This window comes from Calliphora vicina, chromosome 2 (genome assembly GCF_958450345.1).
Source record: "Calliphora vicina chromosome 2, idCalVici1.1, whole genome shotgun sequence".
Classification (NCBI taxonomy): domain Eukaryota; kingdom Metazoa; phylum Arthropoda; class Insecta; order Diptera; family Calliphoridae; genus Calliphora; species Calliphora vicina.
In genome coordinates, this window is record NC_088781.1 from 54,845,862 (window position 1) to 55,113,189 (window position 267,328).

The 267,328-nt window shown below is 30.8% G+C and overlaps 19 protein-coding genes and 3 pseudogenes across 23 annotated transcripts; 8 read left to right on the forward strand and 14 right to left on the reverse strand.

Moving 5' to 3' along the window:
• Positions 1-13,927: 13,927 nt before the first annotated feature.
• LOC135952272 (basigin-like) lies at positions 13,928-89,650 on the reverse strand. Of its 4 annotated transcripts, none has more exons than XM_065502132.1 (7): positions 89,519-89,650; positions 63,935-64,563; positions 22,619-22,739; positions 17,458-17,618; positions 17,257-17,364; positions 16,986-17,180; positions 13,928-15,650 (listed from the first exon to the last, which is right to left on the reverse strand). In XM_065502132.1, exons 2-7 carry the CDS (start codon positions 64,005-64,007, stop codon positions 15,517-15,519), a joined length of 792 nt encoding a protein of 263 aa, XP_065358204.1. In that variant the 5' UTR covers positions 64,008-64,563; positions 89,519-89,650; the 3' UTR covers positions 13,928-15,516. The 4 variants fall into 4 exon arrangements, with proteins under 4 accessions (XP_065358204.1, XP_065358205.1, XP_065358207.1 ...); XM_065502133.1 differs by lacking the exon at positions 89,519-89,650 and adding an exon at positions 65,558-65,625; XM_065502135.1 differs by lacking the exon at positions 89,519-89,650 and adding an exon at positions 65,562-65,584.
• Positions 17,752-18,440, reverse strand: LOC135952498 (uncharacterized). The gene is made up of 2 exons (XM_065502463.1): positions 18,220-18,440; positions 17,752-18,148 (listed from the first exon to the last, which is right to left on the reverse strand). Exons 1-2 carry the CDS (start codon positions 18,322-18,324, stop codon positions 17,876-17,878), a joined length of 378 nt encoding a protein of 125 aa, XP_065358535.1. The 5' UTR covers positions 18,325-18,440; the 3' UTR covers positions 17,752-17,875.
• On the reverse strand, positions 28,962-51,531 carry LOC135952552 (bromodomain-containing protein 4A-like). The gene is made up of 3 exons (XM_065502553.1): positions 51,394-51,531; positions 31,656-31,884; positions 28,962-30,241 (listed from the first exon to the last, which is right to left on the reverse strand). The coding sequence occupies exons 1-3, from the start codon at positions 51,529-51,531 to the stop codon at positions 28,971-28,973; spliced, it is 1,638 nt and encodes a 545-aa protein (XP_065358625.1). The 3' UTR covers positions 28,962-28,970.
• Positions 89,651-93,044: 3,394 nt separating the features above from the next.
• Positions 93,045-107,901, forward strand: Mcr (macroglobulin complement-related). The gene is made up of 7 exons (XM_065502536.1): positions 93,045-93,200; positions 100,374-101,231; positions 102,003-105,762; positions 106,795-106,988; positions 107,049-107,223; positions 107,316-107,421; positions 107,560-107,901. Exons 2-7 carry the CDS (start codon positions 100,393-100,395, stop codon positions 107,772-107,774), a joined length of 5,289 nt encoding a protein of 1,762 aa, XP_065358608.1. The 5' UTR covers positions 93,045-93,200; positions 100,374-100,392; the 3' UTR covers positions 107,775-107,901.
• A 2,539-nt stretch (positions 107,902-110,440) lies between these two features.
• poe (E3 ubiquitin-protein ligase-like protein poe) lies at positions 110,441-132,914 on the reverse strand. Its single transcript, XM_065499831.1, has 11 exons — positions 132,766-132,914; positions 132,486-132,580; positions 128,278-128,765; positions 126,066-128,211; positions 125,493-126,005; positions 120,345-125,401; positions 117,976-119,339; positions 117,699-117,903; positions 116,895-117,629; positions 110,905-116,731; positions 110,441-110,836 (listed from the first exon to the last, which is right to left on the reverse strand). Exons 1-11 carry the CDS (start codon positions 132,885-132,887, stop codon positions 110,730-110,732), a joined length of 16,659 nt encoding a protein of 5,552 aa, XP_065355903.1. The 5' UTR covers positions 132,888-132,914; the 3' UTR covers positions 110,441-110,729.
• Positions 132,915-134,497: 1,583 nt separating this feature from the next.
• On the forward strand, positions 134,498-135,549 carry Trf (TBP-related factor). The gene is made up of 3 exons (XM_065500623.1): positions 134,498-134,657; positions 134,711-134,796; positions 134,869-135,549. The coding sequence occupies exons 1-3, from the start codon at positions 134,607-134,609 to the stop codon at positions 135,386-135,388; spliced, it is 657 nt and encodes a 218-aa protein (XP_065356695.1). The 5' UTR covers positions 134,498-134,606; the 3' UTR covers positions 135,389-135,549.
• Positions 135,550-136,437: 888 nt separating this feature from the next.
• On the forward strand, positions 136,438-141,055 carry Ced-12 (engulfment and cell motility Ced-12). Its single transcript, XM_065499594.1, has 3 exons — positions 136,438-136,658; positions 138,433-139,986; positions 140,192-141,055. The coding sequence occupies exons 1-3, from the start codon at positions 136,547-136,549 to the stop codon at positions 140,689-140,691; spliced, it is 2,166 nt and encodes a 721-aa protein (XP_065355666.1). The 5' UTR covers positions 136,438-136,546; the 3' UTR covers positions 140,692-141,055.
• A 298-nt stretch (positions 141,056-141,353) lies between these two features.
• On the reverse strand, positions 141,354-143,759 carry Patsas (patsas). Its single transcript, XM_065500552.1, has 3 exons — positions 142,459-143,759; positions 141,900-142,391; positions 141,354-141,836 (listed from the first exon to the last, which is right to left on the reverse strand). The coding sequence occupies exons 1-3, from the start codon at positions 143,476-143,478 to the stop codon at positions 141,645-141,647; spliced, it is 1,704 nt and encodes a 567-aa protein (XP_065356624.1). The 5' UTR covers positions 143,479-143,759; the 3' UTR covers positions 141,354-141,644.
• A 1,139-nt stretch (positions 143,760-144,898) lies between these two features.
• On the forward strand, positions 144,899-151,200 carry ThrRS (threonine--tRNA ligase). 2 transcript variants are annotated; one of them, XM_065499314.1, is made up of 5 exons: positions 144,899-144,991; positions 146,466-146,523; positions 148,734-149,173; positions 149,248-149,918; positions 149,989-151,200. In XM_065499314.1, exons 1-5 carry the CDS (start codon positions 144,938-144,940, stop codon positions 150,902-150,904), a joined length of 2,139 nt encoding a protein of 712 aa, XP_065355386.1. In that variant the 5' UTR covers positions 144,899-144,937; the 3' UTR covers positions 150,905-151,200. The 2 variants fall into 2 exon arrangements, with proteins under 2 accessions (XP_065355386.1, XP_065355385.1); XM_065499313.1 differs by lacking the exon at positions 144,899-144,991 and adding an exon at positions 145,022-145,333.
• Positions 151,201-157,735: 6,535 nt separating this feature from the next.
• Positions 157,736-159,680, reverse strand: Rab6 (RAS oncogene family member Rab6). Its single transcript, XM_065499523.1, has one exon. It carries the CDS (start codon positions 159,035-159,037, stop codon positions 158,411-158,413), a length of 627 nt encoding a protein of 208 aa, XP_065355595.1. The 5' UTR covers positions 159,038-159,680; the 3' UTR covers positions 157,736-158,410.
• A 1,358-nt stretch (positions 159,681-161,038) lies between these two features.
• Positions 161,039-162,125, forward strand: LOC135951431 (myb/SANT-like DNA-binding domain-containing protein 4). Its single transcript, XM_065501085.1, has 3 exons — positions 161,039-161,506; positions 161,569-161,667; positions 161,753-162,125. The coding sequence occupies exons 1-3, from the start codon at positions 161,134-161,136 to the stop codon at positions 162,106-162,108; spliced, it is 828 nt and encodes a 275-aa protein (XP_065357157.1). The 5' UTR covers positions 161,039-161,133; the 3' UTR covers positions 162,109-162,125.
• Positions 162,126-165,564: 3,439 nt separating this feature from the next.
• Positions 165,565-166,585, forward strand: LOC135951451 (trypsin-1-like). Its single transcript, XM_065501109.1, has one exon. It carries the CDS (start codon positions 165,566-165,568, stop codon positions 166,424-166,426), a length of 861 nt encoding a protein of 286 aa, XP_065357181.1. The 5' UTR covers position 165,565; the 3' UTR covers positions 166,427-166,585.
• Positions 166,586-173,192: 6,607 nt separating this feature from the next.
• On the reverse strand, positions 173,193-174,054 carry LOC135951286 (trypsin-1-like). Its single transcript, XM_065500904.1, has one exon. The coding sequence runs from the start codon at positions 174,022-174,024 to the stop codon at positions 173,215-173,217; it is 810 nt and encodes a 269-aa protein (XP_065356976.1). The 5' UTR covers positions 174,025-174,054; the 3' UTR covers positions 173,193-173,214.
• A 2,682-nt stretch (positions 174,055-176,736) lies between these two features.
• Positions 176,737-182,710, forward strand: Snx1 (sorting nexin 1). The gene is made up of 8 exons (XM_065500527.1): positions 176,737-176,991; positions 179,862-179,983; positions 180,045-180,199; positions 180,266-180,435; positions 180,508-180,624; positions 180,700-181,143; positions 181,571-181,723; positions 181,787-182,710. Exons 1-8 carry the CDS (start codon positions 176,833-176,835, stop codon positions 181,835-181,837), a joined length of 1,371 nt encoding a protein of 456 aa, XP_065356599.1. The 5' UTR covers positions 176,737-176,832; the 3' UTR covers positions 181,838-182,710.
• A 2,060-nt stretch (positions 182,711-184,770) lies between these two features.
• Positions 184,771-186,547, forward strand: ND-13A (NADH dehydrogenase (ubiquinone) 13 kDa A subunit). Its single transcript, XM_065500506.1, has 3 exons — positions 184,771-184,993; positions 185,109-185,285; positions 186,393-186,547. The coding sequence occupies exons 1-3, from the start codon at positions 184,856-184,858 to the stop codon at positions 186,459-186,461; spliced, it is 384 nt and encodes a 127-aa protein (XP_065356578.1). The 5' UTR covers positions 184,771-184,855; the 3' UTR covers positions 186,462-186,547.
• Positions 186,548-191,429: 4,882 nt separating this feature from the next.
• On the reverse strand, positions 191,430-197,534 carry LOC135951432 (uncharacterized). Its single transcript, XM_065501086.1, has 5 exons — positions 196,854-197,534; positions 193,047-193,234; positions 192,855-192,978; positions 192,375-192,711; positions 191,430-192,312 (listed from the first exon to the last, which is right to left on the reverse strand). The coding sequence occupies exons 1-5, from the start codon at positions 196,910-196,912 to the stop codon at positions 192,016-192,018; spliced, it is 1,005 nt and encodes a 334-aa protein (XP_065357158.1). The 5' UTR covers positions 196,913-197,534; the 3' UTR covers positions 191,430-192,015.
• A 1,360-nt stretch (positions 197,535-198,894) lies between these two features.
• On the reverse strand, positions 198,895-200,496 carry LOC135950453 (protein insensitive-like; annotated as a pseudogene).
• Positions 200,497-206,462: 5,966 nt separating this feature from the next.
• LOC135950454 (protein insensitive-like) lies at positions 206,463-211,528 on the reverse strand. The gene is given in 2 exon segments (XM_065499997.1): positions 206,463-207,785; positions 211,514-211,528. Coding segments are annotated over 2 exon segments (1,338 nt in total).
• A 7,595-nt stretch (positions 211,529-219,123) lies between these two features.
• Positions 219,124-224,976, reverse strand: LOC135950455 (protein insensitive-like; annotated as a pseudogene).
• Positions 224,977-229,726: 4,750 nt separating this feature from the next.
• LOC135950456 (protein insensitive-like) lies at positions 229,727-233,835 on the reverse strand (annotated as a pseudogene).
• Positions 233,836-248,528: 14,693 nt separating this feature from the next.
• Positions 248,529-251,678, reverse strand: LOC135950457 (protein insensitive-like). The gene is made up of 2 exons (XM_065499998.1): positions 251,664-251,678; positions 248,529-249,758 (listed from the first exon to the last, which is right to left on the reverse strand). Exons 1-2 carry the CDS (start codon positions 251,676-251,678, stop codon positions 248,529-248,531), a joined length of 1,245 nt encoding a protein of 414 aa, XP_065356070.1.
• A 3,856-nt stretch (positions 251,679-255,534) lies between these two features.
• LOC135950458 (protein insensitive-like) lies at positions 255,535-256,740 on the reverse strand. The gene has a single exon (XM_065499999.1). The coding sequence runs from the start codon at positions 256,738-256,740 to the stop codon at positions 255,535-255,537; it is 1,206 nt and encodes a 401-aa protein (XP_065356071.1).
• Between the last annotated feature and the right edge of the window lie 10,588 nt (positions 256,741-267,328).

The following is a 267,328-nucleotide window of genomic DNA, read 5'->3' on the forward strand; positions in this document are numbered from 1 at the left end:
ATTGGAATCAGAAAAAATTTAATCATTCAAAGTTTGAATAAATTCTGTTATTAATTAACTTCAAAATTAATTCAATTTAAATGAAGCTTTTGATGGAAGCTAAAGAATTAGATATTGGGAATGGATTTATGAATGAAATTTTTTAATTACGAATTAAGATTTTAGTGAATTAAGCTCAAATTGAATTAATTAATACGAAGCTCTATAATAATGATTATAACACTAAGTTTTTATATGAAATTTTGATATAATATTCATAGTTTACAGTATTATTATATATTTCGGGAATTGCCGGGTACCCGGGAATGTAGAGAAAAATGTTACCGATTCCCGGGAATCAAAAATGGTCGGGAAATTAAAAACCGATTATTAATTAAAAACTTTCGAAGTTTAGAATATTTAGAAGATTTTTATTAAAAAAAAATATTTATAATAAAAAAAATATTTTTTAAACTAATTAAGTTTTCGAAATTATGTTCTATAAATATTCAAATTTGAAACTCAAAATTCAAATTAATCGATTAATTGATTAGTAAGTATATTTATTAATCAGAATGTATGATTATTTGATTTTATTTTTCTAAATATTAAATTAACCAAAGAAATATTCAAATTAGAAAATTTTTTTTCGAAAAATGTAAACAAAATTTTTAAAATCTTTCTAATAAAACATTAATAAACATTTTATTTGAAAGTTTTATTAAATAGATATTATAACATCTCTGTAATCAAAAGTGTAACGATTTTAAATATTTAAAAAAAATTACAAACTATTTTTAAAAAATAGTTTAATTTCAACTTCTTTGAAACACTTAATACAAATCACTGTCTGTCTGCTGGCAGAAATTCTAATATTTGCTAAAAAGTTTAATACACATCATTACATCATAGATCATTTCAAAATAAATTTTATCAAAAATTGATTGTTTTTTTTTTGTCTGTGTGTCAAATTTTTGTTTATAAAATCAATTTAAAAGAGGGCTTTTGTTTGCTGGTTGTTTTATTTTCATAAGTTGAATATGTTCCTAATTATTTTTGTTTTTTATTTTTTTTAAATATTTCTTTTTTTGATAGATGAATTGAACTATTTTACATTACAGTTTATTTTTGTTTTTTATTATTATTATTTAGTTTTTCTTCTTTCTTGTTCTTACATGGTAAAAAGATCATAGTTATTTTTGTATTTTTATGTTTTTTTTTTTTTTTGTTTTTTAGAATTTGTTAATACATAATTTTACGATTTTTTTTATTTGTTTGTTGTTTATTTATTATTAGTATTTTTATTAATAAATTTTTTGCTAGGAATTTCATTTCAATTTTTTATTTTGTTTTAATCGTAATTTCTCCTTTTCTTTCTCCTGCAATTAAAATATCGTGAGAGAGAGAGAGAGAAAAAAAACACAATCATAATTGTTGTTGTATTCAAAATGAAAATTTTTGGGGAATTCCAAAGAAATTGTACAGAGAAAAAATGCTTCGTTTTAAGTTAAGAACGTAAAAAATTTGAAATTAAAAAAATTTCTATACTTTACTTGAAATTAGCATGCGCTTTTTTGGTTTTGGGCGGGGTTTTGTTTACAAATTTTGGGAACTAAAATAAAAAATTATTCAACTTAAGCTTAAATGAAAATACTTTGGGTAAATGTGAGCATATAGTGTTCGATTGATGTTTAGATATTTTAAGCAAGCTTTAAGCATTAAACTTCATAAGTTTGTTTAGATTTATTAGGATTTTTAAAATTTGCATACAAACTGTGCCACTGTTAAATGTTATTTATGGGCTGGTGGTTTCATTGGTCTTGAATCCTTTAAACATTATGGCTTCCCGAATGTTATAAAGAGTCCTTCAATAAGGACTTTCGAACTTTGACAGTTGAAGCTACATCTATGCCAAATCACCATGGAAGTTTAACGGCACTTGCAAATATAATTGGGAGTTCTGTTCGGGCAACGTCCCGCGAGCTTCGCCCATTTTACGGTGAGACCCATTTCCACAATCCACATGATACCAATCCAATGCATCTCCAAAAAGTCACTGTTTGGTGTGGATCATGGGTCCATATTTCTTTTAGGACGACTTTGGTCAGGCCAACACCTTCAACATTGAGCGCTATAGGTCGATGATTACCAACTTGTTTTGGTCTGAATGGGATGATATGGACACCAAAGACATGTAGTTTCAACAGCGCTACGTAACACACACCTCATACCACATTGGACCTTCTGCAAGAGGGATTTTTGGCTCACGTGCAGGTGATGTGACCTCGTAGATATTTTCTTGTGGGGCTTTCTTAATTCGCAGGTCTAGGCGAAGCCAACCATTTCAATTTAAAGATAGGAAGTGCTTAATAAAAGATCCTAGATAGAGGATCAACGTTATGCCGTCAGTCAAATCAAGACCTATTTATACGCCAGAGTCATGGAAAATTTGACATCTCGGATGAGCACCACCCAGCGAAGCCGCGACTGACATTTACACGATGTTATATTCCATACAGGCATTTCAAACGAATACAAAATGTCGATGATATCTCACAGCCACTTTGTTTTATTTAAATTTAAAACTAGGAAACGCCTAATGAAATATCCCGGTTAAAGTTAACCAATAAAGGACCAATGCATTTCCAACGAATAAATAATTTCGATGGGCGTGAGATGCCCACTTTATTTTATTTAAATATAGGAAACGACTAATTAAATATCGTCGTTAAAGCTAACCGATAGAGAACCAATGATCAATGACTTCTTTGTTGCTGAATTGAATCTGGAGATAATTCCAGGAAGTTTATATTCATCAGGGGAAAACTAGGAGGGATTCTTATGTAGAATTATTTAAGTTTTCTTGTGAAATTATGCAAAAAAAGTTAGAATTATAAGGAAATCAATGAGACCAAACAAAAATAACTAAAAGTTTGACAAAATCAAGTGACTTTTTGAGCATTCAAAAAGATCTGATTTAATACTCAATGATTTCTTTTTATTCCCGCTCGTGAGAATTAAATTTCAAGGTCAACGTTGCCACACTTGAAATACTCTCAAAACATACAGGCCTGTCACTCTTTTTGTTCTAGAATGGTTTCAATTCCGTAGTAACAATTCCGATCGATTTCGTTTTAGGTTCTTCAGATTCCGTGTAATTTATTAATTCCAAAAATATTTAATAATTCTCTATTTCTGATTTTAATTTGAACAGCGTTTCTTTATATTAAAGCAAAAGTGAAGTTTTTGCTACAGAAATTGATTACAAATAATTAGAAAAACAAATAATTACAAAGAAATATCAATTCCACTTTGTAACTTGAAAGTGGTTTCATTCCGAAAGAAATTTTCGTTTTACTTTTTCTAAAGAAGCAAAAAATGGAATTAATTCCACTTTCAATCGGATGGGAATTCTGTGACAGGCCTGATAAACAGTAACTATTGAACAACTTTATTCGATTTTCGTTCATGTTCTCTCAAATATGGATATCAATCGAACACTATCTTTATTTTTCACTTCATAGAGCTAATTTAAAAATTCTCTTTAACTAAACTATAGTAAATTTATCAACATTAAATGCAAATGCAATAAATAATACTACTAAATACAACCTAATAATTAAAAACAAAACACAACACAAGAAAACAAAAAATAATTATAAACAAAAATTTATTATTAATAACATTTAGTTTATTTAAATTAGAATATTTGTTGTTAGCTTTTGATTTTTTAAAAAAATATGCTTACTTGCGCCTAAAAGTATGTAAATATGTTTGTTTATAATGATGATCATTCAAATATTTTTTTATTAAAATTTTATTTTAAATTTAAAAGTTTTGCTTTCCGAAATTGATTTTGTTTTACAAAAAATATAGCAGAAATGTTGGAATAGTAGTAATAATAAAGAAATAATAGTAATAAACTACGTGACTTGGTTTGCTTATTTTTTTGTTTTTCATTTTAAAAAATATAAAAAGGGAAATGGTGTAAATTAATATATATTTTTTTTCTTTAAATTAATATTATTATTAGGAGTACACTTTTTTTGGTTCAAGATTTAAGAAAATATTTATTTTTCTTAATATAAACTGTTTTTTTTTAGAGGTGATTAATTTTTTTTTTTAATTTAATTATCTTTTTTTTTGGGGATGATGATGGTGTTGGTGGAGGTGGTTATGGTGGTAGTTGTGGTAAAGGTGATGATGATTTCTTTTGGTGGTAGTAGTAGTAGTTTTATTTTTTTCATATTAATTATTATTATTTAAACAGTAGTAGTAATAATTAGTAGTTCTAGTAGTTGTGGTAGGGAATTTTCTAATCATCATTCAATCTATAAAAAAATAATTATAAATTTGGTTTCAATTCAATTTTTCTTTTTTTTTACTTTTTCAATATTAAAAAAGGAACATAATATTAAAAGTGTTTAGTACATAGTAATTCAACAGCATATAACTGTTATTGAATTGCTTAGCAAATAAGAAAAAGGAAATAGTTTTGAGAAAATAAATAATTGTTTAAATCACATTGTAGGTTTTTCAATACAAATTTTCAAACACTAGTGTTTTAAACAAATATTTATGTAAATATAAAAAGGCGCATTATTTTATTTTATATTTTTAAACAATATAAACTTTAAGTAATGTTAAAAATATAACGCCAAGAAATTGTTAAAAAATTTATTTATTTAAAAAGATAAAAATATTTAGTTGAAATATTAGAAAAATTTTAAACTTTAGTAAGTAGTAGTAGTTTAAAAATATATATGTATATAATTAGTAAATAAAAACAGGTGCGTTTAATTTTATGAAACATGCATTTTAATTTCGAAACGAACATACAAGACCCCTTTTGTGTCCGAGTCTCTGGCATAAAACAGTATTTTAAAATAAATCTATTTCCATTATAAACCGACATAATTTTTTTTTCTTGGACCAGTACTCAAGGCATGACCCCTACTCAGCAAAGCATTGTGTTGTGTTGGAACTAGGAAAATAGATTATGGGAGGGAGGAAAGAGGGAGTAATGTTTGTGGTTATTCGGTTTGAACTTTCCTACATTGAAAATGACAGGAAACACTTCAGCGGGAAGTTTGTTCCGCATACGTACAGTACGGCTAAAGAACGAATTTTCCCTGTAGTGTGTTGTGTGGTTCACTGGTCAAACAACTACAAATCAGGAACAAGTTCCCTAACATATAGAAGAGTGAAACGCAGCCCACATTGCTCCAGCGAATCAATAGAGTTGGATACCAAATTGTCACCAATAATAACTTTCGCCCTCTCCTGTACACGGTAGAGAAGCTCCAAAATAGACTTTGAAGCACCGGCCCGACCCATAAATGGGAGTTGTATTCCATTTTCGGTCGGATATAGGTGGTATTAATAGTGAGGAAGGAGATCAGATGGAGAGAAGTAATTCCTACACCGTTTCAAAAATCCGAGATACTTGAACGCTTCTTTCGGCACTTGAAAAATGTGTTGAGACCAGCGGACATCACATTGTATTCTCATGCCCAGAACAGCAAGACAGTCTGATTCAGTCTGATATTTACACCAACCCTAAATACAGATAAAGCGTTGTTCGTTTCTGTGTCAACATGCAACCCTGAGTTTTACGAGCGTTGAAAGCGACCCATTCAGAGATTGTCAGAAAGTCCAAATTAAGGGAATCATTTATGATTGGCCCCATTGCCCTAATCTACGACAGGCTTGGTCTGTAACTGAATGAATATGAATGGCAAATGTTGCTGTCATCTGCAAAAGAATATATAGGATTGGAAGTTTGACGTAGAAGGTAGTTTAGAATAGAGTAGGAGAAAGACAGGAGCCTTGGAGTATCCCTGAATTTATATTGAAATCGCTTGATTAGATCCCATCTATAACAACTCGTATAGTGCTATAATTGAAAACGCGGTTTTAGGTTTTAATAACTTATATGTCATTTTGATTTGACATTTGAAAATGTAAAATTTTGTCATATGCGGGAAGTTTTGCTTTATTTTTTTTAATTTGTAAAAAGGGGCCGTTGAAGAACACCGATTGCTCACCAAAGCATATGGTGAATGTGTTCCATCGGTTTCAAGGTGCGAGAGATGGTTTGTGAGGTTCAGAAGTGGTGATTTTAACACGGAATATAAAGATCGCCCAGACCATCCAAAAAAAGTTTGAAGACCAAGAATTGGAGTCATTACTCTAAGAGCGTGCAAAATCATTGGAAGCTACTCAATCAGCAATTTCAAAACGTTTGCCAGCAGCAGGATTCATCTAAAAGCGGGGAAATTGGGTACCATACTAATTGAAGTCAAGAGACCTTGAAGGATGATTTTGCATGTCCGAAATGATGCTTGAAAATAATTTTTGCGCCGAATTATTACTTGCGATAAAAAATGGATCCATTACGATAACCCCAAGCGTAAGAGATTGTATGTGAAGCCCAGCCAACCAGCCGAATCGACACCAAAGCCAAATATTCCTGGCGCTAAGGTAATTCCCTGCATTTGGTGGGAGCAAAAGGGTCTTATTTATTATAAGCTGCTGAAACCTGACCAGAACAGTACAGGGAATCTGTACCGAATGCAACTGATTCGTTTAAAGCGAGCATTGGGCGAAAAACGGCCAGAATGACAACACTCGGTCACATATTGCAATACCTGTTAAAAAGTATTTAGAACAGTCACGAGCAAAATTGGGATTCTAATGCACGCGTGCATAGGCCAAAAAATTCTGCTGACGCTTTGTTGACACACCTACACTATAAGCTTGTGTGTATTAGTGTGTATTAGTATTAGTTTTACTGAAATGACCACTTGTTTGTTGCTTTGTTACGATCTCAGAGATCAAAATCAAATCAGTTGCTGTTTAGCATTTGTAGAAGCAAGGTTATGAATGCGTATGAAGGTTTTTAGAAGGAGAAGCCAAGCCAAGGCAGAGTGGAATGAGTATCGGATCTTAAAGAATTTTAGAAGGCCTACAAAGTGAAGCTACACAGATATGGCAGTTTGCGTACTTTAAAGTTATCAAAACTTCTTATAAAAAGCAAAACAACTGCATACCGATCCGCAATCTTGTGTTTCTACTCTAAAGTAAATCCCTAGCCGATCTATATCTTGATTTAGGAAAATGGAATGCGAACATCTTGAAATTAATATAGAGGATTAGTAATTGCACTCCACCAGTTCATAATTTGATCTAAAAAGGGTCTCAACTAATGAACAATTGGTGTTATGAATGATCCACCAGTGAAAACCCGTATGTTTTATGGATTCACGAGTTTATAATTAAATTATTATAATAAGAGTCAAGCGGTTAATACTACAGACATAAAACGTGATTTACATCCTACATGAATGAAAGAGACACAAAATTATCGATAGCTCCTGCGACATGTGATAAGAGGAAGTATCAATTCATCTGTCAAATTGCAAAAAGTTTACAATTTATCAAAGAATTTATTTTTTTTAAATTGCTATGTGACAAGTTTTGTTTTAGTTACAAACCACCGAAAGGATCCGAAAGGCCATTTCGCAGCCTACCGGTCACATAGTGAGTGACCGGAGTCTTGTAGTAACATTGGCATCTGCAGTACCGCGAACAGGAGGAAACGGTTGTCACCTTCTTTGTAAATGTCCGACTCTTCGTTTGTTAAGACATAGTTTTAACAAGGAATATATGCGATCTATCTGTGCTATCTAAAATCACATTTATTGAATCCAATCTGTAACTTGGAACGCTACCTTCATCGAAGAAATCTTCTGGCCACGAACCATCTCAAATAACAATATATGGACTGAAACACGTCAAATGCCGCTGTGTGTAGAAATGCAACTGGATTGGACACACTCCGTAAGTCACTGTCGGATCTTGCCAGGAATACTATCGAATGGAATCCTCAGGGGAGTCGCAGAAGAGGCCGAGCAGCACATACATGGCAAAGGCAAATTGATAGCGATGCTAGAAAAATGCATAAAAGCTGGAGTGTAGTAAAAACTATTGCGATGAACAGATCTGAATGGAAGAAGTTTCGTGAGGCCCTATGTTCCTTATGATCGAGGATATATTGTGGGCGAAGAGAAAATGTACATAAGTCTTTTAATTTATTAGGGCGAATGACATTTTCCCAGCGTTATCGCAACAGGGTTAGCCTGGTGTCAGGGTATATTCCGAAAGAATGCAGGAAGGTTGCAGTATTTATTCCCAAAGCGAGAAATATTCACCCTTATTGCGAATCAATATTTCACATGAAATATGTTCCCTTTTCCATAAATTTCACATGTTTTCACGATAGGTGTGATTATGTCGGAAATTATAAACAAATCAGTCTGTCATCGTTTTTATTGAAAACATTGGAAATACTGATTGACGCCCATGTCAGGAATATCACCAATCCGGGTAACTTTTGCATGACATAACGATGGAAATGGCATGACGTTGTCGAGGAAACACATGACGCAAGACTGAATGTTATTGAAGATGCCTTCAACAAAGTAAATATTTCCTCAATAGTCGAGGCCCTAGATGATTTTTTAAAATGAAGCATCACAAAAGAGCAAAGTTAAATTTAAACTATAAACCGGTTAACATTCGAATGAAATTGTTTTATGCCATTTTAATCCGTTGTTCGAAATTATTTAACATTATTAATTTACAAAATGTGATTGGGATATATTTTGCAAAGCATTTTTTAGGCAACTTAAAACTTGTTTAAAAAGCAAAATTCTTAATTGAAAAATAAAATCAAAAAAGACGTGCATTATTGAAAAAAAAAAATATTGAAAATGATAAATCGTTTCAACAATTCTAAATATTTACAGCAAAATAATGTAATTTCAAAAATGAAGACAATTAAGAACGCAAGACAAGCATATTTTGTTAACTTTTTTTAAGCTTTTAACTTTGATTTGATTAAATTTTCGTTTAAAAAAATATATATTAAAAGTAGTTTGTATTTCAATTAATTAGTTTGTAAAATTAGTTGTTTGATATTTTTTATTTTACAAATTTTAAAAATATTTTTGTATACTGTTGTTAGACTAACTAAGTTTATTTAGTTAATTTACGATAAATAAATAGCAGTTTATAGTTTGGTTTTTATTATTATTAATAATAATAATGATAATAATTGTAATGCTAATAACAATAATAAATATTGTAAATATTAAAGAAATTATAAATTTGTTACATGTTTGGAAATAAATAAATCAATATATTGTATATAATGTACGAGTAAAAGTATGTAAAAGTAATTGTTAATTGTTATTAATGGTTAAAAATTTAAAGCTAAATAAATAATTCAAATAATTCATAAATATACAATAAATACATAAATTTAAAATACTACAGAGATAGCGAAAAATTAAATTATGAGTTCAAGATGTGAAGAAATGTTTCAAGTTTATTTAGAATTGTTTATACAGATAGATATATAGATAGATAGCTATATGTAGTAGATATATAGTTGAGATGTCAGATGTTTTTTTGTATATAAATATGTATATATATATGTATATTTATTTATTTATATGTATGTTTGGTTAGTAATGTAGAATTTTGAAGTTTAAACTAAATTTCACTGTAATAAATCCAGTCTGAAAATAAAATATTTATAGTATATTTTAAATAATATATCAATCAATATACAAAATAATATAAGTTTAGGAAATTATAAACAAAACGATAGACAATGAAAATTGTTCATAACATAAACCAAAATAAAATGCCTGATAAAAGCCTGATTTTTAAATTATATTGGTTTAAAACAAAGTCCCTTTAGCATTATAATGGGTGTTTTTAAGCCTGATAGAACTTGAAATTGTAAATTCGGCTGTGCCGAATCTTATATACCCTTCACCAAATTATACTTCAAAATACAAATTTTAAATATTTTTAGGTAAACAAAATTTATTTTTTTTTCCAAAGTTGTTTTTTTCATTTTTTGGAAAAACAATTTTTTCAAATTGTTTTTTTTTTTTAATTTAAATTTTTTTTCTAAATTTAAAAAAAAATTGGTAAAAAAAAATCGGGTTAAAAAATATTTTTTCCGATTTTGAGCCATTGTAGGTCCAACGTACAATGGTTTTATATACGTCATTGCAAAGGACTTTGAAATATCTATCATTATATATCCATATTATCTATATTAATGACTTAGTAATCCAGATATAAATAGGTCAAAAATAGGTAAAAAATCGAGGTTGTCCTGGCATATCTCAGCCATTTGTGGAACGATTTTGCTGATTTTAAATAGGAAACTTCTCGAAAGCATGTCTGACAGAATTAGTGAAGATTTGGATCCCGAAGATATCTGGGTCTTCAGAAAATTGATTTCAACGGACAGACAGATGGACATGGCTATCTATAAGGATCCAGAATATATATACTTTATAGGGTCGGAAAATTATATTTTGGAAATTACAAACGGAATGACACACTTATATACCCTTCTCACGAAGGTGAAGGGTATAAAAATTGAACTTTAATCAACAATCTTTTTTTATTCGAAAGATCAATATATGGCATTAATATTTGAACATGATTTCGGACATGAACGCATTCTGGACGTTAAAATGTTTGCTAATTTTTCAAGCATTTCTTGCCGTTTGAAACGAACAATGTTGGCCTCCAAGGTGTTAATTGTTGCTGGTTTATCAGCATAAACCACAGGAAATACTGGAAATCAAATTTTTATTTCAATATTTGGGTAGCAGTAAAGCAGCTCACTTGGATATATTCAAATCTGATCCCATTGTGATACCCAAATTGTCTCCAATTTAAACCAACCAGGGGAATTATTATGTAATTCGATTCGAAACGAAACACTTTCGAAATACAATGTATAAAGCGTACAGGGGGCAAATCACGGCATTCGATATCGAGTGCACGTTCGTGTAGAAAAAAATTTTGATGGCCGCAATGTTTTGGATCACGGTAGTCGATCGTAATTTATATTACCTACTACTATTTTTTACATTGCTGAAGCATATGACAATAAGAAAAACAAAACAAAAAAGGAAAACAAAATAAATAAATCTGTGATAAATTGTTAAATTGTGAAAAAAATGCAGAAAACATTTAATAAAAGTGGATTCAAATGTTTTTTTTGTATTCCTCATCATCGGCCAGTGACAAATTTCAGAATGTTTTATACTTTGATTAGCACAAAGTACCATGTATAATGTTGTGAAAAACGTAAACAAAATACAAAACAAATTGTGGCCCAAAATTTTACAATTTTAAAATAAAATATGTATATTTTTTACACTTATTTTGAGAAAATATCAGAAAAATATTTTCATTTATTTATTATTTTACTTCATTGTTTTGGTTGATTTGTTTAGTTTTACCACTAAACGGTGTTTGTTTATTTTCGATAAGAGATTACCAATCGAGTACAACTTCGAGTAAATACGTTTCGATAACGACTGCCGTGATCCACGTTAACTACATTTCGATGACAAAGTACTCGATTTCGAATGCGGTGATTTGACCCCAGAATCGAACGAATTTCTGTTCGAAAGAAGTTACATAATAACCCCCCAGATTCCCTGATGAAGGAATAGATTCGTCTAAGATTCATCCTTGATAGCTCAGGTTTGTCAGAGCCGAGCATTGGCAGAAAAGGTGATACAACAGCCCAATTATGAATAAAAATTCCCCGGGAGTTTTTTCCCTTTTCCCATTTTTCCTATTCAAATTCAATGGGAAAAAACTCCCGTGGAACAATTTTTTTTCATAATTGGGCTGACAGTCTCTTCCTCTTCTTCATTATGACAGCTTCTGTAATCGATATACATTAGGCCCAGTCTTCTAGCATCTGCATTATACAGTGTCCTGTAGGCTTATTTGCTAACGACGGAATTCCATAAGTAGATTCGGCCTGCTGGTATCATATACGGGCCAAGTCGACCTCGTTGTAGCACAGTCCACCTTTATTTGTGCAGTCTCATATAGTTTCTGCTGAACAGCCATCTTGCATTTAACAATTGAAATACCAGAAAAGGAGTATATCGCCTCCTCATTCATCATCCCTTTTGGCCAATTCTTCTGCTATACAATTACCCTGATTTCCATATAAGGGAACCATAAGCGTTATCGTTGAATGTATCGCTATCTCATTAAGGGATACCCGGCATTCCTCGGTTAACCTAGCTGTCGTGAAGACTATTCCGTTGACGGCAGCCTTGCTATCAGTAAATGTACATATATCACCAGATATTCGATAATACCTCAGCCAATTGGGTGCACGTTTAATGACAATTTTGCGATAAAACAGTAACCTATAAGATTCGCGAATCGATTACTGATTTTCAAAGAAAATTTGCATAATTTGGTAGCGTTATTCAAGCGTCATTCTATTCATGATGATTTGCCAGAGTATACTGATCAAAAATGTTAAAAAAGTGAGCGCAGTATGACAGTTCGTTTAACAGTTAACTCTTTTGTAAGTTCTATCGGACTTAAAAAACATCCTTTATTTTTAAGCTAATTGACTCAAAATTATTTCCAAACTAGCAAGATAAAAAGAAAAGATGTTTTCTATACCTTCTTATTCGCACTTTGCTCTAAATTTTTCTTCAAAATGTTGAGATAGACAAATTTGTCCATTTTGCCATCGATAAAATGCAAATTGCATACCCCGGCACTCAATGTGCAACCCCAAACCATAAATAAAATAGAAGATTTTTGGGACAGAGTAATAAAATTGTTGGTAAACCGTAAAGCGCATTTTTATTGATAGTTGCCATTATTTTAAGCATTTAATCACTGACGGCAGTAAAATTAGACTTTAAGCTGTTTCCGAATTCTATTATAAAAACACAAAAGCCAGTGTTAAGCATGGATTAGGCTCTGTTATGGTTAAATTCGTTTTTTTACATTTTGTCCCCTGTTCAGGTCATAAGTAGCAAACCGTTCAAAATTCAAGGAAACAATCAACTACAGAAATGTACTTAAGATCTCAATAAACAACTTTCTAGAACATATGAACTTCCTAGGAATGATTCTTAACACCGTTTAGGTACGGTCAATATAAGTTAGTAGGAAAAAACTAAAGGAATTAAGTGTTTTGGCCATAAACTATTGTATTATTATAAACTAAAGCATACTTTTAGGCAGCTTAAAAAATTTGAATTTTTTTAGTTTTTCGCGATTTTGATCTTGAAATGAAGTTTTTTTGATTTTTGTTCTACAAGGGCTACAACTTTGCCTCAGAGAGAGAGTAAATCAAAATTAGCAAGATATGAGCCTGAGAAAATTATCACTTTTTTTTGCAAAAATGACATAAAGTGCATAACTTTTGGCAAAACTGGGAGACACGAGTCTTTGTTTTTTGTCTTTTATCAGGTAGTGGTGTCCGTATATGGTTATATTTCCATGACTCAAAAAATTACACACAGTGTTATCAGTGGATTTATCAAGAGTCATCAACCAGATAAAGCACCACACATTAATATGGGATTGACGACCATGTCGAAAAAACATTTGGTGTTCCTGTGTTTGACAGCCAAGGTTTTTCCTATAGCTGTACTTCATGAGTATGTATATGGCCTGAGTGTTCTGATTCCAAGATATCTTTGAATCCATGATGACTCAAAAATCGTTCAATCGAATTCGATAGTTTTGAAAATGAGATGCGATTGTAAAGGGATTTTTCATAAAATTTAGAAAACAATTAAATTTTAATAAGTTTCTAAGCTAAGTTTAGCAGGAACAAAACAATTCATTTGGTAGATCTACTTTGAATACTTTTTCAAGGGGAAATAAAATAAATTTAAATATTCACTAATAAATTGGTTTGTTTACAATATAACTAAACATGTAGGTATTTGTTTACATGAGAGACAACTAATTACTAAACTAATTACAGAATTGTACTTAATACTTTCAGAAAATACTACTAATTCCCAAAAAAATATGAAATAAAACAAAATAAATAAAAAACAGACACACAAAATTATATATTTTTTTTTAAAATTTTTTTTTATTATTTTTTTGTTTGTTTTTAAAGGCTTCTTTTGTTTTGTTAATAATAAAGAAAAGAAAAATAAAGTAATAATAATAATAATAAATCATACAAACTTTGTTTTTAATTAAACTTAATAAAAGACACAAAAATAAAGAAAGAATTGAAATGTTAACAAAAGGTATAGAAATTATAAATGGTATAAAACTAAACATACAAAAGAGAAAAATAAAATATATGTAATAAGATTAATAATAATAAAAAGTGAAAACAAAATTATTGTATATTAAGCAAAATAAGTACTTAAATAACATTTTTCTCTTATACTTTAGCATTATTTAATTAACAATTACATTTGAAACTGAAATATGGCTGAAACTAAAGAAATTTATTTAAAAAAAAAATAAAATAAAAAGACTAAGTTAATTATTTGTATTTGTTTTAATATTAAGCACACTTTTCAAATTTTGTTGTTTTTATTTTAAATACATAATAATTAAGAAATTATTTTAAAAATAATGACAAAAAAATAGTAAAACAAAAGAAACTAATAAATAACTGAATTTTAAAGTTTACAAAAAAAAATCAAAATTATTTATATAAATGGAGCATTTTTGTTTTGTTGTTTTTTTTTACAGAATTATTTAATAATTATTTATTGTTTATTTTTCCTTGATTTTTATTTTAAACTTAAGCAAAATACTTTTTATGGATTATTTTAAAAATAAAAAAAATATATATTAAGAACAAAAACAAACTAGCAAAAATAATAATTAAATGTAATAATAATCATAAAAAATAATAATAATCATATAAATATATTTTGTTTTTGTTTTTTTGTATTGAGTGTGTAAATATGGTAAATAATTAACACGGTGTAAATTAATGTACTTTTGCACTAAAAACTTTGTTTTTTTATATTTGTTTTGTTTTTGTAAGAATTTGCATGAAAACGGAAACGGAAAAAAAATAAGTTTTCAAAAAAAGCTTTTAAAAGAAAAAATAAAATAAATTTACGAGAAAACGAAATACACAAATTATTTTTAATTATTTAAGAGTAATGAAGCAAGTTATAAACAATTATTTAAACTAAAATTTGGCTAGTTTTGTTTTTATATATTTTATTTTTTTTTATATATATTTTTCTTTGAAAAAAGAAAGCATTTAAAACGAAAAATGTTGAATTTTTTTAACGTTTAATTTAAAACGTGTGTGTTTTAAGTGTATTGTCTGTCTGTCTATCGGTCTGCATTTAAAACTTAAAAAAGTCAATTATTGTTTTGTTGGTGGTGGTTTAAACTACATACTTATATTGTTATTATTGTTTAATTTTAAATTTTTAGTTTAATAGCAGAGAAGAAAAAAAAAATCAAAAGAAAATCAAAACGGAAGAAACATGTACATATTTTTGTTTTCTGTTTTGTTTTGTCTTGTTTTTCCATTAACAAAAACAAAACAAATGAAAACATGTTGCAACATGTCGATTTGCTGTGGACTTTATCTGAACGGTTGTGTTTGTTTGTTTGTGTTTTGTGTATGTGAAGTAAAGGAAGAACGTTTAGGAAGTTGTATTTAGAAACTTACTCCTGGTTATCTATGTCACTTTCGTCCAATTCATTCTTGTTACGTCTCTTCTCGTAAATCAAAATAATGGTACACAGTATCAAAACCTCAGCACAGATACCCAAGAAAGGCCACAAAGCGGCAAATTTGCCTGCGAAAAAAGAAAAGAAATTTAATGAATAATAAAATAAATGAATTTGTTGGGGGAATTCTGAGGAGTGCCGGTCGAATTATTGTAACACTTGATATAATAGTCTAAGGGCCATTATTACAACTTGCCTTTAAAGTTAAAGGTAACTTTAAGCAATAGAAAATGGGTACCCTTAAAGTTAATTTTAACTATAAGGGCAAGTTGTAATAATAGCCCTTAATGTGTAAACATCAGTCAAATCACATAATGTTAAGCCTATTTTTAGATGAAACTTTTCTAGGGAAATGTGTCTTAAGAAGACACTTTTCTATGTAAATGTATCTTAAAGAGACACTTTTCTATGGAAATGTGACTTTAGAAGACACTTCTCTATGAAAATGTGTCTTTAGAAGACACTTTTCTATGGAAATGTGTCTTTAGAAGGAACTTTTCTATGGAAATGTGTCTTTGGAAGACACTTCTCGATGGAAATGTGTCTTGAATACACTTCTCAATGGAAATGTGTCTTTAGAAGGAACTTTTCTATGGAAATGTGTCTTTAGAAGACACTTTTCTTTGGAAATGTGTCTTTAGAAGACACTTTTCTATGGAAATGTGTCTTTAGAAGGAACTTTTCTATGGAAATGAGTCTTAAGAAGATACTTTTCTATGGAAATGTGTCTTTATATGACTCTTCTCTATGAAAATGTGTCTTTAGATGACAATTCTCAATGGAAATGTATATTTAGAAGATAATTTTTATAGGAAATGTGTATTTAGAAGACAATGGCCGACTTCATAAACGCAGTAATGCAAAGCAATTACAAGGCAAAGCAATATTTTCTGACTTTCATGAACGCATAAATGTTTTGTAAAGAATCATAAATAAAAACAGTTCACAAATTTGACAGCTGCTGCGCATGGACAAGCATTGCCATACAATAATGAACTTGCGACATTTCCAAAACAAAATCTATTGCGTTCATGAACACTATACATTGCAGTGTTGCTTTGCAAAATGCGTTTATGAAGTCGGCCAATTTTTCAAAGAAATCTGTCTTTAGAAGACACTTTTCGGTGGAAATGTATCTTCAGATGAAACTTTTCTATGGAATTGTGTCATTAAAATACACTTCTTTATGGAAATGCGTCTTTAGAAGACACTTTTCTATGGAAATGTGTATTTAAACTGTTCCCCCTGAAAACATATTTCCAAAAATCATAGCCGGCTTAACATTAACTGATTCGAACAGCCATCTTCGAATTCCGAATATAAATTAAATAATTTTTTAACAAAAAAAAAACAATCATCTTATTTTCTAATTCCAATAATGTTGACTGACTGACGACACCTACCTTTTACACGCACATAAGATGTATCACTAGCTTCTGTTTTTTTAAGATATTCGGTGGCAGCATTACGACCAATACACTTGAATTCGCCTCTATCATTCATGGAGACATTTTCAATAATTAATAGAGCATTTTCTACATTATTTTCATCGGGTTTTAAAATATAACGATCTGTGGTACTGTTGATGGTTAAATTATCTTCAAAATAAAAAAACACAAAATTAAATAATTAACATAAATAAATAACAATAGTTTAGTAATTAATAAAACTTACGGAAAGCCCATGACAATTTTGGATCAGTACCAACAACTGTACATTGAATTGTCAATTTTTCACCCTCAACAACCCCAGAATTTGAAGGCACTCTAACAAGAATATTAGCTAGACAGGGCGAGAGAGAAATAGAAATAGAGAGTTGAAGACAAGTTCAATTAATAATTTTATTAAACAACAAATGAAAATTAATCAACTTACCAACAACATTAATATGTTTCTTTTGTTCATTGGCCACACATGAATAGAGACCATCATCATGTATGTCTGTTTTATCAATGATAAACTTTCTTTCGGCTGCTATTATGCGAAAGCGCCCTTCAAGTTCTGTAACTTTTCTCACATCTGTACCATTCTTTTCCCTGGAAAAATAAAAACAAACATTTCAAAATCTGATTCTGGAACAACTTAATTCTAAATCTGTAAAGCACATTTCAAATATAAATATTGCAACTCTCACTGATCTTTTACAGAAACCAATACAAAAAAAAATAATTTGAATCTTTAATATTTTTTAAAATACAATAATTTTATTTCCAAAATAATTCATTACACCCAAGATTTTATTCACTTAACAATGAAAAATAACAAAGAAAGATCACATTTCAACAATAAATTTTTAACGACGAGATCTACGTCTGCGTCTGCTTCCTACACGGCGTCCACGGCTTCTACGTCCACGAACTGTTCGTCTTCTTCTCCTAGCCGAGCGGTCTGCTAATTCTTTAGACATGTCTACATCATTGCTTTGATCATTTGGCACCGATGTATCCATTTCCCCCATGTCCACGGGAGCTGAAAAATATTTGCGGTTCAAACGCTGAACATAACCATATTGAACGCCACCATCCAATGTAGCCTTAACCGATTCCTTAACATCATTAATATCAGCCTTTTTTATAAAAGAACAAAATGTATGAACATTATTTTAGATTAAAAAGTTTTCTGATGAATACAACTTACACCCACAGCATCGGCTATTGTTTTTGATATTTTCAATATAGTAGAGGGCTCCTCCAAATTTTGCAATGTTTGTAAAATTAATTGACCATTTTGATTTACCGACATTTTAATTAAAAATTTATAAATTCGAATTTAAAAAAAAAATACAATATAAAATATAAACGTTTTCAATATATAAAAAATATTTTCAAGTGAAAATAATTTTCAATTTTGAACATGAAAATCTTTTAAAAACCAAATTGATTGGAAAAAAATAATTGTTTTTATGCTAGGTATAAAAGTTATGATAAATCGAACAAGTATGCAATCAGTAACGTGTACTACGAACTTTATTTCTTCAACATCTGATTTTTTTGTGATGCACTTCACTTATATATATAAAAGAGTAATGTTACTGAGTGACTCACTAATTCATCGCCCAGCACAAACGCGAAGGTAGAGACATGAAATTTAGTATATAGGTTCGATAACCCTATATCTTCTAAACTAATACAGATAACTAAAATGGTTTTAATGAGAACTGGAGTGCGAAGGTGGTAGATTGGGACAAATCCGGATAAACTGGTAATTTTTTAAAACTTATTTTTTTTAGCAAATTAACACAGATTGAAGGCAGATCAGCTGTTTCTCTTTTGTACATGAAAAACATGTATAAGTAGTTAGTTTTTCTGTGCTGTTCCGTTCTGTTCCGGACAAACCTGTTAAAAACAAAAATTGTCTACGTAATTGTAAGTGACAGCGGCTTTTTAAATAAAGAAAAAAATGATTTGTTATTGATTTTGTGAAATTTAATAGAAATTTGGAAAAAAACGAGCCGTCTGGTCGAAAATATCACAGGAAATGGGAATGCAAGGTAAGTTAATGTGTTTTAAAGAGGAATTATGTGTTAAAAGAAAAGAAAAATTATATATTTTGTCACAAAACAACTAACAGCTATAAGTAAAATCCAGAACGGAACAGAACGCAACATCAACGGAAAGTAAAGACTAATGAAGCCTTGAGTCGTTTGAGTTATATCTTTGTCCACTTTTTTGCCAAAAGTACAAATTTCCCGAGAATTTTGCCAATTTATAACTACCCGATTCCCGGGATTTTTAGTCGGCAATCCCGGGAATTAAAAACTCACGAAAATACATAGAAAACAAGTTAGAACTTTTTTTCACCAAAAAAAAAACAGTTTTTTACTTATATCTTGGCAATAATAGACCGCTTATTATTATTATTATTTGGGGTTTTTCGTATGAAAATTCAAAAAGAGAATTCATTATTTATAGAATTTATTTCTTATTGAATCATTCTAATTTCTTTAAATTTTTTCTTCAAATCCATAACAAAATAGCTTCAAAAATTTATTAAATGTTTAAATTTTTCTTCAATTAAAATCTAGTACAAAAAGGTTTAATTAAGACAATTTTTTCAATTAATTTTGAAAATTATTTGCATGGACAACTAGATAGGTAACTGAGAGGCAAAAACCTATAAACACCTCAAATAAACACCTCTCCTTCCGTTCAATGTGTTTATTCTATGATTATTTGATTTAACAAAAATTTCATCATTCAAAGTTTGAATAAATTCTGTTATTAATTAACTTTAAAATTAATTCACTTTAAACCAGAGTATGAAAACAAACAAAACATTTCGCAAACGTTTGCAAAATGTACAAAACAAATCAAAATTTTTATATTGCACTAGCTGAACCTGGTCCGCGTTGCTGGCCCTTACAATAATTCTGTTTTATATTGCATATCGATTTGAATATACAGTGTCGGAAAAAAAGCACGGACTCCCCCGACCTGACATCGCACCCGAAAGACTGAGGTGGTCATTTGACAAAGTTGTAGCAGATATCTATAAGTACAGTGGCATGATATGCCCTTAAAAAAATTAAACGGATGTAGTTAAGGCAAATGGGATATTATATTTATGAATTCATCTTAAGGACAGGGGATATACGTTTCTTTTTTTATTTACTCGGGAGCAAACCACATACAAAACATGAATTTTCCAAATGTAAGCCAGCAATAGTCAACGATTGGCCATATGCTTTGTCGTTGGAAATATTTGGTATGCGTGAAATCATTACGTCTTCGCATTTTAATCTGCCCCCGATGATTGTTGCCTCAATTAAATTTGGTGAACGTTTTTTGATGGTCAATCGTGTTCCGTTGCATAATTTTGGCTTATGGCTTATGTTGCGGAGAAACATTATCTGTGATCCAACTTTCAATGTTTCAGTAGCATAATTGAGGCTTGTTCTTCGTCCATTACTGTGTCAATCGATTTATATTTCATTGTTTCGCCAGTCAGTGTCATTAGCGGTATAGTGTAAAAATTAGATTTTACCAAGCCCCACAGACCGAAAATTAAAAATCTGAGATTCACCGAAAATTTGATAAAAATCGGTCCAGCCATATATCCGGAACCACTGTGCAAACTTCACATAAACCATCTACAGACCATCCCCAACGTACCCTGAAATTTTGGTTGAAATCGGTCGACCCGTTTTCGCAGTTAGTGGTGACATCAAAATGTACACTTCTTTTTATATATAAGATTGTACATGAGCAAAAACAAAACAAAAACTTTTCAAGTGACAAAGAGAGAAAACAAAACGATTGGCTTTTCACTCATCTGCATTATTTAATTTACCGTTACAATCGTACATTTGAGTACAAAACAGATAGAGAAACGTATTTTTTATTCGTTTTGTTTTTTTTTGTACTGTGTTATTATTATAATGAGTAAATCATTTACCAAACGTTTGTTAAACGTTTTTTATCATAATGTTTCAATATTGTTCTTACTCTTTTCTTTTCTAGCTGCGTACGTTTATATTAATGTACAGTTTGCGCTCATGAGCAAAAACAAAATGGGACAATCATTCTCATTGTTTATGTTTGGTTTTTGTTTTACTCACTGCAAAGAACAAAACAAAACGATTGCAAACGTTTCGATTTGTTTATTTCCGTACTCTGGTTTAAACAAAGGCATTGGAATGAATCTAAAAAATTAAATTTTTCGAAGATCTGATATTTAATAATTATAACACAAAGTTTTTATATGAAATTTAGCTATAATATTCCTAATTTACTGTATTATTATATATATCGGGAATAGCCGGGTAACCGGGAATGTAGAAAAAAATTTCCCGATTCCCGGGAATCAACAAAAGGTCGGGAAATTAAAAACCCTATACACCATCAAAAAAGATGGGCGGTATATTGATTTTGCCATTCAGCTTGTAACACACACATCGAAATATTAATCAGACCCACAAAAGTATATACAAAAAAAAAGTATGTACATATGTCCGTATGCCTGTCTGTTGAAAACACGATAGAGCCAAAACGAAAGGAGCTAGCTGGCTGGAAATACTCTCTATTGATACGATTTGTTTGGTATTGAATATCGGTCCATGATTTCACCTAGATCCCATACAAATGTCCCCCCGGAATACTATTTGAGCAGTCATAAATATGTTGATTATGCGGCAATTCTGATCAAATATTGCACAAATTAGTTCTAAGTACTTAGATATTATACAGTAACGTATGTCGAAAATCGGGCACCATTTATGCTTAGACCCAAGGTCATTCTCAGAAAATGACTTGAACATTCATAATTGTCTTGGACATAAACAAGTTTTCTATGAACCTAAACCTTTGTACCATCTTTTGTGAGGATCGTGACTTAAAAATTCGGGATTTTTAAAATTTTTTACTTTTTTTTAAACCTTTGTGCAATATAAATTTATTCAAAGTATTGGCCATTGTTAGCTATGACTTTTTCCCATCTTTCTGGCAACATATGAATTCTGAGCCAAAAGAACTGCTCATCTTTTTAGGCCAAGAATGAATTAAGCCAATTTCGGATACTATGTTCTGAACTCTTTTTAACATAGATGAAAATTTTATAGGTAACTGAGAGCCAAAAACCTAAGTATGTTTTCAAAAATCTAATTATTGAGAATGTATTTTGTTATTGTATCACAAATATGTGCGAAAAGATAGCAATTTTGTTTGATTTTTTATCACAGACATTTCTCTCTCCTTCCGTTCTATGTATTTATTAATTCTAAATAAATACACAGAAGTGACCTAAAAGAAAGTGTTACCAAGTTTTAGATTGTTGTGGAAACTTAACCTTACAAATGTAACCTTTGTAGCGATTTATAGTGAGCGATAGACTATTTCGATAAAATTTAATGAAATTATAATTTAAATAAATCAAAGCGATTTTGAATTGATAGTAGTTCAGCCATAAAGTAATATACATTAAACAAGGTTTATAAAATGTTCTTGTTTTCTTCTTTGCTCATTAGTTGTATAAGAAGTGAGAGTTTCAAACAAATTTCAATATACATATATTTATTTTTTTAATATAAAATTTAACTTACCATGTTAAATCGGTTACACTGGGATCTGTGATATTACAGCTTAGTACTAATGGACTCCGAATTTCATAGGATATTAGCTGATGTTCTACATTATCATAGTTTGGCACCAAAAAATCTGCCCCTGTAAACAATAAATTAAATTTTCAAAATTAAATACATTATTATTGTATATGTGTGTTGCTAAATAATATATATTATGTATAACTAAAACATAGAGGAATATTATATATAATTATAACAAAAAACAAAGGAGAGGTCTTTTATTTTAATATATAGTAATGTAAATGTTTATTTAAAATTTAAAAAAAAATATATTTTAACTACATGAACTGAATTTCTGAATGAAGAGATCATGAAAAAATTAAAAATAAAGCTTAATGAACTAAAACTAAAAATAATTATTATAAAAAAAAAAAGAAAAAAACTTGTAAATATTAATTAAATTATGTATTTGTTTAAATAATTTAAACTTAAGCTTAATAATATATAACAGAAAAAGTTGATACAATAGACAAACTCTGTTTAAACTTATAAATGTTTAGCTTAGATTGCAAAATAAAATTAATATTTAATAATTAATAAGATTTTATAACAAAAAGTGTAAATGTTGTTTATATTATTTAGTTAATTGTGTTTTATCTAAAAATAATTTTATTTAGCTATTTTAAATAGTTATAGCAACTTTATGAAAATGATTTATATAGTTTTTTTTTTTTTTTTGTTAGAAAACATTACAATAATGACAATAATGTTTAAAATATTTAAAATATAAATAAAATTATAAAGAAAATTCATTGGTGTGTCTTTTTTCAATTCAACTTGGAGTGAAATCACTAAAATATTGTAATTATAAATATGGTAATTTTATTATTGTGGCTGCCATAAAAATTATGCATTCATACATATTCTTTTTATAAAAATATTATACGTATGTATGTATAATGTACTTGGCATTTGTATTTATTTTAAATATTTTATAATAATAAATGTTCACACTTTTAATTTACTGGAATGTGCCGGTTTATTGTTTTTTTTATTTCTAAGTATATATAAATGTATGTATAACTTTTTGACTGAAAGAAAAAATTATATACAAATTAATGCAATTATGAGTAATATTTGTATTTTGTGATGTGTCATAATGTCTACTTGACCATGTGACGATATTGACATCACTGATATCACTAAACTAATCAAGGCGTATTTATATACCCAGCGAAGCGAATTCAAATACCATTTATATAAATTTTATGAATTCGCTCGTATTCGCCTGAAATCGCCACTGCCATCACCTGGTATATTAATTCGCCTTGAAACAAATTGAAAAATAAAGAAACTGAAATGGATTAAAAAGGGGAATTTGTAAATTTTGTGCTTCAATCCAAAGAACTATTATAATACATAGAAGCAAAAATGAGATCAAAACAATCTAATACTGCTTTTAAAAACCAATGTATGTAAATCATGTCAATGTATAAAGGCGAACATTTTTTAATAATACGATATTTTTCAACCGATTTTTTCTACTTTTATACCTTTTTAGAAAGCTAATACTGTATAGATTAAGATTCCGTTATGATTCAAGGCGAAACATTAATATTTAATTAGAATTTAATATAAAAACTGAAAAAATTTAAAATTTCCACTTGAAAAGCTACGTTTCCGCATACGCCGTAATCGGCACCCAATACGAAATTCCATACATTTGCACCGAAAAAAAGTTCGTTTCAGAAATCGGCAACGAAAATTGGGAACGAACCGGCACCGATCAGTAACGAAAAACATATCATTTGAGGCCGGAACGAAAACAACATCAAGTAGGTTGTTTTCGGTGATGTTGGAACGAAATTATTTTAATTATTTTTTTATATCAAATTTAAAGAATATCAAAATAATAATAAATTTTCTTTATTGAAAGAGGAAAAAATAATAGATTTTGTCAAAAATAATGAATTTCTATTAAACAAATAATTTCTGTTTTATGCCGCAACGCACCCAATTGAAACGAAAACAATTCGGAAACGAGACGGTGACGAACACCAACATTTTTCAGTTTCAGTTTTCGTTATCGGCGCCGATTACGGTGTATGCGGAAACCCAGCTAAAATGTATTTTTCCTTAATGATTAAAGGCGAAAACTTTTGTAAAAGAGAAAAATACAATTTTTGCCCTTGTAAACGCATTTACAAACTTCAGAGCTGATTAGGCACAGATTTGAGAAAAATTATCAATGTTGTAGTTATATGTTGGGTGTATGACTTAAAAATGCGGGATTTACAATATATGGCATATCTTTAAAACGCGGTTTTTGTTTTTATTCTCACTTAGTTATTGAACATTATAGTGTAAACCCATGGTAGGCGTTCATATTGTTGAGGTTACGATGATTTTCGTCAAACAACCCGAATGAGAACAAAAGAGCGTAATAGAGCGTAAAAATACACACAATTCATTCAGTTTCTTGATGTTGTTGTGGATATTTTATTTTTTACCCAAAAGAGCACACAAATTAAATGCCTCTTTTTGCGTACCACTGGTGTAAACCATAGAGAAATATACATAGAGCAGATACTCTGCGTGAGTTTTTTTTTATGACCATATAAAACATATGAAACTCAACAACAGCTTGCAAAATAATTGGGAGCTACTCAAGCAGCAATTTCAAAACGATTACAAGCAGCACGATAAATCCAAAAGCAGGGAAATTGGGTACAATACGAAATGATGCTTGAATCATTACTTCAATGAAAAATGGATCCATTACGATAACCCGAAGATGTACCAATCAGTCGAATCGACACCAAAGCCAAATATCAATGTTGCTAAGGTAATGCTTTGTATTTGATGGGACCAAAAGTGTCCTATCAATTATGAGCAGCAGAAATCTCAGGGAACCTGTACCGCATGCAACTGATTCGTTTGAACCGAACATTGGCCGAAAATCGACCAGAATATGTGGCCAGACATTCCATCATGACAACGCTCGGCCACATGTTGCAATACCTGTTAAAAAGTATTTAGAATTAAGTGGTTGGGAAGTTTTGCTTCACCCGCTTTATAGTCCAGACCGTGCCCGTCCGACTACTATTTGTTTCAATTGATGCATAACGCTCTGTCTGGCATACTCTTCACTTCAGAACAGAGTATCCGATATTGGCCTTAAAATATGAACAGTTCTTTTGACTCGGAAACGATATGTTGCCAGTAAGATGGGAATAGCTAACAATGACCAATATTTTGAATAAATTTATATTGTAGAAATGTTTCAAAACAAAAGCTAAAAATTTGAAAAAAATTTCAAAACAAAAGCTAAAAATTTGAAAAAAAAAATCCCGCACACTAATCCGACCTGCACTCCTCGAAATTATCAGAATAAAGTAAAAAAATTATATGTTCCGAACGTTAATTTATTACAATTATTACTTAATTTTTTTTACTTTACAAATTCTAGAATCGTTCACATAACAGCCACAAAATGATTTGGCTTTACTCAGCAGTACTCTTTATAATCAAAACCAAGAATAATATTACACATAGTGTTTGATTCATCAAGCAGTCATACGTCAAACAATTACACGATAAAACTACTTAATCATCAAGCATGATTATAGGTTTACTAATAGCGTATTTAGATAAAAAAAACACAATATTTTGTTATTCAATGGTGAAAATTCAAAATTTTAAATTTTCTTCGCATTTTTTGTTGCTTCATACTCTTCAAAATTTATTCGTAAGATTAGTAAAACAAAATAAATAAAAGGTGTGCAAATTTAAGGTTAGGAAGTAAATTGGGCTCTCAAATGATAAAATGTCAAAAATTAAGCTGTCATCCTTTTATATCTTTTTGGTAAAAATTTGGAACTTTTGTGAATTGAGTTTTTGAAAAACTTAACGATAACAATGAATTTTTCAATTCAGCAGTTGCATGAGATTTGGCGATATCAATTGGCCTTGTGATTTTATTCCGCTGATCTATTTTACATGGGGCCTTTTGAAAGGCCATATTCACGTGAACAAACCTCAAACAACTGGAAGATGTAAGCAATGCGTGGTTCTAAATTTTGTGGAAATATGATTCAAATGTACGTCTGCATACGTGCTAAAGATGGTCATTAGCCCGACATCATATACCACTATTAATTCCCATAATTCTACTTTACGTTGGTATCCGAAAAGAGGATGTTTAAGACAATTATTGGAATTCAGATGAGATAGCTGATGAACTAGTCAGATCTGGACAATGTTAATGGGGACTGGGAGGTTAAACCTCCAATATGTCTTCGAAAGATTTCGGAACTCTACGAACCAATCCTGCTGTAGTAGGACGGATTGTAGGGTATCCAGGGCTATTTGGCCAAAGTTGGATTCAAAAGCAACCAGAATACCAGTCTCATGTATTTAGTAGGAGTGATAACCGGGCACTGCTCAATTGGAGCCTTCATTGGTAAATGGGATACAGGACTTCTCAAGCTTGTGCGAGGATATTGAGGAACAAGAAACCATAACTGTCCTCGGTTACAGGGTCTCAGTCAAAAATGGCTAGGGGAAAGATTCCATGATGAACTGGGGTATATAGATAGATATGATATAGGAAATCTATTAGGCTTTATCAGGGGAATAGGCTGGCTATTTTAAGTAACTGGATTCTGAGAATTTCAGTCTATACTTATTTCTTGGACTGGATTTTTTCACTTTAATTCTCTGTATAGCACCTGACTTATTTCTTTTTCAATACATGCTGATTTAAAATATTGTTCCTTTTCAGATGAATCCAAATACAACTTAAGAGACAGTAATGGGAAAGCATTTGCAAACGGTCGAAGGGAAGGAGACTAGACCCCAAGTACACAAATCAGACATTTAAGTTTGGGGATGTCGATATTATAGTTTGATGCTTTTTTAGGGCAATTTATATCATACAAGATAATATGACTAAATCGGTTACAGATCCATTTTAAACAATGTTATGTATCTATACGCTGAGAAAAATATGCCCCTAGTTTGGTGATTCCAGCAAGACAAAGACCACAAGCACATCTCTAGGGTTGTAACCGAATAGTTAAAATCCAATGTGGTACTTTGTACTGAGTCGATCGGTATACTTTAAGGTGGATGGATAGTGGACTAATACTTTATAATATTACAAACGCCAAAATGGTTGTAGGGTATAAAACTTAATAGCCTGATTCGCAATATCGAATAAAAGATTCCGTTCGCATTTTAAGCGAAAGAAAACTGATCCGTTCACATAAATATGTAGTTAGGAAAACCAAAATCAGTTTTCTTTCGCTTAGAATGCGAATGAAATCTTTCATTCGATATTGTGAAAGAGGCTATAATTTATAGATATAGAACTTCATTCTGACATGTACTAATAAATTGATTCCAAAAGTTAAGAGTTTGTCCTCCTGTGTTATCAATTTAGTTTAAGTAAAAATAGTGTTACCAAGTCATTTTGTTTTTGGTTTTCTCTTTCAATTACTGTAATCTACTCAAAGTCACCATACATACACTCTCTCTTTTTATGCCGTTATTTTATTGAAACATTGACAAATGAAAGTCATCAAAGTAGATTTGTTAAATTCCCAATTGTTGTTAGTTAATGGGAAAATTATCAATATTTAATTGAAATTGATATGAATTATCAATAATTGATTACAGTTATAGAAAAGTGGTGTACATTGTAAGATTTTGTTTATAACGATGAATTATTTCAAACAAAATTTAAAAATTTTATATTTTTTTAAGATATACATATAAAATTTAAGTTTAAATTGAACATTTTATTTAAATTTAAGCCTTAAATTAAAGAAAAATCTTAGAAAATTATTAAAAAAAAAAAATAATTTTTAAAATAAATTAAAGCAAAATTTAATTTAAAAAAAGTAAGAAAAGAGAGGAAAAAAAAGAAAGTTAAAAAAGAACAACGAGCGAGTATTATAACAATAATAATAATGAACGCTTAAACGAACACCAACGAACGCATGAACGAACGAACAACAAACGAGCTAGCACAACAGCTGATTGATTGAGTGATTGATAGATGGAGTCACACAAAAAAAAAAAAATGTACGTGAAAATAAAATTTTGAAGAAAATGTATGAAGTTGAAAAAGAATCATCGATGAAAAGGCGATGAGAATTAATATGAGAGAGCGAGCAAGATAAATTATTTTAGCTAGCAGCAGCTACTTGTCTATTTAAAAAAAAAAATAATGCAATATTTATGACATGAAGTGAGGAAAATATGCATACTAAAACGTTAATGGTTGGTTAGATTCGATTTGTTTGTAAACAAAACAAAAAAGAAGGGAAGGATTTGAAATTGATTGAAAACGTTTTTTTGTATTTGTTTAGCGATAAAAGCTAAAATTATGAAGCTCACCCTTTGCTTTAGATAATTCGAGATTACTAAGAGTTGAACCGGTATTTATGGTTGATGATATCATGCCACCACCATAACCCACTCCCGTGGCGATACCAGGTGCTGGTTGTAGACCCTGTGTGGAGGATGAGGCAAATATTGGTGCTGATGTTGCCACGATACTGCCACCAGCAGCTGATGGTCCAATAGGTATATTATATTGAGGCGGAGCCGGCATTTGATTGTACTGCTGGAAAGGATTTTGATACAAGGTGGTGGTGGTTTGCACAGGTGCACTGCCCGCCTGACCTGTATGCGATGGAAACGATACCATCGTATTGTATTGTGGGTATTGTTGTTGTTGTTGTGTTGGTGGATATTGTGGGTAATAGGGAGGCTGCATTGTTTGTATGGGATATTGAGTCTGCTGGACTCCAGCTCCCGAGCCCATATGATAACTTTCATGTGTTTTATGTTGGGGATAGCCGCCCATAGCAGAGCCTGGCGTTAAGGGATATTGTGCTGTCTGCACATTATGTGGATAAGATTGCACCACCGGTGGTGGGGGTGGTGGTGTGTGATGTGGCACCATCATGGCCGATGAGGTGCGAGGTGGTGGAAAACTGGGTGGTGTAGCGGCGTAATATATTGTTGGCATTCTCCTCGCATCGGTTGTATAATATGGTGGTGGTGTTGGTGGCGGATTCAAGTCCAAATTCACCAAATCAATTTTTGTTCGATTATGATGTCTGGCATCGTTGGCCAGTGGATTTCCATCAAAATTTGTTGTATTTATATAAAATAACTTGTGCTTCAGGTCGTGCTCCATTTGCTGTACATGTGGCGGATGGTCGTGATTGTGATGATGATGGCTACCATGATGTTGTCCAGTTATTGTTGTCATTGTTATTGGTTTTTTTGTTGGCAGTGCTAGAATTTGTGGCGGAGTTTCGGGATCTATTGGCTCCCAGGTACGTGTGAAGAGGTCATCGTCGTTCGTTTGACTGGATGTTAAATCATGTATGGTTGCATAACCGGATTCGGTTGAATAGTGTCGCGATGAATCGTCCGTGTTGCTGCCGCCACCAATCGGATGCAGAAGAAATGGCGATATAGTCATGGGCTTTTGCGCCACAATCGGTGGTGTGCGAACACGCAATGTATGGTAACTGCTGTGCAGATTATTGCATTGATATTTGCCCTCGTGGACTTTTAGTGCATGACGTACCGATAAGTGTGCTTCGATTTTGTGCTTTTCACCTTTGTTTTTTTTCGGTGAGGTTTGTTAGTTGCAAAGTCCAAGCAGCAATATTTTTTAGAGTATACAAGGTTTGTTTATATATTGTTACTTTTGGGAAGGAGTGTATTAAAATGTTTAGCCAAATTTAGAACTAATAAACGAATTCTTGAAAAGTTTAACTATTTTTGACAAAAAAAACTATTATAATTTGTTCAAGGTTTAGTTTAAAATAAACTATTGGAAATGAAGTTAAAGACCTGAAAATCAATAAGATTTTAAAGACCCTGTAAAAAAGTTATTTGACTTTAGGTCGTTTGTAATTACTCTGCGTGTAATTTTTGTCAATTTTTTACAACATATTAGCTCTGTGACTTAATGTTGACAATTTAGCAATGAATTATAAACTAATTTGGTTAAAATTCCATTTAATTTCAGTTTCGAATCTAAAGGGGCCTGCCTCTGAGTGTCTAAAAGATATAAATTTCTCCAATCTAGTGAATAGTTTTTTTTAAATTTAAGTCACTGACTAGTCAAACAACTTCTCCAGGAAGTTTAATGTATGATTTTTCCAAACTGGGAATTCGAATAAAGCAGTTAACTTAAAAAATAGGCAAAATACTTGAAATTTATATCATCAAATCATTTAAACGCGATGTTCATGAGTTTTACTATAAATTAGTAGACATCACTGGTAACTTAACGTAAAGAGTTGTCAACTTATTGTAAAGTGCTGCCAAGTTTTACTTTGTTGCTATTTCGAACATTTCAATGAAGACGGATTCTGCGACATGGGATTTATGGCGCATTTATTTATCGATTTTAATAAAATATGTCTTATTTTATATATAGCTTTATGGCCTAAGAATTATTTGCATTTTTTTAGAAATCCGAAGACTTTTTTCAACCAAAGTCGTTCTATTAAGCCATATTGAGAAGTTTTATTAAAATTTCTCGGTTTCGTTTAAAAGTAACAGATTTATTTAAATTTTTGTTGAAGGAAGAAGTTCTTTTTTCACCCTGATGTTTATGGCGACATTGAGTAGGAGTTAGGCGTCAAATTCATTTGCTTAATGGCTATATTTTGCTGCCCTTTTTTCTATTTTGGCATGACTATTAACAATTATTTTAACCTGTATAATTTTCTACCAACTTCTAACACCTACAAACCAAACATTTCAAATTGACAAAAAAGAAACTTAAAACCAAAGGAAACCAAACCTTATAATATGACTGACCCTTCTATGACTTTTAATACTAATTTTTATAATAATACAATTTCTTAAAAGAAACTAAAAAAAACTAAAACGTAAAAAGGGTACAATAACTCTACACCCCCTTTTAAAACCCTGAAAACATTGCTAAATTGTGGAAAATTTGGGAGGGGAGCATGTATGGTTTTTTTCCTTTTGTTTATTTGCTAAACCTTTTACTCACCCTCAATAGCACTTTCGCTTATGACATATGAATGTTCATCACGACCGTGTCGTAAATTATGAAGTGTTATGGGTTCGTCATCTTTTAACCATTCTATGGGATCTGTTATGGGTATAATACAGGTAATTGAAAAACGTTCACCAAGATTAACCGTTGAGTCGCCATAATACAAAGCAGTTTCAAATTCAAATTCTGTCGAATCTTCAACATCATTTGCTAAATAAACAAAATGTTAAAATGAATCCAACACATTTATTAAGGTGTAGGGGATTTCAAAAACAAAACATGGTCATCATTATATTATACGTTAAAGGTGGGTTCGCACACGAAGAGTTGGAATTTGCGTGTTGTTAATAAATTGTTTATTTATTTATTTGTTGTAGTCCGTCGTGTTGATGATGAGTTTTGTTTTAAAATTTGTGAGTTTTATATTTTTATTTCAATATTTTCCATTTGATTCCGTTAAAATTCACACCATTTTTGTTGTTGTTTTTTGTTTTGTTTACATTTACAGAAAAGAGTGTTGTAGTTTTAGCGTTTTATAGTTGTTGACATTAGTAGTAGTAGTAGCAGCAGTAGTAGTAGTTGTGGAACAATTAGTAGCAGTAGCATTTGGTAGAGTTAGAGTTGTATTTGAGCGTTAGAGGTTTAAGGTTGGCATGTATTTTTAAGATATACACATAAATTATGTACAATATTTTGGTTAAAGTTAAATTGTTTTGTTGTATTTCTATATATTTTTCTTAATATATAGAGACTATATAGATTACTTTTCCTATTTTATTTTATATACAAAGTTTATCAAGATGCACTTAAGTATTAGGGTGTTTTCTTTTTATTTTTTTAGAATTTCTAGAAATAAGGTTCAGATTATTGTGTTACTGGGTTAAAAAAACTGAAATGCTGAAAATTCTGTAACTAAATGCGATCGTTAATAGCTAATAACAAATTATTAGCAAAATGTTAAAATTTTTTCATGTAAATGCATTTTCAAAACACCAGAGCCGTTACGGCAAGGTTTAACATTAAACTTAAATTTTCAGCAATACTGAATTGTTCAAGTGTCACTATAATCTAAGCCTAATTTCTAGAAATTCTTAAAAATAAACACCCTAATGTGTATGTTAAAAGAGAAGTTTGGCAAAGAACAAAACAATGCTTTTCTAAATTTGCTTTTCTAAAATAATTTGGAAAATTGAGATTTTGTAAACTAAAAATTTCTAATTATATTATTTAGCAGTATTTACCAAATAAATATGAATTAAAAAAACGATAGAAAAGGAAATTGTTTTGAAATTTTTTACTTAACCTTATCCCTTGACCCCTGTCTATGGTTTACGTGGTAGTTCACTACGTGCGAACAATCAAGTAGAGTCGAAGGGACCCCGTTTTGATGACCCCTGTCTATACTTGACAAATATTTATCATAACAATTAATGACGTTTGTTGTCGAGACAAAGTTGTCTGAGCAAAAGCACTAACAATTTTGTCATCACAATGCAATAACACTAATAAATGCAGACTTAACCTGATATATTTAGCTTGAAAACAAATTTGATGAATATCATGTGTTAGGTGAGCTCTTGAAAGTAAATAATAAAAGTTAAATCTTCTGCTTAGACAGGTATTTAGTTAATCCTTTTCGCCATACTTCCCTTTATTAAAACACACATATGTACATTTGCATAGGGTAACATAGAGACGAGACGTCATTTTCAAAAACCTAACACTTACAACAACCAAATACATGTTATTCTATGTATTTTGTTGTTGTTACAGACATATGATTTGTTATATTTATGTTTGGCAAAATTAAGTGTATCGTCTCTATGTATATTTCTCTATGTACATTTGTATATAAAATTTATTTTAAAACTTTGTTTTATAATAATCTGTTTTTTTTTATTCAACAGAAAAAATAGCCACAAATAATAGTAAAAAATCAATAACAAAAAAACCATAATTATAGAAGAGAAATTCATTGGAAAGAAAAATAAATAAAAAAAAGTACAAACACAGTTTATAAACAATTAAAATACAAACTAAAACAAAACAAAAAAAATAACATGAATCAAACACAAAATTAATAATAATTACAATAATGCAAAATGAAAAAACATTTTATATATTTAACATAAAATTATCATGATATTTATGCAGTTAGTTTTATTATCTTTTTAGCTAATTTTGTTTAAATAGTTGTGGTATGATGGTTTTTTTAAATTTAAATTTTGTTTAAAGGTTGGTTTTTGGTAATCATTTTTTTTAATTCTTGTTCAGCTCCAAGTTGAATGTAATAAAAATGTTTTGTAAAATAGTTTTGTTTTTGGTATAAATTTGAAATTAATGATAAAAATTAAATAAAAATTAAATTATAATTTAGTATTCGAAGGAAATAATTTACAAAATAAGCAAATAAATATTAAGAAAATGAAAACAAAAATTAAATAAAACTATAAATAATAATTATAAATATTTAATTTAAATTGAAATTTAAATTTATAAAAACTGTTGAAAACAACACAAAAACTCATAAATATATTACGGTTAATATTTTGTATATATATTTAAATATTTAAAAATATAAATGTTTTCAAAATAAATAATAATCTTTTAACCACACTGTACTTGTTTGTATTATATTTAAAAGGTTCTTAGTGAATGATTCATTTGACTTATTATTAGTATAATTTTAAAGTAATTAAACAAATGAAATACAATAATAAATTTGTGCTCCATTGTAACAAAAAAAAAACAGGTTTGACGTTTTAATCACACCCTATTTGAGACACAAACCATTTCGTAATTCCATTGAACATGTGGCTAAACTATGATAAAGAACTTGCCTAGTTTAGTTATATAGGAGTTTTGGAAATTCTGAAACGATTTAGAAAGGCTATTGAAATTATCTCTATTCCAAACTGCTGTAATATGACGTAAATTTTTTAAAGATACAGATTTTTGCTGCTGTCGCATTATTTCTCTTATTTATTCTAAATAAATAAAATTTTTTGACCGACATTTCCCAATCCCTTATAAAGATTATACTAATATTGTTAACTTTCAGTTAATAAAACAGTTTTATTTGAAAAATAAATTTGATAAGCAACATTTTCTTAAAAAAAAAAAAAAATATTTGAAATACCTCATATAATAAATTTCATCATAATGCAGTAAAAATAGCGCTTTTTTATATAAATTAACTGTGTTGTTATCGGCCGAGATTAGGCTACAACACTTTAAAATAAAATAATAAAAATATGTAGCTATAGATATTGTTTTATTAAGTAGTACTGATAAGATTACACTTAATAAATGAGGTTTATTATTATATTTTTATTAACAACTTATTGTAAAGCTTTAAATACTTTTAATAAGTGTTTTGACAAAATTTTACTAAATTGTTTTTTAGTGCAAAAACGGATTTTGGTTGTCAGATAAACACTGAATATACACTGATAAAAATTCGTTTATTATTTGTTATAAAATAATAAACGACATTATTAATTGAATATTTTATTTCATTACAACTCTGCAATAATATTCGCATGTTTGTTTTTGTTTTTGCAACATTCCGTCATTTATAAACGTCTGTCTGTTGTCAGCCTGTCTGTCTGTATAGGTACATATGTATGTATGGATGTATGTATGTGAATTTGAGTATTTTATCGAAATTGTGATAATTGAATATTGTTTGTATGGGTATGAGAAATAGAGACACAGTTTTTGTTGTTATTGCTGTATGCAGTATACTTATATAGTGTATATTGATGACGACAATTGTGAAAATTGCTTAATTATAGATAATGAATCAAATTAGGTATGTATGAGCATGTTTTTCTTTTATTTAGTTTATTGCAAAATTTATACCAAACAATTTATGACCTTTTTTGTTATTATTTTGATTTTGTTTGTTATTGTTTTGCAAATTCACTAAATATTGGCAACACTTCAATTAACAATTGTTTAAATATGATATGGCAGCACTTTTTGTACAATCCCAGAGTTGCATTTTGCAAAGGAGAAAAATAAGACAGCGATGCTAATAAAAGTAGTTTAACTGCTATTTGGACCAGTTCCACCAGGATATACAAAAATGGCATTTCCCTAAGCATACATTTTTGCAGTCAATAGGAAACATGTGAAATTCGATTGAAAACATTCATTAACATATAGAGGATGACAATACAATGGAAACTTTTTCAAATATTCAATTAATATACCATATTCCACAAAAAAAAAAATTTTAAAAATGTGTATTTTTTATTATTTCATTAATTTACTTATATTGAGAAAAAAATAAGAACATTATAATTAAATTCTGAAAATATAAAACAACATAAAAATATTCTTTATGATATAAACAAACAATGGAAACTTAGTTTTCATTTTCACAAACATTTTATTGCCCTTTTAGTGACTCAGTATTTTGTTGTATACCCCTAGTTAGTCTCTTGCTATTAAATTATCTTGTATTGGAGTTGTTTTACGAGTTCTTTCTCCCAAATGTTAAGTTTTTACAGAAATTAATTTTCCAAAAAAAGTTTCCATTGTATTGCCATTCACTGTATACCAAAGATTAAGAAGTAATCAAAATCGTAAAGATCAGATTGGGTTGTAGGGCAAAAAGATCACGGAGACGGTGATTTGAAATACACTAGGTATATTTAAGCAACAAAAAAATCAAGTGTATTTGATAAGCTTTGTTATTCAACATATTCCTCAGATTTAGGACCCCCTTTCGAGTGTGTTATATACAAAACTGAAAAAAAACATAAATGTTGATGATTTGGGAGGAATAAATAAATTATTTAAGGAGTCCACTTTTGAATACCGCTAAAAACACACGCATTTTTATGCCCCTGTATTATTTATGTATTGTTGGTAGGTATTTAATTAATTTGCGTGAATGAATGCCATAATAATAATCATCATCTTTGTAACAAAATAATAAACGTGTATGGTTTGTACTCATTATTAGTAGCAATATCATGTCAACTTAAACCAAACAAACTGATTATTTAATTAAATTTATGACACCATTATAATACTTTGTTTTTTTTGTTTTTGTTGCAAACAGAGACAGCAGCAGCAACAACAACAAAAAGGAAACTCAAGAGTCTCCAGATAACGTCAAAATAGTAGAAAAAAAAAAAACAAACCATATAGAAAATGAAAAAGAAATATGTAGTACAACACAACAACAACAGTAACGACAACGACAACACTTATAATCAGAAAACCAACGAACGACGACAACAAAAAGCAACCTCCATAATTCTTTTCATCCAATTTTTGTATTCTTGTTGTTGTATTTTTTATATTTTCTTTCTTTCAATAATATTGTTGCCAAGTTTCTGATTTTTTCTTTTATCATTCTATATAGCTGGTCTTTTTCACTCTCTCTCTCTCTATCTCTCTTATCCTATTTTCACTCTTTTTGTCTGTTCCTGTTTCCTTTGTACAAACATGTACCGTTACAGACTTTGTGCTTGTTTGTGTTTGCGTGTTTGCATGTGTTTTATGTCATTTGGTTTTTATAAGAAAAATTTTAAAAAATAAACTTTGTTGACTTTTTTTGACCATTAGTATGTTGTGGCAAAATGTATGAGTATTTTTGTTTTTTCTTTTTCTATTTTTTAATTCATAGTTGCCATTTTTATCACACCTCATGTGAGTTTGAGAATAATTTGTCAATGTTAATTTTAATGATGACGATGCTAAGTAGCCGGGGTTTGGGAGGCTTGATAGTAGTGTAGATCTTGATTTCAGTGTCATTGTCATAGTCATCAATGGTCGGTCGGTGTTGAAATAATTTTAGCATACATTATTTATAACACACAACTATTTTCGGTTTATTTTTAAACACGCACAAGTTTATTTTTTGAATAGTTTTACTTTATTTATTTGTATGGATGTACAAATAAATATATATGTATACATATATATTCACCTTAATCCAAAAAGCATTCATACTAAATATTACCAGAGTCTAACAATTGATTAGTCAACAAATTATCTTCCTTCTCGTAATATGCTGATTGTATGTATTTTATGGGCATCAGCCAACTGGTATACATTTTCAAGGATTGTGCAATAATTATGAATGTTTAATACATAAAAGGCTTTCCTGTTATCTCTAACATTACCTATTATTCTCAAAACATTAAAGAATTTTCTTTGTTTCTTTATTAAGCTGTTTAGCGCTTAAAAACGCGTGACAAGTACGTATGCCAACACTGCTATCAGACATTTTAACTATTTACCGTGAGCTTCTTCTTATTCTCAATTTAAAATGTTGTCAAATTGTCAACTCTACAATCAAAGGGGTTGCCGCATAAAGTATTTATAATGTAAACACCAACATCTACACGTGGTTTATAAACCATATAATTTAAATTTTATGGCCGCTATAAACACAATTAATAAAACTTATGATAATATAAAATAAATCTATGCTACAAACACAATGTGTGTGTGTGAACCAACATAAACATTACAATATGTCAACATTTTCATAAAATTTGCTATTTTTCTCTTTCTCAAAGCATCTTGTCGCCATGCAATAGTGTCTTTATTTTATTTTTTTTAAGTTATTTGGAATATATAAAAAAAATACTAATACGCCACAGTGACCAGCCAGATTGTCTCCAAAATAAAAAGTAACCTTAAGTATGTCAATTTGAGTATTAATATTTTTTATGCTCAAACCAAAAATATGTATATGTATTTCTTTGTACATTTGTAATGAAATATTTAGAACAAATTATGAGTTCATATATAAATAAATAAAAAGGCGCAAAGAAGACCAATTGTAAAGGTCAATGAATGTTTTGCAATTATGTGAATTTAGGTCAATAAATATTTTGGCTAAACTTTATAAACTATTCATATTTTTGCCAGAGAAATGTACAACATGTTATGCAAAACACGGCGATCTCTAGTACATAGTTCCCGAGATATTGGGTATTATCTATTTTTGTTACTTTTTTTCTATAAAAAAAAACTTAAGATTTGGGAAGAAGGCTCGTAAAACTACTCCAAGACAAGATCATTTAATAGCAAGACAATGTTTTAAAAAGTCCCAAAAATTATTGCCCGGGAGCTTATCAATAATATAATATTGGATATTAGTTCTTGAACTATTAGTCGCTGGACTAATGAGCTTGATCTTGGTTGCTATAGCTTCGCGAAAACCTTCTGCTTTTTTACTAGGGCAATTATTCCACTTGTGAATACCGCTATTGGATTTTATTTAAACATCCAAAAATTTTACAAAATTTTTCTAAATATTTCGTTTTACTTGGTCTGTGTTTTTACAAGCCATTTAACTAAAAGAATAATATGAGCATGTCTGGTTGCATATTTGGCTTTAGTTAATAAACCTGATATTTACTCCTACAGATTTTTCAACATTAATACAAACATTTAAGCAAAATATTTATAAAACCAAATACAGCATTTTTTCTTTTTATATTTATGTATATTTAATATTTCAGTAAGAAAATAAAATACAATAATTTTTGTTTGTATTGTCTCATTTGTTTATTTTATTTTCTAAACAAATATTTATACGTAGATTATAACAGATTTGTTGTATTGGCATATGTATATTATTATAGCTATTTATTTATCACAGCAAAAACACGGAAATGTTAGGGGGTATTATTAATATTTTTTGTTTCCAAATGTTATATAGTACGGCAACCCATACTAAATCATTCAATACAGGGTTGCATTATCATTGTTATCATCCCAAAGTGAATGTCCCTAAAACGATAACACACAGAGGATTACACATAAATGGCGATAAAGTCAAATACTCTTAAAACGTAGAACATCAATAGAGGAGCAGTTAGACTTTCAGAATATTGACTTTTGTGAGTATACGTTTTAAGCACAGATAGCGCAATTGAATTGAAATGAAAAAAAAGTAATATTTGTTGCTTTAAATTTCTGTATTTTTTTTTAATGAAAACAAATTTGTTGATTTATCTTTTAAAAATAACATTATGAATAAATAACTAGGTTTATTTATCTAACTATGTAAATAATATTTTGTTTAGTTTGTGTTGTTTTTACCTCATAACACAGTGGTCACCTTTATTATTGTATAAAAAATTGTGTTTTTTATACCTTTGTTTATTTATTTATATGTATTAATATTAAAATTGTATACGAAAGCTGTAGAGCCAAGTTAGCAGTTTATTCAGAGAGAAAAAAAATTAATAACAATAAAATTAATAATTGGTTTTTTTGTAGGTACGTACACATGTCGTTGGCTCTTTTGTGACAATGACTTTTGCTGTCTGTCTGTTTATATTTATTTACTTGTTTGTTTTTATTGTTTATTATTTAAATATTAGTAAATAAAATTAAATACACGTTTTGTTCAAATATTTAGAACAAATGATTATGCCCTAAGTAATCATATTTATAAACATACAGTCATTTTTAAAATGACACTCACGACAAAAATGTACTTCGTTTTTGAGTGTCAAATGTATTGTAATAAAAATCAAACAATAACAAAACAAAGAACAGGGAGAGATGAGTTATTAACTCATAATTAGACTCAAGTGATATTGTCAGTTCTAAATGAGAATAATAATTGTCATTTTGTCGTTTTATAGACAGCTAAATAGATTTGTTAATTAAAAGAGTAGTGGTGGCTTTTCTGGGAATACTAGGCCAGCTGATTGATTTGTATATGGATATGGTTATTATTTATACCATGTTTAAGGTTAAATTGATGTTTGGCAAACTGCAAATTTGCTAGAAAATACCTTGTATGGCCGGAAATCTATTAGTCCGGAGAAAATTTTAAATTAAAAATCTTAAGAAATTTTTTAGTATTTCTTTAATATATTCTTTTATTTACTTATATTAACAACAAAAAAGAAAATAATTTATAAAATTCTGGAAAACATAGTTTACGTCAATACAATTATTATTGTATTGACAAAACTATGGAAACTTAGGTTTAATTTTTACAAAAATTGTTCTGGCCGTTTTAGTGAATCAGTATATACTTTGTTTTTTTGTTACTGCGAAATGTAACGAAATGACGATGTATTGAACAATTAAAGGGTCAATCATCTCATTTGAAATATTTCTATATTCAAATCACTGATCACAATACTAAAAAGTTTGAAGACCAAGAATTGGAGGCATTACTCCATGATGATTGTTGTCAAATTCAACAAGAGCTTGCAAAATCATTGGGAGCTACTCAAGCGGCAATTTCAAAACGTTTGTGAGCAGCAGGATTCATCCAAAAGCAGGGAAATTGTGAAAAATTAAAAACGATTTCACATTTCCGAAATGATGTTTGAACGTTATAAAGAAAATCATTTTTGCACCGAATCATTACTTGTGATGAAAAATGGATCCATTTCAATAAAGCTACGTGTATACGGTTGTCAGATTGTCAGAAAAGTGCTCAGAAAATGGTTAACACAACCATGAGAACTTATGTCTATACCTGACATAGGGATCATTCGCACAAGAACATCCGTGAGAGTACATACTGTCGTTGTCGTTATGTTGGACATAAGAAAAAATTCCAAAAAAGAATCGATCACGAATTAGTTCAGACAGTTCCTGAACATAAGACTAATTTTAACATTATAATTTATTATAATAATAGTAAAATGTTCTTGATACAGTCCTTACTGAAATATTTCAACATGTTAGATCCTGTATATTTTATTTTAATATAAACTGAACTAGGTATTCGATTTAATATTTTCCTTTAAATTCATTGAAATTTTTGGTACCTTTGTACAGCATTTTTTCTTCGATTACTCACTGTTGAATTGTTTTATTCGCTATTGTTTTTATTATTGTTTTTAATTTCTTTTTCTTGTTTTTATTTTCGTTTTTTCTTCTCTCTTTTTTCTGTGTTGTTGTTATACACAATTGCCTTCAAATTTCTTTCTTACCTTGGCCATTTACACGTTACGAAAAATGTGTGTGTATGAGTACATATACATAAGTATTAGTTCAAATGTACTCAGTACAGGGATGAAAATGATGATACGATCGTACTTTTTTATTGACACTATTACGGGATTTACACGATGACTTTTTTATGACTTTAAGTCATGATTTTATAAGTTCAAATTCAAAAGAGCATTGCAAAAATTGCATGGCAAATATTGTATAGCTTTATTTTCTATAGAAAATCTTGAGTATAACAGTATTTTCTGAACAAAATCTTGTTTATAAAAGTATTTGCAAATAAAAATATTCTGTATATTAATATTTTCTATATAATCTTGTGTATAACAGTATTTTCTATAGAAAATTTGCAAAACAAAGCTACGCCAATATAAATGTTAAAAAGTTGAATATTATTTTGGATACTGAACAAAAATTAAATTTTCCAACCCTGACTCAGTGAATATTTTTGAGAGTGTATAAAAATATAACAACTTTTTTTTAAATTTTATTGCAATTTTTACGATTTGAGTTTCAATAACTGAATAATAATATTTTATATACACAATTCTATACTATATGTACATAGAAATATTTTGTTATTTATTTTTGGTTAAGTAGATAATGAGTAAGAATAATGTGAGTTACTTAAATATTCGTCTGGTCTAATGCAAACAAACGCCAACCCCCCTCGCTTTCGTGGTAATAACGAGGGCAGGCTTAACATTATTTCATAGCATTTGGAGAATTTTCCTATATCAGGGCCAAATTATGTTATTTATTTATTTATTCAAATTGTCGTTGATCAGTCGGAATATAGGAGCGTAGTTCTGTGTTTGAAGCAAACTATGTTGCAAAATGTTACGACTTTTTTACACAGGTTTGCAATTGTCACATTATTGCGCCAAAAAAAGAAGATTTAGCTCATAGGGTTAAACTAGAGGGGCAACTGAGAGTAAAATCTTTAAAAATATTTACTTTCTCCAAAATGTTATGGCTGACACAACAAAATACAGTAGCCCAATTCACAATCTTGTGAATTTGTATTGCAATTTGCAAATTTATGAAATGCACGGTGGTAAATTCCGGTCAAACATTTATTTTTTTTAATTTTTATAAAATTTGGAATTTGACTAATGATTTGCATGTATTTTGTTATTACAAGACTTACGTTTTTGACAGCAGACTTAGGTTTTTTGTCTCACAGTAACGCTTTTATGTATATTTTATTTTATGGTTTAGCGTTTTTTCAATATGAATTGCGTTTGCATCACTGCCTCTCTCTCTATTTTAATATGGCGAAATGAAATTAATTGAAAAAGTGAAGAGGAAAAAGTGAGAGGAAAATAAATAAAACACTATTTTGTAAACAGGTTGCCATATTTTAGTGGAATTTTGTATTGCAAACATTGTCAAAATGACAAATAAAGTGAGCATTCACAAAACATCGAATACCACTACTGTTTTTAAATCATGAGCTTCAATAAAAACGTTTTTTATTTGTAAAATGATGACAGGAATTAAAACAACAAGTCATTGACACTTGTCACAAATAATCTGGTCTTCTAACAACTCTAACTCGTAAATATTCGTACGTAACTTAAAAAGAACCGCAATTAATTTCTATAACTTTATTGACTGGAATTTATCATAAACAAAGTCCAAAGTTATATTTTAATTGTTTTGATAACATTTTTTGTTTGTATTCATTTTTTCTTTATATTGTACTTTTGTTTAATTATACTAAATTTATTTATAACTTTTTAATTGTTTTTATATTTCCTACGATTTTTTTTTTGCACTTTAATAATCATTTAACCTTTGGTATTATCGATGAATGTCGCATTTTAATTCAATATTTAACTCATATAAGGTTTCACTTAAATTTTGTTTACAATCCACCAATCAATTGCATACAATTTTGTGTGTGTTTCTGAATTTATAATTTTTCATCTACTCTTCGCTTATTTTATTTGTTCATTAAAATGTATGTGTAAAAAAAATTATATTTGCATTTAATTGGGGATCAACATACTTTTGTGGGCTTTCAATTGGAATAATCAAAAATATTTTTTGAAAATTTAAATCTAATAATCTTCAGTTTTAAATGATGTCTTTAGAAAATGAAGAAAAATTTGAGAATATCTCTTACTATTCGAGAACATCTATAGGATGTTGACATAACATAAACATATAAATTGTCATCATTTTAAATTTTTGCATTTTGGAAAACCTAAAGTCGACTATATATCATAGAAATTAAAGATTAATTTTAATTTTTTTAGTTCCCCCACTGTGCACTGTGCGTCAGCCACTGATAAACAAATTTAATTAATTTAAAATATTTTCCTTAATTAATAATTATTTAATTATAACATTATTAATAAAACAATTTTAAAATTATAAAATTTTTTATTAAACACATAAATTTCAATTAAACTTTAAACATTTCAATAACTGGTCAGCCATAAAGACAAAAAAACAACAATACACGGTAAACAGATCTATTTAAAAAAATATATAAGTCAATTAGTTTTCCATAATGAAATTCAATAAATTTGTTTACAGCTGTTTATTTTATTATTGAAAAATACAACACAATATTTTCTATACATACAATATACACCATTTTTTTTTTTTTTTTTTTTTTGTTTAACTTATCAAGTTGATTTTGCACAAAACAATTAATAAAAATTCAAAACGACTTTTCTCCAATACTTGACCAAAGTTTCATGGTTGTATTTGTAATAAAGAAAATCAGCCATCCCTACATTACGTGAATTTTTATTGTTTATTTTATTATATTTTTTGTTCGTTTGTATTTTAATTGTATTGAGAGCACGCAAAACTAGTAAAATGTAAATTTTTTATTAAATAAATATGTACTTTGCTATACAAAATAAATAATTGTAGTAAAATGTATGTGTAAAGGGATTTATTATCTGATTAATAGAAATGTTTATGGAAAATCATCTCTGTTTAGAAAAATAAACTAGTGTTTACAAAACAACGGTTTGTTTTGTTGTTGTTGTTGCTGTGCTTGTCAAAACATTGGTTGGTAACACTGCCTACAAATAAGTAAAACAAATGTGGCGTTTTTTATGTTATTGATATAAAATTGTAAAAAAATAAATTAAGTTTTGGGGAATTAATCTGATAAGGCTAGATTGTAGCTAAATGTAGTATATGAATGAAACTTTTTAACATAGAAGAGAAACCTTTTCAAATATTTAATTAAGAAACAAATTTTAAGAAATTGGGTACCATACTAATTTTGCATGTCCGAGATGATGCTTGAACGCTATAAAAGAAAATCATTTTTGCACCGGATCCATTACGAAGCCCAACCAATTGACACCAAAGCCAACATGGCACTAAGGTAATTATCTATATTTGGTGGGAGCAAAAGGGTCCTATCTATTATGAGCCGTTGAAATCTGAATGCAACTGATTCGTTTGATACGAGCCAACAATTTCACTTAGAATGAGTTTTGTCTCACCCGCTTTATAGTCCAGACCGTGCCCCGTCCGACTACTATTTTTTTCGATCGATGCAGAACTCTCTCTTTGGGATAAGTTCCACTTTGGAACAGAATATCCGATATTGGCTTGATTCGTTCTTGGCCTCAAAAGATGAGCAGTTCTTTTGGTTCGATGGGAAAAGGTAATAGCTAACAATGGCCAATACTTTGAATAAATTTATATTGTACAAATGTTTCAAAATAAAAGCTAAAGATTTGAACAATTCGCGCATCTTTAAGTCATATATTCAATACAAGTCTGCTTTATATTTAAAATTAGTTTAGAAAAATTTAATTTCAAAGAAAAGCAATTGATTTTTGAGTAAATGTGCAAATCTTATGCATTTTAGATTGCAAAAGTTTACAAATGCATATGTTTGTCATTAATTATGAACGTATTTTTCTTTGTAAACTTTGAACATAGTTACAGAGCAAAAAATTACAAAAATATGGCAACAACTCAACAAATAATTGTTATTCTGGTTGTTTTTCCTTTTACTTTCTCTATTATTCTCATTTCTCCATTTTGAAAAAGAGAGAGTCAGTGATGCAAACACAATACACATTGTAAAAACGCTAAAACATTGTGAGTATTGCAAAGGTGCCATTAGGCGACAAATGCAATCCTGTGCATTTGTTACATTGCTAAAAAAAACTACGGTATTTTTTAAACACTGAATGAACTACGATATTATAACAAATTATAAGGTTAAATTTACTGTTACGTTTAGAGAATGAGCTATTGCTTGGTCCATTATTTGATGGCGTTTTTTATTATGTTCTGGATAAGGTTTCTGACAGTACTTTCGATAATCTTTGGATCCAAGCTGCAGCAATCGCTACTTTGAAATGAGTTATTAAAACTTCATTTACATTATTAATCAAGTTAAAGCTTTCTTCTTCATCTCAGTTTTACATTACGAAAAATTGTATTATGGTTAGTTTTACAATTGGTCAATTCACAAGGTCTCTTATCATGTCATATTGTCATAATGTCCTAATATTTCACAATGGGTTTTATTGTTTTTCAAGCAAAAAATTCCCACAATAATACTACTCTGTATGTCTATTGTGTTATCGTAACCTACCAGCAGATACTTGCGCCGAATACCTAAGAGTCGGTTAAGCCGAGCTGTCGAGTCGAGATATATTAGGACATTATGACAATATGACTGATAAGAAACCTTGTGAATTGACCAAATATGTATTTACACATATCAAGAAAAATATATTTGTTTTACACTTTTCACAATTACAATAAAACAAATACGAAAAAATATAAGCAAAATATATTATCTAACCTCTTAAAGAGGAATCCGAATGAAAACATATACAATACATAAATATAATAAAACACATAGAACAAGACATATCGAAATTGGCTGACTGGCTGGCCGGCAAAATAGTTTTAGACAGATAGACATACACTTGAACCAATTGAAATTGAGTTAAAAAAAATAAACATTAAAAATAATGCACGAGAATACATGTGTCTATAAAGAGGGATTTGCAAATGCTTAGGTAAATAGATAAAAGGCTGCTGCTACCAACTAATGGGCTAATGGTATGGAATAATAACCAAAATAAAGGTACATATATAATATGTTGCAATGAAATGTTTAAAAGAAAATGGCCACCCACTTTTCACTTGCCAAAACTGTCTGTCTATTATTGTGCAAACAACAACAAAAAAAACTAACTGTCCATTTTTATTAACTTGTTAAATGCAACACTGTCAGGTTAGCATTATATACATACAAACATATGTATCTACTATTGAGAACACCACTCATATTATGTATACTTACATACATAGGTATGTATGTATGTTTGCATGCATGTAAGAGAGAGTACAAGCCAAAAACAAAAACAGTGTTCAAATATGTTGTAGAAAAATTGCGAACATACAAAAATTGCAACAACTATTACAACAAACAAACTAACGTCATTGTTGGTTTTTAATGTTTTCATTTTCAGCATTTTGTTACAAACAGTTTCGCACTGTGTGTCGAAAGTGGTAATAAATAGGTAAATAATCTAAATATCAAATTATTGTCACCAAAAATTCAAGATTTTTAAATTTTCTTTAATTTTGGAATTTCCAACATAGCTCTCATACTTGGTTGAAAAAAATAAGAAATTGCGAAAAAAAAAAAAGTACAAATTGTACATAAAAATCTCAGTGTTAAACAGTGATTGACAATACAATGGAAACTTTTTTAAACATTTAAAATCGGAAAAAAATTGAAGTTATCGCCATATTCATGATTATTTGCCAGAGTATACTGACAGTTCCTTTGACAGTTAACCCTTCCGTAAGTTCTATCGGGCTTAAAAAAACACCCTTTATTATAAAAATATTGGACTAACCAAAAATATTGTATATTTCTTTCAAAACTTTACTGTTTTTTTGGCTTAATTTTAGTATAAACAAATTTCGGAGAATGAAACAAATTGTTTATTAGTTCTCGGTAATGAAAAAAGTCCGGAAAATATGGAACCCTAATTAGAAACCAAAAAATTACCCAAATCCATCAAATGTCCCTCATTAAGGCCCTATAATGAAAAGTTAACTGCGAAAGAGTTTAGCTTTCGCTTATTATGGAATTTTATCGATTTATTTGAAATATTTTACTGGTTTTTCCTTAATATAGTATTAAAAAATTCCCAGGAATATACAGATTTTGTTAATATTTCCCAGTAATGCCAAAAGTCCGGAAAATTAGGAACCCTATTAAATATGTGTGTTTTGCTAAATGTGTTTATCTTTATGTTGTTTGTTGGTTGGTTTGGTTTTTCTTCTATTATTTTTTTTTTGGGCCAAACCAATAACACTACCTCGTATGTGGCCAGAAAACTTTTGTTTGTGTAGAAAACTAATGAACAACAAAACTTAGAAAGACACACGGGACAGAGACAAGCATACCAACAAAATGACTGACTGACTAACTGTACGAATGGCCGACTAAAAACATAATACAACTTAGATACGGAGAATGAGTGTAGGGTACAGAGAGAGAGAGAGGTGAAATTTAGCACAGTAAAGTTTTAATAGAAAAACTAATGTAAGACACAGAACAATAGTGAAGGGCACAATAGGATTTGGTACCAAAATAGTGTCTAAAAGGTACTAAACTGAGATGCAAAGTAATGAAACGAGAGTTTAAAGCCTGTTAAACATATAATCGCCATATCTATAATCCCATGAACCTTTCATTCACAATAGTTGATTTTGTTAGTAACACAGTTTTAATTAACAAACAAAACTTAAAATGCTAAAATGCCTAGTAATGAATTGAGCCAAAAAATGACATAATTGTGCCTTAAATGTCATCACTAGTACAAAATAACATTATTTGAATGTAGAATTGTGTGTGTTTTAAGTATATTGTATCATCATCACTACAATATGCGTTAATACTAAACAAAAATTAACAAAAATTCAAATTAAATCTAAATTTAATTTTAACAAATTTTGTTTTAAATTAATATAAACAACAGTCTATAATATTTATTGTTCATTTGATGACGGTGGTTGGTGATTTGGGTGGTGGTGGAGATATAATAGTAAAACTAAAGCAGCACCACGAGTACTAGTCATGTACTTACACATTATTCTACATAGATATAGTACATAAGAATATATGTATGTAAATATATATTAATATTCTATCTGTTATACATTCATACTTATATATATATATATGTATAAACATGTATAGTGTAGAATATAAATTTTTGCAAAAATAAACTTTTTATATTTTTATATGTATGTATATTATTATAATATTTTTTTGTTGTTTTAAATAGGTATATAAATTTGTATATACAAATCTGTTGAAGATGATGAGCACGATAATGAAAGTATATTTATTTTACTATATATTTTATAACAAAAAAATAACATATACCTCATTTTAATATACTATGCATACTCTTTATAGTAATAGCAATTATAATTATGATGATGTTCAGCGTAAATAAATAGGAAAGGTAAAATGAATTGAAAAATATCATCACTGTCACTCTACAGAGCACTAAAATAAGATTTAGATGTATGGCAACACTAAAACGTCAACAGGCACTCACCAGAATTGATAGCAATATTTCTGCCTGAAGTGTTACCATAACATTAAAATAGAAAGTCACCAAATAACCGGATATCCGTGATTTTAAAATTGCTGAGTTAGTAAACATTTATATTAAAAGAAAGTTGAACATGTTAAGTCATTAGAATATTGTATGAGAAAATTAATTAGTTGCATTTAATTTCTATTAAATTTTCTTTAAATAAACTTTTCGAACTTTTGTTTTATTTTGCTGTTTAGAAAGCTCAGTTTTTGTTCTGTAGTTTAACTGCTTAAGAGTTGTATACAATTCCTCAATACTAATTTATTTTATCTTTTTATAGTACAAATTTTATTTTTATTTATTTTACTCATCATTATTGCATGCATATGTTGTCATTCACTATGAATGATAAATTCCAAGAAGAAGAAACTATTAATTCAGTGCTGTCAATTTACTGTATGTATGGCAACACCATAATGTCAGCAGACACTCACTATTGATTGATAGCACTATTTTCTGCTGAAGTGTTACCATATCATTAAATTAGAAAGACGCCTAAAATGAGCATAATATGAAACATTCTTTTAAAATCTATTAAAATCAATGAAAACTAGTTAGCAACAGAGTAAGTAAACTAGTTCTAACATGATGGATGCATATCTTTTAAATGTTCATGATTAAATCCTACTTTAAAAAATGCTACTCTTTAAACAAATTAACAGCAAAGAAACTCTTTAAAATTTAAACATAATTTAATCTATCAAAGCGATCACAATCATATCTATACACCATCAAAGTATTTTTATACTTTTTATTTAGTTACATACATTCACAGATATCACTTTTTTTATAATTTTAAACAATACACTTTTAGTTTTTTATTATTACAAAAAAAAGAAAACCTGTTGAATTAAAAACGTATTCCCAGTTGTTTATCAATTCTATTTACATGCACCTGGTAGAGACTGAGTGAGAGTTTGGTGGCGGTGGTAGGTAGGTAGGGTGAACAATACAGATGGTGTTGTTTGATTAAAAACAACATGACCTCAGTTCATTTAAAGACAATGCACTTGTGGTAGCTCCCCGAACTGTGTGCAGAAAGAACCTATGTATGCTTGCCATGTTTGGTTCTTTTTTTTTTGTTCTTTTATTATTGTTATTACAATATTAGCACCTGGCTTGTCAGTTATTGCATATAGAGATACTACAGAGAGAGAGTAACTAACTAGTTACAAAAATATTTATAAAATAAATTTAAAAGACAAGGAAATAAGAAAATATGCTATTTTTCCATTAATCTATTAAAAAAAAGTTTTTTCATTAAATATTTTTTTGTAGATTGGTTTGCATGGCAAGGCAGGTCTTTGTTCAATTGCACAATTTTTTTTTTATTTTTATTTTTTTGTAATTTTCTTTATATTCGTTTATAATGTTTATCGTATCAATGAAATGAACAGAGTATATAAATACAGTATAAGGTGAATGTATTGAAAATAGAATAAAATTGCAAGAAAAAAAGTTCAAGGAATTTTTAGTATTCAATAAAAATGATAAGAATCCATTAACAAACGACACTAACAACAAAGTATGTATTAACACAATGGCTACAAAGTAATTTTATTGTATTTAACAAAAAATCAAGATAAATGACAACAACAAAAATTTACTAAACATTTCAAATTATTTTGAAAGAGATAAATGTGTAGTTGGGTTAAAAAAGTTTCAAAATTTTTCATGTCATTAGCATGATTCAAAAGTAAATTGTACGAGCAAAAAAATCGAAAAAAACTTAAGGATATCCGTTTGACAAAGTTCAAAATATCGCGATTTTGAAATTGCTGAGTTAGTAAACATTTATATTAAAAGAAAAAGAAAGTTGAACATGTTAAGTCATTAGAACATTGTATAAGGAAATATGTAGACCAAAGTAATTTGGTATACAGTTAGTTATATTTGAAGGTACCCAGTCGGGGGCTTCATAATCTCCGGGAACCCTACTCCCACAGCGATGGTAACGGGCTGTGGTGAGTCGACTGTTACCGTGCCCCAGGCTGGTCAGGTTATTACACTGGGCCAGATTAGTCTGCATGCTACTGGTGTCGCAGGAGATTAATCTGATACACCCAGGTTGGCTGAATGTAAAAAACAAAAAGAGGTGGTAGTGACCTAAGCGGCGAGGTACCTCTGGACTTCATCCCAAGTACCTCCAAAGCCGCTAAAGCCCAAACCGTCAAGGCGGTTGAACCCCATGTTTCGGGTTCCTCTGGTCTCAAGACCGCTCCTTCTGCTGAGTCATCAGCGGTGCCTAAACGGCAACGTTCAGAGGAGGAAGCGACAGCCATGAGCCAGCATCCGGGAAAGATATATAGCTAAATCCTTTATTGAGATTGTCGAATACAATCTCGTTAGTGCGGTTATAGATCGGAGTGCTAATGACGGATCCATATCTCAATCAAATTGGGATATGGTGAAGCAAAAATTGGTAGGGGTATTCTGGAAAGTTCTCAAAGAGGCACCCAGGCACTCCTCCTCAATGCGATGATGCTGGTTGGTACCAGGGTCACGTTAAACTAATGTCTTGTGTATATGAACGCTCAGCGTTGCTACTCAAGACTGCTGTCGCATCATTGGCCGAATTATGGCCGGTATCTAGGCTTGAGGTGGTATCGGTGAGTGAGATACCCCGAAAGCCTAGATCCAGCTTCCAACTCACGATTGGAAAGTTTTTATGGTTACGTGCGCTGAGGGGTCTTCTAGAAAGGCGATCGTTGTCCTGAATAAGGACTCTTTGGGGCCGCTAAGGAAGGCACAAGGGAAGGTCTAACTGTTTAAAAATTGTTTACAATTGGGAAAGCATTAGGCATCTCAAATGACTCAGTGGTTTAAATTTTGAATGATCACTTGGGTATAAGAAAGCTTTCCGCAAAAGTCTACGTTTCTGGATTTAGCCTCGAGTGATTATTTCGTGTTTCCAAACCAAAAGTTTAAATTATATTGTCACTCACTATATTTTATTAAACCTAGTTATAAACACGAATAGTTACTATGCCAAAACTAAATATTGTAAATCTACTTCGTTTAATACCATTTTCTCAACTAAAAGAAATAAATGTCTATATGGAAAGAGATTTTGTAACAACGATTAGGTCATCATCGCAGCAGAGTTTGAGAAATCGTATTATTAGGACGAATAAACGTTATTGTAAAATATAAACATGACATTATGACAGTACATAGTTACATATGAAATAAGTAAAGTGTTTTTTATACAAGAAAGAAATGCAACATTGGCAGCACTACTTTATGATTTGACATATGATTGAGTAAAAAGAAACAGAGAACAAAACATGTTTACATGTTCATACAAGTGTAATAATTTTGACGCCTAAAATATGTGTTCGAATAAATGTTTTCGTATATTTATGTAAATGTTGTTGCTGTTCACTTAACAAGGGTTTAGAAAACATGTAGCCATCATTTGAGTAGACAAATTTCAATATCCTTTTTTATTTATTTATCTATCACATTAATCCCTATTTTTTCATGTAACAATATTTTAAATGCTCTTCCCGCTCTTGCCCTCCTCATAAGGTAAATGGTTAGAAACCAAATTTTCCAAAGACTCGTGATAAATTACCAAATACCCAGCCAACCCAGCCACCCACTCTGCTTCTCTCACACACTTCCTTTCTTTTCTCTCCTTTCTACACACTTACCTATTAACCACAAAACAACTAAAACATACACTCAACTAACTACACGTGTGTGTATATATGAATGAGCAGGTTGTTTGTTGTTGTTGTAAAATGGTCAATAAAATAACATTGACTTTTTCGTATAACGGTAAGTTGTGGGGGTAAAGGAGGTAGAGTGAAAAAAAAAACGAAAAATGTATAAATTGTAGGTATATGCAAAAATCCAAGTAGGAAAAGAAATAAAAATGGAGAAAAATAAAAATTGAAAAGGCGATCAATGAACATCGATACAATAAATAAAGTGTATAAAAAAAATCGCCAATAAAAACATAACTTTTTTTGTTTATTCAAGTACACACTCACACAAATATAAACAAAAAATTGCTATAAAAACACGTGACTTTTAATTGATAGCAAAAGGAATGAATATTGTAATGGTGGTCAAAACGTTAGGTACGTGGGTGGTTGGTACATTAACGTGTATCATTTAAAATTAGTGGGGAATAACATTTCTAGTTTTAAGGACTAAGAAAAATGAAATTAATTTAAAATTTGAGAAAAATGGATGAACGACAAATTCCAAAAAGAAGAAAACAATAGTAATTCTGTAATCCTACAGTATGAAATATTAAAACAAACTCCTTAAATTTCTTTAACATCCTTCGCACAACTAGAATGTATTTAAGGGGATTTGGTTTAAAGCAAACGTCTAGTTTTTGCTCAATGGGGCCGGTATTATGCGTTTGTTCTGATGTTTGTAACTCCCAAAAATATTAGTCTAAAACCCTCCTTAACTCAGAATCACTTTCTTAATTAATTTAATGATGTCCGTCCTACCGTTTGGTACAGATTGCAATTTTGAAAACTTTGCACGTGAATTATTTTCGGCCCAAGGATTATTGAATCTGGTAAAAATCGGTGCATTAGCCCCCATACAAATGTCCTCATGAAATAGGACTTATAGGTAAAAAATGCTTGATTTATATAGATATCCATACACATAATTGCACAAATAACACAAATACAAATAAATCACATATAAAAATGTTGCGCGGATCTATTCATAATTGACCATATAAGGCCCACTTCCGAAAATTACTTTAACGAGCATAAAACTTTTAAACATGTTGGTATTCACACAACATTCCAACATAATTATTTATGTTTCAAATAGGATTTATTTCTATTCACAGATAGGGCCCTCTTCCTAATCACTTTAACGAGCATTAGTCTCATAAATGCTGGTATACATACAATTTAACAGAAAAATTCAATTTCATGGCGATCGGTTAAGAATTGGTCATAGCTCCCATACAACGCTCACTTTAGAAATATTATGCAAATAAAATTTAACAGAAAGAAGACCTAATTTCATGGCGATCAATTCAAAATTTACCATATCTCCCAGATAAGGCCCACTTCCGAAAATCACTAGCAAAAAAATATTATTGCAATTTCAAAATAAAAATGCTTCTCTTCATTTACTCAATGTAGGGTATTATATGATCGGACTTGACCGACTATACTTTTTGATTTTCAATTAAAACTGAAAAAATTCACAAAAAAATCAACAACTACAAAAACTGTAAAGCAAATCTTCCAATACAAAACACTAAAGTGTAATCGACAACTAACCATATGTTGAAATAAAAATTCTATGTAAAAAGGGGTGAATTGGGGGGAGACTGTGGTGTGACAGAGAAATGTAAGGCGGATTGAAGTAAAGTGTATTTATTGGTGGGGTAAATATTGGCTCGGGGTATCAGCACTGAGAAGGCGGCAGTATTGAAAAGAGTAATCAATAAATTGTATACAAATAAAATAATAAAAACAACAAAAAATAAAAACTACAATTAACAAATGAATTAGAAAAGCCAAACATACATATGTATAAGGAGTGAGATCGAAAAATTCTTAACATACATATATGTTTATAAAAAAGAAACCACTAAACTTACAGCTTTAATTTTTTTTTATTTGATTGAAATTATTATTACAATTTACAAAAAAAATTATTTTTATAGTTTTAATCACTAGTGATGAAATTTTGAACCTTTTTCGGAAACCCTTCCATTAACGTTTTTATAGTGCTTTCTGTCACTTTGCTCGAACATGTAGTCCATCTCCGTTTAAAATCTACCACACTTTTGGACACCTTTTTTGTACTCTTCAATTCTCTTTTAACAAGAGCCCAATATCTCTCCACTGGCCTTAGCTCCGGGCAGTTTGGAGGATTTGCCTCTCTTGGTACAAATACCACATTATTGTTCTTGTACCACTCAAGGGCTTGTTTGCCATAGTGACAGGATGCCAAGTCAGGCCAAAAATAAGTGGACACATTATGAAGTCTTATGAATGGAAGCAGCCTTTTTTGTAAACATTCCTTGATGTAAATTTCGGTATTTATAGAGCCCGTTGTAACAAATGAGTGGCTTCTTTTGCCGCAACTGCATATTGCTTGCCATACCAAGAACTTTCTGGGAAATTTTGTCTGCTTTTGGGTCCTAAACTTTTCTTCAACATTCCCTCGAGCATCAGCAACATAAAATTTTTGACCTGGAAGTTGCGAAAAATCTGCCAGAACATACGTTTCGTCATCCATTATGCAGCAAGAATATTTTTTTATAAAACTTGACTTCAATTTCCGTGCTCTGTTTTTGGCCTCTAAATTTTTAGTAGCGTTCCTGTCAGGAACTTTTTGAGCCTTGTATGTTTTTAAACCTGCATTAGCTTTAACTTTTCGTACCAAATAGTCCGAGCACTGAGCTAACCGGGCTGCTTTCCTACCGGATGTGTTGGGAGCTCTTTTGAAAATGCGTTCTATTTTTTTGGCTTTAGAAACATCATGTGGACCATTCCTTCTACCTGAACCAGGTTTTCTATCAACTGACAAGTTCTCCCGGTACTGTTTAATAACATTGGAAACAGTTTGACGGCAGACCTTTGTATGCTTGGCCAACTTTTTGTAAGACCAAGTTGGGTTTTGTTGAAAATATTTAATAATTTCAGTACGCACTTTTTTCTGGTCACTCATTTTAATCAGATTAACAAAAAAATTAATATAATTGACATTACACATAATAACTGACATGTTTTTCAAAGGTAACTTGATCAAAAAAAAATTCAAATAATACTTGGGTTAAAAAATGTAATGAAAAACGTGTGTTAAGAATTTTTCGATCTCACTCCTTATATTCGTCTGTCTGTATGCATGAATGTATGAAGAAATGTATATGCATAACATGTACAAACATAAATATAAATAATTTAAATACAAGTTTTTTTTTATATACAGACATACAAACATACATATAATTGATTTTTGAAATACATATAGACAAATAAAAATTTAAGATAAACAACATTGAGGGAACCTAAGCAAAGTACAGAGACAGAGAGCCACACATTCAGCAGAGTGTGAGAGATATAATTGATGAAGAATCAAAGTAGAGAGCAGGGATGGAAAATTAAATTGTCTATAGAAAAAACTGTTCTAAATAACAAATTGTTATGCAAACAATTTTCATTAGAATAAATTGTTATACACACAATTTTTAATAGAATAAACTGTTATACACACAATTTTTAATAGAATAAACTGTTATACAAAAAAAAATTATAAAGAAAAAAACTGTTATACAGCATATTTCCTATAGTAAAAATTTTTATACACAAAATTGTCTAAAGAATAAACTGTTATACACACCATTTTCTAAAGAATAAACTGTTATACAAAAAACTTTCTATAGGAAAAACAGTTATAAAAAATTTTTATGTAGAAAAAACTGGTATACACTAAATTTTGTACACAAATTACTGTTATAAACAAAATTTTCTATAGAAAATACAGTTATACACAAAATTGTACATAGAAAATTGTGACATTCACAAAATTTTCATTAGAAAATACTGTTATAAAGAAAATTCTCTATAGAAAATACTGTTATACACAAAGTTTTCTTTGGAAAATGGTGTTATAAAGAAAATTCTCTTTAGAAAATGCTGTTATACACATCATTTTCTATAGAAAAAACTGTTATACACAACATTTTCTATAGAATAAACTGTTATACATAACATTTTCTATAGAATAAACTGTTATACACAACATTTTCTAAAGAATAAACTGTTATGCAAAAATATTTCTATAGAAAAATCTATTATACAATAAAAATTACAAAGAAAAAACTGGTATACAACAAATTTTGTACACAAATTACTGTTATACACACAATTTTCTATAGAAAATACAGTTATACACAAAATTTTTCATAAAAAATTGTCATATTCACAAAATTTTCTTTAGAAAATACTGTTATAAAGAAAATTCTCTTTAGAAAATTCTGTTATATACACAATTTTCTATAGAATAAACTGTTATACACAACATTTTCTAACGAATAAACTGTTATACAAAAAAACTTTTCTATAGAAAAATCTATTATACAATAAAAATTACAAAGAAAAAACTGTTATACACAAAATTTTCTACAGAAAATACTGGTATACAGCAAATTTTGTACAGAAATTACTGTGATACACAAAATTAAAGTGTTATACACAACATTTTCTAAAGAATAAACGGCTATACACAAAATTTTCTATAGAAAATATAGTTATACAAAAAATTTTGTATAGAAAATACTGTTATAAAGAAAATTTTCTATAGAATAAACTGTTATACAAAAAACATTATATAGAAAATACTATTATACACAAACTTTTCTATTGAAAATACTGTTATACCCAAATGTTTCCATAAAAAATTGCGTTCAGCTACTTTACTGAATTTCTTCTTTTCAATATGGCGATATTAATAGAATACTATTAACGCGACATGACGGGACCTGCTTATATCGCGGATAGTCAATCATTCCGATTCCATATAAAAGTATTAATTTTGTATTTTATGTCAAACTATAGAAAATTGTTTGAATATGTGCATTTGAATATGAAATAGTTTTTAAAACAGTTCAAATTGCATACAATTTTCCATCTCTGGTAGAGAAAAAACATTGAAAATTTTGTTTAGTAACAACAAATTCAATTCAACAACAACTGATAATGAAATTCCTATAGATAACTTAAACAATTTTAAATAAACATTTAGTTTTATTTGGAAGTTAAAGGCAAATTCATTGGTATTTGAGTGAAATAATTAAAACAATGAATTAAATTTGTTGTTGCTATATTAAATTCAATAAAGTGTTGCCAATTACTATATAGAATGTTTGTGTAAGACATAGTTTAAATGTTATTTATTTTGAATAATGAATCAGCCCGTTTCAGTTTGCCTTTATGTTGTCATTTAGTTTGAATAATAATTTATATTAAGAAGAAGACATCGTGTTAGTTGAGAGCTGCCAGATGCTAAAATTATGCTAAAACAAAACATCTTTTTCCTTATTTGAGAAATGTCTTCAGATAATTTTCGTATTACAAAAAACGTTAAGCAAAAGTAGTTTCGAATTCATGCCATTAGTGTTTACACCTGACTTTCATGCATGGCTATAAGATGTTCCGGAAGTTTCCAATATTTTTTTTATTTCAGTTTTAGTTTTATATAAATAAAAAAAATTTTTATTAAAAATCGTTCTTTTCTTTTTTTAAGGCTTTACAAATATCTTCTCATTTAAAAAGTACTATTTAAATAAGAATGATATGGGCATTATGCCAAAGTTTAAGGCGCCTCATAATTTTCAAAATCATGCATATGACATTGAGCAGATGACATCACGTGATTATGGTCATCAAAAGAAATACAATGAGAGACACATATTTAGTGTTTAAAAAATCTAACAAAAAATTAACCAATTTCTATCATTCCTTTGACAATATTGACTTAAGAAATCTTTAATAAATAAAATTTTGTACTTTATTCGAGTTCATTTCAATAAAGTGGCATCATTAATTACATTCTCCAGAATTTGTGTCATATTATTAAATTTAATTATTTTAGAAAAAAATTAAAGGAAAATATAAAAATAAAAAAATGTTCCACTTTATAAAACATATTGTTTATTGGTATACTAGGATCGCCTGGTGGCCGAAATTCGACCACTTTTAAACAATTTTTTTTATATTGTGCATATCTAGAAAAAATAACCTTTTAAACCATATATGTTTCATCAATATTGGTGAACAATAATATACTTAAAAGAGTACCACAAAAAAACGTGTGGCCTATTTATATATAAGATTTTTTATTTCTATTTATTTATGTTATTTTAAACAAGTGTGAACATAATTATAATAGATTATACCCATTCCTATAAATTAAAAAAAATATAAGATAAACCAAAATGTATCCCTTTTTAATAATAATATTTGTTCTTTTTTGAATTTGTTAAGAAAACAAAAAGAGTACATTTATAAAAATAACAAAAATAAACATAGAAAGAAAAAATCAATTTGTTTATATGTTGTTTTTTTTTCTTTCTATTTTATCTTTATAGATACTTTTTGTATTAATATAAATATAAAAAAACTATCTAATAAATGTACATATATTTTGTTGGCTAATAAAATAAACACACTTCCCTAAGTACTCGAAAAAAATGTTATCGCCAAAATGCCTGACACTAATAGTTTTGTTAACATTACACTTAAAATAATAACGACAACAACAACAATACAACTTTACGAGTATGTATGTGTCAATTACGTTACAGCATTTGACAGTGGTAGAAAAACAAAACAGAACTTAAAAAAATACAATACAATTATCAGGATAAATGATGTTGAAACAGAATTTTTAAAGAATTAAAACATTTGGGAAGTTAAAGCATAACTTTAAATATAAAATCAGCTGTTTATGGTTTTACAACTGACAACAATGTTATCATTTAGTATGAATGGCAATGTCATGTTGCCGAAATATTATACAGCAGTTCGGATGTGGATTTGTTGCGAACAATCGCCAGTTTCGCACCAGTTGAAGAAAGATTGCCCACAATCCGATATCAAGGCCAAATTAGATTTATTTAACCTAATATGTGATCACGCGCCGACGCATGAGAAGGACAATGATACTTAGGATACCTGTTATGGAATGCTAGAGCAGACGTACGACATTAAAATGTTTTTGGTGTTTTTAATGCCAATGAACAGGTAGAACATCTTTGTTCCGGCAGTCGTTTAGTTTGTGCTTCATGATAATACCGATAACGAAATGAGACTGATATATTTCGGCGCTGTTCTATTATATCGAGGGTGAACTGGAGCAAAGGATGGCTGCAATAGTGCATTACCAGGGGGGTTACTCTCTATTGCGATGCGAAAGAAAAATGGTACAATGGTACCCTTTATTGCGTTTTAGCATCGCACAAAAAATTAGTTTAAAATGTTTTTATTTACAAGTTTTGACATTTAATTTTGTCATTCTTCGCTATTGTTTATTTTGTGGTGCCAGTATTGCTTCTTTTTGCGAAAGCGTTTGCGTAGACGATACAGAGTACAAAATTGTATTCTTAACGCATTTACCTTTCGCATCGAAATTGCTTTCGCATCGCAATAGAGAGTAACCCCCCAGAGGTGGGCAACCCGAGAAGGTAATGTTAACTTTACCTTCAATGATTCTAAGGATCATTCACCTACTTAGATTACTGTCCTTATTACGGTTAAATGTCTGTCCGGTCACTCTGATACCTATCTGATGTTAATTGTTCACTGTTCTAAATAAAAGAAACGAGAATTTTTAAATGATGTCAGACAGAGTGGAAAGAAAGGAACCCAATCCAAAGGAGCTAATGCGATGCCAAGACCAGAGTGTTAGTTCCAATCCCATTCAAAGGCATGTCACATTTATGGTCATAAGTATCACCAGATTTATACATGACAAAATCCAAAAAGCGAAAGAGAAACACGAAAACAGATCGATCACTTAGTAATAGCCAAACGACATGAATCTGAATCAGTCCATTAAGTGACGCTATCTCAACTGCTCCTTGCAAGTATTCCCATTTCATCAGCAGCCAAAGAAGAAATTGGTTAAGAAGCAGGGCAAGAAATAAGTCAATGGTATGACAAGGATTATAAAGTCGCCCACTGAGGCCTCATTTGCCTCTATGGCTAGGGGAGAAATATTGCAATGATATCGAGAGTTAATGAAGAAATAATTTCGAAGATAGAATTGATGACAATGCGAGGATATAGGCAACTACGGAAACACAAACAAAGCCAGCAAATTTTACCAAAAAGTTAAATAGCTAACTCGCATGCTAGCATTATTTTGTATAAAGACTAATCTGGAAATCTGTTGGGTATTTGGAAACAACATTTCTTCAAAGTATTAGCGGCCGAAGATACAGCTACAGAAAGCAACACATCATAGGCGATGATGTTATATGCCCCCTCCAAAACCAACATGAGTCAAAGTAACAATAACCCGGCTTAAAATGCCGCAGGTGCACACGGAATACCGACAGAGCCGTTAAAGTACATGTATCAGCTAGTCGGCCCAACCTAGAGGAACGAAAGCACAAGATAAGATCAAAGTAGCAATAACCAGGCTTAAAAATAACAAGGAAATGGAATTCCAGTTGAACGGAGGAGATTTGCAGATAAAGAGTGCATGCATCAGCTAGTCAGCACAATCTATAGGAACAAATCACGCCGATTGTAAACTCAACGTACACCAAAAAGGAGATAATCATGTTTCTGTCAACTACGGCGAAATTATTGTCTTATCCATACGATACGATATTTCTTATTTAATTTTTTATAAAACCAAACACAAACTACGAAGCATTTAGCGTGTCTGCTGATACACCCAGAGTCTCTGACAGGTATCGAACCCGCAACCCTCAGATTGATAGTACAGCACACTAACGTCTAGTCGATCGGCGCACTCAGGGTACTGTGTGAAAGATTGAAGCCAATACTCTCCATGAAATTATTCAACCTTATCAGTTTGGTTTTAGGCCGATCAAATCAACAATTGACCTGCCTCTCCGAATCATTCACAGTTTCAAGAGACCTTAGACAGGGTGACAGTTTATTGCGTAATTTCTTCGATACAGGAATCCTCCTCGTATATGCGAACGTTATCGGCATCGTTGGAAGGATAGGTCGACATATAACTGGAACTAAACTTCTCCACATAATCGGTAAAATAGGCCTCTGATAGGGTGACAGGTTATCGTGAAGTTTCTTCAATATTATAACAGAGTAAATTTTTGTTTTTTAAAAGCTTGAAAAGAGCTAAATAAGACTGTTGCTGAAGGGTTCTAGGGTGACAGCTTATCGTTCAATGGAAAATATTTTGGAGGTAGTTGAAGTTAATGAAACTGGTACAGTTAACACCAAGGTGCCATTCTCCTTACATCGTCGGAAGTATAGCTCAACATATAACAGGAACTCCCAGGTTCTAAATCATCGATTAAAATAGAAAGCGACCTCTCCGAATCATTCACTACTACAACAGGCCTCATATAGGGAGAAAATTTTGGAAATAGCTAAGAAAGTTAATAAAGCAGTTACAATTAACACTAAAGTTTACATCCTCCTCTAATATGCAAACGACATTGACATCGTCGGATGGATATCGCAAAATATAACTGCAACCTTTTAAAGAATTGAGAAGGAATTGGGGAAACTAGGTTTGGTGGTGAATGAGTACATGACGAAATTTATGCTTGTAATTGCCCGAAAGAAAAGCTCCATAAAATCGATAGTCAATAAACAAAGCCACCTCCCGATAAACAAAGACAACACGTTTATTTTATCTGTGATTCTTCATGGGTATGAAACATGGGTTATGACGAAAACTGTATGTATTCGAGAGAAAGATCCTCCGTAAAATCGATGACCTCATCTGCTTTAACGAAAAGTATAGGCGTCTAATTAACGAACTACGCATTAAATGCAGCGGTTACGGTGGTTATTACATATCAGTCGAATGAACCAGAATGCTGGAAAGCCTAATTGGAAAACGTCACGAATATTATTGGCATTAAGAACTGGAGAGAGTAGGCTGAAGATCGAAATGCAGGCCAAGATCAACAACAGATTGTAGAGTCAACTAAGCAAAAAACAATACATAACACTATCTGCAGACAATGAACAAATAAAATGGATATGCAGCGGAATACAAGAAAGTATTGATGGATTTTCTTAATATTGCGGGATTTTCGTTAAATAAACTTTCTTAAGTATTAAGAAAACAGTTTTTTGTCGCTCCTGAACACTTTAAAACATTGGTAGGCAAAAAGAGGCATTTAATTTGTGTGCTCTTTTGGGTAAAAAATAAAATATCCACAACAACATCAAGAAACTGAATGAATTGTGTGTATTTTTACGCTCTATTACGCTCTTTTCACATTCGGGTTGTTTGACGAAAATCATCGTAACCTGAACAATATGAACGCCTACCATGGCTTTATAGTTTTGAGTTAATACAGTATTGTTGAATGAGTGCGATATGTATTTGTACTTAAATATTTCGCTACTTCGCTGTGTATCATATTCGGGAATGTTCAATTCAGTAAAATAGATCATAAGTAATATTCAAAAGTTTAATAAAAGAGGTCAAATAAAAGGTCAATTTAAAAATAATAATTTATTTATTTTAAAATGAATTTATATATTTATAAAACTGCCCTTTTGTAGGCATATTTTTGTGACAGCACAAAAATTATGGCTGATTTAATGGTCTGATAAAGGGTGCCTTGAAACCGCGTAAAACAAAACCAATAAAAAATAACAACAATAAACACAACAAATGTGCAAATGTTGTAAGAGTAGTATTATTTGAAACAAGTACAGTGGGGTTTTAAATCATACAATATAAAAACAATAATATACAATATATAATGTTATTATTATTATTTCTTTCATTTTCATACTAATTTAAATAAGGAAATAAGACGTAAGTAAGTAAATCTTTTTAAAGAAATATACTTAAAATAAAAAATTAAATAAAATTAAACGAAAATAATTAATTAAGCCCTAAATTAATTGCTATTTATTTATTTGTTTTTCTTTTTAAAATATTAATATAAATATTTAAAATTGTAATAATTTAAAAAGGAACTTAAATAAAATCACTTACCGGTTGATTGAGCATAAATCGCTAAAAATATCGAGAGGAATGAAAGTATGCCTGCCAAGAATTTTGCCTCCATCTTTGGTATTGATCCGTGGTTTGTACTTTTAAGCTTATGTTTAAAATATTAATTTTAATTATATGATGGAAAATAGTTTTGTTTCAAACTTTTTTGCTTGAATGTTGTTGATTATGAGGAAATTTCCTGGGAGGATTTTCTTGTTGATTCCGTAGGGTGTTAGGTAGACTATTGAAATTTGAATGAAGCCTTAAATTGTTAAACGATGACGTTTTTTTATATTTTTTTCTTTCTTTGTTCTCTCTTCTATCTCTTTCTCTCTTTTTTTTAATTATTAAGTTTTTAAGTTGTTGTTGTTGTTGTTTGTGGTTGAAGAAACAGAATAAATTTCTCTCTCTCTGGGATTTAAATTTATGATTGATTATCTTTAAGATTACAGGATTGTAATTATTGTTTTATTTTTTTGTTATTTATTTTATTATATTGAAATATTTTTGGGTTTTTGGTTTTAATATTTTTTTATTTTTTTTTTAATTTAATTTAATAAATTTTATTTATAAATAGTCGTCGTCTTCATCTACGCGTAAACGTCGTCGTCGTCTTAAATTAACGAGAGCTGCATACAAAATAAAAACAAAACAAAAAAATATTTAATTTATTGAATTTTTTTTTTAATTAAATTTTAAGTTTAAAGGTTTTGCTTATATAAAAAGTTAAAATAAGTAACAATTAAAAATAATAATCACAAAAACACGACACTGATAATATTTAAATATGTATTTTCTTTTAAATATTATTTATTATTATTTTATAACAAATTTTTAAAAATTTAATTAATAAAAAACTAATTTCACGTAGTAGGTAATTTATTAAGAAAAATTAAACAAAATAAAACACTGGTGAAAAACGTAACGTAAAGAAATATGCAAAGGACGTAGAGGACGACGTAATACAACGTAAACTTTGTAGAAAAAAAAAACGTAAGAGCATAAGAAGAAAGAGCAATGAAATATTTTAATTTGTCTGGTCCAACCCAGACACCACTATTGACGTAGTTTTTCAGTTTTTTTTTTATTTTTAATTTGGCAATTAAAAAAATAGAAAAAATTCACATGATACAAAAAAAAAATGAAAATTTTCATACTTGTGTTTTGTTTTTTTCTTTCTTTTCACTTATTCGGCAAAAACCAAAAAAAATATATTTAAAAAAAATCTTAAACGTTATTGAACACAACACTCTGGTGATATTTTCAAACACAAATAAAAATTCTCACTTTTCAAAAAAAAAAAAAAATTGAAACAGAATTTTGAAATTTGCGTTTTTTTTTTGCTTTGTCTAGTTTAAACTGCGAGAAAACTAACCGAAAAAAATAAACTCAACGAAATATTGAACAAAACGCGTCACTCTATATAAAGCAAAATAAGAAGGAGTGAAACACACACAAAATTCGCGTTATATATTCGCCGCCACCACCAATGACCACAAATTTGCAACTAAAAATGCTCGCGTATTTTTGCTTTTCCAAGTCAGTAGTATCGGCCCGACTCAAGAAATCGTGAAAAATCAAACAAATTTCAACTAAAAAAAAAAAACAGAAAAGAAAACAAACCCACGACACGACACAAGTGTATACGCGAAGGAAGTAGAAACAGAAATGAGCACATACCAAAGTGTAGTGTTTATCACATTCAGTGTTGCCACTTCATGTGTAATTACACATATTGTGTGTAATTTTAACTTGGATGTGTAGCCCATGTGTAATTGAATGCATGTGTAATTCATGTGTAATTTTAAATTCGAATTACATATATAAAAAAATGTATTGTCCCCTTAATAAAACAATAGTGTATAAGCATCCCAGCAAAAACTTTACTTATAAATAAGCCGAAAAATAAGGGGAATTTGACGATTCGACTACTTATTTTTCTACTGAAAGAAGTCATTATTTTTGTTCCCGATGTCCCAAAAGTAATCCTTTATTTTTTGGCCGAAAATAAGTTGTTTTGTTAGTAGAGTTATTTATAGAATTTTGTATTTGCAAACAAAAAATAAAAAAATAAGTCGCAGCCAACAGTCGAACCAGCAACTATCCGTTGGCTAGTCTACTGTTGTAGTCACTACACCACTGCTTAGTTATTTTATTGTGCATCAAATAATGGTGTTCATACAGTAATACAATATTATTTTCTGTGTTTCTAAAAATAAACATGCAGTAACAAAAATTGGCAAATTGAAAAAAAGTAACTGATTATTTGTTTTGTTTGTTTATTTTGTTTTTTTAGACTTTACTACTTAAAATGTAAGTTATTAAAAAATACATTATTTGTTGCTTTGTAAGCGAAGTTTTTGCTGGGATATACACTAGGCTGGGTCGATTTTTTTCATAAAAAATCTTATAGCAGAAACGCATTCTACGGAAAATTCTAAGAAGTTTTCCCCAAGAAACCATAGGTCTAAAATCAAATCCTATCTTGCGCATTTCGACTTTTATCCAATAAAAAAACTATTAAAACAAATATATATACTGAAATATCATTGGATAAAAGTCGAAATGCGCAAAATAGGATTTCATTTTAGACCTATGGTTTCTTGAGGAACCTTTCTTAGAATTTTTACTTTTTATCGTTCATACAATTCGACCCGGCCTAATATACACTATTATTTTTTTATTGCATAATAAATGTGAAATTCTACTTCCACAAAGTGGATCAAAATATCAATTGAAATATTACTTTTGTTCTAGATGTCTACTAACACAAAAATTTTAAACTCAATTATTTCGAAATGGCATACAAATTATATACTACTGTTTTATTAAGGAGACAATATTGTCAATTAAAATTAAACATTAAAATTATCACCATTCATATTGACTGTATTTTTCGTGATTTTAAAAGTTGAGGGTACTTTTAACCCCAATTGCTATTAAGGGTTAATTTTAATTTTTGTGCTGGTATTATAAATACTAGACTTCATGTTATATTTTTTACTGATCTCAAGAATTCATTACTTACCATTTATATTCATGTACGTTTTAAAAATCTTGTATTCGCAATAGGGCCTTTAGTCAATTTCTCCTATTTGCGATCACGAAAATTTATTTACATGTGTAATTTTTGGCCATATGTGTAATTTAGTTATGAGGCATGTGTAGTTTATATTTTTTTTGGTGGCAACACTGATCACATTAGAAAAACGAATCGCAACAAAACATAACGTAACTGACACACACACACACATACTCTTTCAAACGCACACAAACACATCAAAACAATAATAAACAGAGCAACAACAACAATTTGGGCTGCCAGATTATTTTGTTACGAAATTAAATTGTTTAAATTTAAACAAATTCAAACGATTTCAGAGCAATATCAATTATGGATCGAAAAATAAACCATTTTCAATTTAAAAATTCAAAAAATATTAGTTTTTTGCTGTTGGGCAAAAACTTAACTCTTTTTTTTATTAAAAAAAAGGTATCTTTACGGAGACCATTTTGGTATAAAAAAAAATTCCTACGCCCTTCGGAATTTGTCCTATTTTTGATCAAAATTTCAACTTTGGGCCACATACTCTAAAAGTATTTTTTTCAGCCCCGAAGGATATCTGGACTCTATTTGGAATTTTCGCTCCAATTTTGACAAGTTTTTTTACACATTGTTATTTGAAATTTCATTGAGTTTTGTTAAGTCCCCATCCATACTGTGAAACATTTGCTGCAAAACATTTCAGTTTATTGATGAAAGGGGAAAGAGGAATGGAAAAGGGTACTCTGTTTCATGTACATGAAGTTTTTGTTGAGTATGTCATCCACATTTATTCGTTCATATTCGTTCTGTACAGAAATGTCAAAAACTGAAAAGCAAAAACTTCACTGTGTGGACACGAATGGAGTTTCAAAGGAGAATTTAAAAATGTTTTGCAGCAAATGTTTCACAGTATGGACCGTGACTAATAAATATCACATATTTATTGAGGTTCTAAAACTAAAATTTATATCAAAATTTTAATAGGATTGCAAATATTAGGAACAATTTGATCCACATTTAACAATTTTGATTCTGCCCCACTGTGTACTGGATTGAAGGTGATATATATTCAATTAAAAAACAAGTAAGAGAGCTGTATTCGGCTGTGCCGAATCTTAGATAACCTTCACCAAATTATACTTAAAAATAAGTTTTTTTAAATATTTTTAGGTAAACAAAATTAATTTTTTTTTCGAAATTTTTTATAAAAGTTTTTTTAATTTTTTTTTCTTTTGAAATTGTTTTTTAATTTTTTTTTAAAAGTTTTTTCTAAATTTCTTTTTTTTTTAAATTTTTAAAAAAAAATTTTAATTTTTTTTTAAATTTTTCTTTGGAAAAATAATTTATGACAAAAATTAATTTTTGATGAAAAAAAAATTCGGGTTAAAAAATATTTTTCCCGATTTTGACCCATTGTATGTCCAACATACTATACATCGTTGCAATGGACTTTAAAATATCTATCATTAGATATTCATATTGTCTATATTAATGACTTAGTAATCCAGATATAGATCAAAAATAGGCCAAAAATCGAGGTTGTCCCGGTCACTCATGGCGAAGGGTATAATAAGCAGTTTCTAAAATTACAAACAAATCGTAAGCCAGGAGGAAGACCTCGTAAAACTAATCCAAGACAAGATAATATTATAGCAGGAGAGTTTAAGAAATTCCCAAAAATTACTCAGTAATCTAAAATTGAAAATTTATTTCTAAAAAACCGTCCTGCTCGTATACAATTTGCCATAAAATGTTTAAACTGATAAATGGAATACTGTTATCTTTTCGGATGAATTCAAACACAACTTAAGACGGCGGAAGGGAAAGAGACAGGACCCACATAAGACAGTCAAGTTTGCGGTGTTAACTTTACGATATAGGGCTTATGGTTCACAGCAAAGTATGGGTCCAATTCATTGCATAAAATATACTACATATAAATTATAAAATATACTTAAGGTCATTGTATTGTCAACACCTTAATAATAAACACTTTTTAGTTTGTTTTCTATTTTCAGAATTTAATTAAACATTTTCTTATTTTGTTTCTTAATATAAGTAATAAAATACTAAAAGAATACAAATTTCATAAGAATATTTTTGGATTTTGACTTATAAATGAAATACTTAAGAAACATTTTCATTGCATTGTAAACCACTGTGTTAATAAAATTACACACACAAAAAAAATCGCTAAAATAACATTCATCCGCCACATCTGGCCAAGCTGCATATAAATAAACGTTACGCATACGTCAACGTTAACGGTGAGAAAAGAGAGTAACATCATGTTCGCATAATACACATGTAAGATAACGAGCGACGAGCGAAGCAAGCAATCGCTTCAACGATGCGAACGAAGCTATATGAATAAGCTAAAAACAATCTGTCAGAATAACTTAACAGACAGACGAAGGGACAGACAAAATAAATATACACTAGTAGTAACAAAAATATTTTGTTTATCACATTTTAAACACAGAGAACAAATAATGGGAGAGGGCGAACAACAACAAAAAAAACCCCACACACACACAAAAAGAAACGGCTGATGAAGCATTTTGCGGATTCTTTTAAATGCTGCTCAAATAACACACGGTATATTAAGTTTGTCGTTTTATTTGTTATCCCAACAAAATATAAAAGATTCTGATGTATAAGTGCTTCCAATATTTAATGACAACTTCAATTAGAAATCATTTACACACAAACTCAGTGTTTTCTATAGAGCTTGATGATGGTTTTTGTCTACCACTTGAATGATCTTAAATATGGGGGGACTCACATTAAATCTATTAAAATTAGTTGTTAAATAAATTATAATAAAATGCTGACCAACTCATATATAATCTTACTAATTGTTCTTTTATTATTTTTGTAATTAAAATGATTTTTATTTTTTCTTAAAATTCAATTAGATTAGATAAGATCAGAGGTTGTGGATATTTATCACTTGCTTGTAGGGTTCCTAATTTCCCGGACTTTTTCCATTCCCGAGAATTCCCGGGAAATTTTTAATACCAAAATCCAGTAAAATTTTTTTTCGATTAAGATTAAGTCTTGGAATTTTTCCAGCATTTTAAAAGAAGTATAAAATAACTCTATTTGGTGTTACAATTTTGGTCCAATACTTTTAAGGTTTTATACTATAAAAGTGGAATTGTAGTTTTAATCGGTATAAAATCAATAAAATCGATTGCAAAAAACTTAAGAATTTCGACTATGTTTAATCTTGAAACACCTTTCAAAGAGATCTTTAACGATGCGACGCTATGGAGAAAGAACTCTGAGTTTATTTGCTATACGAAATCTCTAATGTAGAAAGTGAAGCATGATTCTGATATGGATTCCGGAACTCGCAGATAATCCAGGGAAATATATCGCATGAATAGGATGAATTAGTCAATCAGATGTTAGGCATATTGGCCTATTGCTTGGTCAACCTCAAGCTGGGATACTAGCCCAGTCATGCTCAATCACTATGATGATTTGGCTATACCTTTATGCGCATCGAACCATTACATAATTTGCCAAAGCCTGTAAGGAATATTTCAAATGAATGCCAACAATAAAGTTAAGTCTAAGTTTGAAACACCCTATAAATGAATATCAACTGATTCTGAGTTTCTGAGAGATAGCAAAACATTCGTGCTTGACACTGACTTCTTGGAATCAGGGAATCGCAAGTATTATCGGATGAATTGCCCAATTCTTTTGCAGTCAGATAGCGTTTGTCTATACTGAATATTGTACATCTCTAAATAAGATAGTAAAACATTCCATCATTAGACTGCATAGATTCATTAACACGCAGGTGTTTCGGGGTAATGTCGCATGAATTGGTAATGTGACCAATCAGGGGTTGGTCACAATATAAATCGCTGATTCAAAGTTAATTCTATACTCTTGCTCCGACAATTGTGGGCAAGTAGTCCACATGATACATCACACATATGATGTGAACCTTTCTCAATGCACATTGACATTCAATGGGTTTCCCAATCATGCCTAGAACACATATCGAAAATTGGTAGCGGATTGATCTGTTCGGGTGTTTAGATCTCACGGGATTATCCCTAAGATACTACAAACCTAAGCCCTCCAAGTATAAGGAATTCATAGACTTTCGAATTACATATAATTTGCATTTTCATTATACTATTGTCTCAAATTCGATAATTTATAGTCAGATCTGAATGTTGCAAATGCCCAGACCAATTTGAAACATTATTTGAGAATCTGCGGAACCTCGTCATTCGAAAATGTCTACATTCGACCTTGATGTTGTTTGATGTATGCAGCATTTTGGTCATTCGGAACAAAAACGTAAGACATTTATAAAAATCCTGAAACTGACTAGATCGTGGATAACTCAGAAATCTTTATAACCCACTTTTAAACTCATTTCTAATAAAATCAAAGCTTGGACTTCGGGGAAGGATTTCAACAAAATCGCTTGATTCTCAATGTCTTAAGCTAGTTGCGGACTGGCTGAGATCAAATGTGCCGGTCTTAGATCATTGTACCTTTCACTTATGCTGAAAATTCATACATAAAGTGAGAATAGTTTCCCTCCCTAATTTCGTTGACTACATATATGATTCCTGTGGTTCCCGTGGGAACCAGCCGGTACTTCTAATAAATCTGATCATATTTTCTAGTGACACATCTCTGAGACAGTCCAGATCATGGAAAAGAGCTCTACCAAGATGTATTAGCCGTAAGAAGCCTAATCGAATTCCTCTGTCAGATTGGGCCAGAGCATTCTGGATATTCTACAAGTGATGATATTTGACTACCTGAGTTCCGTCTCGCTGTTACCAAGGGAGTGTGAATATCCCTTTGCGCGAGAGATACGTCCAGGGACGATCCGTTGGTTGCGCATTCATCAAATACTTCAATTCCCCGGATGCCCTCATGTCCTGGAACCCATATCAACTCGACGTGATGTTGTGTCAGTTGTGCCAGTTATTTGATACAATTGAGAAGACATTTCGACATAATAACGTTGGAGTTAAGAGCCTTGATTGATGCAAGGCTGTCCAAGTTGATATGTATAGTCGAATTTTCGAAATTCAGTTCCCGGATTCTTCTCGCGGCTGTATCGATGGCATAAACCTGGAAAACCGTGCAGGTATCGGGTAATCGAAGAGACATCAAAATGTCCAGCTCATCTGAGAAGATTCCCGAGCCCGTGCCTCTTTTTTTGTATTTGAACCATCAGTGTAGATTGAGATCATGTCGGAGTATAGTGTAATACCAATGTAGATAATCTTGCCTTCGTATATTAAATGATTGCACCGAAGAGTTAGCGACTATGATTCACACATCTGAATAGAGATCATGAAATTAGCAGACAGTTATTCTGGCGAATAAACATATCAAGAAGGATCACAGTAGTGCTTTTGAGAAAGATGTTCTGTGATTAAGAATGTTGTGGACTGCCTGAATATCGTCTGCTAAACTGCCGTGAATATCTATTCAAACAGGCAAATTATCTTGAAATCCTTGTTCCTTGGTAGGAATACTTCACGATATGGCTGAGTGCCGAGCATAGGGAAAAGCCAATGTAGATGAGGTTGTACCCCTTCCATCCTTCAAATTTAAACAAAGTGAGCATGAAGAGTTTATGACAATGAGTTGGTTCACGAAGAACGGTTGCAGAATAGCCAGTCAACGGTAGACGCATCAACGGACTTGCACATATCCGAATGAACTCAGTGACTGTGATAAGTCAACATAGTCTTAGAAGCATGCCCAGCGACAATGACTTCTGTGGCAACTTTATTTCGGGTTTTTAGAAATTTTGGTGAAAGAATGTGAGCAGATTTGAAAGGTTTTTAAAATTGAAGAACAATACAAAATAAATTTTTTATTATTTTCTTTATAAAGTTCTTCCTCTCTAGATTAACATCCCTGTGAATAAATTGAATATAAACTGGGTCATTGCTATTACATTTCGACAAAAAGTTTAGCTAGTTTTTGTATATTTTTGTAATTAAAATAAAAAATACTTCTAATTAATGATGAATTGTAAATTGAGGCCTTATAGTTGTGTCAACAATAAAAAACACGATTAATTAATTACAAATTTGTTTGAGTCACTGCAATTCGATAACGAAAGAGTCTGACTTAATAAATTCAAAGAGAGTAAAATAGGCAGAGAGCCAATTACAACAACAGCTTTATAATGTAGCTTTTAAATTAAACATCGAGGTATGTATGTAGAGTTCAATAACATGTTGATCATTTTTAAAAACAGCCAAATTATTTGAAATTTAAAAAACAAAAAAACGAGAGAAAAAAAACAAATCAAAATCGATTTTGATCACATTTTTCTCTATTACGTCATTAATGTTTATACAGGGGCCATCAACGTCAACACAAAATAAACGCCAAGATACCCAACGTTTTAATGTAAAAAAAGCAAAACAAAAAAATACAAAAACCAAGAGAAAAAAGAAAAAAAATTTCATAGAAACGTGAACGTAAGAGTGGTCGTTAACATTTTGCAGTTGTTTTCATCTGCTCATTGAAAAATTCACTATTTGTACATAAATAATAAAAAATTATAAAAAAAAATGTAGAAAAAAAATCCAATGTATTTACATACGTTACGTCGACATCGTCATTGGAACGTACAAATAGATAGATACGACACGACGACTAGCACAGAATAGATACAAGATAGACAACAAAGCAAAGATTTTCAAACAAATCAAATATAAAACAATAAAGATAAGAAACGCTCTGAAGTCTGCAGTCACAAAAAAAAAATAAAGAAAATATGAAATTCTGTTACTAAATTAAATAAAATACAATAAAATGTATCAATACGAGTACATACAAAAATAAAACAGAACGTTTTTTTCAAGTATATTATAGTTTGTTCGAACAAACGTTTTAAAGAGGGTTTTGGGTGGTCAGACGTATGATTACATATATAATAAACTGATATTAATGCGGGCAAAAAATGTAAAAAAAAAAAAAAAATTAATTGCAATCTGATACACATCAAGTACAAGTAGTTGGTGATGCGAGATAAGTATTAAACAAATATGGTTATTAAATAAAAGCAAAGAATCAAAAGAAGATAAGTGCTAGAGAACGTCGTGGTATATGGGCATGTGTTTCGTTATCTGCTGGTATAACACAGCATCAACAGTCAACACAGTCAACACTGCCATCATCACAATTATCAGTTTCAAAATCTAAACCAACAATTCATATCTATGAATTATGTACGAATGCTTAATAAAAGGAGATAATATTCAAGGTTTTCATTTCGTAACTATCCAGCCTGATATTCTTTGAAATCTTATCTAAACTTTAAGAAGTTTCAATGCAGATCAGTTATGTCAGCAACAGTCATTGTATTATAATTTTTGTTCACACGACAACTATGTCTCCGTTCCAGAACGACCCAAGTCTCAATGGACCGAATACTATAAACCCAGCGACAGCTGTATCATGCAAATAATATTTCAAAATCTATTTATGATCCGAATGAATTGAAATTTCAAATATAAATAGTCCTTCAGAAGATCGACAAAATCGAAAAATATGTTCCAAAAAATGAGATTTTTTAAGTGCCCACTGTGACGTTATTTACCGTAAGATAGTAAAACAAGTAAGAGAGCTATATTCGGCTGTGCCGAATCTTATATACCCTTCAACAAATTTTACTTCGAAATAAAAATTTTAAATATTTTTAGGTATTTTTTTTCCAAAGATGTTTTTTTCATTTTTTGGAAAAAAAAATTTTTCCAATTGTTTTTAAAATTTAAATTTTTTTTAAATTTTTTTTTGTTTTTTTTCAATATTTCTTTTAATATTTAGCGAAAAAACTTTTGGTGAAAAAAAGATTCGTGTTCAAATTATTTTTCCCGAATTTGACCCATTGTAGGTCCAAATTACTATAGCCTTATATACATCGTTGCAATGGACTTTGAAATATCTATCATTAGATATCCATATTGTCTATATTAATGACTTAGTAATCCAGATATAGGTAAAAAATAGGTCAAAAATCGAGGTTGTCCTCGTTTTTTCCTTATATCTCAGCCATTTGTGGACCGATTTTCGAAAAGTTGATTTCAACAGATAGACGGACATGGCTTAATCGGCTCCGCGAGGATCCAGACTATATATACTTTATAGGGTCGGAAAATTATATTGTGGAACTTACAAACGGAATGACAAACTTATATATACCCTTCTCACGAAGGTGAAGGGTATAAAATGAAATCTTCAATTGGACCTACACAAAAATCTTGGTTTAATCAGAAGTGCAAAACAGCAATCAGAACCATAGAGGAAGCATTCAGAACATGGCGCAATAACCAAAACTGATTAGCTACGCAAAAAGACGAGATCTTCGTGTGTCAAAGTCAAAGTGTCAAAATACAAAAAGCAACGACTTCGTACTAAAGTTCTTACTGCTTCCCGGGGTAGTAAAAGTTTTTGGTCATTCGTTAAAAGATTAAAGGATAATGCAAGTTCCTCAATTCCAATATGACCAAACATAAAGCTAACTTTTTAGCTGAATTATTCGCAAGTAATTCTCACTTGCCGGAAAGTGATCAACCACTGACCAAATATATTCCTTCGAGCTCGTGCTGTAAAAAGGGTTTTATCGTATCTCAGCGCTCTTCGACGTTCACTCGTCCATTAGCTAGCCTTTTCCTCACTTCATACCGTGCCTGCGTATTTAATGAATGTTGGAAGGTTGCTAATATCTCGCCAATTACTAATAACCCTAAAAAATCCCGTCCAATATCAATTTGTTCTGCACTTTCCAAAGTTATGGAAATATTTGGAGTCCAACAATTTGCTTAACGATCGCCATCGGAAAAATGGTGTCGTTTCAATCACCGTTTTGGCGAAAGTAAAGTGATGGCTCTAGATATTTCCAGGGTATTCTATAGAGTGTGGCATGGTGCACTTATTGCTTTTGGTGTCGGTATTAACTTCTTCTCGCACTATAAGAGTTGATATAGATGGGATCTTATCAAACGAGTTCAAGTTAAATTCAGGGGTACCCCAAGTCTCCGTTCTTTGTACTACTCTATTTCATATTTTTCTAAACGACCATCTACATCAAACTTCCAATCCTATATATTCTTTTGCAGATGACAGCAACATTTGCCATTCATATTCATTCAGTTACAGACCAAGCCTGTTGGAGATTGGGGCAATGAGGCAAAATATGAATGATTCCCTTAATCGGAACATTCTGACAATCTCTGAATGGGGTCGTGCGAATATGGTCGCTTTTAGCGCTCGCAAAACATAGTGTTGCATGTTGAAACATAAACGAACGATAGACCATGTCGCTTCATTTGTATTTATGGGTGGTGTAAATATTGTGGAATCATACGCTCTTGATGTGCTGGGCATGAGAATATAGTGTGATCTCCACTGGTCTAAACACATCTTTCAAGGGTCTCGGTTTTCTGAAACGATGTAGGAATTACTTCACTCCATCTGATCTCCTCACTATTTACAACCCCTATATCCGACCGAAAATGGAACACAACTTCCATGTATGGCCCGGTGCTTCAAAGTCTATTTTGGAGCTTCTCGACCGCGTACAGGAGAGGGCGAAGGAGATTATTGATGCCAGTAGGGATCCAACTCTATTGATTCGCTGGATCACCGACTCAATTTGGTTTGCGTTTCACTGTTCTATCGGTACTACAATGGAATGTGAGAAGGGTATATATAAGTTTGTCATTCCGTTTGTAATTTCCACAATATAATTTTCCGACCCTATAAAGTATATATATTCTGGATCCTTATAGATAGCGGAGTCGATTGAGCCATGCCCGTCTGTCTGTTCGGGATCCAAATCTTCAATAATTCTGTCAGACATCCTTTCGAGAAGTTTCATATTTAAAATCAGCAAAATCGTTCCAGAAATAGCTGAGATATGAGGAAAAAACCAGGACAACCTCGATTTTAACCTATTTTTGACCTATCTGGATTACTAAGACATTAATATGGACAATATGGATATCTAATCATAGATATTTCAAAGATCTTTGCAACGACGTATATAAGACCATAGAAAGTTGGACCTACAATGGGTCAAAATCGGAAAAAATTATTTTTAACCCGAATTTTTTTTTCCAAAAAATTAAAAAACAAAAAAAAATTTCAAATTTAAAATATTAAAAAAAAATTTAAATTTAAAAAAAAACTTTCCAAAAAATTAAAAAAAAAATTTTTGCTTACATAAAAATATTTGAAATTTTTATTTTGAAGTATAATTTGGTGAAGGGTATATAAGATTCGGCACAGCCGAATATAGCTCTCTTACTTGTTTTAAATTTTTTTCTTTTTCTGAAATTATTTCAGATATTGTAGATATAATTTTATTTATTATAATTCAAGAATTATGACTGTTAAGTGATTAACAGTGCTCTCTTAACAGTAAAATGAACTTTGCTAATAAATGTGGTTTATGTCTGAGCTAGTTAAATTTATCTTCACTCACATATTTATCTATTTAATAATGACAATCATCATTTCAAAGTGTTAAGCTTTTTATAAAACATTTTTTTTTTCAATATTCCTGAATATCCCTAACAAATAGTGCGTTAAATAGTTATTTGTTGTTTACAATTTAACACATTAATTAAAAACAATTATTGTGCTCTAATGATAATAGAGACTACGGTGCAAGAATCTACTACACTGTTATGCGATTTGATATTAGTTTTGTTTCGTTAAAAAAGCGCCACACCACAAAAGACACAAAAGAATAAGGTGACAACATGCTGTTTTTAGTTGGTACTTTGTGCTAAAAGTTTATAGTTACTACAACAAATTAACATCCCATTTAAGTTTTAGTTTTTTCGTTTTATACTCTTACATACATAAATAAATGTATTTATCCCCAACTCACTGCATCCCAGCAGTAATAAAATAAGATACAACTTATTTGTAAAAACCTAAAGTAGACATTCTGTGTTTTCTATAGCCACCCACTTTGAATTTGGTGAAAAATTAAATACTAGTTCAATAGTTGGTTGATGATGTCATTTTAGTTGTTGGAAACTACATTCATACATATATTTTAGTTCTATCGTTTAATTGAAAACTAAAATATTTTACTAAAAATTAGCTTGTTGAAAATTTGAAAGAAAACACAAGTTAGAGAAAACATATTCATTCCATGTCATATTTCAAAGAGTCAAATTTTAAATATAAATTTTGTAGTCGATTATCTAGTAGGAAGGTGTTGTGTACCTACATTTGGGGGTGGGGGTACAAAGTTCACTTGGCAGACAAGTAAAATGTATAAACAATTTTCTTATATTATCTGAGCAGTTAAAATCATTTAAGATTTGTACATTAGTGCTTCGGTTTATATTGAAGAAAAAAGCAAATGTAAACTCCCCGCCCCGCCCTAAATTATGATTGTTATGTTTTATAGGCGAAATTATTATAGTGCAAAGCAGGAGTACTGCTAAGTTTCTACCTGATGTGGTCATTTATTTGATCGCACGTAAAAAACTTTGTATGATATTGATGAAAATATTTCATAATAATCAAGTTCCGACCGAACAATGCGATACAAATGTTGTTAACACGCATTTACTATTTGGTTAATATTAAGTGATAAGATTAGGTAGTAACAACGATACAATTTCTTATAATATTCTTCGAAATACCGAATACAGGCGAAATCAAATGATTTCTCCGAAAACGCAGAAGAAACAGTAATTAAGACCTTCGCTTGATTCAAATATTGATTGAATCTATTAAGCGGCTTAAAATAAATAAGGATCTTGAAATAAACAGCTTTTTTGGAAAGTGTAACAAGTCCCAAAACTTTCCGAGCAACAATGTTGGAAGACTAAAGTCTTTGACTGTAGAATGATGGTTTCGATTCATTTACAGTTTGGGAATTAAATATTGATTCGAGGATACCACAAGTTTCCATTTTATTTCACAGTTAATTTCTTTAGACTTATAATTTTTTAAAATGACGTAAGTATTCATTCATTCATAAGACGAAGTTTTGCAAATTGGGATTATGAGGAAAATTATGAATTAAGGACTGGGATCGAAAAATTCTTAACACACGTTTTTCATTAAAACTAAAGGCTGCTTCCATTCATAAGTCTTCATAATGTCTCCACTTATTTTTGGCCTGATTTGGCATCCTGTCACTATGGTAAGAATTGTATTGAGTGATAAAAGAAAAATAATGTGGTATTTGTACCAACAGAGGCAAATCCTCCAAACTGCCTGGAGCTAAGGCCATTGGGGAGATATTGGGCTATTTTTAAAAGAGAATTGAAGAGCACAAAAAAAGTGTCCAAAAGTGTTGCAGATTTTAATAGGAGATGGACAGCCTGTTCGAACAAAGAGACAGAAAGTTCTATAAAAACCATAATGGATAGGTTTCCGAAAAAGGTTTAAAATTTCATCACTAGTGATTAGAACTACATATAAAAATATTTTTTTTTATAAATTGTAATAATAATTTCAATGAAATAAAAAAATCAAAACTGTAAGTTTAGAGGTTTCTGTCTTTATACGGTTGGTCAGGATCTTTTTAATGACTTCGAGATCCATTAAATCAGCCAAATTACGCACGCAGATAAAATCTATCTATTCAGAGACAAAATTATTCATCTCAAATTCATGTAGCTCGCTCCTTCGCAAGTACATCTTCAATGAGTTCCCAGCAATATCTCCGTGCCAACGCAACACAAAGGGAACGTTAAATGGACCCACGTGAGCTGTACATAAGACGAAAGGCTTTGGACGGCTACCTGTCAAACTAACGCAACAATATTGGTAATTGCGCTATTGCGTTCAAAGAAGCCCAACATTCCTGGAGATATAGACTACTCACATTATATACAAAATAATACCTTACACTGAGGGAAAAATGACGTTGCAAAATCGACAACGGTTGGTGTCATTTTGGCACCATACGGTGTCACTTTTTTTTCGACACCGTACGTTTACAATTTGTAAACAAATGGGTACGAATCGACAACGCCATGTTGTTAAATTAAACGCCGACGCATCTCAACGTGAGTTGCTGACAAGTTATTGTCAAAGTGTTGCGGCGAAACTTTTTGCTCTGCTTTGTTTTTATAAGTGAGTTTTAAATTTTATTTATATTAAAAAAGTGAAAATATTTAAAAATGAAAATATGTATAAAAGAAAGTGTAATTGTGTTTAATAGTGAATTTGTGTTGACGCAGATGAAGATCCAGGCAGTACAAGAAATGAGAAGATCACCGAATCCACTGACGACATACACCTCCAAAAATTCCTGGAAACAATAAACATACAGTTTTTGTACATTTAAAAGGAAAGTAGAGCTATATATATAATTATCATCAATATAGAATACAATAAGTATTTGTTTTATTTTTTAGAATGATGACCTGTGGAAGCAGTGCCACAATTAGGGGTGCTATTTGAAATTTCACATACAGGATCTCCGACAATTGCCACCAATGTTTTGCCAAATTTAAACATGAAATTTATATGTATTTTATATTTAAGTATTTATTCGTATTGTATTTAAAAATAAATGTAAAACATAAAGGAATTATTATTTATTTCAATTACCAAATCGTACACGAACGGTGTCAAATCCACAACATATGGTTTCAAATTGACAACGGTGCGGTATCAAATTGACAACGGTCTGGTGTCAAATCGTACACGAACGGTGTCAAATCGACAACGGATGGTGTGAATTCGACAACTGAATTGTGTAATTTTTTCGTTGTCAAATTGACACCGTTCGTGTACAATTTGTGCACATACGGGGTTGATACACTATTGACACCGAATGGTGTCAAATCGTACACGGATGTGTTCATTTTTTCTCTGGGTGTAGCCAATTTGAAGCATATTTATTCGCTGAGAGCAGACAGCTACAAATACTCTACAAACACATGCTTTGTATCAGGCCACAATAATATTGGAGAAACGGAACAGATCTTGAAGCCTATACAAATTCAAGTGGGCTTCTGGAGTTTCTCAGTGATTTTCTATTTGAACTCCTTGTTGACAAATTCAACGAGATGTATGCAGACATATGTATTTCTAATAGGAATCTATGGACAACAGGAAATTGAAGAATATTTTAGGCATGAGTAAACTTGAATTGAACTTAGATATTTCCAGATGAAGATTCAAAAAGTGCGAGAATGATATTCGCTGGCGGTTTTAAAAAAAAGCACAAACTGCGAAGCATTTTACTTGTCTGCAGATACACCCAGTAATCGAACCCGCAACCCTCAGATTAATAGTCCAGCACACTATCGACTAGTCTATCGAGGCACCCAGGTGTGTTGAGGAAAATTACATCAGCTTTCATTTCATCTGTATAAGCCCTCAACTATCACGCAAGGGTATAGTAAAATACACTAAGCTAGCAAAACTTTTCTCAATCAATATCTGTGGATTCACAATGAATCATAAAATACATACATTAACTATGTGATCCTCCCTTCAAGTGTTCCTAGCCAGTAATTTAGCCAGCCGATATCAGCAGGCCATTTAGCTGAGAGGAGCGGACCATTTGTTGCCCTGTCGCATGAACAGTTATACGTCGAAAATTTAGATTTCTTCGCGTTGAATGCCATTAAAAAAGACTCCTTAAATTGTTAAATTGAAAAATTCAATTGTATAGCTTCAGAAGTCCTCTACGAAAGATGTATTTAAGTATGAACCTTAAGCTAAATAGCAGGTTCTTCCAAAATTGGACAAAGTCAATAAATGTAGTTGAAGCAAAAGGTCGTCTGTCAAAAACCATTGCTGAAAGGCTATTTTATTTCCAAGAAGTATTTGGTGGAATAAAAAAATGCACTTCACTTGGTAAATCTTAAACAGGCTAATCATTGTTCACCGAACGAACGGTTTATGTATTCTCTCTCTCACTGGATTTCGATTTACGGTCGGAATATCCAGATCTGCAAACTCTTTCTTGCATCGTCTTCAATATTTAGAACTTATAGTAGATTTTATTATAGTTACAGTTCAGCTGCAATCGTAACTTTTTACCATCAAAGGAAATCGGCGAACTTGATCTCAAAATATATAAGTGGGTAGTAGGGCGGGTCGATTTAAAAATGGCCCAAGTGACAAGGAAAATCGCACTCCCAAGGAACTATACCCCTGGGGACTATCTTGGATTTTGGTACTATTCGACGTAATTTGGAACGTATGTGTTACCCATAAATACATTTGTAGGAGCTAATACAACGGAGAGAAGTAACATTAAGTACTACACCTTCAATGTGGTTCTACTTTTCAAGTTTACATTATGGAGAAGAAACATGGGTGGTCTACAAGTAACATTTGTCAGGAGTAAGAACCAAGACTCTCTTGGAATTTGGAAGGAACTCTATTTATTAGACTTATCATAGGCATATTTACTGGAAACTATATACTTAAGTTGGAACTTTGTGGTACTCTTACTCCAAGTTGAAACTTTGTGTTACTCTTCGACAGGAAGACGCCGTTGAGCTGATTTTATCAGAAGAAGCCAAGTTTTTTGGAATCTTCGTTAATAACAGATTATCACGAAAGAAAAATACTCAGGAAAGTCATAAAGATCCGTTTTATGACAATTATACATGCAGGAATTCCATTGTTATTAATAATTGAGGATTACTACCAGATATGGTAAATTGGATTTACATTATGGTTGTAAAGGTAGGGTCACACATGGCAAATATTTGCTCAAAAAAGCATAGCCACTTTTTTTAGCACAAATTTGTTTGACGTGTATACTCTTACAAGTGTTTTGGAAGATCAAACAGCATCAAATAAAACAAAAATAATTTTTTTAGTAAGTAAAATAAGTTTTTGAAATAAATAAATGAATTCAAATGTATTTTATTTAAAGGGGGGTCAGATGTATTGCTTGCGTTTTGTGCCATGTATTGGGACATTTTTCCATATGTAAACATATACATACCGTGTGATCCATATGAAACTTTGTGTATGTAAAATACATGTGTATTACACGTGACATTTTTGGCAATTAGAGCATGTTCTATTTAACAAAATAAATTTCATTGCATTAAATATATTTATTGTGATTTAAAAATGTTTTAATTAAATATATTGTTAAAAACAACAAACATATAAACTAATAGAGGTTTTGTCACATGCAATTACATATGTACGTTTGAACGTGGAAATTATGAATCGTATGTATAACGTGAATTTTGACATACACATGGAATTTCATATGTATCGAATACATGTCCCAATACACAAGCAATACATGCCGTCTGACCCCCCTATTAGTGGTTACGTCTTTTTCGTCAAATATTTGTAATGTGTGACCCTACCCATTATTACTTATGGTAGTATAGTTATTGTGGGAGGGAACTAGGAAACGCAGCTATAGGATGGTGCTTCCTTCAAAGGCGTGCTTCCTTGGCATAACTGCTGCGATTGGTAGCACACCACAGGCGTCATTGGATATATTCCTTACCCATTGAGAATTACTATATGGCGAGTGTGGCGACCAGGAACTGGCTTAGACTCTATGAGTCTTCTTTAGGTCAACAAAAAAAGGAGGTAGGTCGAATAGGTCTGGATAGAATTCCATAGGGAATTTCGGACCATATGGTAGAGACTTTAGACTTCGAAGTTACACCCCCAATAGAGTTTCCAAGTAGCGACGATTGAATTAGATCTGAACAACTGTTTAAAGGTTGTGCTGTTTTTACTGATGGATCCAAAATGGAATTTAGCTCAGGCGCCGGAGTGTATATGATAGAAAATGACATTCAATTATCATACAGACACCCAGCGAATACAGCGTCTTCCATGCAAGCTATAACTATATCATATTTTCATTACTTCAGATTTCTCGCCTTTAAAAATTATTTTTTCCTTTCATTCCATTTTTCCATCATTCTAACTGTATTCTTCAAGTGTATCACAATCTTACAGTACACACCACTGATCAAAAGCGAGAAATTAAGTTTTATATTACATTATTTTGCACATACATACATATATCGAAAAAAATCAGTAATCTCAGAGGAAATTTCAAAAATATATGTGTCTGGTTGGAATCTAATCAAATGACTTAATCGTAAAGCACCTTTAATGTAAACATATGTACAATTATATATATATAATTCCCCTCCCTCTATTCCACCAAGTATACGTGGGTGGGTCAAAAAAATCCGTGCCTTTTAGAATGAAACATAGGTTTTTGGAAAAAAAAATTATTTTAAATCCGGAGAATAGGGCGGGATAGGGTGCATTTCGTAGCCTAATTAATGGATTTTTGCCATGGAAACTTCGCACGTGTGTACACATTTGTGCACTCGATTGTAAGCAAACGCGGCAGCCATGTTGCGGAAAGCTTTCTCATACCCAACTGATTATTCAACATTGAAACCTCTGAGCCATGAGAGATGTATATGGCTTCCACAATCTCTTGCACTTTCAATCTCGACCTAATACGGGTTTTTTTTTAATTTTTTTCCGGGTATGAAGACCTCAACCGGATGTCCAGATCGTTTAGCCGCAACAATATTCAGTAAAGCACTTTTTTACTATTGAAATTGATGGTAGCCTTTTTTTAATTTTTTTTTTCGCAAAAAATAAAGCTTTTTTCCAATATCTCCTCAAGTTACAAGGTAGTCCGCTATCAATAGCTGTCAAACACACACTAAATGACGCAGCTTGTTCAAATTTTGACTGGAGTCAACTGACAGATGCCAATTGATATGAGCAGTGTTGCCCTTTCAGTTAAGATCCGGGAAATCCAAAAAGTCACGAACTTATTGATCCACCCTCGTACATATGTATGTGATTGTGGTTAACCATAAGAAAAGAACGTGCTAAGTGCTTTCAACCGTATCGAGTATATAAATAGTTTAGAGAAAGATTTTCTTTAATTTACATTTGATTCATTATTGTTTTTGTTAGAGAAAACCCAAGCTAAATAGAGTGTTAAATGGCTACTAATCAACACACTTATTTAAAATGTGCTGCTACAATTAACGAGCAAGTGTTAAACTATTTACAGATTTGACTTAACCACAAAATGCAAGCGGCAACAAAATAAATAAAAAATAAATTAGTAAAGTTACTATTGAACGTTAATTTTAAATAAAAAAAATGTAATCTATTGTAGAAAAATCTAGAGTTCCAGAACTCTAAAGCTGGCAAATATTGTTATAAGCATCTCCACTGCGTGGTAAATTTTTGTATATGATTTGTTAGAATTTTTGATCTAAATTGCTATTGATTGATAACTTATTTCTAAAATTTGTTTCGATTATAAAATTGTATAAGATGTATTCAAGATTTATGTAGATACCTACTATTTCAATCAATCTCTCAATGATCTTTTTATAGAGTGCATGAAAAATTAACTAAATTTAATTATGGTGAATGATAATGAATAATTTAATCTGTTTATCGAGTGACTACTTATATATTTTCCTTGTAAAATGTTTTTGGTAAATTAATTTATATATTTTGAAGTTCTTAATTACCTATCAATCTAGATTTGGACACCTGCAGAGTTTGACAATTTTATTAATACATATTAATCAATACATCCAAATAACGATTAAACAATTAAACCTGGGGGCTAATTCTCGCATGAGGACCCCCAAATTAATTTCAATGCATTTTAGCTTTCGAGTAAAAATTCGCCATTGATTCTATATCGATTAACGAAATCCAAAAAATAAGAAAACTCGCATGTTCGAATAAGTATTCGGTCGCAAACGAATGAGATAATTAGCCCCCTGAGTTGGGTCTAAACTCGTATTTAGTTAGTTTAGACCCAACTCAGGGGGCTAATTATCTCATGTTGATGATAATTAGAAGTATCAATACGTGGTTGTTGTTGTAGCAGCAGTGATTGCTGAGTTGACAGCCCAGCCCTTGGACGAGTGAACTCGGGTCATTCCGGTGCGTAGAACCGGCTGTCGTGGGAATGATCAATACGTGGTTGATTCTTTTGGTAAGTTTTATTTGCCAGAATACCATATTTGAAGAAAGAACCTCTTCATTTTGGAAATAATCCGGTACCTCGTGAACGACTGGAGATATCTAAATTAATGTTTTTAAATTGAATTGTTTTTACATGAGTTAGTATTTGGCATGGGTGGTCTCCCAAATTTGCTAAACTCGGTCTTCGAAAATGTCGAATTCTCTACCAACGAATCGTAAAATTAGCGATGTTTTGCTTTACTTCTTTAATTTGAAAAAAGTACTGCGGAAGCACACCGATTACTCACTGAAGATTATGGTGAATGTGTATCATCGGTTACAACGATTGAGCGGTTCCGAAGTTTGACACGGAAGACAAAGATAGCCCAGGCTAGCCAAAAAAGTTTGAAGTCCATGAATTGGAGGCATGAAAGACATGTCCGAAATAAGGCTTAAACGGTTGCACCGAATCGTAAGTGAAACCCGTCAACCAGCCGAATCTTTTTTGTGTACTTGGTTGTCTTTAAAATTCGAAAAGAGAACAGGGCCAAATTGCCGCATTCGTGATCGAAAAATTATTTAATTTTCATTTTGATATTTCTTACACAATATCGAATGCCATAATCTAAAATAAGAAAATTACGATCAGCTTTACTCGATTAAGAATTCAATAACATTAACCAATTTTAGATTACTGATAATCTCCCAATTTTAGATTACTGATAATCTCCCAGGGACTCATTTTTGGGAATTTCTTAAACTCTCTTGTATGTTGAGGTTTTTTGAAAAAAAAAAATTTCTAATTTTTAAGATTGCTGGTTTATTAACTGAGTATTTATAACAGATAGTTCTTTGCTTCAATCCAGCTATAAAATCGTTTATAATTCTGATTTTAAAATTTTTGCAAATCTTGTGTCTAGCCATTTAGAGTAACTGTTTTAAAAACCTTAATATATGAAAAGATTACAAAAAGAAATGCTTATTTATAGCTATACCTATATCGTTTTCTTAAAAATACTTTTTGGTTTAGTAGTTTTTCTTGTTGAAATTAAAAAAAAATTGTTTAAAAAATTGTAAAACAATTTTATAGTTTCCTTACGATTTTAGTGCTGTCTGTCTTACTTTAATTTTGCATTATTGGTCCACTTATCTTTAATAAAAAGTTGGCTTATGATTATTGATCTTTATTATTTTTCAGCATAAAAAATCAATGAGATAGATTCATACATTAACAAAGAGTCATGTAAGACAGAAAAACTTTATAATAGCAATTAAAGTGACCTTGTTTTATTGTAATAATTATTACAACAAAAAGCATAATTAATTTGCTAAATAACACATTTAAAAATAAAATTTAATAAACATGTATAAAGATATAAATAACAAACTCTTTCTTTCTGGTTAAGAAGCTATAATTTTTAAATAAAAAAATCATTACAAAATATTAATTTATATATATACCTATGTATAATACAAGTTAATTAAGACTAAAATGACACAAATATGACGTCATACTAATATATAGAAATTAATTTATTTAAATAAAATTAATAATTTAGCTAATTTATAAAAAAAAAAAATAATAAAATAATAGTAAAAACACTGAAATTATTTAAAACACTTTACTACAAAAGCCTAAAAGTATGCTTTATAATTATATTTAACAAATATAAAATACAAAAACGAAAAAAAAACTTGAATGACAAATATTTGTCAAAAAAGGTTAACGGTATAATAAGAACGAGGTTGTTGTATTACAGAGAAGACACATAAAAAATATGATTAGAAAACATAATACAAAGAAAAGAGTGAGACAAAGAGCAAAAACTATTTGAGAGCAATAAAGAGCGTGAGCGAGCTAGCTAGAGAGAGTGTGTATTTGAGAAAGAGGGCGAAAAAGAGCCTTTATGTTTTTATAAAATAAAATGTATGACGTTATACCACATTAGAAAAATTTGTATATTAAAAGAAATGATAAAACAAAAGAAAATAAAGAATAAAAATGAAATCTTATAAGAAAAATTTGTACTTAGGAATTTATGTGGCAAATTAAAAAGAAAATATAACATTTGTTATTAACACATTGCACAAGTAAAAAAAAACTAAAAAAAAAACAATTGTATGTACACATTTTAGAAAATTACACACAAATTCCTCTACATACATTACACATTTTTGCTTATAAGAATTTAACATTTATACAAAAAAAATAGAAAATTTCTTGAAAAATGTTCTCTATATATTTTAAAAATCGAACAGCACAATAGAAGTTATAAAAAAATGCATAAAAACGTAATAAAAGGAAAAAAGTATAAGGCAAACAACAATCAATCACCACGAAAATTGTTAATAGGAAAACGGAAAATTGGAAAATTTTCTTTTTTTTTATTATTATTCCTCCACCGTCAACGTTGGCGTTAACGTTCTCCAATAAATGTTACAATGTTATTGGTACATTATTAAAACTGCTTTTGTTCTTGTTGTTGTTTGAGTTGAGTTGATTAAAATTGCTTTTGATGATAATGATGTTTTTTTCTTCTTTCTCTTATTATTGTTGTTTTTATTGTTGATGGCAGAGCCAAAGCTGTTTAGTAGAAGTAGCAAGAAGCAGCATATGACATAGAAAATTTTTTTGTAGAAGATTAAAGAAAAGCACACACACACAATATAACACACGGCCGTTTTTCTTTCTATATATTATTTGTATTTGATTAAATATTAGCAGCAGCAAAAAAAAGAAGGCACAAAACACACAAAACAAAATTACAACACTCTGTAACAAAAACAGACACAGGCCTGGCTGGCTGACTGGTTGTCGAAATGGCAGACAGGCTAGCACTAGCTTTTTTGGTATATTTGTTTTCTTATTCTTTTTTCCTTTCTTCTTCTCGTTTTATAAGGCAATGACGAAACTTTTGGCCTTTGCTTTTGTTTTACCAATAAAATTAGTTTTTTGCTGCTAGTTATTATACATATAGATAGATATTATTTCAACTAAAACAAAAACTTTCATAACATCATGTTTTGGAATTATGAAAAATTCTTTTTTTTCTATCGCTCTCTCTATTTTGCGTTACAGATAATAATGATTTTTAATTTTTCAATTTTATGTATTTATATATCAACTTGTTAAAAAATTATTGAATTTTTTCCTTATTTTTGCACTTTCCTTTGCACAGCCACACTCACTCAAAAAACACCCGCACTTTAGCTCTCTCTCTTACACACTTTGTTAACCATAAAAAACGTCCACTCTCTTTGATTTTACGTTTTCTTTATACTTTTCTCATTTGTTAAAAAATCACTATTTTCGTTTTTCTTCTTTATACTTATATTCACCTTTTTTTTTCTTCTTTTCTTACTATATTACTACTACCACTACTTTTGCAATTTTTTTCTTCTTGGAAAAAATTTTTTCATCATTGGTGTTCATCTGCTAATTTTCATAAATTTAACACTTTACTTAACATCTTTTGGTTATTTTTTATCGACATTTATTGCTGCTAATATTATTTAATAGATTTTCTTAATTTTAATTGATTTTATTCGTTGAAATTTTAATAAATTTTCTTTTTTACCTAAGAGCACACACACGAATACAGAAATTCTTTTTCGTCTATTCTTCCATTGCGAGTGTTACCCATCAAATGACCTAAACTTGTACAATAATTTAGTGGTGATTTAAAACGTAGCCAATTTAAGGGTTGCCGGACAATTGAATATAAAATTACTATAAATATCGAAAAAAATTATGTATTGGAAAAATCTACATTTTGAATGTAAATTAATAATAAATTTTGAAATGTAATTATTTACAGTAGTTTTGCTGTAACTATATTTTATATAAAAGTGATATTGGAATCATAACTCGGTTTTTGGTTCTGTCAAATGTATAAGGGAAATATAATAATTTTTTTTAATATGATCACATTGTAGAAGCACTTTTATAGTGTATAAAAAATAAAATCGAATCATATTGAAAAATTTTTTTTTTGAAAATTTCATGGAGATAGTTATCTCGACTACCGTTACCGCTAAAATGTAACAGCAATAACCATTAACCCTAAATTGCTATTACTGAAATAATCGAAAATACCGTTACCTCTAAAAAAAAATTTTATTCTATAAACAATTTTAAGTTATGAAAATATCCATTTTTATAACTTAACACCTTTGTCAATTATTTTTAAAATGTTTTATTAATAATTTATGACAGACTGAAATTGCCATTACATATTTAAATATCGAAAGAACTCCAAAATACCAGTAATATATATTTACCGCTAAATCAGCGTTACCAAAATAACACAAATTAGCGTGTAAATATTTCTTATTTCGATTGTAGTGTATCCAGTTTTAAATTTGTTTCCAAAATCTGGTCCTTCTTTATTCCTCTTTTCAGAAAACGTTTTTTTATGTATTAATCGAAATTAAAATTGGCGTACATAAAACGCCAAATTTGACTCGAAAACTACCATATAGGTAACACTGCATTTTGTGGAACCCATTCATAGGGTTGTAGCAATGCGTAGTAGTATTTTCTTCAATACTTATATATATGTACACTCATGATCTTAATAATAGACACACCGCGAATATTAATACACATATGTTAATAATTTATAAACTAATATGGGAAAAATAGTATAAATTATTTAATACTCAGTATAAATATAAAAGTTAAAAGTTAGGTTTTCGTTCTGAGGTTTTAGTCTCGAAAAACCTTCATAAAGAATGGAATTTGTCTTATACATATTGTTACGTTTCTACCTTTTAAAAACGTTGGTTTATTTTCTATAAATAAAACGTATTCTTTTGATTGTAAATAAAAGCAGTTTAGTAGTTTATAATTGTAACAACTCTTTACTTATTAAAATTTACACAACAACTGTTTAAATATTCACACTTATGTATATTACATACTTTATAATAAATAAGAATAAACTGGTAATGCAGTTGATGTTAGTTTGAAGCTTATGTGTCTAGTATTTTTAACTTATTTAGCATCAAATGTGTATAATTTAATGTTTATTAATACTAAAAATTCGAAGAAATAAAAAATAACAAATTCCTAAGACCCCTTTCACACTAGGCAATTTAGTTGCGCAAGTCTCTTGTGTTTGTAGATGCCAGAGGTAATGTCGGGTAAGGAGAAGAAAATTTTACATGCTGTTTTGTTGTTGGGCAAGAGACTTGCGCAACTAAATTGCCTAGTGTGAAAAGGGTCTAAGCTTCATTCAAAGGCTTTTATTTGAGTCGAATTCATTCATTGTTAAATTAATTCATAACAAAATTCATTCAACCTTTGAATGACTCAATTTCTGTGATTTTAATCTGAATTAAGTTTTGTTAACCGATTAAACAATAAAAATCATCCCTGGCTGCAAAAAAAGACATGAAACCAAAATTCATCGTATAAACGCAACATGTTTTCAGAAGCAACTTCAAAAGGGAAAAAACGACGTCGTAAAAATCATGGTCTAAACCCAGGGTTACATTTTATTTTTCAGATTCAATTATATCTCACTTTTCCCGTAACTGTTTTTTTATTTTATACGTCATTTGTATTCCAATATGAAGATATAAGTTGGAAAAGAGCTAATACATTGACATTTTGTTCGAAATGGCAATACTAAAGAAATCGCTAGAATTCCAGCTTGTAGCTAAAATCGCTAAATTACCATCACTATGCACGATGTTTAGTAGGGTTCTTGGCGCAAATTCAAGAGTCAAAATCGACTTTTTGGCCGAAAATATTCGAACAATCGATTACGTTAACACAAAAAGTAGATTATCTATAAAAAGTGGAATAGTAGATAAAAGATAAAAATATTGGTAAAAAAATATTTAATTGCAACAGTATACTAAAACTAAATATGCAGACAATAACAGAAATAATATAGCTTCTACTTATCAACAATGTTGATGGTATGCGGTTGATTAGCATTGTTTGTAAGTATGGCAACACTAAATGTTTAAGCTGCTAACATTAATATCGAAAGCTCTAGAATTCGAAAATACGAGTTGTGAGCGTTAAGAACAATCTAGGCTACTCAAATGCATGGCGTAATGATTATAAGGTGTATGCGTTACGGCAACAAATACAAATAACTTTTATAGTGTCAAAAACAACTGACATAATGTATACAAACTACAGCAAAAAAAATGTTGACAACATTAAAGTCGTAAACAAACTCGAGCAAAAAAATAATCAGCTGTTTGATTAATGTCACCTTGTATATCATTACACCATGTGGCAGTATGTATAAATCACTGGTGGCCAACGAGAGAGTGCTTAAAATGCATATGTAGTAGTGAAAAAATTAAAGAGTTCACAAATGGAAATGCGTGTACTTTGCACTGAAAAAATTGTATGAAATTTTTTGGTTTTGAGTTTACTTTGTGTTTTTACTCAGAGCACTCGTATTGCGTATGTATTAGTGAGAATAACATACCTACCTCGGGGTATTGTTTGGCCACCAACGGTATAAATAGTGAGTACGCTTGCAGTAGCAAATTTGTAAATTAATTTACACTTGCATGCTAAACGCTAGGTTATGTAAAATGTTAGAAAATAATAAAAATTAAAAGAAAATACAACTAGTAGTTGAATATACCATGCAGGTTTATTCTTTTGTTATATTTTTATAAAAAAAATATAATTTTTCATTAACTTTACAGATTTAGAGCAACCTATTATAATTACACTTGAGTTGACGACACTGTCCTACTAGAGTAAAGAAATTATATCTGGCAACGTTGTACCAAATGGTGGCAACATTCTAGTGTTGTAAAATGTCGATACTTATGAATACTCAATACACTTTTTTGGGTACTCGATACTACTCAATACTTCTAAAAACTGAATTTAGCATACACAATTTTTATTTAAAAAGCATAGTTGCACATTTGCACTGACAAACATTGAAGTTTTTTTTCCTTATTCTAGTGAAAAATACAACTCTAAAAATATCGAGTAGTTACTTTTTGATATTGAGTACCGGGAAATATAGACAGTATTGAGTACTGAGTACCGAAATACTCGATACTTTCACACCACTAATTCAGTGGGCTTGGCATTTTTCTTCAGTTGTTCAGTTGACTTTTCTATTACTGCTGCTTTTGTTTTAAGTGAAAATCAATTTTGTGTTAGTTTTTTAGTTTTTAATTAATAAAACTTATTATTTTCTAATTTAAATTATCCAAATAATGTGTACCAAGTGTATGTGAATAAATTTATGCAGAAAAAGTGCGAAAAAGGTAAGAATTTGACGTGATGAAAACTAAAAACATGAATGAATTTTACATGGAATTGTAAAGGAAAGAAAAAACAAAATGACACGCTAAGTGGTTGTTGTTGTGTTGGGGGAGCTACCAGAACAAAAAAACATACCTTTGCTTGTATTGTTTTCATAGTAAATTGATGTGTTGTTGTAAAGTCGACTTATATTTGTTGTTTTTATTATTTGATGTGAGTGTTTTTTTGATTTTGTGAAAGAATTGTTAGTGTCACACACATGGGCGTTGACCAAAATTAAATAATTAATAAAAATTGGTGAATATTATTTAAAAATAAACAATAATTAACGTGAATTTAAAGATATAGTCTACGAAATACTTATAAAATTATTAATTCCTTGTAAAAACAAGTGTTTTTCTGTGGAAACAAATACAAATTTGTTTGTTTTTCTTAATTTAGGGTTACCAAGTATAAGATCTCTTTAGTGTTATAAACATTCATATATTTTGTGTTATACGTATTCCCAATTTGAATAATGTTATACGGTTTCGAATTACATGTTGTAATCAATATTAACCTTTTAACCCAGACATCGTTCATTTATGTTTGTGCTGGCAAGTGGCATTCCTAATATTTTTTCATTACAATTTTTTTTCTTCGCTAATTAACATCAATTACTATGAATCACACAATTTGGCTTCAGTGCAAGTGTTTGTCCCACTTCCCCTGTTTTTACTTGTTGTTTAAAAAGTCATACTCAAACTGCGTTGCCACAAGTAAAACAAAATTGTTAAAATATATGTATTCCTTTAAAATAGCTTGTTTTACTGTTTTAGCTATTGTGGTTCTAATGTCACTATTCTGAATTTTTATAGCAATTTTAATACACAAATGATAACATTTTCAAGATTAGAATACTGTGGTACTAATGGTTTGTTCTAAGTTTTGAAGCTTTACATCCGCTAGGCCGTGGATTAACCATTGTCGTAGTCCGGGATCCCGATAGAGCAGGGCAAAGACAGAGGAGATTTTCAACCATTTCCTCCTCGTCTTCGTCATGACAACTTCTACAGAAGTCATTATAAGGAGTGTTCAGTCTCCTAGCATGCGTACAAATTAAGCAGTGCCCTGTAAGCACGGCTAACAAAATTCGTAGCCGAGCCCGATTGCCTCGATATCGAGCAATTTGTCAAAATAGACCATCTGAGCCGAGCAGACTCAAAAAATTTGATCTGTATGATTTACAACAGGAGAGCGGTATACCGACCAAATGATCAATCCTGTCGACATGAGTCCTTTTTGGCTTTTTAGTTTTTGTGGTCAAATTATACATATTCAAGAGAATAAATTATCCAATTTGTCCCTAGTGGAATAATAAAATAATAACTGGCAACGTTGCAACAAATGGTGGTCACTAGCATTTGTTTCTAATTTGTTTTAGGGTGCTTAACAGTTACATATATTTTTTTTCATCCAGCAGGCTTGAACTTTCTTTACCTATTCCTTTGTACATTTTGCAAAACAAAATTGCATACACAATTATTATATATCTATACTTTTTATCAGTTCGGTTTTAACATTTAGTTTTATATTACACTTTTTTATTTCATATGCCACCATTTAAGTGTTTTTAGTTCGCCTGTTTTGCAGTTAAATAAACCCGTCGTCATTTCTTTACACACCACCTTTTCCACTGTGTTCTGGCTTGACTTTAGACTCGTGCATTCAATTGTATTTGCATCGCTGAACTTTAATGTATGGATATGTTAATAAATGTCTTTTTTGTTGTGTGTAGTTGCTGTTATTATTTTTGGTTTCTTTTGTACTCATTATGCACTGCCGGCTGGCGGTCAAGTGCAGTTAATACGCTGGCATAATCTCCCTTTTTGTAACTGACAGAATATTAGTTAGTACATATTTGAATATTTATTTTTAGTTACAGTGCAGGAGTACACAAATAATGGCCCCTAACAATTACCCCTTATTGCAAAATAACCATTGTTGGTTGTCACATTATTTTATGGAAATTTCCATGGGAGACTTCAAAAACAAATTATTTATTATGTACCTATGTACATATTTATTTTTCTTACAATTTCTAATTATCTAAAAATATAGCGTTCTAATAATGCACATTAAAATACACTATCAAATTTAATTTAAATTTTTGACCCCTTTTTAAATCTTCTTACCCTTTGAATTTAAATGATAAGCTACCGAAAATTGTCCAAAGAATTAACTTTTGTCACCCTTTCGAGATAATCTTAAGTGGTTTGTAAAGTCTTGCATGGGAAATAGAAAAATATGTGTATGTTTATAGAAAATTATTTTATCATTGTAGTTCATCGCAAACTACTTATTTAAAAGTTATATTTTAATAAAAATAGATTACATATTTTGTATGTATTATGTTTAATAATAGCTGCAAATATAATATACTCTATGTTCTTTATATTTACTCGTGATTTTATTAATTCACACATTTTAAAAACTATTATGAAATACTACTATGTATTAGAAATACATGGTTGAATAAGTGCTTGCTTAATTAATTCATTCATTCCCAGAACTATAAATGTGCGTTATTTGTATTCTGAAACGAAACATTAATGGAGACTTACCGAACAAATTTACAAAAAGTCCGTTAAATAGTTACCCAGCAAAAAAAGTGAGGAAGAAGATGCAGAATTTTCACAACAAATAGCATGCTTGATGTACACATCTGCTCAAAATAATAGATACACCAAAATTTATTTTTTAAAAACGAAAAAAAATAATGGTATATTGTAAAATTATAAAAAAAATTCAGTCGATTTTGATTTATAGTTAAAAGGAGAGTAAAAAACAAAAACAAAATATTTCATAATTAATAATAAATATTATAAAGTAAATTAAATTTCTTAAATTTCGAAAAATTTGGTGCTCATAATAATAGATACATTTTTAAAAATTCTTATTAAACAAAAGCTAATAAATTTTATCTTAAAAAAATTAGTTTATTATTAAAGTAAAGCTAGTATCCAGTATATCCACCTTTGTTTTGTAAAACTTTCTCCACTCTTCTGGGCATACTGGATATCAAGTTCTGACACTTCTCCAATGGAATCTCGTACCATATTTTTTGCGTTTTCTCCCATAAATCGTCTTTATTTTTGAAAACTTCCTTCGAAAGCCTTATCTTTAATTCACTCCACAAGTTTTCTATTGGGTTTAAATCAGGGGATTGGCTGGGCCAGCTTAAAACAGGTACGTTATTCTCCAAGAACCAGTTTTTAACTAATCTTGAACTATGTTTTGGGTCGTTGTCCTGCTGGAATGTCCATATTAATGGCATATTTTCCGATGCATATGGAAGCATTACGTTTTCCAATATGTCTCTATACCCACTAGCATTCATGGTATCTTCTATTCAGAATATCGGACCAACACCATTCCATGAAAAGCAACCCCAAACCATTATGTTTCCCCCGCCATGTTTTACCGTCTTTTTTGTAAATTTAACGTGGAATTCTTTTCCTTTTGGTCGGCGTACATTTCTTTGGCAGTCGTTTCCAAACAAATTTATTTTTGTTTCGTCGCTCCATAAAATATTTCTCCATTTTTTTCGCCTTCACACCCGGACCATTGTAAGTGCTCTTTAGCAAATTCTAATCTTGTCTTGATATTTTTTTGGCGCATTAGTGGCACTTTCCTGGCAATTCTTCCCGGCAATTTAGCTTGTAAAAGACGACGACGAACTGTTTGTGGACTGATTTCGTTACATAGCTCCGCAGAAATAGCTTTCGATGATATGAAAGGGTCTTTTTTAACCATAAGGACGATCCGCCTATCTGTTTCTGGACTGGTTTTCTTTGGTCTACCGCGAGTTTCTCTTTTTTGTTTTTTAGATAAAGCATTTTGGACAAAATGTAAAGATCTTCCTATGCTCTTTGCTATTTCCCGTAATGATTTTCCTTGATTTCTCATCGTTTGAACAATTTTTTTCTCATCTTCGGTACAATGATGATTTCGTCCCATTTTCTTCAAATGTGTCCTATTTTTTATAAAATTGTTGCTAAAATTTAAATTATACTTACTGTTTCACGTAAATAGGAACAAAAAATTGCACAAAAAAAAATTGTATATAAACAAATTACAAATTACTGATGTGTATCTATTTTTATGAGCAAATAATTTTTTGTAATTCAAATAAATTCGTTTTTAAAAATCAACATGAAAGCAAATAGTTGCCAGATTTTTGACTGACATGACATTGCCAGATAGAAATTTTAATAATATGATGTATTCTTAACGCTTGCGAGGAAATTTTCAATGTTACCGCCATTTAAATTTTTTCCAATTAGGTGTATCTATTATTTTGAGCAGATGTGTATATATATAAAAATGAAATGGTCCATGTATGTAATGGCATCACGTGAGAACGGCTGGAGCGATTTGGCTGATTTTGCTTTTATTCGAATCGAAATCTAAATCGAATCGAGAGAAAAAAAAATTAAAAATTCCGGGTAAAACTCGGAATTTATTTTTATTGACTCCATGCAGTATAAATTTATATATTTTATTTGCAAATAAATAAGAACAGGGTTGGAGAAACTTGATGAACTAACATTAGTAAATAGCTACCGGGCGAAAACGCCCCGGTCAACTAGTATTTAAATAAAACAAAGTGTGTATGAGATATCAACCTTTTTTATTAGTTTGAAAGGCCTGTGGACCCCCGCGGTTTCACGACATGTTGGTTTTGAGGACTGCTATGTTTGTGGTTTATTCACATAAACCCGTGACTTAAGAAAACTCCACAAGAAAAAGTCTAATCGCACGATCTCGGTCCTCAAATCGCTTGTGCTGAATGTGGCATGAGCTGTTTGGCACGTTGAAACCACATATCGTTGGTGTTCCAAATCATCCAATTCAGGCCTAAAGAAGTTAGTAATCATCGACTTATAGCGCTCGCTGTTGATGGTGATGCGTTCAAAGAAATATTGATCGACAACGCCGCCAGTCCAAAATCCACACCAAACTGTGACTTTTTCTGGATGTAAATTCTACAATGTTGTTTGTTGACTGACGTACCCATTCATCCAGAAATGCGATTCACCGTAAAATGGGCGTAGCGCACGGAACTTTGCCCGAACAGAAAAAACATTTTTATAAAACAATTTTATCATTTGCACGTGTGGTTAACACTATATCCGTCCATGGTTATTTGGCAAGAGAAACTAAATAAATAAATGCTGATAATAGACATTAAAATTTTTTTCCAAAACTCTTTCCCAAAATAATTAACAAATAAGTAACAATAATTGTGCGTTATAGTAAATTAAAATATAATCTTTGTTCAGTAACAAAAAACTATTACGATTTATTAAAAAATATTACAAAATGTTAAAGAAAAAATTTTAAATAACTCGCAATAGTATTGATTTTATTATTTATTTACATAATTCCTCACTTATATTAAGTTCAATTTTATGAATACAACAAACAATAAATCATATTTATAACACGAAATGCATTTGTTTGGAAAACCAAATCTGAAAATACAATTACAAACAAACATAATAATTAATACAGAATCGAAATGAATTCGAAACATCTAGCCCACACTTGACTAAATAGCAGCTAAACACTTTCGCAATAACACACAAAACTCATTGATCCACATTACCGGCGACATATAATCTGTATAAAACCACAACAACAAAATTATACTGATACTAAAATTTGATGCACAAGCAAGAATTGTGCGTGCGAGCGAGCGTTAAGAAATCGAAAATTGGAAACGAAAGAAAAACAAACAGCAGCATCATAAATATTTTAAATGAAAATACACTTTTCTGTATTTCTTTTTTTTTTTGTTTGTTTCAAATCATGTATAACGTTTTTAAAAATAAACACAGAATACTAACTTAGTGCCCTGATTATATGTATGTAAATGTCGAATGATTTGCTAGCCAAAAGGCCTATGATGGATTTTGTTCTACAACACACAATTTACTCGCACAAGGAAACAAAACATTAGGGATCTATTTAGTAAAGAAAAAAGTATGTTTTCTAGCGTTAGCATATTACATACATAGTAACATACAAATTTCCGTGTTCATGTTGTATGTATGTATGTATATTTGAAAATACAAATAACATGGGCTGAAAAAAATTAGTGCTTTATTTGAAATGCCAACTAAAAATTCAATGGGGAGGAGGAGACATGGTAAATATTTTTGTGCGTGCTTTTTTTGGACTAACAAGAACATATGGGATGTTCCATAAACATTAACAGCGGAGTGGCTCTTCTTAATTAGCACATACTTAGTTTTTCATTTTAAATACGACAGTTAGAATTTTAAATACAGTGAGTTTCAAGCAATTGAAAATTTTTTGAAAATTATATTCTGTAATTTCAGTTAAAAAACTTAGCATAGTTAAAATGGCTAAAAAATATCAATTAATAAATCAGCAGTTATAAATATTATGTGACAGATAATGTACAAACTCAACATTTGAGAGCCAGACCTCGTAACACAAGATAATTTAATAGCAAAAGAATTTAAGAAATGTCCAAAAATTACAATTGGAAATTAGTTCTCGAACTGTTAGCTGCAGGTCAAAAGAGTATGCTCTTGGTCGATATCGCCCTAAAACAACAATACTTCTCGTATACAATTTGCCAAAGATAATTTAAACTGATATAAAGACATAAATGTAATACTGTTCTTTTCGGATGAAAAATTATTTGTAAGACGTCCAAAGGGAAAAATACTGGACCCCCGCTTAACAAATTAAATACTCAAGTTTGGCGGTGGCAATCTTATGTGGGGCTGTTTTTCAGGGCAAGGTATAGATATAGATAGGTCCAATTCATAACATCAGATATAGATCCATTTTAAACGATATTATATATCATATATACGCTGAGGTTGTAACCAAGTGGTTAACAACAAAAACACAGCACACACTGTCTCTGATCTTGCTAATGGAAAGCCCCCTATAAACTTTATAAAATAAAAAAAAAAAACAATAAAGTGTTGATTATGTGAATGAATTCATTTGTTCAAATACTTTAGAGTGTTACAGATTCTCTAGCGGGTAATTAAGACCAACAAAAAAAATCACTTAATATAAATTCTCTCTTCTAAAAAAGATAATTAAATTTTGATAATTATATTCTATTTTTTTGTTTATTATTTTTTTAGATTTTTAAAATCAAAAACTATGTCTAAACAACGCCATCGGTGCCTTAAACTGATGCTGTTATTTAAAGTGCTGCTGTGTATTTTACCCCTGATAGCAGCTCAACAAGATTTCTACCAACAGAATCAATATTCAACACCCACCTCGAACTATGACTCCTTTAACGCGAACAACAACAATAACAATGATGCCTACAATCAAAATGTCAACTTAAATAATCTGGACAACAATGATCGTACACGTTACCGCACCGACAACAACAATTTCAATGATCTTAATCAAGAATTTGGTAAACGTCCTGCCGCCGGTACGTATGGCGATGAAGAGCCCTCTTTGTCGCGCGGCAAAACCTCCTACAATGTAAAGACACAATTTTTGGAATACTATCACTCGAAAGAGCCGACATATTTTATAGTAGCTTCACGTATGGTACGTCCCGGTCTTATATATCAAGTAGCTGTTAATATTTTGCAGTCGCAGTATCGTACCACTGTGCATGCCAGTATATCTTGTGATGGTGTGCAGATTAGTGGCGAATCGAAGGATGTTAAAGAGGGTGTACCAGAGACACTACTAATGCGTATTCCGCCCACTAGTGTTGGTGGTGAGTACAAACTGCGTGTCGAAGGTTTCTATCAAAATGTTTTCGGTGGTTTGGCTTTTCTCAACGAGACCCGTTTGGATTTCTCACAACGTTCCATGACCATTTTCATACAAACGGATAAACCTCTGTATATGCAGGGCGAAACAGTACGTTTTCGTACCATACCAATTACCACGGAATTAAAGGGTTTCGATAATGCTGTCGATGTTTATATGCTGGATCCAAATCGTCACATTGTTAGACGTTGGTTATCAAGGTAAGTTTGAAAATTACATTTGACTAATTTGTCTGATTTCTAAATTACACATTAAAAGAAAAATTACACATACCAGAAAATAATGTATGACTTAGTTCCAGCACAACTAGTTCTAGAAAGCATGTTTATAGCTACTCGTTCGTTTGAAATTGTCACCCCCGAAACTACTTCTATAGAAATTTTGGACAGTGGTTTTTGTTTGAAATGGCAACGCTTTGAACTAGTTCTTAAAAGCAATTGAATAATTTAAAAAAAAAATTCCACAAAAAATTTAATTTTTTTGTTGCATTTTTTCGTGTGTTTGTTGTCTAGAAGTGTAAAAAAATCATAGTGTAATTTTTCCAATTTTTAAATGAATGAAAATAGGTCAAAATCAAAATAATGTATATGAAATTTGTATTTTTTTTAGCTTTTTTTTAGTAAAAAAAAATAAGAAAATAATTTATTAAATAACGAAAATAGAAAATAAACTAAAAAGTATTTATTGTTATTGTATTTCCCTTCGCTCGGGTCGATCCGTCTGGCTGTTGAAATCAATTTTCCGAAGCCCCCCATATCGCGTATAGTCCTGGTTCGGTAGTTATTTAAAATAGTGAAAATCGGCTCAGAAATATAAATTTTTCACCAAAATTTGTTTTCCAATATTTATCCTTGAGTATTCCTTGGTAAAGGGTATTTAACTCTTACTTTTTTTTCATTAATTTGTTACGAATACATTTTTTTTACACAAACTCCATTTCATTAATAAATTTTAAATTCTACCTATTACAGACAATCGAATTTAGGTTCCGTCTCACTTGAATACACACTCTCCGATCAACCCACATTCGGCGAATGGACCATACGTGTTATTGCCCAGGGACAACAGGAAGAGAGTCATTTCTCGGTTGAAGAATATTATCAGACACGTTTTGAGGTCAATGTCACAATGCCAGCATACTTTTTCAATTCGGATCCCTTCATATACGGCCGCGTAATGGCAAACTTTACAAGCGGTGCCCCAGTCAAGGGTAATCTAACACTTAAAGCCACCATAAGACCAATCGGCTATTTTAGCAATCAAGCTCTTAATGAGAAATTCCGTTTGGGCAGATCACCTTCAGAACTGGCCGCTATTTACGAGCAACAAAGACGTCATGGTTCTAACTATAATCCAAATTATAACAACCAAATAAATCCAGATCAATCACAACAGCCCCAATTGCAACAGGATCAATTGTTTAATACAAATCAGTTTGTTGTCGAGAGACACTATCAATTCGATGAAGAATGGCCATTCTGGGTGAGTAAACCCGATGCATCGGAAACCTACGATCCTTGGTCTAGAGAATACAAAAAGACCTTGCCCTATTTAAGATATTTTAATGGTACATTCGATTTCAAATGGCCCATCAGAGAAATGGAGCAATTGGTAGATAAATTAGACAATATGGAAGTATTGATTACGGCCACGGTGGGTGAGAAATTCTACGATGAAGTGATATCGGGCTATGCCATTGCCAGAGTATACAACTCTAGTATAAAAGTTAATTTCTTGGGTGATTCTCCACAGGTGTTTAAGCCCGCTATGCCTTTTACCACATACCTGGCTGTTGAGTATCATGATGGTTCTCCCATCGATGAAAATTTACTGAAGCAGGGTTTAATGGAGGTAAATGGTTTTGTCGAAAGTAAATCTGGTGGCAGACGCGATTGGCCTTTGAAACGTTTAAATATGTTGCCTCAATCACCGGGTATCTGGGAAGTTAAAATTGATTTGAGGCACGATTTGCAACTAGACGATCGCGCTCAATCTAGAGATTTTCTTAATGGTGTGTCACAAATGCGTTTACAGGCTCAATTTATAGACTCAAGAGGACAACGGGCACAAACAGAATTGCTTTTAGTTGGTCATTATTCACCCAGAAATCAGCACATTAAAGTAACCACCAGTACGGAAAAACCAGTGGTAGGAGAATACATTATTTTCCACATACGTACAAATTTCTTCTTGGAAGAATTCCACTACTTGATCATGTCGAAAGGAGTTATACTAATGAACGATCGCGAAACCATTACCGAGGGCATTAAAACTATTGCCGTGGTGCTAAGTGCTGAAATGGCTCCGGTGGCCACAATCGTGGTATGGAAAATAACCCAACAAGGACAAATTGTAGCCGATTCATTAACGTTCCCCGTGAATGGCATTTCACGCAACAATTTTACCGTTTACATTAACAATCGCAAAGCTAGAACTGGTGAAAAGGTGGAGGTGGCTATATTTGGTGAACCTGGTTCATATGTGGGTCTGTCGGGCATCGATTCGGCGTTTTATACCATGCAAGCTGGCAATGAATTGACTTATGCCAAAATTATAACGAAAATGTCTTCATTCGATGAGCAAACCAATGGCACTTACAAGCATATCTGGTATTCTCATGCCGGCAACCCCGACGACTTGGTTTATTTCCCGGCCTCTTCATTTGGCATTGATGCTAATCGCACCTTTGAATACAGTGGCCTAGTGGTCTTCACCGATGGTTATGTTCCAAGACGTTCCGATAACTGCAATGCTACCATGGGCTTTGGTGAGTGTTTGTCGGGCAGATGCTATCGTTTGGAAACGAAATGTAATGGTAGTCCTGACTGTGATGATGGCACAGATGAAATTGGTTGTCGCGTTCGCAATGATACCGAACTGGAGAATTATCGCAAATATCGCTTCAATCGTGTGCTACGTCACTACGAACATGTTTGGTTGTGGCGTGATGTTAATATAGGACCCCATGGTAGATATATGTTTAATGTTGAGGTACCCGATAGACCAGCCTACTGGATGGTTAGTGCCTTTAGTGTAAGTCCTTCGAAAGGTTTTGGCATGCTTAACAAAGCCATCGAATATGTGGGAGTACAGCCGTTCTTTATTAATGTGGAAATGCCCACCGATTGTAGACAGGGAGAACAAGTGGGCATAAGGGTAACCGTTTTCAATTACATGACTACACCCATCGAAGCAACAGTGGTCTTACATGCTAGCCCGGATTACAAATTCGTGCATGTGGAAGAAAACGGCATAGTAAGATCGTATAATCCACATACTTCCTTTGGAGAACAGCAATTCTTTATTTATTTGGACGCTCAAGGTTCTACGGTCGTATACGTGCCTGTGGTACCCCAACGTTTAGGAGACATTGATGTTACTTTACATGTGGCTACTCTCTTGGGAACCGATGAAATAACCCGACGTTTACACGTTGAATCGGATGGTTTGCCTCAATACCGCCATCAATCGATATTATTGGATCTCTCCAATCGTGCCTACGTTTTTGAATACATGCACGTTAATATTACCCAAACCCCTGAAATTCCCTATCAAGTGGATCGTTACTTTGTGTATGGTTCTAATAAGGCTCGAATTTCCGTAGTGGGTGACGTTGTCGGACCCATATTCCCCACCATGCCCGTAAATGCCACCTCATTGCTGTATTTGCCCATGGATTCTGCTGAACAAAATGCATTCTCCTTTGCTGCCAACATGTATACTTTACTCTACATGCGTCATATTAATCAGCGTAACAAGACTTTGGAAAAGCAGGCCTTCTATCACATGAACATTGGCTACCAGCGTCAACTTAGTTTTATGAAACAAGATGGTTCGTTTTCCCTCTTCCGTTCAGACTGGAACAATTCGGCCTCTTCTGTCTGGCTGACAGCCTACTGTGTACGTATCTTCCAAGAAGCCTCCTTCTATGAATGGGAAAATTTCATTTACATTGACTCCACCATCATAGAGAAGAATATACGCTGGTTGCTGCAACATCAAACGCCAGAAGGTGGTTTCTATGAGGTAACCTGGTTGCCCGATCGTAAAATGAACAGAACCAATTTCGCCAATCACACACTACAAAATCGTAATGTAACATTAACTTCCCATGTGCTCATAACATTGGCCACCGTCAAAGATCTATCCGGTTCGCTGGGGGCTCGAGTAGCTTTAGCCCAACAAAGGGCTATAACTTGGATTGAACGTAATATGCAATTCCTGCAGGACACATCTGAACCTTACGATGTGGCCATTACCGCCTATGCTCTGCTGCTGTGTAAATCTCCCATGGCCGAACATGTTTTCAGCATACTGCGCACGCATGCACGGATTGTGGGCGACTATATGTACTGGGGCAACGTTGAACTACCGCCACCGCCGAAAAAACTGGAAAATCAAAAATGGTTTTCACTGCCGCGTCTGCCCTACGAATTTGATTCGATGAATATTGAAACGACAGCTTATGCTCTAATGGTGTATGTATCGCGTCGTGAATTTTCCGTAGATCCCATAGCTCGTTGGCTGAATGCTCAACGTTTGAATGATGGTGGTTGGGCCTCCACACAAGATACCAGTGCTGCGCTACGTGCTCTAGTCGAATACACGGTACACTCGCGTATTCGTGAAGTCTCTTCGTTGACTGTGGAAATTGAGGCATCGTCACAGGGTGGTAGACCACGAACGCTGCATATAGATGACACCAATTTGGCGCAATTGCAATATATTGATGTAAGTAGAGAAATATATTGTTTTTATAACCCTGATAAGTAATTTTAATTTCCGACCCCATATACTGGAGTCGATATAGCCATTTCCGTTTGTCTTACAACCAGAGCTTCGTCAATTTGAGCATAATTCGTTGAAATTCATTCCCAAAATCTAATTCTTCATTCATTATAAATAAATTATAAGTTGTATTCATCGTTGAATTAATTTATGATGGAACATATTTTATATTTTTTTAAGGATATATATAAGTTTGTCATTCCGTTTGTAATTTCTACATTTTTCATTTTCGACCCCACAAAGTATATATTCTGGATCGTTATAGATATCGAAGTCGATATAGCCATGTCCTCCTGTCCCTCTGTATGTTGAAATCAACTTTCCGTAGCCCCCAAATAACTTACAAACATGATTGATACATCAATATATCGGGAATTCTTCCGGCTCGGTTGCGGACCACCTCTATTTTTGGCCGATTTTTGATCTATATCTCGATTACTAAGTCATTAATATAGCCAATATGGATATCTAATGATAGATATTTCAAATTCCATTGCAACGATGTATATAAGGCTATATTAATTTGGTCCTAAAATGGGTCAAAATCCCAAAAAAATATTTTTTCCATATCCAAAAAAAAATATTTTTTAACCCGAATTTTTTTTTTACAAAAAAAAAATTTGTTGGCCTTTTTAGGCTTTGTATTACAAATAAATGAAATAAAAATTAAAATTAAATTAAATAAATTTGGAAAAAAAATTTGAGAAAACAATTTTGAAAAAAAAATTTAATTTTGAAAAAAAAAATTTAAATTTTCAAAACAATTTTGAATTTTTTTTTAACTTTAGTTTGGTGAAATGTATATAAGATTCGGCACAGTCGAATATAGTTCTCTTACTTGTTTTCTATGGAAATGCCCATATCTGTTGTATTTTTCTTATTTCATATTATTTTATGCATGCCGACCTCAAATAGACATAAAAACCTATTGTATGTTTTTTTAATCAATTTCTTTTATATTTTACAACAAATTAGATTCCTGATGCCTGGGGTACTGTAAAAGTACAAGCCAAGGGTACCGGTTATGCAATTTTACAAATGCATGTACAATACAACGTCGACATTGAGAAATTCCAGACAAAACCACCAGTACCAGCTTTTAATTTGATTGCCAAAGGCAATTTCCATGGCAGAAATCAGTCTCATATCTCATACTTAGCATGTCAACAGTAAGTTAACATTTATTAAAATAATTACTTAACAAATCAATCAACAATATGTTATTTCAGTTGGATAAATCAACAGGAGTCTGAACGTTCGGGCATGGCCATATTAGATGTAACCATACCAACGGGTTACTGGATACAACAACAGAAATTAGATTCATATGTTTTAAGTAATCGTGTGCGAAATTTGCGAAGAGCTAAATATATGAATAATAAAGTTATTTTCTATTTTGATTATGTAAGTGTAAAAAAACTTTTTGTGTAAACACAGATTTTTTTTACTTACATGTGTTCACATTTATAATTTTTTGTTACAATTTCTTTTTGTAGTTGGATCAAGAAGATGTGTGTGTTAATTTCACTATAGAACGTTGGTATCCCGTGGCTAATATGTCTAGATATTTACCCATACGTGTGTATGATTATTATGCTCCAGGTATGTTTTTTATTAAAGTAAACTACAAGAATTATAAAATAACAGAAAAATATGATTACAACCTTAAACAAACAAATCGTTGCTACATTTAAAATTTCTTTATAATAATAACAAATTTCTGTTTATTTTTAATTGCAGAACGTTTTAATGAGACAATATTTGATGCTTTGCCAACATATCTGCTCAATATATGCGAAGTATGTGGCAGTTCTCAGTGTCCATACTGTTCGATTTACAATATGGGCTGGCGTGCCTCCATGTCCGTATCGCTGTTAGTCTTTAGTGTGTTCATATTCTTAATGCGTAGTCGTACCCATGTAGTTCTCAATATGCTGCATCTAATGGGAGTTTAGCTCTCTCTATAACGTACTTGACTTAGAGCTAGAGCTATCAGCCAGTAGTAGATGAAGTGTATTATTTTTTTAAGTAAGTAAAAGTCAGCAATGTAATAAAACGAAAGCCCTTAAGAAAAGAAAAAAAAACTTAACTCGAATATGCGAAATATTTATAAACAATTGAAATCCGTCCATGTGTTTTTACTAGAAAAAAAAAACAAAAAACCCATTTTTTTATATGAAATTCATAATTTTTAGTAATTTATTTTTTAAGTTATAAAATTAAAAAAATCTCAGAAGTGTACAAAACAAAATACCAACAATAACAACAACAAATGTTTTATGTATAAATAAAAAACATTTAAAATAAAAACAAAAATAAGCTTTACATTAATGAAAATGATATCAAATTGAATACAAACAAGCTTACATTTTCACTTTTTCCATAATACCACACCAAGTGTGTTGTTATTATTTTTAAAAAAACTTAATTTTACTATTCTTTATTGTCTCAAAATATTATAATTATTAACCGCATGTGTCTTACTATGCATATTGAATATCAAACATATAAAAAATGCCTTAGATTTTAGAAATCATATCGAATCAAATAAATTTGAAATCCAATTGTTAATCTTTAATTATCAGCTATATTTTTGTTTTTACAAGAAGAAATACTTTTTTTTATATCTTCTTACATTTAACATTTTCTTCTTTTAAAAGTATGTAATTTAGTTTTTAAGTTAAAAAATATAGAAATAGTATACTATTTGTTCAAAATCCATCCAAAAGAGTTTACTTGTAGTGAAAAAATAACTCTAGTTTTGTAATCTCTCTTTATATACACATAAATATATATTATTAGTTTACAGCATATAACTGAATTGTAATCCGTCCTTTTTTATATATATTTATGTATACATACGAAAATTTTTATATGTTTATAAAATGATAAATAAAATATGTAACAAAACTTTAAAAAACCTTTTAATAAAACATGTTTTAATCAAAAAATTGTTAGAAAAATAAATTGTAAACTAAACTAAATACAGTGCGCCTACGTCAGGCTGCTAAAAAGTGTCTTCAGTTGAACATTAAAAATAAGTAAAGGTCTTATATTCGGGTGTATTGAACCAATATTCCATTATGGTGGCTCAAAAAAAGTAGTTGTGGATATTCTCAATTAAAATAAAAGTTTTATTCCTTCTAAGACCATCCATATAAATTATGGTGGCTCAAAAAAAGTAGTTGTGGATATTCTCAATTAAAATAAAAGTTTTATTCCTTCTAAGACACCGTTTCTCAAAGCTTTTGTCCTGGATTCAGTATTTAGTGAGCTAGATTAAGTGATAAAAAGGTTTTTATGGGTTTTTTCGTATCTCTCGCAAAGGAAACGTATGGAATATTGGTATCATGTAATTGAAAGGTGCTTTGTTTGCAGTAGAGAGCTATATTCGGCTGGGCCGAATCTTAAATACCCTTCACCAAATTATACTTCAAAATAAAAATTTTAAATATATTTAGGTAAACAAAATTAATTTTTTTTTCTTTTTTTGAAATTTTAAAATTTTATTTTGGTTTTTAAATTTTTTTTGTAATATTTAGCGAAAAAAAACTTTTAGTGAAAAAAAAATTGGGGTTAAAAAATATTTTTTCCGATTTTGACCCATTGTAGGTCCAACTATGGTCTTATATACGTCGTTGCAAAGGTCTTTAAAATATCTATCATTAGATATCCATATTGTCTATATTAATGACTTAGTAATCCAGATATAGGTCAAAAATCGAGGTTGTCCTGGTTTTTTCCTTATATCTCAGCAATTTGTGGATCGATTTTCTCGATTTTAAATAGCAACGGAGCCGGAAGTATTCCGGAGATATTGATGTATGAATCGTGTATGTAAGTTATTTGGGTGCTTCAGAAAGTTCATTTCAACAGACAGAAGGACATAGCTTAATCGACTCCGCTATCTATAAGAAGGGTATAAAAATATACGAACATTTGTATTTTTTTTTTTTGCTAAATTTTAATTTTTTTTAAAATAATCTGCCTAAGGCTCTTTTACAGTCATGTACCAGCTTGGACTCTGTGAGCATTCAGAGCCATAAATGTTGATGGACTATCAACGTAGAAAGTCAGTCACCTTATTTCCTCAGGTGGCGTTCTCCAAAGCGAGATTTGTGGCTTTCAGAATAGTCTGTATTACTGCCTGAAAGAACACCTGATACTGTGCCTATTTCCATTTTGGATCCATCAGTGAATACAGCATAATCATTGTATAACCTGTCGGAGCCCTTCCATACGTCCCTAAAGGCCCGATATCGAAATCATATTTCGATACGATAGCTCATTCGATCACGAGTGCGGTAATTTGGCCCCAGGTTCCTAACAATGTACAAAAGCATATGAATCCCCTTACTATCAATCACGTCACACCTTTTTCACTTTTTTTAATGTACTCAAATCTAAACGTAATCCGTTAGCTGTGTCTTGGGGATAAGTCTGTCCGCCTGTTTAATGGTTTACCGCAAAGTAGTTTCCTTAGTTCGATTTTTTTTAACTTGTATATTGATGGTAGATCCAATGCTACATGTTGTATTGGAAGCTACATTTGTATTGGAAGTTAGAGGAAAAATATGCATTTGCATATAATCCGCCCCTATTGCTAACAATAAAAATCCAATTTAATTTTTATATATGCGAACAAATAATTTATTGAATAATGGTGCTGGTTAGTGAATAAACTACAATATTTTATTTTTTGAAATATTAAGCTTTGGGGAGGGGGATTGGTTATAATATTTGAGTGTTAGTGGTGGTAGCAATGCATTAATAATATTATATGTATGTATGTTTATTTTGAAATTCATTTATTTTTTTCATATAATAATGTTATAGAGTGTAATTAATATATCGTATTCGTATTCTTGAATTCGTTCATATCTATCGTATTCAACATTCTGCACTCGATGTTAATTTGTTGCCGATGAAGACGATGACGATGCGGGTACCGATGTTGGTAAGGCTTGTAACACTTCTTCAATAAATGATTGCGGATTTTCAATGTCGCCAAATAGACCTAAAGAAATAAAACAAAATAAATCATTAGAGAACAATAAAAATAGGTTGGCCGCCTATAGTACTTACCGGCTACATCACAAAATTCTTCAAATGATGTACAGGGTAAAAAGTCATCGGTAAATGTTTCCAAAATCGAATCGGTATGTTTCAACATAGTTTCATCGTTTTTCCTGATGTAGTTGAATAGAGAAATTGACCAGTCCTCTTCTTTGGGGGTGGCAACGCTCTTGAAGAGGGTGTTGTAAATGAGATCCAAGAGGGCCCAATTCATTAGGAAAGGTTTATAAACACTATATTCCTTTTCTTTTCTATCGCCAGGTGCCAACAAAGCTTTGCATATCACCGAGGGGGATATATGGCGCGCTTGAGCAACCGCTATGAGACGTTTCAAATGGGCCAAACGATGTTTTTGCCAAGTCTCGTGAGAGTGCAAGGCCAGCGACACCGTCAGCATGTAAAGAGGTCCCTCTACCTCGTAAGCACTCTCTAGCCATTTCTCAGAGGCAGCGGCTGTGAGATAGGTTAGTAAAGTTTTACTATCGCGGGCCGCCGAGCGTGAAGAGAGCAACAGATAGACAGCGTAGAAGAGTAGATAGGGTACAAAATGCATATTTGATTGGGGACCGCCGCCACCGGCATCTTCATGGAAGCTACGCTCCCAGGCAAAACGCATCAGTAGCAATTTAAGATCATGGATGCTGTTGGTATATGAAATGTCACAGCGTTGCGTGCTCTCTTGCATGTAACTGGCATGACGTGTCATGCAGCCGGAGAAGGCGGCCTCGGATACATCAGGACCCCAAAGTGGCAGTAAACCATTGCAACGTGTATTGGCATTTTGCAAACTAGCCCTTTCCCATTCATCACGACCACGAGCCGATCTTATTGCTGACGTATGACAATCCACATGAACTACGTTGAAATGGGTTACCGTGGTGTAGCCAATAGACTTGCGAGACTTTAGCTCAAACTCTTCGACATTGCACCTCTTGGTGAAGGTATAAATACCCAAGACTTTAGCCGGTTGGCAGGCATAACCCTCGCGGCAAATGAAACAGGTTAAACCAGTTTCGTCACGTAGCTTCTCAATTTTTTGCAATATAGAACCTTTGGCCGTAACCTGGCCTTTTTCATTAGTCCTCATGCCTAAAGCATCAAGCTGTTTCTCTCTAGTGGCCATGGCCAGACGTTTCTTTTCGGCGCGGGTAAAGTCTCGTACTTCTTGAACGCGGGCAGCAGTAGCCGCATCGGTACATAAAGCCTCCAATAGATTTTCCGCCAAACTGCCGACATGTTCATCTGAAGACACTTGTTCCAGACGATGTATTATGGGTATAATGTCCTTGCTGATAGCCAGCTGGGTAGCTTCATGTTTGGTTGCTAGACCGGTAAGGAATCTTAAGATGTACTTCAACGAAGGTCGTGATATGAACTCCTTCAACTCATCCGAGTCGGTACGCAGTAGAGTGGGCTTTACACAGGGTGCATAACGTGTTATATAATCTATAGCCTTCTCCACTATACCCAGACCAACAATGTAATCCTTCAGGGTGCCACCAATGCAATTATGTTCGATTTGATTGGTTAGTACGCAGAATAATTCCAGCTTGAATTCTTCCTCAGCCGTGCGTTCGGCATCGAATTTATCAAAATCTAATATGTCTTTGAAATAGAAACACAACAAAGCCATTTTAACTTCATTGCCATAAACCAGGGCAGCTAAAACTCGTATAAGATGTCTTAGGACCGAAGGATTATTGCGCACATTTGAGCATTCAGTACAGGAAATAAGAGCAGTTACGTATTCGGGACCACCAAAGGTTAACGAGAATTGCAGGAAAGAATCTAAAGTGTCACTGGCTGCCTTCGATAATATGGTTTCCATTATCTCCAGCAATTGTTCAGTGACCGATGACTGCAAAGAATCGGACTCAGATTGTAGGCACATTTGCAACACTTTCAGCAGAGTATTAATCGCACCCAATTCTGGTTGACACAAAACTTCTTGGCATCGTCGGACCTTTACGCATATTAGGAATAGTTTCAAAAGTACTTGTATCAATTCACGTGATCTGGTTATGTTTTGTAGACTCCCGATGCGGTCCAGCATGACTTTGAGGCCATTACAATCAGCCAGCACATTAGCCAGGCGATAAAGTTGTTCGGTATCTACCTCCTCCTGCGACTTATTGTTTAGAGTCTCTACAAATTCTTCGGTAGCATCACCCAAAAGACCACGCATACGATAAACAATACGCATGGCATCTCGTTCGCCACCCTCTGCTAACCAGATTTTCTTGTACACATCTTTGACGGGCAAATCCAAACTTATAATCTTGTTATTTACCAACAACTCCATGCCATTGTCATCTTCCAGCAGCGCAATTAGTTCACAGTCAGTGCAAATTTTATTCTTTATATCACGCATCAGAGGTCCCAAGCCCTGTTCAGTGGAGGGATAGGGGTTACCCAACATACGGCCTTGCAAAAAGTCCTCTTGTTGTGGATCCTTTTCCAAGGTCATAAAGAATTCAGACTCATCATTTTCTTCCGGATGTATAATGGAATACAAACGTTCGAATATAAATACCGGGGTTTTTATATCTTTCATAGGCGTCTTTTCCACAGTGTCTATCAGTATTTCCATAAAAGCTCGTGTTTCCTCCTCAGTGCCGCTAGTCATTTCTTCCAACATTTCCAAAAGTTTTTCTTGGGCATCATCTATTAGACGAGTTCTTTGCACCACCAATTTGCGCAAAGACAAGTAGCCCTCCAAAACCGGACCCAATAGGCGGGTTTTGTAAACTTGTCTTATTTGGGGATTTTCCAAGAACAAAGCCAAAAGCTCCACAAATTGTCGCAAAGCATAACCTTGCGAAAGATCAGAAGAGAGGGTAGTTTCTTCCAGGCGATGAATTTTTTTAATTTCCTCTGTCAACAATTGAGAAATTTCTATGAGCACTCCCTTCATGGCTAAGTATTGGCGCCAAGGTGTATCGATAGCCAAGAGACGATACAACGAGAGGAAATCGGTGCTAGCCTCTCCAGCATCACCCACATATTTCAAGAAGGAGGTAAGTAAATTCAAAATCTCTCTCTTTCTATCATGGGTTCTGCTGAGAACGGTGATAAGGGTACACACTAAAGTCCGGCGGAATCTTGAATTATTGTTGAAAAGTATAGGTTGCAGCCATGTTGCTGTTAGGTGTAGTGGTTTTAGGAGTTTGCCATCATTCAATACCTTCAAACGCCACCTCTGACCATATTTCTCTTGCAAATACTTCTTCCTCGACTGTTTTTTGCGGGCTTCCCTACTTTCGGCAGTCTGTGCAGAGGCCGGTGGAGTATTTGGGGGTTCTTGTGAAGATTGTCTATCCGGTGGTTTATTGTTCATCATTTGTTGTTCGGAAGATTGCACCGATTGTAGTACGGCTGCCAATATGTTTTCATCTTGTAGAGAATTTTGTGCAGCCGCTGCTACAAAGGCCTTGTAAGTCTTAGTTTGATCTTTGAGTGTGTTGGCGGGCATTCTGGATTTCCAGGCTTCAAATGAATGATGTGGATCGTTTTGCAGCCATTTTTGGAAATCAACACTCAAACCTTCAATACAATTGATGGAGGGCAAAACCGATGGACTTAAATCACGGTTGAGTTTGGACGAGGGTATGGTAGGCGATATCAGCTTCAACATGATGTGCAAACAAGGTTGTATAACAGAATAGGCTGGCCCACGTGGACAACGACAGGTGTTCAAGAATAATTCAAATACAATTTTTAGTTTTTGTTCCCAACAGAAGTCGTCCTGCGATATCAATACTCTTAAAAGCTCCATTTCATGATAAATGGCCGAATCAATGTTGGAAAGGGGTATAGAACCTAGCAATGCAGATTTCACTCTCTCATTTATTAGTTCCAGTAAATTCAAACATGCATCTTTATTGCTTTTGGTTAACAAAACCAACAGATTGCGTACCTCATCTTGTATTTGGGCAGTTCCTCTGCGCAGATTATGCTGGGCCAATTCTTCCACAAGTCCTTGACTATACAATACCAAACGGCAATCATAACTTGAAGCCATGGCTCTCAATAATGTCAGACACTGTTCGGTGGAGGCCAAAGCACAACCGTAGCATTTGTTGATATTAAAATTATCTCTTTTATCTGGTGTATGAGGCAAGTTTGTCTGATCCATTTGGCTGCGGTCATAGGCCACCAATTCACTGCGACAAGCCTTTACCTTTTGCACAATCTTTGACAATTCTTCAAAGGAAGAACGTGATTCTACGCAGTATTTTTGGGCCAAAAATTGTATGATTTTATTTACCTGGGAAGTGCTATGTATGGTGCCCAAACTTTCGTCCATCAAACGATCCGATGAACCATGTTCAGCATATTTCTGTAGCAACAATTCCAACATTTGTTTATTGGCCAGCAGTTGGCGGTAAATGCGATCTGCTCTCTCCAAAGAAGAATGTATTATTTGCACTGTCTTAGCTCTATCTTCAGCAGATTCAATGGGATCTACAGCGCAACATACGCGTCCATAAATGCTAAAATCAAATTTAGCATATTTGCAAAAGCCACATGAATGACACAGGAAGGGATCTTTTTCATCATAATTAATAGCACGACACTTGTGGCATTGGAACACATTTTCACCGCAATTGCCACAGACACCCGGATATGAAGGTACAGCGGCACTGCAGCGGGGACACTGTAGATTTTCCGATGAACCGGTCACAGTCTCATAAAAATCAGCATATTCAATCATTAAATTGCAGGCAGTTATAGGCAAAGGAAAGTCGACTTTCACCTCAGTTTGTCCCGACTGCAAAGTAACTGTTCTGGCTTTATGCCACATGGCTGGTTTGTTCTTCAATTCGACCACAGCCTGTACGGTGCGATTGTTGTAATATATATTAATAGTTCTCACCATTTTGGTGCGTTTTAAGTCAGCAATGCGTACTATCAATTTTGAAATGGTGTGACATTGTACCAGTTTTACAATCATGGTGCAAGTGGTAAATTTCGAATCTGACTTAATCGTAGGTAATTTTATATTGGACATGGGCACCTCGGGATTATTGCAAACCAAGCATGGTTCCGATTCCAAATAATAACCGTTCATTTGTAAAATATGTTCTAGGGCTGTATAAATTGAAGCATTTGGATGTTTGCTTAACAAGTCATTTTGCTGACGCAGCACCTCAACGGCTTTCTCAGTAAACTCTGGCAGTCTCTCTGTTATGCCCTTCGTGCTCAACGTTAAGTAGCCCAAAATATCAACAAATTGAGCGGTCCTGCGACCAAATTGTGGCACCAACGGCCACATATTCCACAATATGGTAATTAATTTATCCTTTTGTCTGTCATTGGCATAATCATAGATGGCATAAATCAATGAATGCGCCTGCCATCTTATGGATGTAATATTGGTTTCCAGCAAAAAGATACGAACAAATTTATTCAACAAGGCATCGGACACAAAACGGAATATCTGATGGACAAATGTTGTACAATGTGTAGCATCGAATTTCGAATCAAACGACATTTCAATTTCTTCCGATTTATCACGATCTGAACGCATTTTAGCACCTGTTGACGTTGTCGAACCATTTGCCGTTTCGGATTGTTGCTGTTGCTTAACCGCTTGTATGTTATTGCATAAGGCTGCTTGCAATAGTTGCAGTATTATTGGTGAAACGCCATCGTCCAGTTGGTAGCAGGCAATTTCAATGAGTACGGGTATGACGTCTTCGTGAATGAGACAGAATTTTTGCCAATTTCCAGTGCGTATTTGACTTATTTCCTGGCATGTTCTCAGATGTTCTGTTAGTTCGACGAGAGAGTCATAGCTTAGGATGGGTATAGATTGATTAGTTAAAACCATATTCTGAAATTGAAACATGTTAAAATGGAAAAACTGTTAAAGCATTCATATTATAAATATTATTTTGTAATTGGACAGATCAGACGTATTTGGTACTTTTGGGATATTCCATGTGATGCCTTAAATATAGTAAAAGATAAACATAAACACTAGTTTTATTACTCACCGTCGTATTATAAAGATTGCACAAATTTTTCACATAGTTAAAGTGGACATCCAACGAGTGACCATCTCGGAACATACGGAATTTCTCCTTATTGCCACAAATATACATTAGTAGCTTGCGTACTTGTCTTCTAAGCAGAGCATTTAAATTGAGCATCATGTATTCGCACAAGGTGTAGGTCATGTTTTCACAATAATCATGATACCAATCATAGGTGCCAGGATGCGTGGCAGATAGTCGTAAAATCTGATAAGGTAAACGTACTGATATTTCAGTTAATAGAGCATCGTACGATTCAAATATGTCGGGATAATTTTTGAGATAATTATGCGGTATTAGGGTGGACAAATCCGGTTTAGGACCATATCGTACTGGTTTTAAAAGAGTATTTTGAGAGGGTGTTACAGCAGAGCCGGTAATAACAGGTGTACTGGCACTATTGGCTGGGCCACTGGCAATAGCACTCACAACACCGCTGGGAATATTGCTGGCATTTTCGTTAGAAATACGTTTCCAGTGTTGTTGCAATGATTCCATTACCACCAAACAGAATGTGAAGGCACCATTGTTGCTCAATATACTAGCCGTAGTACTGGCCACAAAAGAGGCATTATCTTTAAATTGATGGGGCGGTGAAGTGGTGCCAGCTTGTTTGGATTTTGTTTTACCCATTAAAACACCAAACAGTGAAAGTAACGCCAGACGTACCTCATTTTTCTGACTCTTATCTTTCATCTAAAATTTAATAAATACACAAAGAAATTAATTGAATTTTTAGCAAATAATATTATGATCCATACATACCTTTGAGGCAGTTGGAATGGAATCCATTTCCACGTAATCAACTAAGGCTGTTAAGAGATCGTTAAGAATCTTTTGATCACGCTCATTATTGCCATTCAAGTCGGTAGTCAACATGAGAATAACTTGTATCAATGGTATGGCTTGCAGACCATTACAGTCATCAAGTGTTGTTATATTTGAGATGATGCTTTCCAATATAGCAATTCTATTATACGTAAGAAATATAGATATGTATAAAAATTTATTTGGATTTGCTGTTAAGACTACGATAACTTACCTTAAATCATGCAATTTGGCTAATTTTTCATCTTCAGTAACATCATTTTCTTCGGTGTCATTACTATGACTGGCTTCTAAGGCAGCACGACTTGTTGTAGGCATTTCTGCAATAACAGCACTAGAGAGAGCACCACCAACGGCACCTTTTCCGCCACTACTGCCGCTGGCTAAACTACCACCGCTGGCACGAGGTGGTGAGGCTGTAGCGCCACCGTCACCATATGTACTGCTACGTCCTGAAGTTCCTCCAATTGATTCAACGCCACTACCTCCGCTTTCCGAACCACCACTACCCACCGGTTCGGCGGGAGAGGTGCGCAGAGTTGAACCATCGGTAGCAACATTAGAACCTTCGTCATCCGAGCCAGCTGCAGAGGAGGCAGCAGCAACGCCTCCGCCAACACCACCACTACCAACAACTGCACCGCCACCCCCAGCTACAGAAACACCTTGTAATTGTTGTTGGGCATGTTGCAGTTGAGCGGCAGCATTACGCATGCCCTGCAGATTTGAAAGACCCTGCTGCAAATGTTGTAAACCAGGCTCAGCTCCGGGAGCATCGTGTTGCTGTAGACTTAAAGCTATAGCAATATCCATTATGGCCTCATCATCGGCATCCTGTTGTAAACCTAGTAATTGGGGAAAACCACTGCCCATAAATGCCTCCAAGGGATCCACCATAACATTGGGATCATTTGCAGCAGCGCCCGCAACAGCTACATACTCTGAGCTACTGCTGCGCTGTACAGACGAGTGTGGCGATGATGACCCACCACCACCTACAGCTGCCACAACAGGATTAACAATACCGGCTGCCTCGTCTAAGGCATCATCTTCATTGCTGGGCACAGAACCAACTGCTGCGCGAGTCACAGAGGTGACGGTCGATAGTGCTGGTGGTGTTGGTGTGGAACACACTGGTGGTGTTATAATGGCAACCTTACGTCGTTTAGCTCTCGGACTCAAACGCAAAATGATTGCTTCCTTAGCACTGTGTGATATAACACTGGACTCGTTCTTCAATAGAGCGATAAACATTAAGGTAACACGTTCCACTTGACTAGCATCGGCCAAAGCAAAAGCGTGCATTATTTCCACTAAACAATGGACAATAGTTTCGGTATGCGACAGACCTTGTCTTACCATCGATGTTGGCTCATCGATTTCGGGTGTAATTTCAAATAGTTTTTCCACAAATTCCATTAAATCGGACATAATTTCGAATTTATTATCTAGACATATTTTGGTAAGACTCTGTGGTCTGGCGGTGGCAATACCGCGTACAATAAGGACCAAACGATAAAATGCCTCGGGATCAATGTCCCTTAAATTTTCGCGACAGTCAAGTTTTGTTTTTAGAGTCTAGAAAAATTAAATTAAGTTATTTAGGTATTAATAAATATCCCTCTTGTTTATGTGGTACTAGCACTCATGGGATGATCCCTAGTCATGCAGATAATATATAATTTTGTGGTGTCTGTAAACATCAGATTTAAGTTGTCTATGCTGTAAGTGACAGGCAAGACAATGCAGGGACTTTATTCCATATACTGACAAGAACGAATTTTCAATGTAATATTTTGAACATCTTCAATAGGACTATATAGTGAATACAACCCATATTGCAACAAAGTTTCAATGAATATTTACAGTTGGATACTGGCATACAATGAATTCCTCAGATTTGAGTTGAGTCTTCTGTTGGAAATGTTAAAGAAAGTAAAGTCTATTGCAAATGCTTATAAAAACCAGGACATATTAACATAGATCTAGCTACCCATTTCGTTATGATTTTATATGTAACAATATTTCCGATCGAAATGTTGAACAATTTAAGGTTTTGTTTGTATTTGTAAAACGTAGATTACAAATTGAAAGAACGAAAGGAATGCGAGAATGGTAGAGATACACAATTGCTGAGAGATACAAAAACATGTAAAGTAAGAAACATATTTGAGCTTTATTCGACTGTGCCGAATCAAAGTATACTTTATGATAAAAAACTTATGTTAATGCCTTAGTAACCGATATATAGATCAAACATTTAAGAAGTGTTTTTTGCTTATATCTCAGCCCTTTGTCTGCAGATTTTCCGAATTTAAATAGTAACCTAACCGGGACTACAGATGTATTGATGTATCAATCATGTATGTAAGATATTAGGGGGCTTCAGAAAGTGGTAAAAAGCTATTATAAGATGTTCTGGCTCAAAAAAGTTAATCTTAAATGATTTAGCCCCATTTTCCCGACGTCTTAACTTACAAGTTATACGTCTGTTAAAAAAATAAATAGACATTGTGAACATCCATCATTAAGCAATTTAACAACAATTAACACATGATTAGAATTACATTTTAAAACACTTACCTGCAATTCATTGTAGACGTACACCAACATTTCATAATCCTTGTAGTTGTGATATGCCTGGCGATTACCAAATAGTGTCGCCAACACGTAACGGGATTGTACCTGAACTTGATTAGCTGTGGGCAACAAAAGCAATGATGTTGCAGTCTTTGTGGCCTTTTGTTTAATTGTGGCCGAGATAACTGAACTATTTCCCTGACCCAACAGACTCAGTGAGCAGTCAAGAACTTCTAAGAGAATAGTCACCATCTTATCAAGTTGTGTTATAGAATTATAACCCTCATAGTTTGACGTTGAAGAGCCTATTGCACCGTAGGCAGCAGTTGTGGTGGCGCCATTAGCAGCAGCAGTTGTTGAGATTTGCCCGCCAACCACTTCGTCGGTGTCATCTGGCCAACCAACAAGATCTTTGGATTTGCCATACACCTCAATGGAATCAAGCATACTGACATTTTCAGGATCACGCGATTTACCAAAAACCACCTTCAAACATTTATCCGATTGCAAAATTTCCTCGCGCGTCAACGGTATGTCAAACCAGCGAGCCCTGCGCACCGGTGTTGGTATAGTTCTGCCCAAAATTGTAACACTTTGTGGTGTACGATGGGGATCTTGTGTGCCTAGTAAGACACGTATACCCACAATTACCATGTTGGGATCATTATTGTAGACCTCCAAAGTAAAACCTGTGCTTTTGGTCGAGGCCACAAACATTCCGTTATTTGAGAAAAGTCGTGATTTAAGTTTCTGTTTGTTGTAGATCTGCAACAGATCATTACCACCAAAGTCCACATCGGGTAGCATGGTGCAATGTTCAAAGAAATCTATAGGGAATATGGGACTGCCGTTAGGACCAACTGTTTTTTGTTGATGACTCGATTTGCGTTTAGATTTCTTGGCATTAGCGCCGGAGCAAGGCGATCTGTTGCTTAAGCTGGAAGTGTACAATTGATTGCTGAGTGGCTGTACTTGAGGTGACAACCAAAAAGAGGTTGATTCCTGATGAGCAGTAAAAATTCTCAAACTACCATCTTCACATAGCAGTATTAGAGTGGTTTTCTCCACGCCAGCCACAGTGTGACGTATGGCAACCATGTCCATTATACGAGATTTAGACGATTGGGCCTTTATTTCTTGCATTATAATGCGATCGGGAGTAAACATGAATATTACTGGATTATTTGAAGTGTGCATCATGGCACATATTAAACCGGGATGTCCTGGAATTTCGGTCCATTGACACAAGGGCTGTGGGGGACCCTTTGAGGAATTCTTTGTAGCTGGCGATGTTTGCAAATGGGTGATTGACTTAACACCCTTGTTGACGTCTGTTAACGGCGCTACGAAACTTCTACCCACCGAGTAACTGAAGAACAGCATTTGTAGGATGTGTGAGTAGTAAATAGAAACACCTCCTCCTCCTACTTGGCCATTGACATCTCTTATTTGTATGTGATTTAATTCCAACGTATTGGTAACATAGAAATCACCGTGTTTAGCCAAGGATTGATCATCCAACTTCTGATAATAGATATAGCCCGAAGAGGCAATAATCAACATGTAATAGACACCATCCTGATATACAAAACAGCAGTCGCGTATTTTGCCCACTGCTACCAAGAAGTAGTATTTGGGACTATAAGTGTCTTCGGAGAGTTCATAGATTTTAACATTGTCCGCTGTGACCAAAGCCAACATAGTTTGAGAACCGGGCAACCAGAGCGCCTTTTTAATAAAATTACCATTCTCCAATTGAGGCGTCAATACAATATGATCGCTTGTAGCGGCGGTGGTGGTGAAGGTCAAGATATGACATTCCTTGAGGCCACAAACGGCCAAGTAGTCCTCGTTGGCCGGATTGGCGGTAAGCGATAATACGGTACAAGGTATGGGAGCCGATGACAGTTGAGTCAAAGTTAGTTTACGTTTAGCAGCATCGGCCTGTTTAAGTAGAGCTGACAATTGTAAAATGGTTACTTTGCCTTTTTCGTGTGATACAGCTAAATGTTGCCGCTTGCCGTGAGGTGACGATAGACAACATAACGCTACTCTTCGTACTAGACCCGAAGATAGCAACTGTTTAATAGTTTGACCCTGATCGCCCGAATAACTCATGCGGACATTCTCAAAGGCCCCTTCTTGGGAGCCCAGTGTCGGTTGCATTAGCTGGTCGGTGTGTTGGAAAGTTTGTTCGCCCACGTGAAGGCGCAACAAGGCAGCCTTTGCTCTCTTATGACAACCCACTATAGAGAACAAATCGCAATTTTCCTTAATGGCTGGCATTAGCACATCAAAGAAATCGAGAATACATTTCACAATGACCGTCCATTGTTCGGCATTTTGTAGAGTTTCTTTAGAGGATTCCAAAAGTTTGGACAGTAAAGTAATACGCTCATTTGTTAGGGAAGAAGATGCTAGGAAATTAGTGCCTCCAGCGGCTGTGTTTGAAGCTCCAAAACTGGCGTTGCTGCTGTGACCTGGTTGTTGTGATGCTAGACAACTTTGTGTAGGAGGTGTTTGTGAACGTTTCGATTGTGATAAACTTGAATAATTGTTGTAGTTTGCTGAAGAGGAGCTGTACTCACTTTGTTGTCTAGTTTCTAAGCCCGAAAGTCCGGTTGCCAGACGTCTACGCAGTGCCTGGCAGGTGTTATCCTCTTTAGCTCCGCAATCACAAAAGAAATTACCGTACTTAGCATAGCTAACATCATGGCCTTTATGACAGACTCTGGCACATACGGAGCAAACGCCGACTGTGTTCACCATGTTGCAGGTGTGACAGTGATACCAGTGTTGATTCATAAACTCTTTCTGGGTCAACGAAAAGGTGCATAATTTATTGTTTAGGCTGTCCTCGTCGGAATCTTCTACAAATGAATCATCATCGCCCTGCTGATCATTGGCCAAATCGTCCATTAGGTCTTCTAGGTCCGTTTGTATATCATCATCCCAGGGTGGTTGCTGTTGATATTTACTTCCGCGATGTCCTAAACTTTGTAACAGCTCGTGCAGATACCTTAAGAGGGCATTTATATTTTCCAATAGATTTGCGGGCATTACGGGGGAACAGGATAGAGTTTGTGCTTTTTCCAAAACCTGGAATTTTGTAATTTCCAACCACATAATGGTGGCATTGAAAAGCGTTGAATGTCCTTTACCCTGGGCACAGTCGGCCAAGCAGATCATGATTTGTAAAATGTCTGAGAAATCGTTTGTTTCTTGGGGAGAGGGTGTGATAAGGGATTGACCCAGTTGCAGCAGCGACTGAAACAGTAACATGGCTACTCCATTGGGACCACCTTTTCCATCCTGTACTATGTATTTTATAACATTCAACAACAAACAACCATTACGTTCTGACTGCTGCTGTTGGGCCAATTGGTCGTCTTGCGTTGATATGGGTTCAGATTGGTTTGTGGCCATGAAGCTATTGCCCGGAGTGGGTGGTTGAGGCCACAGACTTAGGGATTGTACGGTTTGAAGGCTGCTTTGTTGGGCCACTGGTTGTGTTGCATTGCCAGTTGCATTATCATCATCTATATCCATAGCCTCGGCATTATCCAAGGCCGAAGATTGATTTCCCAATTGTTCCGATAAGCTGGGTATGGCCGAATTGGTAGCCATATTTGTGGGAGTCTGGGCATTACTGGAGGGTGTGCTGGAGGTTGTAGCTGGCGCTCCCGTACCCATTGTAGTAGGTAATTTTTCGATTTGTGTGTCCAGTTGCTGTGATGAACTTTGAGCACTTTGTGGTCCATAAATTATATGAGTCAACCATGATTTTATACGCTGCTGTTCGATATTGGACAATTCAGCAAAACATTGTATCAGCTCTTCCAATGGGAATAGTGAATCGGTTTGTTGAGCTGTTTGGAATAATTTCTCTATAAATTGTAATAATTTACGAGAATACAACATTGACAAATTAGTGCCGGTAAATGACAGCAATAAATCTACCAAACTCGGAGACTTAGTGCAATTGCTGTCCTCGTTGGTTTTTTGTGTAAAGAATTGTCGAATGGCCTTAACGCCCATAGGTTTTTCTAACATTTGGGTCATTGATTTTAAAACTGCAAACAATAATGACTCATTGAAAATAACACTTTGGCTGGCAGAGGCCGAGGGACTTTTCATTTCTTCAGCATATTCCATTAGGAAACGATAGTGATATTTCAAAATATATTTATAGGACATCAATTGCTGTTGATCTTGGGCCTGTTCGACTCCTTTCATTAGCGTCTGCCAACAACTTTCACTAATATCGTACACATATTCCATGCGCGCATCCATTATAGTTTCGATAATTATGGGTTTCAATTGATTTTCCACAAATGTTATGCAGGCTGCATCTTGTTGACTAGAGGTCAATAGAAGATTCATTAGACTAAATAAACTCTTTAGACAATGCTTGAAGGAATTCAAAGTGGAGTAGTAATTGTCATGAGTCAACTCTTTGATGTGAGCCTCTATAACTGATAAAGTGTATTCCTCCACCGGATAATGTTGTGTGTTGCTGGCATTGGTGATTAAGGTCTCTGAAACTGGCAAGAATTCAGTCCAATCTCCAGTTATTACCTCTTTATTTTTGTTGTCTAGCAATTTCAAAAACTGTTCACTCAATTCCGTGCAATAGGAATTTTTCGAATTCACAATGCACAAAATGCACTCTAGTATATTGTCTGGTGTTGTATTGGCCAAGGGTAATATTTGCACCATTTTATGTCTTATAATATCGCTCAAAATATGGAACGTGCTTACCAACATTTGCAACAATTCCTTGCTAGATTGTTGCCTCTCATGTAAGGCTACAGAATTATTGGCATAATCGGCTTTTTGTTCATTGCTATCAAAGGCTGTGGTGGCATACGATTCATCATTATTAGCTGCACTACCAGCCGATATGGGAGAGTTTGCTGAAGTAGTAGGACTTGCGGCAGCAGCACCACTCGAGCCCGAAGCTCTTTGAGGTTTAATACCTTCCTTTTCTGACCAAGCTATTGCATGCATATGCGATAGTAATGCATCCAGTAGTACAATATGCGATAAAGGAGGATTAGCTAAAATAATGAAAATAAATTGTTTTAATATTTTTACACAGAGTTTAATACCCAAATGGCAGAATATATCCATGCTACAATTGCTACTTACTTTTGTTAATTTGCTCGTTACAGTATTCTATGCCCATTATGGTCTGTTTCAAACTGAAGCGTATGTCACTAACACGATCCGATATATTATTCCACAAAGTTTCGGCAAATTGTGTATACATGCCCTGTTTTATCAAACTGTTCACTATTAAATAGTGCGATGTTGGACAACGTATAGACCAAATAAGTGAATGCAAATTGGGTACTTTATCCAGTTGTAGTTGTTCCACATGTGTAGTAGATGGTGGCAAGCCCAGTAATAACTTCCAACATATACCAAAGCAATAGCGTATGGCACAAAGTGTGTGCGTACTATCACGAGAGTGCCACGATAAGGTCATATCCGTTATGCTTAGTATATCGATAAGAGCATCAACTAATAGGGGATACTTGAGTTTATCTGGTGTACACAAGATAAAATTCCATGCTAGACCATCCAATTTAAAATCCTGAATAGCAGAAGATGAAGCAGTTTCATTGACAAGGGTCAGAGAATAGAAAGTGGGTCGTATATCTGAAAGAAAAGTGTTATTCGAAAACAAAAAAATTTAATTAGTTAAAAAAAATTACTTACTTGACATGCAATTTTTGCGAAATTCATCTTCTATATCTTTACGGCAAAAGGATGTAAGTTTTGTTTTATTATTGAGTAAATCAGATATTTTTTGATTTTCATGCATGGTACTTATGCTGAAAAGATTCCAACGCACTTGATCCAATAGTTCGGGCGGTGCATTGTACAAATGTTTCATTAGATATTCCAAGAACAATAGAATACGTGACAATAACATCATTTGACTGTTGCGTATGGGTTTCTCGGCCGATATATCACGACAAACTTCCGCACATCGTATTACACCACCGGCCGTTAGCAAGAGTATGGATTTCTTTTGCATTAGATTCAACGAATGATAGAGGAATAACAGCAATTGGGCATGTTCCATATTTAAGTCTTCATAGTCCACATTAGTTGGAGGATTTGTTGATGAAGTGCCACAAACACCTTCTACCAGAGTGTTTATTAAACGATGCCAAACAGACAGACAAGCAGCCTCCTTTTCTTGAGTGGGTTTAAGCAGTAAAATTTGTACCAAAACTGAAAGGGTACTGGGATAAACTTGTAATGGCCAAGTATTGGTATCTGAAGACCAGGGTGAAACTCCGAGATGTTGCAAAAGATTCGATTGCAGTGATTCACTTAACAAGGAGGCCGATATTAAATTATGTAAATAACGTCCTACTGCACCTGAGAATCTAATCATAGCCGATTGCCATTTATTGCAAGGCGCAGCTTCTGTTTCTCCTCTGGCCGAGTCACGATCTAAATCTTTTAGTATATTTGCCATTAAGAGCATTTGTTGATCGGATAAACCGGCCTTTACATAACGTTGCAAGTACGAATGTTTTTGTGAGAAAAACTGGTCCATGAATGAGAAAATTTGTGCAGCCAAATCCAAATATTCATGGGGTTCGTCTAGAGCGGGCACTAAATTTGATTTTTGTGCCTCATTATTACGCTCCGATGCTTCGGTCGAATTGTTATCATCATTTGACTCGGGCTGTAGTGTTTCTTTAAACCAGTGTCCTAAATAGCTTTCACTATCGTCTTCTTCGGAATTGTCCGAACAAGATAGAGTATCATTGAAGTAGGTTGTGGAATCTGAATAGCTGATGGGTTCACATTCAGTGCGATCTTTAGCATTGGAACGTTTCAAGTTACAGGCTTTGCGGTACGTCACAGTAGCCAAGAAAGTAAAGAGTTGATGTAAAGTGGCTGTGTTTAAAACACGCATTACTCTCTGCAGAGTTGAGTAGTTCTCTAAAACATCAAAATTCGCTGGTTCCGGCAAAGCTGAAGTCTGCCCTCCTGTTGTTTGCGGCATATCCGATGAAGTAGTTTCAATTTTTAAATCTTCTATAAGTTCTGTCAAAAGTTTAATGCAATGATTAGCTATAGCCGCATTTAAAACTCCAAAGCCCTGTTGAACCTTAAAAAGATTTACTCTAGCTGATGCTGTGGGCGGTGTAGCTTGTAGAGAATCCGAAGGTTTGGTTTTCGATTGTTTAATGTCTTCTTTATTAATGCCGGCACTAGAGCTGCCCGATGCGCCCAATGCTCCTTGTATGCCACTAACCAGCAGCCAGGCACCAAAGCATAAATGATTTTGATAAATATGTGATCGTGCCGAGTTCTTAAACATTAATCCAATAGTGGTGTATATTTCCAAAGCTTTGTCAACTATAAAACGAGCATTTTCTTCGTTATCATCTGTGTCTTTAGCGGACGTTTGTGTAGAAGCTGAAGCAGTAGAGCCAGCTGCTGCCGATGATGTTTGCTGTGTTTTCGTGCTACCGGTCGATGAAGACATATTTAAAACACTGCTGGCTATAGAGGTCAACACGGCACAGTACAAAGCTGATATAGCGCATTTAGATAATTTAGCTATGCGGCTGGGTGACAGAGGCTGTAGAATTGGTAAAGTCAAGGCCTGTGAGAGAATCGATATGTCTGTGACCATATGGGTTAGAGTATTTCTAATTTGTGTGGCTTCAACTTGTGTTAAAGGCAGATACAAAGGCTTTCCGGCCAAATTTGCAATAGTCTCTTGGTATTTGAGACGATAACGTGTCAATATGGGTAAAGATGAGCAGACGTCTAATATTAAGTCTGCGCCATTTAAGGATTGTAAATATGATATATTTGAAGCTGAGAAAAGTTCCTGTACAAAATTTTCATACACATAATTAATAATAAATTAAAACTAATACTTAATCCTAACACTTACCGAACAATCTGTTTGCTCTTCGCTTAGCGGTGCCCATGTTATTTTGCCCGCTTCTAAGGGAGCTGTCAATTGTTGTATTATTATTGAAGATAAATCTGAACGAGATCTTTTTATTTCCGATTTTGGTGAATCTTTTTCGCTGGCATTGCTTCCTGTGCCCGCCGAGATACTAGCTGATACAATGCTTTTAGTATTTTCAGGATATTTACTAGATTTTAATACGGATGCCACAATATTATAATCGAATTGTAAAATGTTTCCCCCTCCACCGATAATGCTAGCTGTTGATGCATTTGCACTGCCTGCATTTGATCCAGCATTGCTGCCATTTGTGGATGCTTGTGTATTTGATTTGCCTTCGCAAAGACTTTTTAATGCTGGCAATAACCATTTGATTTCATACACACTGACCTTACTCAGACGCAAGATAATGAAACGTATGAGTATGGCGCATGCTTCGTGGATTTGTGGTACTTGTGTTTGAGATACTAAAACAAAGGTAGAGAGTGAAATATTTAACAAACAAAATAATTAATTTGTTTTAAAAATATAAAAAGGAGTCGGCCTTTGCTGACCAGAGAATGTAAATGTTTAATTTGATTTGATAGATTTGCAATATTGTAATATAAGGACTAAAAATGCCAACATAACAATATTTTCGCTGATATCATTATATGTATTTCAATTGCAATGAAACTATAACTCTATTTGATAATGAAAATTATGCATTTGTCCGTATATTCGTGCGTTGGTTGAAACACATTTTTCTAAACCCCCAGTTAACCTACGGGACACACACATTTTATATCAATATATAAGATAAATGCTGTTGCCAATCTACACAATTTTATTACAAAGACCGCTTAATTATAGTTACAACATAAAAGTTAAAACCTTATTTGAACTTATTTTAAAACGCGTAAGTAGACACACACCGTAATTAATAAGTTATAATAATTTTTGTGATAACATGTTTTTAGGCTTTTCCGTTTTTTTTATAATATAAATGCTGGCGTCTTGTTTTTTTTAACATAGCTAACAATATTTCGATTCAGTTGGATAACCTCCAGGCTTTAAACTATCTCAGACATTGTCCAACCGATTTACAGAAATCTTTGTCTGTGTATAAGGTGAAACTCATATCGTTAGTTCTCCTTTGTTGATATCTTAGTACCATTATGTAGTCAATCCTTTATTCTTTCTTTACTCAGAATGAAATCAGCCAACTTTTATAAGTTTAATATATTTGAAGAAAAAGTACTAATTTTCCTTTTCCCTTTTGAATCAAGTTTTTAATTTCAAAAGATGTACTCCATTTTTGCGACAATATGACTCAAACGACTCAATTTAAAAAGGTACTAAACTGTTTACCGAGATTTTTCACAATCTAAACCTTCGCAGTCGAGTCTCATATATGTTTTCGTTTTTACCCCAAAAGGGTTTAAATTTCCAAAAGTACCAAATATACAATTGTGATTTTTGATAAGAAAATATGATTTAAAATTTATTTATATTTTTATTGGTTTAAAAAATACATAAAAGTATATAAAATGCAAGTAACATATATTAATAGAAATTGCAGAAGACGTACAATCTATACAGTTGAATTATTCGATGGCGATTTATATAACCGGTTATGGCCAGCCAATAAGGCTAGGTTGTTGAAAATAAATAAAATAAAAATAAATATTTGCTCGTGAAATCTTGTGTCCAATTTGATTTGAAAACAAGTAAGAGTGCTATATTCGGCTGTGCCGAATCTTATATACCCTTCACCAAATTATACTTCAAAATTTTAAATATTTTTAGGTAAACAAAATTTAATTTTTTTTCCAGTTGTTTTTTGAATTTTTTGGAAAAAAAATTTTTGGATTTTAAATTTAAAATTTTTTTTTTGTTTTTTCAATTTTTTTTTTTTAAAAAAAAATTCGGGTTCAAAATTTTTTTCCCGATTTTGACCCATTGTAGGTCCAACTTACTATGGTCTTATATACGTCGTTGCAAATGTCTTTGAAATATCTATCATTAGATATCCATATTGTCTATATTAATGTCTTAGTAATCCAGATATAGGTAAAAAAATAGGTCAAAAATCGAGGTTGTCTTGGTTTTTTCCTCATATCTCAGCCATTTGTGGACCGATTTTGCTGATTTTAAATAGCAAAATTCTCGAAAGCATGTCTGACAGAATTATTGAAGATTTGGATCCCGAAGATATCTGCGGTCTTCAGAAAACTGATTTCAACAGACAGACAGACAGACAGACAGACAGACATACAGACAGACAGACAGACGGACATGGCTTAATCGACTCCGCTATCTATAAGGATCCAGAATATATATACTTTATAGGGTCGGAAATGAAAAATGTAGAAATTACAAACGGAATGACAAACTTATATATACCCTTCTCACGAAGCTGAAGGGTATAATTACAGATCATATTGGGTATACATTTAACATTTTGTGACCTTTAGTTTCAAACATAATAACCAAGGCAAGGATTTTCATGCACTAAAAAATTAAAAATATGCGCTTATAATATGCACTATAAAGAGAGAAAATATGCACTAAAAATGGCAAAAACATGCAATAAAAACAAGCTTTTCATTTGAATATATTTATTAATAAAATAAAAATATAAATTTCACTATTTTCAGATAGGGCAATTATATGGGGGCTAGGAGAAATAATGGACCGATTCTAACCAAATTCAATAGACTTCGTCCATGGAGCAATAGAAAATATTGTACCAAATTTTGTCGAATTATCTTTGACAAAAAGACAAGATTTCGTTACATCATATGTATAGATCCGACGGTAAATACGGACTGTTCTATAGGTATTATCGAATTACTTCGTTAGCAAAAGTTTAATGATTTCTTCCAAGCATTAATTTTCTGATATTAGGGAGGTACATTATGGTGGAAGGAACAAAGATCTGGTGGATAAATACTATAACGGGATACTTGAGGTCTATGGCCCTAGAGCACTTTAGGGTGCCCCGATAGACTAGACGATAGTGTACTGGATTATGAATCCAAGGGTTGCGCGTTCGATTCCTGCAAGAGACTCTGGGTGTTTCTGCAGACAAGCAAAAAGCTTCGCAGTTTGTGTTTGTTTTTAAAAAAAAAAAAAAAAGATCCGACTCTAAATGGCGAAGATATAACGAAAAATGTAAAAAGTCGATTCCTACGTTCGGCAAAAAAAAAGAAATTCGTAACTGTCTTGCAGAAATACATTATATTAGGGGGTGTACGGTGAATTTTTTTTTGAGGTACGGTCTAATGTACAGTGTACACTAATATAAAAATATATCCAAAAGAAAATTAAATATACAATAAAATGAAAAAATATGATAAATATATGCCATTATGATGCAAATTCTTCGATTCGGAAAGATAAATTGTCAAAAGTGATTTTGAGTTACTGACTACAAACATGCATTTGCATAGAAATCCTTGCCCTGATAATAACTATTAAATATCCAATTGTTCTGTTTTAATTTTGTATTGTAAATTTCCTAGTATGTACTTTAAATAAGTGGCTGACAAATTTCTGAAATGTTCAAATTGTTCCTATTGGGTATTTATTCTATGTATGTATATTGATTAGAGATCTATAGCTGAAACTAAAAGTCGACTTTTCGAACTTGCGACTTTTGGTAATTTATGAAAAGTCAACTTTTCGAACTTTATCAAGGCGATAATTTTTTACATATATTAACATACACTACAAAAAATGCAAGTGTACCAAATTGCAATAGTTTTAGTATAATGTTGCAATTAAATTTTTTTTTTCACTATAGCGGTATTCACTGTTAAGTGCGAATGGTCTTGCATCATTGCAAATGCAAAATTTTACCGTAATACAATAACAAAATACACACAAAAACATTTACAATTTTGCATTTGCAATGATGCAATACCATTCGCACTTAATACTGAACTCCGCTAATCTAAAAAGTCGACTTTTATCGACTATTCGTCTTTTGAGATAACATAATCGATTGTTCGACTTTTTTACGACCAAAAAGTCGATTTCGACTTTTTTCAGGAAAAAGTCGATTGTTTGAACAATCGACTTATAGAAGTGTTTATAAATGATGCACTTGCAAAAATACGAAAGAAAAAAGAATCAATGTCACGAAACACCCTGTTATACATAAAATTTTTCTTGCAAAAATTAATGAGACAGACACCACTTACCAAGTTTGCATTGACTTAATTTTTCGGCTGCTAATGCAGCAAAAGCCGTATAAAACTGCAAATAATTATTTTCCTCATCAAAAAGATCATTTTCACTGCAAAAAAAAACAAAAAGAAAATTATTAAATTGTAATTTTTACAATATTTGTTAAGAAAAAATTAATTTTCCTTTGTTCGGTCGCCATCTTTGATTTTAAGGTGAGACGACAAATTGCAAAATTTTCACTTGCAATTTTCTCAGCAGTTACGTTGAATTTTCTGAAAAACTTTTTTTACTTACCACCGGGTGATTGCCTTAATGATATTGAGAATTTCATTTTTGTTTAAAACTCCATAACGATTGTTTAAAAGAGGTTTAACCACGGAACTCCAGTCCGTAGAACCACCACTATGAGCCGACATTTTTTCACTTTTGACAAAATTGATGAATCAGCGTTGTGAAATTCCGTATCAAGAGTTGATTTTTTCAGGGTTTCAGCTATGCAAATTAAAAATCTTTAATTTTTCAATAAAATAATTGTTTATATTTATAAATTTATAATAAACAATTGAAAATATAAGTATTATCATTTTAAATAATGTTTTGGTCAAAAATAATGTCGACTTTTTTGAAAAAAGTGTTTATAAAAGTTTAAAAAGAATTAAATATATATATTTTTATAGCAGAATGTGAAATTAATTAGTAAATTGTAATTTGTATACATTTATTTTGTAATTAAATGAAAATTTATTAAATTATAATATATTTTAAAACATATTTTTTTTAAGATTTATGTTACTTGTGCAATGCAACATTGAACGTTATATTACTACTTTTTGCAACTCTGTATTTATAAACTTTTAGTATCAGCTGTTTTTGGTTTTGTTTTCATTCGCCGGTTTATCGTAATCATTTGTTTTGCTATCAACATTTATTGTTGTTTATTGTAGTTCTTTGTTGTTTTTCCCCATTTGTAAACAAAACATCAACAGTTGTTCTATCTGACATTTATAAGTGTTGAGTATTTGGCATTTTTTATTTACGAAAACTAAAGTAAAATGATTTAAGTTAACTTTACTAATAAATTAAAGTTAAATTACGATGTTTGTTTTTTTCGCAGTAATAATAGTAAAAAACGTATGATCAAATCTGGTAAAACGGAATATTTAATCATTTGTTAACTTTACTAATAAATTAAAGTTAAATTACGATGTTTGTTTTTTTCGCAGTAATAATAGTAAAAACGTATGATCAAATCTGGTAAAACGGAATATTTATTCATTTGTATAACACACCTGTTGCGACCAAATTTTGGGAAATAAAACAGCAAAAATTATAATTTAGTTTAAAAAAATTATTTAGAATATTCCCCTAAACAAATTTTTACAAAATTATTTTTTAAACATACCTCAAAAAATATGGGATTTATTGGTTTTGTCATTCCGTTTTTAACAAATTGAAATATTGGTAGTAGACTCACAACTATGCTCGTTAAAGGGAAGATAAGGCTAGGAGATGAAATTAAAAACAATATGTCCGCCTGACGTTTAAAAAAATTAAAACACGATAAGCACAAAATGTTATTGCAAATATATAATTTTTGTGTCCAAAAATGAACAAAACATATTAGGACTTAACACCATACATATTTTGTTCCCGATGACAATTACATTGAATCTAGCAAGGTGAAATTTATCATTGATATTGTCCAGTAATAGAAAATATAAAATTAACCAAATCGGGTGAACCAGACAAATGTTTATATTCTCAATTCATAAACATCGGTGACAGTAATATATTATTGGTTTTCTAATAAATTTTGAATAAATTAAAATGTTTTTAATTGTTAATGGCCAAAAATTGGATTTGAAAAATAGTAATGAATTAAATGTACATTTAATATATATCAATAGGTAAATCAGTAAAAAACCCGCTACATTTGCCACACTTGACCAACACATGCTTTCTCGAATGTCATTTATCTATTAAACAGCTGGACGTAAACAATAATTAAGAGAAAATATTCAAGCTTCCTCTATTAAATTTTTTTTACATTTAACAAAATTATGACACAAAGCTTTAAATAAATTAATTATATACAAGAGAATACTGGTCTGAATATATATAAACACATTTCAGTTATGGACTCGGGATCAACTGCAACAACAAACAGTCAACAAAATACAACTAAGGTAAATTAATGAAAAACAAATGAAAGGATATAAATTAATGAAATTTATGACAGATTAATCCACACTCGAGTATACAACCACAACAACCAGCCACACAATCCGTAGAAGCAAACGAACCTCAACATGATGTTAAATTGCAGTGAGTATTGAATGCATATTCGGCATTGTAGTATCAGATTAATCAATAAAATAAATTTTCTTGATTTTCCAGAAATGTTGTTGCCACTGTGTCTTTAGCTTGCGAATTAAATTTGCAAGATATTAACAATCGTACCCGCAATTCCGAATATACTCCTTCACGATTTCATGGTGTTGTTATGCGCATGCGTGATCCCCGTTGTACAGCTTTAATATTTCGAACTGGTAAAATTATTTGTACAGGAGCTCGCAATGAAGCCGAAGCTTCTCTGGGTACACGCAAATTTGCACGCATAATACAAAAACTTGGCTATCCTGTTAAATTCACCGATTTTCGTTTACAAAATATAGTGGCAACAGTGGATTTACGTTTTCCCATACGCTTGGAAAATCTAAATCAAGTGCATGGTCAGTTTAGTTCATATGAGCCAGAGTTGTTTCCTGGTCTTATATATCGTATGGTTAAACCACGTATGGTTATGTTAATATTTGTCAATGGTAAAATTGTATTTACTGGGGCCAAAGCCCGTAAAGATATTCTAGAATGTTTGGAATTAATTTATCCAATATTACTTAGTTTTCGTAAAAATTAGTAATTGTTATTTATAATACACACTCGTATGCAAATACATATAAAACGTGAAATAAGCATTTTGACATAAACATAGGCAAACATGTTTTTATTTTTCATAGATAAGATTATAAATTTAAAAAATGCAATTTATTTTTTAATAATAAAATAATAGAATACAGATTTGGTTTAGATTTGTTTCATTAACCGTTGTATTCAAAAATTTATTACGTATACATATGTATAAAATTTCATATACATTGCTTGACAATACAATGGAAACTTTATTTATTTCAGCAAATTAAATGTAGATACTTCTTAGCATTGGAAAAACAATGGAAATTTTTAAACATAAAAAATAATGAAGACTGTAAGATAAATAATATGTGAGAAAACGATGTAAAATTGTAATTTGTACCATTATTTAAATATTTATTTTAATTTGATAATTTCTTCTTGTAATTTTTTTCGTACAATATGTTTTTTATATAAATAGAGATAAATATTCAATTAATAAATCACCAGTTTCGATAATTATAAAACAAATTTCGTGAAAACTAAACATTTGGGAGGAAGACCTCATAAACTATTCCAAAACAAGATAATTTAATGGCAAAAGAATTTAAAATATTACTCCTCGGGATGTATTCAATAATCTAAAATTGGAAATTAGTCCCTGAATTGTTAGCAGCAGGGAAAGTAAGCTGGTCTAGGTTGCTATCGCCCGCGAAAATCGTCCGTGTTCCTAAAAAAAAATGCCATATTCTCGAAAATATTAAAAAATACAACTTTCTTGAGATTTTTTTTATTTTGACCTATTTATTGAATATTTAGAAAAGTTTCCATAGATTTATCATCTTTATGATTCTCAAATTGATATAGTACATTTATTCACTTTTGTAATTTACTAAAAATGTTTTGCTCTTTAGTGGCTTTGTTGACATACTTCCCTAAATTGCTATAAAAATTTGTCATATAAAACGTTTTATATGAAACACCCTGTTAATGTCAACTTCTAATGTTTACATCTTTTACAACCCTGTTATTCAAGTGCAGTTCTATTGTATTCAATTTGGTGTTTTTTTTAACAGTCAGCGAAAAATATAAAAATCTCAAAATTATACATAAATCCAGTTAAGTTATTTATATTTCACTTGTCTAAAATAAAATAAGCAACAATATGATACCAAAAAAGATGCCTGTAAAGGATGCTCACATAGTGAAAATTGCCGTGGAGTATGAAAATCATTTAGCACAATTGATAAATTTGGATCAGCGTCAACCTCTAACTGGTAAATAAATTAATTTTTCATATTTATTTCTATATGTATACGATTACATTGATATAAGGTAACACATTAATGGCTACCTGCAAAAGTTGCTATGAATTAATAGGAAATAAAGGATTTTTAAAGGAGTGCTCATCATTTGTTTTGAAACTGTTAAACCAACGCCCTTTTGTCATTAAACAATCAATTCAACTCGGTCATATATGCACAACAACACACGCACACACAGGCAACAATAATAATAATAATGTGCAATCAGAGTTTATGAAGATTGTAAATGATTAAACATTCTAATAGTGCCAACAGGAAGGAAATTGGTGTTTAATATATACAATTTATGTGTCTATTATTATAATTTTGTATACCCTTCACCATAAGTGGTATATAAGTTTGTCATTCCGTTTGTAATATCCACATTTAATTTGAGATCATGGATCATTATAGATAGCTAGATAGATGTTCGTCTGACTGTTGAAAACAACTTATAAGCTTACAAACATTATTGCTATAGCAATATATCGGGTATAGTCCAGGTCCAGTTGCTATTTAAAATTGGCTGAGATATAAACAAAAATGGCTGAGATATAAGCAAAAAAACCACAACCTATATGTTTGATCTATATCTGCATTACAAAGTCATTAACATAGAAAATATATGTAGTTATATAATGAGAAACAAGACTTTTCCAACGACCCATGATACAATAACTTGAGAAGGTAGAATCACTAGGGAGAGTTTTCAATATTTAGCCCTATAACGTCAAACTTTGATTTTGATTTTTTTCATATTTTTTTATATTTTCTTTTGTTTGACGTTACAAGAATTGTATAATTGAGAATTTATTTTCTACTGGGTGTACCTTATGTTGTTGTATCATGCAACGACCTATATAATGTCACAGATATTAGGACCGACATTGGGTCAAAATTTAAATATATTTTTAAAAATTCACCATAAAAATAAGTTTCAAAAAACTTCAAAAAAATGATTTTCACAAAAAAAAAATAAATTTGCTCTCTTAGAGCTAGTTTCTGGGATAAAGAAAATCTACATTATTCGCTTTAACCTAGATTAAACTAAAAATGTGTTTCTCAACTTAATATTTTGTTACTATATAATCTAGGTTTAACTGAGCATCATTGGTGAGTTAAACCTAAGTATGAAATGCCAAAGCACAAAGAGATGAAAAATAAAATAAACAATTCAGCACAGCAGCTCTTTGTTTTGATTTGCTTTATTAGCATCAATATAATTTTTAATATACATTTTATACACTTTAATGTCACTTTTTCTTTTACAAAGTTAAAATTTACAAACAAATTTATGTACGCGATTGCTTTTTGAAAAATTTTGAGGAATAAACATGTGATTTGACTGAAAAGTATGACAATACTAATAAAATTAATCCATTAGTGAGAAACAGAATCATTGGTTAAAACCCGGCTAAATATGTTTCAGGTTTAATATAACAGCGTGTTAAGCTGAGTTTAACTGTATAGTAAGAAACTAGCTCTTAGAGCTAGTTGAATAGGTGAATAGTAAGAAACTAGAAACTCTTAGAGCTAGTTTCTTACTATTCAAAAGAAACTAGCTCTAAGAGCTAGTTTAAAAAATATTTATTCCGATTTTGACCCTTTGTAGCTCCGACTTACTATGGCGTTATATTCGTGATAGCCAAATTTGGTATCCAATAAATACAAATTAGAAAAAAATACTATTTGCTAAAAAAGAACTTTATAAAATGAATGATTTTACTTTATATTTTTTTGTCTCCAGGAAAAATTCAAGAAATCTGCAGTTGCTGGGGTATTGTTGATCCCGAGAACTATGCTTTACAATTTTGCGAAGCTAACTATTTGAAATATGTTACGGAAAAAAATCGCAATGAAATCAAAAATGGCTCTGTATTACGTCTCCAATATTCGCCCTCAAAAACAGCCAATGATACGCTGGAAACATTGCGCGCCGGTTCACCATGTGTCAAAGGTGACTGTTTGGAAAAATTATCTTCGCTTTCGGTAGACGTAACATTTGCTTTGGAATTTATAAAAGAACAAGGTCTGGGCATAATTATTAGCATGATTGAAGAGCCTTCGGAAAAGGAGGATAAAATACTTATACACAGTTTAAAAAGTTTCGTCGAACTTATGGAACATGGAACGGTATCGTGGGAAATTTTACAAAATAGTTTTGTACAGCGTAATATTTATATTGTAAGAAATTTTCAAAATTTTCTCAAATGTACCGAAAGTGCTCTATCTAATTTAGAAAATATTGTACAGAATAGTACAAAATATACGTTGGTAGAGCAAGAGGTGACCTTGCAAGATCTATTGAGATTATTGCAAGATGCCAATTCGTCGGTTATCATACAAAATGCTATAGCCTTAATAAATGCTCTATTTATGAAAGCGGATGAGGGTAGAAAGCGTCAAATTGCCCACACAATTAGTGCTAAACAATATCGTTTGGCTTTGATTGGTAATGTAACAAGCACCGAGATGACCCACCAATTGTATGTTTTGCAAACTTTAACTTTGGGTTTGTTGGAGCAACGTATGCGCATGAAAATCAATGCCCAGGATCAGGATGCCCACGAAAAAATCAAAGAGTTGCGTAAAATAGCATTTGATGAATATTCCGATCTTATGAGTGGCATGGGAGGGGGTGGAGGTAATTGTTCGGGTACGGGTAATGTCAACTTTGCACAATATTACAAAAAGTTGGGTTTCAAATGTGACATTAATCCGGCCCAAGATTTTATTGAAACACCACCGGGAATTTTGGCTCTGGATTGTATGATTTATTTTGCACGCAACTTCGCGCAGCAGTATAGGAAAATTGTGCACGATAATTCGTGTCGTGGTGATGAGCATGAATGTCCTTTCGGTCGTACATCCATTGAATTAGTTAAGTTGCTGTGTGACATTCTACGCATCGGCGAATCGCCATCCGATCAGTCGGTCGATTTTCAACCCATGTTCTTTACACACGATCATCCATTTGAGGAATTCTTTTGCATTTGTATTATGACCCTAAATCGTACCTGGAAGGATATGCGCGCCACGGGCGAAGATTTTCTAAAGGTGTTTAGTGTTGTGCGTGAACAAATAACACGTACGTTAAAGCAACGTCCGGATAATCTAGAAGATTTTCGGGGTAAAATAGCTCACTTTACGTATCAGACAATTACGAATTTACGCCAGCAGGAGAGAACCTCCAAAGAGGAATGTGATTCGACTGCCTCGGCTATAGTTAAATTGAAGGAGAAAATATCGCCACATATTTTGGACTTGATAAAACAACAAAGACTGGCATTTTTAGTGGAAGGTGAGTCTTGAGGAGGGTCCATCATTAATCACCATCAAGTTTTGATTAAAAAAATTATTTAGAAAAAAAGTTTTTTAGTACATTTTTCTAATTAAAAAATGTTTGAACTCAACTTTTTTATACAAAAATATTTTTTGAGTAATTTTTCAATCAAAAATCTAATAAAACCAAATGACTAGTTAATCATTATATTAATATTTCACAGGTACCCGATTCTCGAAATATTCACGTGGCGCACGTTCAAAAGATAAATTTTGGTACGCACGTCTCTCGCCAAATCACAAAGTCATACACTATGGTGACTGTGACGAAAAGACAATACCAACCCTTGAAGAACTTTCCAATAAAGTATCAGTTGTTGATATCAAACAATTATTGGAGGGTAAAGAATGTCCCCATATGAAAGAAATACGCACACGCAAATCTGCGGTTAATTTGGCATTCTCCATAACATTTGACAGCATGGATCATTCAACATTGGATTTTGTGGCGCCCGATGAAATTGTATTCTACTACTGGACCGATGGCATCAATGCACTTTTGGGTCAAGAAATGGTTAGTAAACAGAAAAAGGAAGATTTTGATACCCTACTCTCCATGGAAATCAAACTGAGATTGTTAGATACGGAGGGGGTTGATATTAGCAAGGATCCACCACCCGTACCAGAAGATCCCGAAAATTATGATTTTTGTTTTGAAAATTAAGTATTATATACACATATATATTCCAACAGGTACATTTTAATCTCCAATTTTTTATTAGTCTCGCATTAAAATATGTATGTTAAAAAATAAAATTGAAAAGCCAAAGTTATTCTAAAAGTATTTAAACAAACGCACATACTGCAAATAAATCATTATAATCAATGTCTTTTTTCTACTGTTATTTTATACAATAAATAAATTTATATATATTTTATATTATATATAAAATCTTCATTATATTAACAATATTAAGACACAAATATGTATAATGTTCATATGTGCAATTTTCATTTCCAACGAATTAATTTTAAAAAAAATTATACTATATGTATTGAAATGTTTTGTAATAAAACAAATAAAAATATTCATTATTAGTTTCATTTAAAATTGAGCTAGCTACAGATAGATTTCCTCATAGAAGAAATATTCAGCTAGCCATAGGATAGTTTTCCTTCACAGGAAATATTGAGCTAGCCATAGGATAGTTTTCCTCATAGGAAATATACGCATTTTACCTAAAGAGTTATATTAATTAAAATTTTAATTTTATAATAAATTTATTTAAATTCTTAAAAATAAATTAACAAGACATTGCTAAGCTATAGTATTAAATATTATTACAAAAAATATTAATGTGTACATATTTTATGATATCGCTGCTGCACTTGCTTATGGAAGAACAAATAAATTGGTTTGTTGTTCATGTTTTATAATCTTTATAAACAAGTTGTTCGATATCTTTGTGCAATATATCATTGTAAGAAGTAAGATCAAATTGTAAGCTTAAAAATTGTTCGTTATAAAGCCAAGTTATATAGAATAAAATCTCCATTAATCCACTGTTGCCAACGATAAATTTACCGGAATTGTTTCTAATCAAAAGCCTAATATTATCCTCTAGCGGGCGGTAATTTACGGCGTCGTGCCTGATGGGCTCTATCCTAAGTTCTTAATCAAATGTTATCCTCCAAAAGAAGATCATTGTCATCACTGCGATCTGGTACGCAAACAAAGAACTCCAAAAGGTTGAGAATAGGGCCGCGAGAGAAGGGATTTTGATAACGGCCACGTTTGTCGCGTAAATATGGGTAACGTTTGTAGTTGAACATTTCGTTTGTAGTGAGATTCATGCAAGCATGGAGTATCTGAAAGAAAACAGTAATTTTTATAGTTAAATTATAATTTTGAAGAAATTTTCAACAGCATACCGAGGTGCAAGTCAATATCCAGCCTAAACCACAGAACACCACAGCCTCGACCAGTCCCAAAACGTAAAGTAATGTAAAACCTTCAATCATAACACAATAGCAAGCGAAATATATAGTAAAAGAACAATTTACAGCCACTGAGAGTACAAACAAAAAGAACCACATGCGATTGCGCAAACCTACGCAATTATAAATAAATGGACAGTGATGATCGAAATATGCCACACAACGATTGCATACTCGGCAATGTTTGGCTCTAAGCGGCCTCAGGCAACGACAACTATGACATAGACGAGTCAGCATAAAATTACGCTTCTTGAGCTTGTCGAAATATGGTATTTGTTTAATAGCCCGATAATATGCGTCCGAACTTAATGGTATGTAGCCAGGATCGCGACGATTGGCAATAATCCAACTAATCCACATAACAGCATTCCAATAAATGAAACAATAATGCGAACGTCTTAAGATATTCCATGTTATGGGAATAGCCTGTAAGTAGAAGAACATAAGTTAATAAAAAAATTAGAAAATTAAAAGCGGGAATATATTCACTTACTCTTATCATGTACATGGGATAACCCCAAAGCAGAACCGAAAATAAGAACAAGAGTAGAGGACCTTTTGAGTCCCCTGCTCCACCAAACAACCAACCCCAAATTTCCGACACCGAAGGCATCCAGCGAGATTTTTTCTTCACTTCCGTGTACAATATTCGTACAATGTCTTGATGTTGATGAGACTGAGCTAGCATTAAGGGAGTTTTGCCATTTTTGTCTCTGGGCTCTAAATCTAAATTTGATTTTTCACACAACAAACGCACGCAAGTTATATTTGCCGACAAAGAGGCCAAATGCAATGGAGTCGAACCGAAATTATCAGTTTTTTGCAGCTCTACTCCAGAATACATTAGCAACCGCATTAGGTCAGGATGGCCTTTGTAAGCAGCCCAATGTAATGCCGTATCACCATTAATATCGGTCAAATGATTTAGGGCTCCCATACCCAATAAATAGGCAGCCGTGGCAGTACGCCCATACATACAGGCAACATGTAGCGGTGTTAGACCTTTAAAGTCGGCTGCATTAACATTCACGCCGGCCTGCAATATAACTTGTACCACAGCAGGGTGACCTTTGCGACAAGCCCAGTGTATGGGACGGGGTCCTTGGGTACCCAAACATGGTAAGTCGATGGGAGCCGATCTCTCTATGAGATACCGCATCATTTCTACATTCCCATTAAGCGCCGCCCAATGGGCTGGTGTATAACCATGCCGGTCACGGGCTGTTAAACACTCAATGCCAAATTTTTCTGTTAAATTTTCCACATCATTGACATCACCATTTTTGATAATATCAAAAATATCATCCAAATGAGCTACAGTACCATCAGCTCCCTCAAAAATCAATAGATTTTCATCTACCGCACCTCCATTACCACCCATGCCTGAAGATCCATTTGAAACCACCAGAGAACCATTACCTCCGCCGCGTACATTTACCACATGTGGGGAATGGGGTCTTCGAGGATCTACCTCATGGTCTGTATGAGCGGCACTATCCTCTTCCGCCACCATATTGCAGCTGTCATAGTTCAGGGGCAGGGCCCAAACACTACGGGCCGTTCCTGCCCCTGGACTCGGGTGAACTTTGCTGTGCTGCGTCCTGATGCCGTCGGTAGAAGCCACGTTAAAAAACTCGCTACGCTCCACAACGACGTTGGACGTAAATAACGTCGATGGTGTCGATACAGCAGTTGTTGATGGTGTTGGTGATGTTGCTCCTCCAGTGTTATGATGTTGGCTGTGGAGTAGCAGCAACGGATTTTCAAGTAAGTGTGAAATTTTGTTAGTTATTTTCTAAACCAGTCAATTTTAGAAATTTTCTATGATGTTTCAATTAAATACACTTTAATTTCTACTCAATTATATACACGATTTATTAAAGAATTCTTCTCCAATTAAACTTTAAGATTTTCCAACAGAAAGAAGTTTTAAGTGAAAAATTATGTCAACTTTTTCTTAAAAATCAATATTAAGGTTTTACAAAGAGAGTGACTACTGTTGTATTAAACTTCCTTGTACTCAATAACGGTTTGTTTACATCCTCTCATTCTCTGAAAAAAGGAAACGGAACATGTGTTTTTGTAAATAAATAACAAAAACATCGTTTTGAAAAGGTTGGCAATGCCAAGGTATTGTTACAGGATGTGTTGGATGGATTTGCACTTTGAAAAGTATGTTTGTTTTTACGATTTTACGATTTAAAACAAAATTATCAATACTAAAATAACAGAAACAACAAAATATACATATTGAAGTAGAGTTTTGTCATAAGAATATAAAATTATCATCTTTATTTTCTTACATATTATATAAAATAGTTTGGTCCATGTTAAAAATGTTTTTCTACCATGGTTTGGTCTGGATATAATATATAATGGTTTGGACCAAAATATAAAATTTTCATTATTTTCTTCGACAATTTCGCAATTCTTGGGATTCTGGGGGTTTTATCATAACTACTTTTGAGCCGATTATCTTTAAAATTCTAATTAAACTTAAGTTTCCATTTCCATTCTAATTAAACTTAAGTTTGCTATCTATTTTCAGAATTTTATTAAATTTGTTCTTATTTGTTTGTAGATATAAATACATAAAATTATATATTAATGAATTACTAAAAAAACAAATTTCTTAAAAATTATTTTGGATTTTGAACAACATACATATTTATTGAATATTTCCAAATGTTTCCGTTATATTATATTTTTAAATTAAAATAAATTAGGATGCAATGTTGTTTATGATTAAATAAAATCAGATAACTGCTTTATTTGTTAAAATGTTATTTTACTTATTGTTTCTATTATCTGTTATTTTTTAATTAACATAACGTTGCCAAATCCCACAATGTTCAACACATTAAAACTCTGGCAGCTTATTGCAGTAAAAAAACATCTCTGTTTTTTGCATGTTTCTTATGTTTTGCAAATTCATTTCATTCTCTCTTTTTGTCTAGTATTGTTACGAAAAAATGACTGACAACGTGGTGACCGATCTAAAAAAATTGGATTTAAATAAAGAAAAGGCATGTTAAATAATACAATTTATCAATAAATTTGTAATTTAATTAATAAACTATTATAAAGTTATGAATAAATTTGTGCAAGTGTTGAATATAAAACAAAATAACGCATTTAAAATACGCTCAATAAGTAATAGTCATAGTTTACGTGCTCTATTGTTGAACGAATACGGCTTTTTATCGAACGAGTCTACTACCGCCATCATCACCAATAAACGCAGCAGTGATTTTATAAACTCGAGACTACCACAACAACAAATACTGGGCCACCAGGAATTATTACCGAATTTTAATAAAAATAACAGTTCAAAGCCAGGGCAATTTATAAGGCAATACGCTACTTTGGTTGGTGTTAATTAAAAAAATATAAACAAAAAAATGTTTTTTATGTTAATAAAAATGTGTTAATTTTTAAGAATTTTTATTAATCGTTGCACGTTTATAAAATAAAAATTGCACACATTGTGCAATTTTTATTACATATGCTTGTGAAGGAGTTCTGAATTTGACAACTTAGTGATGGTTAATTTTCGATAACTTTTGTATCAAATCTAAAATAAGTTTATTTGTATTTTAAGGTGGTTTGCAATTGCCAATTAAAAATACAATTTTAGATACAAATTTATTACCAAAGTAATGAATTATATAGTTTGTAAATGCATCAGCATTTCATATTATTTTAGTAGTGTTACTTTAGAGATGGTAGTTCAGCGATTGTACAGGTCAATTGCATCATCTCTAATTTACCGTTAAATCTAGGTATGCAAGCCAAGGATAACAGTATCAATATTATGGTGATATACATATATCAGAGAAGGTGTAGTTTTTATATTATTTCCTTCTGCCTTTTATCGTTTCAAATCGGTAGCTTTGGTTTATTCAGAAAAACAAGTTTCCACATAAACAAAAAATCAATAGACTAAGTTTACAACTCCTCTCTCATTGTCTTTTCCATACAATTGTATATATACATATCTGTTATCACAATTAACCCATTATATTGCATCAGTTTTTATTTGTTGGCATTTGCTCATTCATTATATTTCGCCGAAAACAAGTAAAAAGAACATCAACACATTGTTTAGTCATCAATATTGTCTGAAATAGAATACTCATTACAAGAAAATTTCTCCAAATTTTATCTACATACCTATAAGAAATTAAATAAAATTGTTAAAAAAAGTACGTTGTGTAAAGTTTATTTTAACAAATAAAACCTTTTAACAAATTGAACAAGCCACGTTTATAACAATTATTTGTATTGTTTTGATTACCTTCAAAAATGCTTTGTTTGGTTGCTTTTAACATTTGATGTATACCAAAAAGTTAATAAATTTGTTGTTTATTAAAATTTGTTTATATTAAGTTATTCTTATTTGAATTAAAATGTGTTTTTATTATGTTTACTTGTCTGAATTTTAAAATAATTGATTTTTCCACTTTTTAACATTTTTGTTTTTTATTTTATTGTTTTCAGGCCAGTAAGATGAAGAAGGAAAAGCAAAAGAACGCACCTGCTGATGCCGGCAAAAAAGGTAGGTGTATACTTATTTTAGTTTGAGTGTTAAAATTCTCCTAAAGTGAGTAAAAAGTAAACATTTATTTGATTTACTAAACATCATACTACCATTTTAATTTAATATTTACAAAAATTAAAATGGGTAGAAAAATCAATAACACTAGCGCAGACAAAAAGTGCTCCTCTAACAAAATACCTTTTTTTTTAAAATAATTTTGGCATGCTGGCACAAATAATGCAAAAAACAACTTACCGAGATATTGTGTCGATTTTTTTTTTTATTTTTAATACATATTTAAATAACAAATAACCAAAAGAATTATAATAAGATGAATACACACAAGGGTGTGCCGATTTGTAAGGACAAAAATGTTTGCCATATATTTTTCGATAGCTTTTGGCATGAGGAAAAAAATTCCTCTACGACATATCAAAAAAAATCATTTTCAAGGCGCCTATTTCAGAAAAAATAAAAAAAATTACCTTTATTTTAAACGTTTTTAAGTAGGTAATAAAAAGTAGGTGAGAAAATTTTTTGGACTTTATCTGTAATTTGGACTCCTCGAAAATGATTTTTTAGTGAAGATTTTTTTTGCTCATGCCAAAAAATCGATGGCCATCGCTACATCGATGGCACATTGCAAACGTATGTAAATTTCGTCTCACTCATAAATAATTTGTGTCCCGAATTCTGTTTTTATACCCTTCACCTTCGTGAGAAGGGTATATATATGTTTGTCATTCCGTTTGTAATTTCCACAATATAATTTTCCGACCCTATAAAGTATTTATATTCTGGAGGCTTATTGATAGCGAAGTCGATTAAGCATGTCCGTCTGTCTGTCTGTCTGTTGAAATCAACTTTCCGAAGCCCCCAAATAACTTATCGGTCCACAAATCGAGAAAATCGTTCCACAAATGGCTAAGACCTTTTTTTACCTATATCTGGATTACTAAGTCATTAATGTTTTTAGGTAAAACATTTTTTTTTACCTAAAGAAAAGAACTCCGTTGTTTTCACATTTTTCTGTCATTCATCCATCTAATTCCCCTTATGAACTTAATGATGCCGACTATTATGCAATAGTCATGTCATCAAGTCCAACATAGAAGCGGCTGCCCAGATATGGCAAAATATATGTTCCATTGTCTTTCTATCCCTGACCTCCATATACACCAAACAAAAAACGGGTGTGCTGTTGTCCCATAAACTATTTCCAGATTTTATTGGCCCGTAATTTCCGTTACCGGTACGCTCAGACTAACACTGTCTTACCCTAACAGTAGCTTGATACCTGTTATGTTTACTTGCGCGATAATGCCATTTACACCCTAAAGTCCACTCTATTGCTCAAGGCAGACCGTCGGTTTCACGCCGTCCACCATCTCATATAAACTCTACACAGATATCTGTCATATGAGTTCATCCGTAATCTCATTATACCAGAACAACCCAACATTAACTCATCAGACCTCGCAGGACTTCTCTACAATCTCTAACTAGTTTGGATCCGAATAAATGGCTGCTTAAAGCCTTCTATAATATACATAGGTAGGTGGTGTGTGAGAAAAAACGTAGGAACGTAGATTGTAAACTAGACAATCTGTCGCTCTCTTCTCAACACTTAATGGTGAGGTTTACAAACGGCCCAATGCACTCCCTATCGCAACCGTACGTGTAAAGGATTATTTCGGTCTTGAGCAGCATAATCAATCAAATCTGCAGATTTTGATGCAGGATCCCCTTCTCCGTATGCATAAATATCACAAAGGGAACGATTATTGGATCCAAGTGAGCTGTACGAGACGAAAGTTTTGGACGGCTGCCTGAATACCATGCATAAACCTGATACCAATACAAACTATGTTCGAAAATTTACACCATTTTCCCAAAGTTACTTACATATCATATATACCATTCGAAATATCTCAGTTTCTTCTTTCTAAATCTGCTGTGAAACTTAAAATCAGTTTATATTCAACTATGATATATTTAACAACTGGTTTTTTACCCGTAACTCGAAATTTTGGAGGTGTTTGGCAAATTTCAGAAACAGTATTTCTACTTCATTCATCTTTGAATCACAGTGTTATTTGTTGCGAACAATTTAAACATTTTATGCCCTTTTTTCTTTAAATGCTTTAAATTTATTAGGAATGCTTTAAATTTTAAACACAAATTCATAATAAACTGTTAAATACAATAATTCTATTATTTTTTTACAGTAAAAGAACTTAATCCCTGGCCAGCATACATTGAAGAACGTAATGCTCTGTGGGAGAAATGCAAAGCTGAATATCAAGCTGAGTTAGCGGCCAAGCCACGTCAACCCATTAAGGTTACGCTGCCCGATGGCAAAGTGGTCGATGCCACTTCATGGGAGACAACACCATATGACGTTGCTAAAGGTATTAGCCAAGGTTTGGCAGATAACACCGTCATATCGAAGGTGAATGGAGAAGTATGGGATTTGGATCGTGTATTAGAAGGTGACTGTACTTTGCATTTGCTCAAGTTTGATGATCCCGAGGCTCAAGCGGTCTTTTGGCACAGTTCCGCTCATATTATGGGAGAAGCCATGGAACGCATTTATGGTGGTCATTTATGTTATGGTCCACCCATAGCTGATGGTTTCTACTATGATATGTATTTGGATGGAGAAGGTGTAAGTTAAAAAATGCTTATACATTCATAAATTCTCGTTTCTATGGTTTATATTTTTTTCTTTGTGTATATTAGATTTCCACCAATGATTATCCCGTTATGGAGGGTTTGGTTAAACAAATCGTTAAGGAAAAGCAGCCCTTCGAACGTTTGGAAATGAAAAAATCCGATTTATTGGAAATGTTCAAGTACAATGAATTCAAATGTAGGATTCTCAATGAAAAAGTCACAACAGACACCACCACTGTTTACAAATGCGGACCTCTTATTGATTTATGCCGTGGTCCTCATGTTCGTCACACAGGCAAGATTAAGGCCATGAAAATTACCAAGAACTCATCTACCTATTGGGAGGGAAAAGCTGATGCCGAATCTTTGCAAAGAGTCTATGGTATTTCTTTCCCCGACTCCAAACAATTAAAGGAATGGGAGAGAATCCAAGAAGAGGCTGCTAAAAGAGATCATCGCAAGATCGGCAAAGAACAAGAATTGTTCTTTTTCCATGAACTCTCGCCAGGATCATGCTTCTTCCAACCCAAAGGAGCTCACATCTATAATACTCTAATGAATTTCATTAAGTCTGAATACAGAAAGAGAGGATTCCAAGAAGTTATTTCACCCAATATTTACAACTCCAAACTTTGGATGACCTCTGGACATTGGCAACATTATTCCGAGAACATGTTCTCGTTTGAGGTGGAAAAAGAGACATATGCTTTAAAACCCATGAATTGCCCAGGCCACTGGTGAGTTTGACATTGTTTAGCCAAATATGTAAGTAATTTACTGATTTGTTTTCTTTTTTATTCTCTAAAGTGTCATGTTCGATGTACGTAATCGCTCTTGGCGCGAATTGCCTTTGCGTATGGCTGATTTTGGTGTTTTACATCGTAACGAGTTGTCGGGCGCTTTGACTGGCCTCACTCGCGTACGTCGTTTCCAACAAGATGATGCTCATATTTTCTGTGCCCCCGAACAAATCAAGAGCGAAATGAAGGGATGTTTGGATTTCTTGCGTCATGTTTATACTATTTTCGGCTTCTCATTCAATTTGGTACTTTCTACACGTCCTGAAAAGTATTTGGGTGAATTGGATCAATGGAATGCAGCTGAAAAGGCTTTGGCTGAATCTCTCGATGAATTCGGTTTGCCCTGGCAAGAGAATCCTGGTGATGGTGCTTTCTATGGTCCCAAGATTGATATTACCATAATGGATGCCCTCAAGCGTGCCCATCAATGTGCCACCATACAACTGGATTTCCAGCTGCCCATACGTTTCAATCTCAACTATATTGCCGATGATGGTGAAAAGAAACGTCCCGTTATTATTCATCGTGCTATTCTTGGTTCGGTCGAACGTATGATTGCTATTCTTACTGAGAATTATGCTGGCAAATGGCCCTTCTGGATTTCACCACGTCAAGTCATGGTCGTCCCAGTTGGACCACAATTCGATGAATATGCTAAGTCTGTTAGCGATAAATTACATGCTGCTGGTTTCATGTCTGAAGCCGATTGTGACGCTGGCGACACAATGAACAAGAAAATTCGCAATGCTCAATTGGCTCAATTCAATTTCATTCTCGTTGTGGGCGAAAAGGAACGTTCTTCGAATACGGTTAATGTACGTACACGTGATAACAAAGTACATGGTGAGGTGTCAGTTGATGATTTAATTACAAAACTACAAAAAATACGCGATGAATACATCACCAACGAAGACAATTTCTAAAGACATGCGTGGGCACTTACAATGGCCTACTAACTAACAAAGTTTATGCAAACATTTTATTTATTACATTAAATTAGGCATTGGAAAAAGAAAAAAATCACACAATTTGTATAACAAGTTTAACTTAAAATTTAATTTTCTTATTTTGCATTTTGTCAGTTACAACTTTTGCTATCACTACAACGATTACAAATCAACCTGATACCTGTTGGTATGTTTAATGGTATACTTACATTGATGGTATTTATTTAAAATAAAAAATAATTAATTAATAATAAACACAAGAGATAAGCTCATACTGTTGTCATTTTCTTAGAATATCATTGATGAAACGTGTAAGTAGAAACAGAATAAAACCATAGCGAAAACATTTTTTCAGGCCACAAACGAAACATAATACTACCAAAAAATCATTCGACCAAACTTTTCAACGAAAATATAAGTGGTCACAGGCGATTTTTGGTTGAAAATATAATTGATCACAGATGATTGTCCGTTTTCCTTTGGATTTCACTTGCTTTTCATATAAAAAATCGATTTTTAGTTGAAAATATAATTGGTACAGACGATTGTCCGTTTTTTTCCATTTGGACTACCATATACCGACTTGTAACTACTTCCATGTTTTACTTGATTTTCACATAAAAGATCGATTTTTCGTTGAAAATATAAGTGATCACAGATGATCATCTTTTTTGGACTACTATTTATATTATTGGCCACTTTTAAGTTTTACAAAATTTTTTTTTTTAGATTTTTGGATGAAAATATAGGTGATCATAGATGATCGCCTTTTTTCTATTTGGACCACTAAATTTTCACATAAAAATTTAAAATATTTCCAAATAGTATAAAAAGCAGGCAACGCAAAGATAAAAAGTTTGAAATTTGTTTTACTTTTTACACAAATTTACATGGAATGACAAACTTATATATCGTTGGACCGGTATAATTTGGTAAAAACATAATAGAAACTGTAATTTATCAAAATGTAACTTTCTTTATACAATTGATTGTAAAACCGTTATTTTTGACAATATTTCGAAACAAATGCGGATTACTGCCTTTCTACATGAGACCAACGATATAAGCTCATTTACCTCATTTGGTGGTTAAGGTATATCAAAAAATGCTTCTAAAGCAGTGGTCAGCATAAAAGTTTCTTTCTCTTTTGATATACAACTGAGAAAATTTCATTTTTAAAGCATAATTTTATTTGTCTAATTTCACAGAAAAAAGTTTCAACATAAATATTATGATTCGAATTCATTGATTTCAATTCATAACATTTATAAATAATTTCTTAAATAGTATGATTTTTTTAATATTTTATGTTTTGAAATAAAATCTAGAAGGCTTGAAAAATATAATTTCAATTTCATTTTTATTTTTATGTTGTTCAAAAATGTTTGAAATTTTTCATGGAAAATTTTTAGTTTTTTTATGATTTTCAGCGCGAAAATGATTAAATTGATTTAAGAGGATGAAATGCTTTTATATTTATGAATGTTTTATTATGTTTAATGATAATTTTTAAGTTTCAGATATTCTCCTTTTTATCTTAAAATATTGGCCAATATATGGCTATTATGCAAATATTCTTGCACTAATTCATTATATAATACAATTATAATGCAATTTATTAAAAAAATTAAGTAAAAAAAGCAAAAATTTCCGTCATGTAAAATTTTATAATATTTATAAACATGTTCTTATTTTGAATGAAATAAGTTTGGGAAAAAAAGTCAAGTTCGATTAATAATATTTATTACAAAATTCATTCCAATTATGAATTTTTTTTTTCTGTGTTAATTCAAATGTGAAACTCAATCCATAGTTAAGAGAATGAAAATAACGTTTTTCAAACGTTTGACTTTGTGTTTGTTGGGTAATTTCCCAGCAGTTCTACAAGTGGTCAGTCCCTTATAGACAGTAATTTTCACTAATGTCTGATCACTTGACTGCCTTCAATTTATATATTTTGTGTCATTTGACACATATGAGCTCTTTGTAGTGCTGAGGGTAGTCAATAGGTTCGTTTATTCATCCATTTTACTCACTATAAAGTACATAATGCTGAGTGTATTATCATTTTACTGTATCTTGTTAGATTAATCTGTAGTCATTTCAAAAGTCTAATTATATTGGACTAGCTTCTTTACTCACCACTAATTTTATCTGACAAATTCAATTTACATATTCTTCCCTTAAAATTTACTTTGAAAATAATTTTATATTTTAATTTAGAAACTAGTTATTTTACTATCACCAAATAATCTAGAGTCTGTCAATCATACGACACAATTATTACTAAAATTACTTAAAGTTTGACCCCTTTCACACTAGGCAATTTAGTTGCGCAAGTCTCTTGTGTTTGTAGATGGCAGAGGTAATGTCGGGTTAAGGAGAAGAAAATTTTGTTGTTGGGCAAGAGACTTGCACAACTAAATTGCCTAGTGTGAAAGGGGTCTCTATGTATTATTAAATTATTATAATAATATTTATTAACTCATTGGACTGTCTGGGAGATGTCTTTTAGACTGACTATTTGAAGTTAATTAGCATCCACTTAGTACGTGTCATGTTAAAATAACTAGTTATGTAGATAATCAAGTAACAATTAGGTAGAATGGATATTTTCATGATTTCTCAGCACTTATTTATTTGTTGAATTCATTTTAAAAACTCTTCCTAAATTTTAATAAATTTATCATAATTGAACGCATGAAAGAAATGCTCTTATTCAACTCTAATATGGAATAGCATTATTTCACTATAATTTGGTATTATTTTATGATATAAAAGGGGGCGAGCATTTTATACAATAAACACTAAAAATAACATAAAATTTTTATATTTAATATAAAAAATTTGTAATATTGTGTTCATATCAATAGTATTGTTAACAAAAGAGTAACAAGTAAGAGAGCTATATTCGGATGAGCCGCATCTTATATACCCTTCACCAAATTATACTTCAAAATAAAAATTTTAAATATTTTTAGATAAACAAAATTTCTTTTTTTTTCCAAATTTGTTTTTTTCATTATTCGGAAAAAAAATTTCGAATTGTTTTTTTTAAATTTTAATTTTTTTTTTTAATATTTAGCGAAAAAAACTTTTGGTAAAAAAAAAATTCGGGTTAAAAAATATTTTTTCCGATTTTGACCCATTGTAGGTCAATGGGTCTTATATCTCAGCCATTTGTGGACCGATGGATGTATGAATCGTGTATGTAAGTTATTTAGGGGCTTCTGAAAGTTGATTTCAACTGACAGACAGACGGACATGGGTTAATCGACTCCGCTATCTATAAGGATCCAGGATACATATATTATATTGTGGAAATTACAAATGGAATGACAAAATTATATATACCTTTCTCACGAAGGTGAAGGGTAGAAATGAATTAACATTAGCTATAACATAAGCGTAGTTATTTATGTAACTAGTATTGACCATAAATGATAAGTAAAGTCACTAGTTCGGGACAGTCACCCTGGGTTATGTGCCACTTACATACACGGCAACACTTCCCTAAATTACACATTTATCTCTTAAACAAATTACGAAAACTATTTAGTTCAGTAGAACAAATATTTCTTAACAAAATCATAAGATAAGATTATAATTGACGAACCGAAACACTTGCAATTGACATTAGTAGGGTCATACAAATTTTATTAGATTAAATAATAACATTTTTAATGTGGATAAAGCTCTGAAACCCTTTTCACGTCCCATTAATCACGCAAATGTTTGTCTTGAGAATATCGATTAGAAATACATACTTACATTTTATTAATATTTATTATAAATTTATAGTACATGTGTTTAATCTGTATCATTATAACGATTATTTTTTAACCAAATTACTTTTCTATACTGTCTCTTTTTTATAAAATTTCGATGGATGAATTATGAATTTAAAAGATTGCTATAAACAAGTAAAAAAGCTATATTCGATTTATATACCCTTCACCATATCCACATTGTCTATGTTAATGACTTAGTAATCCAGATACAGATTAAAAATCGAAGTAGTCGTGTTTTTTTGCTTATATCTCAGCCATTTGTTTGCCGATTTTCCCGAATTTATATAATGCCGAACCAGGACTATAGCGGATATATTTGATGTATCAATCATGTAAGTTATTCAGGGGCTTCGGAAAATTGATTTCAACAGACAGACACCGTAATGATACATATATTAATATATACAATTGTATGAAAAATGTAGTAATTACAAACTTATAAATAACCTTTACCACCCATGGTGAAGAGTATAACAAGTATTTTTGTTTGGATTTATACATAAAGTTTGCAAAAAAAATATTTAATCACTAGCTAGAAGAATTATATTTAAGTTTCGTTCTATCATTAAGAAATCTTATTTTTGAAAATAAATTACCGTTACCGAAATAAACCAAATCACCGTTACCGCTCAATCATGTCATCCCAATTAGCCTTCTACGCAAACCGATTTTTACAACCAGAAATAAAAGTTATTTTTCGATTTTTATCTCTAATTAGTAAAAAATACTTAATCATTTCATATTGTTCTATGATAAAATGATAATGTTCAATATTTGGTTGGTATTATTGCTTATTTTTATAATTAGGTGCAATTTTTGTAATATGAAGGTTTTTGTCAAAAGATGTTTTTTTGTAAATGGTTGCTATTTGGTTTTACAAGAGTTAGGTTTTTGACAACTACATATCGTTTTTATGTTACCCCATGATAGAAAGACTTAACAAATTTTACTCATAATTGTATTTTTAGTTATGATGTTTTACGCAAATGTGAGGCATGTGCATAAATAAAACATCTAATAAAATAATTCATAGTAGAACAAGTTTTTAAAATAAACATTAAAAAATACCAATATTAACGGGACATATTATAATTATATGATGACATATGTTTAAAATGGAATTAATTTGCGGTCTGTTACTGTTTAAAAACAAGCAACGATTTTATATACATACAATGTTTATTTTTGAATATTGCAAAATAAAAAAACTCACATGATCTTATAAGAATCTTTTTGTTAATTTTCCATTTGATCTAGAACGCATGTATGCATTTTGTCGGTTGGTACTACTCGTTTTAGTTGAACGTTGCGTCAAAGATATTTGATAAAAATCGTTTTCTGAACAACTTCCGCGGAAGTGTTATGGAGCCAGTATCCCTTCCGTTTCACTAGTTCTATACTCAATGATTTTTGCTTGAAATTGTCACCCTCAGAACTACTTACTACTCAATAACGAGCACCCCTTCTTCAAAACGGTTTATAAATACCTATAGTTATTTCAACAAATTTGGCACTTGATACTCGTTTTGAGCAGTAGTTAAAGAACATTAATTGTTGCTTTCATTTATTTCAGATTAAGTTTTAAAAACTTACCCCCAGTAACACGAAGTCTGGTTATGTGTTAACTAATAGTTATACTGACAGTTTTCATACAAAAATAATTTTAACCGACAGTATAACTATTAGTTAATGCATAACCAGGCTTCGTGTTAATGGGGGTTAAAACTTAAAATTTTAAAATTATTTTAAATTAAATTTTTTTATTTAAATTTTAATTTTTTTTTTGTTTTTTTTTTCAATTTTTTTTTAATATTAGCGAAAAAAAAACTTGGTAAAAAAAATTCGAGTTAAAAAATATTTTTACCGATTTTGACCCATTGTAGGTCCAACTTACTATATACGTCGTTGCAAAGGACTTTGAAATATCTATCATTAGATATCCATAAACTTATATATACCCTTCTCATTAAGGTGAAGGGTATAACAAGTAAGAGTGTTACATTCGGTACTACCGAATTTTATATACCTACCATCAATATGTGACAATAAAATATTTTTCTGGTATAGGGGTTATATGGGAGGTGGGATCAATTATGGGTCGATCCTAACAAAGTTGGTATAAAGATTTAGGTTCATATGAAAATTGTTTATGACAATTATGAATGTTGAAGTCATTTGTTGAGGTGCACTAGGGAATAATGTTTCCCGATTTTCGGCATATTTTACAGTATAATTTCAGAGTATATACTTTTGTGGGTCGGGAAAATCAGCCCACAAATGGCTGACATATAAGCAAAAAACCACTTCAAAACAAAAAATACTTCGATTTTTGATATATGTATGCATATCTGGAACTAAGTCATTAAAATAACATAATAATAAGACATTTCAAGGTAGTATATAACGTCATACAAATTCGGAACGACAATGTGTCAAAATCGGAAAAAATATTTTTTAATCAGACATTTTTTTAACAACAAAATTCCAGATTTCTTCAATTCAAATCCATTACAATAGGACTTTAAAAGTGTATTGAATGATTAAATTTTTCTTCAATTTGCTCAATTAATTTGGTAAATGATTTAAAGCTAAAAAAAAGCTAAATAAAGAAAAAATATTTAAATTATATTTGAATTAACAAAAATTGAATCATTCAAAGGTTAAATGAATTAATTCAACGATGAATGAAATCTATTTAAATAAAAGATTTTCGGAATTAAGCACAAATTGAATTAATTAATTCGAAGTTCTGCTCATTATTAATATAGAAGATATGTAGGCAGATATGGATGAAATTGGTTTTTAATTCTATGGATGTCAAAAACGGGCTACGTATACAAATTCTTCAGAAATATAACAGATTTTCATAGGCCTTTAGCTCCTAAAATATGACATCACCATCAATCACTGAAAAAATTAGAAAAACTGTAGTTAGTGACTTCAGTTTATTCCTAAATAATTATAAATTGTCTTTTATTAGAAGGCAAATATTTCCAAAAATTAAACAAGTATTAAATTAAAAGGTTTTTTAAGAATGTTATTTTTACTTTTTATTAAATTGGTTTTGTTTTTTTTATTATAATTATATTTATTACTTTATAAATAAACTTAATCATTAATAAAAAAAAGTGTTGTGTTTTTGAAGATGAATGTTAAGAATCCGTGTTTTAGGGCATTTTGTATTGCGTGTGTGTGTGGTATAAAATAAAGGAAAATATAGAATTAATGAAAACTAATCCTTGTTAATTGTTTTTTTCTCAGTTTCAAAATTATTTTAAAAAAGTAACCACGCTCACACACAAATACATTCTTAGATGTATTCCAATTATTATTTTTTTAGTTAAATTTTTAATTTTGTTGTTTTTTTTTGTGTGTATTTTATGTTTATGATTGGTTGTTGTTGGGGTTTGTTTTAGCTACTTTACTAATGAAATTAAGCATATTTTTAACAAAGTTTAAAAGAAAAAACTTTGTTGGGACAGTGGTGTTTGCTGTTGGTTTGGTTGATTTGCAGTTTAACACAAATACAACATACAAAATTTATGCTGTCATTTGGTTGTATGGTATTTCATATTTTGGATTTTGTTTTTAAGTGGTACAGACAAATATAAATCGTTGATAAATGATTGGACAAAAAGAAAAATTAAGTTTTTTTTCGTTAGTTTTAGCGGGCATAGAAGAGAACTTAAATTCAGCAGGCACAGCCTCCTTCAGGATCTTTTGTTTCTTTTTGTGTATCTAATGTTATTTCTTGCATGTCCTCGGATGGTTTGTTCTCTGTCGTTGAATCCATGCCGGGCAGAGCAGCGGCTACGCGTCTAAACAATTGCTTAACGTTATAACCAGCCTTGGCACTTGTTTCAATGAACATTACATTCAATTCTTTTGCCTTGCGCTCGCCCTCTTCTGTGGACACTTGCCGTTTGTCGGAGAGATCAGTTTTGTTACCTACTAACATGATAATGACATCACTACCTCGTTCGGTACGTACGTCATCGATCCATTTGGATGTCTGATGGAATGAATTTGTATTGGTGATGTCGTATACGACAACAGCCACTGTGGAATCCCTAATGTAGGAGGGTATTAACGAACGGAAGCGTTCTTGTCCAGCCGTATCCCACAATTGGAGACGTACCGTGCGATCTTCTAAGTACATGGTTTTTGATAAGAAATCAATACCGATTGTGGCCTGATACGTATTATCGAAACTGTCATACATGAAACGTGTAATCAATGATGTTTTGCCCACACTTTGTTCTCCAAGGAAAACCAATTTGAATTTACGCAAGGGATTGCCAAAGTCACCGGATGACATGTTTACAAATTTGAAACTAAAATTTTACGTTCTACTATGTATATAAAAAATATATGTAAATGCCTCTTTGCTGCTCCTGCCTGATGATGACACTCTTCTCTTAGTTTCTTCTTTTCAGCCGTTTCTATTACCAATTAAGTTTTTTAAAATTGAATTATAATTTTCCAGAGTAATTACATAGAAAAGTTTGCTGACCTCTTCTTTAGTAATTTTATTGTTGTTGCTTTATTACTATGTATTTCTTCTTGTCTCTGAGGAATTGTTACAAAAAAAAGTTTGACGTTGCTTGAAGTTTTTGTAGCTGGGCTGGGCTGTTATTACAGTTCGTTCGATATTTTTTTCGCCTGCGTATGCTTTTTGGTGTCTCACTGTGGTTGTTTTTTTTCTACTTTTATTTTTCTTCTTGCAGTAAAAAATTTTGTTGTGGTTTTTCTTTTGCTTTCACTATAAATTCTTATTTTTATAATAAATTGCACTTATTGTTTTTATGTAAATTCTTGTTTATTTTAGATTGCTATTTAATTTATTGTTAAATTATTTTAGCATTAAAATTGACAGGGCAAATTACAGATTCTCACAACTTTTTCACTTTTCTTTTGCACTGCTTTCTAACTGAGTCACCACCGTTGTTGAGTGTATGAAGTTTTGCAACTGATTTTTGTTAGTGTGCACGGCAATACCGACATTTCACGTCATATGCTACGTGTGATATTGCCACTTGGTTGATCTGACCGAATAATGCAAATATTATTAGGTGGTACGAATTTATTTGTTATATGGTTGGTATTCGGATTTATGAGTTAAATTTATAAACTTTTAAGCCCAAACATATAAATAACTTTGTTTGTGCTGAGTTTACATAGTCGAAAACACAACAGTAATAGTGACTTATTTTTACATTTTTGTTAGAATTGTCGAAATTAGAGAAATCGAATTTTGATAAAATGTTTAAATAATGGAGTTGCTTTTAAAATCCATTATTTAAACATACACAAAATAGCACATGAATGCTCTTATTATAAAATTAATTTAGAAAAACCCAAGGTGCATTTAATAAGATATCATCGGGAATACATATGATTATAGAAATAGCAAGCATAGATGTCAAAATACACATATACAAAATGTTCGCCTGAACGCGTTTATTTCAAACTCCATATCGTCACCTAAAATGCAAAACAACGTATCATCAAAAAATTGGAAATCGATTTTATTATTGATTACGATTCACTACATCATATTACATATGTGTACAAAATTGTAAACTTTTACTATCAAAAATAACCAAGTTATAACCAAAATTGAATCTAAAGTATATTCAAGTACATGATTTTCTTAAACAAAATAACGTATACACTTTTAGTAATTAATTAATGAATCGTTTTTACCTTATTTTAGGTAGTATCCTAATTTTTTATTAATACATTTGTTGCAATTGAATATTTTTTGCTGTCTTTATGAAAATTTAATGAAGAACCTTTTTTAGTTTAAAAAAGTAGTTGTTAGTAATTAAAATAAAAAAACCTAAAAAATTTAAAAATGTATACATAACTGCTTTAATTTAAAATAAAAAAATATTTTTATTTTTTCATAAATATTTCAGAAAACAACAATTCATAAAAAACGTAAGCCACATAGCATAAAGTGTACTTTGAAAAATCTTCTAGTTTCAATGTAATTCAGATTTCAAAATCTCAAGTAGTTTTCATTTTATACCGTTATTTGCTTCTCCTATAATCCTATGAAAAGTGATGTTACGTTAATTTGCATTTTAGATAACGATATATAAAATATAGTGAAATCGCTTTTATTTATTTCAATTCGCCACTGCTGTCACCATGTTAAATACGCCATGGAAAACCTCTTTGTTGTACTGTCTTACCGACACTTCTCTAGATGAAAAAATCGGCAACTCTAAAAATATTAACAACGATCTGGCATAACAATTAAGTGCAATCATGTGTTGTAACCAAACAAAACAAATAAATATTGTGGGTTTAAACGACGATTAATCTCAAATTTCCTCAAATTTTTTTGTATTAAATAAACTTAAACTTTCAGTTATTTTAATTAGATTTGAAAAATACGCGCTCAAGATGCTGCCACAGAATGCAAACTTGTTTGCAAACGTGAGTGCGGAAAGAACAAAACGTAGCAGTAATTTCTCCACCAAGGAAGTCAAGTACTTGATACAACTAGTGGACAATAAAAAAGAGATCATTGAGTCTAAAAAAACGGACCGCACAACTTCGGAGGAAAAGGTTAAAGCATGGTTGGAAATTGAGGAGGAGTTTAATGCAGTTTTCGAAGACTATCGTTCTTTTAAAGTTTTAAAAACGAAATATGAAAATCTTAAGAAAAATGTCAAACGTAAATTGCCACCAAATGTATCTAACTTGAGCATATTGAAAATAATGCAATCAAGTGAGAATGCAGTAACGAATGAGCCATTATCAGATTATGAATATGGTAAGCTATACTAAATGTGATTTGTGTGTGTATTTTTTATTATTATTCATACAAATATTTAGAAATATCAGAAGATGAAAACACCTTGCACACTAGTAATGCTTCCGATGTTGACATGAAACCCCATCCGCCACTTAATGAACAAGAATTGGACGCCGCAGGTATGAATTTATATACATACCTACATAAATATATTTATTAACTATTCACTAAACATACATGACATACATGATTGCTTAATTTCAGCTGAAGAGTATGTATTTGAAACACTTCTGTTTGGAGAGGCTCCAACTTCTTCGCCAATGGTACAAAAGCCCATTATTCCAAAGCCACCTCAAGAACCACCCAAACTTCAACCTCAACCAAAGGCAGAAAAGAAAAAACCTACCATAGATGTGTGGGAGCAAGTTGCTTATAAAAAATTGAAAAAACTTGATTTAGAAATGAACGTTATTGAGGAGGAATGGAAATTAAGAAAAAGTAAATTAGAATTAGAAATTGAAAACGTAAGAATAGAAAATAGATTTAAGGAAGAAAAACTTAAACTAGAATTAGACTTACTTAAACAACAGTTGCAAAACAATAATAATAATAGCTCTTAATTATACTATTTATGTTTATTTTTACAAAAAATAACTTTAAGTTCGTTTAAAAGATTTAAATAAAATTTTAAAATTTTTGTTAATTCTTAAGCACACATTAGAGCAGGGAAGCGCAAAAAGAGAAATTGTAGTTTGTGTGCATGTATGGGTTAAAAATAAAAAAATCGCAACAACATTAGAGTGACAATCAGTTGTATGGAAAAAAATGTTTGTTAAAATTTTGAAGAGTGCCGAGTGGAATATTGTGACACTAGGCCCAAAAGTTAAATGCTGAAAATTTGAGCCAAATCGGACAACGATTTCTGGACGCGCATCGAGGTCAAAGTTCAGATATATGCAAAATTATACTATTTATATGAAATAAATAGGTGAAACTCGTTAACTTTCTGCATTGTTTTCTAGAAATATGTATGTAGATTTTTTATATTAATGAATATTACATTTAAATTTTTTTTTCGATTCTCCATTTTCAAATTTTTAAAAATTTTGTTAAACAAATTTCAGAATTTTTTGATCATCACTTTGGGATTTATTGAGCTCATAATAGGGAATAAAAATATGAAAAAATTATGTCAATACCTCTTACAGTTTTTCCGTACCTGCGATTTAAATTTTGCGATTTTCAAGAAAAACTAATTTGTTGTCCATATTTTGGCGAATGAGCCCAATTTCCTTACTGTTATAAATTTTGAGTAAAACCTCTTCATAATTTTTTTACTAAAATCGGAAAACGTTAACCTTTAAATCGTGAAGGTCAAATGTAAAATTTTTCAATATTTGGAATTTCTAATGAAAAGGTAGCGAAATGTTATATATTTTTGGGCCGATTTTAATGAAATTTTATTATAACTTTAACATTTTTTAACCAAATTTTGTAATTTATATCTCATTGCAACGATAATTACGTATATATTTAGATTTTATTGCATTCAATTGCAAAAGTTTTATTTAGTAGCAAAATTTTTAGAAAAACTGAAAAATTTGCTTTTTTTCGAATTTTGGCGATAATACATTCTGACCCAAAGGAGATATAGGGTTAATTTCCAAAAAAAAAAATTTAATGTAATATTCATTAATATAAATAAATCTACATATTTCTAGAAAACAATGCAGAAAGTTAACGAGTTTCACCGATTTATTCCATATAAATAGTAAAATTTTGCATATATCTGAACTTTGGCCTCGATGCGCGTCCAGAAATCGTTGTCCAATTTGGCTCAAATTTTCAGCACTTAACTTTTAGGCCTAGTGTCACAATATTCCACCTGACACTCTTTGAAATCTAAAAAAAAAAATCGGCTGTCACTCTAGTACACATATCTAACAGTCGTAAAGCATATTTTAATCGAAGAACATCAGGTTTATAACTTGATTTTATGTGGTACACTTTTACGCCCACTTTTTTCGACTTATCTAAAATCGGAAAACGGCTATTTGGCTAATTTGTTTTTAAATGTTCGTAGTAAAATTCGTAAGAAAAATTTATCACGTCCACTTTTTTTCGATATATCTAAAATCGCAGAACGCCTGGACCGATTTGGTTTTTTTTTAAATGTTTGCAATAGTCCACAAAAGTTTTTTACGCCCAATAATACTCTCACTAATACGTCCACTTATCAAATGCTATAAATATGTGTCCAAAGGTTTTGACATGGCATCTGGAAAATGGTTGATCGACCGCCATCTACAACATTGACCAGATTTTTTGACATGTGTCGGAATGATAAATTTGGCCGAACGCTGCTATATTCCGAAATGCCAAGATATTATATTTGGAATCAATCGTCAAAGAAATTTCAACGGCGGAAACAAGGAAACAAAGGAGCTCGATCTGTGATCACTCATATTTCTGACCAAAAATCGATTTTTTTTATAAAAACTCACAATATCTAAATTCGCTAATAACTTGGCCAATAATCGTTTAATCAAGTTCGATCTGTGATCACTCATATTTCTGACCAAAAATCGATTTTTTATATAAAAACTCAAAATATCTAAATTCGCTAATAACTTGGCCAATAAGCGTTTAATAAAGAAAAGGAGCTCGATCGGTGATCACTCATATTTCTGGCCAAAAACTCGATTTTTTATATAAAATCTCACAATATCTAAAATCGCTAATATCTTGGCCAATAAACGTGTAATCGAGAAAAGGAGCTCGATCTGTGATCACTCATATTTCTCAAAAAATCTAAATTCGCTAATATCTTGGCCAATAAGCGTTTAATCAAGTTCGATCTGTTATCACTCATATTTCTGGCCAAAAACTCGATTTTTTATATAAAACCTCACAATATCTGAAATCGCTAATAATTAGGCCAATAAGCGTTTAATCAATATTTCTGGCCAAAAATCGATTTTTTATATAAAAACTCAAAATATCTAAATTCGATAATAACTTGGCCAATAAGCGTTTAATCAAGAAAAGGAGCTCGATCTGTGATCACTCATATTTCTGACCAAAAATCGATATTTTATACAAAAACTCAAAAAATCTAAATTCGCTAATAACTTGGCCAATAAGCGTTTAATCAAGAAAAGGAGCTCGATCTGTGATCACTCATATTTCTGGCCAAAAATCGATTTTTTATATAAAAACTCAAAATATCTAAATTCGCTAATAACTTGGCCAATAAGCGTTTAATCAAGAAAAAGGGCTCGATCTGTGATCACTCATATTTCTGACAAAAACTCGATTTTTTATATAAACACTCACAATATCAAAAATCAGGACAACGTCTGTCGGGTCAGCTAATTTTAAATAAAACCTATTCAGAATATTATATTCCAGCTAATTTTAAATACAATGTTAACGCTTAAATCGTGAGGTCACAGGTAAATTGAAATATTTAGGATTTGTATGTATATCTTAAAGTTCAGCAAAAAAATGATATGCACCACAAAACTTTTCATCAAAATCTTGATTAATTTTAAGTTTTGTTGGTTTTGATGGTATAAGCAGTAAAATATTACGTACATTTTAAGAAAACTTTAACTATGTAAAACTTTTATGTCGTTTTTCTCAATATCAAATTTGTATATGTGCCAACAAAAATAATAAGCTGTCGAAACTATTTATTTTTTGCGATTGACCCACTGTCTAGTCGGTCTAATTGTGATAGCAGAACATTTTGAATGACAGTTTTTTTAAATCTTCAGATTAGCCCTAAGATCTTACAACTACTTAGGTGGAATTATTTTTAATTTTCGTATGAAATCAATAGTTTATAACAAGTTATTTAATTAAAAAAAATATTGTTAAATAATTATTAAAACAGACATTTCGAAAATAAATATATTCGTACATATTTTTATATTGTTGTATGTATTAATAATGTACTAATAACGTACGTATGTGTGTAGATATGTATTAACATTTCTTATCAATTGTTTAATACTTAATATTTGTTTTCTTGTTTATTTTTTCTTAATAAATACTACTACTGGTGAGAAAAAAATGATAAAATTTACAATCAAATTCAGTTCAGAAACTTTCGCTATGGTAAACGTACCAACGGTTTGCGTGCTAATTTTCGCATTAGCCAAATTATCATGGGGTCTAACCACCACATTGGAGCCATCCATGAAAATGGGCCGAGTAGTTGGAGGAACTAATGCTGCTGTTAATAGTGCACCATTCATAGTGTCATTCCAGCAGAGCGGCATACACTACTGTGCTGGTAGTATACTAAACAAGAATTGGGTACTTACTGCTGCCCACTGTTTGAGTTCAAAGACTCAGGTGAAGAGTACCATTTTGGTGGCTGGCAGTATTTATGTGGCTGGCACAGCATCTACAACACAAAAACGTACTATTGACCATTATGTAGCTAATGATTTGTATTTGGGAGGAACATCTCCATACGATATTGGTTTAGTTTATACCAAGACACCATTTACATGGTCAAATGCTGTCAGTGCCATTACTCTACCTTCTAGCGGTAGTACACCCACTGGCAATGCTGTTCTCTATGGTTGGGGTAGTACATCAAAAACGAATAATGCAGCATATCCATCCACATTGCAAGTGGCCACCATTCCCATCATACCCTTAAATACATGTGAATCAGCCTTGGGTCCAAAGGGCTCTGATGTGCATAATACAAATATTTGTACTGGTCCTCTTACAGGTGGCGTCGGTATATGCACCTCGGATTCAGGTGGACCTTTGATTCAGCCTAACAAAGGAAAATATGTTTTAGTTGGTATCGTATCTTGGGGTAAATTGCCTTGTGGTCAAATCAACTCGCCGTCCGTATTTGTAAAAGTTTCATCATTTATAACATGGATTACAACAAATCAAGTGATTCCCAAATGATGATCAATCATTTATAACATGGATCGTAGCAAAGCAAGTGATTTCTAATAAAACATAATTGATCAATGATTATTTGCTGAAGCACTAAATATACGTTTATAATATTATTTAACATTTATTACAAAATAAAATACTTAAATAAAACTTATCACAGAATAAGTAACAGTTACTTGTAGTGAAAATGGGCAATATTTTTATAATTAAATATTTAACTAGTTGGAAATACCTTTCACCAAATTATACTTCAAAATAAAAATTTAAATATTTTTAGGTAAACAAAATTTATTTTTTTTCCAGTTGTTTTTTTAATTTTTTCGAAAAAAAAATTTTCGAATTGTTATTTAAATTTTTTTTTTTTTTTAAATTCAAAATTTTTTTTTAATTTAAAAAATTTTTTTTTAATTTTAAAATTTTTTTTTTTCGTGACCCATTGTAGGTCCAACTTACTATGGTCTTATATACATCATTGCAAGGGTCTTTGAAATATCTGCAGTTCATTGCACTAGTTCCGCTACGTCGAATTAGTTAGCCAATGAGAACTACCACTAGTGAATTTTCAACCCACTTGCAACGTTATTGACTGGTGAATTTAGCACGGGTGTGTCATTGCAGTTGGCCGATTGGCACACTCTGCATAACACTTCAGTATTAAATTCAATAGTACAAATTCTCCAGCATTGGAGAAAAAAAAAGAAAAAATTAAATTTTTTTAAATTAAACACATAACCTCTCGTTTTGCTCTAACCACTAAACCACAGAGCTCTTATTTGTACTGCTCTCTAATTGTTATTAAGAATTACATGGGAGTCTACTCTCAATTTTTTGCATTTTCTACATCATCAGTGAGAACGAAAACACAAATAGCCACATTCAGCATTACATGTGGCCATCGAAGTGGTATATTTTAGACAATTTTATTTTTCTTGAATTTATTTTCAAAAACTTAAGACAAATATCTGACTATTGTTTATTACTGAATATGCTGGTGAAGTGTAGTGCAAATGATAACCATTTAACTACCACTTTAGCAGCCACATCGAACTAGTTAGTTGTACAAGTAGTAATATAGCTAGTGCAAGGTTTCCAATTGGCACTTTTCAAACTGCTGGGTAGATATCCATATTGTCTATATTAATGTCTTAGTAATCCAGATATAGGCCAAAAATCAAGGTTGTCCTGTTTTTTTTCCCATATCTCAGCCATTTGTGGACCGATTTTGCTGTTTTAAATAGGAAATTTCTCGACAGAATTATTGAAGATTTGGATCCCGAAGATATCTGGGGTCTTCAGAAAATTTATTTTAACAGACAGAAAGACGGACATTGCTCAATCGACTCCTCTATCTATTAGGATCCAGAATATATATACTTTATAGGGTCGGAAAATTATATTGTGGAAATTACAAACGGAATGACAAACTTATATATACCCTTCTCACTTAGGTGAAGGGTATAAAAAAATCATTCGATTAAGAACAAACATTCAGCCTTATCATGTAAGGCGTAGTCGTTTTACGACAACGACAGTTTCGTACTAGATTAAAGAAATTATTCAACCTGTTTCATTAATCTAGTACGAAACTGTCGTTGTCGTAAAACGACTACGCCTTACATGATAAGGCTGATTAAGATTTTTATATAGATTTGGTTGGTATCAATATATCAGAAATATTTATGAGATTTAAGTTATGCGAAATCCACAAAATCGTCCTACAAATGGCTGAGATATAAGCAAAAATCCACGGGATCAGGTAATTGGGCTTCAAAACGCGTATCTTATTGGATTGTGGTGTTTTTAGGGTCATTGTCATTTACCTTGCCCAGAAAAACAGACTCACACTATAATACTGCTACCGTCAAACTTGACTGTCTTTTTTTTGCACTTGAGGTATTTTTCGTGATCCCGGAATTACAGCTTTCTATGTATTTAAGTGCTATTCCCAGATAAAGTTATATAAACTGCGAAATGCCAAGAATAATACAAATTTTAATTTTCAAATTTTAGTGATTTTAAAAATCCTTATGGCGTTATATTGCAGCAAAAAGGCGATTGGCCTTTTGGGGGAATTCACCATAGAAATGTATACTGGTACGACTTCAATATCAAACCAAACTTGATTCTTGGATCGACAGTTTATTGGCCAGCACTGGAAAACGCAAACAACTTTGAGTCTCGCTCTAGCACGTGTGTGATGCTGGGCTTCGTATAACGGTTCCTCTAATCGTAAATTGGTGGAGTACTATTTATAACTCTACGTATAAACTGGTGGAGTACCGTTATAACTCTTGAATTTTATAACAAGGTTTAAGCGTACCAGCTTCATATATGAAGATACTACGAATACTACGGACTAGGAATATACTTGAATCGACATGGTATAACCTGGCAATTTGTGAGTCATTATACTTCGCCATCAAAGTTTAAATACCAAAAAGGACGGTCATGCCAAAATTTAGATATAATCAACGTGAGATGTCAAACGGATTACTCAACACCTAAACCTGTTTTCGATTCGAGTTTTCTAAGACACATATCGGAAAGAATCTATTATGACAACACTCTCCACCTTAGGGAAAATGTTATCCAGAAAGCCGGATCAAAATCGAAAGATAGAGTCGGCTGTGGAATCTTTTCAAACGAGTTGAATATACAACTGTCAATCAGGCTACCAGATAATTGTAGCATAATTCAGGCCGATGTAATGGCCATCAAAGAAAAAATCAGTATCATAGGATATTGGGTGGTCTTCGGCCGTCTTACAAATGTTCTCCCAAGACTTCCTCCTAAATTGCTCCCAAATTTTGTGGTTTTACGAAATTTTTGTATAATTTTTGAAAGTGCTGATGTATTAACTGAATAACTATGAATAGAAATCCTAGTAAATTAGTGCGGTGAGTAAATTCTCCATACTTATTTTCGTGATTTAAACCCAAGATTTGCAAGGCGCGGCTCTGGTGATAATTTCTTAAGTTGATATACAATCATAAAAAAATTACATTGGGTTAACACTAACATTACACACCTTTATGTAAATATATATTTGAAATAATAATAAAAATAAATAATTTTAATTTAAATTTATAGGTGGGAGTGTTTTTCTGTGAGTCACTGTAAAACAAAATATGTATGTTTGTAAACATATTTCAATAACTCTTGGGAGTTCTGCAATCTTGTTTTTTCTTTTGAATTATGTTTAATCAATTGAACGTTTTGAATTTTATTTAATAATGACAGCACAGTGCAAACGTAAATATGTATATCTATATATGGGCAATTCCACGAGAATGACTACCACGACTGAAACCCCAAAAACCCATGAAATTTTTTTTCAAGATGATTTGAATAAGAGAAAACACTAAAATATTACTATGTGTAAGTATTTAGTGCTTATTACAACATTTTATTGGCAAAAAGCTGACTATGTTTATTTTTTTAATTTAATTGACATATTTTAGGCTAAAATATTTCGTTTAATGTAAAAAATTAAAAGAAAACATAACATCACGATTCGAATATTTTCGCATATTTCTACATGTACCTCAAAATTACTTTCGTTTTATGTCACATACGATATACCCTTATTTCGCTCGATATTTTGGACAACAATATTTCGAAAGAACTTTTTATTATTTTCAAATATAGTACCCTCTGAATGGAACATAAAGACCAAATTATTTTTCAAATACTCTTATTTTTGCAAAATCTATTCCACTCTATAGGCGTACAAATGTCACGTACAATGATATGGAATTGCCCATATGTAGTATATTACTTTCTGTTGATAAAGGAAACGACTTAAATAATATTGATATATGTACAATATCTAAATTTAATTCTGTTTTTTATTAAAACTGTTTTTGCGTCTACAAAAAGTCTCAAATATTGATCGTCCATATACTTGCTTAACTATTCTCAAATATACCCATTGATTCTAAAGATATTAGTGAGTATTCTTACATGTCTTTCACATAATAACTAAACTATTTTCTTGCTCACATGAAAAGTTCTTTAAAACATATACTTAGTAGGAATTCTTGCGGTTTCAATGACGATATAACGGTAAAATTTTATGATCTAATGCGTATAATAAATAAATATTACGTATCCGTCTTCAGCAAATACAAACACTAACATTTGAAATACACATCCAGCCGTAACGCGAAAATATCTTAAGTGCTTAACAACAAACTTTACAGGAGAAGCATCTTTTGTGATTTTACATATCTTAATTCAAAATAAATATACGGACGATGTGTATTTAAGCTAAAATAGTTTTTGCTACAAAATTGTAACGGTAGTTGGTACACCTATTAAAATTCTACAGATTATGTAAAATATGCTAAATTATCGATTTGGAATAAAAACCGAAAATCGAATATATTGTTGGTTAAGATATTGTCGCTGTTGGGCTCAATATACACCCCCTGATCTGCGTCGATAATTGGGACCCATATATTTGCACTGTATAAAAAGAATAATAATAAAGAATAATAATATTTAATAAATTTTTTTTTAATAAAAAGCCGATATGGATATGTTTTATTTATTCCAAGAAATTCATATAAAGATATTTATTTATTTAATAAATGATAATGGGGGTAACCAAATTTAAAACAGCGGCGCAAATCAGGCTTTTTCATTTAATATCAAATGTAATTTCAAATCATTTAAATTAAGAAACAATTAAGAAAGCTAACTTTCTCAAACTTTTGATTTGATTTATACATAACACTGTGCTCGAATTAGCCATTTTTTATGTCAAGCGGGGCACCCGGCGGGTTAAGCTAATTCGAGTACGCTGAAATTTAGAAAAATTTTTAAAACGGCATACAAATTTGAAAATGCAGCTACTAACAAAGTAAAGCAAGCTCTAAATGATTAAATGATTTATGTCTATGTGAAACTTATTTCTGTAGGGTATTAATACCCTACACTAATGTAAATGAGTAAATGAGCAAAAACCTTTTACATTTAAAATTTCAATAATTTGTTTTTGTGAATGATTTTCCGAAGTGGGCGTTATATGGGAGCTATGACTGCTTTATTAAAATATAAAACTAAAAGAGATCACGAGAAAATATCCATTGAAATAAAATTGTACGCTCAATATAGTAGAGAATGTAAAAATAAGAAAATAAGTCGTTACAGTACCGTTTTCAATGGTTACTCTCATTAATAAAGTTGCTGTCATTTTTTATATAGTGGTTTTAATTGCTTGTTTTCACAATATCGAATGAAAGATTTCGTTCGCATTCAAAGCGAAAGAAAACTAATTCGTTCATATAAACATGAAGTTAGGGAATCCAAAATCAGCTTTCCTTCGCTTAGAATGCGAACGAAATCTTTCATTCGATATTGTGAAACAGGCTATAATTGTGCAAGTCGCACTTGATCAACAAGGGGGTATTAACTAGTAAAAAACAGTAAAAAACTGTTTGTTGTTACATTTTAAGAGAATTTGAAAATCCAATTTTCCAATTATTGCAAAAAAAATCTGTTTTTTGAGTTAATACCATTTCAAAACCGTATCAACTCAAAATACAACCAAATATAAATAAAACAATTTGCTTATTTTTAAAATTTAGATGAATGTATGAAATATGGAATAACCAAATTTTCAACATGTATTTTGAAGAAAATAAAAACATTTTATCGTGACTAAGTCTTTCCTGTTTTCATCACACAAATTAAGTGGAAACTGGAATCTTCAAAATCTGTTTTTTCAAATTGTCCCTGACTTTATTTTCTACAGGTTGTGAATCATTTTCAGAATCGAAATCCCTTACAATGAAGGCTTTATTAATCGTGGATAATACACAAAGCCATCCTCCAGAAGATCAATTAGTAAAAACTACTAAAAATATACAAATTTGGACGATATCTGTGATCACCCATATTTCTGGCTAAAAATAGATTTTTATGTAAAAACTCACAATATTCGCTAATAACTTGGCCAATTAGCGTTCAATCAAGAAAAGGAGCTCGATCTGTGATCACTCATATTTCTGGCCAAAAATCGATTTTTTATAAAAACTCACAATATCTAAATTCGCTAATAACTTGGCCAATAAGCGTTTAATCAAGAAAAGGAGCTCGATCTGTGATCACTCATATTTCTGGCCAAAAATCGATTTTTTATATAAAAACTCAAAATATCGAAATTCGCTAATAACTTGGCCAATAAGCGTTTAATCAAGAAAATTAACACGATCTATTATCACTCATATTTCTGGCCAAAAATCGATTTTTTATATAAAAACTCAAAATATCTAAATTCGCTAATAACTTGGTCAATAATCGTTTAATCAAGAAAAAGAGCTCGATCTGTGATCACTCATATTTCTGGCCAAAAATCGATTTTATATATAAAAACTCAAAATATCTAAATTCTCAAACATAACCCAAACCTATATGAATAAAAATTATCAGTCAACAATAGGTTTTTTTTTCTTTTTAACTATTTTTACCCATTTCAAACCGCTTCTCACAAATTCACAAATCAAACACAAGCATTTTTTTTAATTTGGACAGGACAACATTTGTCGGGTCAGCTAGTTAAATAATAAATAATTGAGCTTAAAGTTAATAAAAATTAATCATTACCTTAATTTTAAACAAATGACTAATGAAATCATAAATGTTTTTCCGAAATATAGTATTTCCGGAACGATCTTTGTTAGGACAAATATGAACCGAATATTGATTTTATCTATTCAGTTTGTTGAAAAGTTTAATATTTATTTAAGATCTGTAAGATAAATACAAATATTATGTTTTTCTGGATGTTTTCAACTGGATGTTACAACTTGATTTGCAGTTATCCATGAAATAAACGACGAAACCTGAACATATACCGACGGAGAATTGTCCTGACCACAAGGTATTTTTCCCCAAGATACGATACCTATTAAAACATTCTCTCCATTTGCACTTTGTACTAGGGGACCACCAGAATCTGAAGTGCAAATGCCAATACCACCGGTAAGTGGCCCAGTGCATAGATTTGTGTCATGCACATTAGCTCCTTGACTGCCCAAAGCTGATTCACAAGAACTTTGTGATATAATTGACACCGTTGCTACTTTTAATGTTGAAGGATAATCGGGGGTACTGGTTGTTGAAATACTACCCCAACCATAAAGTAAAGCATTGCCTGTGGGTGTAGTACCACTGGCTGGTAGGGTAATAGGCGCTACTGCATTTGACCATGTGAATGCTTGGGATGTGTAGACCAAACCGATATCATACGGTGAAGTTCCACCCAAATATAAATCGTTTACAACATAATTATCAATTGAACGTGTTTGTACAGTTGAAGCGGTATCAGCCAAATTTACACTTCCAGCTACAAGAGTTGTGGCCAACACCTGAGCTTTCGAACTTAGGCAATGTGCCGCTGTAACAATCCAATTAGCATTAAGAATACTTCCACCACAATAGTGTACACCAGCTTGTTGGAAAGACACTATAAATGGTGCACTATTAACTGCAGCATTTGTACCACCTACTACACGTAACTCCTGTGTGGACGCATACGAAATGTCCGTTAATATCAAAATACAAGCTACTAAATATATGAATATCTGTCCGATAGACATGACGAAAACTTTGAAACTGTTTATGTTTTTGTTAAATTTGTAAATATATCGTAAATATTTTTATTAGTTTAGATTTAAGTGGGTATTTTTTATTAGAACACAATAGAAATTAATTGAATTTATCAATTGATAAGAATATAATAATAAGTATAAAGAAGAAAGTAATAAATATCATTTAATATATCTGAAAGAATAATAACATACTATATATTTCAATTTCATTTGACAACAACTTACATTTTAATACCCTCTTCTCAGTTTCTGATAAGCATGTCAACTAATCACGTATTAAAAATGTACACATATCTGGGAAACATTGAAGCACACCTACTACAAACTTGTTGTTTCAATTCCGGCATTCCGGGGATTTTCATTTGGGGATTTTCTTGTGAATAAAATATAACAATTCTTTGATCTTGAATTATAGCAAAAATGCTATAATACATGGGAATTTTTAATTAGCATTGAAATTTCAGTGCAATTACCTGGAACAATGTAAAAAATCTTCATTTGCAGTCTCAAATTTTTGTTCTTGAATATGTATATGGTATCTACTAGAAGAGATATATAAAAAACTTTGTTATATCTATGAATTATCTCTTATAGTTTACGAGATATTCGCATTTCAAAATTTAAATTTTAGGTTTTTTAGTCTGGTTTTTTGCTATCTATCCTGTTTTGTTTGAAATATAATTTTTTTAATTAACATCAGAAAAATCATTGGAAAAAGACGAAATGCGCAAATAGGTTTTGATTTTAGAACTATAGTTTAATAGAATTTTCCGTAGATTTCGTTTCTGCTATACGATATTTTATTTTTTGATCGTCCATACAATTTGACCCAGCCTAATTAATATCTTATTTTTTCCACTAGTGTCATTATCCCCAAGTCTTGACATTTTATTAAAATCAGACTATCCGTTTAGAAGTTACAGATTTAGTTACACTTTTTCAAATTCCTCCACTGTTCTCAAAAAAATTTCTCATTAACCCGACCTTACCTCTGACATCAAGAAACACAAAAGACTTGCGCAACTAATTGCCTAATGTGAAATAACATAAAAAATAAGAATGAAGAACCATGAAGAAAAACTATACAAATATTATTGTATCACTTTGGAAAATGAACATGTTTTGATTCTAAATGTTTCCTGAGTTGGACATAACAATCAGCACTTCATTCTTTTGTTTTAATTTTGGGATATTTTATTAAATTTTTACCTTTTAAAAACTGTGGTTTATTTCCTTTAAATAAACCGGATACTTTTGATTGCAAATAAAAACAGTTTTGTAATTTTAAAAAAGTAACAACTCTTTATATACATATCGTACTCGTTCAACAATACTATAATCAAATTGTTTTATTTAAATTTGGTTGTATTTTGAGTTGATACTGTTTTGTTGATAAAATAATACAAAAAAATATCGAGAAGTTCCAGAAAAATGGTAGTAACTCAAAAAATAGATTTATGTAAATATATTTTCAAATGGAAGTTGCTTACTATTCGGATTTCAAATTCTCTTAAAATATAATCACAAACAGTTTTTGCCCTCTACTGAAAATTTTAAAATTTTGAGTTAATACAGTATTGTTGAACGAGTACGATATGTATTTTAATTTACAGAACATTTTAATTTGTCACTATTTGTTTTTATACAAATACACGTTTATAATTCACAATAATACACACACTTAAATTACATTTTAAAATGTACAAGACAGTTGATGTTAACTCTAACACTTCTAGTAGCTTCATGAACGATCTTAACGGACAAAACTAGAATATTCGAATATAGCAGCTTAAACATTTAGTGTTGCCATACTCACAATCGACTTTTTCCTGAAAAAAGTCGAAATCGACTTTTTGGCCGGAAAAAAGTCGAACAATCGATTATGTTAACTCAAAAGTCGAATAGTCGATAAAAGTCGAAAATAGTCGATAAAAGTCTAAAACTGTCGAATAGTCGATAATAGTAATAGGGTTCAATAAGTCGATTGTTCGAACAAAAAAAATATTTAATTGCAACATTATACTAAAACTATTGCAATTTGGTACACTTGCATTTTTTGTAGTGTTTGCTAATAAATGAAATAATAAATATATGTTTATAAAATAAAACTTTTTTCTACACAAAATTCTTACAACTATTATCGCCTTGATAAATTTCATTTTTATTGCTAAACATTACAAAAGGCGCATCAATAAATGTAAAAACCATGTATTTTTTACAAGAAATGGTAAAAAGTTGAAAAAAGTCGATTAACTAAAAAGTCGAAAGTTCGAAAAGTCGACTTTTCATAAATTACCAAAAGTCGAAAGTTCGAAAAGTCGACTTTTTAAAAAACGGAAAATTCGAAAAGTTGACTTTTTGTTTAAGCTATAGAACCCTACTATCAACATTGTTGATAAATATAAGCTTCTACTAATGGACATGTTTATAAATATGATGAATGTTGCAAGCAGTCGTTACAGACCGCTAAATTTAAAATTGATAGTGCTATTTCGTTACAATATTTATTTACAATGAATTTCAAACCCTGATTTTTATCCCGCTTCAAAATCGCTATATATGCTATGAAAAAAATCGCTGAGTAACTGACTGTTGCTAACCATTTCTTTTGAATGGTAATAATTAATAACTAAAAGAAGAAGCATTTTTCTTATATGTGAATTGGAAAAATTGCACTTTTGTGTTTTTTTTGTGTGTGCCTATAAATAATTATTAAAAAAAGAAAAAATAGTAAAGAAAAAAATAATCTTATAATATATTCCATCAGTAAGAACAAAAATTTAACAAAATCTTAACATGTCTATGGAAGCTGTCGATGATATGCAACGTGAATTTGCTGATGTAGATATAAATAACGGAGACTCGAACAATGAAGACGAAGAACAGGATGAGGAGGAGGAAGTGCCATCGCCGGCGGTGGGCAATAACAATGGATTAAATCAAAACGTCATACATGTAAGTGGACAAGTAACAAGTTGATTAAACTACAATATCAATAAAAAAATGTATTTACGGGTTAAAAATAGTAATATTTATTATGTTTACAGCTTGCGTGTCACTTTCCAAAATCATTATTATTTTTCTCATTATTATCATCATGAAAAATATATTCTAATTGTTTCACTAAATAATGGGCGGTGTCTTAAATGTAAAAATATACTAATATTTCTGCTTGCGGTTTTTTTGTGAGCTAATAATCATTTGTTTGAGGTTTATCTTTATTTTTTGTTTATATTATGCTGGTATAAATTTTGTGTAATATTTACTGCTTATTTTTATTGTAATTATTCTTTTTTTTTTACTGATTAGTTAAAATACATACTTATTTTAAATGTATAGGTTTTAATGATTTGAGTTTTAAATAACGGGTACCACTGGTTGCTGCTTATCAGAGACAAGCTTGACTAGAATAAGCTTTTTCTATAAGCGTAGTAAATTTTGCAATTTGTGCAGAATTTCACATTTTTATTTCTTTGTATTATTGTACATATTTTTATGTTTCTATTGTTGTTTTTGTTGTGATTACAATATTTGCAGGTCATATCATATCAAAATAAAATAAAAATTATCAATTGATCATGAAAACCGTTACTCATACGCATTTTACTATACATAAAACATACCCAGCAAACATTGAGTATTTAATAACACTGTCCAACAGCATTTTTGGAACAGAATAGTGAACGTATAAGTCTGAAAGGGCATGTTGAGTCGTATCATTTTAGTAGAATAAACTTGTAGTTGAGCTGATCTGATCTGAGTTTTTTTATAGTGGGTAAAATGTTTAATTTTTTGATCGAAGGGAGCATTATACTAAATGAAAAAAATGTAAGTTAACGTCTGGAATTTTATGGGTATCATCTTTGTGGAATATCTTAATCCTTTAGCTGCTCTCTTTAGTTTGATCATTTTTTAAATAAAATCAAAAAATCCTTTCAAAAAGCACATTTAAGGATTAAAATATTCTACGAAAATTTTTGCCGAAAGATACAAAAGTTGTAAATAAAGATCTTTACGCTTAATTAGCAAAATTACATGCCACATTTTCACAAAACAGCAAATACTTTTTTGATTTTTTCGAAAAATTGGCCCCTAAATAGTGGAGCAAGAGGGTTAAGATCTTCCACAAAAATGATCCCCATAAAATTCCACAATATAAATAACTCTGACAATAAAATTGTCTCAGACATTAATTTAAAACATCTATTTTCATTTAGTATAATTCTCCCTTCGATCAAAAAATTAAAACTTTGACCCACTATAAAAAAAGTGGACTATAAGTTTATTCTACACAAAATGACCTTTCAGAATTATAGAGTCGCTATTATGTTCCAATCAAAAAGTTTTAATTTGTTGGATTAGTGATTAACAATACAATGGAAAATCATAAATTTCTTTTTACAAAAATTGCAAGTGTCCCTTTTATGATTTAGATAGTTTTCTATGGGATTGAGATCTAGCGATTAGGTAGGCCACTTCAAAAAAGTGTTTGGGATCATTGTCTTGCTGGAATCTTCAAAGTAGAGCATATTTTCCTCATCGTATTAATATTTATCATTGTTGGTTTATTGCTTCAACTCAGCTTTAAAATTGTTTATTATTTTGGTTTTTAAATTATCGCAAATCTTGACTATCCATTTACTATATTTTCTAACTATTTTAAACTTATTGTGAGAACACTAATTATCAAAATAAAATAAATATTGAAATAACGACAAAACCTGAGGATTTCCATAAAAATTATCAAAATTAATATTGATATAAAGGTTATTATAACAACAGTGGAACAAAAGCACATAAGATTAGGAACATTTTATTTTGAAAATAATTTGGAAGCTCGTAAACACGATTGGAGATATCTTAATGAACAGTCAGTGCTGAGGTGTTTTTGAGTGGATTTGTATTTACATGGACTCGTAATTGGGGCTAGTGGGAGGTCCCCAAAGATGCCCACATCGAGCCTACAACATTTTAAAAAAATTACCAAAAATTCAGTTCTTATCCGAATGTCAAGAAATTTTATATTTAGATAGTTGACAAATGTCTACAAAAATCTCTTTTAGATCAATTTTTTTTACAAAATTTACCGTCGACTATTTTTCAGTTATTTTGATGTGAAGGACCAAAAAAATTTTTGTTGAACATTTTGTTTTGATCTATTGTTTAGCAATGAAAACTTTCAAACACAAAAAATTTAAAAAGTTTTTTAAAAAAATATTTTTATTTACAATTTTTTTTTTCACCAAAAATTTTTTTACTAAAATTGTTTTGCAAAAAAACTTTTTTTAGTCAAAACTTTTTTACAAAATATTTTTATTTTCAACAATTTTTTTTTTTCACCAAAATTTTTTTTTACTAAAATTTTAGAAAAAAAAAATATAAGATTGGGATTGGGAATATAAGATTGGACACAGCCGAATATAGAACTCTTGCATCTTTTTTAAAAGTTTAGATAATATGAGTTTAAAAATAAACAGTTTCTATCAAAATTTAATGAATTATATTAAATATTCTGAATTCTGAATTTTACTTCATATAGCTCTATAAATTTCCCAAGTTTTAATTATGCTTACTGGGTTGTACTCATTGCATTAATTATATGGTATCTTATCATCATTGTCAAAAATATATCAACGTAAATACATGAGTCATTAATCCCAGTAATTTATTTGTACAATTGTTAAAAAAAACCCGCTAAATATACACACCAACTTCAAAAGGTCAAAAAATTCAATTCCAAACACCTTTGCAGGTTTTGTTTTGTGTTAAAACGAAATTTACTTGCAGCCCTATGTAATGCATATTTTATTTAATATTTTTTTCAGCGTCGCATATCATCCAGTAATATGCAGGATGTTCTCTCCGATAATGGAGATTATTACATAGAAATAACCATATCGGAACCTCAAAAAGTGGGTGATGGCATGGGTTCTTATTTGACTTACAAGTAAGTACACATTACCACAACAAAGGTATCAATAGCTAATTTGGAATATTATCTTCATTAGAGTGACAACAAAAACCAACATTCCAAAATATAAACGTACAGAGTTTACAACCTTAAGACGTTTCAGTGATTTCTTAGGCATTCACTCGCTGTTGGCCAGTAAATATATAAAATTAGGAAAAATTGTGCCTCCTGCACCCTCTAAAAATATATTCGGTAGGTTTTTCTAAGATTTTTAAAAAGCTTAACAACATAATCATTTATAAATTTAATTTATTAAAGGTTCAACTAAAGTCAAAATGAGTCCCCAACAAAGTGAACCGGGAAATGGCACAAACTTGGAATGGGTGGAACAACGTAGAGCGGCTTTAGAACGTTACATCAATCGTACGGCACAACATCCAGTTTTAAGAGTTGATTTAGATTTTATTAATTTCTTAGAAAGTGATCAAGTAGGTTGACTTTTTTTAAAGCTTTTCTAAACATTTAAATAATTACTGAAATAATTGATTTGATTCGCCAAGGAATTACCTCGCGCTGTTAATACAGCCGCTCTTAGCGGAGCAGCAGTTGTACGTTTGTTTAATAAAGTTGGTGAGACTGTTAATAAAATTACCTATAAAATGGATGAAAATGATCCCGTAAGTGTTTTAGTTTAAACGCTGCTTTTACCCATTTCTAATGGTTTATTTATATTTACATTATTTTATTTCAAGTGGTTTGATGAGAAAATAACCGAAGTTGAAAATCTTGATGGTCATTTACAAAAATTACATTCCGCTTTAAAATCGTTGGTAACTACACGCAAAGAATTGGCAAATCTTACTGGTCTTGTAGCAAAATCTGCTGCCATGCTTAGTACTTGTGAAGAACATACTGGCCTGTCGAGAGCCCTTTCAAATTTGGCCGATGTTGAGGAGAAAATTGAAATCTTACGTTCGGAACAATCAAATTCCGATTATTATATATTATCGGAATTTATTAAAGACTACTTGGGATTATTTACGGCCATTAAGTCGGTGTTTCATGAACGTGTTAAAGTTTTTCAGAACTGGCAACATGCCCAAATGCAATTGTCCAAGAGACGTGAAAATCGCGGTCGTTATGAGTTAAACAATCGTACAGATAAATTAGAACAGGCTCAAGTGGAAGTGGAAGAGGTGAGTTGGGAACTTATTCATTCAATTACTTAATTATTTATTGGCTTTTGTTAACATATTGGGACAATATAGACAAACCATATTTGGAACAAACGTTTTTCTATATAGAACGAGGTTTGGGACAAACGTTTTTCTATATAGAACGAGGTTTGGGACAAACGTTTTTCTATATAGAACGAGGTTTGGGACAAACGTTTTTCTATATAGAACGAGGTTTGGGACAAACTTTTTTCTACATAGAACGAGGTTTGGGACAAACGTTTTTCTACATAGAACGAGGTTTGGGACAAACGTTTTTCTACATAGAACGAGGTTTGGGACAAACGTTTTTCTACATAGAACGAGGTTTGGGACAAACGTTTTTCTATAAGAGACGAAAAGTTTCTGAGACATAAAAATTGTATAATAATTAAAATCTTCATTTCAGTGGCAAGTTAAAGTGCAACGTTGTCAACAACAGTTTGAAGAGATTTCCGAAGAAATTAAAAAAGAAATGGAACGTTTCGAAATTCATCGAATAAAAGACTTTAAGGCCAATATGATAAAATATATTGAAGATCAAATGGCACATCAGCAGCAAGTAAGTTTGTTTGGCATAATAACAAAAGCTTGTACTAATTAAACGTATTTCCTTCATTTTTAGATAATTACTTATTGGGAATCTTTTGTGCCCAGTGCTCGTGAAATTGTTTAAGAACAAACAAAGTCAAACAATGCGCATTTTCCTTCCTTAATTTCATGCATTTCATGTTTATTGCTATTTTGAAATTTGTATCTCACTCACACAAAAAGCTTGTTATAATAATTGTTTATTTTAAAGCTGGGACCAAATGCGTTTAAAACAACAAAACAATAAACCTAAAAAGAGACTTTGTTTACTCCTGCTTACGAAAATGCAGCTGCAAGGAATGTTTACTATAAAATATTCTTAAATTTGACTATGTCCATGATTCTCTTAAAAAAAACGAAGTAATTTTTTCAACTGTCGCTGTTAAGTTTACCTCAAAATAAGTTTATTTTCAATTATTTTGCTTAAAAAAAATGATATGTATACATATATTCAACGTTCCATTATTTTATTTCCTTTTTTTGTATTTAAACAAATTATTATTATATTATTTTCTTTTAAACCTATGTATTTAACTTTTAAAGTGTTTTTTTTTTGCTTTATAGTCTGCATTGTTTTTTATATTATTATTTTTAGCAAAATACTTTCAAAGTGTGTAATTGTTAAAATTAAAATTGGTATTAATAAAACAAACAAAATATTAAAATTAAAATTGCCTTCACATCGTACATTTTATAACAGTTACGTTTACATCAGTAATTTAAAATTAAAAAAAAAAACAAAAAACAAATCGAAAGTAAAGAATATTTAATAATTCATCTTTACATACACACATCCATATATATTTGGCTTTATTAATTTATGTAAAACAAACAAAATTAAAATATTGTATTATTTTCAAAATAAAAAATAATAAATTATGTATTTGAAATAAAGAAACGAACTTTGTATAAAATAAAATACAAAATAAAATGTAAATAATGTTAAACACAATAATAATTTTCTTCGAGTTTAATGGATAAGATCATAGAGATAATTTTCTAGATCATGGAATAAATATATGAACATAAATATATTTTTGAAAATTCGGAATTTTAATTTGCACGACAAATCTTTACTTTAGAGCGAAATATAATACGAGAACCGATTCATTAGATTTTATATTTTCTATTACTATTGACTTAAGCATTTAAATGTTATCGGGAACAAAATATGTATGTATAATGGAAAGTACGAACAATATTTTTTTCAACACCAATTTCATACTTCTTGGTCCTTTTTGCATTCAATAGACGACAGACGGTCGGATATAGATAAGATGAACATTTTGTTCTAAATTGTTTTAAAACATTGAAACTTTCCTGATCAAGAGAGAATATTCGTGCAAAATTTCGTGGCAACAACAGACATACGGACATAGCTAGATCTTAGAATTTTATAAGGACCCATAATATGCATACAGAGAGTAACAATACAATGGAAACTTTTTTGAAAACCAAGATAAATAAAAATTTAATAGGTTTTCTATTAAAATATAGTAAATTTCAGCGTTTTAAAGCATTCAATTTTAAATAAAGACATAAAATTTGGTTATACTTAGCATTGACAAAATAATGGAAAAGTTAAAGTGATTTCCGGTAGCGGGTTTATATGGGACTAATTATGGACCGATCGTAACAAAATTTGGTATAAATAAATCTTATTTGAAGTGGAATTTGTGGAGATACATATATAAATTAAACATTTATGACCGATAAAGTCCAATTTTGGAAGGACATTTGTATGGGGTTAGGTGAAATAATGGACCGATTTCAGCCAGGTTCAATAATATGTACCAAATTTGATCGAAATATCTTCAAAATTGCGTACTCTGTACTCTGCGCACAAGGTTTACATGGACAGCCAGCCAGACGGACGGACTGTCAGAAAGTGATTCTAAGTCGATCGGTATACTTTAACCTTCGCTTTACCAAAGGTTTTTTATCTACATGGTTTACCAATACCCACCCGGGTGACACTACACTTCTATAAATATATGCGACGAACGACATTTTAAAAAATTGAAAAAACCTTATAAAAAGTTTAAAATGGTTCTATTAAATTCTATAGAACTCTAGAATTTGTTCAGTAAGTACAAATTTCATTTAAATCGAAACAAAATTAAAAAAAATATTAAACCAATAAAATCGATGTGGTCACCCGGGTGGGTATTGGTAAAGCGAAGGTTAAGGTGGGTGTTAGACTAATATTTTTAGGCGTTACAAACATCTGCACAAACGCATTATACCCTCCCCACTATGGTGGTGTAGGGTGTAATAATATGTAAAAAACGATATATAAACCATCATGTTTTAATTTTATTTCAATATTTTTTATATTTTAACAAGCTGTCCCGGCTGTCTGCCATAGCTCACACAAAGTTTGAAGACTCCCACTATAATGGTATTCCGCATATGCAATAATAATTTTTTACTTTGTATGGGAGGTGCCATGCCCATTGTTCCTATATAGGTCAATTGTGATTCTAAACCATCCATGGACCTAATCAAACACACACAACAAATTTCGAAATCGGCCCAGCCGTTAAAGAGGAGTTTAGTTACTAACACACGTACAGAAGAATTATATATATAAAGATTATTCCTTTTTGTAAGTTTTTTAAATAGTAAAAATGTCAAGATTTGCGAAAGTTTTAAAATATTTTTTGTTGGATTTAAGTTAAAAACCCTCATAGATATTCAAATATAAAAAAAATCAGTAGTTTCAAACATTTGTATGCGGGAAAAAATTGCAACAAAACATAGAACGCAATATTTTTTCTAACATTAAATCAAATAATATATAAAATCTTTATAAAATATTACATTCTAATAGTTTAACCTCAGCTTACTTGAAAACAAAGTAGTTCTTATTTAATATTTCAATATTTACTCTACCCAAAACACTGTGCTATTATCACATTATCCTACTCGCCACCAGATGTCACTGTTTGTAATTAATAAAATCAATTATAAAACAACAAAAAACAGCTGATTTTGACATTTTCTTTTCAAAAGTCTGCGAAAAGTCAAACACAAAAGAAAACGAAAAATAATACTGAACTGTGTGGAAATTGTTCAACGTTTTGGCTAGAATTCATAAAAAATGGCCTGCCGTAAAATTGCTTGTGAATTACAAATTTTAAGCCGTAATGGTAAGCAAATTGTAGCTCCAATTGCCACCAGCCCCGTGCGTTTATATTCCTCACGCAAGGATTTGGAAAAAACCACACACACTGGACAAGTATGTTGAATTTGTATTGCAAACGATTTGTACTTGCTGCGGCTGTTACGCAAACGTTTTCATGAGATTTGCCAATTGTTTACTGCAAATCTTATTGAATTATTTATGTTTACAGGTTTTCGCTGAGGATGATTATCGCAATGTTCGTTTCACAAATGCTAAACGTTATGTGAATGAAAACTGGGGCATTAAATTGATTGATGAAATTCCTCCCAAGGAGTGTACCGAACGTGTTGTGTTCTGTGATGGTGGTGATGGTCCCTTGGGACATCCTAAAGTCTACATTAATTTGGTAAATATTAGGAAGATTTAGACATGAGAACTTTTAATTTAATTCCCTTCATTAGAAGCGGATGTCTATTTTATGTTAGAATTCTTAAAAGTCCTATTTATGGGCATGATCTTAGATGATTTGTGTATAATATTTTAGAGTGGTTGTTATTTATTTATGAATGGTAAATTTTACAACAAATTATGTCGTTACCATGACAATTGTATCTTCGCTCCAGAACGACCCGGGTCTTACTCGAACAAAGATTGTCAACTCAGCGACAACTGTATCAAAGCGAAGTGTTTTCCCCACGGAAAAACTTTCTACGAAATCATGGCTGTCACATCAATAACAAACGGCCGAAAATTTTGCTTCATCTTCATAAAGATCCCAAAGAGCTGTCGATCACTAACAAAGCAAATCGGATATACGCTCTTCTTACTAGAGTTATTCCCAAGAAATTTAAATGTTATTTAAAAAAATTGCCAAGTAACAATTTTGTGAATGGTATGGTGGCACCATTTAACCAATTCAAACTAAAGGCAATTACTGAAATCCAGCAGGCCAGTCAGTATTTTTTCAATAGTTCTGTTATGAAACCAGTCAATTAAGCAAGTTTCATTCTCAATTCACTGAAAAGTGTGGTAGTACCAAACAAATTGTAAGTTTTTTTTTTACAAATTCTGACTAATTATTAAAATTAGTGAGTTAATCTCTATCAGGCTTAGAGAACTACATCTGTTATCAAAAATCTTAGTGGATGAGGAATGCTTAAGTAAAAAAAACCGTATGAAAGCAAAAACAACACAACATATTAATGTTTGTGCAATTTTTGGTTTGAGATTTTTTTAATTCCGATTTCTCTATTATATTATATACACCTTGATTAAAGGTATTTCGGAAAATATGGAAATTTCAAATTCTATTGACTAAAATTTCCTTAAAATAGAAAATAAAGTGGCCGTAGAGATATTCAGATGTAAATAGAGATATCCAACCACAATATTTTTTTACTAAACTTGATCTTTACTAATTTTCATACGCGAAAACTCAAAATGATTAATTTATATTAAATTAATTAATGGAACTATTTTAATATATTTTTCTTTTATTTTCAAACATTTTTAGGACAAACCTGGTTCTCACATTTGTGGCTATTGCGGTTTGAGATTCGTCAAGAAGGATGGTCATCATTAAAATTTTAGATAATATGAAAACAATATGAAAATTAATATAAATTGTCATTACAAAATTAAATAAAAAGAAATCCTTACTGTTTTGAAGATGATTATTTTTCAATTATCTTTTATTATTATGCCACCAGAGGCATTAATGCAGGTGTTTTTGAACTGAATTCAAATTAAGTTTTTATTTAGGAGTATAAATTTTAATGCTAAACATTTTAATTTTATTTAACTTTTAATCCACATACAAACTTATTTTACTTACCATACAAAAAACGTTAAAAAGGACTTTGGAATTGTTTTTCCGTTGAAGCTAATTAAACAAGTTGTTGTGTTAATCACCAAATGAAGGTAGACAGTAGGGTTCCTTTCCCGGGAGGAAATTAAAAAAATCGTTTCATTGCCGGGAATTTTTTAAAACCAAAAACCAGAAAATTTTTTCCAATAACTTGACTTATAATTTCACCAGGGGTTTAAAAGAAGTATAAAATAACTATATTTGGTTGTTGGTCCAGCCTTTATAAGGGTTTCTAATTTAATAGTGGCATTTGATCGGTATTGTCACAGCACAGTCGTAGTTTTAATCAGTATGAAATCAATAAATTCGTTGTTTAATTAAAAAACTTAAATCTATAAAACACGTAGTTAGAGAAATTTTTAAAATCTAGATTGTAGATAAACAAATTTTAACCACTATTATTGTAATTATTTTCTCTAAATATGAATAATAACACTGTGCATGAAATTGACACTTTTTTCTGTCAATCAATTCAGTGGTGCCAACCGTTTTTTTTTTATGTTAGCTCGTATTTTCGAAATATACCGTTATTTCGAAAATGGCGGAAGTTGCATAACATATTTCTGCGTAACTCAAAAACAGTTTAGTTTATTGAATAAAATTCAAAATTCGGTTATTTCAACAGTTATTATTTCTTTGCCAACTGACTATCTGTTGCTAGAACCAAAAAAAATCTATGGATATAATAGAATAATTCAATTAGCAACAAATTTGGCCATCGAAACGTACCTGAATATTGTAACTTTTAGAAGAAAACTTATGAAGAAATTCCCGACAAACATTTTCCGAAAATTAACAAAAAAATATTCCCGGGAAATTTTTCCGGCGTAGGAACTCTAGTAGACAGACATCCATTAAACAATGATATTATTTTTCAATGCTACAGTTATTCTTTGGTGGTAGATTAATTAAACAACATATTGCATAGATTTTGATATCGTTGCCATAATCAAAATTACTTAAAAATGTTCACTCTATTGTTTTATGAATTTTAAAGTTTAAAATTCATTAAACAATCGAGCGGCAAAGTTTTATACGGGATTCACACGATGATTTTTTTGTTAATAAGTCATGATTTTATGAGAAAAGTCATCGTGTGAATGCCGTATTAGTGAATTTTAAATTTTTTGCAAAATGAAAAGTATGTATACCAATGCGGTCATAAAATGTAGTTGTGAATTTTGTTATCAAAACAAGTTATAGTGATATATCCAGTATAGTATATTCGCAATGATTAATCTTATTTGAGTGTAGTGTCTCTATTATGATGTATGAAAAATACATTTGATGCTATCAGTCATTTGAACATGGAGAAGAGTTGTCTACATGAGACAAATTCCTATGGATACAACAATTCGATACTTCCGTTTCAACTGTGACGAACAAGTAAGTATTATGAAACTTAAACATTTGTGCAAATTAAATTATTTTGGAACAAATCAAGACCCCATCAGAAGTTCATAATTTGTTTTACTGTTGATGTGTAATGGAAATCGATTGATTTGATATCAAGTATAATTTTTTTATTTTCTTCCAAAATAAAGTCCAATTTGTCAAAAAAAAAATACAACTCTGTTGAACAGAGGCATAGCGAAATATACATAGGGACGAGACACTCCCTTTTGACAAAAAATACAACAAATCATATGTCTGATACAAGAACAAAATGCATTGACTAAAGCTGCCCACACACGGGTGATTTGTGAGTGTGATTTGTGTGGGCTGTGCACGTTGAAAAAACATCTCATAGGCACTCTCCAATATATTCTAGTGGGTAAAAAACTACTTCCTCTAGGCTACTCAGGGAAAATAAAGTGACAATGTTAAATCAAAAACAGCACTCGTATGTTTTACGATTTTGAGTAAGTTTTTTTTTCAGTTTCTATAGAGTTGACAGAACTCTCATGTGAAAGACATAACTCAGTTGTGATTTTTTGAATAATATTTTTGTTTGTGTTTTTTCTATTTTCTGCTTTATGTATAGAAAAACTTTAAATAAACGAGTGTTGTTTTTGTTTTCACATAGCTTTTTTACTAATACATTCTCAGCACTTACGTTTTTGTCAACTGAGTTAGGTCTTTTACAGGAGAGTTTCCGCTCTATGTATACTTTTCTAAGGTTTCAACCAAAGTATACCAAGTAGTCCGACTCTCAATTTTTTCAAATTACTCTCTCACATATACGGGTACCGTGTGAGTTCAGAGAAATGTTTACCAATGAAATGTCTTGAAATTTAAACTTTTAAATTTTGATAAAAATAACGTTTTTTACACATTATTACACTAACACATATTACTCTTTATTTTTTTAAAACACTTTTTGCACACTTTCATTGTTAAAAGGTTTCTATTTTGCACAAATCAAGAAAAAATATTTTTGGAATTTCTGACATGTAATTTTTTGTTATTGTAGAATTTAAATTATAGGACAGAGTTCCAATTTTTGGTATTGAAAATTCATACAAATTAAAATTTAAAACATTTTTATAGAACTCTGTTGCCTGGAGAAAATTTAAAAGTTACCAACACATGTGTAATTTTGTTACTAACACATGTATGGAGTTAGGTACTTTTTCACTAATACATGCTTATAGTTAGGTACTGTTGTCAAAGAGTTGGACTACTTGTTATACTTTGGTTTCAACCATAGATTAACATAGAAACGAGACGTAATTGTCAAAAACCTAAGTCTTTTGTCAAAACACTAACTCTTGCAACAACAAAATACATTTAACGCATAATGCATTACAGAATTGAATAAATACATGCACAAAATAATATTTATTCAAGAAATCGATCGAAGTATATAAAATCACTTCAAATCTATAGATTTTCAGCACTACTTATGAATGGAATGACAAATCACCTAGAAGAAACTTGTCACGTTCCGCACTTATTACTTACACTTATTAATTTTCTGACCAACTGAATTCGTTGCGTTTATAACATGGACGTCAAGTTTTCAATTTAAAGAAAAAAATTATTACCAAAAAAAAAAAAAAAAATTATAAAATAAAACAAAAATTCTATATTATTGCATTTAGTTTATTTCCACGCTAATATGTATTTAAAAAAGTACATACTTAAATAATTTGCCTTGCATACTAAAAACTAAAAAAAAATTAAAATTAAAATCAGGTATGTGATGAAAATCGAACGATATCAAAACGAATGTTTTGAAAAGATGTGATGAGTAATTTTTCAACATAACTGATAATAAAAATGTATTCAAAATAACAGATTGAACATTTTAAAAATCAAAAACCTTTTCGTTTACAAAACGTTTCGTTATCGAAACTGATTTCCATCACATACCAGTATGTCTTTATAATAATGTAATTGGAATTTAAACACGACCAATTTGCAATATAAACTTAAAATAATAATTATTATTAGCTTAATAATATAAAAACTCTTTATAGAACTAAAAAAAAAATAAACCAAATTATATAGAAATTTAAATCGAAAAGAAAAATCATTAAAGGTATTTTTAAAAATGTAATTATTAAGACAGGTTAGTTACCAAAGTTCAATAATATCCAATAATAAGTAGATAAGTAGTCGAATTTTACCAACTTTTATTTCAATTCTTTTGTTTTACAAATTAAAAATGAAAATTAAACAACATTAGTTAAAGAGTTAGTATAGGAGGATACGTTTTGTTGTTGTTGTTTTTGTTTTTGTTTAAGATATATATATTTTAGTTTCATTTTCATATACTTCAAGCAATGAGAAGATATCGTGTAGTATTTTAGATGAGTTTTTAATTGTTACTTTATTGAGACAGACACACAAAGTTCTCTTAACTTTTTATTTTATTTTTAGTTTCTAAATCAAATTAATAATGTCTGGCTTTTAATAAGTGTTATATGTATGATTGCTTAAGGTATTTGCAGACGGCAATACTGAGTATTAATATTTGCCAAAAACTTATGTATTTCATTGTCTAAACAAAAATTGTATTAGATCTTCAAATAATACAAATGATTTTTTTTCTAAATACTAATAAATGAAACAAAAAATGTAAAGAAAATATAAAATAAAAGTAAATTTTGCAGAAAAGTATCATAAAATATTTAGAAACAAGAAATCTTGACAAGTCGAATGGATTTAATATAATACTTTAAATTTGTAAAGTATTAAAACACAGTATTGTCGCCTGTAAATGCCTTTAAATAATGATGATTAAAATGAGGATGAATTGAAATAAACTACGATAAAAATTAAAGAAAAAAAAAAAACTAAATAATTAAGGGAATATTAACAAGTTCATACATAAACTTTGGTTTAAAATTTGTCAATTTTGTCCTAAAGACACTCATCAAAAGGAAAACAAACCACAATGATAAACAATTATTGCACATTTTAAAACATGTTTAAAGTGTTTTGAATTAAACTACAATATAATTTCGATAAACTCCAAACTACAATTATGTTTTGATAACACTTTTGCTTTAGATTGAATTGAATTGGTTTGATTTCCAAGTGAAATGTGGGTTGTGGGCGGGTTTAAAACAAAACTTTTAACGTATTTCTGTATTAAAATCAATATTGGAAAACAAAAAGTTTGTTTTTATATCAATATAATACGTTTGTTTTCATATCTCAGTTTTGTTTTATCTCTCACAAGGCCTCGTCGATTAGAGGCGTACCAGCCTTATGGAGGCTGTGAATAATCCTGTGTTTGTTTGTTTGTTTTTGGATTGTGTTAACAACAGGACAAACAAATTTCTTAATACAATTTTTTTGTGGTTTAACAAAAAATAATGACTAATTTGTTGTTGTACCTCTTTTGTTGCAATCAAATTAAGATGATTTTGCTTTTGTTCACAAAAAAAGTCATTATTATTATTATTTTTGCCATTAAATTGTAGCGTTACATACAGTAGAGTAGTTAAAAATGTCCATTTTGTTTCTCAAGTCTCAATTAAGATTTTCTTCATCTAAAACACCAAATACGAGTGAATCTATAAACTAAATTTGCAAAATTTGCCTCACTGGAAACTGACGACGAAGTTGTTATAGTTGTTGTTGTTGGTGTTGATAATAATAAATAAACAATTGTTGAAGCTAAAGCCAAAAGTAGTAGTAGTAGCAGTACTACAGTCATAATCATAATAATAATAATAACTACATAAAGTTGTTCTACGAAGAATAAAGTGTCCATAAATATTTTTGTTGGGTATTGTTGATGTTGCTGTTTAAATATACTAATAATATTAATATTGTTTTGCAAATTGTTATCGATTTGCAACTGGCCAACCACTGGTCACCAGAGGTTCCGTGGTAAGGCATAACCTTCTTTCGAGACATATACGTTGCGATCCGAATACACTTGGCCCTCCGGTTTGTCCTCATGTTTTTTTTGCAGCATATTATTATGGCCAGGCCCTCCGCCAGCGGCCCCATCATAAGTGGTTACAGTTTCGGTCTTGCCATCTACCGTACGCGTAACAGTAGTTGTCTTGTTACCCTGTGAATCCTGGGTAATTTTAGTGGTTTCATAGGTGCCATCTGGCTTACGTATAGTTTTAGTCATAACACTTTGACTAAACATTTTCGGACCCTAATTAGGAATATGATTGAATAAAAAGCTGTTAAATTTCATTATAAATTCAAAACAATTACTTGGTAGTTGCCATCAAAGGCTCCGCCACCAAATGAACCCCTTGGCATCATGGGGGTCATGGGTGTCATAATATCGGGGCGACCACGCGGCATCATAGACGGCGGTGCGGGACGTTTACGCACCTCTTTTTCTTCGTCTATCAAAGTTCCATGTATTTTACCCATTATAATTTCTTCGTCGCTCAGTTTGGGTTTAGATTTCCAATTGCGCGAAAACTTATTATCGTTGCGTGGCAAAATATTACCATGGGCTTCATTTTCGGTAATATGCTTTAAAACCTCACCCTCACCGTTGGCAAATCGTTGTATCAGAGAATGCAGTTGGTCCGGAAAGATTCTAGAAATTTAAATTGATTTTTAATACATATACATAAATAATAAGCTAACGATTTATGAATATTTGGTATTAAATATGCAATGATATGTCTCAAATAATTCTAAAATTGTACTGCACATGAATATTTCTTGAAATGCACTTACTCTCCATCCAAATCGGTATCGAAATATTGTTTCTTTTGCTTTTCGAATTCCTTAAGGATTTCACTTTCAAAGCCAGGTTTTAAATACTCCTCCTTAAGATTCTTTTCTACAGCAACGCCATTATCTAAAAAAATTTTAATTGTAAAAGATGTATTAATATTTATATGTAGACATATAAATTTGTATTCTTACCTCCTTCCATTTCGCTAACCGCTTCCAATATTTGCTGCATTTGCCTTTCAAAGTGTTTTTGCAATTCCATGGGATTGGTGAAAATTTGGAATGCAAATTTACGATCATCATCAAATAGTTCATCATCAGTTTCGGCCTCTTCGAACCATTGCGGTTTACGGAATTCATCCTTAGCCGAAGCATTCGAACTAACAAAAACATTTATTAAGACAACGATTTAACACAATAAATAAAAGTTCAATATAAATCAATAACAAATGTTCAATAAAACAAATACATTTTTTATGTTTTGTTTCCTGGCAAGAAAAGAGAGGAAAGAAAAACAGCAAAAAAATATAAAAATATATGATGTAAAAGTGCGCAGCCTCCACTAATAAGATGTCATGCATGTATCCTGCTAAATTAGACATCATCCTCAGCAATAAGGAATGTATATACAGTATATACATACAATATATACGAGCTTTAAAACTATTTAGACATCGAAATTTATTTATGTTACAAAGTAGGTATGCTGGTTTTGTAAAGGTAAAATGTATGAATGGCAAATGTTTGATGCAAAATCGTAACCACTAAAGAAAATATATTTGAATTGCGATTTTTTTTGGAAATTTTTTTCTTAAAACAAATCATAGTAAATATTTAATTATATTTTATTCGATGCTGTAGGAAATCTTACTCCAGACTGACAGTTCATGGAGGAGTATACTCGTCTGTAGGTTTTGTCTTATGTTCCAGATTGAATACCTCAGTTAAAAGAATAAATAAATAAAATCACGGGTCATTGCCCAGTAAGGGCTAGGACGAACAGGTGGAACAACGGCACTCCGGACTATTCCGACATTTTCTGCTTCATTAGGGGATTTGGATGGCTTTATGGTAAATAATCACTTTGAGAGTTTGTGAGGACAGTTCTTCTTTTATTATTCTTCAGGGAAATTGGAGAAGCTCCGACATTTTCTGCTTCATTGTGGAATGGATGGCTTTATGGTAAATAATCACTTTGGGAGTTCGTGAGGACAGTTATTGTTTTATTATTCTTCAGGTTATCTGTCCTATGGAATCTCTTGATGTTGTTATCTACCTCTATATTTATATTTATTAGGGTGGTTCAAACAAATGTACAAAGGCGCAATGTACAAAGGCGCGGTTTTTCAAATTTGCCGTTTTTTGGACACTGTAAATGTAGGGTCACACATGGCAAATATTTGACGAAAAAGACGAAACCACTAAATAAAAAATATTTGAATTCTTTTATTTATTTCTAAAACTTATTTTACTTAGAATGAATCAAAACAAAAAATTTAGTTTTATTTTATTTGATGCTGTTTGATCTTACAAAACACTTGTAAGAGTAAACACGTCAAACAAATTAGTACTAAAACAAGTGGTTACGTTTTTTTGAGTAAATATTTGCCATGTGTGACCCCACATTAATGGTATGGTTTTAAACTCTAGCTGGGGTGATTCTAAAATCGATTTCGCGGCAAATATTTCTTTGCAGCCGGCCTTGGGTCTAGCGGAAAGGGATTTAACTCGCTTTGTAATTTTTTTTCTGTGTAGCGAATCTTTGGCCTGATTGAAGAATTATTCGTTTTGTTAGAATTTTTATTTTAATTTTGAATATGTTAAATAACTATCCGAAGATGTATTATATTGTCCAAATCAGATAAATATGAACAAAATGTATGCTCCCATATAAGGTCCACTTCAGAAAATCACTTTAAAAATAGGTTTAATATATGTATAAAGAAATCACGCGATCATATAAGGCAAACTTCCAAAAATTACTCAAGAAAATAAATTATTGTAAGTTTAAAAGATTCGCTCATACACAGTGTAGCGTATTATATGTCGGGTTTGACCCTCTAAACTTCCATACATGATTTTTTTCATTAAATTTTACATCTACGTATGAATTAACAAAAATCAGCGTTAAGAAATTGCTCCTGAGTAGCCGGTGAGAAGGAAGGGATGAAAGTATCTAGCAGTTTGTGTTGAGAAAATAAATTGGAAAAATTTCGGAAAAATCTATTCAAATAATATGTTTTCAAGTTTCTTGTCCTCCACAAATATTAGTTTGTAATTTCGGATTTATTGCTGAATTCAATCCGCCAGTATTGGACGCTTAAACTAGCAAATAAAACAAATTAATCGACGACTAGGGTTTTTAATTTCCCGGCCTTTTTTCATTCCCGGGAATCGGGAAATTTTTTTCTACACTCCCGGGTGCCCGGCGATTCCCGAAATATATAATGATACTGTAAATTAGTAATATTATAGACAAATTTTAAATATATATATTAGATCCAGGTTGATATCTTTATAAAAAAAACAAAACAATTAGAGATTTTCTAAACTTTACCGCGTATTGTGGGTGAACGTTTTTGACAACCGCGAAAAATGAATACCAATTTTTTCAATAACTTTCAGTGGTCTATTCGACTATGCTAGGGCCATTTTGATATCTGCAAAACATGTAAAACTTATAGCCCTAATGTATATAATATGAAGTCTTATAGATAGCGAAGTAGATAAAGCGATGTTCGTATGTCTTTTTAAATTTTCATTCGAAAACCCCCAAATAAATAATAACAAGCGGTCTATAAGCAAAAAACTTTTCACGTTTTTTGGTAAAAACTAATAGAAAATAATACTTGTTTTCGTTGTAGTTTCGTCAGTTTTTAATTCCCAGGATTCCCGACTAAAAATACCGGGAATCGGGTAGTAAAAAATTGGCAAAATTCCCGGGAATTCCCGGGATAAAAACCCTACCGACGACCCAAAAACAATATTCGTATTTTAAACTTAATATAATCTCCAATCTTCAATACAAAACCCGCCCTAAATCAAATAAAAATTAAGATATTGTTACGAAATTGTATTATAAATCAAACATAACGGTTTCTAACGACGGGTTTCAAGTTGCATAATGTTTCTCAACATTTCTATTTCTGGAGACTTCTTTCTTATTGTGAGCAATGTTGTTTACCAGCCGATTAAAAGCTTTGAGTTGATCATTGTAGAAATAGAACTCCTATGAAACTATTGGAATGAAATGGCGCTGTGTATGAATAATGACAACGGTTGCACTCGGAGTTTAGTTTATGATGGAGGCGTTTAGAAGTAACAACAACTGTGTTATCGATGTATACTAGTGCATTATAAAGTGTGTTTTAAAAGTGTCTACATTAAAAGAAAGTGACTTAAATGATTTAAATAGTTGTGAAAATTTGAATATTTGCAATCAAAAGTAGTCGGTTTATTTAAAAGAAATAAACCACAATTTTTAATAGGTAAAAACGTAAAAATTTCAACAAAATGTAATACGCAATAATCGAAATTTGGAGGACCAGATCTTGGAAACTAATTCCTAGCCAAAATATCACTATTTTCGGCATAAAAAGCTGAATGTCTGTTAAAAATTTGGTTTACATCTGGAGTGGAACTCATAATCTTGAGTTTAGCCATGAAGCGGTATAAGAAGGAATTAATCATTTTACAGCTCTGCACGTGAGATTTAAGCTTGTTTAAATAAATACATAATAGGTACTAAATGCATTTGTATGTATGCATGTGTGTTTGGAGTTTTTGGATAAAAAGCAGGTGATTTATTGATCTTTTATTAAATTTAACCAATTTATCTGGCCACCTTAGATTGGTGCCTTTAGTTGTTTTTGCCATAAAATAAAAAATTACATTTGCACTGACATAAATGAACGATTTTTATGCAATTAATTTTGAAAGTAAACTAGGAAAAAAATGTGTAAATAGGGAATTTTCCTTAAAATCTTGCTTATTACTTACTCCAAATTCTTTTTGGCCTCCTCTTCGTTTTGTTGGAACATTTTCTTTAAAATATCCATAACTATTTCAATTGATTTTTTTCTTTACTTGAGGGTAGATAGAATTTTTTTTTCTGGATGTAAAATTTAGTTGGAAAAATATGTAAATTTGAGCGTAAACACAAACGGAAAATTTAGAAAAGAAAAAACTAAAATTCTTAAAGAATTTTGTTTGGTTTATTTATTATTTTGTTTCTTTGATTTGTTGTTATATATAAGTTAATTTTGTTTTTTTTTATCAGTTTTAATTCGGTTTGTTATGTGTTTTTGTTAAAATTTTCTTTGCGGAATTTGCTCGAATATTGTTTTTTTTTGTATTTCGTCTGCACTTTTATATATTTTTTTGTAACACGGCCGCCGCTAATACTTTTTCACTTCTATTCTGTTCTATTCACACCGACACTCTGTATCTCGATTGCTGTTGTTGGTCGCTCTGATGTTGTTGGTGATTTGCTTCTTCAGACAATCAATTCTATTCACTTCGTTTGACAATTTCCATCTACTAATCTGCTTTTTGTGCTCCCTTTAATGTATATTTGCTTTGGTTTAAATATTGTTTTTCTCAATTTTACTTTATGCGCATGATATGTTTTTGCCACTGTTTATTATTTTCCGAATTTGTTTTGGGATATTTTTCAAAAGAAAATGTCAAAAAGTGCAAAATTGTGGGCTGATAGTTGTGAGCAGATAAAGATGAAAGGAATTTTTTACACGACAGGGTGTTTCTAAAATGTTAAAAATTTGGAATTTTTTTTTTGTAATTTGTATGCCCTCCACCAAAAAATTATTTGAAGAATCGACTTTTTGCTGGAAAATGTCGAAAAGCACAAGGCGAATATATTTACAGCTAATCTTAATTCTACAACAAATACAACTCTACAAAAAACAACGTGGGTTTTGTTTTTGTAAAAATATTTTCTAACTGTCAAGCAGCTAAAAACCAGCTGACTGCAAAAATCAAAACGGGGCTGAAAATAAAGACGTGAAATATACTTTTACGGAGTACAGCGTACAGCAGAGCATTTTAATTTAACAAATAAATGTCGAAATCAACTTTTTTACAGAAAAAAGTTCATCAATAAATGTAGCAAACTCGACTTTTCATAATTAGCAAGAGTCGACTATTCAAAAATTTAAAAGTCGACTTTTTGTTTTAACTATAAATAAAATCCTTAAAGGGCACCATACACTATCGAAATGCTTGATGTTAAATTCTCGTACGTGTTTTTGATAGTTTAATGCATAGGGTAACATAGAGACGAGACGTAATTGTCAAAAACCTAACTCTTGCAACAACAAAATACATGCTAGTCAATGTATTTTGTTATTGTATCAAACATATGATTTGTTGTATTTTTGTTTGACAAATCGGAGTGTCTCGTCTCTATGTATAATTCTCTGTGGTTTAATGTACACTTGCTGGATGACTCGTTAATCAAGCATTCTGTTTTTGATTTTGTGGTATTAACATCAACAGTGAAAGTGCCCGATTTCTTTATTATCACCAGTACCAAATATTTTAGAATCGCTACTGTTAAGATAAAAATGGGCGTGCCTCAATGAGGAGGACTGTCACCCACACTCTTCAACATTTATCTTGCCTCACTTCTTGAACCACCCCAAGATTTCTCGATGGCTGTTCATCTTCCTCGGCGGAATGTAGGCCAGGATACCTCGGGTCTCACATTTATTTAAAAAATCGCCAAAGGTTATCTCTTTTAGTTCAAGATATATTTAGGTTAATTTATTTTTTTAAATTTTGCTCGATTTTTTTTTTTGGATTTTTTAGATATGATGGGCCTATGGAGGATCGACATTTAAAAAAACAGCTATATTTGCTATTAAATTCTGAATAACAGTTATCTCATCCCTATAAAAAGTTACAGCCAGCCAAAGTTGGAACATGTAAAAAGGGCGGTATTTTTTTTTTTTCAAAAAGTGACTATATTTATTTATTTTTATTTATATTTATATATAATTTTTATACGACCTGGAAAGAGAGCTTAATGCAAAAGCGTGCAAAAATCGTATAAATTATGAAATATAGAGTTGTATGCGACTGAGAGAGCTCTTTCAAATGGCCGATCGAATATGGCCATTAGAAGCCTCCTAGTCGCAATAGAGGCAGATGCCCAATTCATGTTATCATACAGCTTTGCTGGTATTCGTGTGTCATTGGGCCCAATCGATACCATTACATTATCTGGATCGAAGGTAATGATGCTCGTATCACAATAAACGTCTGCGGGTGAGGGAACGACATTTTGGATTGGAGTGGTGTTTACATTGGTAATTCGGACTTTAGCCGTATTACGTAAACTATTGCCGTATATAATTCATTGATCTTTTGTAACAATTTGCTGTGCTACCAGTTTTTGTATCTTTATGACATGATGTTCGTGATGTGCTGTGACTAAATTGGCTGGAGCCGTCTGATGTTGAATTGTAGGGGAATTGTTGGCACTATTACATTCAGTCTTAATTTCAATGTTTTCTGCAGTATCCAGACAAATTTCCAAACGTCCTGAATCCGCTGAACTATTTAAATTTAAAGACCCATCATCTTCGGCCATATGAATTTCTATCGGTTCATCCGTATCCGTACCTTCAGCTAGAATTCAGTAGTTCATGCTTTCTGCAGGAGAACAATGCACTTGCTGTGTGGGGTTTAGGGCATTTCCAATTTCGTGACATACTTTTCTGCTGTAGTACTATTGTTGCTTATATCAGCACTATAATATTGGTTATTGTAACCAATTGAAGAAAAAACTGAATTGAAGAAAAATTTAATCATTCAATACATTTTGAAAACATTTTTGAAATAATTCATTAGATAATACAATTTACTATAGAATAGCAAAAAATTTACGTAAAAAAAGCAAAAATTTCAGTCATGTATAATTTTATAATATTTAAGGTATTTATAGACGGCAATACTGAGTATTAATATTTGTCAAAAACTCAAGTATTTGTATTAGATTTTCAAAAAATACAAATGATTTTTTTGATTAACGGTCGGTATTGAAAATTTGTTTAAAACAATTCAAAAACATTTTATTTTCATATGTATCGGGTATGTATTTATAAAAACAAATAAGGCAAATAAAAATGTCAAGAAAATATAAATATAAAATAAAAATAAAATTTTCAGAAAAATATCAATCAACAAAGAAATAAAATATTTGTAATACTATCGTTTTTTCGAAATGATTTTTTGAAATACCGACTGATTTCAATAATATTTTGAATTTGAAAAGTGTTAATACTCAGTATTGCCGTCTATATGAAAATAGTTTGGGAAAAAAAGTCAAGTTCGATTAATAATATTTATTACAAAATTCATTCCAATTATGAATTTCTTTTTTCTGTGTATAGTTTTATTTCCAAAGAAATTAATTCAATACATTTGAGGTACAAAGGAATTGTTAAGACATACAATTGAATTTAATTTTTAAAATGGAATTTATTCTTTCGAATCTTTGATTGGAATATTGTCGTTTTGAACTATTTGATTATTGATCTTATACCTATGAAACGATTTTAATAAAAAATAATTTTTAGTTTGAATACTGCTTTTAAATTAGACTTACCCTTTTTGCTTCCATTATAAATCCTTGCAGAATAAAATATCACAATTTAATAAAAATAAAAATACAGTAAGAATTTGATAAAAATTTAATAAAAATCCAGTAAGAATTTGAACAAGAATTTATATTTTAAATACCGCTTTAGCCAGAAGTTGACACTGTGAGTTTTTGATAACTAATGTTTTAAAAATCCAGTAAGAATTCAAACAAGAATTTATTTTTTTAAATACCACTTTAGCAAGAAGTTGACACTTTGAGTTTTTAATAGCTAATGCTTTAAAATTCATTTAGTTTTATTCCGCAACTTTATCCAGTTTTGCATTTGCTACCTAGCAGTCACACATTAACAAACAATTACTACAAATAGTTTAAGGGTAGGTAGGAAACTTTGATCCTCAGCTGTTCTTACTTTGTAATTCTTACTGCAATACAATCTGCCTGTGTCTATAAATTCCTACATCTTCATTCCAGTTCGTTTTATTTACCTGAAATGAGAAGAGAAGAATCCAGCAGCAGAAGTCTTTCCATCTACTCATATGTATGCATTTTAGTTAATCCAACAATTCCTACAATTAGTATCCCTCGTGTCAGTAGGACTAATAACAATACAAACGGAAAAACCTTTGCTCCTTTATCTGTTCTGCTTTGACTAATCCAATTGTGAAAAAAATCGATTGCGAAACAGTACTTTGTAATTCATCGAATTGTAACCACTTTAAGTTTTGGAATTGATATTTTTTATCATTCGTTACATAAGCGAAATAAATCTGATTTGAGTTTCATCAACTTCAATTCTATGCGAACGATGGCTTGAACGAAAACGTAAACATCTACACACTTAATTCGGTTTTTATATTTTCATTTCAAAAGTGATACTTTTGGTTATCCAGAAAAAGTAAAACGAAAATATCCTTCGGAATGAAACGACAGCTTTCAAAGTGAAATTGATATTCAATTGTAATTATTTGTTTTTGCAAAATATTTAATCAATTTCTGTACCAAAAACTTCACTTTTGTTATACCCGATCGACTTAGAATCAGAATTTGATTAAACATTTTAGAAAAACAAATAATTTCAATGAAATATCAATTCCACTTTGAAAACTGAAAGTGGTTTCATTCCGAAAGAAATTTTCGTTTTACTTTTTCTGAAGAAGCGTAATACGGAATTAATTCCACTTTCGTTCGGAATGGAATTCTGTGACAGGCCTGATAATCATTATTTGCAGTCCCTGAAATAAAATTATGTTTTTATAAAATTCTGTCATTGTTTGTGTTTTACTAAAGCAATATTGCTTTATTAAGGCATCTTTAAAAATGTATTACCATAGAGAAATAGAGCGGAAACTAGAAAAAAGAACTCAAACAAAAGAATTACTCATAATAATCACACAGTTTTGTTTACTAATGCATTCTCATTTCTTAGGTTTTTGACAACTGAGTTAGGTCTTTGACAGTAGAGTTTCCGATATCTATATATATAAAAGAGTAACGTTATTGGCTCACTGACTGACCGACTGATTCATCATCGCACAGCCCAAACGACTGAAGCTAGAATCATGAAATTTTAACTGTGGGTTCCACCCTCCCCAAAACGATCCGATAATAAGGGATTTTTGGAAATTCGAACGTTTAGGGGGTAAAAAAGGGTAAAAACGGGTAAATTCGGTAAACTTATATCTTAAAAACTAATAAAGATACAATAAAACTTAAAATTGCATGTTACTCCATTTAAAAAAAAAAAGCTGACAGGTGTTTCCTACTTTTTCGAAATTCGAACCGTTTAGGGGAGAAAACGGGTAAAAACTGTATTTTGGTACTTTTTTGGCACCCTATGTATCTTTTAATGTATCTTTATATGTATATTTTCCCTGTTCAAGGAAGAAAAGGGAAATTGGTACTTTTTTCCTTATGGTACTTTTTTAACATTTTAAATTATTTCAGTTATCGACATTAAAGTTAGCTGATATGTATCTGAGTGAAGTTAGTAGGGTATAATATTTAGGTACCAAAATGTGAGAACTGAATTATAGGTACTTTTTTATTCATCTAATGGTACTTTTTCAATTTTATATGACAATGGATTTAGAAACATGAAATTAAGCATATATGGTCCTAAGTGAGTGGGAATTGTAAGGGGAGACTTTTTCTTTATTCGAATGGTACTTTTTGAAATTTCTTCACCAATGAAGTGGGAGTGGGAATCCACAAGTGGCTGTGTTTTGGTACTTTTTCTATATTCTAATGGTACTTTTTGAATTATCTATAATAATGGACCTAGAAATATGAAATTAAACGTATATGGTCCTATGTGAGTGAAAATTCAAGCGGATACTTCATGGTACTTTTTTAATTTTCTATAACAATGGACTTAGAAACATGAAATTAAGCATACAAGGTCCTAAGTCAGTGAGAATTCTAGGGGGAGACTTTTTGGTACTTTTTCTTTATTCTAATGGTACTTTTTGTAATTTCTTCACCAATGAACCTAAAGCCATGCAATTAAGCTTATATGGACCCGAGTGAGTGGGAAACCACAAGTGGGGGATTTTTGGTACTTTTTATATATTCTAATGGTACTTTTTTAATTTTTTGTAATAATGGACATATAAATATGAAATTAGCCGTATATGGTCCCAAGTGAGTGAAAATTCAAGGGCATACTTCGTGGTACTTTTTCTTTATTATCATGGGTACTTTTTTGAATTTTCTATAATAATGGACCTAGAGTTTCCAAAAAATCTAAAATTCAAACTTGACGGGTTATGGTTTAGTGAATGCGAATTTAAAAGTGATAATCAATGGTACTATTTCCTTATTGCAATGGTACTTTTTGAATATTTTATAATAATAAACCTAAAAATTTAAAATTAGGAACACATTTTGCATTTTCTATAATAATGGACCCAGAAATATAAAATTAGACATTTACAATTAGATTCACAAAGTGAGACTTGATAGTACTATTTCTTTCTTCTAATTGGGGTGGCGAAGCGCACCGGGTCAGCTAGTAATTTATATTTTTGAGTAATTTTTGGAAGTGGGCTTTATATGGGGGCTATGACCAATTATGAACCGATCACCATGAAATTAGGTCGTGTGATTATTGTCTGTATGAGAGTTTACTATGTTGAATTTTGTGTGTATACCGACATTTTTAAGAGATTTATGCACGTTAAAGTGATTTTCGGAAGCGGGTCTATATAGGAGCTATGACTAATTATGGACCGATCGTAACAAAATTTGGTGACATGAATTTTGTATATATAAAACTTATTTGGAGAGCAATTTGTGGAGATACATATATAAATTAAACATTTATGACCAATAAAGTCCAATTTCGTGAGGACATTTGTATGGGGGCTAGGTGAAATAATGGACCGATTTCACATAGTTTCAATATGCTTGGTCCTTGGGCCTTGTACCAAATTTGATCGAAATATCTTCAAAATTGCGACCTGTACTCTGCGCATAAGGTTTACATGGACAGCCAGCCAGCCAACCTGCCAGACGGACATCGTTTAATCGACTCAGAAAGTGAGTCTAAGTCGATCGGTATACTTTAAGGTGGGTGTTAGACTAAGTAATATTTTTGGGGTATAACAATGCGGCTAAAGGTGGTCAGTACAACAAGGATAATGTTGATGTTCTCCTTATGGACGTAGCATTTCTCTACAGAATGATTTTGTTAGTTGCAATTTTAAAAATAATCACTTTTTGCAGTCCCTGAAATAAAATTATGTTTTTATAAAATTCTGTCATTGTTTGTATTTTACTAAAGCAATATTGCTTTAGTAAAATAGAGAAATAGACATACAGGCCTGTAACAGAATTCCATTCCGATCGAAAGTGGAATTAATTCCGTAATTTGCTTCTTCACATAAAGTAAAACGAAAATTTCTTTCGGAATGAAACCACCATAGAGAACATAGAGCGGAAACTCGAAAAAAACTGAAACAAAAAAATTACTCAAAAAAGTTACACATACGAGTGTTGTTTTTGTTTTCACATAGTTTTTTTACTAATACATTCTCACCACTTAGGTTTTTGACAACTGAGTTAGGTCTTTGACAGTAGAGTTTCCGCTCTATGTGTTTTCTCTATGGAAACCACTTTAAATTTTCAAAGTGGAATTGATATTTGTTTGTATTTATTTGATTTTCTTAAAATTTTAATCAATTTCTGTAACAAAAACTTCACTTTTGTTTTAATATAAGAAAAGCCTGTCAAATTAAAATCTGATATACAGAATCATAGAGAATTATACATAGAGACGAGACACTCCGAATTGTCAAACAAAAATACAACAAAACTAATGTCTGACTAGCATGTATTTTGTTGTTGCAAGAGATAGGTTTTTGACAACAGACTTAGGTTTTTGACAATCACGTCTCGTCTCCATGTTACCCTATGTACATAATTATTAAATATTTTTTGAATTAACAAATTACACGGAATCTGAAGAACCTAAAGTGCCCTGGAGACGATCAAATAAACACATCAATCACATAGTTGTGTGCGTGCAGTCGTTCCTTTTCGGCTACACGTACACGTTGTCGGCAATGATTGATGAAAATCAAAAAGTTTTGATTTTTTAATTTGACGATTGATAATTTGATCGTCTCCTGTTGTGATTGACAATCAAATTTCATTTTCTTTGCGTTTGCCGTGCACGGATGAAAAAAAATATTCATATCATGTATTTTACGTCTCTGATTAACAAAAAAACCTCGTTACTTCGAGATTTTTGGTAATAATAGAAAAGTGCGTCCAAATACAAATGGTGATTGACGTATTTATTTGTACGTCTCCTTTAAAGCTTCAAGTATACGACACTCACACATATGCACTGAATGACGGGTTTTTTTTTGATCGTCTTCAGCGCACTTAAAACGAAATCCATCGGAATAAAAACTACGGAATTGAAACCATTCCGAACGAAATGTGTGACAGGCCTGATAGAGCGGAAACTAGAAAAAATAACTTTACTAATGCATTCTCATTTCTTAGGTTTTTGACAACAGAGTTAGGTCTTTGACAGAAGAGTTTCCGATATACGTACGTGCATAGGGTAACATAGAGACGAGACGTAATTGTCAAAAACCTGAGTCTGTTGTCAAAAACCTATCTCTGGCAACAACAAAATACATGCTAGTCAATGTATTTTGTTGTTGCATCAGACATATGATATGTTGTATTTTTGTTTGACAAGTCGGAGTGTCTCGTCTCTATGTATAATTCTCTATGCGTACGTGTATTATACAAATGTTTGGCATGGCGTAGATTGAAATTCGGAAATATGAAGATTTTTTTAAAGTTTCTTTTATTTACACATTTTTAATTTTTTACTTCCACTTTTTCATTTAATTTTCACTTTCGTACGAATTTGATGTCTGTGACATATCTGCATATAAGCGAACAAAATTAATTCATTCAGGATTCAGTAGAGGAGCTTTGTTTGTTAAATTCAATACAAGTTCTGACAAAAATAATATAATTTTCAATATTTCCATTAAATATGATTCGCAATTCCAACCTTTGAAGTCAAATAAATTAAAAATAAAAAAAAAAATTATTAATTTTTATGAAAAAATATATAAAAATTGTTTATTAAAAATTTAATTATGTAATGTATTTAAAAATATATTTTTCTAATTGTAAAGTTTTTAAAAAATTAAAGTATAGTATAATTTTAACTTAAACAAATTTATAATTTAAAACTAAAGTATTTTTATTTATATAAAAAGGTACATGTTGTTACAAAATAATTATGTTTTTGGTATTTATTTATAAAATTATATCACATTTATTTATGTATCTTCTAGAATATAAATCAAATACTAACACTCATAGAATAAGTGCACGTTATTTTTTATTAAATCATTTTACTTTTGAAATTTTAAATCTAGAATTTAAAAAAAAACAAATTTTATTTATAGAAAACAAATATTAATAGATACATAGACTGTAGAATGTGTGTTGTCTTATACAGTTAGATTTTCTTAATTAATTTCCCTCATTGGCGTTCGTTTATTCATTTGTAGCTTCATCATCTTATTTTCGTCGGCACATTTGGTGGTGATGGCATTTCGCACTTCTTTATCGGAAACTAGACACTTGCGAGTTACCGCAAATATAATATCTGCTATTACAAGAGGATCCAACATTTCTTTTACTGGTTTGCATTGGTCCTTAAAGGCCGGTGAAGGTTTGCCAGTCATCGAGTGTGTTGCCAAAACTTTCCGATCGAATATTGCCATTAACAGTTTCCTAGTCGCAATCGAGGCAGAGGTCCAATTCATATTTTCATACAGCTTTGCTGGTATGCGGGTGTTGTTAGGTCCAATCGATACCATAACATTCTCAGGATCATAGCTAATGTTGCTCATATCACTACCTGGAGTGCTATTGTTTGAGGGTGAGGCATTGCCATTTTGAATTGGTAACCTTTGTATGCTGGTAATTTGAATTTTCTGTGCCTTAAGTAAGCTATTACCGCTGCTACGACGTTTTTGGGTTGGTAATTGCTGTTGTATGGTAGAGTAGGTTGCAATTGACTGATTATTGTTTTCATATTTTGCAACAACTTGCTCTCCTGCCAGTTTTCTCCTCTTTATGAAATGATGTTCACTTGACGTTGTGTCTGTAGGTGTTGGCGTAGCTGCCTGATGATGAATTGTCGAGGAATTGTTGACACTATTATATTCCGACTTAATTTCAATGTTATCTTCGTCAGCCAGACAAATCTCTAAACGGCCTGAATCCGCTGAACTGTTTAAATTTAATGCCTCATCATCTTCGGCCAAATGGATTTCTATTGGTTCGTCATTATTATTACCCGTACCCTCGGCTATAATTGTATATTTTACGCTTTCTGCTGGAGAACAATTCACTTGTTGGGTAGGGTTTAGGGCATTTACAATTTTGGGACTTATTTGAGCTGTCCTGGTGCTATTGCTGCTAATATTAGCACTGCTGTAACCAATGTTATTGATGTATTGTTGACTTTGAGGTTGCTGCTGTGACAGTAATGCTGATGTCCTTGCCGAGGTGGCATGTATTTGAGATAGTAAATCTGTGTGGGCCTTTAGATTTTCCTCCAATACTCTTACTTTTTCCTCCAATTCTCTTTCCCTTTGCGATTGCTTTTCCCTATTTTCGATTTCATGGAGATATGAAAAGTCACTGCCTGTCGTCTGTGACCAAGCATTGACCATCAAAGGGCGATTTATACGCTGTCCTGGCTCTGGTATTCCTCTGAATTTGTCTGCTGATCCGACCACTACAGACATGATTGGTAATTGGATCTGTAAATAATTAAAGTAATAAAAATAATAAGTATAATGTAATATTAACAAGTAAGAAAGTATGGTCGGTCAAGCCCGACCATATAATACCCTACACTAAGCAAAAGACCAAAAAATTTTCTTTTAAAATTTCAATACATAATTTAATATGGGAGCTATGACAAATTATGGACCAATCTCCATTAAATTAGATCATATTATTTATGTCTATATGAAAGTTATTCGTGTTAAATAGTTTGTGTATGCCAACATTTTTAAGTGATTTTTGCGCGTTAAAATATGGAAAAACGTTGAATATAAAATAAAACAAGTAAGAAAGTATGGTCGGTCAAGCCCGACCATATAATACCCTACACTAAGTAAAAGAGCAAAAACATTTATCTTTTAAAATTTCAATAATTTATATTTTTGAGAGATTTTCGGAAGTGGTCCTTATATGGGGGCTATGACCAATTATGGACCGATCACCATGAAATTAGGTCGTGTGATTTATGTCTATATGAAAGTTTACTATGTTGAATTATGTGAGTATACCAACATTGTTAAGCGATTTATGCACGTTAAAGTGATTTTCGGAAGCGGGTCTATATGGGAGCTATGACTAATTATGGACCGATCGTAACAAAATTTGGTGACATGAATTTTGTATATATAAAACTTATTTGGAGCTTAATTTGTGGAGATACATACATTTATAAATTAAACATTTATGACCGATAAAGTCCAATTTCGGAAGGACATTTGTATGGGGACTAGGTGAAATAATGGACCGATTTCAGCCATTTTCAATAGGCTTGGGCCGAAAAAATAATATGTACCAAATTTGATCGAAATATCTTCAAAATTGCGTCCTGTACTCTGCGCACAAAGTTTACTTGGACAGCCAGCCAGCCAACCAGACGGACGGATGGACATCGTTTAATCGACTCAGAAAGTGAGTCTAAGTCGATCGGTATACTTTAAGGTGGGTGTTAGACTAATATTTTTGGGCGTTACAAACATCTGCAGCAACGCATAATACCCTCCCCACTATGGTGGTGTAGGGTATAAATATGGTAACATAGAATTTTGGTTTAAATTTTTATTTATTTTACATATATGTATATGGAATTATGCTAAACTAACAAATAAATATTGACTCTATCAGGCTCCACTCCAAAAATATTTAAAAATTCTTTATTTCTGATTTTAATTAGACATCGCTTTTTATATATTGTTAAGTTTTAACCTTTTCAAAACGTTTGGTTTATTTCCTTTAAATAAACCGGATACTTTTGATTGCAAATAAAAGCCGTTTAGTAGTTTGAAAATTGTACAAGTCTTTATTTATGTAAAATGTACAACAACAGAATTAAATAGTCACTCAGGGCCTCAATTTGTAAAACGAAGCGTTCGGAAACGTAAGCAATTTGTATGAAGAATACTGGGAAAATGTTTTGAAACTTGAATATTTTCCATACAAAATTTGTTTAACGTTTGTCGTTTCGTTTTATAAAATAAGGCCCTCAATGTTTTTTTTATACACGTTTATAAATTCTCAGAAATACAGACACTTTATAATGTATACGAATTCACTTGAAAAATACAGCACACTCAGTTGATGTTTATTCAAATAGCGTCTCTGATAAACTGACTCACGACAGCAACCTCTGCCACTATTTATGACACTGCCATCTGCACTCTAGATTGTTCTTTAACTGTCAAAAATCGAATATTCTAGATCTTACTAATACATACGCCATCTATGGTGTACTTTCTACAATGTTCTTTAACTGAATATTCGAATTCGAATACAGCGTTGCCAACTTACGATCAAATCAACTGAAAGCTTTTATTTAATAATGCCCACAGATATGTTACAGTTTGCTATTACAGCACTGTTATTTGAAAGCATCATGCTACTTTTAAATCAGCCCTTAAAATCGTTATATTTGAATTCAAGTACAATTTCATAACAATATTAAAACAAAAGTGAAGTTTTTGGTACAGAAATTGATTAAACATTTTAGAAAAACCAATAATTACCAAGAAATATCAATTTCACTTTGTAAACTAAAAGTGCTTTCATTCCGAAATAAATTTTTAGTTTTACTGTGAAATCTACATTTTGCTTCTATAAATCCAATATATATCTGGATCTAATTTCTGGAACTTTGAATAAATTTGATTTTTCTGCAATTCAAATAGTTAATTGTTATTTTATGGAAGTGAGTCGTCGTTAAAACTGGCCAATAGATTATTTTACAATTTGTATGATATTTTTTGATGGTTTTTTTAGTTTGGAATACAATATTCATTTTGCATTTATGTACTGCTAAACCATCGTAAGAAAAAATAGTTCACTGACCATCAACCACAATAGAACCTATCAGGAAAACTTAGTTTTACTTATATTTTTATAACTGTTTCACATTTAGAAGACTCGAAGTTATAACATTTCATTGGACTCTCAAACTTTGTCTTGGACATTTTATCTTCACAAATTTTACAAATCAATTTATGTAGGTCTAATTTTATAGGTAATATTTTAAATGCAACTTGATTAATAAGGAACCTGAGAATTTGTTGTAATAAATAACCTGATATCGTCACTTAAAATGCAAAATAACGTAACACCATTTCAAAAATGTTTAAAGTGATTGGCAAAACCCCATTGAAGAATTAAAAGTATCTATGATATCAATTTAATTTCTCCCATTTGATCATTAAACAGACTGACAAACACATTTCCAAATTAAAATTTAGCTTTTATTTATTATTTCTTAATTTATTCATCGTTATCTAACAAACATTAAATTTCGGTATTTTTATACCCTACACCACCATAGTGGGGAGGCGTTTGTGCAGATGTTTGTAACGCCCAAAAATATTAGTCTAACACCCACCTTAAAGTATACCGATCGACTTAGAATCAGTTTCTGAGTCGATTAAACGATGTAAGTCCGTCCGTCTGGTCGGCTGGCTGGCTGTCCATGTAAACCTTGTGTGCAGAGTACAGGTCGCAATTTTGAAGATATTTCGATCAAATTGGGTACATATTATTTTTTCGGCTCAAGAACCAAGCCTATTGAAACTGGCTGAAATCGGTCCATTATTTCACCTAGCCCCCATACAAATGTCCTCCCGAAATTGGACTTTATCGGTCAAAAATGTTTAATTTATCTATGTATCTCCACAAATTCCGCTCCAAATAAGTTTTATATACACAAAATTCATGTCACCAAATTTTGTTACAATCGGTCCATAATCAGTCATAGCTCCCATATAACCCCGCTTCCGAAAATCACTTTAACGTGCATAAATCGCTTAAAAATAATTCAACATAGTTAACTTTAATATAGACATAAATCACATGACCTAATTTCATGGTGATCGGTCCATAATTGGTCATAGCCCCAATATAAGGCCCACTTCCGAAAATCACTCAAAAATATAAATTATTGAAATTTTAAAAGAAAAATGTTTTTGCTCTTTTACTTAGTGTAGGGTATTATATGGTCGGGCTTGACCGATCATACTTTCTTACTTGTTTTTATTATGTTATTTTACATTTTAGTTGACGACAAGTTTGTTTTATATCGCGTTTTTAAATTTTTCAATATTTTTTGTTGAAACATTTTGAATTATTTTGGTTTATTTATTACTAAAATCCCTTAATTTATTTAATATGATAAAGATGTTAATAAAACCGAAGTTATGTTTTAAATTAGCTTTTATATTAGACTTACCACTTTGGTTTCCATTCTTTTAAAATTTAAAAAAATTTTGTTGTATAAAGAAAATCCAATAAAAATTTTGTTTTATGAAAATTCGAAACAAAAATTTCACTTTTTTTGTATGAAAATCCGATAAACACTGTTGTTATGTAAATTAAAATTTTGTTGTATCAAACTAAAATTTCACAATTAGTTTTGTTTGAAAATCCAATAAACACTTTTATGGAAATTATAAAATTTCACAATTCTTTTGTATACAAATCTATTAAACAATTTTAGGCAAACTGATGAAAATTCAAACAAGAATATATTTTTTACCGCTTTATAAAACAACTTTACGCTTTGTCGTTCTAATAACAACTGCTTTAAATTCCTTTCGTCTTATTACTATCATTACATTTGCTGCACTTAGTCCCACTTTGCCTGCTGATATCCTTTGCTACCTCTACCTACTTCAAATGTTTGCATGTTGATATACACATTAACAAGAACAACAACATTTAACAATTAATTTAAGGGTGGGAAACATTGATCCTCAGCTTGTCTTACTTTGCAATTCTTGCTGCCTGGATCTATAAATTCCTATTTTTCCAGTTCGTTTTATTTGTATTTCTGTTTTATTTTGTACTTTCTTTTGTTTACCTGCAATGAGAAAAGAAAAAAATGCGCGCAATTCCTTTTTACAATCCAACAGCAGGACATCGATCTACCATTTATTTTTTATTGTTGTTACGCATAGTTGTTGGTTTTTATATTTGAAATATCAACGAAAATGTTCCTTTCTCGAGTCTGTTGGTTGGTTTGTTAGTTGGACTAACTACACTAACAATACAAAAGGAAAAACCCAAAGTAAAATCTGAGCTATTTGTTGTTGATTGAAAATTCTACTCTGCTTTGAATAATAATGCCAGATCAACAGAACACCAATAATCCTTGTAAATATGAACTCCATAGGAATTATTGGCAAATTAGGTTATGCAAATCGTTAATATCGATGGATTTCCTATTAAATGTAATGACAAATTGTTAGAGTCTTAAGACGCCGCACCATATATTGGGGCTAATCAGAAACCAATTCGAATTACTTAAAAACTCGTCACCAATTCATTCAAAAATACAATTAATAGCAAAACAAAATCTTTAGCTTAATTCAAAGGCTTTTATTCACAAACAAAGTTGCAACATTTGAGGACGTCAGCGCAAAATTGGCCGGAGTTAAAAAACTCTCAAATTGTCCAACATCGATTTTAGTTCCCAGTCGACCTATATATCTGCATATAGGAAGCTGGAATGTTAAATCATGTGTTAAAAACTTAGGTTATGAAAACCAAAAATCGATTGCATGTGGACAATGCAAACTTCGAGAAACTGCAACGCGATATAGTTAGACGACGTCAAACATTATCCAATGCGAGAGTGATTGACCAGATTGCCCTTAAGCGATAATGGCTCTTTCTCCAACCAGAGCTGAATTACGACTGGCCTAAGCTTGAGATAGGAAGTATGAAAATAATGGGTTTGATATAATGATTTGATATACATATGTAGCATATTACGTGATACATTCTTTGGTATAAAGTAGTTTATTCAAAGTATTGGCCATTGTTAACTATGACCTTTTCCCATCTTCCTGGCATCATATGGCTTCCGAGCCAAAAAACAGCTCATCTTTTGAGGCCAAGAACGAATCAAGCCAATTTCAGATACTCTGTTCCAAAGTGAAGCGTATCCCAGAGAGCGTTCTGCATTGATCGAAACAAATAGTAAGTAGTCGGACGGTGCAAGGTCTGTACTATAAGGCGGGTGAGGCAAAACTTCCCAACCACTTCTTTCTAAATACTTTTTAACAGGTATTACAATATATGGCCTAGCGTTTTCATGATGGAATATTACGGTTTCATGTCAGACCATTGCTGAATTCATTTATACATAATTAAGTAAATTCATTCCTTTGAATGTTTAAAATTTTGTTAATTAATTGAAATCTAATCCAAATTAAATGATAAATTTTCATCTTTCAATTTGATTTTAATCATTTACAAAATGAATTCAAAAACATTTTCTAATGCATATTTCTAATAGATATGTATGAATTGAATAAAACCCCATGTTTTTATAAAACTTTCAATTCGCCACAGTAACGAAAACAATTTACTTTTCGACTTTATTAAAAGAATTTTATAATTTTAACATAAAAATCACATGAAAAATAAAAAAAAATTGTGTGATTTAAAAAAAAAATCATTTGCTGAGGAATCGTTCGGTTTCAAATTCATAAATTTTATAAAAACAGGCTGTTTAAAACCAAATTTGTAACAAATTCGTTCGTTTAGAAATTCGCAAATTTTATAATGTTAATCATTCAATAACTTTTATCAAGCTACTTTGTAACATATTTGAATTAAAGAAAACTTGAATGATTGAATGAAAACTCTTTTGAAAACATTCCTCAGTTTCAGTTTTCAAAAATACGATCTTTTAAAGAGTGTGTCAAAAAAACTTATTTGTACTTGTATTAGGTTGAATAAAACTTAAAGCATTCAATATAAAAATTCTCAAAAATACGTAAATTTATTAAAACTAGCATATCCCGGTGCACTTCGCTACCCCTACCCTAGTAAAATTTACTTTAGCTTTCCTTTATAAGGGAGGGTAATTCGTACTAAGCTCATCATGTTTAGTTATACTTCGAACAGGGATCAGGAATAAATTCGTTTTTAGCTAACCTCCGTAGAATGGTAATAAATTGATTGATACAGAGTTTAAATACTTTTAGAATTATAGTTCTCCAGATATTCAAAATTAATTATTTACTTTATGACACGACCTCTAATGCAATACCGACCATTTTCAGTTATGCGGAAAAAGTTTGAAGAAATTTGTAATTAATAATATTCCGACCCCTACCATGTTGGTTCCCCAGATATTCGAAATCAGTATTTACTCTGTATGGGAGGTGCTACGCTTTCTAATCTAATTCCGTCTATAGTCAGCTAAACTCCACACAGTAATAAGAAATTAATTCGTTAAAAGTTTAAAATTATAGTTCTCCAGATATTCGAAATTAAATATTTCGAATTGGGTGTGCCATGCCCACTATTCCACTCCCGAAAATTTTCAGTGAAACTATGCAAAATGATAAAATAGCTATTTAGACAAAATTTGGAAAATCTTGCAATTATAGCTCACAAAATATTTAGAAATAACAATTAACTTTGTATGGGACGTGACTCACATTTTTTCCGACCCCTCGCATTTTTGATTAAGCTTCATGCAGTGATAAAAAATTGATTCGTATGAAGTTTGAAAATGGTCTCAATTATAGTTATGCACATATTATAAAATAACTATTTACTTATGTACAATTATATATTTACCCCCCATATGCATAAACAGTTTTTAAATTTGTCAAAGGTTTATAAAAACAATTTTGAATGGAAATATAGTTAAAAAATAAAAAAGCACCTTCAAAATATATTTTTTTAAGTGACCTTTAAATTACTAAAGTCTTCTTCTTTGTTTTCTATAACAACTCTCACCTAAAGCAGAGAGATATCAATACTGTTTAATTGTTTCTCTTATTTATTTACAACAAAAAATTTGACAAACACGCATTGCTTTGTTTACTTTTTAGCTTAAGGTTCACATGTACACGTTTTTGCATATGTGTTAGTAACATCTTTAAACGCTTATAACTCCTAAAAAACTGAACCGATTTCAATAAAATATATATTCTGCACATCTGTGAATAATTCCCTTTAAAATGGTATATTTTTTGCCCAAATTGAATGTATAATGTGAGCGTAAAAGGGGTCTAAAGAAATCGACTTGCCTATTAATATTATGATGATATTGTACAAATTCATTAAATATTAAAATATTGGCATATTACTTGGTATTTATAAATTTATTTATTTATTTACTTTTTCCGGAAATCCTACCATTAAAGATTTTATAGTTGCGGGGATACCTTTTCTGTGTTCTTTAATTTTTTTTTACAAGAGCCCAATACCTTTCCACATTCCGAAGTTCTGGACAGTTTGGTGGATTTGCCTCCAGTAGTAAAAAATTTATATTATTATTTTTCTATAGTGACATGATGCCAAATCAGGCTAGAAATATAAAGGCACCCTGTGTTTTTTAAGAAAGGTAAAAGCCGTATTTATAGACACTCCGTATCGTGTCTTATGTCACAGATAATTGACTTCTTTTGCCACAACTGCCAATGGCTTGCCATACAAGAATCTTCTTGGAGAATTTTGATTATTTTTTTTTGTCCAGAATTGTTCTTGAACATTACCTCGTCCACATATAAATCATGACTTGGAACTTGTACATTAGTTTCATCGCACAGTGGTTTAGAAACTAGTTTTTTTTGGAAATAATTCGGTATCTTGGGAACTATTGGGGTTATTGTTACAAAATTTCACATGGTTTGAGCTGAGGTATTTTCGCGTTGATTTACTTTTGTTCAGCTTCCTAGCGCTAATGGGGGCCAGTATGTAGCCCCTCAAAGTTGGTCACCTCGGGTCGCAAATTTTTTAAAAAAAAATAGCCAAAAATCCATTTATGATCCGAATGAGCTGACATTTTGAATATAAATAGTCCTTGAGAAGATCTACAAAAAATACGCTTACTAGTTTTTTTAATTTTGCTCGATCTTTTTATGGTTTTTTAGATATGGCGGGCCTACGCTGGGTCGAAATTTATTTTTAAAATATCAGCTATATTGGCGATAAAATTCTACATAAAATAAAAAAAACTTGCTAACAATTATCTCTTCCCTATAAAAAGTTAGACTTGCAATACATGCAGGTATTCATTAATCGCTCGTTACGAAAACTTCTCAAGATATTCTGGCCGAATGTTATCTCAAACAGAGACCTGTGGGAAAGAGCAGGTGAAACACCAATACGTAACCAGATAATCATTCGTAAATGGAGTTGGATTGACCATGTTCTCAGACGCACCAACGACAACGTAGCTAAGATGGCAATTGATTGGAACCCCCAAGGCAGTAGAAGAAGAGGCAGACCCGCTAACACCTGGAGGAGACAAATAGAGACTGAAGCAAACTTAAATGAAAAGTCTTGGGCCGAAGTGAAGCTGATAGCACGGGATAGATCACAATGGAAAACTTTGTTGTGGCCATTTGTTCCACTTTGGAACCATAGGAATCAATATATAATATAAAAAGTTATATGCATCCAAAGTTGGAACTTCTAAAAAGGGCCGTATTTTTTTACGTTTTTCCCAAAAAAATCCATATATTTTTTCTTTTGTAGAAAAAATTTTTCTTCGGGACTATATAGAATTTTTATATGATCCGGAAAGACAACTTAATGCAAAAGCGTGTAAAGAAAAATTTGGCTCACTTAAACGGACATACCCAGTCCTATCCAAACTTGCCCAATTTCAAAAAAAAATTTCGGTTTGAGTAAAAAAGTCTAAAAAGGCAAAGCACCGATCCACGAAAAAGCTCCATATTTGTATAACCTCATATGTTTCTTAAATATTTACTAAGTGTTTTTACTATCACACTGTAAATAACATCACAGTAGGCACTTTTCTAAAAAAACTCAGTTTTTGGAACACATTTTCCCCGTTTTAGGAATTTCGGTATTTGAAAAATGTCAAAAATTCTAATGCCATTGATTTAAGGACATTTGGGTCTATATTGGTTCCAAATTTCGTTATGATATCTTTAACTGTTAAAATTTTACATTAATTCAAATTTTGTATTTTTATTTGTGCAAAATCACCATATTGTATTTTTTTAGTTTTTAAGGTAAATGACGTCTCAAAATTTTATAAAATTATTTAATTTTGCTAAAATATCAATCCTCAAGTCCTAAGGTTTTCAACAATATTAAATACTTATATAAAAAGCCTTTATTTACTCCTCTGAAGTTCCACAAACCTTGCCCCCTTTGACAAATTTGTACGTTTTTTCATATAATGCGTACAAAATGTTATTAACATATCAAATGTAAATTTTGAATTCAAACACATACTGACTTAAAAGAAATTTTAGTGTAACAGATTTTTGCACGCATTATATGAAAAAACGTACAAATTTGTCAAAGGGTTTCGGGAAATCTAAAATCCCGAAAATTATAAGAAAGAAACGTACATAATTATGTCTTTACAATTGAAAGTAAATTTTTTATTTAGCAATCAATTTTTATTAGACACTATAAAGCATACTATTGCATCTATGGTTTCGTCTGCCATTCTGGAACGAATTTTGTTTCCGACATATGCTGCTGCCGAAAAACATCTTTCATATTGGAAAAACCGTTTGCAAATACTTATAACAAATCTGCAAGTATTTTACTCTTGTCCCTTCTGAAATAAAGTTATCTATTTCTTTTCTAAGTTGCAAATCTACATTATAACTTCGTATCGATATTGTTATTTCGGTTTTTTACATTTATTAATAATATCTTTTAGCCTTTGAGCAATCGAAATATTTTCATTTTGTTCGAGCTCCTCATCTGAGATAAAATCAATTTCGTTGGAAGAGGATTTAAATTGAGGTTTGTTAGATAACTTAAAAAAAATGTGAAGAATTGATTTTCCCGAGCCCCACTCTAGGAAAACCAAAAATACCGTTTTCCGTTATTAACTATGTTGTAGCAGGAGTTGCGCTTAACTACTTTGCTGAACATCACTTTGCGATATTCGGGCATGTAGAATGTCAAAATGGATAAAAAAAGGCACACAAAAATGAAAATTTCCCGTATTTATTTATGAAAAACGGGATTTAGAAAATCCCGTGATTTAAAATTAAAAAATCCCGGGCTTCGGGGTTTAATAAATACCGAAAACCCCGGGATTTTCGGGAACGGGATTCCCCGTTTGGCATCTCTAGTAACAATATATCCAATAATTTCCAAGATACCGAATTATTTAAAAAAAAAAACAGTTTCTAAACCATTGTGCATACGTATAACAGGTTTAGTGTTTAAATCTTTTGTTTCGCCCGATTAATTGTTCTTGTTTTGGACAAAATAATATAATTTTCCAAATTTTGTTTCTTGGTGAATAGCAGAACCAATCGAAATTTTGTTTGTTTTGTTGGACATAAGGAACTATTCGAATTATATACACATTTGTTCTTATTTGATAAACACATAACTATGTATTTCACTATTTTTGGCTCATCAATTTTTGAAAACTTGCCGTATTTTATTGCGTGTTTTGTTTTGAACACAATCTGAAAATCATTATAGAACAATTTTTCCCCAATTTTTTAAAAAAAAAAAAACAAATTAGTTAATTATTTTAATTTAAAAAAAATATGTATTTGCACGTAATAAAACTAAACTTATTGATGTTTATTTAAATTTAAAAATATGTATATTTTTCTATTGTAATTAACTTTTTAGAATTAATATGTAAATTAAAGTATAATTTTAACTTAAACAAGTCATATTATAAATACAATCATAATGATTATAACTTAAAACTAAACTATTTTACAATAATTTTACATTTATTGATCTAGTAAGAATAGATTAAGTATGTTGTAAGTCTAATATTTTAATAATATTTTTGTCTAACACCCACAGAATGGCTGCACGTTTCATTATTAGAGGAGTGTCTTATCCAATACTATTTTATTTATTAATTTCCCTCATTGGCGTGCGTTTATTCATTTGTAACTTTAACATTTTACTTTCGTCGGCACATTTCGTCGTGATGACATCACGTACTTCCTTGTTGGAAACGCGACACTTGCGTGTTACTGCAAATGTAATATCTGCTATTACTTTGGGATCCAACATTTGTTGCAGTTGTTTGCCTTGGTCTATAAAGGCCGGCGAAGGCTTGCCAATTATAGAGTGTGTAGCCAAGACTTTCTGATCGAATATGGCCATTAGCAGTTTCCTAGTCGCAATAGAGGCAGATGTCCAATTCGTGCTATCATATAACCCTGCCGGTATACAGGTTCCGTTGGGCCCAATAGATACCATAACATTCTCAGGATCGTAGCTTATGATGCTCGTATCAGCGCTGCTACTGTCTGTGGGTGACGGAATGACATTTTCGATTATTCCAGTGTTTAAGTTCGTAATTCTGACTTTAGCTGTCTTACTTAAACTATTGCCATAAACTATACGTCGTTTTTGGGTTGGTAGATCATTAGAAAATAGAATTTTTTGATCTTTGATTAGCTGTGTTGCCAGTTTTTGTCTATTTATGACATGATGTTTTGTGTGTGAAGTTGCTGAATCCGTCTGATGTTGAATTCTTGTGGAATTGTTGGCACTATTATATTCAGTTGTAATTTCAAGACTTTCTTCAGCATTCAGACAAATTTCCAAACGTCCTAAATCCCTTGAACTGTTTAAATTTAAAGCAACATCATCTTCGGCCAAATTAATGAATATCGGTTCATCCGATATTCATCCGATCCACTTTCGGCAGCAGCACAATTCACTTGCTTGGTGGGGTTTTGGGCAGTAACAATTTTGGGACTTACTTGTGCTGTTGTAGTACTAATGCTGCTAATATTAGCACTGCTGTGGTTATTGTAACCAACATTATTAAGGCATTGCTGACTTTGTGGTAGCTGCTGTGATAGTAATGCTGATGTCCTTGCCGAGGCAACATGAATTTGAGATAGTAATTCAGTGTGGGCCTTTAGATTTTCTTCCAATACTTTTATTTTGTCTTCTAATTCTCTTTCCTTTTGAGATTTCTGTTCCCTATTTTCGATTTCATGGAGATATGAAAAGTCACTACCGGTAGTCTGTGACCAGGTATTAACCATCAAAGGGCGATTAATGCGCTGTCCTGGCTCTGGTATGCCTTTGAATTTGTCTGCTGATGCGACCACTACAGACATGATTGGTGATTGTATCTGTAAATAATTGAAATAAAACATATTATAGGAATCACTAGATATTAACAAAATAATAATATTGTTTAGATATAAGTTTAAATGTTTGAAACAAATTTAATTAATAAAACTATTCAATTTTGAATTTAGCAATTCATCGCAATAAATTAGACATTATAAATTTATTCAGAAAATTAAAAATATATTTTATTCACAGAAAATATACACAGAGCTTCATATTAATTAATTAAAATTGAACTTAATTCACTAAGATCTTAATTCGGAAGTAAAAATGTCAGCCATTCATTCCATAAATCTATTGTTACGTTTTAACCTTTTCAAAACGTTGGTTTATTTCCTTTAAATAAACCGGATACTTTTGATAGCAAATAAAAGCCGTTCAGTAGTTTGAAAATTGTAACAACTCTTTATTTATTCAAAATGTACAACAACCACAGAATTAAATAGCCACTCAATGTTTTTTATACACGTTTATAAATTCTCAGAAATACAGACACAATTTATAATGTACACGAATTTACTTGAAAAACACAACACACTTTAAGGCACTCAGTTGATGTTTATTCGAAAAGCGTCTCTGATAAACTCACTCACGACTGCAACCTCTGCCACTATTTATAACACTGCCATCTGCACTCTAGATTGCTCTTTAACTGTCAAAGTTCGAATATTCTAGATCTTACTAATACATGCGCCATCTGTGGTGTACTTTCTACAATGTTCCTTAACTGAATCAATGGTCAACTGAAAGGTTTTATTTAATAATGCCCACAGATATGTTACAGTCTGCTATTACAGCACTGTTATTTGAAAGCATTATGCTACTTTTAAATCAGCCCTTAAAATCGTTATATTTGAATTCAAGTACAATTTCGTAACACTATTCTCAACTTTTATTTATTTAGCTTCATTCAAAAGCCTTTATTTAAATAGGCTTCATTCATCGTTGAATCAATTCATAATGGAATTAATTCAGACTTTGAATGATTCAAGTTTTGTAAATTCAATTCTAATACAAATTAAATTAATCACCCCTATTATGTATGTCGATGTCGGCATCACTTTGTATTCGTTGTCACTTTGAGTCGACATCGACATCACCTCGACGCTAAATCGGTATTTACTAGGGATGCCAATCCCGAAATCCCGGGATTTGTGAAAAAGAATCCCGGGATTTTTTCGAAATTAACAAATCCCGAATTATTATGAGATTTTAGTAAGATTTTGAAGCACCCAAAATACTTAGAAAGCTAAATTTCAGCATATTTATAATACTAATCTCGCTTCAAATCCAAACGCTGCCAGATTTTTTCATTTGAATCAGGGAGCAGCACGTCTCCCTTGCATTGACAGGCTTTTACACTTTTACGAAATTTATGTTCAAGTTATTTTCTGAAGGGGACTAGGGGCAAATGTAGCCCGATTTCTGCAGTACTCTACAGTATAATTTCAGAGTACTTACAACTTATTTTGTGCAAAATTTTATAAGGATTGCCGCATAATCAAGATATTTATGACTGCTCAAACAGTACTCCGGGGGACAATTGTATGGAGCTAGGGGAAATCATGGACCATTTATTTTAATTTAATGCATTAGTTTTTGATTTGTTATATTTTTACTTAAATATATTAATAAAATTAATAGTTTTTATTGTTGAATTTGATGTTTTTGACGTTTAACTAAAATCCCGAAGTCCCGAAAAATCCCGAAATCTCGGGATACCGAAAAATCCCGGGGTCCCGAAAAATCCCGGGATCCCGGGATTTACATTTCTAAAATCCCGAATCCCGATATCGACACAATAGGGGTGAATATATTTTTTCTTCATTCCGTTTTGTTGTGCTTTTAATCATTCACAAAATGAATTGAAAATAGGAATTTAAACGTTTTTGTAATAGATTTGAATTGATGAAAAATTTAATCATACAATACATTTTTAAAGCTATTTTCTAATGGATTTGAATTCAAGAAAATTTTAGTGATTCAATATGGAATTAATTCTATACAGATAAAAATTCTCAAAGGAATTAAATATAATTTGATTATTAAAATGGAATTGAAAATTAATTGTTTCGAATATTGTCGTTTTGACGATTTATCACCATATCATCGTACGTGACATTTATACGCCTATATAGAGTGGAATAGATTTTTCAAAAATACACCCAGAGAAATATCAACTTAAAATCAATAAAAACCATATTGAATCAATAAGAAACATTACACAGAAAAAAAAATTCATAATTGGAATGAATTTTGTAATAAATATTATTAATCGAACTTGACTTTTTTTCCCAAACTTTTTTCATTCAGATTAAGAACATGTTCATAAATATTATAAAATTGTTCATGACGGAAATTTTTGCTTTTTTTGCATAAATTTAATAATATTTTATAATAAATTGCATTATAATTGCATTATCTAATGAATTAATTCAAAACTATTTGCATAATAGCCATATATTGGCCAATATTTTAAGATGAATCAACAATATCTGAAAATTAAAAATATGTATCATTAAACATAATAAAATATAAATAAACATTAAGCATATCATCCCCTTAAAAAGATTTAATCAATTTCGCGCATATTTGCTCATTTTGTAGCTGGAAATCATAAAAATAAATAAAAAAATTTCCAAGGAAAATTTCAAACATTTTTCAACAACATAAAAATATAAATGAAATTGAAGTTATATTTTTCAAGCCTTCTAGATTTAATTTGACTATTAACAAAATCTTAATATTTAAGAAATTATTTATAAATGTTATGAATTGAAATCAATGAAATCAAATCATAATATTTATGTTGAAACTTTTTTCTGTGTAACGGAAGTCTAGTAATGTTGAAATTTTTATTTCAATATGGAACAATATTAATTTAAAGTTGCCCTATATTAATAATTTTAATATGGAAACAATGTAGAAATAATATTTTTCGGCATTGAATTAATATTGAATTCTTATAGAATAATATTTTCGTCTTATTGAAACAATGCATTGCATGTGGAAAAGTTATTGAAATTATATTTTTTATTTTAGAAATAAAATTTAAACAATATTGAATTAAGAATGAATCAATTTAATATTAAGGTTATTTAGCTTTGATTTTATATTGAAACGTTATTTAATTTAAAATGCACACTATTGATAAAAATTTTGGATTTGATGCGTGTATTTATTCAGAAGCCTAGGTGGATGTTCTGACAGTTGGTTTCTTCAACAATTATGAGTTCAACCTGATTACAGTTCTGGAAGCGCTGCTTAGTATAAACGTCTAAAAGCGCTCTTCCCTTAGAAGTTTATGCCAAGAGTTGGCAAATCCTAAATAACATTGAGAATAGATTAATTTTTTTTAAAAAAATGTATGGTTTTAATTTCTTTATGGAGACTACAGGGGATGTCGCTGAAGATGTACTATTTAGACTGCTGCCTTGCACCTATCTTCTTATTTCAGACTTGAGTGAATCTGCGACATCTTCAATTCCAAACTAAAAATAATTAAAAAATAAAAAAAAAGCAATTATTTTATTTCAAAACCGATTTTTAAACGTCCACAACAAATAAAATTTTACAACTTAATCAAGAGGGAATCAGCTGCAATGGTTTACATATTGATTTAAAGTGTTGGCATATAGATTTAATAATATTTCTTATTAATTTAATATTTTGCAATTTAAATTTCAACTTAATTATGAAATTAATGATATGAATCTTGATTCAATGTATCTCACGAAATAAATAGAAACTACATTAATTCAAAGTTGAAAATTATTTATTTAATGTATTTCACTATAAGTTTTATATTATATTGAGAATTATTGAATTAATATGACGCGTTCTTATTTTTAAGTTGCACTTTTTCCCTGAGTGTAAGAGTATCTGAAAAATAATTTGGACTTTATGTTCCATTCAGAGGGTACTATATTTTAAAATATTGAAAAAGTTCTTTCGAAATAATGTTATCCAAAATATTGAACGAAATAACGATATATCGTACGTGACATAAAACGGAACTAATTTTGAGGTACATGTAGAAATATGCAAAAATATTCGAATCGTGAGAGGCGTTATGTTTTCTTTTAATTGCTTACACTAAACGAAATACTTTTCCTTTACAATCCGTCATATTTAAATAAAAACAATCTTTGGACGATTTGTACGTGACAGATTTTTCTCTTATAATAAAACAATATATATTCTGTAAATATATGTATACAAAAACTAAAAAAGTGAATAGAAAATATACATTCGGTTTCAATAAACAATTTGACAATAGCAAAAAAACAATCAGAATCAAATTCATTCATACTACAAGCTAATTGGGAGCCTAGTTTTCGCCGCAATTTTAGCCTAAAACATTAAAAAATTAAATATAATCAGTTTAAACTATTATTTTTGTCTTTAAAATGTTGTAATATAATCTAAATACTTTCACATAGTAACATTTTATTATTTTCTTCTATTCAAATCATTTTGAAAAAAGTTTAAAGTGTTTTCAGTCATGGTAGCGATTCTCGTGTTGTTAAACGATTTTTGTGATAATAAAAAGGAATTTTTGCTTCAATATAGCTTTTTAATTAAACTTACCATTTTTGCCTCCATTATAATTCCTTTTAGAATGAAATTTCACAGTAGGAATTCGAATAATAATTTATTTTTTAAATATCACTTTAGCGCTAGAAGTTGACACTGTGAGTTTTTGATAATTAATGTTTTAAGATTCCAGTAAGAATTAGAACAAGACTTTAATTTTTAAATGTCACTTTAGCAAGAAGTTGTCACTGTGAGTTTTTGATAATAAATATTTTAAAATTCCTTTGGTCTTATTCCTATATACAATTGCTGCTAATGCCGCCACTTAGTCCCGCTGATATCCTTTGCTACCTAAATATGTCAATTGTTGCCTGCTTGTAACAGGCAAACAATCATACCAATTATAATAATAATTTAAGGTTAGGTAGAAAACTTTGATCCTCAGCTGGTCTTACTTGGTAATTATTACTGCAATACAATCTGCCTGTGTCTATAAATTCCTACATCTTTTTTCCAGTTCGTTTTATTTACCTGGAGTGAGAATAGAGAGTGTGCGCGTAATTTCCTTTTACAATCCAAAATCAGTTTGATTTTCCATTTACTCATAAAGGTACATTTTATGGAACATTTATTGAAATATCAGCGACCATTTGTTTGCCTATGTCAGTTGGACTAATAACAATAAAAACCTAAATGTGCGCCTTTAGTTTGTTTTCTATTCTGTTATGCCAAGAACATAAAACTGTTGATATCAATAGTTTAACATAAAAAAATCAACCAAATGTCGCAGGTAATAATAACGAAAAAATTCGTTAAATCCACTGAGTTTTTACTTAAATCTACAGACAATTTATTAAAATAAACGAATTTTCTTCAAATTGAATTCAATGTACATTAATCCATATTCATATAAATATGTATATAAATGTCCTTGTAAGTTTGTTTGTTTTTTATTTGAGCATCACGGCTGAACCGATTTTTATTGAAATTTGGAACTCATAAGGGTATAAAAATGGAAAAAAACGGGACAAATAGGTAGCTTTAGTTTTTAAACACTGAATATTTGTTTAAAAGGAAAACATTTTTAAGTTATCTCACTATAGTCACAAACATGTGTATTTAGAAAGTACTTTTTCAAAAGTCTACGTTTAAGGGGGTAAAAACTGGTAAGATTTTGTGTTTATCCATATTTATGACTGTTTCAGAGCTGTAAAAGAATTATTCTTTTTTGTACATTGTTGTATTCTAAACCATTGGTCTCCAGCAGTACGCCCGCGGGCACCGTCTATGTGTGAGTTTCTTATATATGTGAAACCGAAATTAAAAAACGAACATGAGTTATTTACAAGTGTTGCCATTGAAGGATATTTTCATAAGAAATTTGGTTCAGTGTACACTAGGGTGGCCCTTAATAAACGAAAGTTGGATTTTGGCCATTCTCACCCCCCAGTTTGGTGAACATTAGTAAAAAAAATCATCGTGAAAAAATTTTGGGTTAATCGGTTGGGGTTAAGACGTGCCGCAAGCCCTCTGAAGTTCTGAGATGCATTTACAAGGGGAAAAAAATGCATTTTTTCCAGTTTTTGTAAAAATTTTGCCATTAAAAAATTACTTTTGCAATTTAATTTAAAAGAATAGAAATGTGTACGTAATTGTCGTTCTAATGAGACATAAAAAACAGAAATTGGCCAAAAAATGTTAAAGTTATTAAAAATTCTCCAGGCCATTAACGTGTCTCAGGCAACTAGAACAAGAAAGGTAGGAACAAAATTAACATATTTTGATAAATATTAAAATTAAAGCTCATTTTTATGTCCATATTTACTTGTATATGAGTTTTTGTCTTCGTAGGATACCGCTAACCTATTCTTAGGTATGAGCAAAAAAATAAAATTTTTTAACGGCAGTTTCAAAACTACATTTTCAAATTTTTAAAAATTTTGTTAAACAAATTTCAGAATTTTTTGATCATCTCATTGGGATTTATTAAGAATATAATAGGAAAAAAAATTCAAGAGAAATTCCAAATATTGAAAAATTTGTCCTTTGACCTTCACGATTTAAGGGTTAACGTTTTCCGATTTTATTAAAAGTTCCAGAGTATATTTAGAATTATCTGGACTATAATATTCTGAATAAGTTTTGCTTAAAATTCATAAGAGTAAGGAAATAGAGCTCATTCGCCTAAAAATTGCCAAATAATTGATTTTTCTCGAAAATTTCAAAATTTAAATCGCAGGTACGGAAAAACTATAAGAGATATTTTCATAATTTTTTCACATTTTTATTACCTATTATATTCTTAATAAATCCCAATAAGATGATCAAAAAATTATGAAATTTGTTTAACAACATTTTTAAAAATTTGAAAATGGAGTTTTGAAACTGCCGTTAAAAAAAAATTATTTTTTTTGTTCATACCTAAGAATAGGTTAGCGGTATCCTACGAAGACAAAAACTCATATACAAGTAAATATGGACTTATTTTAAGTAAAAATGAGCATTAATTTTAATATTTATCAAAATATGTTAATTTTGTTCCTACCTTTCTTATTCTACTTGCCTGAGACTTTTTAATAATTTTTAATAACTTTAACATTTTTTGACCAATTTCTGTTTTTTATGTCTTATTAGAACGACAATTACGTACACATTTCGATTCTTTTAAATTAAATTGCAAAAGTAATTTTTTAATGGCAAAATTTTTACAAAAACTGAAAAAATGCATTTTTTTTCCCTAAATGCATCTCAAAACTTCAGAGGGCTTGCGGCACGTCTTATCCACAACCGATGTACCTAAAATTTTTTCAGGATGATTTTTTTACTAATGTTCACCGAACTGGAGGGTGAGAATGGCCAAAATCCAACTTTCGTTTATTAAGGGCCACCCTAGTGTACACACATCGTAACACTAGAATACGAAGCAAATCTTTTGTTGTGAGAGTTTGGTTAACAATGTTCTAAACCAATGTTCCGATGCTCTTCAAATATTCCGTATATTCCTATATATTTAAAACGATCAATAGATTATTATACCCTTCGCCATGAGTGGCAAGGGTATATATAAGTTTGTCATTCCGTTTGTAATTTCTACACTTTTCATTTGCGACCCCACAAAGTATATATATTCTGAATCGTTATAGATAGCGGAGTCGATATAGCCATGTCCGTCTGTCCGTCTGTGTGTTGAAATGATACATCAATATCTCCGAAATTCTTCCGGCTCGGTTGCTATTTAAAATCGAGAAAATCGGTCCACAAATAACTGAGATATAATGAAAAAACCAGGACAACCATGATTTTTGACCCATATCTGGATTACTAAATAGTTAATATAGACAATATGGATATCTAATGATAGATATTTCAAAGACCTGTGCAACGACGTATATAAGACCATAGTAAGTTGGACCTACAATGGGTCAAAATCGAAAAAAATTTAAAAACTAAAAAAAAAAATTTTTTTAAATTAAAAAAAATTATAAAATTTAAAAAAATTTTAAAATTTAAAAAAAAAATTAAAAAAACTATTTAGAAAAACAACTGGAATAAAAATTTAAATTTTGTTTACCTAAAAATATTTAAAATTTTTATTTTAACCCTTTCAGTGGTTTTGTCGAATATATTCGACATTATAACATACTCTGTTTCTATGCGCTTTTACTGTATAATAAAATACAGTTAGTTTTAATTTTTTGTTTTAAATAAAAGACAGACACTGACAACCAGAGCAACCAAATACAAAAAAAATATTTTTCCCGGATTCAGCGTATTCAAATTATAAATATTTCTTTTTAATACTTTTAGCTCGACCTAAATTATTTTTGACCCTGAAAGGGTTAAAGTATAATTTGGTGAAGGGTATATAAGCTCTCTTACTTGTTCTTTATTTAGAATTTTTAGAAAAAAACTCAAACAAAAAAATTACTCAAAATAATCACACATACGAGTGTTGTTTAGCTTTGTTTACTATGGCATTCTCATTACTTAGGTTTTTCACAACTGAGTTAGGTCTTTGACAGGAGACTTTCCTATCTATATGTATTATTACTTGAAAAACATATGTATATTTGGCTTGGCTAATGAAAATGAGATTGAAATTGGAAAATATGAAATATTTTAAAATGTTTGCTTTTATTTACACATTTTTAATTTTTTACTTCCACTTTTCCATTTGAAAGTGGAATTTTCTGAATAAGTTTATGTTTTCACTTTCATACGAATTTGATGTCAGCGGCATACCTGAATATAAGCGAATAAAATTAATTAAATCAGGATTCAATAGAACTCTGTTTCTTAAAATTTCAACTAAATATGATTCTTTTAGCGAAGTTCCAACCTTTGTAGTCAAGAATTAAAAAAAAAAAAAAAAACAAATTATTTATTAAGTTTTATGAAAAAATATTTATATTAAAATTGTTTATTAAAAATTTAGTTATCTAATGTATTTAAAAACATATGTATATTTCTAATTCAATAAGTTTAGAAATAAATTAAAGTATTGTATAATTTTAACTTAAACAAGTTTATAATTTAAAACTAAAATATTTTTATTTATATAAAAGGTACATGTTGTTACAAATTAAATTAGTTTTTGGTTTTTATTTAATAATAAAATTATGTCACATTATACATATATTTTAATTACTAGAATACAAATCAAATACTTAAATATAGTACATACATACATCTCAGTCTAACACTCATAGAATAAGTGCACGTTATTTTTTATTAAAATATTTTAACTTTGGAATTTAAAATCTATGATTTTTTAAAAAATACTAATTTTATATATAGAAATCAAAGAGAGTGTGTTGTCTTAACCAATTAGATTTTCTTAATTAATTTCCCTCATTGGCGTTCGTTTATTCATTTGCAGCTTCATCATCTTATTTTCGTCGGCACATTTGGTGGTGATGGCATTTCGCACTTCTTTATCGGAAACTTGACACTTGCGAGTTACCGCAAATATAATATCTGCTATTACAAGAGGATCCAACATTTCTTTTACTGGTTTACATTGGTCCTTAAAGGCCGGTGAAGGTTTGCCAGTCATCGAGTGTGTTGCCAAAACTTTCCGATCGAAAATTGCCATTAGCAGCTTCCTAGTCGCTATCGAGGCAGAGGTCCAATTCATATTTTCATACAACTTTGCTGGTATGCGGGTGTTGTTAGGTCCAATCGATACCATAACATTCTCAGGATCATAGCTAATATTGCTCATATCACTACCTGGAGTGCTATTGTTTGAGGATGAGGGATTGCCATTTTGACTTGGTGTGGTTTGTATGCTGGTAATTTGAATTTTCTGTGCCTTAAGTAAGCTATTACCGCTGCTACGACGCTTTTGGGTTGGTAGTTGCTGTTGTATGGTAGAGTAGGTTGTAATTGACTGATTATTGCTTTCATATTTTACAATTGCTTGCTCTGCTGCAAGTTTTCTCCTCTTTATGAAATGATGTTCACTTGGCGTTGTGTCTGTAGGTGTTGGTGCAGCTGCCTGATGATGAATTGTCGTGGAATTATTGTCACTATTATATTCCGACTTAATTTCAATGTTATCTTCGGCAGCCAGACAAATCTCTAAACGTCCTGAATCTGCAGAACTGTTTAAATTTAATGCCCCATCGTCTTCGGCCAAATGGATTTCTATTGGTTCATCATTATTATTACCCGTACCCTCGGCTATAATTGTATATTTTACGCTTTCTGCCGGAGAACAATTCACTTGCTGGGTAGGGTTTAGGGCATTTACAATTTTGGGACTTATTTGAGCTGCCCTAGTGATGTTGCTGCTAATATTAGCACTGCTGTAACCAATATTATTGATGTATTGTTGACTTTGAGGTTGCTGCTGTGACAGTAAAGCTGATGTTCTTGCCGAGGTGGCATGTATTTGGGACAGTAAATCTGTGTGGGCCTTTAGATTTTCTTCCAATACTCTTACTTTTTCCTGCAATTCTCTTTCCCTTTGGGATTGCTTTTCCCTATTTTCGATTTCATGGAGATATGAAAAGTCGCTGCCTGTCGTCTGTGACCAGGCATTGACCATCAAGGGACGATTAATGCGCTGTCCTGGCTCTGGGATACCTCTGAATTTGTCTGCTGATCCGACCACTACAGACATGATTGGTAATTGGATCTGTAAGTAATTGAAAGAATAAAAATAATAAGTATAATGTTGTATTAAAAATAGCATAACTTGATATTAACATATTTATTTTTCGTTTTATCCAAACTTGTTCAAACTTTTTATAGAATATTTATAAAAGGGATGTTAGTTCAGTGATTGATGCTCATGTTCTTGCGAATGTGTAAATGCAAAATTGTAAAGGTTTTTGTGAGTATTTTTTTTATTGGATTACGGTAAAATTTTCCATTTGCAATGATGCTAGACCATTCGTACTTAATAGTGAACTCCGCTAATGAGTTATAATATAGCTTTTTTTAAAAAAATATTATTTTTCGTTCTCGCTTTTGATTTGAGATCAACATTTCATGTGCAATTTATCACAGAAAAATCTAAATATTTGGCCTACTTAACACAAGTTTTAAAGTATAATTAAGTGTCATTTATGATATTGACAGAATAATATTCAAAAATTATTTCTCCAACTCAATGATGCCCTTTTGGTTTTGCACCGACAGTTCTTTGAACAACTGGAAAGACATATGTACGTGAAAATACTTGATGCTTTTCCATTATATTTATTCCCACCATCAAAAATGATTGTGGTATGTTGATTTTGTCATTCCGTTTATAACGCATCGAAATATTCATCGCAGGCTCACAAAAATATATGTCGCTCATTTGCTGCAACAACGTCATAATTCAAAAAAAGTCGTTTCAAGAAAAACTACTTTGAATGTTTTATGCCATTTTACTATTTCTTAGACCCCTTTCACACTAGGCAATTTAGTTGCGCAAGTCTCTTGCCCAACAATAAAACAGCATGCAAAATTTTCTTCTCCTTAACCCGACATTACCTCTGGCATCTATACAAGAGACTTGCGGAACTAAATTGCCTAGTGTGAAAGGGGTCTTAAATAAATTATCAACTAATCATGCGATTTCAGAAATAAAACCTGATTTAAATAGTAGATATTAATATCTTTAGATATTTAGATATATGTAAATATTTACATCTCAAATAGGTCCCCCTTGAACATTCATTATTGCCTTATAATAATTAACTAACATAACCCGGTGCACTTCGCTACCCCTACCCTAGTAAAATTAAAAAAAATATGAATGGAAATACGAAAATAACACATACAAAATTTGAGAATCTCTCAATTACAGTTCACTTGATAGTCGAAAATAACTAACTAATTTTGTATGGGAGATATCACTCCACTGCATATTTACATATTTTAATAAGAATTGGAGAGATCTGCGGAAAAAGACTAGCTATCTAGGTTATGAAAAAATGGTAATGTTTGAAAGACATACTATATTAAGATAATGATGATGATTATAAAACGCGTTAAAAATGATTTCCAAATAGTATTGTTTATGATAAGGCTTTACTAATACCTCTTAATATAATGAAATGATTTATTGATATACTATTTTGCAGGTAATATAATAAAGGATATGTTATCTTGTGAAACTGAATTCAAATTTGTATAACAACTTATGATAGTTAGTTTTGGGTTAGTCTATTAATTGTTTTAAGTGTCGGGATCAAACACTGTACTGCATTTGTAACATTTACTTATTTTGTTAAGCAAGTTTCATATGTTCATTTTATTATAATTAAAATAATTGGGGGATTCAAACGGTCTGCTATTAGGTCGTATGTCATAATGTCGTAAAATATATATAAAAGTGTTATTTTATGACAAACCAATAAACATAGTTCTAAAAGTCTTATTAGTTTATAACTTTTTTGTTTGAAATCCAACAAAAATTTATTTAAACTAAAAAAAATATTTTATGACATTATGACAAAACGACCTAATAGGAGACAGTTTGAATCCCCCAAATGCATTACAATTTTAAGTATTTCCAAAAAAAATATTGTTATTTAATTTTACTGTATTATGTGCTGTTTGTCTATAGCGAACGAGTACTTTGAGTGGAAATTTAACATGAGATTTGTTATTGTAACAGAAACAAAATATGTATGTACATGTAAAACATCCGCCCAAAGCATTCGTTCGCTATAGAAAAACAGCACATTAGTCTGAGTCTCAATAAATTTTATTAAATTAGAATTCATTTATCGTTGAATTAATTCACAATGAATTTAATTCATATCTGAATGATTAAATGTCTGTTATTTCAAATCTCATACAAATTGATTTAAAATATTTGTTCTTCATTCAGTTTTGCTTTTAATCATTTATTGTACAAAATGAATTGAACAAATTTGACTAAATTCTTTTTTAACTAGATTTGAATTGAAGTAAAATTTAATCATTCAATACCTTAGCTATTTTGTAATGGAATTAAATTCAAGAAATAAGGATTTAATTCTTTGGGGTATAGTGGTCACTTTTCTAACCACCTTTTCTAGAGTCTTTAATACATTATTATTGACATCTATTGGCATTTTGCTACAGAATTAAATTTTTTGAAGTCATCATTTATGTTGTTTTTTTTTCACAAAACTTTGTCGCCAGGGTGATCCGGTTAAATTAATGTGTTAATTTGAAAATATTATAAACCATAGTTTTTCTAAGGGTTTTCCCGGATTCAATTAAAAAAGAGTTACATTGTTATTTAGTATTCGTTTGGTTCTCTTTTGCTAACAAAGTAATGACTGAAATAGGTTTCATAATTCAGCCAATAATTTCAGAATTATTTTTGTTTATTATTTAGTAAAATCCCTTAATTTATCTAATATGATTAAAATGTTAATAAAAAACCGAAGTTTTATTTCAAAATAGTTTTTATATTAGACTTACCACTTTGGTTTCCATTATTAAGTCTTTTAAAACTTCACAAATTTTGTTGTTGTATGAAAATCCGAACACTTTTACTAAATTTTCGCAATTTTTTTGTATGAAAATCTGAGAAACACTTTTATAGAAATTAAAATTTCACAATTTTTATGAAAAACTAATAAACACTTTTATGGAAATTAAAATTTCTCAATTTTTTGTATGAAAATCCGAAAAACACTTTTATGGAAATTAAAATTATACAATTTTTTTCTATGCAAATCACTTATAAAATTCAAACAAGAATATACTTTTTTTAATACCGCTTTTTTAAAACAACTTTACGCTGTGCCGTTCTAATATCAACTGCTTTAAAATTCTTTTGGTCTTATCACTATCATTACATTTGCTGCTGAAGCCGACACTTAGTCCCATTTTGCCTGCTGATATCCTTTGCTACCTCTACCTACTTCAAATGTTTGCATGTAGATATACACATTAACAAGAACAACAACAACACATAACATTTAGTTTAAGGGTAGAAAACATTGATCCTCAGCTTGTCTTACTTTGCAATTCTTGCTGCAATACTCAACTGTTTGTATCTATAAATTCCTATTTTTCCAGTTCGTTTTATTTGTATTTCTGTTTTATTTTGTACTTTCTTTTGTTTACCTGTAATAAAAAGAGAGAAAATGCGCGCAATTCGTTTTTACAATTCAACAGCAGGACATCCATCTACCATTTATTTTTATTGTTGTTACGCATAGTTGTTGGTTTTAATATTTGAAATATCAACGAACATTTTCCTCGCTCGAGTCTGTTGGTTGGTTTATTAGTTGGTCTAACAACAATAACAATACAAAAGGAAAGGAAAAAACCCAAAACAAAATCTGCGTTATTTGTTGTTGCTTGAAAATTCTATTCTGCTTTGAATAATAATGCCAGATCAACACAAAACCAATAATCCTTGTAGGTAAGAACCCCATAGGAATTAATGGCAAATTGGGTTATGTTAATCGTTAATATCGATGGATTTCCTATTAAGTGTATGTTTTTTTTTTTATTTCATATTTTATTTATCTTCACAATATAATGTGAACTATCAATAATTTGTTCAAATCTTAAATCTAAATATTATTTTTTATTTACGTCCCACCACAGTTGGACGAAAAATTATGTTTAATTTATAGATCCTATCATCAGCGCAGGTCTGTTGGATTCCTTCTTCTTAGTCGGATGTAGCCATTACTTCTCATTAATGTTCGTGCAAGTGGGTTTTGGGTGAACTTCTAACTTTTTCAAATATGACTCCGCTTGTTTATTTATTTCATTTTTCACCAGGGAGAATGTTAATATTTCTCACATACCAAGGCGTTGCTGTTATCATTCGTAATATTTTATTTTGGAATCTTTGAATTTTTTCAATATTAGAAGCTGAGGCCGTGCCCCATAATTGAATTCCATAGCTCCATATGGGTTTTATTATTTAGCTGTACAGCAAAAGTTTGCAATCTAAACTCAATCTCGAGTTTTTACCAATTAGGCATTAAATTTGTAGTAATTTTAACTTCATTTGAGTCAATTTCGTATCTATATGCTTTTTCCAGGTAAGACGTCGGTCTAGATGCAGACCTAGATATTTAACTGCAGTTTGTTGAGGTATTATATGATTATTTATTAGGATTGGAGGCCATGATTCTCTACGCAATGTGAATGTAAGATGTATACATTTTTGCTCGTTTACTTTTATTCTCCATTGTTTTAACTACCTTTCTATGTCGAGTATATGGTCTTGTAAAAGTACAGATGCTTCTTGGGGGTTTTCATGAATGGCTAGTATAGCTGTGTCATTAGCAAAAGTTGATATGTGGGTTCGACTGTTTGTAGGCATATCACAAGTATATATCAAATATAGGAAGGGACCCAGTATACTTCCTTGGGGTACGCCTGCTTCAATAGGCTGTGGTGAACTTATGAAGTCTCCCTCTTTAAGAATGAACTTTCGATGACTTAAATAACTTTCTAGAAGCTTGTGTGTGTTCACTAGGGTGGCCCTTAATAAACGAAAGTTGGATTTTGGCCATTCTCACCCTCCAGTTTGGTGAACATTAGCAAAAAAATCATACTGAAAAAATTTTAGGTAAATCGGTTGGGGTTAAGACGTGCCGCAAGCCCTCTGAAGTTTTGAGATGCATTTACAAGGGGAAAAAATGCATTTTTTTCAGTTTTTGTAAAAATTTTGCCATTAAAAACTTACTTTTGTAATTTAATTTAAAAGAATCGAAATGTGTACGTAATTGTCGTTCTAATGAGACATAAAAAACAGAAATCGGTCAAAAAATGTTAAAGTTATTAAAAATTCGCCAGGCCATTAACGTGTCTCAGGCCACTAGAACATGAAATGTAGGAACAAAATTAACATATTTTGAGAAATATTAAAATAAAAGCTCATTTTTACTTAAAATATGTCCATATTTACTTGTATATGAGTTTTTGTCTTCGTAGGATACCGTTAACCTATTCTTAGGTATGAACAAAAAAATTTAATTTTTTTAACGGCAGTTTCAAAACTCCATTTTCAAATTTTTAATAATTTTGTTAAACAAATTTCAGAATTTTTTGATCATCTCATTGGGATTTATTAAGAGTATAATAGGGAATTAAATCGTGAAAAAATTATGAAAATATCTCTTATAGTTTTTCCGTACCTGCGATTTAAATTTTGAAATTTTCGAGAAAAACCAATTATTTGGCAATTTTTAGGCCAATGAGCTCTATTTTCTTACTCTTATGAATTTTAAGCAAAACTTAATTAGAATATTATAGTCCAGATAATTCTAAATATACTCTGAAACTTTTACTAAAATCAAAAAACGTTAACCCTTAAATCGTGAAGGTCAAAGGTCAAATTTTTCAATATTTGGAATTTCTCTTGGAAAGATTTTGAAATGTTCGAAATGTTGTATATTTTTGGGCCGATTTTTATGAAATTTATTTTCATAATTTTTTCACGATTTAATTCCCTATTATACTCTTAATAAATCCCAATGAGATGATCAAAAAATTCTGAAATTTGTTTAACAAAATTATTAAAAATTTGAAAATGGAGTTTTGAAACTGCCGTTAAAAAAATTAAATTTTTTTGTTCATACCTAAGAATAGGTTAACGGTATCCTACGAAGACAAAAACTCATATACAAGTAAATATGGACATATTTTAAGTAAAAATGAGCTTTTATTTTAATATTTCTCAAAATATGTTAATTTTGTTCCTACATTTCATGTTCTAGTGGCCTGAGACACGTTAATGGCCTGGCGAATTTTTAATAACTTTAACATTTTTTGACCGATTTCTGTTTTTTATGTCTCATTAGAACGACAATTACGTACACATTTCGATTCTTTTAAATTAAATTACAAAAGTAATTTTTTAATGGCAAAATTTTTACAAAAACTGAAAAAAAATGCATTTTTTCCCCTTGTAAATGCATCTCAAAACTTCAGAGGGCTTGCGGCACGTCTTAACCCCAACCGATTTACCTAAAATTTTTTCAGGATGATTTTTTTACTAATGTTCACCAAACTGGGGGGTGAGAATGGCCAAAATCCAACTTTCGTTTATTAAGGGCCACCCTAGTGTTCACTGGTAAATATTGTTTTATTTTTATCGATAATCCTTCATGCCATACTTTGTCGAAGGCTTTCGAAACGTTGATGAAGAGTGCAGAACAATATTTTTTTTCTTCAAATGTCTTGGATATGATTTCTACCAACCTGTGAGTTTGTTCTATGGTGTTATGTTTTTCTCGAAATCCGAATTGATGTGTTGGAATACAATCAAAATGATTCACTATCGGTTTTAACTTGTGCATTAAATGTAATGGCAAAATGTTAGAGTCTTAAGCCGATATCTAACCGCACTTAATATTGGTGCTAATTCGAAACCACAGCTTCGAATTACATAATTCAAAGCTCTGGCTTAATTCACTAAAATCTTAATTTAGTATTAAAAACATGTCAGCAACTCATTCAATAATACCATTCCTAGCTAAACAAATAATTTAGCTTCATTCAAAGGCTTTTGTTCACAGAAAAAAGTTTCAACATTTGAGTTAGTCAGTGCAAAAGTGGTTTAAGCTTGAGATAGGAAGTATGAAAATAATGGGTTTGTGTAATTCAATGAATTTTACATGAATGCACATGAAAGTATTTATAGTTGATTTGTATACTACTTTGAAGTAGTTTATTTTGGAATGAAATCTTATTTATTGAACAGTCGCGTGGTGTAAGCGACTTTTTCATTTATAGTACTACAATAATTACACTGTGCTAGTTGAAAAAACTGTCAAGAATAAACCGTGTTTTAGGTTAGCTCTTGTTTTTGAGATATACCGTTATTTCGAAAATGGAGAAGGTTTCACAACATACTAGGGTATTCGAATTATTCGATTTTTCTCTTGTTCGAATAAAACGAATAACTGGAATAAGAGATTTTAACTTGTTCGAATAATTCGATCACACATTTAAAATTAATCGAATTATTCGAATAATTTAATTTTTTTTTTAAAAAGTAAAGAATGAAGTTTTAATGTCGATTTTTTAATATTTTATTGTTAATGAAAAACAAAAAAAAAATAACGTTAAATAAAGTTAACAATTCAAGTATTGATAATGTTAAAAAGCATTCGAAAACAAAGTCCATCATTAAATTTTCAACAGAAATATTCTGATCAGTTTAACTCAGATTTGAGATAGTTGGACATGATCCTGAATTCAAATACAATATAAACGTTATGTCGTTCATTAATTCCGGTTTTAAATTGAGTAACTAATTCTTTAGTAAATTAATTATTCACTATTTCTAAATTATTTATAACAAATTGTATTATACATCCAGCTCTATCAAAGTAGCCGAATCTTTGCTTAATAAAGTGATCTTGGGGAATTACACAATAAAGGGTATCTGTCCAAAGTTTGATATCAAAGTTTGATATCGTCAGTGAATAATTTGAAGTCAGGCAGCGCATGATTGACTCATTTACAAATACGCAAAAACTTTATTACCATGTTTGACAAAGATGTTCAATGATATTCAAAATCATGTATAAGACGAACTCCATGCTTTTCTTGCAACAAAACGTTAGTTTGCAATATTTGTGTTTGTCATCCGATTTATTAAATATTTTGCAACACTTACGTACGCGGTTAATAATATCACTTATATACATACATATATTTTAACATCATGGCCTTCATCTATTTCAATGTAATCATTATAAATGTCATCCTCAATATCACTTTCGACGACCGTTTCAAAATCACATTCTCCATCACATTCAACTCCTCTTTAATCTAAGTTAATATTGTGATTATTAATTGCGATTCTTCTAATATTTTGCCAGCTAAATAATAAATATTTTATTCCGTAACTTTTATTTTCATTGGTTAAAGTCCTAAGTTAAAAATTTTGAAAGATTTGTTTTTAGATTTCTAACTTCTTGCAGTAATATTTATACATATATGAAGTTATGAAAAATTTTAAGCAATTTAATAAATTTAAATATATTTGAACATTTATTCGTTTTATTCGATTATTCTACATAAAATTGTTCGAATTATTCGTTATTCGAAAATGGCCATTTTTAAATTGTTCGAATAATTATTCGTAAGAAATTATTCGATTAATCGAACGATCATTAGTCGAGCGAATACCCTACAACATACCCAATAAGCCTTTTTACTAGAACTCAAGTTGAAAGCATGTGTAAATCAAGCCTTGAATTATAATTAAGCAATTGAATTACAGTTGTATTATACTTTATTTTAATAGCATTCTCCAGTAAAAAGGAAACATAAATCCAAGTCATATGTTTTTTGTTTGATTAATATTTAATTTTTCAAATATTTTTCAAGTTTAAAACATAATTACATTTGCATTCAAATTCCAACAAAATGTTCAAGTGCTTGAATTTTTGGGTGTTTGGTGCTTACTGGGTACTATATTCGAGTAACTCAAAAACGGTTTAGCTTATTGAATATACTAAAAAACGAAATTCCGCAAATAAAATTAATTTGCGCAGTCGTTTTATTCTAAAAAAATACAGCTACGCTGTTAAATTTTTCTACGCACATAGAAAACCAAATTACTAACAAAACAAGCCCTAAATGATTAAAATCTGTACACAATGGTGTTAAATATAAAACAATATTAAAAATGGTGGGAACGTCACATAAAATAAATTATTTGGTTGTTTAGTCAATTAAAGATTATTTGGAAAATTTTAGATGGCGAATGTTTCCAAAAATGCATCTGAAAATTGCATTTGCATCATGAATGCATTTTCTGCGAACATATATTTTGTTGAGTTATGTAGTCTAGAGGACATTATTATCTTTTAAATTCATTTTATATGAATAAAATCCGATATCATACACAATAAATACTACAATTTTTTTAATTTTAATAAGATATAATACTACACCAAAGACCTCTAAATAGTATGTGTTTACCATCGGATCTACACCGGAAGACCCAAGGTCGATTTGTTTGTGATGTATTATGGAATTCATGATAAACATATGGGGGATTTCACGTCAAGCGAACTAACTTTTAAAATCCCACTAAGAAACCAAAAATCTCTTAAAGGAATAGACCTAAGCTTTCTTTTGAGCAAACAAATTTTAAAAGGGCACCTTTTGGAAAAAAAATTCGATTTTCCAAAAAAAAAATCAAAAATTGTATATCTTGAGTTACAAAACATTTATTTTGCTATATATCCCACCCGCATCCCACTAAGCGACCAAAAAGGTCTTATAGGAATAGACCCAAGCTAGAGCTAGAGAAAAGTTAGATTTTGCCAAAAAAAAGTCAAAAATTGCATGTTTATTTATTTAGATAGATATCGAACTAGCATCCAGAAAAATAAAATTAAAAAAGGTTCAATTTTGAAAAAAAAGTTTTTGATTTTCCAATAAAAGTCAAAAATTGCATGTTTTGAGTAACAAAACATTTATTTTGATAGATATCGAACTCGCATCCCACTAAGCGACTAAATATGTCTTAAAGGAAAATATCTAAGCTTTATTTTAAGAGAAAAAAGGGCCCATTTTAAAAAAAAGTCAAAAATGTTTTTGATTTCGGAAAAAAAATATTAAATTTTTTTTATTTTTTTTTTAATTTTTTTTTGAAAAATTGGAGAAATAGCTATCTAAAGCATGATAAAAATATAGAAGGTAGTGTCCATAGACAATAACTAGATAGGTAACTGAGAGCCAAAAACCTAAGTCTGTTGTCAAAAACCTAATTCATGAGAATGTATTGCATGTATTTTGTTATTGTATCACCCGTATGTGTGAAAAGAGATTAATTTTTCAATATATATTATTCTCTTCTTCCGTTCTATGTGTTTATTCTATGGTAGTTTCAATCAAAATTTTTTTTTCAAATAAGGTTTTTTGAAGTTTCCTTATTTTGTGAGCATTATAAAAAGCGTTGCCACAATCCTAAAAATGATTTTTATTTTAGAGAATTTTTTTACAAAAAATGTGTAATTTATAATTTAGTATTTAAATAAAAATGTATACAGCCACTGTTGTCGTTTGTTAGGTAATGTAGGGACTTTAAAAAAATTTACATTTGAATTTTTGCAAAAATATTTGATATTTTCGCAGTTGGGGAAAATGCAACTCATGTTTGTTAAATCTTAAAATAATGTTCACAAATTAGCTTTGAAATATTTGAAAATGAAAATCTTACCTTTGATCCCAATTTGCTAGTAAATATTTGTTATATTTTTTTAATATTTTTCAAATTAATGAAAATTATGTATTAATTGTTTCACAAACTTCAAAGAATATATGGGAAAATTTTTAATTAATATGGTATTACTATTTTAACGAAAACGTCAAAATCCTTAAGCATGTCAGACGTAGAATTTTAAAAAATAAGGAGAGAATGAAACTACCTTCTATTTTTCTACTATGGTCTAAAGTATTTGGGACACATATTGTTAAGAGTAATAATTAAAATTTATTTAACAATGTTATTTAAAAACGACGTCTAAATCCCACATATGTTAATTTTTTAGATAGTAGTTTTTACAAGTTTAAGCAGTTTTTACAAGTTGAAGTTTCATTGATTCCAGCAGTGAAATAAACTTGTCTTGTCCAAGCTTAACCTTTGTGTAGAAACATTCAATAATTTATACGATTTTTCAAGAATTATTTTTTATAATTTACTTGATTAAAAAAACATTTTGTAAATTTCATTTTCAAAAATCGTAAAAGTTTAAAAATAATTTATTTTTGTTCACATACATATGTACGTACAACACGTTTGGTGTTTAAATCTTTTGTTTCACCCGATTAATTTTTCTTGTTTTGGACAACATTATTCGCCAAAGTTTTTTTGTCCTTATTTGATAAACACATATTTAACTATTTTTGGCTCATAAATTTTAAAATCTCCCTGCATTTTCTTGCGTTATATCAGAACTTATACGTTTGATTTTTCTCTTTTTCGATTTTATTTTTGCGTGTTTTAAACAAAATTAAAAAAGACAAATTATTTATTAATTTTAATTTTAAAAACTATGTATTTGCATGAACAAACCATAACTTTTTGATATTTATTTAAATTGAAAACTATATTTCTCTTATTAAAAAAATTCTAAGAAATAAATAGTACACAGAAAAAGGTTTCAACATAAATATTATGATTTGATTTCATTGATTTCAATTTATACACAGAAAAAAGAAATTCATAATTGGAATGAATTTTGTAATAAATATTATTAATCGAACTTGACTTTTTTTTCCCAAACTTATTTCATTCAAAATAAGAACATGTTCATAAATATTATAAAATTTTACATGACGAAAATTTTTGCTTTTTTACTTAATTTTTTAATAAATTGCATTATAATTGTATTATATAATGAATTAGTGCAAGAATATTTGCATAATAGCCATATATTGGCCAATATTTTAAGATAAAAAGGAGAATATCTGAAACTTAAAAATTATCATTAAACATAATAAAACATTCATAAATATAAAAGCATTTCATCCTCTTAAATCAATTTAATCATTTTCGCGCTTTTTATATCATTTTGTAGCTGAAAATCATAAAAAAAACTAAAAATTTTCCATGAAAAATTTCAAACATTTTTGAACAACATAAAAATAAAAATGAAATTATATTTTTCAAGCCTTCTAGATTTTATTTCAAAACATAAAATATTAAAAAATCATACTATTTAAGAAATTATTTATAAATGTTATGAATTGAAATCAATGAATTCGAATCATAATATTTATGTTGAAACTTTTTTCTGTGTATAATTTATAAATAATTTCTTTAATAGTATGATTTTTTCATATTTTATGTTTTCAAATCAAATCTAAAAGCATAGGGTAACATAGAGACGAGACGTAATTGTCAAAAATTATCACTTTTGAATTTTAAATTTGTATAGCATTTCCTATATTATCCACTAATTTTGTTTCTATAACACTTAATATTTAATAAGTTATCACATAACCGATAAAAACCGAAGCCGATCGGTATTAAATTTTTTAAAACCGAAACAGCAGTTTTGAAATTCTTTGGTTTTTTGGTAACTCTAGGTTCATTATTACAGAAAATTCAAAAAGTACCATTAGAATAAAGAAATAGTACCAAAAAGTCTACCCCTAGAATTATCTCTCACTTAGGACCATATACGCTTAATTTCATGTTTCTAAGTCCATTGTTATAGAAAATTCAAAAAGTACTATTAGAAGAATAAAAAGTACCAATAGTTCAGTTCTCACATTTTGGTACCTAAATATTATCCCCTATTCCTAACACTAACTTCACTCAGATACATATCAGATAACTTTAATGTCGATAAGTGAAATAATTTAAAATATTAAAAAGGTACCATAAGGAGAAAAGTACCAATTTCAAGTATGAATTTTAAAAATTTTCCATTTTTCCAAAATTGTTTATGCTACAGACATATCTCAAACGATTAAAATCTGTGTTAATGTGTCCAAGAAGAAATATGTTTTAAAAAAGTACCAAACTGTTTACCCGTATTTGGCCCAATATACACCTTTTCACTCGAGTTCCAAATAAAACCCTGCTAGTTAATTGTTGTATGAATACAGGAACCAATGTTAAAAAAATTATCAAAATTGACTTAATAATTTCAAATAAAACGTATTTTCCCGATTTTATTCCCTTTTTGGTACCTTTTTTTATCCCCATGTGCGGTGGTAAAATTGTATTCAAATAAATTTCTGTATCGTGGTGGGAGTTCTTAATAAAATATTCGTATGTCTATGTCAAATTATAGAAAAACATATTTTATGAAAAAGTACCAAAAATAAACACAATTTTTATCCCTTAAGGGTTCGAATTTCCAAAAAGTACCAAACTTATGTTTTTTTATTTTTTGATAAGTAAAGAATACGATTTAAAATTTGTTTCTATGTTTATTGGTTTAAAAGATACATAGGGTGCCAAAAAAGTACCAAAATACAGTTTTTACTTGTTTTCTCCCCTAAAAGGTTCGAATTTCGAAAAAGTACGAAACACCTGTCAGCTTTTTTTTTAAATGGAGTAACATGCAATTTTTTGTATCTTTATTAGTTTTGAAGATATAAGGTTACGGAATTTAACCTTTTTTACCCCCTAAACTTTCAAGTTTCCAAAAATCCCTTCTTATCGGATCGTTTTGGGTAGGAAGGAACACACAGTTAAAATTTCGTGATTCTAGCTTCAGCCGTTTGGGCTGTGCGATGATGAATCAGTCAGTCAGTAACGTTACTCTTATCCCAATAAGCATTTTGTACTGGAATTCAAGTTGAAAGCAAGTGTAATTCAAGCCTTGAATTATAGTCAAGCAATTGAATTACAGATGTATTACACTTTATTTCAATACCATTCTCCAGTAAAAAGGAAACATAAATTCAAGCCATATGTATAAATAAATTTTCAAATATTTTTCATGTCTAAAGTATAATTACATTTGCATTCAAGTCAAATTCCAACAAAATGTTCAAGTGCTTGAATTTTTGGGGCTTTGGTGCTTACTGGGATATATATCGTTACCTTAATATAGAAACGCCCTAACTATTTTTTTTTTTTTTAAATTTTGTTTTTGCATACTTCGATAGATAATTCCGTAATTATCTATCGGAATGTTACAACATTAAATCTGTATTAAAAACAAATCGCAACTACAGAACTTTAAGTTTTATTAAGTTGTTTCCTCCTCCTGTAAAGAAAGGAAAATGTTAGTTAGGGCCTTTCTATATTAAAGTAGAGATATATAGATTGTATTATACCCTCAAGCTCTATCAACCTTGCCGAATCTTTGTCTTAAGGAATTACACAAATCTGTCCAAAGTTTGATATCATTGTCAGTGAACGTGGCTAATTTGAAGTCAGACAGTGCATGATTGACACATTTATAAATAAGCAAAAAGTTTATTACCATGTTAGACAAAGATGTTTAACATCATGTACATTTATGACGAACTTCATGTTTTTCTTGCAACAAAACTTAATTTTGCAATATTTAGTGTTTATCATTCGATTTATTAAATATTTTGCAACACTTACGTACGCTATTTTATTTATTTTAAAAATAACGTCACTTATATTTATTTTAAGATCATGGCCTTCGTCTATTTCAACGTAATCATTATAAATGTCATCCTCAATATCACTTTCGAAGACCGTTTCAAAATTACATTCGCCATCACTTTCAACACCTCTTTAATCTAAGTTAATATTTTAATTATTAATAGCGATTCTGCTAATATTTCGCCAGAATATGTTCATACAACGGCCGCCACGTCATGTTTAGACCCTAAAATGTCTGTTTCAAAATCAATTCTAAAATCATTCAGCCTTTTTTTAAATAACAAATATTTTAATCCGTACCTTTTATTTTCATTGGTTCAAGTCTTAAATTAAACATTTTGAAAGACTTGTTTTTAGAATTGTAACTTCTTGCAGTAATATTTATATATTTATAGAAGGAGCTATCGGACCACTCATCTACAATGATCGAAAAACTTCCTTTATCTTTAGTTATTTGTCGAATTTCAGAAACAATACAATTTTTGTAAGTCATTATTACTTATATAAATTTGGAATTATGAAAAGTTTGAAGCCGTTTAATAAATTTCAATATAATAATATAATTTTCTTCGAATTATTCGTTATCCGAAAATGCTCAGTTTTAAATTATTCGATTAATCGAACGATCATTACTCGAATGAATACCCTAGTGCATACAATATTATATTTGTCTTGTCCAAGCTTAGACAAGACTTTTAATTTGAAAGCTAATTGAAATATTTACTTGATTTAAAAAACAGTTTGTTAATATTATATTCTACAAGTAAGAGAGCTATCAGGCCTGTCACACACTTTTTTCGGAATGGTTTCAATTCCGTGGTTTTTATTCTGATCGATTTCGTTTTAGGTTCTTCAGATTCCGTATAATTTATTAATTCCAAAAAATATTTAGTAATTCAATATTTCCACTTTCGATCGAAATGGAATTCTGTGACAGGCCTGTATATTCGGCTGTACCGAATCTTATATACCCTTCACCAAATTATACTTAAAAATAAAAATTTTAAATATTTTTAGGTAAACAAAAATTTTTTTTCCTAAGTTGTTTTTTTTTCCTTTTTTGGAAAAAACTTTTTTGGAATTGTTTTTTTTTTAACTTTTTTAAATTTAAAATTTTTGTTTTTTCAATATTTTTTTTTTTTAATATTCAGCGAAAAAAACTTTTGGTGAAAAAAAAGTCGAGTTAAAAATTATTTTTTTCCGATTTTGACCCATTGTAGGTCCAATTTACAAGACCATAGTATATAGTATAATATACGTCGTTGCAAAGGTTTTTGAAATATCTATCATTAGATATCCATATTATCTATATTATTGACTTAGTAAGCCAGATATAGGTCAAAAATCGATGTTATATCTCAGCCATTTTTTGGACTGATTTTCTCGATTTTAAATAGCAACCGTGTCGAAAGAATTCCGGAGATATTGATGTATGAATCGTGTATGTAAGTTATTTGGGGGCTTCGGAAAGTTGATTTCAACAGAAAGACAGACATGGCTTAATCGATTCCGCTATCTATAAGGATCTAGAATATATACATTATATATAGATTAGAGTGACAAGCAGATGTATGGAAAAAACATTTTGTTAAAATTTTGAAGAGTGTCGGGTGGAATACTGTGACACTATGCCTAAAAGTTAAGTGCTGAAAATTTGAGCCAAATCGGACAACGATTTCTGGACGCGCATCGAGGTCAAAGTTCAGATATATGCAAAAATTTTACTATTTATATGGAATAAATAGGTGAAACTCGTTAACGTTCTGCATTGTGTTCTAGAAATTAAAATCAGCCAAAAATATATAACATTTCGCTATCTTTTCATTAGAAATTCCAAATATTGAAAAATTTGACCTTCACGATTTAAATTTTAGTAAAGCTTTCAGACCACATTTAAAATTACCAGGACTATAATACTATGAATAGGTTTTGCTTAAAATTTATAACATTAAGGAAATTGGGCTCATTCGCCAAAATATGGACAAAAAATTAGTTTTTCTTGAAAATCGCAAAATTTAAATCGCAGGTGTGGAAAAACTGTAAGAGGTATTGACATAATTTTTTCATATTTTTATTCCCTATTATGATCTCAATAAATCCCAATGTGATGATCAAAAAATTCTGAAATTTGTTTAACAAAATTTTTTAAAATTTGAAAATTGAGATCCGAAACAGCCGTTAAAAAATTTAATTTTTTTTTGACGAAGACAAAATCATACACAAGTAAATACGTATATATTTTAAATAAAAATTAGCTTTTATTTTAATTTTTCTCGAAATATGTTAATTTTTTTTCCTAAATTTTTTGTTCAAGTGGCCTGATACACGTTAATGGTCTGGCGAATTTTTAATAACTTTAACATTTTTTAACCAAATTTTGTCATTTATATCTCATTACAACGATAACTACGTACATATTTCGATTATTTTGCATTAAATTCGAAAAGAATTTATTTAGTAGCAAAATTTTTACAAAAACTGAAAAATTTGCATTTTTTTCCGAATTTTGGCGATAACACAGTTTTTTGGTAATTTTGACCTAAAGGAGATACAGGGTTAATTTCCAAAAAAAATTTTTAATGTAATATTCATTAATCATATTTTATTGCATTGTAATTGAATTTATACATTTAATTTTAAAATTTTTTTTTATTTTTGCGAGTTTTAAGCAAAAATGTTTGAGTGTTTTAAGCAAAATCTGAAAATCATTATAAAACGATTTTTTCCAATTTAAAAAAGACATATTATTTATTAATTTTAGTTTTAAAAAATATGTATTTGCATGTAATAAAACTTAACTTATTGATATTTAATTAAATTTAAAAATATATTTTTCTAATTTAAAAAACTTCAAATTAGTATGAAAATTGAAGTATAATTTGTTTATCTTAAAAAAGTCATATTATAAATACAATCATAATGATTATAACTTAAAACTAAAATATTTTTTATTTATATTATAAAAGGTACATGTTGTTTAAATTAAATTTTATATTTATTGATCTAGTAAGAATATATTATTTAAGTCTAATGTTTTAATATATTTTCGTCACAGAATAGGTGCATGTTAGCTATTATTTATTAGAGGATTGCCTTATCCAATCAGATTTTCTTTGTTCATTTCTCTCATTCGGGTCCGTTTATTCATTTGTAGCTTCACCATTCTGTTTTCGTCGACACATTTCGTGGCGATGGCATTACGCACTTCTTTGTCGGAAACTTGACATTTGCGAGTTACCGCAAATATAATGTCGTCTATGACTTTGGAATCCAAACATTTTTTTAGTTGTTTGCCTTGGTCCTTAAAGGCCGGCGAAGGCTTGCCAGTCAAGACTTTCCGATCGAATATGGCCATTAGAAGTTTCCTCGTCGCAATCGAGGCAGATGTCCAATTCATATTATCATAAACCTTAGCTGGTATCCGTGTGTCATTCGGCCCAATCGATACCATTACATTATCTGGATCGAAGGTAATGATGCTCGTATCTGCGAGTGAGGGAAAGTCTTTTGGCATTGTTGTGGTGTTTATGTTGGTAATTCGGACTTTAGCCGTCTTACGTAAACTATTGCCATAAATAATTCTTTGATCTTTTCCAACAATTTGCTGTGCTGCCAGTTTTTGTCTCTTTATGACATGATGTTCATGATGTGTTGTGACTGAAGTTGCTGGAGCCGTCTGATGTTGAATTGTAGGGGAATTGTTGACACTATTATGTTCAGTCTTAATTTCAATGTTTTCTACAGTATCCAGACAAATTTCCAAACGTCCTGAATCCCTTGAACTGTTTAAATTTAAAGACACATCATCTTCGGCCAAATGAATGAATATCGGTTCATCCGTATCCGTACCTTCAGCTAAAATTGTATATTTCCCACTTTCGGCAGCAGCACAATTCACTTGCTTGGTAGGGTTTAGGGCATTTACAATTTTAGGACTTACTTGTGCTGCTGTAGTAATATTGCTGCTTATATTAGCACTGCTGTTGCTTTGGTTTTTGTAACCAATATTATTTATTGGCTGACTTTGTGGTTTCTGTTGTGACAGTAATGCTGACGTTCTTGCCGATGTCGCATGTATTTGGGAGAGTAATTCTCTGTGGACCTTTAGATTTTCCTCCAGTGCCTTTACTTTTTCCTTTAATTCTCTTTCCCTTTGAGATTGCTGCTCCCTATTTTCGATTTCATGTAGGTAAGAAAATTCACTGTCGGTTGTCTGTGACCAGGCATCAACCATTAAGGGCCGATTAATCCGCTGTCCTGGCTCTGGTATGCCTCGGAATTTGTCTGCTGATCCGACCACTACAGACATGATTGGTAATTGAATCTGTAAATAAGTAATTGAAATAAAACAAATTATTGGTATCACTAGATATTTACATAATTATTGTTAGAAGTAAGTTTAAATGTTTAAAAGCCTTCGATTCTTTGATTTTCCAATGCATGTTAATTTAATTGCTGAAACTATTAAATTTTGAATTTAGCAATTCATCCCAATAAAATAGGCATTACAAATTTGTTCGGGAAATTTAAAAAATATTGTTACGAAATTGTACTTGAATTCAAATATAACGATTTTAAGGGCTGATTTAAAAGTAGCATAATGCTTTCAAATAACAGTGCTGTAATAGCAAACTGTAAAATATCTGTGGGCATTATTAAATAAAAGCTTTCAGTTGACCATTGATCGTAAGTTGGCAACGCTGTTTGAATTCGAATATTCAGTTAAGGAACATTGTAGAAATAGAGCTTTCTAGATGGTAATGCATTGTTATAAATAGTGGCAGAGGTTGCAGTCGTGAGTCAGTTTATCAGAGACGCTTTTCGAATAAACATCAACTGAGTGCCTTAAAGTGTGTTGTGTTTTTCAAGTAAATTCGTGTACATTATAAATTGTGTCTGTTTTTCTGCGAATTTACAAACATGTATAAAAAAACATTGAGTGACTATTTAATTCTGTTGTTGTTGTACATTTGAATAAATAAAGAGTTGTTACAATTTTCAAACTACTAAACGGCTTTTATTTGCAATCAAAAGTATCCGGTTTATTTAAAGGAAATAAACCAAATGTTTTGAAAAGGTTAAAACGTAACAATATTTTATAACAGAAAATATACACTCGAATCAGAGCTTCAAATTAATTAATTAAAATTGAACTTAATTCACTAATATCTTAATTCGGAAGTAAAAATGTCAGCCATTCATTCCATAAATCTATTCTCATAGACTTCATTCATCGTTGAATCAATTCATAATGGAATTAATTCAAAAGAGAATACATTCAACCTTTGAATGATTCATGTTTTGTAAATTCAATTCTAATACAAATTAAATTAAAATGTGTTTTCTTTTGCGATTAATCATTCTCAAAATGAATTGGAATAAGTGACTTAAGCGTTTTTGTAATTGATTGGAATTGAAGAAAGATTTAATCATTCACAGAAAAAATTATATTTCAATTCAAACATTTATCCCATATTGAACTGGTTTCAATTATTTCATAATTAAATCAAGTATTCATTTGCTCAAAAACAAAATGTCTTGATATTTCCTATTGAATTTTGAGTTTTGAATTTGATTATTTTGACAATTGAATATACAATTTTCGTTATTGGTTGAATTTCAAATACAAAAATTATTGAATAGATAATTTTCGTAATTGAAACACAAAAAATAACAAAAATGTGTTTTCAATTACGAAAATTATCTATTCAATAATTTTTGTATTTGAAATTCAACCAATAACGAAAATTGTATATTCAATTGTCAAAATAATCAAATTCAAAACTCAAAATTCAATAGAAAATATCAAGAAATTATGTTTTTGAGAAAATGAATACTTGATTTAATTATCAAATAACTGAAACCAGTTCAATATGTGACAAATATTTGAATTGAAACGGTTTAAGAAACAATTTTTTCTGTGTTCAATACATTTTTAAAGCTATTTTATAATGGATTTGAATTTAAGAAAATTTTAATGATTCAATATTGAATTAATTCTTCGCAGATAAAATTCTCAAAAGGAATTAATTCAATACATTTGAGGTACAAAGGAATTAAGCCATTGAACTTATTCGCTGATGAATGGCTTAAGATATAAAATTTAATTTCATTTTTAAAATGGAATTATGAATGAATTCTTTCGAATATTGTCAATTTGATGATTTAACTTATATGAAACGATGTTAATGATAATAAAAAGGAATTTTTGCTTTTTAAATAAACTTACCATTTTTGCTTCCATTATAATTCCGTTTAGAATAATATTTCACACTTTTTTAATAAAAATCCAGTAAGAATTTGAACAAGAATTTATTTTTTAAATACTGCTTTAGTCAGAAGTTGACACTGTGAGTTTTTGATAATTAATGTTTTAAAATTCCAGTAAGAATTCGAGCAAGAAGTTGACACTGTGAGGTTTTAATAGCTAATGCTTTAAAATTCCTTTAGTTTTATTCCTATATACAATTGTTGCTAATGCCGCCACTTTATCCAGCTTTGCCTGTTGATATCCTTTGCTACCTACCATATATATCAATTGTAGCCTGCTTGTACCAGGAACACATTAACAAACAATTATTACAAATAGTTTAAAGGTAGGTAGGATACTTTAATCCTCAGCTGGCCTTACTTTGTAATTCTTACTGCAAGGCAATCTGCCTGTTTCTATAAATGCCTACATATTTATTCCAGTTCGTTTTATTTACCTGTAATGAGAAGAGAAGAATCCAACAGCAGAGGTCTTTCCATCTACTCATATAAGTGCATTTAATTAATATTTTAGATATACCTACGAGTTGGTTTTTTTATTTGAAATATCAGCGACAATTGCACTAATAACAATACAATACGGAAAACCCTAAATATACGCCTTTTGTTATTGTTTATCTATTCTGCTTTGACTAATCGAAACATCGACTATTGTGAAAAATTCAATTGCGAAATAGTATTTTGTAATTCTTTGAAATGAAGCTACTTTAAGTTTTCAAAATGGTTTTAATATTTCTTTATCATTCGTTACCTAAGCGAAATAAATCTGATTTGATTTTCACCAACTCCAATTCTTTCTTAATTCGGTTTTTCTATTTTCATTTTATTTAACTGTTAATCAGTTAGCCGATTGATTTTGGACGGTTAATTGTTAGAATGATTTAAAATTGTCGATTTTCAAATAACAATAAACCGATTAATTTGTGTCGATTAACCGAAATTCCTTTTTTTAACATTTTTGAAAAACAATCACCCTAACTATGAAAGAAATTTTAAAGTTAACTTTTGTTAAAGTCGACTTTATTTTAAAATAGAACTTTTTCAATTATTTTATAATTGAATCAAGTATTCATGTGCTCAAAAACATAATTTTCTGATATTTTCTATTGAATTTTGAGTTTTGAATTTGATAATTTTGACAATTGAATACACATTTTCGTTATTGGTTGAATTTCAAATACAAAAATTATTGAATAGATAATTTTCGTAATTGAAAACACATTTTTGTTATTTTTTGTGTTTTCAATTACGAAAATTATCTATTCAATAATTTTTGTATTTAAAGTTCAACCAATAACGAAAATTGTATATTCAATTGTTAAAAGTTATCAAATTAAAACTCAATATTCAATAGAAAATATCAGAAAATTTTGTTTTTGAGCACATGAATACTTGATTCAATTATAAAATAATTGAAACCAGTTCAATATGGGATAAATGTTTGAATTGAAATATAATTTTTTCTGTGTATTTACCATTATAACGGGAAAAGTAACCAAATAGAGCAGCATTACATATATTTAACATACCCGCCTAAATGCAGCCTTGCCGGTTATAGGGTTAATGTCTGTGACATATCTGCATATGTTAAGCGAACAAAATTAATTCATTCAGGATTCATTAGAGGAGCTTTGTTTGTTAAATTCAATACAAATTCCGACAAAAATAATATAATTCTTAAAATTCTATTGTATCTATATATATAAAAGTGAATGTGTGTTTATATGTATATATGTACAGGCAAGCCTCCATTTACGCGGTACTTTATTTACGCGAATTCGATATTACGCGAACTCAAATTAGCAACCATTTTTTCAAATACGCGATTTTTATATAACGCGATTTTATATAACGAAAAAAACACAAGCGAATAACAGATTTCTTTTTTGAAAACTTCGTTAATTTTTATAAATTTTTTGTTATTTTTATGTATTGGAATATTTTGTTTTTGTAATTGACATTTTTTCCTTAATTTTCGATAAGAAATATTTTTTTTAGTTGAGTTTGCTAGTCAATGTATTTTGTTGTTGTATCAGACATATAATTTGTTGTATTTTTGTTTGACAAATCGGAGTGTCTCGTCTCTATGTATAATTCTCTATGGTTGTGTTTTTTTACTTTACTTTTGTTTTAAGTATGTTTTTAAAAGTACAAATAAAATAACTTTACTTAAAGTATATATCGTCGCCTTAAATGCAAACGGACGTAACTACATTTTTATTGTTTTAGCTGGATACGTTATAAAATCAATAATAATAGAGTATTCTTGGCAATTGTTCAATCAATCAATAACTCGATTTTGAATTTTTGTGTTGTTGTTGTAGCAGCAGTGTTTGCTGAGTTGACAGCCCTTGGCCGAGTGAACTCGGGTCATTCCGGTGCGTAGAACCGGCTGTCGTGGGAATGTTTCTTTTTTTGTGTAGTTATGTCCGCTTTCATTTAAGGTGACAATATGTATGTACATATGTGTTTTCTATTTAACGCGATTTTTAAGTCCCAATTTCTTTTTTGTTATGTGACTGATGTATTGTTTTACGTGAAATAAAAAATTACTGGTCCCACAAAAGCATTTCGTTCTAAATTAGAACCTCGTTTTACGCGAATTTGATTTACACGCTACTTTTTTGGGCCCAACAAACCGCGTAAATGGAGGCGGACTATCAATAGTGGGCGTGGCACATCCCATACAAACTAAATACTAAAAATCATATGATATGTAAAGCAATAAAACTTTGCATGAATTACATATTTAGGACAAAAATGGGCAAACTATCAAAAGTGGGCGTGGCACCTTCCATAGATATAATGACAAATTATATATAGGGAAAGCTATAGCAGCTATCAATATTAATTTTTAGTGCAGAAGTGCGCGGACTACCAACAATATTAAGTAAATGTTAAAATTTGTATACATTTGAAACCCTTATATATATGTATATATAAAAGTCAATGTGTGTTTGTTTTATATGATTGTTTGCGTATTTGTAATGGCACTCGACTTACAGTAAGGCAATTAATGAACAATCTAATCGGAGCGACCGAATTATAACTTCGGAAATGCCATTTGATTTTATTCGATTGCAGTTTCCTATTTGCTTAGTATTTGCAATGACAATTGATAAAACTCAAGGTCAGTCTTTGCAAATTTGCGTACTAAATCTAGAAAATCCATGTTTTTCACATGAACAGAAACTAATTTCAGATAGACTAACCCCCATTTTCTCAATATCTGGTTATCGTTTTTCGTAACGATAAACCTCAAATTAACATTTTTCGTCACGATAAAAAATAACCAGAGATTGAGAAAATGGGGCTAAATATATTGTAAATCTTTACGGTACGGGTAGCGAAGCACACCGGGTTTTAGCTAGTATTGTGTAAAATATGATTCTTTTAGCGAAATTCTAACCTTTGAAGTCAAATATTAAAAATAAAAAAACAAATTATTTATTAATTTTTATGAAATTATATATAAAAATTGTTTATTAATGAAATATGTAATGTATTTTAAAATATATATTTCTAATTCAAAAAGTTTTAGAAATAAATTAGAGAATTGTATAATTTTAACTAAAAGAAGTTATTAAATATTTATATAAAAGTTACATGTTGTTACAATATAATTATGGTTTATTACTAGAATATAAATTAAATACTTAAATATAGTATATACATTTTTGTCTAACACTTATAGAATAAGTGCACGTTATATTTTATTAAAACATTTTATCTTTGGAATTTAAAATCTATGGTTTTTAAAAAATAACAATTTTATATATAGAAAACAAAGATTAATACGATTAGAAACATAATAGAGAGCGTGTGTTGTCTTAACCAGTTAGATTTTCTTTATTAATTTCCCTCATTGGCGTTCGTTTATTCATTTGTAGCTTCATCATCTTATTTTCATCGGCACATTTCGTTGTGATGGCATTACGCACTTCTTTGTCGGAAACTTGACACTTGCGAGTTACCGCAAATATAATATCTGCTATTACAAGCGGATCCAACATTTGTTTCAGTGGTTTGCCTTGGTCCTTAAAGGCCGGCGAAGGCTTGCCAGTCATCGAGTGTGTAGCCAAGACCTTCCGATCGAATATGGCCATTAGAAGCCTCCTAGTGGCAATGGAGGCAAATGTCCAATTCATATTATCATACAACTTTGCTGGTATCCGTGTGTCATTGGGCCCAATCGATACCATTACATTTTCTGGATCGAAGGTAATGATGCTCGTATCAGCGTTGCTACTGTCTGTGAGTGACGGAATGACATTTTGGATTGTTGTGGTGTTTACGTTCGTAATTCTGACCTTAGCTGTCTTACGTAAACTATTGCCGTAAACGATACGACGTTTTTGGGTTGGTAGTTTTTGTTGTATATTATTAGTAAATATAATTGTTTCATTTTTTGTATCATTTTGCTGCGTTGTGTTTGAAGTTGTTGGAGCCATCTGATGATGTAATGTCGTTGTATTATTATCTTCAATATTTTCTTCGGTATCCAGACAAATTTCTAACCGGCCTGATTCAGCAGAACTGTTTAAAACTGAATCTTCGGCCAAATGGATTTCTATTGGTTCATCATTGTCATTCACTTTACCTTCAGCTAAAATTGTATATTTGATGCATTCTGCAGGAGCACAATTCACTTGATGTGTGTCGTTTTGGGCAGTAACAATTTTGGGACTTACTTCTATTGCCCTAGTACTATTGCCGCTGATATTAGCGCTGCTGTTGCTGTTGTTTTTGTAATCAATATTATTTATTGGCTGACTTTGTGGTTGCTGCTGTGACAGTAATGCTGATGTCCTTGCCGATGTCGCATGTATTTGAGATAGTAGTTCTGTATGAGCCTTGAGATTTTCCTCCAGTACTCTTATTTTTTCTTCTAATTCCCTTTCCCTCTGAGATTGCTGCTCTCTATTTTCGATTTCATGGAGATATGAAAAGTCAGTGCCTGTCGTCTGTGACCAGGCATTAACCATCAAGGGGCGATTATTCCTGAATTTGTCTGCTGATCCGATGACTACAGACATGATTGGTGATTGTATCTGTAAATAATTTAAATAAAACAAATTATAGGTATCACTAGATATTAACATAATTATTTTTAGATAAAAGTTTAATTGTTTGAAACCCTTCGATTCTTTGACTTTCCAATGCACGATGGGGCCAATGACCAGTTTTTGAGGCAATAAATCACAGGAAATAGCTAGACCTTTCAAATTTCGTACAGATGATAATAATGAGCTTTTAAGTCTTCAGTAAAAAAATTAAGTCAATCGGGCAGTGCCACGCCAATTTCCAGTAGGTGGATTAAAGTACTACTGCGGTTGATGATCACCGGGAAATAATAAGTTTCTGAGTTTCAAATAGGTCACATAAATGCTCACCTAAGACTTTAGTAATCATTTCAAGTCAATCCGCCTATTGCCACACCCACCTCTAGTGACAGGAAATATATGCATGGCTATAGGCGGATCTTGAAATTAAGCGATAATTGCATCAGTCTGTTCAAGATACATTTATTTAGAAACTTACTTTAAATAAACAAAATAATTCATATTAATACATTTAAGAAAATTACTTAAAAAATAATAAAATTCTTGCTGTGTGAGTGTTCACAACATACATGGAATTTGGATTGTATCATCAATATTTAATCATACTAAAAAGAAAAAATTTAATTAATACTTACAAAATATTGTCTTTTGTAATAAATTCTTACTTGAAAATTTTCTGTTTCATCCACTTCTAATTCATTGGCCCCATCGTGGATCGTTATAAAAGTGATTTTCGGAAGTGGGCCTTCAATTAAAAGACTAATGATTATGCTACCTTTGCACAGTTAGTATACTGCGGCCATTTAAAAATTTCAGTGGGCAGGCTATGTCTAATTAAAGTCCGATCGACACAAAATTTGGTGGTGCGATTTCGGCTTATATAAAACTTATATGTGCTGAATTTGGTTTGGATATCTATATAAATAAGATTTTTATGAGAGCTTAACTATTTTCAGATAGGGCAATCGTATGGGGGCTAGGAGAAATAATGAACCGATTCTAACCAAATTCAACAGGCTTTGTGACAAGAGAAAAGCTTGTTGAAAAGCAAATTTTGTCGAATTTTCTTTAAAATTGGAACCTTTGATTAAAAGGTTTACATTGACAGAAGGACAGACGGACATCGCATAATCGACTCAGAAAGTGATCCTGAGCAGATTGGTACACCATAAGGGTGACGTTGGAATAATATTTTTGCTCGTTATAAACATCAGCACTAACCCAATATACCCTCCCCACTATGGAGGTTTAGGGTATAAATATCAAAATTTTTAAGTTGTACGCTATCTAGAAATAAATTTTTATAAACAGCGGCAAATGGCTGCAGATGGTTTTTCCAAAAAATTATAGTACACATTATTACCTTTCCCCACACATATATTTTTTCACGGATACGCTCGGATAAACAAAGTTCTATTCCAAAGAATATATGGTCGACAGCAAAAACTTCACAAAAAAGACAACACAAGTTGACACAAAAAATTATTTACTACATCTAACTTTATTTTTAAATTTTTAATAACATTTTAATTTACACACCTTTACAAGTGTTTTCCATTTTACAAAATTTTTATAATCTTAAAAGTTTTTGTTTGATGACTAAAATTCCTTTGTTGTTTCATTGTGATTGAATGTCGGAAAATGTAGTAAAGCAAAACTTGGCAACTTTGGCAGCTCGGCATGTCGCCATGAGTTGCCACCTGACTTTAATTTTTTAATATTTGAGTGTTTCAAAGTTTTAAATATAAAATTCATAAATTATTTTTTTTAAATGGTTGACTTGAAAAAAGGACTTTTTGCCTCAAAACCTGTCATTGGCCCCATCGTGCAATGTATGAAAATTTAGTTGATAAAAGTGTTCAATTTTGAATTTTGCAATTCATTCCAATAAAATAGACATTACAAATTTAATCAGGAAATTAAAAAAATATTTGATAACAGAGCCTCAAATTAAATTATTAAAATTGAACTTAATTCACTAACATCTTAATTCGGAAGTAAAAATGTCAGCAATTCATTCCATAAATCTATTCTCAACTTTTAATCATTTAGCTTCATTCAAACCTTTTATTTAAATAGACTTCATCCATCGTTGAATCGATTCATAATGGAATTAATTAAACCTTTGAATGATTCAAGTTTTGTAAATTAAATTAATATATTTTTTCTTCATTCCTTTTAATCATACACAAAATGAATTGAAAATAGGGATTTAAACGTTTTTGTAATAGATTTGAATTGATGAAAAATTTAATCATACAATACATTTTAAAAGCTATTTTCTAATGGATTTGAATTCAAGAAAATTTTAGTGATTCAATATGGAATTATTTCTATACAGATAAAATTCTCAATGGAATTAATTCAATACATTTTTGGTACAAAGGAATTAAGCCTTTGAATTAATTCCCTAATGAAATGGTTAAGATATAAAATATAATTTGATTATTAAAATGGAATTGAAAATTAATTGTTTCGAATATTGTCGTTTTGACGATTTATCATATGGGCAATTCCATATTATCGTACGTGACATTTGTACGCCTATAGAAATTTAATAATTTGGTCTTTATGTTCCATTCAGAGGGTACTATATTTTAAATATAATAAGAAGTTCTTTCGAAATATTGTTGTCCAAAATATTGAGCGAAATAAGGGTATATCGTACGTGACATAAAACGTTTTCTTTTAATTTCTTACACTAAACGAAATACTTTTCCTTTACAATCCGTCATATTTAAATAAAAACAATCTTTGGATGATTTTATAATAAATAAAATTTAATATCATATTATTTTTATTATTTTCTTCTATTCAATCATCTTGAAAAAGAATTTCAAGGGTTTTTATGTTTTCAGTCGTGGTAGCGATTCTCGTGGAATTGCCCATATATGAAAAGTTGTTAAACGATTTTTGTGATAATAAAAAGGAATTTTTGCTTCAATATAGCTTTTTAATTAAACTTACCATTTTTGCTTCCATTATAATTCCGTTTAGAATGAAGTTTCACACTTTTTTAATAAAAATCCAATAAGAATTCGAATAAGAATTTATTTTTTAAATATCACTTTAGCAAGAAGTTGACACTGTGAGTTTTTGATAATTAATATTTTAAGATTCCAGTAAGAATTCGAACAAGACTTTATTTTTTAAATATAACTTTAGCAAGAAGTTGTCACTGTGAGTTTTTAATAATAAATGTTTTAAAATTCCTTTGGTCTTATTCCTATATACAATTGCTGCTAATGCCGCCAGTTAGTCCCGCTGATATCCTTTGCTACCTAAATATGTCAATTGTTACCTGTTTGTAACAGGCACAAAATCACAACAATTATTACAAATAATTTAAGGTTAGGTAGGAAACTTTGATACTCAGCTGGTCTTACTTTGTAATTCTTACTGCAATACAATCTGCCTGTTTCTATAAATTCCTACGTATTTATTCCAGTTCTTTTTATTTACCTGGAATGAGAAGAGAGAATGGGCGCGCAATTTCTTTTTTACAATCCAACAACAGTTCGTTTTTCCATCTACTCATAAAGGTACATTTTATGGAACATTTATTGACAAATCAGCTACAATTTGTATCCCTGTGTCAGTTGGACTAATAGCAATACAAATGGAAACACCTACCTGCTCTGTTTTCTATTCTGTTATGCCAAGAACATAAAACTCTTGATATCAACAGCTTAACATAAAAAAATTAACCGAATGTCAGGTAATAATAACAAAAAAATTCGTTAAATATTAAAATAAACGAATTTTCTTCAAATTAAATTAAATGTACATAAATAACTTATATAACTAAGTATGTATAAAGATTAGTTTAGATCACGATTTGAAAACGGTTTTACTGTTTATAATTTATATAAAAATTGTCGTAGATAGTGAAAGAAATTGTTCCTACTGGGGCTTAGTAATTAACCGAAATGGGTCAGTAAAAATTCTTTAATTTATATAAAAAATTTAAATTTAATTTGAATAAAATTTCTCCAGATCAACTAAAAAATGTTCAAATTAAGTACATAAATTAGTTATTATGAATACAAATTCTAATTTAATTTAACTAAAAATTCGTCATATTAGTTGTGTTTGCGTACTACGGGCAGAGATGCCAGGTACTTTTGATGCCTGTCCCCAATCAAAATTAAAAATATCCCCAAAAATCCCCAAATATTGTTTTTCTTGAAATTTTCACAAAAACTAAACTTCATATTAAATTAATTGGCCAATATCCGATCAAATTAGTTGTTAAAATATTAAGAAAGTTCCTTCAAACCAAAATTCTTATAAATTAGTCAAAGTTACTTTTGATATAATATTCATCCAAAGATTTAGCATAAACCGAGTTGAGAATAACCGATTGTAAATTCAATTTAACTTTACCATCTAAATTTGTTGTGATCTGCACATAAAATTCGACAATTAGACAACTTTTTGGAGATACTGATTCGGATTTAAAGATTGTAACATATTAAGTGTTATTATACGCACATTTAATAGCATTAAACATCTCCATTTTCAATTCAAAGAACATGAAATAAAGTTCAATTATTGATAACTTATTGCTATTACCGGTACTAAAAACAAACCTATCCTAAATAATTTATCCCTATAAAATCCCCGAAATATTTTAATATATCCCCAATAAAATCCCCAGTCCCCAAACGAAATTTTCTGTCCCCAAAATCATTACAAAATCCTCATATTTGGGGACAAATCCCCAATACTGGCAAGCCTGACTACGGGCAAAGTATACCAAGTAGTCCGACTCTCTATTTTTTAAAATTTCTCTCTCACATATACTGGTATGAACATAGCCACCATATTTGACGATTTATCATCATTTTGACGATTTTTGGTTTCAAAAATAGCAATTTGACGATTTGATGATTTCTTTCTTGAAAATGACGATTTTCTGCATTATTAAAATATGGTACTATTTTATGAAATAGTTAAGGAATTTTCTCATTTTGTTGGTGAATATTTAGATCATAGAGAATAGACATAGAGCGGAAACTCTGCTGTCAAAGACCTAACTCAGTTGTCAGAAACCTAAGTGGAGAGAATGTATTTATAGAAAAAACTATGTGAAAACAAAACTCGTATGTGTGATTATTTTGAGTAAATTTTTTGTTTGAGTTTTTTCTAGTTTCCGCTCTATGTTTCTCTATGATTTAGATTTTGATTTTTGTCAATTAAAATTTTTAAATTTTAGATCTATTTTTGTAAATAAATTACTGAAATAAAACGGAAAAATTCTAAAGCAACTTTTTCTATTTTGACAAAATTTATTCAGAATATAATGACAATTTATGCTTTAATCTCAGACATCATTACCTTCCGAATGGACCACCTACAGCGTGGTGCTATATTTTAATAAAATTATCTTTAATAAGTAATGTCAGAGATTGTTCTTTCGGGTCATAATAATGATTTAGACATTAATTTCTATTTTATGTGTTTTATTTAAAATTAAAAAAACTTCTGAATGAAACCTTATAATAAGTTGAGCTTTACTTTTTTATTTTAGTGATCCCTTATTTATAAACTTAAATTTTAAGAAATGATTTTTGATAAATGTGATGTTTTCATTCACTTTTTTAATAGAATTTTAAAATTCCTGTTAGAAATCTTGACCTTTTTAATTTTCCGATTTTTTTATTTTTTATCGAGATATTGACGATTTTTTCTCAAATTCATCTAGCAGCCCTGGGTATGAATTCAACACCATTTTGAGAGAATTAAACACATCAAAGTACTTGAAATATTAACTTTGATTTTCCGACTAAATATAGACCGAAACACTTTATTACACTTCTACAAAATATTTGGTAATTTTTTGGTTACTAATTTTAATTTTGCTGAAATGAAAAAAATATTTTTTATTAATTTTTGACACTTAATTTTATTTGTGGTAGAGTTTAATTTATAGAACAGAGTTTAAATTTTTGGTATTGAAAATATTAATCGATGCAAAATAATGTTAAATTATAGTTCATGTTCAATATTTCTGTCTTTTATTTTATAATTTCCATTTCATTTATATAATCAGCTGTTTGCAATCACAGATTTTTTTACTTGGAAATTTTTACAAATTGGTGTTTGCTCAGTATTTTTGGATATTTTTCAGATTGAGAGTAATTTATTGTTACTCTGTAAAATAAAGTTACTGGATATTTTTTACAATTTACAATAGTCAAATTTAAAAAATATCTTCTAATTAACTATATATTTACTAAAAATATTCGCTTTCACGAAAAAAATCCGTAGTTTTGAATAAAAACAATTCAATAAGTTTCATATAGAAAGCTACATGCATAGGGTTACATAGAGACGAGACGTAATTGTCAAAAACCTAACTCTTGCAACAACAAAATACATGCTATTCAATGTATTTTGTTGTTGTATCAGACATATGATTTGTTGTATTTTTGTTTGACAAATAGTAGAGTCTCGTCTCTATGTATAATTCTGTATGGCTATTAAGTAAAACGAAAAATTAGAATTTTTCATCCATAAATAGTTTTTAAAACTTTCAGTTAAATTTCACATTCTTGAGATAAAACTGCTAAAAAAATTATGTTTTGCCCGAGGTGCCCTTTTCAATTTTGTTGGTATAAAAGTGAAAATATCTTGAAAACTGCACTTACTGTATCACGAAATTTTTTTATAATTTTTAAAACTGCTGATTTAATAATTGCTTCAATTCCGAACATAATTGATTTATTAGAACCCCGGCACTTTTCGTTCACTTCTGTATCACTGTATTATTATTTTTATACCCTACACCACCATAGTGGGGAGGGTATAATGCGTTTGTACATATGTTTGTAACACCCAAATGTTTGTAAACACACACCTTAAAGTATACCGATCGACTTAGAACCATTTTCTGAGTCGATTAAACGACGTCCGTCTGGCTGGCTGTCCATGTAAACTTTGTGCGCAGAGTACAGGTCGCAATTTTGAAGATATTTCGATCAAATTTGGTACTTATACATTTTTTAGACCCGCTTCCGAAAATCTCACATAAATAACTTTCATATAGACATAAATCACACGACCTAATTTCATGGTGATCGGTCCATAATTGGTCATAGCTCCCATATAAGGCCCACTTCCGAAAATCACTCACGAATATAAATTATTGATATTTTAAAAGAAAAATGTTTTTGCTCATTTAATTGGTGCAGGGTATTATATGGTAGGGCTTGACCGATGTTGATTTTATTTTTACATAGTTTTGTTTACTAATACATTCTCATTACTTAGGTTTTTGACAACTGAGTTAGGTCGAGAGTTTCCGATATACACAGAGAAAACTGATTCGTAGTAGCAACCGTTTTTCTATAGCGAACGAGTGCTTTGAGTGGACGTTTTACATGTATTTTGTTTTTGTTACAATAACAAAACACATGTTAAATTTCCACTTTAAGTACTCGTTCGCTATAGAAAAACAGCACATAAGTCTTGCAACAACAGAATACTACGTGTAATCAATGTACATATATTGAGTTTTTATATAAGTAATCGAATTTTCGTCTGAAAAATGAGTGATCACAGATAGAGCTACTTTTCTTTATTAAACGCTTATTGGCCAAGTTATTAGCGAATTTAGATATTTTGAGTTTCTATATAAAAAATCAATGTTTGTTCAGAAATATGAGTGATCACAGATCAAGCTCCTTTTCTTGATTCAACGCTTATTGGCCATGTTTTTAGCGAATTTAGATATTTTGAGTTTCTGCGATTTTATATATTACGAATTTTACTACGAACTTTTGAAAACAAATCAGCCAAATAGGTGCAGCCGTTTTTCGATTTTAGATAAATCGAAAAAGTGGGCGTAAATTTTTCCTTCAGTAAAAACTTAAATTGGAGAACTTCGAACATTTAAATAAAAAATTAGCCAAATCGGTGTAGCCGTTTTCCGATTTTAGATAAATCGAAAAAATGGGCGTGGTCAATTTTTCATACCGTAAAAACCTAAGTTGGACTATGACCAACATTTAAAAAACAAAATTGTCTAAATCGGTCCGGCCGTTCTCAACTGATGCAATTACTTACGAACGAAAATTGATTTTTATTTATATAAATTTGCAATACTCACGTCCGCTCTTAATAACATCACTTATATATATTTTAAGATCATGGCATTCGTCTATTACAAGGTAATCATTATAAATGTCATTCAAAATCACATTCGCCATCACTTTCAACGCCTCTTTAATCTAAGTTAATATTTTGATTATTAATTGCGATTCTGCTAATATTTCGCCATATGTCCACACACAGACGCAACGTCATGTTTAGACCCTAAAATTTCTGTTTCGAAATCAATTCCAAAATCATTCAGCCTTTTTTTTTTACTAAATAACAAATATTTTATTCCGTACCTATTATTTTCATTGGGTTAAGTAATAAATTAAACATTGTTTATAGAATTGTAAAGACTCCCTTCTTTAGTTATTTGTCGAATTTTTGAATCAATTCAATTTTTGTAAGTCATTATTACTTTTTAAATTTGGAATTATGAAAAATTGTAAGCCATTTAATAAGTTTCAAATTATTCGTTATTCGAAAATGGTAATTTTTAAACTCTTCGAATAATTATTCGTAAGAAATTATTCGATTAATCGAACGATCATTATTCGAATGAATACCCTAGTATTTATCTAAGTGTATTTCTTTGAAATCGAAGGAAAATAAATCACTTGAAGTTGATTAAAATTCGGAAATATGAAATCTTATATTAAAATGTTTCTTTTATTTAAATATTTTTAATTTTTTATCTCAACTTTTTTCATTTGAATGTGGAATTTCCATAGAACCTGAATAATACTATGTTCACATTTGCAGAGTTAATCATCTCAAACGTGATTAAACTCTAATCACTTCAAAATCGAGATGATTATCCATACATTTAAATGATTTGTTAATCACTTCAAATTGACATGATTAAATCTTAATCATTTCATTAAACACGTAGAATCAACTGAACATACCTCAAACTGATGATGATGTAGCATCGGCCACAAGTAACATACCTATCAGATGTACTACCGATAAATAAATTTTCCATAAACAACTATAAATAATCCATCAATTCTCACAATTCCTTCAATAATAAGTATAAATAATCTGCTGATAACTTTATTAAAGTATTTCTTTCCTTTTTGAATGCTTTAAAGAAATATAAATTTGTTTTTTATTTGTCAACTTAATCATGTTATGCTATGTTCACACTTGGGCTTTTAAACGCGTTTAAGCAAAATTTTGATTAAGTTAATGAAAGCCGTTCACATTACATTTGATATGATTAAGTTGACACTAAAATGATTAAGTTGACACTAAAATGATTAAGTTGACAAATAAATTTATATTTCTTTAAGGCATTAAATATGGAAATAAATACTTTATTAAAGATACCAGCAGATTATTTTAAACTTTTTAATTATGAAATTGTGAACATTGATGAATTATTTAAGGTTTTTTAAGGAAAAACAAAACTTCTGTCAAAATTTATTTATGGCCGATGCTACATCATCATCAGTTTGAGGTATGTTCAGTAGATCCTTCGTGATTAATGAAGTGATTAAGATTTAATCATGTCAATTTGAAGTGATTAACAAATCATTTAAATGTATGGATAATCATCTCGATTTTGAAGTGATTAGAGCTTAATCACGTTTGAGATGATTAACTCTGCAAATGTGAACATAGTATAAGTTGACAAATAAAAAACAACAAACAAATTTATATTTCTTTAAGGCATTAAATATGGAAATAAATACTTTATTAAAGATACCAGCAGATTATTTTAAACTTTTTAATTATGAAATTGTGAACATTGATGAATTATTTAAGGTTTTTTAAAGAAAAAAAAAACTTCTGTCAAAATTTATTTATCGGTACTACACTAAAAGGTGGCCAATGCTACATCATCATCAGTTTGAGGTATATTCAGTTGATCCTACGTGATTAATGAAGTGATTATGATTTAATCATTTGAAGTGATTAACAAATCATTTAAATGTATGGATAATTATCTCGATTTTGAAGTGATTAGAGTTTAATCACGTTTGAGATGATTAACTCTGCAAATGTGAACATAGTATTAGTGTCAAGTTAATCATCTCAAATGTAATGTGAACGGCTTTGATTAACTTAATCAACATTTTGTTTAAACGCGTTTAAAAGCCCAAGTGTGAACATGGCATAAGTTTCACTTTCGTACGAATTTGATTTGAACAAAATTAATTCATTTAAGATTCAGTAGAGCTCTGGCTGTTACAAGTTCAGACAAAAACAATATAAATCTTAAAATGTCCATTAAACATGATTTTTTTAGTGAACTTCTATCTTTTGAAGTCAAATATTAAAAAAAAACAAATTATTAATTAATTTCTATTAAAAAATATATGGAAATTGTTTATTAAAGAAATATGTTTGTATTTATATTAAATAAATGGTATTTAAAAATATATTTTTCTAATTGAAAAAGTTTTTAAAAAATATTAATTTATATAAAAGGTACATGTTGTTATAAAATAAATTT

Excerpts from the sequence above, each read along its gene's own strand:
- LOC135952498 (XM_065502463.1), bottom strand. The coding sequence starts at position 18,324 with ATGTCGGTAAATCAAAATGGTCAATTAATTTTACAAACATTGCAAAAT. Across the intron at positions 18,149-18,219 it reads CAATAGCCGATGCTGTGGGT|GCTGATATTAATGATGTTAA; the intron begins GTAAGTTGTATT and ends TTTATAAAAAAG.
- LOC135952552 (XM_065502553.1), bottom strand. The coding sequence starts at position 51,531 with ATGGCTGTCGCTTCCTCCTCTGAACGTTGCCGTTTAGGCACCGCTGAT. Across the intron at positions 31,885-51,393 it reads GGGCTTTAGCGGCTTTGGAG|TTTGTTTATTTAGCAAATGA; the intron begins GTACTTGGGATG and ends TCATTTTAACAT. Across the intron at positions 30,242-31,655 it reads AAGCGAAAGTGCTATTGAGG|GTGAAAAGCACAAAATCGAA; the intron begins GTGAGTAAAAGG and ends AAAAAAACAAAG.
- LOC135952272 (XM_065502132.1), bottom strand. The coding sequence starts at position 64,007 with ATGGAGGCAAAATTCTTGGCAGGCATACTTTCATTCCTCTCGATATTT. Across the intron at positions 22,740-63,934 it reads GATTTATGCTCAATCAACCG|GGGCAGATTTTTTGGTGCCA; the intron begins GTAAGTGATTTT and ends TATTGTTTACAG. Across the intron at positions 17,181-17,256 it reads AAAATTGTCATGGGCTTTCC|ATAATTTAACCATCAACAGT; the intron begins GTAAGTTTTATT and ends TTTATTTTGAAG.
- Mcr (XM_065502536.1), top strand. The coding sequence starts at position 100,393 with ATGTCTAAACAACGCCATCGGTGCCTTAAACTGATGCTGTTATTTAAA. Across the intron at positions 101,232-102,002 it reads GTTAGACGTTGGTTATCAAG|ACAATCGAATTTAGGTTCCG; the intron begins GTAAGTTTGAAA and ends TACCTATTACAG. Across the intron at positions 107,422-107,559 it reads GTATGATTATTATGCTCCAG|AACGTTTTAATGAGACAATA; the intron begins GTATGTTTTTTA and ends TTTTAATTGCAG.
- poe (XM_065499831.1), bottom strand. The coding sequence starts at position 132,887 with ATGTCGGCTCATAGTGGTGGTTCTACGGACTGGAGTTCCGTGGTTAAA. Across the intron at positions 128,212-128,277 it reads AAGAGCAAACAGATTGTTCG|GAACTTTTCTCAGCTTCAAA; the intron begins GTAAGTGTTAGG and ends AATTTTGTACAG. Across the intron at positions 117,904-117,975 it reads GCCAAATTGCATGATTTAAG|AATTGCTATATTGGAAAGCA; the intron begins GTAAGTTATCGT and ends TACGTATAATAG.
- Trf (XM_065500623.1), top strand. The coding sequence starts at position 134,607 with ATGGACTCGGGATCAACTGCAACAACAAACAGTCAACAAAATACAACT. Across the intron at positions 134,658-134,710 it reads GTCAACAAAATACAACTAAG|ATTAATCCACACTCGAGTAT; the intron begins GTAAATTAATGA and ends AATTTATGACAG. Across the intron at positions 134,797-134,868 it reads CAACATGATGTTAAATTGCA|AAATGTTGTTGCCACTGTGT; the intron begins GTGAGTATTGAA and ends TTGATTTTCCAG.
- Ced-12 (XM_065499594.1), top strand. The coding sequence starts at position 136,547 with ATGATACCAAAAAAGATGCCTGTAAAGGATGCTCACATAGTGAAAATT. Across the intron at positions 136,659-138,432 it reads TCAGCGTCAACCTCTAACTG|GAAAAATTCAAGAAATCTGC; the intron begins GTAAATAAATTA and ends TTTTGTCTCCAG. Across the intron at positions 139,987-140,191 it reads ACTGGCATTTTTAGTGGAAG|GTACCCGATTCTCGAAATAT; the intron begins GTGAGTCTTGAG and ends AATATTTCACAG.
- Patsas (XM_065500552.1), bottom strand. The coding sequence starts at position 143,478 with ATGGTGGCGGAAGAGGATAGTGCCGCTCATACAGACCATGAGGTAGAT. Across the intron at positions 142,392-142,458 it reads ATCCCATGTACATGATAAGA|GCTATTCCCATAACATGGAA; the intron begins GTAAGTGAATAT and ends TTCTACTTACAG. Across the intron at positions 141,837-141,899 it reads GGATATTGACTTGCACCTCG|ATACTCCATGCTTGCATGAA; the intron begins GTATGCTGTTGA and ends GTTTTCTTTCAG.
- ThrRS (XM_065499313.1), top strand. The coding sequence starts at position 145,055 with ATGAATAAATTTGTGCAAGTGTTGAATATAAAACAAAATAACGCATTT. Across the intron at positions 145,334-146,465 it reads TAAGGCAATACGCTACTTTG|GCCAGTAAGATGAAGAAGGA; the intron begins GTTGGTGTTAAT and ends TATTGTTTTCAG. Across the intron at positions 149,919-149,988 it reads ATGAATTGCCCAGGCCACTG|TGTCATGTTCGATGTACGTA; the intron begins GTGAGTTTGACA and ends TATTCTCTAAAG.
- Rab6 (XM_065499523.1), bottom strand. The coding sequence starts at position 159,037 with ATGTCATCCGGTGACTTTGGCAATCCCTTGCGTAAATTCAAATTGGTT.
- LOC135951431 (XM_065501085.1), top strand. The coding sequence starts at position 161,134 with ATGCTGCCACAGAATGCAAACTTGTTTGCAAACGTGAGTGCGGAAAGA. Across the intron at positions 161,507-161,568 it reads ATTATCAGATTATGAATATG|AAATATCAGAAGATGAAAAC; the intron begins GTAAGCTATACT and ends ACAAATATTTAG. Across the intron at positions 161,668-161,752 it reads ACAAGAATTGGACGCCGCAG|CTGAAGAGTATGTATTTGAA; the intron begins GTATGAATTTAT and ends GCTTAATTTCAG.
- LOC135951451 (XM_065501109.1), top strand. The coding sequence starts at position 165,566 with ATGATAAAATTTACAATCAAATTCAGTTCAGAAACTTTCGCTATGGTA.
- LOC135951286 (XM_065500904.1), bottom strand. The coding sequence starts at position 174,024 with ATGTCTATCGGACAGATATTCATATATTTAGTAGCTTGTATTTTGATA.
- Snx1 (XM_065500527.1), top strand. The coding sequence starts at position 176,833 with ATGTCTATGGAAGCTGTCGATGATATGCAACGTGAATTTGCTGATGTA. Across the intron at positions 176,992-179,861 it reads TAAATCAAAACGTCATACAT|CGTCGCATATCATCCAGTAA; the intron begins GTAAGTGGACAA and ends TATTTTTTTCAG. Across the intron at positions 181,144-181,570 it reads CTCAAGTGGAAGTGGAAGAG|TGGCAAGTTAAAGTGCAACG; the intron begins GTGAGTTGGGAA and ends TCTTCATTTCAG.
- ND-13A (XM_065500506.1), top strand. The coding sequence starts at position 184,856 with ATGGCCTGCCGTAAAATTGCTTGTGAATTACAAATTTTAAGCCGTAAT. Across the intron at positions 184,994-185,108 it reads AAACCACACACACTGGACAA|GTTTTCGCTGAGGATGATTA; the intron begins GTATGTTGAATT and ends TTATGTTTACAG. Across the intron at positions 185,286-186,392 it reads CTAAAGTCTACATTAATTTG|GACAAACCTGGTTCTCACAT; the intron begins GTAAATATTAGG and ends AAACATTTTTAG.
- LOC135951432 (XM_065501086.1), bottom strand. The coding sequence starts at position 196,912 with ATGGATATTTTAAAGAAAATGTTCCAACAAAACGAAGAGGAGGCCAAA. Across the intron at positions 192,712-192,854 it reads GATACCGATTTGGATGGAGA|AATCTTTCCGGACCAACTGC; the intron begins GTAAGTGCATTT and ends TTAAATTTCTAG. Across the intron at positions 192,313-192,374 it reads CCTTTGATGGCAACTACCAA|GGTCCGAAAATGTTTAGTCA; the intron begins GTAATTGTTTTG and ends ATTCCTAATTAG.
- LOC135950458 (XM_065499999.1), bottom strand. The coding sequence starts at position 256,740 with ATGTCTGTAGTCATCGGATCAGCAGACAAATTCAGGAATAATCGCCCC.